Source organism: Electrona antarctica, assembly GCF_951216825.1.
Source record: "Electrona antarctica genome assembly, chromosome: 18".
In the NCBI taxonomy this organism is placed as follows: domain Eukaryota; kingdom Metazoa; phylum Chordata; class Actinopteri; order Myctophiformes; family Myctophidae; genus Electrona; species Electrona antarctica.
The window spans coordinates 33,317,944-33,577,976 of NC_136799.1; the positions used below are offsets into that span (position 1 = coordinate 33,317,944).

The following is a 260,033-nucleotide window of genomic DNA, read 5'->3' on the forward strand; positions in this document are numbered from 1 at the left end:
TCCGTCTTACACTGTCATCACATAATTATGACTTATGCCAGCGCAGCCTAGCAAGCTGGATGAAGTCAGCCCGCCATAAATTTTAATGATCACTTTGACGATATGAACATTCGCACGGCTTCCACCACATTAACAGGAAAATATGGACGCCATCACCATGAGGCCTGCCGCCGCAAGAAAATATGTCGAGCAACACGGCAGATAGGCAGCGGGGAGAGGAAACAGAGGGGTCGGAGAAGCCTGTTACATGTTCTGGCCTGGGTGAGCGGGTTTCTCCGAGACCAGATGCATCCTCCTGCCTCTGTGGGATCAGGTTCTGTGGTCACCGGACTGCTGGGGAGTGACGAAGCCCGCGTCAGGCCTGTCAGAGGGCTAAACATTGGAGTAGTCTGTTTCAATGGAAAAACAGCAGCTGACACTCAACGCTTGTGGTACAACTGCTGACCTCATTCAAAGAATGAAGTGTGCTTCATGGCGTCTGACAGTCTGGCACGCTGCAGGAGGAACGCTGCTTCTGATGCTTTCACTCAAAAGTATATGGGAAGTTTCCAATAACTTTCAAAGGGTGACAAAGAGAAAAGGCCACAGCTCGGTGTTGAAAATAGATCGGGTATAATGAAAAGGGCTGAGTGGCTTTTTTTTAATAGCTGTAAAACGGCTAATTAGTCCTCCATGATGGATCATTGTGGGAATGTGCATTTAGAGGTTTGAGACCCTGTGGTTTTAATAGTTTTCTGGTAAAATCATTTTACATTTCTCGTGTAATTAAGAAATGTTCAATGACCTAACTGACCTTTAACTGCAAATCGTGGATGTAGTTTAAGAAGTCAACTCGAGCTTGTGCAAATATGCGCAAATTTGAACACACAAATATACTTTTTTTATGTTTTACGCCAATATTCAAGACAGGTTTACAATAATGCAATTACATTTGACATGGCATTTAGAAAAGCTAATTACATGAAGTGCAAGGTAACAAATCAACTTGAGCATGTGCAAATAAGTTTGTTCACACACTATGTTTAAAACAATGTTTTATCCAAATATTAGAAATGTAGAATATTTACGTGTCTTCATACAAGAATGTACTTGAATGTAGCTAATAAAGATTTACAAATAGCAAGGTACTGTAAATATAGTTGTTTTCCGATACCGATGTTACTTGGGCCGATACCACCCTCAAGTACTCGTACTCGGTACCGGCCCCGATACTTTGACCCAAGTACCAAAACATCCAATTGACACTAGGCTGAACAAATGCAACGGGAGCAGCCGATCTACAAGCATAAATGACAACTGACAAGTGTAGATTGGAGATCCATTTGCATCTTATGAGAAAAATGGGGTAAAATAAGTGGTTACTCAACAAAAATAGAGTACTCGTATCGGTACTCGGTATCGGCGAGTACTAAAAATGAAGTACTTGTACTCGGTCTGAAAACAAATGGTATCGGGACAACTCTGACCGTAAAGTGCCATGAACGCTGGGAACAGGGAACACAGTGAGATATATTGGGTGTCCATTTAACTTAGAGTTAACAGAACATCTGTGTAAGTACTCACTGTGTAAGTGGTCTAGGCATTACAGTTCTATGAAAACAAATATGTACTATAATATCAGTGAAAGCATGAAAAATAACATGACTCTGAACATAAGAATTGGAGTAGTTATGACAGATTAGAAAAGCCTTGACAGAAACATGCAGTCTCTCCACATATTTTGCACTCATGATTAAAAAAAAAAAAAAGGGCCAGAGAGTTAGAGAGACGTGCGCTCCGAAGAGAAGTCGATCCTTGCACTTATTATTAATGTTTGTTTTTGTGGCTATCCCATTTCAGGAGGACCCAGGCACTGCGGTAGAGCGATTAAATGACAGAGATTACCTGTTTGGAAAGCCCCACGAGACACTTGATTGATAATGCATGACACAAAAATGTTTTTGTTTACCCAGTGATATGGCGTCGAGACAGGTTTCAATTTCTCCCTTTTTTTATGTTTTCCTTTCTCGGGAAATCTGATTCACTGAACTCAAGTGGACTGGGGGGAGATTCATTTGGGCCTCGTCTGAGAGTTTGTTTGGAGCCCCGTGCTGTATTGTAGGTACAGATGCCTCGTGTAGAGCAGAGGTCAGCCACATCATATCTATCCGATTCAACCCATGTTGTCCTAGAGGAGGAGGAGGAGGGGGGGGGGGGGGAGTGGTATAACACAGAAAACATAATCTCACACCACAATTCCATTCGTTGCCCAGCATTAGATTAGATTGAAAGTTCCCTGCGCACACTTTCCCGGGGCTGTCAAATGAGCTGTCAGTCATGTGTCACAGTCGGCCCCCTTGCTCATCTGCTCTAATACATCACAGTCTTTTATATGGATCACTATGAGTGTTGCTTTTCTTCACAAGCGCTAGCAGGGCCCTCCGCCGGGACTTCAGGGTGATTGATAACATCTCCCCGGCTCCTCACACTTGTGCCCATTTGTATAGTTGGTTGGAGAAGGGCCCCTGGTGTCCGTTCGCATCTGCGGTGCCCATCACCGCCCCGCGGAGAACATGACATCAGCCTGCTAAACGCAACGGGCCGCTCTGGATGCACCGTAGGACTGGAACAGCTTCTCCATTCATAAGGCAGGGCGTGACAGCCACTGATAGATCGCATAGTTTACCGGATGCTTTGGAAATTTACAATAAATACACGCAATATGATATATACTATGGAACCAGATCAGCTAAAAGCAAAATAAATAAATGGAATTACACCCGGTATATTTTTTTATGAAATATTGTGCTAAAGTAGACTTAGTTTAGACTATTCAATCAACTATCCAATATTCAGAGTATCACATTTCATGAATATTTATCAGTCAATATTCAGAGTTTTTTTTAGCCGGCCCACTGTTTGAATACTTTATAAATGCTGGAGTGATGAATGCCATTGGAGCGCCGTTGAGATTAGCCGAAGAGAATCCCGAGTCTGTTTTGCGTGTGCGGTCCTATTGGCATGTGGTCGCCGTGCCAACCTAATGGGCCCTTGGCACATAGACAGCTATCCATCCCAATCTGGGCTTCAATAATCCAATTGAGGCGACCTGCTTGGCATGAGAGCAGCTCATCTGTCTTTACTGTTCATTAACAGGCCTCGGAGCTCCGCAGCCATTCACATTCCTTTGGATCAGCCCGAAAGGAAATCCTATCCTGGAGAAAACTGGACCTGTATCTTAACCACTTAAGACCTATATTGTGCTTCACCAACAGATAGACAGAAAATGTGATGCCAAATGCGATGCTTGGACATCTGCTTTTTCCCCCCCTTTTTTACTATTTCATTCAAACCGAATCTACGAATGTCTCCTAAATTGGTTAGTTCTCAAGATTTTTCAAAAATAGCAGCGCGGCACAAAGTGACGCGCTGAGCTTGTAGATCTGCTGCTTTTTTAATAGACGATTATTATTTTCAACAATTTTTTTTGAAAATACTTTCCATTTTTTGAGGATTTGCCGAAAATAGGGAGGCCAGGGTTAATGTGGTTAGGATGCAGTGGAGGATACTGTACATCATCACTCCTCTGCGGTGTAAACTCCGGAAATATCCAAGAGATCCAATAAAGTATCAAATACAGTAACTCCAGAAATATCAAATAAAGTATCAAAGATACACATTTCCACAGGTAGCATAAGCATCCACATTTTATGGACTGTATGTCTAATATCAAAATGCTCCCTTGCTGCAGTTACTTCAACGTGCGCGCGCCACACACACACACACACACACACACACACACACACACACACACACACACACACACACACACACACACACACACACACACACACACACACACACACACACACACACACACACACACACACACACTTGTGTATGTATAAAGCCTCACCACACTGGTGAGGCTTTATGTCGAGCGCCGGAGTGATAATAATGTCTCTCTAATCTTGTTACATTGCACACAGAATTGTCTCCCATGTTAATGATGGACCAGCCCCCTCCCTGCTTCACTGCGATGCTTACTTTCAATTTGTGTACTGTCATCTCCCCGCCACGCAGCTGAAATTGATGCGCCCTCTCCCTTTTAATTAAATCAAAAAACAGTCGGGGGCCGGGCAGGTGGGGGTCCTGCGCCCATACAGCCGTCACAATGACTTGGCTGACTTCAAGACCAAACTGAGACCCAGTTAGTCCCTCTTCCCTCATGTGTGTGTGTGTGTATGTGTATACGTGTATGTGTGTGTGTGTGTGTGTGTGTGTGTGTGTGTATTAATATACTTGTGAGGGCCAAATGTCCCCACAAGAATAGTAGAATTTGATAAATAGACCATGTGAGGACCAATTTGCTGGTCCTCAAGAGAAATGGTTGTTTTATGGTAGAAAACAAAATTAGAGTTAAGTTTAGACTTAAAATGATGACTTAAAGAAGAAAAGGTTAGGCATTTAGAGGTTAGTACGGTGATTTATGCAGTTGCATGCGGTGTTGCACACCTCTTGCAAAATAGCTGATCTACAAGGTCACAACATTGCAAGCTTGTAGATCTGCAATTTCTCAGCTGTTCTCGGCTATTGCATCCTACGTTTTCGATGTCCTCACAAATATGATAATACAAACGTGTGTGTGTGTGTGGTGTGTGTGTGTGTGTGTGTGTGTGTGTGTGTATGTGTGTGTGTGTGTGTGTGTGTGTGTGTGCATTCATATTATACAGTACATCTGTCAGACTCCTTGTGCAGTAGACTTGTTCATGGACTTTTGATCACTTGAATGAGCACAAAAAGGGTATCATTCATAAAAGTAAATGATTGTTTCTTTCAACAAATACAAGAGTCCTAAACCTTGAACTTATTTCCTCAACTTTAAACTCAATTTCTTTTTGAATTCTGTGAAAAACCAAGGTCTGCCGTTTTCAATCAATAGCCAATGTACATTTTGGCTGCATGTTCTGCAGGTAATATAATAATAATAATAATAATAATAATACCTGAAAACTATCTTGTTCCCAGGACAGGTAGGCATGGCCCGGGGTGGAACAGGAGCCCCGAGTCTAGGAAATGAGAGCATACAAATTCCCACACATTAGAAGCAGGATAATTGGATTCCTGGTGTCCTGTACGGTGGGCGGCGTGTCTCCTGCAGCAGTGACATTATCAAGGTAACAGAACCTGAAGGCTGGGGAACAGCAGGACGGCCCCGCGCGGCCTGTCCTGATGTTCCACCTCGCTGCCTGCTTGGCTATTCATCCTGTGGACCCTGCAAATGAAATTATAGGAGGAAGAGCAAAGGACATTCTTTAGGAATTAACCCACTAAGACCGGGGAAAGCCTCCGTGTCATTTTAGATTTGAGCTAGAAATGTTGTTGTTTTATATATACCTTGGCGATACAGAAATAGCAAGATATACAAGCTCACTTCGTGCCGCACTATGAGCTTGAAGATCTATTTCTGTGTGCAAATCTTTTAATATTCTTTTAAAGCGAAACTTTTGTAACTCAAATCTTTGCTTCTGGGGTCCCTGGAACCAAATATATTGAGATGGGTTCTGTGGACAAATACATGTAATTTTGGGAGTCCTTGACATTAAAAGGTTTGAGCACCACTGGTATAGAAATAGTTTTTCAGAAAGCTGTTATAGGATTTAGAAGACAGCCTCAGGTCTTGATGGGTTAATCCCATTTATGCCTAAACCCACTTCAAAATGTTATAGTGAGGCCCCCTGTTTTAGATGTAAGGTGCATTTACAATTAGACAAGGGCTGGGGAGGATTGAAAGAAATACAACATTGTGTGTATTTGATCTGTCTTTCGAGTAATTTTCCAGGGAAAGACAAGAAACAAGGGAGCCTTTAAGGAGTAAAGAAATAAAAACTCAATTAGCTCAATGATATTTTTAGAAGGAAGCTGATTATGGAGTGGATCTCAGGCATAAAATATCTGTTAAATGTTAAAGTATGTTTGCAAACCGTACAAATTGTAATTCAAAAGTCCACACACACACACACACACACACACACACACACACACACACACACACACACACACACACACACACACACACACACACACACACACACACACACACACACACACACACACACACACACACACACACACACACACACACACACACACACACACACAGGCTAGATCAATAGAACCATTTCATAATTTTAGATGATAAATTATGGGCAATTCTGTTTTGTTTTATTTTTGTTTAGGATGAATAATTTCCCTTTAGTTGTAATAATAATACATACAATTCATATAGGCTAGCACTTCAGAGTACTCAACGTCGCTTTACAATGCCTCCGGATAAATGCTGCAAAATTAATTAAAAGTCTCACCCTATAGGCCATCACTGTATGTTTTGTTTCATTTCATTACTTTTATTTAACTGTATTATCCAAATCAGTGTAGTAATGCACAATTCACTGTAGTATCTGTGCACCAAAATGTAACAATAAATAACCAGGTGCATATGAGAGAGGGATTAAACAACATAATTGTGATTTTTGGATTATGACACAATAATGAACTATTTTTCCCCTGTCTAAATGAATGTTGAGTTTATTTGAGTCAATGGTTTAAAAATAATTGTAAAGTATTGGTTGATAGATAAATGTATACATACTGTCTGACCTAGGTTACTTATATTTTAATTAATAAATAAGTGACAGTATGATAATTTCACTGCAGGCCTTCTATATAACTCTATTTCAATATTAGGTTCTAAAAAATGCCAAAAAGCCCAGACCCCCTGAAAATAAAAATAAAAAAATGCTTTCATTTGAAGTCTATTGTAAACGGTCTAACTGCACTGCATGCTAGTTAATATCACATCACAATATTGTGCAACAAAAGTCTTTGGAAAGCATGGCACCATAAAAGCCCCTGATATCAATAAGTCCCGTCTGTTTAGTTTCACGAGTCCCAACGCTTTGCAGATAAACACTGCCCCCAGGTGGTCAGAGATAATACCATTCAAACACGTTTGATGTGTTTCTAAGGAAGTGGATGTGGACTACATGAGTGAGAAGTCTGATAATTATACTCACATTTTTTAAGGGACTTTATTATTTATTTTTTACAGTGTTTTACAAATTACCTAATTATTTTACTACATGACTTATCATTGATTAAAACCCTTTCACCCTTTCTGCTTAAACAAACTGATGGAAAAAAATGTATCTTGCTATATTGAATATGGTCCAATAAGCACATCGTGATATAATGTTTCATTTAAATAATTTGAATATTATATGTGAAAGTGAATGAAATTCTCACAATTTGACATTAAACAGTTTATCACTGCCTCTGTGAACATTGAACAAAGAGCCACATCTCCCTTTTTTCCCCACAAACAAATGAATAAATAAATTAATTCAGAAGAAGCAGGATTCAGAAATATCAGAAAAGTTGACGTTGCACATGGAAGCAGTAATTGAAGTCTCTGGGGAGATTAAATTGTGACTGCAAATTGTACAACACTACATCTCGCCGCGGAATCCGGTGTTCAAATAAAATCTGATATTCATGCATGCAGCACACACATGCACAGTAAAACCCTCGGTGTTCATTTCTCCATCTGTAACTCTTGAGAGAGTGCACTAATGGAACCGTCTGGTTAAATGAACACTAAGGATTTGACTGTGTGTGCATACACTGTAGCAGTCTATCAGCCACACAGCTGCTCTGATTACTGGGAGGTCCTTCACTGTCCTCATCAAGAGCAGCACAGAGTAGTCAGAGATGAGGGGCCACACACACACGTTGTACAGCATAGTGCGCGCGCACACACACACACACACACACACACACTCTAAACAAACAAATACAAACGACACATGGACATGTACACTCTCGGCCTCCGCTGTCATCCACACAAACACAGCTCAGGCAGGCGTTTCCCCGCCATTATCCCCTCCTCTACCCTAAACACGCAGTTTTAATTTCAAAGCTCTGATTAGCTGATGATTGCATGACAGCCGCCGAGCAGGTTCCCTGTTCGCCCGGCTCCCAGACTGCAACTCAATCACGCCCAATTAGCGGGTCCCCAAACACTCTCTCTTATTAGAGGACTCATAATCGACTCATTGTGTCCTGATTTGGCAAATAAATCACTCTGGAGGCCGCTGACTCCAACCACCCGCCCCCCCTTACCCCACTCCCCCGAAACCCGCTCTCTCATTTCCCCATCTCACTCTTCCTCTCTCAAGCCTAAATTATATTTCGTCACATGCCGGTGTCACCTCCCGAAAAGAACTGATTCAAAATCTAACAGTCGCGTTGAGGATCAGTTATTTTGGGCAAGCGACACCGACGTCAGACAAAATACAATTTAGGCATTCACTCTCTCTTTTACTGCCCACTCCCCTTCTTTTTCCCGTCCAGGGGTTCAGTGACAACGTTTTCGGGCGTGCGTTTTCATTGGAGCTGACAGTTTGAGCAACGCCCTGACTCCTTCCCCCCCCCCCCTTCTCTTCCCCCAGAAGAATGAAGAATAATTTAGCGGCTAAGGCAAGGCAGCCAGCAATGCGGGTGTCCTTGTCCTACAAGGTTAAGAATCCATTCCGTCTGAGCAAGAAAGGAGTGAATTAAAATAAATGATGGCTAGATATTTATTGCGAGTTTGTAGATGAAGCTAAGTCACTCCAGTGGACCAGCGGGCCCTGGGCTGCCAGTGGGTTTAGCGTAGACGGGTGACCTCCCTATACCTCTCCCCGCCTAACGGGGGAATAACACTCAATGTCACATTACTCCTCTCCTTTTGATATATTTATTTATATCCCTATATATAATATGTATTTATTTATTTATATATATGAATGCATGTGTTGGGGACGTTGGGGCAAAACGTCAAATGAGACAGCGGGACATATGAAATTATCTAGTGGTGGATGCTAAAAATATTTGTAATTTGATTGAATGAGGGGGAAATGTTTGAGAAATGTGAGCAGTGCATGGTACAAGTTGACGCAGACGAGGAGATCCTGAATGACCGAGGACAGGGAGGACGTCCAAAGACACAAAGTCATCCAGTGAGTCCTTGAGTCCGGAGACAGGAAAGTCAGAACGACCTGCTTCAGCCAGAACGGTTTTCATTGGGCCAAGGAGATCCAGGAAGCAGGTGGAGGAGACAACACTGATTGACGGTTTGAGGCACTATTAGATGTACTGTAAATAATAACACCACCATTGCAGAGATGCCAGATGAGAGCTTTGTCAGCCTGAGCGGACCAGTGATCAGAGCAAAACGTAGAAGAACCAGCGATCACAGACAGCAGACCAGTGGAACCAGCGGTCACAGACAGCAGACCAATGGAACCAGCGGCCACAGAGGACCAGTGGAACCATCGATCACAGACAGCAGACCAGTGGAACAGGTGGTCACAGAGGACCAGTGGAACCAGCGATCACAGAGGACCAGTGGAACCAGCGATCACAGAGGACCAGTGGAACCAGCGGTCACAGACAGCAGACCAGTGGAACCAGCGATCACGGAGGACCAGTGGAACCAGCGATCACAGAGGACCAGTGGAAACAGTAGTTGCTTGAGAGCATGGGAGCAGATGCTAGTCCGACATGCGGATGAATGTCGGACTAATGCCCTGTCTGAAAAGCGTCCACCTCCCCCATCAGCAGCATTTGTGACAGCTTCCGCCATCAAAGGAGTTTGGCCCACTAGCTTTTCAGAAGTGGTTCTGGAGTTAACCCCTGGAACTTAAAGACATACAGAGTTCATTTTCTTCCGTCACATCTATCCATATATATTTATAACTATCTTTCTTCAATGACAAAACTAAAATTGTGAACACAGCTGAATCTTCTTACCTCCCCATCATTCCTAGGGCTGTGTGTGTGCGTGCGTGCGTGCGTGTGTGGAGTGGTCATTAGTCTCTGTTTATGGTGGAGTGAGTCTGGCCAGCTGGCATGTGATGTGTGATGCGACACGCTGTGTTCTACCACTGTGAGACCCCCATGGCAGAGTCACGCAGGCCCCGGCACTCCCCCTCAACCCCCCTCTACCCCAGGCGGGCCGCCGAGACCACCGCGAGCCCTCGGCAGATGGAGCCTCCGGCTCCTGCCTTCTCCTCCGCGGGGCAAGGAGGTGGTGGAGCCGGAGGGTGGAGGTGGGAGCGGCCTGGCCCCCATCATCACAGATGCCAGAAGAAGCCGGAGAATCGTAGCGGAGCCCCTGCTGGGCAGGTGCTGCGCTGCAGCAGGTGTGATCTCAGCCCCTCAATCCCCTCTGTCAGCACCTCATTGGTGGAGCGCACGCGCTCGCTTCCTGTCCTCCCCCCCCTTCTCATTCACACACTTTAGAGGTGCAACGGGGGGCTTACATCCCGGTCCTCCCTCCCTCCCTCCTCGCTCCATCTTTTCACCCTCTCCTGCAGCCATCCATTTCCTGACCTATCCACCGCTTTAGCACTGAACAACAGACTACTAAGAGGTTGCTGATAGAGGTGCAATCGCCGCCTCGTGCCTCTTCGCCTCGTAAGAAACCCAAAATATAAAGTACCCAAGTTCAAAGTACAACGGCCGTCGAAGTGTTGAATGTTGCCGTCCCTCGGAGGGCAAACGGCGGAGTTGTGTTGACTCAGGAGTTTTCCTCCATTGGCCACGGCGATAAGCTCCCCGGGCTGACCTCACACTGCCAAGGGCTGCGGGGGCGGGGAGGGGCACACAACTGCTCTCCCATCAGCCCTTGCTTTATCGCCAGCGGCTACAAGACAAAGAGGTTCTGCTGCACACATGGCTGCAGCCAGCGTCCTGCGTGATGGAGAGAGTTTATGACGGTGGCGGGGGGGGCGCGGGGGTTGGCGCTGCTGCGGCCGAACGGCCCACCTTGACCTGTCCCTGCTCATAAGGCTTCGGTGATCCCTGTCCCCTCACCCACCCAGCCCCCCCCTACTCTCCCCCCCAGCCCTCCCAGTGCCCCGGCCACTCCAGCCACCACTGAGTTATTATCATAATTTCCCAGAGAGGCGTCGGAGGGCCTCCACAACGAGAGAGTCGCCCGTGTTTTACAGAATGTTTTGTGTTTTATTGCCTTTAAGTCACTCGTAGGCCAGCGGAGAGCGCCCACAATGATAAGAAAACCACTCATGTGAAAAATGAAGGGCCTCGCACGCAGGACTGAGAGGTGAAGAGAGGAAATAATAAAATACATGACAAATGTGGAGCCCGACTGTATTTCACGTTCAAAACCCCCGTCTTGCCTCCCGTCCCCCACGTGCGCCAAAAACATATGATGAGAAGGAAAGGAGGAAATAATAATGTTAATAATGAATTCAGCCAATCTCATTGTTACAAAAAGAACAGGGCTTTTGTTTTCTTAAAAGAAAAAAAAAATCTCCTTCTCTGGTCCTCTGACAACATGACGGCTGGACCATGCCCCTGGGCATTCCATGCTGCCACTGTCCCCGTCACTTCATGTTCTGGCCCACCTGGGGTAAACAGGGACTTAGGAGCAACAGAATATTAGCAAGAGTAGGAAAAATGGCCCAGACAAAACTGAAAATACTTTTTCAGCCCATTACACTTTGGGCCTTAAATGTACCACTGTCATTGTCTATCTGGTCATTCCTACACACAACGATCCCCTGGGGTCTTTAAGGTGCAGTGTAGTAATCTAAAGGAAAATAAAACATCTGTTTAATCGACTTCTTTCAAAGGCAAATGCCCTTTTGATCAAAAAATGATATTGATCTGGTGCTCTCAGTTCTGTGGCGAGGACTTCTCCTTTAAACTTGAAATATCATGGAGTCTTTGTTGCAAATCAATACTGGGTCTAAACAACCGTTTTTTTTCTTTTCTTTTTTCAAGTTGGTTTCAAAGGACACGGAATCCATTTGAATATTGGTTGCATTTGCATTCATGGCTACAACCAGAATTCAAATTGACCATGTATACACCTATATACTCTCAAATCAACGTGTAAAACATAATACTTTATTAAAAAGGTTATTTGAGACCGCAGATCAATGGTCTGCAGTACTTTGAGTCCTGGCCATGTTCATGGCACCTGAGTGATGCCCTGTTGGCCCGCTCAGTGACAGAGCCTGTGACAGGCGCGTGGCCCCTGGTGGAATGAGCCGCTCCTAATATCCCGTGAGATTTGCCGTGTCTGTCCTCACCCCTTACTCTGTGACTGAGGGGCCCCGGCACGGGGCCCCCAGCTATCTCCACATCTCCCCATTTTCTTAACGCTTTAATTACACATCAGCATATTGCTTTTGGGCCATATGGAAGGCAGATATTGAGACCAGATAAGATGTATAAACTTCTGTCAACACCACGGCATATTAGGTGGAGTTGGAAGCATATAATCGCTATTCTACGCGCTTCCAATTAGCGCCCTGTATCAAAATACATTAGAGCCAGAAGCCCGACAACCAGGAGGAAAAAACATTTTTAAGGAGGCCTGGGTCAGTTTTTTTATTAAAATTGTATTACTTCCCCCGCTTGTTTTCTTTGCCACAAAATGAAAAGTCATTTCCACTAAGGGATCCAATAAAAACACAGATAAAGGGCCCCTTTAAACTCCGCGGTCTGAGAACTGCCTGTGCTCAGCTGGCCTGACGGTTTTACAGTTGAACTTCAATAGAGAAACGCTGCTTTAAAAATAGCCAATGTAGAGTCACACGAGAAAGCCTCGTTTCCTAAATAAATAAAAGGTCTCAGAAGTCATTCCGCCACACAGCAACAGCGTCTATCCTGTCAAATCAAAAGTACTTTGTTGGAACGACTTGCCATTATCATATGATTTTGAACAAACTATCACGTTCTACAGGAATGCATAGTCTAGATTTTACGGCAGTAATGGCGCCATATTTTTAATAGAAAAATGTCAGTGACACAAATGACACCGTCAACACTGGGTGAGGCCTGTATACCCATTAAAATCAGGAAAGCATCTGTGTCATTTTAGATTTTTTTTTGTTGGCTATTCGAAAAATAGCAGATATACAAGCTCACAGCACTTCACTTTGTGTGTGCCGCACTGCAAGCTTGTACTTGCATCTGCTATTTCTGAACATTTTGAAAATCTGGGGATCCTTGGCACAAAACATTTTCACATGGGACTCTTCTCTACAAAGATGGGACATCTTAAACCAATTTGGGGGTCCTTGGTACGAAAACGTTTGAGAACTACTAATTTTAGTAGGCATTTATAGAACAAGAACGAGTGTGGCCTCAGACCTCGCGGTGACACCGTGTTCTCCTGCAGCCCGACGCCACGAGGACCTCTAGGTACAAGACTGTCGTTCTCACTTGGAATAACGTATATGTTACAGTTGGTTTGACGTGATTAAATTCACTGCACCCAGACGCCGAGAGGTCATTCTGAGCCCCGCGCGCTGCTGCATCAGGAGATACAACCAGAGAGACGGACGGGGAGGGTACGAAGGAGGAGGATGCAGGGGGAAGAGAGAGAGAGAGAAAGAGACCGAGGGAGGAGGAGGATGAGAGAGATGGAGGAGAGAGAGGTCACTTTGAGAAGCTGGATGCAGACACATGCCAAACAGAGTCTCTGGAACCTCTTTCCTCTCTCCCTCTCTAATCCCCTCTATGATCTATCGCCGGCGTGGCCAATAAGCTGAGCCCGGCCGCAGACCCATGATCGCCGGGCCTTAATCTGAGCCCCTCGGCCCGCTTGCCGTCCACCTCAGACGGCAGCGGCCCGGTGCCAGCGAAGGAGTGGCAGGCTCAGCCATTCTCCACAGAGACAGCTAGAGGTTGTCTCTACATGGATGGGCACTTCGCGGCTCGGCGGGGGTGGGAGGAAGGGGCAATGCGGCAGCTGCTCGGGGCATATGGGCAGAATTCATTAAGGCCGGCTAAATAAGCCAATTGTGGGGGACTGTAAAAAAAAAAAAAAAAAAGAAGTGTTTGTATGTGTGATAGAGAGACGAAGCGAGCCCACACTGCGTTTTGAGTGTCTGGCTTCAAATATGTCATCACACTACAGACAGATTATTATACGCACGAATATCCTTTGTGACAAGTTCGTCCTGAGGTACGCTCATCCCATCCCAGTGTGTTTGTGATGGCCAGTAATTGAGCTGTTAGATGCATGGATCGTATGTCCTTGAGGATTTCGGTGTGCATCCCCCGAACGTCTTGAGACCACCCTGTGCCTCAGAAATAAACCTAATCACAGTCTGTAAATGTTACACCTGTTTCACTAATAGGCCCGGCCCGACTTCAGAGGCCCGCATTTATATTCACACACATGTGCCAAAGACAATGCTGAATGCTGATACAGATACACAGTAGCCGCATGCGTGTTAAACCCGTAGTATAACCACCAGGAGACTGGCAATAATACATTCAATATTTAAGGGTGGTGTGTGTACGAGCCAATCAGGATACATTTTTAAACGGGACAACATCCTGGACCCAGTGAGGAGCAAGAGTTCTATGGTGTCTTGGTTCCATCCATATAGGTAAGAAGAAGCTGTTGATTTAAGTTTGACGAGCACACACCTGCCACCGGCGGCCATCTTAGTCCAGACGTAGATCCATACCTCCTCCTTATCCAGTAAAAAAGTATAATGTATGCTAATCCCTCAGGTGTCAATAGGAACCCTGTTCAATGCATTTGAGATAATAGAGAAGTAGGGGCTGCTTCTATCAAAGAGCTGCAAGATAAAGTCAATGGCAGAGTCAATAACAATAAGGTTGTAGGCTTTAATGAGGAATGTTAATTTGAACACAATCAAGTGGATTTCAGCTTAGCTGATTATCAACCTTGGACTTGTATGAGGGGGTTGATAGTGCCAGCTGTACAGGAAGGGCATTTGTATCTGTCAGCTCATTTCAGAGTGGTTCTTAAGACAAAAGTCAGTTTGCCTTTCGGCTGTTTAAGTTAAAGAAATAACAGGTGAAACTGAACTGAATGCCCACACAGGATGACAAACAACAGAGGCAGGACGGAAGAACGCAACGCCAATACGTATTTTTGTCAACTTGGTTTCTTTTTCTTCTTTTTAAAAAAAGCAATAAATAATTGTTTTTTTGTACAAAATATAAACTCTGAATACAAAAACACCATGAAGCTGGCGAAGGTAAACGTGAGGTTGGCCGGCCGTAGGTGTGCACCCACTGAGGAGACGTACCCGAGGTCCCGGCCCGCGCCGCGCCCCGCTCACGTGCCGGGCAAAGAGGCCTGCTCCTCATTCTCTCCTTGATCCCATTCCGTCAGCAGCTCCGAGGACACCTCGGTAAAGAGATGATCCCAGTCCCAACACACATCCTCCTAGAGAGACAGAGAGAGAGAGACAGAGACAGAGACAGACAGAGACAGAGTTACTCAATGACATCCTCGGTGTCAATTTAGTATTAGTAACTTTCCATTTGGTTGCATTTGTATACTCTCAGAGTCGAGAGGGAGAGAAAGCAAGATAGAGAGAGAGAGCAGACAATGGAAGAAAGTAGCGCAAGAGGGGGAGACGGGGAGAGAGAGAGAGAGAGAGAGAGAGAGAGAGAGAGAGAGAGGAGAGCAGAAGGAGGTGGGAAGGAGCAGAGGGTGTTAATGTACACATCATAAATCTTGATTACCTGGGAGGCAGAGTGGCGACCTCCCCAGGTGCTCTAGAAACAGCTGGACAGGCCCCTCTCTGGGAGCACACAAGCTATATTTACTAAGAACCCACTCACCTCCCTCACCTCCTGCTCCGGTGCTAAAACCTTGGTGAGGAGCCTCAAGTCAATCTCTCCGTCCTAAAGGAAGAACACAATAGAATCTACTTAGCTTGCACAAACACGGGTCTGAAACAGTGTGAGTGCGAGTGTTTTTGCGTGTGTGAGTGTGAGAGAGTGAGAGAGAAAGAGAGAGGGGTACTGGCTATAACCCAAATAGAACACCTTCAGGTGAAAAGGGGTTAGAAGGTTTTTACAGAGACAGGAAAACTAGAGAATTTGACTTACCAATGTTTGAAAGGCAGAGTAGGACTTCAGGTCATTGTCCAAGTCTCTGTAGGTCATTACTCGATTCACCTGGATGCTAAAGGGTGAGGACAGAGGAACTACAACTCAAACTCAACTCACCATTGGATACTGATGCAATAAAACCCAGTTCTGAGCAACGTTCTAAGCCTCTGTAAGTATGTATGACATGCCACGGGAAATAGCAATAACTAAACAAGTCGACAGTGGTACTGCACTGCTTGCAGGTTGCACGTGAAGCAGGACAACGAAAAGTGACTCTGGATAAGTTTGAACTCGGTGCTAAACAAAGCACCGAGACTTCATTAAAGACCAGGGTGAGGGGGAGAGACGGGTGCCAAGCGGTAACCGCCTCAAATTGAAACCCAGCTGCTTATCTGCGGGTTGGAATTAAGAGGGGGGCTCTCAAAGTGGCCAGGGCCTAGTAGTGCATGCCAGTCCTACTTACTGCACATTACACGCTACATTGCCCCCGCAATGAGTTCAATGTGGATATTATCTCGCACAGAGAGCGAGCCCCTGCCTAATAACCTCCAGCGCTGTCATAGCCTTGCTACATAGCCGACACATGTCGTGGTGTCTCTCACTGCCCTGTAAATCAAAGGGCCCCTGTTAGTAAGAGCGCCACTAACGCGGTCGCATAAATCACACCCTACTGTTATTACTGCATAAAGGCCCAAAGATACTTTGCAATGCCACCAGTGGAGGACAGGTAACAGTCAAAAGTCAACACTGGAAGAAATAAACTCCTCAACTTGTGTCCCTCATCTAAGCACACGGGAGGCAGGTGGGTCTTGGGTCTTTGGCCGGTGGTGTGTAGTCTGTGTACAACACTGAGATGTGTGAAGGGTCCTGTACCTGGGAGGGGCTGCGATTTGCATGGTTAAGTCTTCCTCCTGTATTTCATCAAGGTCCGGAATCACTGGGATGTCTGGAATACACACACATCACACATACAATCACATTAATATCATCCAACCCCACACTTAATTTAACTCTGAGAGTGTTAATGTGGTTACATTTCTACAGTATCCGAGTTACAAATGGATAGATTAACAGGATTCTACGGTGTATCACAGGTGGACTGCTGAATTCTGTATTAAGACACCGGAAACATTTGCTGATCAATCAGCAAATGACAGCACCACAACTTAAAAATGAATAAATCAAAGGAAATCTGCCATGCTTGCTAGTTAGAGGGGTGTGTGTTTGGGTGTTTGTGTGTGCGTGTGTGTGTGTGCGACTGCGCACACACACACTTACCCACTGGCAACTTGATTCGTCGCCTCCCGCTCTCTTGAGCTACATCCTCATAAGAGCTGCCCTGTCACAATAGCCATGCGGCCATGAATATTCAGAAGGCGAGGCGGCAGATCTTCCTGCTGGGAAAGGGGTGCTGGCCAGGGGCTCCCCAGAAAGCACCCCCCGCTACTCGAGCATTTGGGCCCTGTCAGCGGCGGCCACCCCCAGGACCCGCGGTGGCCAGTAGGCCGACCTCCGTGTCCACTCTGCCACTCTGACTGGGGCGGCATCCAGCCATGTGCAAGAGTATTTGCTTGCGGGCCCATCTGTGTGGGGTCGGAAGTCACAGTGTGGCCTGGCAGGGGCTGCGGTGCCAGGAGCCGCCAGCCCGCTGCTCAAACAGTGGGAACCCGCTTTAATTGGCAAAACGCAACAGGACAGAGGATGGCTCTGCTACCAAGAAGGACAGGGCAAACTTTAGCACCATATTTCAGATGGACTTTTGTTGAGGCGGGAGATACCGAGCCATATCTGGCAACTGCATGATAATTAGCTGTGTAGCAAGCTAGTAATGAATTAAGAGCTTTAGATAGTCAATGTTTGGATAGTGTAATAAGAAGCTGCTCTTCTTTATTCTACTTCATTTTTATGCTTTATTTGTAGTGTTGAGACGGCAGAGAGAGATGAGAGACGTCCGAGACAAGACGGGGGTTGGATTCCCAGCTTTATTATTTACTGAAATATCTTATTCAGTAAACCTCAAAACTGAAATAAATTAAATGAATAAGTAAAGTTTATAGCTAGTAGTGATGACATGAAATTGATAACAAGTGACATCACAGTTGTCCTCAGGGGGGGTATGGTTTTGACTTTTGTCATTACATTTGTTTCCTGAACAGAAGCTTTGTTTGAATGGAGCAGAGAAATGTAATTGTACATCCTTATTAACTCCACTGCTGACTGGTGACATGAGAGAGAAAAAAAGATGAGAGGTGGGGAGGGCTCGGGGAGAGAGAGAGGTGAAGAGGAGAGGCTGGGGGGATTGAGAGAGAGAGAGAGAGAGAGAGAGAGAGAGAGAGAGAGAGAGAGAGAGAGAGAGGCATCAGGAGGAGGTTTGTCAGTAATCTCTAAACACAGTGCTGAGCCCTGAGGAGGAAGTCAATAGAGGAGTTAAATAGAGGTGAGGAGCTGAGAGTCCACATCTGATGTGAGGAAATATCTTGGCATCTGTGTCACAATTCCTTCAAAATATAACTCCTGGAAATAAGCCAGAGTTGTAGAAATATCAGCATTGATGGCTCCTCAGCACTCTCTCCATATACGACGTACAAACTGTACTGTGGCAATAAACAAAATCGAGTTAAAATTCTAAAATCCTGATGGACGCAGGCTTGTGAGGCAATCTGGGCAGATAGAAAGACCTGTCAACTGACCTCGGATGTCAACAAGACCTCATCCTCCGTTGTTGATCACTTATTCCTTTCTCTCTCTTTTTTAATTAAGCAGAATTAAAAATGCCACACTCGTTTAGCCGCTGACAAGATTCATCTGCGTTTGTGATATCCAAATAAATGTGGGCGCGGGCCGCGGGGTATTTCATATTCATGAGGGCCCCGGTGACACTTTGTCCCCTCATTTACAAAGCACAGCGTTCAGCAGAATCTGTCCCCTCTGGACCCCCAATCAAATTTAATGGTCCTAGTGCAATGACATCAAAAAGCCTGGCTGTCCAGCTCTTTGCAAATAGCTTCCTGGGTTGTCTTCTACCTCCCCGCTCTCACCTCCCCCCCCCCCCAACACACACACACACACACACACACACACACATACACAAGCCTATTTCAGCCAATAATGCACTATCAACACAATTCCATGAGAGTTCAATGTGAGGCGGCAAGGCATATGTTCTCTATATGCAAACTCTATTATTAAGAAGGGAGGGGGAAAAGGAACAACATTTTTAAATGAGCTTCAAATTCAACCTATTACCAGAGGTCAATGGGGGGCCCGGTATCGCCTGCAAATAAGCTGGTGTTTTTTTCTCTGACACAAAGGGCAACTCCATCAGAAGGAGCTGTCTCTTTGCAGTGGGCTGGTGTGTGTTTACGCTTGATTTTTATACTGCGTCGTATGACGGGGTCGCTCGCCGAAAATAGACGATCTACAAGCTCACAGCACGTCGCATCACCGTCGTACAACCAGGTATGAATCGGGCTTTACCCCACTACATTGACTTGCTTCCCTACCTTGGTACATCTATCAAGGTTGCTTTGTCTGGCTGCGAGCGGCCGAGGCGTATCCTTATTACCCGCTAGCGTCCGGTTTCCTCGCTGAAGCATGTAAATATCAAAAGGGGATAATTTGCCCGCAAATGTAGACATGCTCCCGGCAGGCACCGCAACGCAGTCAGCGACTTTGGAGACCAGGAGGACACTTCTATAATCTAAGCGGGGGGTCCGGTCAAATGATTACCTAGGCACGAGAGATCCATTTGAAAGGCTTATGGGACAATATTCAACAGATCACTGGCTGAGAGAAAGAGAGAGAGACATGAAACAGATGAGTGTGTTTGTGATAGTGGTGCTATTTTAAGTGACAGGAGGCAGGAGGTGGCAGGCGGGTGGGTGGGTGGTTGGGGGGAGGGGGTTGCCTATGGGGTGATGGGACCCGGGGATTGGGCTAGCCTTCTCCCTCTCTCCTCGTTGCCAGTGGACATAAGGGATAAAGGTAGGGGGACATAATCAAGATCGCAGGGGCTATCTCACTAACCCTCAGCACTGTAATTTCCAATGCCCCTGCCTCCGGCTCTGTATTAAGAGGTCTCCCTCCACAGAGTAATAATCTTTCCAGCGGCATTTACTGAGAGAAAACCATACCGCTAGGGTCTTCACTCAACTGCCAGTGCAAAAAGAAAAAAAAAGGCATAATTAAGATGCAAACATTACTACTATGGAAAACATGTCTGTGTGGGCTATCCTATATGCTGCTCATGGCAGTACACACAAAGGGCAATACATTTTTTTTTATATTTTGGTCCTCAGGACCAGGCTCATCATCAACATACCAGGCAAAAGGTAGTTGTGAAAAGTGGTGAACTGTAATCAAGGACTTTTTGTATTTGAATAATTCGGGTTAGTTGAAGAATCGACTCCTCACTGGCAGGTGAGGCAGTGAGTAGGGTATAGCAGGGGCAACATAGAAATGTATGGGGATTAATTAATTGGCATTACTAACTAAATTGGGACAAAACAAAAATTGGTAAAAAAATAATCGGCTACTCTAAATTAAAAACAAATACATTTAATAAAAGAAGAATTACAATATACCCAAATATAATGATGACATTGAACCACATACAATTACATTCTTACAGGTTATAAGAAACTGTATTACACTGCTTTCTTACCCTTAATTATTATTTCACTGATGTGATTATTATTATTATTATTATGGTAAAAAGTTAAAATTGTAGGTACCGGAGCCATTAATGTCAAGACATTCATGGCATAATTGACTACTAGATAGTTAAGGCCTTTGAGATGTTGAACATTTTTGTTCTCTCGGCTTTCAAGAACAAACGACATGGTCTTTCTTTGAATTAGAACAAAAAACACGTTGCTACCGAGCCATTGCTATTGTATATGTATAAATTCTTTAATAATCAGAACTGAGGCGGGGTGCGCTAACAGGGCCTCTGCTCTCCTGTCTTTGCTAAGGCAATTTCACCCTTATTTCCCCTGCTGCTTTGCTCTGAAAAATAGAACAATTATCCTAGGCAGCGTTTTGTTGAAACCCCCCACCTACCCTATCCTGACATTGTTTGTGATGTGGAGAGTCGGGCCCTGAGGTGACACCAGTCAGAACGGCAGTGTTCCCACTGGATCTGGGCTGCATGGCACCTTCCTCGGCGGCACTGTGTGTGTGTGTGTGTGTGTGTGTGTGTGTGTGTGTGTGTGTGTGTGTGTGTTGCTCTGGGGGAGGGGGGTACTTAACCCATTAAGACCTGAGGTCGATTCTACAAATGCCTTCTAATAGTTCTCACACATTCAATATACTATTTTAAAAACTTCAAAAGTAGCAAATGTACAAGCTCGCAGCATCTGCTATATTTGAATAGCCAACGTATAAAAACTAAAATGACAGATGCGTTGCCGGTTAGAACGCTGCCAACACTTCAGCCAATGAATAAGAGCAGGGATTTACTGAATTCAAGGTCTGCTACGGACGTCGTGTGACTTGAGTGAGTGTAGGAGATTACCAATGATCCCCACAGCCACGGCCCTAACCTTATCAAATGAACATATTCACTTGTCACTTTCATCCAGAGGGGCCCGCGTGGCATGCCGCACTTTAAGGGGTGTCTAAGCACTAGGTGGTCAAAGCGGTTCTGACAGATGATTCCCCCACTTGAACCGAGATGAAAATGTGTTGTGGGTGCCAGTGCAAAGTGATGATCTGACTGCCTGCTTATCTGCTCTACTTCCAGTGGATGAATGCACTGGGGATGGGGAGGCATCGGAGGGCTCCACTTTGCCCGCGAGGAAGAGACACAACGGGGGACCGCAAGGGTGCTCTCACCTCCTTCATCATCCGAGCCCTGGGGAGTAGTTTGTGGTTGCAGGCGGTGGCTGTAGGAACAGGAAGTGCGAGAGCATGAATTATTAAATGCTTTCAAAAAGGCGACCTAATAGTGAGGTCATCGCAGCGAGCCAGACTTGGAGCCAGGCTCCTTTGATTTTGTCGTCTCTCTCTGGTATGACAGGAGGCTGGTTCTGTCTGCTACTGGCTGACTGGGGTTACACTCCACACACTACCCTCTGATTCTGTGTTGGAACATCGTTGACAAGCCTGAAACAACTGGAATCTGTTTCTGAGATTCTTTTGAAGGGCAGCAGCAGCAGCAGCCTCTGTTTCACATGAAGCCGGTGTCTCAGCATTCAAACCCCAGGTTCCAACCGATGATGAGTGAAACAGATGTTCACACACAGGCTCAGCCCCCTACTTCGCTGGGGGACCCGATGATGCTTACTGCTATGGATAGCATAGCCAATGCATCTTCCTATGGAACAAATGTGTCACAGGGGTCTCCCTGGATTGATTACTTTCTCTTCTGTGTTTGTCACAGATGTCCATTCTATACATTTATTTCCATGTCCTCTGCTCTACTTGCCTCGCCTCGTGGCGTTGTCTATTCTAGTCCTACAAGAACAAACTTAGCCCTGAACTGCGATCAAATTGATGACAACTGTTACGCAGTTTCTACTGCTCCTTTACACAAACATACAAACATTTAAAGTGACCCACTTTTTCTTACTCCCCTTGGATTTAATTGCCATTTAATTCGATCAGTACTGTCAACAAAAAGGTGAACTTACTCTTCTAGATCCTCAGTGGCAGGTCTTCTTGAAGATCTAGGTGGAGAACACAAATATTAACCAACTATACAGTTAATTCATTTGCCTATATACTTGGAACGACATGCCACACTGAAATATAGGATACTTGATCTGAGCACCTTTTTTAATAAATCGGTTTTAATAAACACAGCATAGATATGACTAATATGTATAAATAGTAATCCTGTTACAGTACATAAGGTGTAGTGGTGTTTGTCTACCTGCTTTCCTAGATACGTTGTAGCACTTTTCTTATCACACCATGTTTACTTGACTGCTTACCCCGTTGTTGGTTGACTGTGGCCTACTCAGAATTTGCACTTTGTCTCTCTGGACAAATGCTTAAATTGTAAGTTGTGTTTAAATTGTATCTTCTGACTGTGTACTACTGTCTCAACCTCATCCCCTGCAGGATTATGGGGTTACGTCTTCAGACGTGTCTGCATTTACCAAACCCAGACGGGTACATGCTCAATAATGCCATCTTCTCATATTTTCACTTCTCAAAAGATATGTTTAAAACACGCATTTCTACGATTACCATTACATGACCTAATGGGCATGCGGGAAAAAAAGGGGGAAAAAAGAAAGAAAAAGGTAATGCATAACTTCAGAATTATTGTTATTATGGAGCACTAACCATGTGATTTTAGCTAAAAATGTTTTGAAAGCTCACAAGCTCACAACACAGCTAGTAGATGTTTGAGAGAGAATGGAATGAAAATGTAATTGAATTTTAGAAAATAGGGCTTAAGTCATTGTCTTAGGGTGTCTATGTATAATTAAAAATAGTTTTAGAAATAGTTTCTTTGAGAATGGCAGCTTTTTGCTGTTCTTTCATATACTGCACACAGTGCACAGCACTCTTGCTTGCTCTCCTGGTTGAGTAGTGCCCCCTACTGGTTTTGAAAGCAATTTATTTTCAGTCTCCCTCTTCTGTCCTCAGCACCAGACATTTGGAGCCATAGTACTATTAGAAAACAGATCTATTAAGTATTAACAGTAGAGGTGCCCATCATTTAGAATACATACATTTGTTTTGTGGGGATATGAAGGCACTACAGCCCCATGTCAGCACACAATAATTAAGTAACAGAGATTATATTATTCATAAAACATCACAGTGATACCAATAGGCAACTACCTATTCCTTAAAGCCTTGATTTGAGAAGTATCAAAACCCAGTTCTTAAATACCGGTAGGTATTACTAAGGTAACACCATAGTGACTGGTTATTCTTAATTTTTTTGTTACTACAGAGTCGCATAACAAAAATAAACAATGATGAGAAAAATGATCTCAAATTTCCCGAGCAGTCAGCAGTGGAAGTACAGTACTGGAGGCCATTCAGTGAGAGCAGCCAGGGGCTGAGACAAGCGTACCTGGCTGCCCTTGGACAATGTCCTGTCTGGGGGGGGGCGTGGGGAGCAGGGGGGTGGCGACACTTATAAGACACATTACAGGTCCCTTGATTAAGACTCATGTAAGGCAAAGCGATAGACATGGTAAAACTGTCTGGAAAAAGTTGTTAGGGATAAAATATATTGTGACAACCCGGCTTCAAAGGTTCATCAATAAACTGACAGATCATTTAGTGTCAATTAGGAGTGATAGATCGACAAATCCCGGGATTTCTGCGCTGGGATTAGTAGGAGGAGGGCGGCGGTGATTGAGCATGAGGGGTGACATTGAAGGGAAAAGTCCTTGCCGGTTCCAGGGGGGACCATTACTTACTTTGTTTCAGAGAGGATCAATGCACGTGCAAAACCCCCTTTACACCTCCCGTATTCCAATCTCTCCAAGACCAAGAATCAAGCCGGGGGGGGGGGGGGGGGGTTGCGTGAACGCAGGGAAGCTATGCCACTGACCTTCCGTGAAAGAAGAAAGACCTATTGAGTTTGCTGTTCTCCTTACTTGCACTAACGGTGCGGAAAACCACGCAAATAAGCCCAATTGACTCGGCCCGTTCACTTCAATGTATGACTTTATGCATCTCCCAGGATCGCACCTCAGTCTGCGCTGAGGGTGGAGGCACACAGCGGTGGATGGAAGGCAAGACACAGAGAATCAGTTCCACTACCTGATTACACTAGCCTCCGTGGTAGTTTGCAGTATTTGAGGCAAGTGCATGGCTCATATTTCATATTCCGCTTGGGAAGAGAGCATTTGTCACACACATTCCATCTGTTTCAAATATTCTGTGCATTCTACATGTTGTGCTTCCCTTGTAAAGAGCAGACAGCGGTGGTAAAGGGGGGTGATTAAGTAGCTTGAACCCGTGTGATAAAGTGGCTGGCTGACTAACAGTGCCCTCCTGTGGCTGACGCATTAACCATGTCAATTACCGCCCCGCTCACAGATGAAGACGAATGGTGAGTGGCCCGCTCAGACAGGCTTCCTCTAACCTTGTTGATTCACAGCCCGAGTGCCAAATATGCACTGATAAATAAGCTCATTCGACAGCATGAGAGTTCATTAATAACGCATAACACAAGAACGCAGTTCCCAATTCTGACCACGTGTACTGGAGGGGCCCGTGTGAACCAGGGTGCAACCACGGTAGACAGAGGAAGATGAGGAGAGAGCCTCATACTCACTTGGCAGAGCCTGTACCCGAGCTTTCCTCGGCCCAGCCTCCCTGTCGTCTGGCTGGTTTAGGAGGGGGGCCCTGGAAAGAGAGATGGCTTTAATAACAACTCCTAAACCAAAATGTGTCGTGGCTCTCAGGCCTAGATAGCAAACCAAAATAGAGCATGCTCTCTACAGTATGTAGCGTATGGCCTTTACAACTTAGGCATTTAGCAGACGCTCTTAATCCAGAGCGATTTACAGTAAGCAAGAACAAAACATGGTAATACATCAAATACATAAAAGAATAATCATCAAGAATCATAAGCAAGCTAAGAACCTAACAATGGAATGTCTATATAATGAAACTACCGGTATGCGTATACACTGTTCAACACTATCAAAGCCCTTCTATGTTGAACTATTCCAAACATTGCATCTACATGCATTTAGGAAGTGTAGAGAAACAAAAAACATCAAAACTGTCAACACCACCATGACAATTTAGCGGAAGGCACTTCTAGAACAAAAGCAGACCCAGGGCCTGGAAACTTAAAGGATGACTTCACCCATTTTCAACCCATATTCATATAATTGGTCCTCACTAATGCTCATGATAATAAAATAAATTAAATTCTACTTGGTCTGTGTCATACAAGAGCTTTGGACAAACCCGCCCACCAGTGATGTCATATTAGGCTTTTCTTTTTTAACTAGATAAAAAAAATCCATTATAGCATAACTTTCCAGGAATAGAAAGCCTGCCGTTTCTATTACTGTAGCTTGGATTTCCCATCGATGATGTCACTAGTAGGCAGGTTTCTGAACTGTCCACAGCCCTCCTCTGAGACACAGAGTGAATAGACAAAAATGGTACCATATTATAGTCAGCCTTAGTGAAGAGTGACGATAGATAGGTTGAAAATTGTCTTTAGCGGCAAGCCCTTAAAAGATGAACATTACACATTACACTTCAAGGCCCTCCACAAAAGGTAGGCCGGTCTTATTGTAACCCCTGTTCTCGCCCTATACGCCTAATCATAATAACTGGACCCAAACACATTGTTACAAGCAAACAATACATAGCATAGCTCACATAAACAACACAGGAGACATGTACGTGCAACACAGAATAGTCGTCTATACATGGGCCATTGTTTTGTTTATTATGGTTTTCAATGCTGTCCAATGTGAAAGCATGAACATATGGAGCAGAGTGTGGGAACTGCCACATAAAGAACGGCCGGGGGCTGCAAGTCTGACCTAAAATAGCTTCACAGGAGGGGAAAAAAAGAAATGACCCTCTCCCTCTCATTCTTTGATTCTGAAAATAGTACTGAAAATAGTCAATTGAGTTTGGATCTCAATCCTGAGACCGGGACCCTGAGAGCAGCACTTGAATGAATGAATTCCTCAGAGCACACACGAGGGTGGGCACTGGGCAGTAGACAAATGAATTAGGGAAGAAGGGGAAAAAAATACAAAATTTCTCATTACCAAATTGGGTCTGCCGTGAACAAAGTGGCCAGGAAGAATTTCATGTGTTCGTCGTGAAAGAGGAAATCATCTTTCATGGCCGTGGCCCCTTCACCAAATCCATTTATAAATGTGAATGTCAGTGCTAAGCAGGGCGGAGGGAATGCAGGCGCCCATTGTTTAGTACCATTAACCAAAGTTGAGTCTGAATATTGCTTAACCACATGAACCCTATAGCGTCCCTATTCTGGGCATGTCATTAACAGGCTAAAGCCCAGTCCACACCAGTGATTTGTGATACATAGCAGTTTTAGGATTCTGCTGCAAGTGGTGGCAAGTTGCAACTCGTTGCATCACGAATCATTCGGCGAAAATAGCAGATCTATAACTCACAATACAATACATTGCAACGTGATGCACTGTGACCTCGTACTGTAAGTCAGCTATTTTCAGTTAAGACATTGGTGTAGATGGAAAGGGGATGGGGCCAAGTACAGAGCCCTGGTGTGACCTTGGTCAACGAAGTACAGTATTATATATACTGTAGTGTTAAGTGGTTAATGTCAGAAAGACTGGATCAGAAGCAAGAACTAATGGAAATTGTTCTATTTTCAACAATCTCACAAAGAAATGGTGTGTATGCGTCACATGACATTTCTGTTCAATTCATGTATACCGGTAGTGATTGTGTTGTTCACAATGAAAATAATCCAACGAAGAATAAATGTACGTGAAAAAATCAGCAAATATTTTCTTCTGCGTAACAATGCTCCCTTAAGCCAGGGGTTCTCAACCCGTGGGTCGCGACCCCTCGGGGGGTCGCCAAATTATTTTAGGGGGTCCCCAAATTATTTTCAAAAATAAATAAAAAATGATTTTTTTTTTTTGATTTTTTTTTCACGATTTTTCTAAAATAGCAGACCTACAAGCTCGTAGCACGCCACTCGGTGGCGCGCTATGAGCTTGTAGATCTGCTATTTTTCAATAGCTAAATTATAACATAATGCTTAAAACACCAAAAGGGGTTCCCGCCCAAAATGGGTTAAGGTTATTGTAGCAGTCAAGTTATATTGGGGGTCGGGAGGGGGCGGGGCGGGGGTCCCGAGACATTGCCAAAGCATTTCCGGGGGTCCCCGGCCAAAAACGTTGAGAACCCCTGCCTTAAGCAATCCTTTCCTCTGAAGAAAAAAGAAGAAAAAAATTAAAATGGAGAGGACTAGGATACAAAACATTTCCACTCATTGTACATATGTACAATATTCCAAATGCCAAATATAAACTTCACAGCCATGTAGTGAAGTGGTTGTGGCTATGAAGGCAATTAACTCTTATGTTTTCCAATTCAGGATTCTCTGATGGTCTCTGGGGCAGGGAACTTGCGGTAATCAAACCCTAACATCCCATAAAAGCAATTCAGGCTTTGTTGAAAACGATGTCGAGAATGTGACCAATCGGTATGGTATTTTTAGGAAGATGAGGCCAGTGCTGCTAAACGGAGACTGCAAATAGACCTACCCAGTCGCACGACACTCTGGAAAAATGTATTGCATGTGCACAGCAGGTCAGAGAGGGCGCGAGAATACTGATCTTACGTTAGGGAAGTTGGCCTAATTTGGAAGATTAGCCTACAGCATAAGCATGGCTGGCATTCTTGTGTTGGGAATGTTGGCTGGCTTACAGTTTACCAATCCAGGGGACGTAACTAATTCCATGAATGCCAATACTAGTGGGGTGGTTTGTTGTCTGTCCAGTGTCATCTCTAGCTTTGACTTCAATAGGAAATGTCCCTATCTGAGACAGATTGATTAGTGGTTTACTAAATGGATTACAAAGTAAAAAGGGTTTGAATCAGTGTATAAGCACATTAAACCACTTCAAAGGATGCGGATAAACACCCCATGCTATGCTGAACTGCCGGAAAATAGGCAGTTCAGTTCATAGAAATACAGTATTCAGATACAGTAGTAAGTAACAATGAGACTAACAATAACAATTTCATTATCCCCCCTCCCCCCTTTTCAAAAAGATTGAAACATTGTGGGAGGTTTATTATTAGACCAAGTTGCTGATCTCAGTTGTCTTTGTCGTGAAAGGGTAACCAGGGCGTCCTCCAGCACAATTAGTTATATATAACATCAAAATCAGATTAACCGTATATACATAGGCTATTGAAAATAGATGTACAAGCTTTTGTAAATCACGGAACAACAAGCGCATAACTCGTCACATCATGATGCGTTGTGAGCTTGTAGATCTGCTAAATCTTGAAAAATAAAAATAAATTATGAAACATTTTAACAACTCAAATCTTGTGTGAGGGGTCCTAGCACAAAACATTTTCAGACGGGGGTCCGCAGATTGCTGCGGCCACTCCTCACAGAGACAGACAGCAAAAGACAGACAGACAGACAGACAGACAGACAGACAGACAAATAGGTTTTTGTTTGTATTCGTTTTGCACTAGATATTTTATTTTTGTATGAACCTATGCTGTCTTTTAACTAGGAGAAACATAATTTTGTTGTTTTTTCTGAGGCTGCTTGTGGTTGGAAAAACTAATGACAAATGAAGCAATCTTGAATCTTCTTGAATGTAAAAGTAAAAAAGTATACACACACACAGACACACACACACACACAAAGAGGTTGCCTGTTACAGTGCAGCAATGTATCGATATTGCAGACAATTACATTTGGCAAGAATCTATGCAAAGAACGTCTTATTCCATCGCTAATAAAATGTAGTTTGTTCATTTACATAATTTTGGTTTAAAACGATCATCAGGTTTTGTAACCCGACTAGATGAAGGCCCGTGAACCCAAACAATGTCAATAAAAATCACTTTTGAACCATCACGTAAATAAACCGGCACGACTCAGATGTGTTTTTGACATCATACTGTATGCAGAAAACTGAATGCAGCTAAAGGGGCTGAAACTAAACTGTCTACTGTATTACGGCAGGACCCCCACACACACACACACACAATATACTGTAATTGGTACATACAAATATGACACAAACACACACACACACACACACACACACAATATACTGTAATTGGTACACAGTGTGTACACACACATATACAAATATGACACACACACTTAATTTTGAGTACCATTTTGCACTGCTATTTCTATAGGAAATGTGTCACTCACTACATTATAATTTTATACCATCAATAGTCAAGCTTTTACTCACACTGTTGGTATACTCTATAGGAGTCTGTTGGTATATAGCCCCATAAGAGGTTAACATATCTCTAGAGCAGGCTCATAGAATAGGCACCCATTATTCAAAGATGTATCAATAAAGTATCAATTAATATGAACTTGGCTAGGCATGATACGGTTGTTTCCCTTTGAAAGTGGTCCAGCTCCACAAGATTTTGAGAGCTATGGGCCTATAAATCAAATCACAAGAAACACATAACTGAACCAACCCGCAATTAGAGTTGGGCTTCCAGTGTTTATAAATCTGTAACTTCTGTAAATGGTATAAAGTTATTTTAATATCTAGAGAGCTTCAACTACACAAGCTACGCATTAAAACCATTTCATTCATGCAATACGTACCTCCTCTTCATCCTTGGATTTATGCATAAGACAGAACCACAATGAATATTCATGAAGCAACTTGTGTTGTAAAGATGTCGACACACAGCTGGTTAGTGGTGTCCAGATGAGCTCTTACCTCTCCCCCAGAAGCAGATGAGGAGAACTTCCTGACATGACGGCTCTCTTCAAAAGATGTTTGCTCTGTTGCCAGGCGAGATCTCCATCCTGGCTTTGCAACCTGTAATATTTAACACAATTCTTAATTCTTGGATCCGGGGACATCCAGAGGTCCTTGAGGGGGTTCCAGGGGGTGAACCTCATTTTTATACTTTGGCAATTTGAAAAATAGCAGATGCCAAAGCTCAAAACGCATTGCGATATGACACGTGAGCCTATAGATCTGCTATTTTTAAAGATCTTGGAAAAATTGTGAAAAGTATTGAATGGAATAAATGTGATTATTTTTGTATCTGTATTGTTTGAAGTGCAGCATTTGATGTCCTTGATCATAAGCTGTTGTTGAATAAATTGAGCTGTTATGGCTTTGAAGTATCCGCTGCTGCATGGGTCAAAGGTTATCTCACCGGCAGGAAGTACTGTATATTTTAATGGAAGTTATTCTGGGTTGAGGGCTGTGAGTTGTGTAATTCCTATATTTTCATTATTTACCTACCATTTTAATTTGAAATCATGCGGACGACTCACACATCTAGTGAACTTGCTAGAATTTTAAATTATGAATTAAAATGAATAGAAAATGGATAATTTATAATAAAATAAATTGGTTCTTAATAAAGAAAAGACAAAATCCATAATATTAGGTTCATACCATTCATTAAAATGTAACAATTACAGTAACTATGGGAGACACAAATATTGAGCAAGTAACCAAAGTATAGGCATTATATTGTTGATAGTAAAAAAATGGCAGTATGGCAGGATTAGCAGCTATAAAACATTGTAGTAAATACGTGCCTAAATTTTATACTTAAAGGTTTAGTTCAGATTTTTGGTGGGAGTTCTGGTCTGGTTTTTGTGAATATTAAGTAGTTCTGGGTATTTGGTGGGGGTCACTGGGGAGGCCACGCATTACAAATAAAAGAATCCACAAAACTAGGGTCACTTGTATTGTTGACCTATTTCTACCATATAGCGCAACTTTCATTCAACATTGACCCCTCTGTCACATGGAACGAATACCAAACGAGTCGCCCCTTTACCAACTCGCCCCCGGCGTACAGCCGGCGGAACTGAGCAGCCTGGTATTCCTGAAGTAACCTAAGTAAATTATGCTTAAACGGTTAAACCTAACCTTATTCCTAACCTTAACCTCAGTAAAACTATGCCTAAACCTAACCCTATACCTAAACTTAACCCCAGTAAAACTATGCCTAACCCTAAACTTATTTCTAACCTTATTCTCAGTAAAACAAAATAAAGAATACAAGAACCGCGGCATCGACCGATACCCATGAAACTATGGTTTTGTGCTGCTGCTGCCGTAGTGATACTGGACACAAACAAATTATTCCATGTGACAGAAGGGTCAAAGTTGAACGAAAGTTGCACAATATGGTTGAAATAGGTCAACAATACAAAAGTTGTATTAATTATTAAGTGATGATTAATTTAATTTTAATGTGTGGCCCCCACCCAGACCCCCACCAAATGACCGGAACTACTTAATATTCACCAAAACAAGGCGAGAACTCCCACCACGGGACTCAGGCAATCGATTAATACTTTTGCAACCACTACATTAATGGCAAATATTTTCTACAGCTTTAAGTCCAAAAATCTGAACTAACCCTTTAACCAAGCATTAGTGTTATCACATTTATATAATATATAATATATATAATATATATTCACTGATTTGGTCCAATACAACAGGAAGTAATTTGAACGGGTAACAGGATAGGCCAAAACAAAGCAGCTTGCATAGTTCTTCAATGCCCATATAACTAAAGACCCCAGACTTAATTTATAATAATCTATATTTTTTCTCAGATACACATCATTATTCTATATTGGCAGTCATCAGAGGGACATTTTTGTTCCCCTCGTGTAGAACTAATGAAAAACACAGAACAGTCATTACAGAGCAATGGTGGCATGGAACTCGTTAGTCGTTAGCCTTTTTTTTTAATCTTTTTTTCTTAAATCTGAAAGTAACACAAAGAAAATTGATGATTCTGGTTGAGATCCCATGTAGACTGCTGTTGTAACCCTTTGCTTTGGATGACTCCTGTTACACTGTCACAGTAACTAGTCACAGTAACTAATTGCCATATCCACTTCACCTACTTTAGGTAAGAAATCTAAGAATGCAAGTAATATTAGTAACTAACTAACTAGCTAGCAGTCGCTACTTAATTCGAGCTTAGTGCTGGGTCAGGTTTTTTTTACCAGGATAGTTTAATAGTAATACAAAGCTAGAAATGTCAGGGTACAGCGGCTAACATCAATGTGAGATGAAATAAAACACATCGCTTATTTAAACGGGGACTCGTGTTGCATTTTAACAATTTCGTGTTGTCTTCAGACCAGAGACATGTAATGTCAACAGGTTAGCTTAGCTTATTAGCTTATTGCTTAGCCTAGCCTGGTCCCATGGTTGTGGTGCTGTCTAGTTTAAACGGCACTGCAAATCAAGACTAACTAAATGTTCAGCACGCGAAGCGAACACTCACATTTCTCCCAGATCCAGTATCTCCGTGTTGAATATTATTGTCGTCCATTTCTCTGCTTGCTAACAGGCGACGCTGCTTGCACGCTGCTGCTTCCTGGAGACAAACAAGCGTCACATAGCAACCGTTTCTATGGCGACGGGAGCGATGCGCATGCAGTGGCGTACCGCTGGCCACAGATTGCGTTGATAAAACTTTGAGGGTGTGAAAAATGTCCTGTGTTTTTCTAATGAAAAATGTCCTGTGATTATCGAATCAGCAATTATTATTCCTCAATTAAATATGTCATTTAAAAAATCATTTGGCATTTGGCATAACTAAATATTGTCTTTGACCATAATATGTGGCCTAATGATTCTGCCAATGATTGACGTGTGTTGTTGCTGTTGTTGATAATGGTGGTGATGTATGCAAACCGTATTTTAAATATTTATTGTATCTTTATCATGGTTTGCGGCTAAAGATATTTTCTATTACTCCTGCAGTCCACTAGATGGTGGTGTTGTGCACTGTTAAAAGGACTGCCACTAGTAGTCAGTGGATCTGAGTTTATAAATTAATATTAGCTTAGTTTGTGTCTCCGAAATTCCACTGGACAGTGTAATGGCTTGTTTGAGCGTGCATCACACTCCTGCTGTGTTAGATTTAGATTTAAATCATTATCATGTGCCTTATTTTAGGTAGACGTTTTCGGAAACTTTTGCAACAGTGTCATTCTAGCTATAGGCGATGTTGTCCCACGTCCACTTGGGGGCTGGCTGGTGTGAATAAAGTCACCAATTTCTGCTCTCATGTTAAAACAAATCAATGATTATTTCACATTTATAGGCTACGCCACAAAAAACAATGTTTTTGATTCGGATATTGTTGAATTCCCGTGAGAGCTGCATGGGATAAACGTTGCCTTTTATTGTCTAAGGAGACTATAATGCGCAGTCCCTCCCTCTCTACGTCACGGCTACCTCCGGGTATAAAGTGTCAGTGAGCGTGGAAAGTGCGTCTGTTGACTGTATTTGAGCCTTGGCTGGAGGGAGACAGAACTACACGCAGGGGACCACATATATAGCCTAGTCCTACACACACACAAGTGGATAGAAAGCGCTAATACGATGGAGAAACAGAATGGTACAGAAATTGATATGCTGGTGATAAACTAATGCAAGAAAGAAGAGATGAACGTGTGTTAAACCAATGGAATGAAGAACAGGCAAAGAAAAGAAAACACTGAAAGTTTTGATGAAGAGTTGAGGTTCTATTTCAGAAAGGTCATGGATTATAGCTCTCATGCCAACGCGCATTTTGCACACATGACATGACACAAAATGGGATTCCTTGGAGAAAGGACTCGGTGACGACTTGAATAATATTATATAAAAGGATTCCATACAAATCGGAATTAAGTTGAAAGAAAGGAAGGAAAAAAAACTTTTGAAAACTTGACGAGCTTCAGTTGTGAGTAAATACATAAATATGAATTTGGGAAAAGCACTCCTGTTTTTACTGCTCTCGAATTGTGTGACCATGACTTTGTCACTGTCAACGTGCACCACTGTGGACATCGACCACATCAAGAAGAAGAGAGTAGAGGCGATCCGAGGACAGATCCTCAGTAAACTCCGGCTGACCAGTCCGCCTCAGACCATCGGTCCGAATCAAGTGCCTTTTCAGGTGTTGGCGCTTTATAACAGCACGAAGGACCTCATTGAGGAGCTGGGCAGAGACAAACAGCAAAGTTGCGGACAGGATAACACGGAGACCGAATATTATGCCAAAGAGATTTACAAGTTCAACATGGTCAATGGACCCTCAGAAAACAGTGAGTAGAGCCTATGTGTGTGTGTGTGGCTTTGATATGCGTCCACGTAGGCCAGCCGTTGCCCAACACACACACACACACACACACACACGGGCTCGCACACAGTTTATTTCCAACATCACAGTGTGTATACGCGTGTCAAATAACCCCCAGCTTGTTTTATGTACTTATGTTTTCCATAATCGTGCGTCAAGTTTCCTTAAGAAACGTTTATTTTCACAAACGCCCTAAAAGCCTGTTTATATAGCATGCGATTATTTGCAACCACCGTGGAGAAATGTTAAATAAAGGCCTCCTCCAGTTGGCATTAATGTCCAATATCCGCGTGACAACGGAACTGGCTGGCGCACGCGTTTGAGTTTGAGCCCCGATTTCATACTTCATCGCAGGACGGTGCTGTCTCGAAAACACCCGATCTACAAGCTGACAGCGCGTGGCATCCGCCACGCTGTCAGCTTGTAGATCGGGTATTTTCGGAGCATAAACTATGGCTTTTTACGCACGGACGGGCGCGCCTGCCTGTGCGCACTGCAGCGGAGCGCGCAACGGAGGGCAAAGTAAACAAACTAATTGGAATGAGCGCCATTCCTCATACATACCTCACACCACAGCCATGGGAACGGCAGCAGCCTACCACACGACAAAGTCTGACACATTCCAAACGGGGGAAATTCTCAGGCAGTTAAGTCGGGAGCATTTTTATTGCCAACTCCAATACCTCATTTCCAAATTTTATTTGGCCTTTAATTTCCCAATATATTTCAGCAAGCTTCACCGTTTCTCGTACTTATATTTCCATAGTCTTCGTTTCCAGTAGCGATGGAGGCTGCCTGCTGCTGACTGTTTTGTGGATTACGGTCAAATTGCCCTCGCTCATTCATATTGGCATTTCCTGTATAAACTGTGCTCAATTGATTGTTCCAGTAATCACAATGGGGAGTTTATTGGATTGGGTTCTCTCGCCCCCACTGCAGTGATTCTCCAGAGAAAGGAAACTTTAAGTGGAGTTTTTTTTTTTTTTTTTTTTTTTACATGTGCCTCTTCTCCTCAAAGAGGCTGATCAGTGCACAACAGCACTTTAAAATCAACAGGTGTTTATTTGCGGAGCCAGTCCAGCTCAATCCCCCCTGAATCAAATCCATTTCACAGCAGGTCCCGCAAAGTGCTTCTGACACTCGGTATACAGCTCTACAACCGGGTTTATCCACTGGTCAGAGCTAGCCAGAGCTCCCAAAACAAACAGAGGTCTAAGGAGTGGGATAAGTAATGGCCACGTGCCCAGGACACATCACCCCGCTACACAGTCAAATCCTCACTCAGTGTTCATTTAGCTCCACAAACGGAACAAAATCTACCAGAAAGGGTCCGCATTTGGTTCCATTCATATACTCCTGGAGCTAATATAAACACTGACAATTTATTTTGTATGGTCTCAGACTGTAGGCCTCCATGGTGATAACATACTACATGAACTGGACTGGCTATTGGCACCAGTGATTATCCTAAAACAAGTATCCAAGAAGGGTGTTACCCTCATTAACATGGTCTGCCAGCATGGATGAATAATCAGTTTTCTCTCCCTTTGACTTTCCATTATGTAATTTCATAGCAAGCAAGCAGAGCCCATTTCAGTAGGAGCAGCATGTCTGTCACCACAGTAATAGCAGTGTGCATTCAGTCATATTTGATTATCTGATAATGGATTTTACATGATGGGCTACATGTTTTTCTGTGTGATACTGTAATAATTTCCATTTAGGTTTTCTGATTGCAATAAGCATAAATCAGCTAATGAGCAATCTAAGCTGTCTGATGCACTGTGAGCGGCCAAAAGGATTATGTTGTACCACCAATCCCACCGTCAGTATCACAGAAAAGTGAATACTGGTCAGGACTTCAGAAGTAGAAGACATATTCATTCATCCACACAGCATCAAGTTACCTCTGGGTGACCTTTGGCACAATAAGGCTGCCCAGGCAGTCCAGTGTATTGGCTGCAACATTTAGGAATTACGCATATTGTCACTCACAGAGAGAAGTTCACAGTCACAGCCTAACATAAGGTAATCATTCACTGAGTGTTTGGAGGATGACCGGAGTTGAGGACAGCACTGTTCCTGATATATGGAATAGTAGAAAGGTGATGTCATCCCAGCAAACAGAGACAGAGTTCTTTGGCCTTATTCTGAAAGACAGCCTCTCTCTCACCCCCCACCCAAAACCCCTCTCCATTTCCCCTCTTCTTCATCCTTGATCAAGTGGAAAAAAGCTGTCTGACTTCAGCAGAAAGAGAGAGGGGGAGAGAGAGAGCGCTCCATTGCATTATCTCACACACTCTCCAGCCTGATTTACTACGCTTCGGCGACAAAGTGTCCTTGCGACATGCCGCTCGATAAAAATAATGTATTTTCATAAAAATGCTTCTCGGTCCATGTGGTGCTTCTCTCCTGGGAAGAACACCAGATACGAAGACCTGGTTCTCTCTGAACATTCCACGTTCAGTCTGTATACTATAAATATTTGAGGTGAAAACTTTGTTTTCAGTTGAACAAGTTATGGGCTGACACTAACCACTCAAGGCCTATTTTATACTTTGTTGTGCAATGGTGTCATGTGAAACTAGCCGATCTACAATCTTGTAGTGCTATTAAATTGTTTTTTGCCTATAATGCCATGCCCAAGGCTGAAAGTGGTTAAGTATTTGTCACACATCTTGTTTTTAAGTCCATTCGTGACTTGCATACAAATCACTAATTTGAGACACAAACTCAATTAGAAAATCCACTAGTCATTTGTGAATGTGTTGAAATGGCAATTTTGGGCCATTTCTCACTGGTTAAAGAGGTCTAGACGCCTCGGCAGCTGGCGAGCACCTGCCTCCCCATGCACGCATCCCAGTTCCTCTGTTTACCTCCACATAGCTTTGGAGAGACTGACATCACAGCAGCCCTCTGGCTGCCAGTGAGAGGAGGTGATTGCTGGGAGCTTCCGTGTGACGTCACCTTGTGAGGGAGACGAGAGGGGTCATAGTGGTGGGACTGGGGGGCATCCCAGTCAGACACAGGAAGGAAGGCAAGGGTTAAGAGGGTAGTTATAGGCTACCGGGTGGGGTGGGAGCTGTAGAGAGTGTCTGGACCAGACAGACACTTTATGAGAAGCTGAGCTACTCAAAGTCTGTCCCTAGGCAAGTCATGAGTGTTCATTTAAACACATAAATCAGAGTCCAGCACATTCATTGTGAGTTTGTAGATTAGCTATATTTGGAGAAGAGATTGGTGTAGTAGGGGGAAATACCAGCAGACCTAGTATAGAGCCCTGGAGGACCCCAGGCAACTAAGCATAGGGTTTAAATGGTTAACTCAGATGTACAAATGGTACCAAATGGACCTGTGGTTCCATCTGTACACTCTCAGAGTTACAGACCCTTAAACCCCATGCTTACCGCCCATATATGGAGCAATTGATAGAGTGATAATATGAAAATGAGATCAGCTGGGCATCATTTGGTGATCCAAGCTATGAAAAGTGGTTATAAATACACTGCTGGGTAGGTGTTAATGGGAATAAACCAGCTATAAAACTCTTTAATTACAGACAAGTGAGACTCATTTGTTGAAATTGAGGCGTCGGCTCTAGCCGTGCAGCTCTACATTTTTAGCAATGTTTCCATAGTATGTATTATTTATACGTCGTTACTTGTAATTTTGGTAATAAGTGCTGCCGGGATAAAATACAAACAATCAGCAGAATATGAGCCATGGTTTTGAGAAGTGTGGTGCCCTGTGTGTACCGAGGACCAGTACGTTCTACTACAGTAAACAGCAGATATGTATGTTTATGTTTCCCCAGGGAAACATATAATTGATGTCAGCTCTGTGTACGGGTCAAGCTGATGTCATCATCCTGATGCTGGCGATAGGACCAAATCTGATAATGGCGGGGGTCGGGCAAATTAGTCAATGTATTTCACTTTAATTACACAAGCAAACCCCACCACTGCACTGACATGGAACAAATTACCTTCAGACCCGTGGCGAAAATAAGGCGTAATGTGAAATCCACCTAAAAACCGTTGCAATGGGAAAAATGAGGTCAGGCAAACGGGAAACCAAAGACTTGATTAGAATTTCAAATCTCCCCCGAAGTGGGGCTTTCCACCTTGTATGAGCGAGGTAGAGGGGAGAGAGAGAGAGAGAGAGAGAGAGAGAGATAAATACACTAGTAGTGTGTGTGTGTGTGTGTGTGTGTGTGTGTGTGTGTGTGTGTGTGTGTGTGTGTGTGTGTGTGTGTGTGTGTGTGTGTGTGTGTGTGTGTGTGTGTGTGTGTGTGTGTGTGTGTGTGTGTGTGTGGAGTTGGGTGAGGGTCTGAGGGAGGAGAATGCTACTGATTTTTCCTCCTTATAGATTGTATGGAAACAGTGGACAGATATCTGGCCTGGGATGCACGCAGAAAAGGTCACCTATAAATAGGGAAAGTTACGTAAAAAGGCCTTGTGGAAATATCAGATAATAGCTTGGAGGACACCGTGAAATAGAATTATGGGTCAAATAGAGTGCATATATTTAGAGTAGAGATGTGCAAGTGCCTTCTGCATGACACAAACACCTCGTAATTTTGAGTTTCCTTTATCAAAAAAGAATAAAGGAGAATTAAAAAAGAAAACACTCAATCATGCGAGTGTGTTAAAGGTGCAGCTCCGTTAACCACCAGCAAATCTAAGGGCCGGTAATAAAGCTTAAGCTTGGGGTAATAAATTAGCAATGGCTTGGCTGTAAATGACTGTTTCCACTTGGCTCATAAAAAGCTTGCTGTGTGCTTGTTTTGCTCAACGCTGCATGTGCTCGGCCTGTTAAAATAATAAACGATTCAATGGCATTAGAGGGATTTTTTAAGAAGAGTGCGAAAAGAGAAGGAGTTGAGCGGGCGTCCAACAGGAAGCGTTTCAGAGGGAACCTACTGTATGGTGCAGCCATTGCAGTAGGTTCTGCTGCTGACTACCACACCCACACCCACACACACACACACGCACGCACGCGCACACACACACACACACACACACACACACACACACACACACACACACACACACACACACACACACACACACACACACACACACACACACACACACACACACACACACACACACACACACACACACACACACACACACACACACACACACGCGCACACATGCATTCAGGCATGCAGAGCGCACAAGTGCACACACTGCTTGTCAGCCATGTACTTGGCAGATCAACTGTCACCCTTAACACACTGGTTCTCGACGTTAGGTCCAGAAGAACCACCAGGAGTCCAAATGGAGCTTTACGGGTCTGTAACTATCTCTGAGGAATTGCAGCGTGTGTACCATAGACTGCGATCCCCAGAGATTAAATCGTGTATCAAATGGGGGTCCGTGGCCTAATCACTGCCTTATAACATTATATGGGAGCAACGGCCCGTTGGCTCAGGTACGGTTCTGTTCCGGCATGTGATAGCACATGTTCCTAGCCGAGCTGCCTGCTTCCAGCCAGGGAATGCTTGGCTTCCATCCTGGCCCCTCAGAGCACCTGTTGGGCTTCAGAGCCGGTGGGGAGGAGAGCGCTGCCGTCTCCCTCCAGTCCGTTCCACCGCTGCCACATGGGACATTTGGTTTTCATTTCATGACTTCAACTTGTTGCTAACTCGGACTGCACAAAGCATGAGCAGATGGTTACACGGCAGCGGACTCTGCACTTCCTCTCCCAGAGAATAGGCCTAGAAACGGTTAAAACAACTTTGTTTTTCGGCGAAACATCTTAGTTTGTCGTGTCAAATCCTCAGTAATAAGTACAATAAGCACATCAATATTCAGAATGTAAACATGTCCACCCTTGATCATAGCTCATGCCGGAAAATAGGCTTCGATAACGTGTACACAATGAGGTAACAAGAATAACAGCTTAGAGGGATCCGTTAAAAGAAACAAGGACGGCTCCAGTCGAGCTCAGATCAAACAAGCAGCTATTATAGCCGTCATGATGTGAAGTTTCTATTGTGCTCCATGTGTCCTGCAGATGACCTCTCCTACTGCCCGAAGGGCATCACCTCCAAGGTGTTTCGCTTCAACGTCTCCGCCATGGAGAAGAACTCCACCAACCTGTTCCGGGCCGAGTTCAGAGCCCTGCGGATCCCCAACTCCAGTGCCAAGAGGAACGAGCAGAGGATTGAGCTCTACCAGGTGGGTGAATCTCCACTGGTAGCAACACATGTGGGTTGTGTGTGGGTCAATGTGTAGCAACATGCAATGCGCTCCAATTCTCCCATAAGTTCCACTGCTGTGCGACTGGGCAGGTCAACGAGAAGGATGAAAACATTTATATCAAGGCTCCCAACTCCCTCTCTCCTCTTTTCAAGGGCTGATCATTATTCCATGTGTTTCCCAGTCAAATGGATTCTACATTAGCACAAATTTAAGAGCTCGCTGCAGCCATCTCTGAGAAACTCTAGATTGCCATTCTGCGATTTCTTCTTCCTCAGCTGTCAGTCTCAAAGCAATTGTCTCCCCCTTGTTATTTCAAGTAATGCGCTGCGCTTTCAACAGGGCATTTCTGCACCTGCATAATGTGTATTTACATGGCATGAGTGTGCGTGCGTGCGTGTGCGTGTGTGCACGTGCCTGCGTGTGTTGGATGTCTGCATGTAGGGTGGCAGGGATGGATTTTTTTTGCTCGGTTTCCTCATTAATCTCCCGTGAGAGACTGGGAGCAATGATCAGGTTCCAACATTTCCTGCCAGGGAGACAAGTGTCTCCGGACTGCATACCGCCTCTGAGGCGGGCTCTGGCGAGGCCTGAGCGCAGACTGTCAGACCCTCAGATTGTTTCCAGGGGCCCAGGAGGAGATAGAGGCAGGGTCAGCCATTGGGGGAGTAAACGGAGCCACTCGCCCCCACACTTTAGCCGGGAGCTGATTGGCAGGGCCTGGCGTTGGCAGCCCTCGTGGCCCCCCCTCCCGGCCCCACAGGAAGCCAGATTAGATGCTGACAATGTTCAGGAACCTGGTTATCCCAGCAGCACTGCTGTGGGGCTGAGCGCTCAGCTCCCCTTTCCACTCAACTCTCCCTAGAGATAAACCTCTTTGTTCAGCGAAAACGCTAGGTGCTGCCGCGGGCAATGAGCCCTGAATCCCACCGCCGAAGCCCTGTCACTCAGCCGGCATTGCCGCACATTTGGTTTCGAACAACATAAACACCCGTAAGAGTGTTATGACACGAACGATGCTCAAGAGCTAAAAATATATGCAATTGCTTTCTCAAGACTCGATACAAAATTTGCAGTGCTGATGGAAGGGACAGCCAGGTTCGCATTGGCAGAAGGGTAACATACAGGCATTAACTTGCAAAATGGGGATATCAACACAAGGAGTCACTTTTTCCATGAGGAGAAGACATTTGGCCCAGGGCATCCTGGAGAGTCTGGCTCAGACAGCGCTGGCTGGATCGCCGTCTGGTTGTGTGTGTGTGTGTGTGTGTGTGTGTGTGTGTGTGTGTGTGTGTGTGTGTGTGTGTGTGTGTGTGTGTGTGTGTGTGTGTGTGTGTGTGTGCGCACGTGTGTGTGTGTGTGTGTGTGTGTGTGTGTGCGTGCGCACGTGTGTGTGTGCGTGCGCACGTGTGTGTGTGTGTGCCTAATATGAGTGAGAAATGGAGAGAAAGTGAGAGAGAGACCATATGCAGCAAGAGTCAGACTTTCACCTCTCGTTGCAGATACTCCAGAAGGATGACCACATAGCTAAACAGCGCTACATCGGGGGCAAAAACGTCCTGACCAAGGGAACGCATGAGTGGGTGTCCTTTGACGTGACTGAGACCGTTAGGGAGTGGCTTATGTACAGACGTGAGTGAGACGCATCAGACCTTCTTACACCTGATCTATACTTAGTCGTACGCCGGTGTCTCGCACCAATAATAGCCGATCTACAAGCTTGTAGAAGAAGAAGGCGAAGCTTGTAGATCTGTTATTATCGGTGCGAGGCACAACGTGCAACCAAGTATAATTACGGCTTTACAGATCAATGACTGTGCTAACAGGCATCACTTGAAGTCAAACTGATCATCAACATCAATACAAATGAACAAAAACAAAACAGATAAATACATAAAACATCTGCCGCCCTCCTCACGTCCCTGTGCCGTTGTTTCTCCCCAGAGACCAACCTCGGCTTGGAGATCAGCGTCCACTGTCCCTGTCACACCTTCAGTCCCAACGGCGACATCATCGAGAGCGTCAACGAAGTGCTAGAGGTGAAATTCAAAGGTGAGTTTGACACACCTCAGTGATGCGGGAGGTGGAGTCTCGTATAACTAATACAAAGGGATCCTCCATGACGTCCCCACTTTTTGGCTTTCTGTGCTCTCATGGCAGCAACTCATCGCTGCCCTTATTAAGAGCTCGGACTAAGGAAAAAAAAAGTTCTGTCTGAACTCTGAAGTGCTATCCAGTCATTCCAGTGAACACGCGCCCCAAGCGTTTGATACTCAGTCGAGGCCATTTTTAGGAAGATAATGGCTTCCATTTCTAAGAGCAAGCGAGAGAGACACAGACCATGGGAATACAATGGTCTGGTATGTCACTTAGCATATGGGCCCCCGGGTCCTTGGTCCTGGGAACGTTCCCCTGACTGGCTCGGCCGCAAGGAATGTGCTGCCACGGCGCGCAGACGTTTGGCCCTGAATTAAAGAGGGGCGTCCATATCCACCAGCGGCGTCTCTCTTGAGATCTCCGCTGCTTTAGCTATCAGGGGCAGATTGGATGAGCAGACACGAGCCCAGGGGGGAGGATGGAAGAAAGAGGAGAGTGAGGGAGCAGCCCTGACTGTCGGAGGTGATTGAAGCCCGGCCACTCACCACTGGAGATGATCTTTTTACTGCTGAAATTAAGATGTAATAATAACATCCCATCTAGACTGAATGAGGGTTCATTTTCAAGCTCACGCTTCCGCCATACAGAAGCTCTCACCCAACAAAAAGAAACATTAGCATGAAGCTGACTGTAGTCTCTGTACGTAAAGCTACAATCTGTACAATATTATATCCATTGTTTCACTCTCCTGAAGGAGAGTTAATTTAAATAATGTCCAAATTACAGTGAAGATAACGGTGCACCTATACTGTCGAATCCGGCGTGCTGTCTGCGTCACCACCGCCTCCCAACCACCGCAGATGTGTTATATTGTATAACATACTCCACCATAGGGATTGGTTAACGTTGTATTCATTGAAATAAGGCCCAGAATAGATTGTAACTTTAACCGACGTCTCTGTGCAGGTATGGAGGGGGACTATGAGGAGCAGAACCGTATGAAGAAACAGAAGGAGCAGCTGTACCCTCATCTCATCCTAATGATGATCCCCCCCCACCGGCTGGATGCCCAGTCCTCCTCACGCCGGCGCAAGCGGGCGCTCGACACCAATTACTGCTTCTCGTAAGAAACCGTCTATGGCTGTGGGACATGTAGTAGTATGTCGTTCATTGTCTAATTCAGGTGTCTTCAACGTTTTCCAGACCAAGGAGCCCTTAGTTGAGAGAGAGATAAAGCAGGGATACCCCCCCCCGCCCCCACTACATATTGTGTATAAAATTGTGTTGCAGATCAAACCTTTTCATAGATTTCATAAATAGCTTCATAGACTCGTTTGACAACTCTGCCCTATAAAGCCAAAGTGCAATAACTAATAATAAAAGAAAGAAAAAAACTAAATCTGGTCAGCCTAATGGGATATTACACTAATTGTATATCTGTTCTTGAGGTAATTGTTTATACCCCAAAATCACAAAGTCTAATTTGACCTTTGGGATGCACAAATATTTCGTGTGTGTCCAAAAACCGAGTTACTGCACTTTGGCTTGGCTCTATCGTTGTGTAGCATCGTGTTGGCTTGGCTCTATCACTGTGTAGCATCGTGTTGGCTTGGCTCTATCACTGTGTCGCATCGTGTTGGTGGATTTATGTTCATGAGTTCATGTTTTCAGACAGTCAACCACTTAAACCCCAAAACGTGTACTTTGTGTGCTCTCTACTACACCAAACCTCTATGCTGAAAATAGCAAGCAAACACCAAGCAAGCTTGTAGATCTGCTATTTTCGGATAATGTTACCTTCAGAATAGAGATTAAGCGTGTCCCTATTTGTGACAATAGCCGGTCTATTTAGAAGGGCAATAAGGAGTAGGCCATGGAAAGACCCCTAGGGGATCCTGGTCAATGAATGATATAGACCAGTGGTTCTCAACCCTTTTCATATCAAGGCCCATTGTTTATTTGGCATTTGAGCCACGGACCACGATTTGATGAGATTTAGCCTCTCGGACGCAAAACTAAAGAATATTTTGATGTCGTTGGATAAGATTTTATCTACAATTCTGTGCTTTTGGCAAACGTTCATTAAAATAACAATTCTTCTACATTCGATAATTGTGTAGACGTCTTGTAAATGAAGTAATGCAGATGTTTAACAATAATTTAACTCTTGAGAGCATAAAATGAAACCAAATGGACCTATACCATTTGGTTAAATGTCTTGCTCTCAAGAGTTTAAGATCTATAAGGGTCCATTTGGTTTAATTTGATGCTCTCAAGAGTTAAAGATCTATAAGGGTCCATTTGGTTTAATTTGATGCTCTCAAGAGTTAAAGATCTATAAGGGTCCATTTGGTTACCAACTCTCCCCCCTCAAGGAGGACCACTGGTGGTCCCTGAACCACTGGTTGAGAACCACTGATAGAGTGTAAGTGGTTAATTGGCCCAAAAATATATATATTTTTCAAACTGTTTGTTTGAGTACATTCACACAGAACACAAATATTAGATAGGTAGATTTCTTTCTGAGCGTCCCCACTCCCCACCATGACACACTCACGCATTAACCATTTTGAGTATACAATACTCAGAATCTACTTATTGACTGCCATTTCAGGGTTTTCATTGATTACGTTAGATCGCACTCTTAGCCAACGTATGAATGGCTCTAGATTGCTAGGAGACCGATAAAATTGAAATGAACCGGAAGTGAAAAGTACGGTACATCTCTGTCCATCAATTTCCCAGATTTAGTTTTTGCTTAAAACAAGCTTTATTCACAGCTCATAACTAAAGAACCGATGTGTGTAACGCGGTTACAAAATGTATTTTCCGGGTGGAAGAAAATACGATCGTCCGGCACTCAAACACAGCGTTTGTTTACTTCCGGTTCACGTCTCGGGACCCGTGAAATAAGGGTTTTCACTGAAAAAACACTGGCAGTGGCGGAATAATTAATGAATTAAGACCTGGAAGTGAAAGTAGAATTACTCATTTTAGAATGAATAGAAATAATCAACTTTTTTGCAACAGTAGAGTACTTACAGACTACAGAGTGGTTATGTTCCCACACTTGGTAATGGCTGTACATGCAAAATACATGTATACAGTATATAATATATATATATATATTATAATATACTGTATGTTATAATATAATAAAAGCATGGCAGAGGCACAAGCAACATTATACAAGTTGAGATCTGTCCCAGTGCTGGGAGACGCTACCTCCTCTCTTACACGTTGTTTCCTCAGCTCTGGATTCTCTACGTCAGACTGACAGGCAGCTCTCCTCTAAGACACCTGGGCTGACTCCAAGAGGGAAAATAAGGGCACACCTAACAGTGGAATTTATGAGCTTTTTCAGGCTTTGGCGTCAAAAGTGTATGTAGCAAAACGTACACAACTCTGTGAAAAGACCGTTTCAAACGAAAAATTGCCTCTTCTTACTCTCCCCTTCTTGTCTCCAGGAATTACGAGGAGAACTGCTGCGTGCGGCCACTATACATCGACTTCCGCCAGCATTTGGGCTGGAGGTGGATCCATGAGCCTAAAGGTTATTATGCCAACTTCTGCTCAGGGCCCTGTCCTTACCTCCGCAGTGCAGACACCACCCACAGTTCGGTGAGAAAAAAACTGCAGAATCAAATTGATACACTCATATTATGGTGCTTTCTCTGTGCATGGTACCTGCTCAACTCAACTCTACTTACCTTTTTGTCTGGCCAAGACTAGTACATAATACCTGGTACTTGGCATCACCTCTCTCCAAGTTAGCTATCACTAAGCAAATGGTCAAGTCACGATAGACAAGTGGCACAAAAGTGGCAACCCATGTGTTGCGACTCTTTTGCACCGTATGTCTAACCTCATGCACAATGCACATACCTGCTGCTGATTTATGGTATATGTATGTGTAGATATCTTTGAGTTTCCTTGCGTTTCCTTTCTTTCCTGGAAAACAACAAAATGAAGAAGCTTGCACAAAAATGAATTTCACTCACTGATTTACACCTGTAAACCAGTGATGTAAAACGGATTCTGATTCAGTCTCCCCTACTTGGCTCCCCTGTATATTGCATGCCAGTGCCCCCAAATACCATTAATAAAATATTAAACTAGCCATAGCAAATTAGAAATTAATCAATGTGTGGCTTACTTCTCACATAAAACGTTTGCCTGGAGAGGCGAAATAGAGCTTTGGACGTCACTATTTACATCCAGCTACTTTGAGGGGATACTGTCTGCAGTGCAAAACAAAGTATGTGGCACCAAACATGAGTAGAATCATGTCCAGTCGAGCCGGTACCATGCAAGTGCAAAAGCATATATTGTTGCTGTTTGGTAGAAACCTTGTATTTATTTAAATTTTGTATGTTATTTTTGCCCTACTACGTTGTACCCAGTCTACTGTGTCACACAGAAATAGCTGATCTACAAGCTCACAACACACTGCCTGCATTGCAATGTGAGCTTACAGATCAGTGAAGTGAAAGTGACGGTGTTGTTTATAAATATTGAATCAATGAAAAGTATTTAAAAAGAGCTTGTGACTAAATAATAACTATATTGGATCCATCGGGACACAGGCTCTTTTTTTTCTTCCAAATTAACAGTTTTGGTCATACAGTACAAGGTCCCCCCACCCCTGACAGTGACGATATGTAACCAAGTAGTCACTCCCTCACTCAGCTCTCTCACTGTCTTGTTGGTTCCTCCGCAGCTGCTAAGCTTGTACAACACCTTGAACCCCGAAGCGTCCGCCTCGCCCTGCTGTGTCCCCCAGGACCTAGAGCCTCTCACCATCCTCTACTATGTGGGCCGCACGCCCAAAGTTGAGCAGCTCTCCAACATGATCGTCAAGTCCTGCAAGTGCAGCTAGAAAGGGCCCTCGCGGTGCCCCGGCAGCGAGAGAACTGGGATCTCAAAGGGCCCCCCCCCCCTCCAAGCACTACTCAGGTGGGGTGGGGGAGAGGTGGGGCGGTGTTCTGCCCCCCCACACTCTCTAAGAGTATACCTCTGTCCACCTTCGCACCCCCCACCCCCCCCTGCCTCAGCCATGCACGTGCGCTCTTTCTCATGCACACATAACCCTGCAGACGGGAGGTGGCCCGCCACACTACTTGCATTCTGTGGGACAGTGTGTGGAGGACCCAGTGAACTCACCACTTTATTAACGACGCTCTCAAAAATCAGCAGAACTGTTCTTTTGGGGGAGTTTTTGACCGTCAACAGTGGCCTTTTCAAATAAGTGTTTTTGTTTTGTTTGTTTTGTTTTCGTTCCCCCAGTATTTCAGATTTTTGAAGTGCCTGTACGTTCGCCATATGACATGGGCATTCAAAGACAGTATTTTTGTTTTTTTTTACGAACAAGAGGAACACAACTTAAAGGTTCTTGCTATGACCACTGCATATTCTGAGGACATACAAATAATTTGCAGTCGAAATGGGGAAAGTGGCTGAAAATGCAGACTGAATATACACTTCGTCGTACACCGGCGTCGTGTGCTGAAAATAGCTGAGTGAGCTTGTATTTTCAGCATGTGACACCGTCGTACAACGGCATATAAATCATGTGTGATTGTGAACATGTCCAAGGGGGGTTCAAGCTAAACAAACGTTGTTTGCTAAAAGCAAACGTATCCCTCTTGACCAACAATGCATGGCTATAGGACGCACAGGACAAAACTAGGATTGTCTATGCTGGAAACAAAGCGCTGTGCACTCCACAGCTCCCTACACTGTTAATCTAGGAAGAAAATGCTGTTGGGTTAAAAAAAGAAGAAAAAAAAACCTATCTTAGGAAAGAAAAAATAACATGCTGGAAAACAACCTTTATTCGAAATAGTATTTTCATGGTTATGTTTACCTTCTATAATGGAACAGGACAGTGTCTCCTGGAATGTGTTGTGTTTCTGAAACCAAGCCTTACTGTTGTACAAGACCATGTACATCACTAAGTGAACAATTCACTACATCACAAACTGTAAATGTTTTTTCATTAATCTTGGAAACACTCTTTTTTTATTAAAATAAGGACAGTCTTGGACCAAGTTGCTCCATTTTCATTATTGTTTTTTAGTTTTTTTTCTCTATACATGGTTCACGGTTCTGTAGCCCTTATTAATGCAAATTAAATTAATTTGTCTACACATTCTCACTCCCAAGAAGACATACATGTTGTGGACACTTGGGCGACGTATCTTTTATGTCCGATGACGAGGTTGGGTCATTTACTACATACTATTACACTGCCCATCCGTATGCAACTAGAACGATGCTGAGTCATACTATTACACTGCCCATCCGTATGCAACTAGAACGATGCTGAGTCAGCAGAAGTGAACGTCACACCGCTGCACGGCGCCGGGCGGTCACTTGGCTTGCGACCAAGCCCCCAGTAAGGCTATCCAACGTTGAAGCTGCCACTACCTACTGGCGGAAAGTGCAGCACGTTCATGGAGGTGGACGGACGTTTATGACGTCATGTGCTTAAAGGGGAAAACCACCCATTTTCAACATTTTACTATGTCATTAATATACCTTAGAGCTGTTGTGTGGAAATAATAAAAAAGTCCCCCCATTTTGTGTTTCCTAGAACTGTAATTATGAAAAAAATCATTAACATGGTGAAACACATCTTGATGACATCATCAAGATGTGTTTCACCATGTTAATGATTTTTTTCAGACCTCTAGTTCTAGGAAAAACAGAATGGGGGAACTTTTTTATTATTTCCACACAACAGCTCTAAGGTACATTAATGACATAGTAAAATGTTGAAAATGAGTGGAATGCCCCTTTAACGTGCGTCTTCCCAGGACCTCAAATTTTAGGTCCGGGCTTAACTTCCGCTCACTCGAGCCATTGAGTTATAATTGTACTTCCGCCAGTCTTCAAAACGCCACTGAGCAACTTCCATCAAAATGAATAGCGGGGGGGCTAACACTCCGGTTCGGTCTCTATCCTTGTATTACTCTATGCTTGCGACTCAGTCAGCCAGTCATGCCTGCCTGAGGCCAATTCTACAAATGTCATCTAAATCCCGACAGTTTTCTCAAAAACGTATGTTGCTAGATCAGTGGTTCTCAAACTTTCATGTCAAGGACCCCCGAAATCTATTTGGCCGCGGACCCCCCCCCCCCCCCCCCCCCATCTAAAAATGTTTTGTTCAAGGGACCCCCAGAAGCAAAGATAGGAGTAAAACAAATTCACTTTAAAAGAATACATATAGGCCTATTCAAAGATTTGCACAAATTGCCACGATATACAAGCTCATAGCGGGTCACTTCGTGCCACGATACGGGCTTGTAGATCTGCTATTTCTGAATAGGCAAAGCATAAAACAATGCTTTTTAGCGCAATCTAAAATGACACGGATGCTATCCTGCTTTGTTTTCAATATGTTTAACAGTGTTCTCAATAGACACGATGTCTGCATTACGCATCATGTGATGCAGACTACTGTAAATGTTGAAAAGTGACGCCAAAGAAGCGCCCAGTTCATTGTCCAGGTGACACCCAGGGGTCAGTTCATTGTCCAGGTGACACCCAGGGGTCAGTTCATTGTCCAGGTGACACCCAGGGGTCCCGACAAAGCCTCAGTAATGTATGCGACGAGTCGGGAGTGAGAATGTTTGAACTCTGTTTGAAAGTACAGGAGGATATATTCAAGTCGCCCAAGCAAAGTGTACTTTACTTAAATGTACTTCTTGACAATATGCATACACATACAGTATACGTACATGATGGTTTAATAGCTGAACAATCACTTCAATATTGCTATTATTAGTTGCCTGTATTGGTCCCAAAATACCTTGCCATGCTTGTGCGCCGTTGACAAATAGCAACTACAGATCCGAAGACCTTTTCATGTAAACGAACCATTTTAAACAATAATGTACTGCACAAAATGTAAGATAACACAAATGGACTGTAGGAGTCTTATCATACAGCATGCATAGGCAACAGTAGTCAATACACAAGATAAAACATTCACATATGAAGTTACAAGAAACCATCACGGATATAAGAGCTGCTATGATTTCAGTGTAATAAACCCAACTACTGCAGCCAAACTGCAGACTACAACCATGTGCAAAAACACTCTTCAATGTTACATAATATCATTTCACTTTAGAAACAAAAGGACAAAATTCAAGTATTGATCACAAAACGTTATCATAAACATACTGAATTTGACCATCATAATGCGTGTTTTATCAACAAACCCCTGAGTATGTTCACTACAGTCATAAATAGCAGAATATCTTTAAGGATGCTGCTGTGGGTGTATTGCAGGTGAAGGTAATAGCCTTGTGTCATGCTTTGAGCCACAGAAAGGGTTAACGGAGGGTGCCCAGTTTGATGGATGTTGTCACTGAATACAGTCTAGTGTTTTCCTGCAGGAAAAAGCTTTGCCTAGGGGCAGGGGTTCTCAACCCGTGGGTCGCGACCCCTCGGGGGGTCGCCAAATTATTTTAGGGGGTCCCCAAATTATTTTTAAAAAAAAAAAGATTTTTTTATTTTATTTTTCACGATTTTTCAAAAATAGCAGACCTACAAGCTCGTATGAGCTTGTAGATCTGCTATTTTTAAATAGCTAAATTATAACAATGCTTAAAACACCAAAAGGGGTTCCCGCCCAAAATGGTTTAAGGTTATTGTAGCAGTCAATTTATATTGGGGGTCGGGAGGGGGCGGGGCGGGGGTCCCGAGACGTTGCCAAAGCATTTTCGGGGGTCCCCGGCCAAAAACGTTGAGAACCCCTGGCCTAGGGGGAGGCCGGGGGGGGGGACTCTCATGCGCGTGTGCTTTGCGCGATTAATTCGATTAATTTTGATGAATTAACGTCAAATCTGCATATAGCTGTACAGTGATGGAACTAGGTTTTCATTGTAGTGGGTCCCGGGACCCACAGGTGGTCAATCAAATGGGCCCCTAAGGAAGGATGTTGAGAACCCGCAAGCGCATTCACGTTGATGTTGTGTGGAGCCAGGAATGTACCGCATGATAAGTCTTGAATTTGGTCATACCGTAGCAGGATAAAATTGAATGTGCGTCCCATGGTCGCCGTGGTGGTTGGTTTAATGCGTCCTTTCATTTTCACCAGACATGTTTGGCTAAAGATTTGAGCTAAGAGGCCCTCCTAGGAAAAAAAGGTCTGCCAGAATCCCTGAGTCAGATACATTGTCATAAAGGAAAACCTAAATCCCTTTGTTCTGATGTGAGGAGCTCATCAATCTAACTATAAATGCACCAAGTCTCTGTGTGTATGTCTGTCTGTACGTCTGTAATCCACGTAACTCGAGAACCGTTCGCCCCACCGACTTCAAATTCGACACACGCGTTCCACACCACCACAGGGAGTGCAGTGCCCGGTGTCGAGTCGGTCGGACCCACGGTTGTGTGGGGCCTCTGCCCAGGGTCCATATATGGAGCTGGCCTGTTCTGACCTCACAACACTCCATATTTGGGAATGCCTGACACAGAACGCCATATATAGGAATAAAGGGACACAGAGAGACACACAGAAATCTGACATCATTCTGACGTCGGGCATAAAAGGGACACAGACATAATATCTGGGTAGGACATGCATTTCCAACTTGCATCATTCCAAGTAGGCCAGTGCCCAACGGGCACCGCCGTAGAGGCCCCACGGGCACCGCTCTACTAATATATAATGTGGCAAAAGAAAATACCTGACATCTTAATGATAAAAAATACTTATTTTCTATCATTTACACACCCCATGAAGCCTTGAATATTTTTTTTTGTTGCATTCCTAAACCAATAATATGATGACCGTCTCCGGTCTGAGTCTCCTATTGGCCGATGACCCGGTCATCAAATTATTGACTCTGAAATGAAAAAGAAAAAGAAAAGAAAAAAATAAATCCAAGAATTCAAGGCTTGGGTTGTGTAGTTGATAACGACGACGATGCCAAAACGTGTCGTTTCAAGTCCTCAGGCGTTCGTTTTGTACGCTCGTTAACATGAAACGATGCGTTTGACATCGTCATTGCAATGTCAACATTTTGCTAAGAAATACACAGAAGACATAGGATATTTAGCTACATTAATCAGAAGAATGGGATTTAAGTTTTCCTTTAACGTAGTGGGGGAACCTCACAATGAGAACAGATGAGATTTCAACACAACCCCACAATCTATAAAAATGTTTACTTGACAATTTTGATTGGGAAACATCCATCTGGCCAGCGATTATGTCATATTGACCTGATGACTACCAGGCTATGATGAAACAACCGTGAATTGAAAAGGCAACAAAGCAATCTCATTCAAACGGTGGAATGTCCTTGAAAAAAAACAAAAAACAAAAATCAAGCCTACATGCAAAGGATGCTAAGCTTTCAACACGTCCTTTGGCAACGGCCAGAGATGGTCTGAATTGGCAACGGACTTGAGCTTGGAGAGAGAGTGGGAGCTGGAGAGCGTTCTGACAGCACACACTACATGAAAGGAACACGTCAGCCCGCTGACTGCTCATCGCAGCGAGACGAGAGGTGACCGAGGCCGTCTCTAGATAGAACGCAGAGCCAACGAGCGGCAGCAGCAGCAGCGCGGCAGGTCTCTCTCATTGACGAGAGCACACGGCATTTAAGCGTGACAGCGGTTACGTGCCTTTTCAGGGCGCAGTGCTACAGAGGAGAGCGGAGGGTGCCGCGTTGCATTGCATTGCCAACGGTGTAGAAGAAAGACTTTCATGCTACAGTGATGGTGACCTATGGGGCTCGGAGAACCATCTGTTGTGGTCGATCTGTCACTGGAATCCTTCCATGGCAACAGTAGCATGGGGGGAATGAGGGACAACTGGTAGGCCATGGCGAAGGGAGACTTTAGAAGGCTAGATCCCAACCTGCATCTGTGCGTGTGTATGTGTGTGTGTGTGTGTGTGTGTGTGTGTGTGTGTGTGTGTGTGTGGATTTCAGACCCGACAGGCTATCGTCTTGCACATCTGAGAGTGTAGTCAGAGAAATTGATGGCACGCCGTCGCTGGCTTTCCCCCAGAATACACCTGTGTCCGCTTTGCGGCTACATGCAGAGACACCTTTCAGGTCGACAGGGCTGCGGTGCGTCGCTCCCTTTCCCTTCCTGTCATCTGTGCTTGGGTCCCTGGCCATGGAACAGCTTGCCGTACACAGAGAGACCTGAGAGAAATGACACAAACACAGAAGTAGGAGCAGTCCTTTCCTTTCTTTATACTAGGTGCCGTTACCCCGGTGCAAATTACTCTAAAGGCCTAACGGCGTCGCTTGCCAAAAATAAGAATAATAAGAACCATCACCATCTTTTTCGCTTTTAACCACACTTTTATACAGTTTTTCTAAAATAACGAAAATGTCAGATCTAAAAGCTCGACACGGCGCAAGTCAACAGGTGGTGAGCTTGTAGATTGTCTATTTTGAGTCGGTGTAGACGAGGGGAAAAAAGTAGGAGGCCTAGTATAGACCCTTGGGGTACTCCAGTCAATAAAGTATATAGTGTGTAAGTGGTTAAAATATTCAATCATGTTACAACCGCTTTCTACACACCAGTAAAAACCACACGGGCACACACTCCAGGTAGATCCGTTTTTAATTCTGCGTGGCGGAGGTGGGTGCAGTCACCCGGGGGTCAGCCTCTGTGCGGCCGTCGCTCTGCGCCTCAGCCCTCTTCCCTTCCCTACGGCCGGCGGCCTGGCAGCAGGCCAGGTATCCTCAGCCCTCTTCCCTTCCCCTACGGCCGGCGGCCTGGCAGCAGGCCAGGTATCCACAGTAGAAAAGGAATTCCAAGTACAGTCGGAGCTGCCGTGTTTGTGCTCCCAAACAGTATTCCCTTTCATTCCCCCTCAGCAGACTCTGTTTATTTTGGTGCTCTTTTACACCGTGGGGCCTGACGGAGCTGGAAAACCAAAACATCTCCCCCGACTTCCAATCCGATGACATGACCGCTAGCGGCGGCTTCTTCCAGCTCAGCAAAAGGAAGATTAACCACTTGAACCCTAGCGCCCCCTATTCGGGTGTGTGTGTGTGGGGGGTGGCCTCCACAAGCTTCGCCGGAAATAACCTCTACAAGCTTACGCTATTTCTGGGGAAGAAGAAATTTGGTGTAGAAGGAAACAAGAGCAGACTATGATCCAACTCGGGTCCGTTTCACTAAGTATAGAGGCTTTAAGGGTGGTTAAGGGCCAATATTCCCTCTCAACCTCTCCCCTGTCCACACTGACTGACATCCTAGAAAGTGAACATGATAAGCTAATGAGCTGCTACCAAAGAACACAAGGAGAACGTGAGAATATCCAGACTGGAAAAGAGAAATAAGATGATAGTCGGGCGGCTCCTGTACGAAACAAGCCTATACATCCATGTTAACCACTTAAGCCCTGTTTTATACTGTGTCGTCACACAGCGGAAATAGTTTCTATTTGCGCTATTTCTTTTGCTTGCGAAGACATGCACAAAATAGGGATGTTGGGTTGAAAGTTGTTAACGTACAAGTAGTACGGCTACCAAGGGCTTACATATCGTCGCTGTCGGGTGAAAACCTTGTATGTCCAAAACCGTTACTAAAGTGCAGATTGCAGATTGGCTGTTTTCACCAGTTTTGCTTGACACTCTTGAATGACAAAGTAGGGCATTCAATTACGGAAAAAATATATAAAAAGTTGAAATTTGGAGATACAAGGTTGCGACAATATAATGTTTACAACAGTGTAAAAGGGTGATTTACTTCTCTTGATAATAAACCGGTTCATAGCATCTTTGTAGGTCAAGTGTAGCCATGTTCATGCCAAGAAAACAACTGCTCAGCCAACCTCACCGTCTCTGGGAAACAATAAATACAAAGTAATAAAGTATAAAAAAAATGGGTGGGGGGTTTAGACAATATCCCTGTCTTTTGAAGAAAGAGATAAAGGCTATGCCTAATTTAAAATCCATCGCACAACAGTTAGCTTGTCGATAAGGTTTATTCTGGTCGGCAAGTACACCGTCATACAATGAAGCATAAATTGAGATTTACCCTAAACTGCACAGGGATTGGAAATAATGGGGGCCGGACGACAACCGGCCAAAAGTGCGTGCATATTACACGTGCACGCAAGCCTTTACTTTGGTAGAAACGGGCCTAAAGTTATCTGCCTTGACATGATCAGGAACCCATTAAAACGGGCACAAGTGCAGCGTTCATTTCCTCCTCAAACAGAACGCAATAAATCTCCTCCATGGAGCCCTGAGAACTTCAATCGGAGGACTTTAAAAACACATGTGGCCAATAGATATAATCTGGTTTCATAAAGCATTGATGGGTCCTCATCAAAATCCAGTCTCTAACACACATAAAAAAATGAATGGGAGGGAAGGGTTCGACGAGGTGAAGCGCACGGAGAGAGACAAGTGAGGGAGAGACAGAGAGAGAGTTACATGATTAAGAGAGAGCAGAGCGAGTGAGGGTGGTTCTCAGCAAAGAGGAAGAGAAAGAGAGAGAGATAGGAGAGATATAAAGGGAGCGAATGATTAATGCGAGCGGACAGCTGATCATAGAGAATGCTGTCCGTTTGGACCCACTCTAACTCCCTGTCACAATCGATCAGGGGAGCTCAGTCATCTCGCTACAAAAGGTACACTGGGCGGGCAGGAGACCGTGACTCGCTGCCGAAGCTCCACAAAGGGCTGTTGCACCTTCCAATAACAAACCCACCCACCCAAAAAGAAGAAAAAAAAGTCTCTGTTGTACTCAGTCCTATTCTCAATGCATGGCTTGTTAACTGGTTTCTGGTGCGGAGAGTTTTGTTCGTTCAGTTACTCAGGCTCCATTTTTTTGTGGGGGGGGTGGAGGAGTCATAAGTGAAGCCCCCCACCCCACCCTTTGCGCCTTGAGTCGGCGGAAAAAATGCATTCATGAAATTCAGAAGCTGCTCCCAACAGATCCAGTTACAGTTATAGATGAGTTTATAAGATGTTTGTTAACCTACGCCAACCTTCATTCTTTGAGGGGGGAAGAAAAGAGAGAAATGAAAGAAAAGAAAAGAAAGAATAAGAAATGTTCTGGTTATAGATGCAGACACGCACACACACAGACACACACGCGTACATTTTTGGGGGGTTTGTTGGCACACAGCTACTGTCTTTTTCCAGTAGCTCCGTTTGGAGCGACTCAGGCAGGATCTCGCTTTTCTGTGGGTCGGCTCAAGTGTGTGACGCTCGCGTGATGATGAATGGCGTGAGCCGCTAACGCTCGCTAACGCTAAATGTATAGGAGAGGTCTATGGAAAAGAAAAATCCCTGATCAGACAAACAGATGTGCATCAAACTGCTTAATATCACTGTTACTGCAATAAACTCAACAGCTTCCCCAGTCCCCCCGGCCCCGGCTCCAGAGTGGAAAGAGTTGTGCAACAACTTCAAGACGAGGGGATGCACGTGAGCGCACACACGTGAGCCTACGTGCGTGCGCAGCAGCCTATAGTAAGGCCATAATAAATACATTACACGTATAAGCCATTTATTTTGCTGCAGTTGATGTAACGTGGGCACTAAATAATGGTCACAGATTTAGGGGGCCACGTAGTAAAGTCCTTAGTGTTAAATTAATGTCAGAATGTGTTAATTATTTTATTAAAGAAAAGTGTTTTTTCTTTTACATAACCTTTCACTTCATTTATTTTTGGGCTTCATGCCTTTACTGATAGAACAGTAGACTGACATTGAATGGGGAGAGAGATGAGTTTGTCAGGATCCTAACCCGCGACACGCTGTCACTGTCAGGTTGGCATTGCAGCCTAGGGTTCCTGGACCACCACGCCAGCGACCTGGGCATATATGTGTTCTCTAAACACTATTAAACACAATATCTATTCACGGCTGTGCCCTCAACACTGACGTAGACACCGGAAATGTACTGTATTTATTTATGTATTTTAAAATAAATAAATACATTTAGAGCGCTACTTCCGTATAGATAGACAAATGCTGCAATGACAATGGAGCTAAAAGGAGTGTAGCCAAAAATACTACTAAAATGTTTACATTTTGAAGTACAATGTTGTCTTGCACCGAAAGTAGAAGATCTACAAGAGTAGCATCCTCTGCCTCCCGGCCCCCATCCTCCTATTTTTTGTAAATGGAGCTTTTACTGCTACTGAGCTTTTACCGATATTATATGTACAGTATGTATGTATTGGCAGCGGTGGCCGAACGGATTGCGGAGCAGTCTTGATACCGGAAGGTCGCCAGTTCGAATCAGCGGTCCGACACGTTAAAATTACCACCGCTGAAGTGCCCTTGAACAAGGCATTGAACCACTACGATGAAATGTTCTATGAGCAGGGCCTGGCTGGAAACAAGTTCTTGAGCTTAGCCCAGATACCCTGGGTAAATATAGTAATCATTTCATTTCATTTCATTATTGAATGAATGTATGAAGTGAGTACAATGGACCATAACGGAAACCCCATGATGTGATATCAACTATTGACTGTACTGTTAACAATATCATCTTCAATCAAACAACCATCTAGCACGTGCCGCAATGTGAGCTTATACTGTAGCTCTGCTATTTTTGTCACGGGAACGCCGTCGCACAAGGACGAATAAAATTAAGCATGGCTCCGACAAGTGTAAAAATGGAGCCGTAAGGGTCCTCAGTGTTACAGTAAATTAACACGGAGGGTTTTGGGACTGGGGCAGCATGGCCAACAGATGAGGGAATGGCCGAGCTGTGTCAGTTTCCCATCACTGGATGTCATTACAGAAGAGAGATGCCATCAGCGTAATGCCTCTTTATCCTCCAGCAGTAACATGACCTCTGGAGTTGGACACATGGAGACTGAATGATCAAGTGAGCAGATTACTAAACTGGAAAGTTAATTATGTGTTTATGCCCACTCATTTATGGCTGCTTAAACTCTGCTTGGCCTAAACGCTAAAGACGGCCACGGCACCAGTCATTATGATATAATACCCGATAAAGCCAGCCACTCTGACCCTTTTCTTTTTCGTTGCGTGGGTTAAACCGGCCAGTAACAAGAGGCTGTGTATTGTATATTACAGAGATCATACTTTTATTATTATTTTTAGTGTGTGAGATGCTTAAATGGGATGCGAGTCTTAGGTTCATTATGAGCCTTAGGTTCATTATTTACAATTTACAATTTAGGCATTTAGCAGACGCTCTTAATGAGCCATACCACACACACCATTGGGCAAGCAAGATAAAAATATCCAACTGTGTTTATCAGTCCTCCATGAAGGAATGGCCACTATGCCTGGCTGCAATCTCCGACACAGGCGTGGAGGGGGCATAACTCACCATCTGTCCAACAACTATAGCCCTGACAGCCTGGGTATGCTACAGTACAACAGTAGAGCAGTGGTTCACACACTTTTTAACCTGTGACGTGACCCACAAGAGAAATTGTCTCCCCGGGACCCAAACTAGTGAAAAAGCTCACAAGGCGCCGCTTACGCGAGCTTGTAGATCGGCTATTTTCGCTACTACTTAAACGTTTGTTTTCTAATTTATGAAATTGCTTTGATTTTTCATTTATTTCTTCATGAAATTACTTAAAAGATTATTGAATTTGTTTTTAATTCATGAAACATTTTGCTTTTTTTGGGAATGTTTCTTTAAAATGTTTTGAAATAACATGTAGGAAACAAAAAAATGTGTCCACGACCCACACATTTGTCCCGACCCAGTGTTTTGGAACCAGTGCAGTAGACTAGTAGAGGACGGTGGTATACAGAGAACAGCACAGTGTCACACCCACCTGTTTTCCCGCAGACAGCCTCGTAGACACCATGCTGGCCATTGGACATGGTTCCGTTGGTCGGACCCTCTGAGGAGCTCTGCCTGTTGGTCAGACACAAGATAAAGAGTGAGTGACTGGACGGACATGACCCATCTCTGAAGGATAAACAGGAGAAGGGCGCACACCAGTATACACCGACACCACGGCGCGTAAACAGCGCCTCAAACTGTGACTCCGCCCACAACCAGGGGAAGTTGTGATTTGCGCTCGTTCACTGCAATGCAATTTGCGGCATTTTCAAAACAATATTGAGCAGAGTAGCGATTATCAAACGTATTTGCAATGCCATACGTTGAAAGATCTGTTGCCCGTGGACAAGGCACGCTACCTCCGCAAGTTAGATAGCATCGGCATAGATGTTTGTCCGTATGTGATTAAGGATTGGACCAAGTTGCATTGGCAGCCATAGAAAATTCTTACCCCAGGCTAAAACCGGATGTGACGTTTTTGGGCGTTCCTGTCTAGCGTGGTGTCAGTGTATGGGAGAGGTGCTAATGGCCTTGAGCGGTAAACAGGCTGAAGAAAAAGGCTGCACACTCATAGCCACGATTCTGAAAATGTATTAAAAAGAAACCAACGTTTCGACCTGTAAGGTCTTCTCCTTCTCTGAAGGATACCACTAAACTTAGCTGTACGTTTCAGCTGAAGAAAAACGGTCCCAGCTGTGCCGGGAATGATGGGAGGTTTAACGCCTCTCGGGGCTTTATCGCGCATCTCTCTCCAGTTTGTGCAACATATTCCACCACCAACAACAAACGGATCAGCGTTTTTTGACAGCTCATGCAAGCCAGTGTGCGTGGGTAAGTTTAAGGGCCGGAGCCCAGAGGGGGTTTCTTGACATTCAGTCGAGGTTAAGTGTTTACTGAGTGCTTCTCGTGGGCTATTGTGATGGGGAGGGGACACATTCCTGCCCCTTGGTAGCTGTCCAGAGTGGTGTGCTTTTCACACCGATGCCTTGCGAACCAAACCTGGCATTTAGACAGATAACCAGAGATATTTGTGACAATAAATTAGTAGACAGGCCTGTGTGGACAATGAGCAAGCGACAGGAAAGTCATAGAAAAGCGCTTAAAGTATTTGATGTGAAAAGTTAGCGCAATCATCGCAAAGACCTTCATGGCCCTGGAACTCACAAACAACCCACTGTGCAGTCTCTCCGATTGAATCGGCACTACACATGGAATGTCAAGTGGTTCCCAAACCTTTTCAGCTTGAAATGTTGGTGTCTTTCCGGGACCCAAAGTTACAAAAATACATTACTTTACCCAAAATTGTGAAAATACCTTACAAGCTCACAACATGTCTCATTGCACCGCATTGTGAGGTTGTAGATCGGCTATTTTCACAAAGGACACATGCGCCCATGCCTGTGTGCACACAGAGATTTCGTGAATTTATTCAAAAACAAAAAAAATTATATTTACTACCGACCCATAAAAATGGGTCTGCGACCCACACTGGGTCACGACCCTCTGTTTGGGAAAGACTGGTCTATGTGAATAGAGCATAATATTTTCTCAAAGTAAGTGGCCGTAGGGCGTAAGAGCAGGGGGCAAACAAGTTTGTAACCCTACACGTTAAATCTGTTAAGCATTTCTTTTCTTTTCTTTTTAAGGGGAACAATAAATAAAGCTCAGCTGGCATTAACCTCTCGCCCCATAACAGCGGCTTGCCAAACCGGCATTAACAAGGTAATGAGGGCACACACTGCCTCCTTGTAAGGGACTGCGCACAGTTGTTCTTTCATAGCATTACACAACCGCAAATAGAACTGGCCCACTTTAAGCATGGCATAACTGGACAGGAAGCGATCTCTTTCATATTTGGAGGGAGAAGGAAAGAAAAAAAAATTGACCTCTGAGTTCTTCACATCACATTCTTTGTCAACAGTCAGGCAGTCAACGCCAGCCTAGGAGAGAAGTGCTCTGAACTTGCAGCGTTCAGATAAAATCCTATATCCCCGCAGCAGAGAGTAATGCCTGATTTATACTTAGGTGCCGGCGTCGCCCAGCGAAGATATCCGATCTATCAAACTGCAACATGTTGTGAGCTTGTAGATTGGCTATTTTTGGTGCATGACACTGTACACAACTATCAAGTACTGTACAAATCACGCTTAACACACAAAAATGCTTCGGAAGAGGCTGAAAGGGTGCGTGTAAACAAATCTGAGCATTAGGCCTAATGGTGCTGTGCGTGTAGGTAGGTAGCGTGTGGTAATGTTATTTAGATTGACCACAGGGATAAAGTTCGACCATAAACACACTTTTGGCAGCTCCTGTGTGTATACAGTATCCTGCGCGGCTAACTGCGGCCGCAGCTGACTAATAGGGAGTGAAGGCAGCGGCGCGGCTGACATTAATGGTGCTGCTGTAATTGTCACCCTATTAGTAATGCCACACGACAGCCCGGGTTTCCGTAGTTACAGCTGCAAAACTGGCAGAGCCTCGCAAACAAAATACCAACACACACTCATTTTATTTGTGTTACAAATTGCCCCTTTCAAATCCTTAAAACTGAAGTCATACCAGCGTGATACCTCGCAGCCCCTCGGCGCTGGCAGCCATCGTATGTTGCTAGACCAGTGGTTTTCAACCCTTGTATCAAGGCCCATTATTTATTCAGCATTTGAGCCACGGACCACCATTTGATGACATTTAGCCTCTCAGACCCAAAACTAAAGAATATGTCCACATTTCCATACTGTATTATTGATGTTGGTACCATAGGAGAGATAACAGGCAAACGTTGATCAAAATAACAATTCTTCTACATTCTCAAATTGTGTAGACTTCTTAACTTAAGTAATGCAGATGTTTAACAATACTTTTACTCTTGAGAGTGTAAAATGAAACCCATAAGGGTCCATTTGTTTCATTTTACAACCTCAAGAGTAAAATGATTAGAGGATATGCACATGCATAAAGTGAATGGCAGATCGAGTGGCAAAGTGAGTGACAAAGTGAATTTAAGGTTGTTTAAAGTCCTTTAATGCAATCAAATAGGACTTTTCTGTTTGGATGTATGGGTTGTCGAGGCCACAAAGTAGTTTTTTGACACTCAGTAGGCGATCCCGCATAACTTCCGGGTATGATGATGATGTCACGCGCATACCCTCTATTCCAAAAGGGTCCATTTGGTTACCAACTCTCATAATTTAGCTGGGGACCACCTGGAAGCCCCTCAAGGACCACTGTTGGTCCTCGGACCACTGGTTGAGAACCACTGTGCTAGACTGTTGGGTTCTGCCCTGCTCGATGCAGTACAGCTCTGCTCTATACAGTGCTTACGGCACAATACAAGCAGGGTTATCATTCAGAACGGGTGCCAAGGCCTTATTCAGCCTGCCGTCTCCGCATCAATTAAAAACTAAATGTAATGAGGAACAGAAAGCAAATGCTGACGGATCAGTTTGTGTGATCACTGGGCCGGAGTGAGTCGGCGCTTTCTGACAATGTTCTACTCTGATTGGATGGCATTCTGGTTGGACGGCGCAGGAGGGGGGAATTAATGGAGAGTTCGTTTTATTAATCTCCCAGGCTTTTAGACAGAGGAGTCCATTTGGCTGCATCAACAGAAACCACCCCTCCCTCCATTTTCCTTTCTTTTCTTCGCCTTATCTTAATCCTTATTTGTTCCTTTCCGTTCAAAACAAGGCCAAAGAACCGAGCGTCATGCATATAATAGATTCAAATAACAGAGGAACAACTGTCAGTAGTCATCAATGGTGTATTGTCCAGGGGAAAAACAGGCCGGGGCTAACGCTTGTAGATTGGTATCAAATGTAGCGCGGCTCGCTCTGAGTTCAACAGCTGGCTATTGGAATGGTGTTTGAAGGATTGAGTAACCTTGAGCTGCTCCGATACGCCCAACACAGTGATGCTATTATAAGGTGGAGGGGGCTTTAGCCTGCCCTGGGATGGCTTTCAGATGTGCCATAATAACCAAGGTACTGAGCACTCCCCCCTAAAACGAGTGCAGAGAATAAAGGGAAGCAACTCATTATCCCTCCATCTTCTGTGAACAATCATCTCCTCTCTTCTGGACAGAGTTTAGATTCTCTCTCTTGCTCTGTCATTCTGTCATCTCTTTTCTCCCCCTTTATTCTTTCTCTCGTTGTTTCCATCAGTGCATTTTTGGTCTTGAAGAAGCTTCCGTTTTTCCCACACTCTCCCCTGACTGTCACACTGGTGGACCGCAAAAATGCAAGACAGTGGAGAGTGTGAGGGGGCTCAGGAATTCCACATGCCGAGGGTAAACACGGCAACTGCCAGGAACACACACACACGCGCGCATGCACACACGTACGCACACGTACACAGTGTCACACACACACACACACACACACACACACACACACACACACACACACACACACACACACACACACACACACACACACACACACACACACACACACACACACACACACACACACACACACACACACACACACACACACACACACACACACACACACACACGAGCAAACACTGCACCTAGCCAGCTGCCCTAACCTATCCTACAACCTCTACCCCACACCCCAGCCCCGGTTAACTCTTCGTTTGCCTGCCCGCCCTCTGACAGCAGTGTGGTCCATCCCAGAGATTGATAATTTCGGACCGCATCACGTTAAAAGACCAAGACGCGTTGGTCCCGTGTCCTCCGCAGCTCTCTGGCCTGACCAACCACATCAAAGCTTCGATGGACACACGCACACGCATGCACACAAAGTTAACTCATTGACCTCCAACAGCCCCATCTAGTGGTGGCTCAGAGTGCCAGCCATATAACTCATATAGTCAGCATAAGACCAGCGGATTTTCCATTTCCGTTTTAATTCAACGGACCGCTACCGGAGTGTTATGAGCGCATGCAGGACACAATTGATCATCGTAATCAATTGTTATTAAAGTAGGCGTCCAAAGGTGATCTTGGTGCCCGGGGTGTTTGGAAAGCAGGCGTCAAAAGGCGATTTAGGCGATAAATGAGTTAAGCTGTCAAACAGGTAGGCAATACACCATATTAACTCACACCTAAGAACACACACACACACACACACACACACACACACACACACACACACACACACACACACACACACACACACACACACACACACACACACACACACACACACACACACACACACACACACACACACACACACACACACACACACACACACACACACACACACACACGTGGGGGGGCAGCAGTGGCTCAGGGGTAGAGTGGCCGGCAGAACAGCAGGCTGGGAAAACTGTGAGGTTCTCAGTTCAAACCCGTGCTCCCGATGAGCTGGTTGGTGCATTGCATGGTTTCCTCCGCCATCGGTGTATGAATGTGTGTGTGAATGTAATGCATTATCGATGTAAAGCACTTTGGATAAAAGCGCTATATAAATGCACCATTCAACACACACACACACACACACACACACACACACACACACCCAGTCTTCTGTGTTTCTCCCATCCTGTGCTGTACTCACACTGAAAGTACACAAGCAGCGGTCCACCACTGCAGCCATGTGCTTTAAACAAACAAGCAGCTCCTATCACTGAGGTTTGCTATTGTTGTGTAATTTGGCCAGATGTCGGGCTAATAAAGTCATACTGTAGGCGTGGGAAACAGCTGGCAGTTTGGTCTCCTTCGGCCGCTATTCATTTTTTTCCTCCTTCCTAATATTCCCCTCTTCCCCTTTTCTCAATTCTTTTATTTTTCCCCTTCTCTGCTCTTCAGCTAATCTCCAAACCAAACAGGCTTTAAACGGCGCTCAGGGCCCAGGGCCCTGCCGTTGAACCGCATTCTGTTTACGGTTCAAGCAGAAATCAGGCCTGTGATGAAGTTGTTTACTGAACAGGCAGATACAGCCTGCAGCCAAGAGGCTGGGACCACTCCGCTCCACACGTATTCTAACTCTCATTACCCTGAGCCATTTCCTCTTCAAGCTCGCTGATGCAAGTGGACCTCGTTTCACCCCAACATGGCAGGCCTACAATCGATGCCCCCTCCCCTCCCCCACAAATTAGCATCACTTAATATCGCACAAATTAGACGATGGATTAGACCTTCAGCTGTGCTGGATTTAAGTAGTGGAAAATAAACGGTTTTGTGGCATGCAAATGGACTGTGTCATCTGCAGTCAGTGCTGGCCTTACTTGCTGAGGCGCTGGGTTGCTGTCTTCCGGACCGGGCCCTCCCGGCCACTGCTGGGTGGCTTTGGGGTGAGGAAGGGGCCAACGGGGCGACCCTGGCTCTGGCTGGAGTTGTGGCGGACGGGGTGGGCGGCTGAAGTCATGCTGGAGGAACTCGTGGCAGCCCGAGGATCCGGCAACATGGCCTAGGATGAACGAAGGGGGGACTTGGGTTATAAAACTTCTCAGAACTTCAAAGCTAAAATTGGAACGTTTTCTGTCTTTACTGACAATGTGGACTAATTTAAATCAGTAGTTCTCAAACGTTTTCATGTCATGGACACCCAAATTGAATAATTGATTATATATTTGGACCCCCTTCTGAAAATGTTTTGTGCCAGGGACCCCTAGAAGAGAAGATTTGTTTTAAGAAATTCAAAGAAATAAACAAAGGTTTCCAAACATTTTCGATAGTTTTCTAAATATCACAAACAATAGAAGGTGTACAAGCTTCTATAATAACATAAAATATGGATAAAGGGGTTAAAATGATTGTGATGCTGCATTAACACATTTTGCTGGGGACCCCCTGGAACGCCCTCCAGGAGCCCTGGGGGGTCCCCGGACCCCACTTTGATAACGTCTGCTTTAGATGTCTTACCTGACACAAAGGTCAAAATGTCTCATGGAGACCATCTTCTCCAACCACTAGAGATGTGCTACAGTATACTGCATCAACACCCTACCATGCATTAGTTTGATTCATGACAAGAACATGCCCCGGATAGCATCTTTACAGGGATAGTATCTTTACAGGGATAGCATCGTTACAGGGATAGTATCTTTACAGGGATAGTATCCCTGATAGCATCTTTACAGGGATAGTATCTTTACAGTGAGAGTATCTTTACAGGGAGAGTATCTTTACAGGGATAGTATCTTTACAGGGATAGCATCTTTACAGGGATAGCATCTTTACAGGGATAGTATCTTTACAGGGATAGTATCATTACAGGGATAGTATCTTTACAGGGATAGTATCTTTACAGTGATAGTATCTTTACAGGGATAGTATCTTTACAGGGATAGTATCTTTACAGGGATAGCATCTTTACAGGGATAGCATCTTTACAGGGATAGTATGGGATAGCATCTTTACAGGGATAGCATCTTTACAGGGATAGTATCTTTACAGGGATAGTATCATTACAGGGATAGTATCTTTACAGGGATAGTATCTTTACAGGGATAGCATCTTTACAGGGATAGTATCTTTACAGGGATAGTATCTTTACAGGGATAGCATATTTACAGGGATAGCATCTTTACAGGGATAGCATCTTTACAGGGATAGTATCTTTACAGGGATAGCATCTTTACAGGGATAGTATCTTCACAGGGATAGTATCTTTACAGGGATAGCATCTTTACAGGGATAGTATCTTTACAGGGATACAGCAACATCTTGGCACTCCCATCAAATCAGAGTGCAATAAAAAATATATCAGTTTGCAGCTTCCCATGGAAGTGTCCTGTGGTCAACTATGGCAGATGGCAACACTGTGGTAACAGTGTGAGGTAGCTTTGTGTCCAAGAAAAATAATGATATAGAGATAGACCACAAGAACAAAGGTAGCAGTACTAGACACCCATATCTCTTTTCACAAGGATGCACAATACTTTACTAATTGATTAAAACAGTTAGAGTATGGCTTTAACCCTTTAAGACCTCTGATTCTACAAATGTCTAAATCCTATAACAGTTTCCTGAAAAACTTACTGTATGTCGCTACTGTATATCAGTAGTTCAAACGTTTTCATGTCAAGGACCCCCAAAATTACATCTATTTGGCCGCTATAATTTGTTCCAGGGGCCCCCAGAAGCAAAGATCAGAGTTAAAAATGTTCACTTTAAAATATATTAAAAAAAAGATTTACAAAATCTTTCAAAAATAGCAGATCTACAAGCTCATAGCTTGTACAAAGTATAAAATAAAAGGTTAAATTGTTTAAAATCTAAAATGACACGGATGTTTTCCTTGTTTTAATGTGTTAACAGACAGGCACATGGCAACGCATGCACAGACACCCCACGCACGTACCTAGCGTAATCTTTCTTTAAACCACTCTCAGCTTGTCTCTCTAGTTTATGTTTGCACACACACACACACACACACACACACACACACACACACACACACACACACACACACACACACACACACACACACACACACACACACACACACACACACACACACACACACACACACACACACACACACACAGTCATCATCTATGTGGAATTCACTGTTTATACAGTTACAATAAAATTTATCAATGAGTGTAGTGTTGTAGCAATTGGCTACAATTTGCACTCAACTCCCATACCAAAATAGGAAACGGGAAGAGCTATTAAATTTGGAATGGGCTACACTACACATGGGAAAAAATGTCTGTCCCAGGTCATTAAGGTGAAATATCAAAGACCCTAACATGAAATACTGTAGAAGAGAAGAAGAAAAGAAACACCCAAAACAAGCTCTACATAATATCAGAATTCTGCTGTTGAAAAAATAAATTCTTCAAATTATGACTTTGTTTTGACAAGATTACTCTTCAAAGACTTAGGGGAAAAGGGGGAGGGACAGCCTTTTCTTGACATACATTTCCTAACATAATATTTAAGAGCTACCATTCACCAGGTCCCCGCGATTCTGCGGAATGCTGCGCGTGCATTCCTTCCACATCTCACGCTTGTGCCATTTTCTCTGCCACTTTATATACGTCTATCTAACCAGCTAATGGTTTAGCGGTTCCACCGGCGCGTCCGTTCAAAGGAGCCGGCAGCGTGACAGGGAATATCTGATGTAATTTTTTGTGTTGATAAATGAGAAGCTGGGTTTCCAGGTTGCAGGGGCCGGAGCCACGATGCAGTTTGCAGCGTGGGGGCCAGGGCAGGGAGGGCACCTTTCTTTGGCTGCCAGGTGGCTCCTGGCCAAGTCTGTGGAGGAGCCGCACAGTCTGCACCCAGTAACTGGAACAGGGGCCACAACGGCCGGAACAGCCCACTCGCTCTCTGTCTCTCTCTGTCTCTCTCTCTCTCTTTCTCTCTCTCTCTCACACACACACACACGCACGCACGCACGCACGCACGCACGCACGCACGCACGCACGCACGCACGCACGCACGCACGCACTCAACATCATTTTTGCAGTTGGCTGAAGCCAAACACATGAATAAATTGTCCAAAAAGTGCAGGCGTGGCGGGACCCAGTGATGTGGAGCAGATTTATTTCAATGGGTCCAAAGAAATAAAGAGCCCTCTATCATTTTGTCTTGTCTCATTACAGAGAATGGACCAACAAAGATGCACATTGTGCTGAGCTGCAGGACAGCAGCGCTCAGCATCACTGAAGAGTCCTACTCTACCTCCCAACCAGGCCGACATCCGTAACACACTAGGACCCCGGGTTTGGTATGCATTAGGCCACGGACCCCCATTATACACGGTTTTGTCTGGGAAGTTACACTGTAAAATGTCACTGTAAAGGTTTGTTTGAGTGTACAAATAGTAACACTCTCGGAGTTGCAGACCCGTAAGGGCCCATTTGGTATCTCACTATCAATCATTTCGATGGGGACCCCCTGGATCTCACTCAACGATCCCTGGGGGTCCCCGGACCCCACGTTGACAACCACTGCACTAGCTGCATCTAGGGAGTGAAAGGGGAGATTTCAGGGAGGGTTCGTTGATTGGATGGTGACTCAATCGAGGCCAAGTCACCTTCCCATGATGTCACTAAATGGGATGTTTTGGAGGTTGGGTCTGTCTCAGCGACCCACTGTACGTACACATGGGTCTGTACTTGTACACGATTTCAGACAATTTCTCATAGGGAGACATAGACTTTTTCCAGTGTCAGGTACTGAAGGATGATGGGAGATGCTTGCAAGCGGTAGGTGAAACTTGGTGAACCGTGCTGGGTCCAGAGAGCAGCTAACGGGAGGGGATGAGACAGGGGGGGGATCACTTTCACAGTATGCCTTGCGTAAGCCAGACCGGCTCGGCCAAGAAAAATATCACCTCAACAGCATTAATTAGGGCCAAACCTAGATCATGAAAAAAACAATGACGTGAGGGCAACTGCATTACTCAGGGCCGATGTAAAGAATGAGTGCGCCCAGTCATTCTAGCCCATAAAGCGCTCCCACAGCGCTCCCCTGCCTTGCGTTTCTCTCCGTCCATATAGAATGGCTCGTCACGGCCATCAGCGCAAGATGAATAAACACGCTCTTCCTGTTCAGATTCCCTTTCAAAGCAAACAAACTGATAGACAGAGGGCCGTATATCTATTTTCTTCCAAAAAGTGAAAACAATACAGTGTCAAGTGACTCAAACTTCTCTGCCCCACTAATCTCCCTCAGCACAGGGCCAAATCACATCTGTCATGGCCGCTTGCGTGTGACTAAAGTGTTAGTTGCTACATAACTAACAGTAGAGAAAATCATGTCTCAACGGTTTTGTTTGTGTTGTAGCGTGAACCATAAACAGCGCTCGCATCTGATATGAATGTGTTGGTTAATAATAGATACGGAGGCCACACTAGGACCCCTTACCCGGAAGGTGTCTCGATTAATCACCTCACGATAAAATAAAAGCCCAGCCGAGCCGTTTAGCAGCACAACAGGTTCTGTTGGTGTGACGAGTAATTCTTTGCTCTCCAGGAACGGACTCTTGGTGAGGAGAGGACATTCCTGAATGATCACTGTTTTGTTCAGCCGCTTACACAGTCAAATCCTTAAGTCTTAGTCTCGGTGAGTGTATAAAATGGAACCAAATGGACCTGTAAGGGTACATTTGGTTCCTTTTGTACAGAGTTTCAGAGTTGCGGGTCCATTTGGTTGGTAAATGGTAAATGGTGCATTTATATAGCGCCTTTATCCAAGGCGCTTTACATAGATTGTGCATTACATTCACCCATTCACACACACATTCATACACCGATTGCGGCGGAAGCCATGCAAGGTACCAACCAGCACATCGGGAGCAATTTGGGGTTCAGTGTCATACCCAAGGACACTTCGACATGTAGACAGGAGGAGCCGGGATTCGAACCGCCGACCCAGGGATCATTGGACGACCTGCTCTACCTCCTGAGCCACAGTCGCCCCGGTTCCATTTGAACATTATGTCTGAGTTAAATTGAGACTATGGATTATATTGTGTGAACGCGGATTCCCCGCATAGCTTTGCACATGCTAACATGAACGCTTTCCCCTTGATGTGGGAAAGGGTTTTTCTTTTTTCCTTCTTTTTGCACCGTTTTGGACGGCACTGTACTTTTAACTAAAAGAAGATTTTGTACAGACAAAATATGAGGGGTTTCCTGAGTCATAAATCAATGCTTCTCATAAGCTTTGCTCACTGTTTCTCAGAAAACAACAGAGACAGATGGAGAAATTGGAACATTTTACCACTTCCACTCGATCCTAATTAAAAGAAAACACAAAACGCCTTTTTTAAAGGAGCAAACAATATAAAGGCTGTATAAATTAAACTGTATAAATGAGATCTACTGCAGAATACAGTTACAATGTTGCGGTTTAGACACCCAGCTTCATCGTTAAAAGGAGAACTTTGCGATTTAACAACATGAATACCATGGTTGTGTTGCGAGGGTGTTCCAGGGCTAGCGCTGGAAAATTGCAACGCCAGCATTACGTAAAAAGTCACTGAAACACATCAATTTATGTAGGCTGACGGAAAACAGGACTCAAGTTAGAAGCAATGTTCTACTTTAAATTAAAGGTGCTGTAAGGGATGTTTTGTTAAGGTTAAAATATTAAAGCTCTGATGGTAATCATTGCTATAGACTAGAGCGTTTGTTCAATAAACAGGGGTCTTTCCATATCTCCAGCTCTTTAATGAACAAAACACTACATTTCATCCAAAGTTCATCCAATGAGGACAGAGGTTTCCTGCTTAAATTGTATAGTGTTCCAGTTAAAATGTTAAAACATTTTCTTTGTTTCATCATTTCACTTGTTCATCCATCCTGTATCATGAGTTCTCTCTTCTGATTGGACATAATTGGTATCCCGAGCTGAAAATGTAGTTTCTGTTTACTAAAGAGCTGGAGAGATGGGGAGACCCCTGTTTCTATAGAATGATCGCTCATAATCGCTAGTTCTAAAACGTTCTTGGCTCAGAGCTCAACTACAAAAAAATCACCCCTGAATTACATTGTTACTTTATAGCACCACACATGTATGACATATTACAGTAATCTTTCCCCCTAGGATACATTATACCACAGGGAAAACATCAGAGAATATACCCATTAGGACAGATATAAAAATAACTTTATACTTAACCTTTAACCAGCAAAATACCAGATTTGTCTAAAATAGCCGTTGTACAAGCTCACAACGCGTCGCACTACGATGCGTTGTGAGCTTGTGATCGGATATTTTTGGCAACGAGATTTGGTGTGGATCGAAAAAGAGCAGTGTAACTCAGGTTCGTTTTACTAACTACAGACTAAGGGCTATATCTTGCGCCACCCCTTACCCTACTAAAAAATACATTGCATTGATGCACCTGGGACGTATCCTCAGTGATGTATCCTGAGGTCAACAGGGTTTTGGGTCTACCAACATCATACCCCTCACTCAGGCGACCCAGCCGGGGTGATCAAGTCCCGACTTACGTCCCAGTAGCTACCCTCAATCAGTCCCACTAGGGCAAAACCAGGGCCACACAATCCGTTGGAACTACTCCAGAACTACTCTGCCAGGGCTGGGAGGTACGCTTCTAGCGCATGGAAGGACTAGGCTCTGTGGGTTGACTCCTGTCCGGGCCCCTCCTACGTCTCACCAGGTCCACTCCTGCTCTCACTAGGCCCAGGACCTGTGCGTTGCACCAGAGTCCCAGCACCAGACATTTCATTCAGGAGTGATGGGCAATGGTTCCGCAGACTCCACCCGAGCGAGAAGGTGGTGCCGCAGGCTCCGCCTGCTGCTTGAATGGCCCTCCGAAAAAGTGGTTAAATATTATCAAAGTATTCAGCCACACACCTCGACTTGCATCACAGGCCACCCTAGGGTGCCAGCCAGGGCACCCACTTTGAGAAAGGCTGGCCCAGTGGTTATACCTGATGGCGGCTGCGGCTGTGGTCCAGGAGCTGGCGGGACAGGAGCCTCTGCTGCTGCAGCTGCTGGATGGCAAACTGCAGCTGGTAGCTGCCCTGGGTGGGCCGGTACTGCTGCTGCTGGGGGCTCACCCCCGTCGCCAGGCTGTAGGCGCTCTGTGTCTCTGCATCCCAAACGCCCTCGTCCTCCATCAGCTGCCTGTGGCTTTACAGAGTCGAGTAACAGCACATTAGAGTCGGCGACCTCCTGGTTGAAAGGAATTCAAGTTGGTTCAGTTATATAACAATTGGGAAACTGTCACCGGGTGAAAAAAATAAAGTGTATCCAATGGATCCAATGTAGTATCATATCTATCTTTTTGAATTTTTGAATAGCCAAAGTTTAATATAACGGTTAAAGTCGTTAAAATGACACAGATGCTTTCCCGGTTTGAATGAGTTCAAGACCTAGGTGACATAACATGGGTTATGTGCAGTTCAGTTCATAATTCAGTGACTGGTGGCAACGAACTGTTTTTTCTACCATGTACTTTTCTTCAAACACTAGATATACACGTACTGTACAACATAAACCACCAAACAGCTCATCTGAACCGCAACCGTGAATATTAAAGCCGCAATCCGTAAATTCCATATCCTACCCAGGATTTGAATTCAGACTTCATTCAAACTTCTACCGATCTTACAAGACGGAATCCCTGCTTGGGAATTATCAAGGGAAATATTGTGCATATGGGCTTCAAATGGCACTACTTGTCAACCAGTACATGTCCTACCCGACACCTACTCTTCCACTTCCACCACCTCCAAACACTGCAGATGTTATAACATGACTATACCATACAGATTTAAAATAACGTTGGGTTCTTTCCAATGGTTTCCGGGTTGCAGCTTTAATAAAAGGAATATTCAGGCTCCAGCGGCTCTGCGGTGAGTCATGGGTGTATTTGGACCCCCATCTTCTCCTCGTCAGTGACTTGACCAGGCGAGGCAACCCAGGAGGAGATGCGGCATTAGCCAATTAACTGCCCCATTTCCTTCCACATGTTGAATTGCAACAACGTGTGGCAAGACGCAAAAGAGACACGACAGCTCACGGGCCCTGTGCACAAGCCTGGAGTGAACCCCTGCCAGCGGCAGTCGAAAGCTGAGGGCAGACCTGGAGCAAACAGAGGCCCCGGATTGAAAAAAGAAAAGAAAAACGGTTATAGTAACCTCTGTGTTAAATGTAACTCCGAAGAGTGTACAAATGTAAGCAAATGGTTACATTTGTACACTCTCAGACTTAAATGAAGACTCTGGATTTTACATTCGTTTCCTCCCCACCTCTCCGCTCTCTGCGCTTCACGTTCCATCCACATCACGGAGCCATGACCTGGAAAGCAAACCTCCACGCGTTTGTAACTGGATTATCTGTCATTAGGACTAAGCCTGGTTTTAGCCCCTTTTTGGCATTTTGGCCCCCGCTAAAGAAATGAGGCGTCCGGGCAGGCAACCCCCTCCATGTGCCCAGCTTCTATATGTGTAGTCTGGTGCACTCAGTGCTGCACATGACATGCACCACCCCAGCAGCCAAAAACAATGCCGTAAAGAACTGTGCACGAGGAGCACACATAATGAAGAATACACAGTCAAATTTCACTTAAAGGGGAAAACCACCCATTTTCAACATTTTACTATGTCATTAATATACCTTAGAGCTGTTGTGTGGAAATAATAAAAAAGTCCCCCCATGCTGTGTTTCCTAGAACTGTAAGTATGAAAAAAATCATTAACATGGTGAAACACATCTTGATGACATCATCAAGATGTGTTTCACCATGTTAATGATTTTTTTCAGATCTCCAGTTCTAGGAAACACAGAGTTGGGGGACTTTTTTATTATTTCCACACAACAGCTCTAAGGTATATTAATGACATAGTAAAATGTTGAAAATGAGTGGAATGCCCCTTTAAGCTCCATTATATTATTATTAGCCGTAGGATGCTGTAGCAGGAAAATTGCGGAGACAGCTGTCTACAAGCAGATTTTGGAAGGGTTTAATCTATAATGAAATGCCCGAAATAGGTATGCAAGGTTGAAAGTGGTTAAGTTGTCTCCCTATATGCTTCCATTGAGAAATCTAGACCCTGGTGTTGGGCAAGACACCTACTGGCTGACAAGTAGTACTGCCCAAGCTCATAAGGCCAATATTACCCCCTCGCCAATTAGGGATTTCGTCTTGGAAAAGAGTTCAAATCCCGGGTAGGACATGATGAAACTTACGGATTGCAGCTTTGCGTGTACAAATGGTCCATTTGGTTCCATTTGTACACTAAAATCTGCATTAATTGCACACAGATTTTAGTGAAAGGAGGAACAAGATAGAGCGAGAGAAGATAGAGGGAGATATAGGACTCTTGAGGGCCCTAATGACAGAAAAAAAGGTTCTTGGAAATTCCTCTCATTATATAACTTTATTGTTCCGTCGCAAGGGTTAAAGAAAATATTGTCTTAAAATATCACAATCACCGTCAACATTTTTAGACCCACGCTGAGATAACGTCTAAAATTAGAATTCAATTAATCTTGAATAACAATGCACGCTGCGGGAAAGTAATCCGCTGTTGCTCCAGAGCACGCATGAAAAATATTCCCATTACGACACGGCCAAACAAAGACACAGGGGATCTGAAGCTATCGTGTGAACAATGCTATCCATCCCCGCATTTCTCAGTGCATGTAACCGCATGTGTGTTGCAAAAACAACTGGTACTGTATGCCCCTGAGCTCATTAAAAAATAGAAGAAAAAACAAGAATTACCCAAGAATAAATGGTTGCATTTAGGGCTGTGACTAACGATTAATTTCACAATCACTTAGCGTCTGGTCGATAATTGTTTTAGATTATTATTATTAATCTTTGTAATCAATTTCAACCAGTTTTTTCAGCTGAGAGAGAGATGAAGGAGGGACCCTCACTACATACAGTATTGTATAAAATTGGTGTTGCAGATTGTGTTGTTGTAGTAACAGTAAATGATTATCACATTATCTGAATGTAACAGACGGCATGAATATGCTTAAATATTTTTACCCAGTGGTCCAAAACATTTTATAACAATGCGACAAAGACAAGCTTTTTCATTTTGGCACGTACTATATTAGAACATTTCACATGATCCACCAAGTGTTGTTTTTCGGATGATCGATTCCACCCCTTGTTATATGTAAACTTTGTAAGTGCAGGGATTCAATGACGCCAGGGGAAAGAAACCAATTCTCACTCTTTTGTTTATTAGTTCAGTCGGATAACTCACGATTATAGAATGAGAATATAAATGTGCATATAATATTTTATCTTGCCGTTCGGCTCTGCTACACTTTCTCCCTGATTGGCACAATTATACAGCCATCATTAAACATTAGGAGCAGGGAGATAGATACAATAACAACCCCCCCCCCCCCCGGGGAACAGGAGTAGCAAACACTGTACACCAACATAGTAATGCAGCGTATTAACCCCTCGTGTATATCTGACTGAACTAACTCTGCAAGCTACTCTATTTCCTTGAACCACACAAGTACATATACTGTATATACACTATATTTTCCCCAAAAGGCTTGCAGATCAGCTATTTTAGAATCAGGAATGAAGAATCTGTTTATTTTGCCACTGCTCATACAGGTACAAGAAGGAAAATGCAATTTTAGATATTATGACATACTGAATATCACTGCCGTTGGGTGGAGGAAACCTCAGGTGGAGGATTCAAATTCAAAAATAGCAAAAGGAGCAGATCTACAAGCTCAAAAGGCTTCAAGCTTGCAGAGACACTGTAGTATGTGGCATCGGTGGCCGAACGGTTTGCGGAGCGGTCTTGATACCGGAAGGTCGCCAGTTCGTATCCCCGGACCGGCACGTTAAAATTACCACCGCTGAAGTGCCCTTGAGCAAGGCATTGAACCACTACCATGAAATGTTCTATGAGCAGGGCCTGGCTGTAAACAAGTATCCGATGCTTAGTCCAGTTACCCTGGGTAAATATAGTAACTTTGTATGAGTATAGGACGTTAATCCCACTACCAGAATCAGAATCGGGTCGACGTGGTCGTGGTGTCTGTTTGCTAGGGCCGAGCTTACCAGCACTCCACTTGCCTCCCAATTTGCCCCAGACTATTCATAACTCTGCCTTGGGTCTAGGCTTATTATCCCGCCCTCAATATCTTCACATATTGTACAGTTAATATAAAACGCATTATTCAGGCACATTTCAGCCACCTCTTTCGCCCATTAAGACCACGTCATAAAACAGCGAACCTATGGTAACATCATTCTTTTTTTCCCGCGGCGCTAGAGTGTAGCTTCTAGTTTACAGGAAAAAAATATATATAGAAAAAGTTATAATATGGAGATAAGATGTTTCTGCCCGACAGATTATGTTAGCATGCAGTTGCAGGCCTAATCACAGTGCTTTGTCTTTTCAGTAATAATTCCCTTTGGGCAACACTAGCACACACATCTCGCATCGGGGATGAACCGAAGTTTCTAGCTATTCAATTCTAACACAATAACCCACTAATAGGCTAAAGAGAAAGGGGATAGAGAAGAGAAGAAAAGAAGAAGAAAAAAACCCCTCAGTGCCACATCTGAGTTTTCCATCACCAGTTGAGCACATGTGTGAAGCTTCAACTGTCTGGGGCTTCCCTGGCTGCCATGCCTGTCATGTCAGGCTTCTCTGCTGCGTGTGGGTGTCAGTCTGCCTCCCTGCTGCGCTCAGCGTCCTGTAATACGCTGATATGAACTTACAATAACACAGCAGTGTGAGCCCAGCACATGTGCAGCATCAATCTAAACCCGGCGCAGAATGTGGGAAAATGGCTGGTCAGAGAATGACATCATGGCTGTGGCCCTCCCATACCTAAAATCCCCCTCCCCCCACCAACCCACACCCCCTTGGCCGGTGCTGCGGACATGGGTCCGGAGTGTGTGTGGGTATTTCCAGCCATTTGTTGACTTTTCCCCCGGCTTGTTCATCAACGGCGTGGGTCGAATGGTACGAAATGAGCGGAGTCTTTGGTTTCATTCAAATGTAGAGGCTGTGGTTAGAAGCAACGGTATGAAATCTAGCCTACAGACTCAGAGAAAGGAATGCATGGGGGGTTAACTCTGTGGTTGGCTGCAGGGAATGAGGACAGTGTGCGGTATAGCACACCTGTTGTCCATTGTTGACGTTTATGACCGTCACCAGGGTAGACATGCATGTATACATTACACTTACAGTATACTCAGGTAGAACCCTGCTGTGAAGGCATCTGCTCATTAACATGAACACAATCCTGGAATTTCACTAGTTCTCACCTCAGGGGACTCCAAGGTCCAAGAACCACATCTGGCTACAATTGAGGTGAATAAAAAGGAAGACATCAAACCAATTTTTGCTGATTTATTTTCTTTTCTTTTTACCAATATATAATATTAAAATATATATATATATATAATCCTGAGCTTTCTTTGGTTTGCTGGACTTGTTGGCGTAGCAAATAGACAGTCACAAAATGTGCTGGAATGAAATGTCCTGGCACAATCAGACCAAGTTAAACAAAAGTCTGACAAAATATTGAACAAAACTAAAAATACCCAGTACGAGTATGGTGGTGGACCTCAGTTGGAATAGAAACCAACAGAACAGAACTGTAATGCCTAATTTACGTTCCGGTGTATGACAGTTTCGCGCACAGACAATAGCCGATTTACAAGCTCACAACGTGTAGCGATTGCATCGCGCTGTGAGCTTGTAAACCGGCTATATTGCTGGCGCGCGACACAGTTGTATGACTAAGTATAAATCGGGAGTTAAAGATGACAGCTTTGTGGTTTGTTGAACGTGAAGAAGTAAATGGTGCTAAAAGAGGCCAGTCTGCAGATGCAAAGTGAGTGTTCCACTGACTGAGAGGGGTGAAATGGACCAGGCCACAACACCATCCAAACCTTTAATATAGCATAATCACGGACCTCCATCACAATTTCAAACCACAACTGTTATTAACAGTCCCGAGCATTGCCCGAACCTTACTGGAAATTAATTTTTACCTGAGCCAAGAGACGAGTTTCTTGTCCAGGATCGAGGTAGTGTTACCAAAAATTATTGCAAAGTACAACCTGGTACAGTACAGAATCAGAGAAGAAAAACCGCAGACGAGAAGAGAACCAACTGTTTGCTCGCTCCCTTGTTAAGTTTGTCATCTTGCATGTAGCTTTAATATCTGAGTGTCAACATCGTGCTTCCAAACGTCCAAACATCATGTCACACGACACACGGCGAGTGACAAGTATAAATGTTTCAGGAAGTATGTGGTGTGGTGGTGGTGGGGCATATGGAGACGGGCCAAACATTGTATGGCTTTGAGTGCAGCCCCCCCATAGCCCCTCCCACCACCCCCAATACTCCCTCCCACCACCCCCAATAGCCCCCCACCCCTGGCCGTCAGCAGGCTGCAGCGAGGAAGCGGCTCTCCACAGTGCTGAGCCAGCATACCTGGCAGGTCCTGGCAGCGGGACTTCAAAGGACCCGGCCCCTCTTTGAAACCCATCACGCTTCACCCCCGTGGTTGCTTAAAGAGCCAGTGTGCTTAACAGTTTCAGCATGTTTGGCAGCGACCATCGGCCCCAGTGTGTGTGTGTGTGTGTGTGTGTGTGTGTGTGTGTGTGTGTATGTGTGGGTTGGTTGGAGCATGGGGGCAGGGCTCAGGAAATCCTATGTTATAAGAAACAGCACTGAGGCCAAAATCAAGGTAATTTATCCCAATATCTCATCAAAGATGTCACACCGCTATTTTAACCATATTATGAACTCTAGCGTCCCTATTCTGGGAGAACATTCAGCGCAAAATAGGGAAACATTGAGTAAAACGTGCACATGCCAAGTATAGAGCCCTGGGGTCCCCCAGTCAATTAAATCTATAGGGTTTAAGTGGTTAAAATTCTAGCACCAAACCTTAGGTTGGGGGGTAAAGAGGTGGAGTAGGCTTTTTGTTTTTTGCATTGGTGCTCAGTAGCAAATGGAAAGTTACAGGGAGCCACGTATTATCTGGGGAACTTTGGAATAAAGAGCTTTCAAACCAAAAGCTCTCTTGTGATGGAATGAAGGATTCAATATTATTCCTACTTCTTCAAGAACCTGGGTCACAGCTGAAACATGAAGCTGCAAACTGCTTTCCTCATGAACAGACATGAACAAACAACCAAGGGGCAGGAATATTCTAATGGTGTCATATGCAGCAGAATTACAGATTAACAAATTCCAAACAGGAGAGTATAGTCTGTCTAGCACAGGACACAAACATTTAAATATATCAAAGAGTGACATAGTATGTTACCTTAGTCTCTTATTAGAAGAGTTGGGCTAAGCTTATGCTTTACTTAAAAAGAAAATATATATGTATTTATTCATTTATGATAATGTTATAATCTTCCTTTTGGTTTGTGATTATGTGAAACTAAATTAATAGGAAAAGAAAAACCCAGCCATTCCAAGAATTCTCTGACAGTTCCATACATACGGAAGGGTTGGACTGGAAAAACACAGTGATGTTGATGTGGGCCAATGTGTCTGAGGCACTGTCACATATCACTGTAAAAATACAGTGATGTTGATGTGGGCCAATGTGTCTGAGGCACTGTCACATATCACTGTAAAAACACAGTGATGTTGATGTGGGCCAATGTGTCTGAGGCACTGTCACATATCACTGTAAAAACACAGTGATGTTGATGTGGGCCAATGTGTCTGAGGCACTGTCACATATCACTGTAAAAATACAGTGATGTTGATGTGGGCCAATGTGTCTGAGGCACTGTCACATATCACTGTAAAAACACAGTGATGTTGATGTGGGCCAATGTGTCTGAGGCACTGTCACATATCACTGTAAAAACACAGTGATGTTGATGTGGGCCAATGTGTCTGAGGCACTGTCACATATCACTGTAAAACACAGTGATGTTGATGTGGGCCAATGTGTCTGAGGCACTGTCACATATCACTGTAAAAATACAGCCCAGGCACCATGTACAGTATGTTTAACCGCCCGACGGCGACACCTCCAACGGCCCCTTATAATGGGTCAAAATGACCACGGTATCTATCCTACTTGCTTGTCTAATGTGAAGAAGCAAGGGACCAGGTGGCGCAGAGTAAAAGGTCCTGCCCACCACCGCACAGCCTCAAACTTTGAATTCTCCATGGCTTATCTAGCTTGCCCGGGTGCCTTCACTGTCGCAACACTATAGCGACTACCACAGGGTTAGGGGTGACTGACTGTTCAGCAGAGAAGGAAGATAGCATGTTCCTTCCACATGTGTTTAGGTCCTCCTGGTGAAACTCCTCACGCGGCTGGCAGTTGTACCAGAGGAGGCACATGCTCGTCTCCACCCTCCCACATCAGTCAGCAGTGACAGGGACTCACGCACGCGTGTACTGTATGTGAATAATATAAGGGAGGTGATGGTTGCGGAAGAGAGGAATCAGGAGACTGAGTGTGCATGTGTTAATGTTATTGTAAATTCTGCTCCCTTCTTAAGCCTGCTTTGTATTTACATGCGCACCAGTGTAGTGTGCCGAGAATAGGAGATTTACTAGCAAGCTCACAACATGTAGATGCGAGGCGTTGTGATCTCGTAGATCTTTTTTGTGTGCGTGCAACACTGGCACACAAGTAGAAATCAGACTTTATCTATTGCAATACATTAGGTGGTTGCCAGCATGATGCAATTCAGCTGCTACATTACCTAGCGCAAGCTATCCTCACCAAGTGAAAAAGAATATATATATACATATGCATGCATGTATTGAAGTAGACTCACTCAGGGGACTGATGCTTGAAAAGGCGGTAAGAGGCCGTTTAAAACGAGCATGCAAGTTTTATTGACAGTGACCAAGTAGGCTAACAATCTACAATGTAACTACTGTACCTATACTTACAGTACAGCAGATTTGATTAAAGTTGATTGCAGGGGCGAAAACGTCATTTGGTGATGAATGTTTGATTGGTTACTGAATTATTATTTATTTTGTGTTTTATATTTTTAGCAAGATAACCGTCATTAGACTGACAACCTAACCCAAACCCCTAACCTAACCCTAACCGCAAGCACGGAGCAGCGCATGTCGGACCAACGCATGTCGGGAGGAAGAGGTGATTTTCTTATGTCGGATCTGCGTACGCACCCCGTCTAGAACAGTGTTTCCCAAACATTGGGTCGCGACTCGCGAGTAAATCATCTTTTTTTTCTCACATGATAAACTATATCATTTCAAAAAGATTAAACAAAATCAAAACATTCCAAAATGTAGTAGTTCAGTTCAACTTCAAGTAGTTCATGAATAAATAAATCAAAAGGTCTAATAAGTTCTGTATGTACTGGACCGATCAGATTGTTGCCATTCTGCCATTGCCAGTATGCCAAGAACATTTTTCACATGTATTGTGTTCAGTGTTTATTTTTATTTTTATTAATAATAATAATCTCACATGCACCTCCAGGGATATGGCAGGTATGGAGTCGTGTGAAACTCCACATTTGGGTCACGACTGACGTCACGTTATATTGGTGACATTGTGGGGTACTGTGATGCCCACACCCCCATACAGTATGTTAATTACGCTGTCGCACAGCGTAACAGAGTTCTTCCGCAACAAATATGGAGTTCTAAACAGCTCCAGACAAGACATCCAAGGATGCTCAGGTAAGCCATGCAGTTATTAGATTGTCTTAATTCTTTATGCAGTCGCATATAAATTGGTCTGTCTATGTTTGTCTGGGGATAATATGATAGCTTTTTTCACATATTTAGATTTTTGAGCGGCGCCGGGCGCTCCAACGTGTGGGGTGCCACGGTACAATAGTGGCAGCCAAGTCTATGGACTTATTATGTAACTTTGATGAGACTTGATGACTTCATCATCATGATAAACGGTGCCGCTGACTTCACACAAGTGTGATTTTTTAATAGATTTTTTTAAATGTAATTGTAATAAACTAGAGGTTCGGCCCTAACCTCTAGTATATCGCACAAATGTTATGCAAAGCTCAGCCAATCACAGCTCAAAGTGACACAAACTCGCAATTGTATGGATGGCTCAGGCTCAAACCTTGCCCGAATATGGAGTCATATGTCACAGATACGTCATAATAACTGAGATGTCAGACTGGCCACGTGAGGTCCGAGATCCAGATGGAGCTGTAAATACAGATATGCCCATCTCCTGACAAGCGTGGGATGCTAGACTAGAGGATAGCTGGCTGCTGTCGCAATTCCAGTGGTTATTCCTGTCTTTAGCCATGTAGATGTAACCCTCGTCTCCCCACTTCTCGCCCCAGCTGTTCTTGACAATCCAATAGGACTTGCCGTGGTGGTGTCCCTCACCCTTCTGGCCATAACCGACCACCAGCACACCGTGGTTCGGCTCTTCATCTCTACACTTCCCATCATAGTAGATGCCTGACTTGTAGAACTGGAAGGACTCGTGGTCAGCATTGATGGCTACGGACACGGGTCCCACGGCAGCCACAGCCTTCATCAGAGCATGTTCATTGCCACTGGGGATGTCCACAAAGCCGGTGCTATTGGTGGAGCTGGATTTGGGAGCGTAGTGGCACGGCTGCTCGTCCGTCCCGAGGTAAGGGTAGGATTCCTCGGAGTCCAGGCCGTGGTTGTGCTTGACATACTGGAAGGCCTGGTCCATCAGTCCACCTTCGCAGCCTTCGTTACCCTCAGGCCTGGAGCAGTCCACAAGGTTCTGCTCACTCAGAGAGACCAGCGTGCCCGTCTTCCTGAAGTGTTGGCCCTCAAGGGCCCCGGTGGCACTAAATGCCCAGCAGGAACCACAATCACCCTGGTCTTTGACGGGCGTGACGTAGCCCTTTTCCCTCCAGTCGACGGAACGAGGGGGCTCGATGGAGTCGGGCTCCGTGACCCCCTGTTGTTCATGGGACCCGGTGAACTTCCTCTGTTGGCTGCCACTGAAGCCGTTCACCATCTGCCTGAACTCCTTGGGACTCATGTCACCAAAGAGGTTCATTTCCAGACGATAGGTGTGATTGCCCATCGAATTCTCCAGGTTGTGCAATTCAATCTTCCTCAAGTTCTTCTCCCAGACCGTTCTCCTCCAGCCCTCGTCCTTCTCATGATACGTCCTGCTGTGAGAGTTCTTCCAAAGGTTCCAGTGTTCATCCAGCTGTGGGTCTGGTGTGGAGACTGAAAGAACAGCACTGAACAATAATGTCAATACCGCCAGTTTCAGCATCATGGTGACCCGCGAATTGCTTGAAGAGGGTGAAGAATGTAAAGGCTCTAGCGAGTGCTCACAAAGTTCACGAGAGCTGAGAGGAGTGTCACTGTTCTTATATTCATGAAACCCTGCCACCGCCACCATCATGACACGTGATCTAAGCCATTTTTGGTTATATTCAATCTGTCGGATTGGCTGTTCTGAACAACCGCCTTTATATTATGCCCATATATGGAGGCTCCCTGATGTCATCAGTATATGTCCATATACAGTACAGTATAGGCATAATATCGGCTCTTTGTTTCTGGACAACTGGATCTCCATAAATGTCTATACTGGCATATGAGTATTTCTCCTCATAATGAGAACAATGGGATTTATGTTGAACTGGGGAGGGTGTTTAAAGCACGCGGCAACTTAATAGCGTTGTTTCCTTTTATCAGTGGCATCCGTCAGCTGTATCGATTGCTTTAAGAAAAGGGCAACTTCACTAGAAATCACACACTCAACTATCTCAATGAGACTCAAGTCAGCACTTCAATTCAAACAAGCAGCACATTTTTGAATCACACAATAAATGTGATTAAAATGGCACAATAAATCATAAGGCTATATTTATTTTACTCTGTCACGCTGAAGCTGGTCTGTGTGGCGGTACTGTAGGTACAGTATAGAGCAGGGGTGCCCACACATTTATGACGTGAGATCTTTCAAAATGACCAGCTCAACAAGATCTACCCACTGAAACAATAAGTGTACCATTGCTGAAAATAGTTTAAATATATAATGTACCTGGGGGGGCTTTGGAATAGGGAGAAATTATGACAGGCAGTTTCTGCTGTCAAAATATGTCCCCCCCGTACACAGGTACAGTATGCTCTATACTATAGAGCATACCTGTAGTGTGTACCCACTGAACTCTCCAATTCATTTTTCCCATAGAGATTTACAAAAATATTTATATAAATTTTTCTAAGCCTAGAATCAAGCCATCCATGCAGGATCCAGGTGAATCATGACCATAACACCTTTGATTCTGTGAAAAATAAATAAATATTATTTTATGATATACTACATTTAATAAATAGTACCTTTGTTTAGCGTTTCTCATTTGTTCAAAGAATCAAAGGTTTTATGGTCATGACTCATGCTTGAAAAGGCGGTAAGAGGCCGTTTAAAACGAGCATGCAAGTTTTATTGACAGTGACCAAGTAGGCTAACAATCTACAATGTAACTACTGTACCTATACTTACAGTACAGCAGATTTGATTAAAGTTGATTGCAGGGGCGAAAACGTCATTTGGTGATGAATGTTTGATTGGTTACTGAATTATTATTTATTTTGTGTTTTATATTTTTAGCAAGATAACCGTCATTAGACTGACAACCTAACCCAAACCCCTAACCTAACCCTAACCGCAAGCACGGAGCAGCGCATGTCGGACCAACGCATGTCGGGAGGAAGAGGTGATTTTCTTATGTCGGATCTGCGTACGCACCCCGTCTAGAACAGTGTTTCCCAAACATTGGGTCGCGACTCGCGAGTAAATCATCTTTTTTTTCTCACATGATAAACTATATCATTTCAAAAAGATTAAACAAAATCAAAACATTCCAAAATGTAGTAGTTCAGTTCAACTTCAAGTAGTTCATGAATAAATAAATCAAAAGGTCTAATAAGTTCTGTATGTACTGGACCGATCAGATTGTTGCCATTCTGCCATTGCCAGTATGCCAAGAACATTTTTCACATGTATTGTGTTCAGTGTTTATTTTTATTTTTATTAATAATAATAATCTCACATGCACCTCCAGGGATATGGCAGGTATGGAGTCGTGTGAAACTCCACATTTGGGTCACGACTGACGTCACGTTATATTGGTGACATTGTGGGGTACTGTGATGCCCACACCCCCATACAGTATGTTAATTACGCTGTCGCACAGCGTAACAGAGTTCTTCCGCAACAAATATGGAGTTCTAAACAGCTCCAGACAAGACATCCAAGGATGCTCAGGTAAGCCATGCAGTTATTAGATTGTCTTAATTCTTTATGCAGTCGCATATAAATTGGTCTGTCTATGTTTGTCTGGGGATAATATGATAGCTTTTTTCACATATTTAGATTTTTGAGCGGCGCCGGGCGCTCCAACGTGTGGGGTGCCACGGTACAATAGTGGCAGCCAAGTCTATGGACTTATTATGTAACTTTGATGAGACTTGATGACTTCATCATCATGATAAACGGTGCCGCTGACTTCACACAAGTGTGATTTTTTAATAGATTTTTTTAAATGTAATTGTAATAAACTAGAGGTTCGGCCCTAACCTCTAGTATATCGCACAAATGTTATGCAAAGCTCAGCCAATCACAGCTCAAAGTGACACAAACTCGCAATTGTATGGATGGCTCAGGCTCAAACCTTGCCCGAATATGGAGTCATATGTCACAGATACGTCATAATAACTGAGATGTCAGACTGGCCACGTGAGGTCCGAGATCCAGATGGAGCTGTAAATACAGATATGCCCATCTCCTGACAAGCGTGGGATGCTAGACTAGAGGATAGCTGGCTGCTGTCGCAATTCCACAGTGGTTATTCCTGTCTTTAGCCATGTAGATGTAACCCTCGTCTCCCCACTTCTCGCCCCAGCTGTTCTTGACAATCCAATAGGACTTGCCGTGGTGGTGTCCCTCACCCTTCTGGCCATAACCGACCACCAGCACACCGTGGTTCGGCTCTTCATCTCTACACTTCCCATCATAGTAGATGCCTGACTTGTAGAACTGGAAGGACTCGTGGTCAGCATTGATGGCTACGGACACGGGTCCCACGGCAGCCACAGCCTTCATCAGAGCATGTTCATTGCCACTGGGGATGTCCACAAAGCCGGTGCTATTGGTGGAGCTGGATTTGGGAGCGTAGTGGCACGGCTGCTCGTCCGTCCCGAGGTAAGGGTAGGATTCCTCGGAGTCCAGGCCGTGGTTGTGCTTGACATACTGGAAGGCCTGGTCCATCAGTCCACCTTCGCAGCCTTCGTTACCCTCAGGCCTGGAGCAGTCCACAAGGTTCTGCTCACTCAGAGAGACCAGCGTGCCCGTCTTCCTGAAGTGTTGGCCCTCAAGGGCCCCGGTGGCACTAAATGCCCAGCAGGAACCACAATCACCCTGGTCTTTGACGGGCGTGACGTAGCCCTTTTCCCTCCAGTCGACGGAACGAGGGGGCTCGATGGAGTCGGGCTCCGTGACCCCCTGTTGTTCATGGGACCCGGTGAACTTCCTCTGTTGGCTGCCACTGAAGCCGTTCACCATCTGCCTGAACTCCTTGGGACTCATGTCACCAAAGAGGTTCATTTCCAGACGATAGGTGTGATTGCCCATCGAATTCTCCAGGTTGTGCAATTCAATCTTCCTCAAGTTCTTCTCCCAGACCGTTCTCCTCCAGCCCTCGTCCTTCTCATGATACGTCCTGCTGTGAGAGTTCTTCCAAAGGTTCCAGTGTTCATCCAGCTGTGGGTCTGGTGTGGAGACTGAAAGAACAGCACTGAACAATAATGTCAATACCGCCAGTTTCAGCATCATGGTGACCCGCGAATTGCTTGAAGAGGGTGAAGAATGTAAAGGCTCTAGCGAGTGCTCACAAAGTTCACGAGAGCTGAGAGGAGTGTCACTGTTCTTATATTCATGAAACCCTGCCACCGCCACCATCATGACACGTGATCTAAGCCATTTTTGGTTATATTCAATCTGTCGGATTGGCTGTTCTGAACAACCGCCTTTATATTATGCCCATATATGGAGGCTCCCTGATGTCATCAGTATATGTCCATATACAGTACAGTATAGGCATAATATCGGCTCTTTGTTTCTGGACAACTGGATCTCCATAAATGTCTATACTGGCATATGAGTATTTCTCCTCATAATGAGAACAATGGGATTTATGTTGAACTGGGGAGGGTGTTTAAAGCACGCGGCAACTTAATAGCGTTGTTTCCTTTTATCAGTGGCATCCGTCAGCTGTATCGATTGCTTTAAGAAAAGGGCAACTTCACTAGAAATCACACACTCAACTATCTCAATGAGACTCAAGTCAGCACTTCAATTCAAACAAGCAGCACATTTTTGAATCACACAATAAATGTGATTAAAATGGCACAATAAATCATAAGGCTATATTTATTTTACTCTGTCACGCTGAAGCTGGTCTGTGTGGCGGTACTGTAGGTACAGTATAGAGCAGGGGTGCCCACACATTTATGACGTGAGATCTTTCAAAATGACCAGCTCAACAAGATCTACCCACTGAAACAATAAGTGTACCATTGCTGAAAATAGTTTAAATATATAATGTACCTGGGGGGGCTTTGGAATAGGGAGAAATTATGACAGGCAGTTTCTGCTGTCAAAATATGTCCCCCCCGTACACAGGTACAGTATGCTCTATACTATAGAGCATACCTGTAGTGTGTACCCACTGAACTCTCCAATTCATTTTTCCCATAGAGATTTACAAAAATATTTATATAAATTTTTCTAAGCCTAGAATCAAGCCATCCATGCAGGATCCAGGTGAATCATGACCATAACACCTTTGATTCTGTGAAAAATAAATAAATATTATTTTATGATATACTACATTTAATAAATAGTACCTTTGTTTAGCGTTTCTCATTTGTTCAAAGAATCAAAGGTTTTATGGTCATGACTCACCAGAATCCTGGATGGCTTGATTCTAGGCTTAAAATAATTTATATAAATATTTTTGTAAATCTCTATGGGAAAAATGAATGGTCGATTTTGGTGTGGGTCTAGAAAACCACGCCCACTGCTATGCTCTATACACCGGCCGGCATCTCAGACCCCAGGCTCTCATGGGAGAGAGAAACAACAGTTTGTATTGGCAGAGAATGGTGCTGAGTTGCAATGCACCATACCCTCTGTTCTGCCTTCATGGAGGGCAAACAGCGCACGTGAGCACAATGCTCAGATTTCGCCCCGAAGCATCGCCACAGCTCTTCAAAGGAAACAGAGGCGTAGCTCGTAGTAGCCAAATTAACAGGGTGTGGGGGGGGGGGGGGGGGGGGGTGGACTCCCTGACAGCAGTAACAGCACAATGTATTAGGGTGCTAATACAAGCGTTTTTTCGCCCCCACATGGACATTACAATATCTTCTGCACCTCACGTGAAACAGGAGACTATATAGCTCCTGTTTCACATACTGTGAAACAGGAGCCTTGTTGTGGGCATGGGGCATTGGATTTCTACTTACCCAGCGCTGCTTGCCAGACCCGGGTCAGAGTGAACAGCCTTCAATGGCCCCTGGGTCACTGTGGTAGGACGTACTGGAGGTGTGAAAGTGATGCCGCCTCTACTCAGCACCCCATTGGCCAGGTTTAGGTTGGTCAGCTGTGAGAAGAAATGACTTGGTAAGAAGCGACAGGCTGCAGACACATGGTCAAATACGATCCTAATATTTGATACGCTGTTTTATGGGGCACTACAGCAGTGTTACAGCAGTGTTTAACCTGTCAAATCCATTACTCTGTGACCATTGCTCTAATCAGCACGACATAGGACTAGATGTGATCGTTTCCTTTATTTTCCTGCCACTAGTTGTGTGTCGGGTCCAGGGGCAGTACAGGCTCTATGGGCTAACTGCTAGCAGGGAATTTAGAGTCAGGCTCTTAGTTTTGTTTTATAAAGTGTAGTATATCTACAACAGCAATATAAGCTGTATTTTCATATCGTCCACCACTTTAGCTGGAGATTCCTTCTCCTCCTTCCTCTCTCAAACCGACAGCCTCATGGCTGTCCTCCTGTGTAGACTGCAGAAGTCTCATTTATCTAGAGTGCGCTAGGAAATGTACACAGCACATGGCAGAGCTAGTCTCCGGCTCAGCTCTGAATCCAGGTGGTCCCTCCACACCCCCCCCACCGAAACCCCGCTCCCCCGTTTTCTTCCCCTGACAGCATTGGTTATCATGACTCACCGGGCCAAATCTGTTTACAACTATACATTATCAGCACAATCAGTGCTGCCAGGCCCCTACACCCTACTCCTTACTGCTAAGTGAACATACTGCACCTCTGTCCCGGGCCCCTACACCCTACTGCTAAGTGAACACACCTCTGTCCCGGGCCCCTACACCCTACTCCTTACTGCTAAGTGAACATACTGCACCTCTGTCCCGGGCCCCTACACCCTACTCCTTACTGCTAACTGAACACACCTCTGTCCCGGGCCCCTACACCCTACTCATTACTGCTAACTGAACACACCTCTGTCCCGGGCCCCTACACCCTACTCATTACTGCTAACTGAACACACCTCTGTCCCGGGCCCCTACACCCTACTCATTACTGCTAAGTGAACATACTGCACCTCTGTCCCGGGCCCCTACACCCTACTCATTACTGCTAACTGAACACACCTCTGTCCCGGGCCCCTACACCCTACTCATTACTGCTAAATGAACACACCTCTGTCCCGGGCCCCTACACCCTACTCATTACTGCTAACTGAACACACCTCTGTCCCGGGCCCCTACACCCTACTCATTACTGCTAACTGAACACACCTCTGTCCCGGGCCCCTACACCCTACTCATTACTGCTAACTGAACACACCTCTGTCCTGGCGTACTGCTGCATGTTACGCAAAGAGTTACTATCAGTGCTGAAATGTTATTGACGTGAACAGTTCTCCAGCTGCTGTGGGGCTCCTTTACCTTACCGTGTAAAGTCAATCCTGTGCCAGTTCAACTAAAAAGTGCAAACAAGTGGAAGATGACACTACTGCTGAAACACTTTAAATAAGTTAATAACCTGAAGCATTCTGTGCATGTACATGCTTAGACAATGGATTGGCAATTGCATTCACAGTTTGTAGAATGGGTACAGTTCAAATGAAAGTACAGGTCAATACAAAATCTAAACCAGAAAAAGCAGTAAGACTTGTTTACATCAGGGTTCTCCATTTTCAATTCATCAGAACATTTAAAGACGTACAAATATATATATATATATATATATATATATATATATATATATATATATATATATATATATATACGGTATACAGTACACACTTCTATGGAAAAAAATCAGACTTGTCTGAACTGCGCCAATAATAATACCACGCGTTATTGTAACAGCCAGGCGCAGATGAAAAATGATATTATACTATATATCTGATTGACATTTATACAACTTAAATAAAGATCGGTTTCCCCAGATACAGATACATACAATTGCCGATTATCGGAGCATCTCTAAATGCAATTCCTCATACCAATTACTTGGATTCATGAACATTGCATGCATGAGACCTGTCTGTCTGCGAGCAGCGAGAGAGGGAGAAAGAAAAAAGGAGAGCCATGCAGGCAGAGACATCAGTTCCACTGGTCGCTCGCGGAAAAGTTTACGGACAGAGGATGGACAGAACTGTTTTTATCTTTTGACTGACAAAACATTTAGAGGTTAGGTAGTTCTATCGGGTTGGAATGATTTCAAACACTGTCATTTTTATTTGGAATCGCATCGCAATGGCACGCATTTTCACTCCAAGGAAATGTCGGTCAACCCGACCATTCGAAAACGTCCCCTCATCATGGATACTAATCCTATTATCAACATACAAATTCTAAGTTAACTGACGATGGATAGCTGAGCTGATGCTGAGACAAACATATAGCCTATGATGAATTAAAAGGCTCCAGCCGCTCCACCATGGCAGCAGCAACAGTTTGTGCTGCCTCGCCAAGCCACGTTACATTATTGCTGACATGATTAGACTGAGCCTCACTGATTCCGTGTTTATTATGGTAAACCTTTCATTTCATATCACACCTTAATGCACTCATAGCCTATAACTTAGGTCGCCATCATATAGCCTATGATGAATTAAAAGGCTCCAGCTGCTCCACCATGGCAGCAGCAACAGTTTGTGCTGCCTCGCCAAGCCACGTTACATAATGCACTCATAGCCTAAAACTTAGGTCGCCAGAACAGCAGGCAAAAAAAAGGTAAAAAAATATATTATTATTATTTTTGTTTTTAATTTACACCGCGGTATGTGTTACATAACCACGGTATGGCGATGTTGCACCCAGCCCTACGCCACAGCGCACAGGGGGGGGGGGGTCACTGATGTGCTATCAAAACCAATTGCTTTAAGGTTATTAATCAGTATGGAGTGGTTTACTGTGTCGAATGCCTTTTGGAGGTCTAGCTTGACCATGCCGCAGTATTTGCCAGCATCCATCTCGTGTTTGAGATGGATGGTTGCTCAAATAGAGGAGGCATGCAGTGTCAGTGGAATGGGATGTTCTGAAGCCAGATTGGAATTCGAACATACATTTTTTTATGCCATGATTTGGTAGAAAACAAAGGGTTAGAAGTAAAAAAAGAAATAGCAGGCCTCCAAGCTCAAAACGCACCACATCGGCTATTTTCATTTTTAATTTAATAAAGGTTTTGCCTATGATGACATGCCCAAAATAGGGACAGCAGGGTTAAAGTGGTTAGGCTGAGATCTGGGCAGGTGAACGAATTGTTTGGCTAGTCGTCATGCCAGGAAAAGGGAAATGTCGTGCATTCCTAAATGACAGGTGTTTAAATTAATGCCGCAGTCAACTGAACAGCAGCCAGGTCGGTGAGTTTCTCAGAAACCCGGATGCACGGTTCATTTCTTATCTCCCTAGATCTACAGTGGTTCTCAAAGTGGTGTCCGGGGATCCCCAGGGGTCCTTGAGGGGTATTCCGGGGTTTCCCCAGCAAAATGGGTTAATATAGCGTCAAAATCAACACTTTAACCCAATATATATCAGCTGTTTTTGAAGGGTGCTAGCTATTCCTATATGCACAGTTGTTTGTATGTGTGTCTGTATGATCACGGAATGTGCTCAGCTGATTGGCTGAGAACAGAATGTGATGTATGATGATAAGAGCGCTCCTCACTTCACACTAGTGTGATTTTTAAAATCTTGAAAAAGTTGATCTGCTATTTGAGTATTTTACGAGGATAAAACCAGAAAAAGCACTAAGTATCAGTTGAGAATTGTCGTGGTGCTGGTTCCTGCCAGTTTGAATGAACACTGTGAACATGTTATCTGCTCTGCTATCACACGGATAGGAATTGGAAGGCAGCAGCCAGGCTGCTCTTAATCTAACAAAGTGCCTCCGTTTTGAACTGTGAGGATTTCTCTGCCAGCTACGATGATTACGCTCCATGTGTCTGCTGCAAGCTCCTCTGGGCGTGGCTGCACCGTAAAATCATCAGTACGACTTTAACTCAAGAGCGCGTACGAATGGAACCACATGGACCGCTTTATTGTGTATCCCTTACACCGAGTGTGTTAAAGAACATTCACACAAACACACACACACACACACACACACACACACACACACACACACACACACACACACACACACACACACACACACACACACACACACACACACACACACACACACACACACACACACACACACACACACACACACACACACACACACTTAAAATATAGCTTAGCTTGAGGCTGAGACGTGAATTTTGTGTTGTACCGCGCACACACACGCACACACACAAAATAATTGCTATAGTGTTCTGTCATGCTTGGTCATGTTAGGGCGGTACTGCACACATGCAGGCCTTAAAAGTGTTAAAGAGGTATTATGTGACACATACACGCATTCATGCATGCACACACACACACACACACACACGCTAGCTAAGGCATACGCACCTGTATTTTACGTGGGTAAAAAGAAAAGACTAGTATTGCTCCCCTCATTGGGAAACAATTAGGTCCAACAAATTCTGTAATTACTTAGACCCTGTTAAACTAGTAGTGGAAGAAGTACAAACATCTCTTACTTGAGGTAAAAGTTATAATGCAGAAATACACAGAAAAAGTAACTTTACGTAAAAATACAAAAGTATGCGACACTTTGTGAACTCTCAGTAGACAAAGTATAATATAGGGCTTAATTGGTTAATGTATTTGTATGTTGTGCAATAATAATCTAAATCTGCAGTTTAACAATTTACTAAAGTTTTCAAGTAATTAGTAAAAAAGTACAATATTTGCATCAGAGACGTAGTGGAGTAGAAGTATAGTAAGCAAGTACCCTAAGTATCAAAACATTTATTATAATTACAAAACATACATTAACCACTTCAGCCCAATATACATTTCGCATTGTGAGCTTTTTTTTCTATTTTCACAATATTCTTATACATTTGACAACTTGAAATGGGACATTCTGCATAGTGAGTACTTTCTACTTTTGGTACTTTTAAGTACATTTTGATGCCAATACTTTTGTACTTTTACTCAAGTGTAATTTGAATTCCAGACATTTACTTGTGATGGAGTAGTTCTACATTGCAGTATTTACTTAAGTAAAACATGCGAGTCCTTTTTCCACCACTGGTTCTAATGAGCATCAGTGATTATTAGTCAACCTTCCAAGGTCAGCCAGCGTAACAGGGTGTTAACTTGCCTCCACAGAACTCTCCAGTGAGTTAAATAAGTGAGTTAATGACTCCTAATCTGGGCCTACACAGAAAGGCCAAAGTCTTTAAGTGCAAATGCTCAACTATTCGACTGTGTAAAATAAGACAGCAGCAGCATGCAGCAGCCGGTGCCTGGGATTAACTGTTTGCAGGAATCTCTGCAAAACAGAATATACAAGCAGGAGGAAGCCATAAAAAAAAACCTTCAGTATGTGTGTGGTCCGGTGCCATCACCCCCCAAAAAACCTCCCACAAATGCAGAGGAGGAGGAGGAGGATTAGGAGGAAGGGAGGAAAAGGTGGAATGACGGGTGGTGGTGGGGAGGGGGGGGTGCAAAGAAGCTACACACGCCAAACAACAAACCTTCATGGGTGGAGGGGGGGAAGAGGGGGATAGAAATACGAAAGGGAAGCTTTCTGCCCGGTGCCAATTTGCCACATTCTTCTATTTATAAGCATCAATTACCACAAAAAAGTGGCTGCCTGTTAAGCATCAACAGAAAGGACCCCCCCCCCCCAGCACCACCACCCGGTGCATCTGATAATGAGACCTCACACAGAGCCGGGGCTCAACTGGGCTCACCAAGCGCTTCCACCAGCCAGCTCCTCCGATGCTGCTTCCAGGTTCCACCCTCCTCCCCTACTATACAGCCACACCCCTCTCCTCTCTGCACAGGAACCTGCAGGCTGTGAGCACGCCGTGTCCTCCTGAGCTCACTGGTTCTCAACGTCAGGTCCGGGGAACCACCAGGGGTCCAAATGGACCGTTAAGCCCAAACCACACCAAAGGGTCAAGACGGGACGAGGCGGTTTTAGCGTTCGTCCCAGCGGTGTGATATGTCCTGCTGCACGTCGACCCACGTGATTCAACTGGTTCAATTCAATGGCCCAAACCACATCAATGGGTCGCCATGCATCTACTCGCAACCGTTTGGTTGCAAGGAGTTGCATGGCGACCCATTGGTGTGGTTTGAGCTTTACAGGTCTGTAACTCTGAGAGTGTACGAATGGGTCCATGTGTACACCCTCATAGTACAGTATGAACACTGAGGACTTTACCATGTAGATTGGGGTCCTGTGATTTGAGTCTCTGCCTATGTAAATTGTGCAGCTTTATATGGCAATAACCAACATATGTTGGTTATCCAGATAGGGCTAGATAGTGCAGAGTCGATGGGATGCATGGGGCGGGTCATCCAACCATAGATTAATTGCGTTCATTTTTTTTTATCCAATAAATTTCACAAATTAACTCAGTTAATTTGACAGCCCTATATATATATATATACACAGTATATATATATAATCAAATAGGGGGTCCGTAGCCTAATGCATATCAAGTTGGGGCTCCTTGAATTAAAAACGTTAGAGAATCTAAGTCCTAGCCCACAGGCTGCAGAGGCAGTCTGCAGAGCAGGCTAAGGGGCTGCAGGCGGCGTTTATACCATCCAGCTCAGGATGGCAATGAAATCCCTTTTTTCTGCAGACTCACCAAGGAGTGCACACAGCAGCAAACTACAGAACACGACCATTCTGAAGTTAAGGCGCACGCGCACACGCACGCACGCGCACACGCACACACACACACACACACACACACACACACACACACACACACACGCACGCACACGCACACACACACACACACACACACACACACACACACACACACACACACACACACACACACACACACACACACACACAGAGTGCAGGAGCCTCCGGGAGCTATGTTGTGGAATGAACGAGTGGCTCAGTGTTGTCAATCAGCGCGGGGTCAAGTGCAGGTTCGCGAGCACAAAACAAAGAGGAACACCACAGACCTCACAACGAGACACTCACTGTGGAGCGACGACATCCAGTCTCCAGTCTTTGAAGCGTTATACGTGTCTGCTTACAATTTCGCACGAGTTAAACGCGGTTCCCATTTGATATACGCTGAAATGGGTCATGAGTCAACGTGATGATGAGCCGTTAAGCCTGATTTATACAGAGTCATGTGATAGTGTCCCACGCCGAAAATAGCCAATCAATCCAATGCATCACATCAGGATGCGTTGGGATCACTAACGAATGATTGCTCTCTGATTCACATTGCAATGGCTTTTTGATTATTAGATTAATATAATCTGTGAGAATTTATTTAGACCATGAAACAATGGTAAAATAAATAAATAGCAGTACTTTCCAAGTAGTTGCATGTTGCAAGGAGTTGCATTGGTGTGGACCGGCGTTTAAGGTGATACATCTTTATCAAATAATTGCAATTAGACGATTCTCTAATCATTGCGACAGGCCTACTCACATGCTGCGTCAGCAGGCCAATGTGACTGGAGCTAGTGTAGTGGCGGGCCGCCTGCTTGTCCGCCAGCTTCTGCAGCGCTGAGATGATGGCCTGCTGGTTGGACTGGGCTTGGGCCGACAGGCTGGTCGACTCCTTGGAGACCTGCACCCCCACTGCGGAGTCAGCGGGCTTCAGCTTTGCGGAGCCCCCTCTCTTTATCACTGAGACAAGTGAAGAGGGGAAAATAATGTAAGTAGAGCCAGGACGATATATCGGCATGTATAGGTGGGGGAAAAAGAGCATCAGATCTACGAGCTATCAATTTTATTTATTAATTTTTTATAGGGCTTGTCAAGTTCAGCCTATGCGTATATTTTTCATCTATCAAAAAGTAATTTGTGTTTATTCTAATTCAATGTTGTTGAAATTGAGTCAAAGATTATTCTCTTTTTTTCTCCTCTTTGCAAAATATCAGTAAAATCATCCGTACTGTAATGATCTGTAATCTCCGAAATCGGGATCGGGATGAAACCCCAAAATCTGGCATCGGTCGGCCTCTAAACGTAAGAGCTGAGTGCACGTCATGAGGTGTATTTTTTACCTTGACCCTCAGATGTAGGCCTGGAGAGTTTCTGGCTGTAGATGTGCGCGGCGCTCGGCATGGACGACGAGGCCCCTGCCGGGGAGGAGGTGAAGGACTGGTTCCGCCTCAGCGGTGGTGACGGCCGTGGGACAGACACCGTGCTGGGGGTTAGCAGGGAGGAAGCTGCCCAGATCACCCGTGGCGGCTGGGGAGCGGCCGCGGGCGCAACAGGGGGGCAAGCCGGGGGTCGGTGGGCAGGCAGCGGTGGCACGGAGCGGGAGGCGTGAGACTTGGCCATGGACGGCGTGTAGGCCGGGGGGGGCTGGGAGGGCGGCGGACAGTGGAGAGGGAGGGAGTCGGGGGAGGAGGTGCGGTGGTGCAGCTGGATGTGGGTGGAGCCCAAGGCGGCGGGTAAGGTGGAGGAGTGCTGGGAGGCCTTGACCTCTGACCTCTGGGGGGGTTCAGTGGATATGTGGACAGGAGTCTTGGAGTCCAGGTCTGAGCCGACTCTGAACGAGGAGTCTGAGGCACTGGAGGTCTCTGTGGTCACAGGCTGCAGAGCTGTTCAGAGGAGGAGAGAAGCCAGAGCTCCTTTATCGCCAGTTACTCATTCCATGGGTCTGACACACATTTGTTCTCCCCCAATGAGGGCTAATCATTCGAAGCTGACCTCTCCTTGACACTTCATGACTCAATCCTTTTTGCTTTGCTTCCCCCCCCCCCTCCACCTCTAAGGGTTTACAAATCAAAACACTGAGATTCCCGTTTACTGTGCGTCGTGGAAGGGTGGAAACCCTGAACATTTCCAGGCAACAACATGCACACACATGCGTGTACACACGCGCGTGTACACACGCAGGAGGAAATATGACAGTAACTCACATTTAGGATGTTCACATTTGGCTGCATCTCCCGAGGCGTTTTTCTCACAACACTCTTTCTTGACATTCCTGACTTTTGTTCCTAGGAACACGCTGGCTGATTTATTTCTGTGTGTGTAGAACGTCAGAACTTCCTCCAGATCATTCTCACTGTATAGGAAAAGAAAAGAAAAAACAAAGATAAGAGAAATGGACATGTGTAAAGCAGATTTGGATCGCTGTTCGGTAGCATGTGTAATTGAAACAGTAAGGAGCATGCCAGAACTGCTAACCTTGCTTCGGCCATGTACTCCTGAAACACACTGGGGTTGATGCAATGCTCCTCCTCGCTGCTTTTCTCCTGTCTCTTCACCATATGTTGGGTCTCCTGTGAGGATAACAAGAGGAAGTTAAGACATGCATGAGTCTGTCGAGACGATAAAGTTGTCTCCCATATGCGTATCTCTCTTTCTCTATCACTTCGTCTCTACTCGAACAATGTTGTTGCCGTTTGATTGCAAACGCAAAGACACCGGATAACGCCAAGCGGTGTAATGTAATGATAACGAATTACGCATGTGTGTGTGCACGTGTGTGAGACGAGGAGTCTTGAGAATAGGTACCGTGTCGTAGAGGTGGAGGAACTCCCCCAGCTGGCGGGACAGGATGCGTCTGCGGTCTCGTAGCGGTAGCTGGCGACTGGGCAAAACCATCCTCATGTCCTGTTGAAGGTTACTGGACGCTCTCTTCAGGAAACGAATCATCAGCTCCTGGACGTGACAAACAAGACAATGTGGACAAGTTCAGATGTCGGTGCCTTGACTCACCACGTCGGTCATAAGGATTACTCGTCTCTGCCGCCCGCAATGGCTGAGACGTTCAAATGCAACGGATTGGCATGTGTTCGCGTTAATCCACTCTCCCCAACAAGGGGGTTTTGCGGCCAGTAATGATGATGCAGCGCTGCAGAGACTTTCCAATCTGGCCCTCTTTGAAGAGGACCGCATTTTCTCTTTCCATGTGGCAACAAACACCTCGTACACATTACCACTAGCGAAGTGGTTCGTGTGAGCAACGCAGAGTAATTGAATGGAAAACCAGGCGTAGATAAACATTCAAAACAATGCTGAGTATCCCACCTCCCACCATAAACAAGTACAATGAATGGGGGAAAATGGCAGTTTATGGCAGTAATATAGCAATTACTACTGGCGTACCATTTGCTCATTGTCTCTGTCCGGCCAGGCTGGGGTGGCGTTGGTTTTGCTTTCTGCCAGTAGTCGTAGCTGAACTCGCTGCAGGTAGGAGGAGAAGGCGACCCGGGCCTGCACTTTACTGCAGAACACAAGCAGAAGGAGATGACAGGGTTTTAGGAGCAGTGAACAACTGAACCCACCAGAATGATAGAATGGTAAAGCAACACAAAAGGAATAAAGTCAGTAGATATACTTTGGATGAGATGGGTTATCAGGAATTATACAGTCAATTTGCAACTACTTTCTAGTCTACCATCCCTATTTTGGGAATATACTGTACACACACAGACGGGTGACAAATTAAAGGGAAAACTAACAAATTGTTTTAGTAAGGTGCTGGGCCACCACAGGCCGCAAGAACCACTTTACTGCGACTTGGCAGATTGTACAGGTTTCTGGAACTCCACTGGAGGGATGGAACACCATTCTAAGAGGATATTCCCTTATTTGGCCTTGTGGCGGTGATGGTGGAGCACGCTTTCTAACACGTCTGTTGGAAATCTCCCACCCTCCTGCCCTCCTGTGGGGGCATTGTCATTCTAGAAGAGACCACACCCTTCAGGTTAGAAACCTTTCATTGTAAATGGTAAATAGTGCATTTATATAGCGCCTAATTGTGCATTACATTCACCCATTCACACACACATTCATACACCGATGGCAGCGGAAACCATGCAAGGCACGAACCAGCACATCAGGAGCAATTAGGGGTTCAGCGTCTTGCTCAAGGACACTTCGACACTAACTCTGGGGGAGCCCGGGTTCGAACTGGCAACCTTACGGTTACCATCCAGCCACTCTACCCCTGAGCCACCGCCGCCCGCATAGGATAAAGGTGATCACTCTGAATAACTTTGTATTGAACTGCAGTGAACCTTCCCTCTAAAAGCACAAGTGGACCCAAACCATGGCTGGAAAATGCCCACCACAGCACAACGGAGCCACCGGACCCCCTCACTGCCTACTGCACTATGTAGTTGCTGACACAGTGTGATCACATCCTGCATTGGCATTCTCAGTCACCCGATATTGCACTTTTGACCCAAATTTACAACCCTACTTAAGAATTGAGGTTTTATTTGTCGCTCGCTCGTACAGATTCAAGTGGCGAAATGTTGGTGCAGCATGTCTGCGAGACTCACTGTGCAACAGCAGCAGTAAAATACACTAAAGATAATACTGGGTTACAGAGAAATACAAAGAACAAGAAAATGAAGATGAGAAGTAACAGGCAAGACCCTCGCAACCTCAGCAGCAGTGAGCAGGGATGTGCAACAGGGAGTGTTTAGAATTAGAGGAGGGGGATACTTCAGTATCAGATGGATAGAATTTGTGATGAGATATACACATCTATACAAGCATATTGTCAGTGTTAGCAGCAAAAAAACAAAACAAAATAACCTGCAGCAATGGGGGGATGAACAATGGGGGAAAGAAATTGTGGGGCAATTTAGTATGTATAGGTACAGTATGTACAGTATAGATCAATATAAATAGAAGGTCTGAACATCTATACCAATTTGTTCTGTAAACATTCTACTGAATATATACATGCATCTGGGTGTTTGTTAATAGTCCATTTCTTCCGTCATGTTTAATTTGCTTGCATGGTGAAGGTACGAGTAAAAGGCACTCCATATCGGCGGAACAAGAACGCATGAGAACCATTATAGATCTCCCATGGATTTTACCAGTGATTTATTCCAAAAAGCAAACACTATTTCCTGATGTTTTCCCATAGATGGAAATGCAGATGTCACTTCCTATTCCTGTTAAAACACTCCTGCCTCTTGCCATCGAAGATTAAAAGGCAAATTGTGCCTGCTCAGCATCATATGGAGAATCATATGGGCCCATCATATGATAGGATGTACATTTCTTAAAGGTATCATGCAGTACACCTGTATGGAAGCTTCTGCGTTCGTTCCTCAGACAGACAGATATACTGTAGCTGTACACTCTTACTCCTCTCTTTCTCTCTCACTCACACACTCCCACCCCACACACACACACACACACACACACACACACACACACACACACACACACACACACACACACACACACACACACACACACACACACACACACACACACACACACACACACACACACACACACACACACACACACACACACACACACAACAAACATACACCCACGCACACGCACACCACAATTATCTTTTTTCTTTTTCACTTCCCTGACAGCTCATAATAAATAATCTCATCTAGGGCTCCAGCCAATTCCCTTGGAACTGACAGCGAGTGTTGTTTTGGCTTCTTATTGGAATCTCTACTACATGTCTTACAACAGAAAGCAAGCAGCAACACACATTCTGTGCATTCTGCTTGCTTACTGAGAGAAAACAAAAACAGGTTATGTGTCGCTTTCAACTAGCGACTGTTGTTGGAGGCACAGTGTGACTTGTCTTCCACCGGTATCGAAACCTGATGAATTGTTTTTGTGGCCCGAGTGAACCTGAAAGGGGGTACTGTCAGTACACCGTACAGTGAACCTGAAAGGGGGTACTGTCAGTACCCGAGTGAACCTGAAAGGGGGTACTGTCAGTACACCGACGCAGGAAAATAATGTTTTGGAAAAAGCTGTCAAACACAAACAATGATATACTGTACTATAATTGCCCGGCTCCGTTCGCAGCCCTGGCACGTGCTGAGGAATTTCTACGAACTCAGACTTGTTAATGTAATTCCTCCTCAAATTACAATTTCAGTCCCACTTTTAAAATCAATACAAGACTGGAGCCTTTGTTCCACTTTAGACAGAAGTATGTGATATTTATTAATGTCACTGCAAAAACAAAAAAAAGGAGGAGAAATCTAAATGGCTGAAGCGTGGCACGTTGCATAATAAACGGGCGAGCGGAGGCAGCTATCCAAGTCTTTCCTGGACTCTCTAAAACAAAGACAGCCTGACTCCTGCAATTAGCAAAGCCAATCACGGGCAGCGTCTCTCAAGCGGTGGTCTCCGCGCGGAGCTAAAGGCTGACGCGTACACAGTAGAACTGGGCTGGCTCCGGACCCCTGATCTTCCACATGGCGAGTTAGGTAGACATAGAGGAGTCACGCTCAAAACAGACTGATCAAAACACGACAGGCCATTCTTCTCAGAACATTTGGCCGGTTTGCCTCGGTACACTTCATATTTCCTCTGCTGGAATAAAGAAGGGGTGGGGGGGTGTTTGGAGGTCGGGGTTGGGTGGGGGGGTGTTTGGAGGTTGGGTGGGGGGGTGTTTGGAGGTTGGGGTTGGGTGGGGGGTGTGGGTTGGAGGTTGGGTGGGGGGCAGAAGGGACGGAAGTGAGGCGTGAGGAGGAGAGGGAGATGGCGTAGAAGTGAGGAGGAAGGGAGCTGCCAACATGGCAAAAACAACATCATAATGTAAACCAGAGGTTTTGAAAGTGGGGTCCGGGGACCACCAGGGATCCTTGTGGGGGTTCCAGGGGGTCACCATCCAAATGACAGAGTTAGGAACCAAATGGACACTAATGGATCTGAAACTCAGCATGTGTACAAATGGAACCAACATTATGAGGATATTGTATCAAATGGACCCGCCTCTGGCCCAAACTCATCCAGTATCAAACTGGGGGTCCTTCAATTACATTTCTTTTGAGAACCACTGATTTTACCCATACTGCATGTGCCAATTTTTAAACAGGGGCTCTCCAGGCGGTGGAGAAGCGGGGTGGTAACAGACTGACCTGAGTTCCCAGCCCTGCTGGAGGATGTGGAGCAGGTCGACTTTGGGTTTGGTGCAGCGCTGGGTCGCCATGGAGGCGGAGGAAGAGGAGGAGGAGATGGAGGAGGAGGAGGCTCCGTCGTAGACGCGTTCCAGCGGGGCAGCCGCCGGCTCTGTCCGCAACGCTACCAGAGGACTGAGAGGAGGAGGCTTGTGAGAGACTGGCTCCGGAGCTGGCCTCTCCACCTCCCTCGCCTCCCTCTGCTGCGGCTGCAGCGTCCGCTTCCGAACGCGCTCCTCTCCCTCGCCTGGCTCCTCTGTGGCGGCCTCCTCCTCCGCTGCGCTCTCAGCTGGGGAGGTGTCGCGTCCACTTCCTGAGGCAATGCACAGGAGGAAGACAATCTGTCAGCTAAATTAAGTGGATAAAATGCACACGCTCACTCAGATAGAGGGCGTCTCGTCTCTCTCCTGTGCTGTAATTAAATGAACACGATCATACAGTCATAATTTGGCCAATCGCACTATCACACACAGGGGATTTTTTTTTAATTGAAACCAGAAGGGTACAAGTGTGTGAATTAGGTCCACTGAAGCCTGCAGCATGCTACACAAACGATGCCAAACTTTTTTCAGCAGGGCTTGCGGAAGTTCTTAGAGGGCAAAACTATTTTATACTCGCTGTGGCTCAGCTCTGAGTTCTGAACATCAGACCCAGCCGACTCAGTAGTCTGCCTAGCAACACCACTGAAGCATTGTGTACAGCGTTGGAAGGGTGATTTTATCACCTAGATCTCCACTCTTTTTTATCGCTCTGACGCCCTTTGTCAAATTTGGCAAAAGATTTTGCCATTTCTTGGAACAGGTTGTGGTAGAACTACTGAACAAGAAGTCAGCAGACCTGTCAAAACCATTCTCCATACTTTAGGCCAGTGATTCCCAACCTGTGGGTCGTGAGGATATTGTAAGTGGGCCCGCCAAAAATTGACAAAACAAGATGTTATTGATATAACATTAACATAAAATAAGTGGTATATTGTATTTAAAACCTTGAAAAACTAAAGCTTTCATTATGATACCAAAACTTAAACTAGGAGCTTAAAGAATACTTCATTTGAAATTCCATTGATCCAATCCAGAACATCGTTAAAATAAACATGCTCTGAAAGTGCTAGTGGCGCACCCATCTGACCACTTAAATTATGTTTTTTACATGTTCCAATGTAGTAGTTATGGAGCCAATGGATTCCTCCCCACACAACTCTGTGTCCTACCGACTCATCTGCCAGTGAGGAGTCCCCACGAGAGGACGTAGAGCCTTCGTCCTACACCTCCCGACCAACACTCCCGACCAACACATGCTGACAAGCGCCGCCCCAGCGGGAAAGGGTGATTAATTATCATCCTCCCCGCCCGGTGTCCCTCTCCCAAACACGGGTCAATTGTGTTCGAGTAGAGTCGACGCTCAACAAAGCCGGATGCGCCGCGGTGGATTCGAACCCACAACCTCCGTGGTGGTGGGCAGGCTCTTTACCACTGTGTCACCCGAGCCCAGGTTAATTCTAACAGAGTTAGCGATCAGAATGAACGTGAAGCAAACTGAGCTGAGTGTTGTGTGGGTATCTACCAGGCATCTTCTTCCCGGGGGCTGAGTGCCGGGCCAGACGCTGCCTCCTCTTACGCGCCTCCAGAGAGGGAAGCTTCCTCTCGTACTGGAAGACGTGACCGCCGTAGAACACCCCCACCTGAAGATGCACCTTATCTAACACCCCCACCTGAAGATGCACCTTATCTCTGAGCTTTCTGTGAAAGAAAGAGAGGAAACACAACAACAACAACACAGTTAAACAGAATGGTGCCAGGAAATGGTAAAAGTCCGGATTTCCCACAAACACACATTTTATGTCATCGCTGTCAGGTAGAAACATGAATCCAAAACAGGAAGAGACCCGCGTACCAGACCAGTGGACAGGCTCCTTTTAATATTTTTTATTGGTTAAATATTTATAAAAACCTACAGACAAAATTAACCACTTTGGGCAGTATTATGCGTGTCTTAAGTACCAGGTCTTATTACTTAACTTAAGACCTGGAGGCGTGATCAATGCCATTTGGCTATTCTGAGTGGCCAAACAGCATTGACCACGCCTCCAGGTCTTAAGTTAAGTCATAAGACCTGGTACTTAAGACACGCATAATAGGGCCCAAACTTTGACTTTTTGTTTGTAACGAAAATAGTGGATCTACAAGTTCACAATGTATCGCAATGACATGTGCTGTGAGCTTGTAGATCGGATATTTTCAGTACTTTTGCACGACACTCTTCTACAAAGTAGTCGTAATTTACAAAAGATGAAACATGGAGGTAGATACAAGGTTTCCTCCCTGTATCAGTACCCTACCCTACCCCGCATACAGTATGTAGAAGTAAAACAGACAGCGGTTGGCTGGGTGGATGAGCTGGGGTTCGAGGGCGAAGCCAGGCGTGAGAGTGAGTAATGTGTCTGAGTGTCGTCTCTATTTAAGAAGTTGCTGAAGTGAGGAAGGGTGATGGACTGGTGCACGGAGGGAAAATGACAAATGTTAATGCCAACTGTGGTCTCACGGCCTCTCCAGAGCAATATATGGAAAAAGCAGAATTGGGCTAAGTTTGTGTGTGTGTGGGGGGGGGGGGGGGGGGGGAATAATATGGTGCAATTGTAATAAAATATAACGTCAAACAAAATGGTGGTTTAAGTCGAAGTCTCATACTGATTTTAAATAACATGCATACATTTGAATAACTAAAATAAGGTAAAGTGTATCAGTTTAGGGGTTTTCTCTTCATGCTTTGAGTCTATAACTATGTTTCCCATCCTGCCCCCAGCTACAAGACGCATTGCCACATAAGACACACGACACTAGCATCATACTGGAAAAACCTCAAAAACGATACTGCCACACTGCCATAGACTTTTAGCCGGTCCTCTCACCTATCCCATCGAAAGACCAAACAAACACTCCAACAGACCAAATCCACAAATTGACGACGAGGCTATTCCCAAAGTCCCGACCACAATGGAAATGCTTACCTTTCATGGAAAAGTCTGTTTGCCAACATGGAGTTCATCGATGTCTTGCACTCCAGATATCCACTACAATGAAGGAGACAAGAGACAGTAACGTGAGTAAAATAATAATCAACTACAGCGGGGTGGGGTGGGGTGGGGTGGCCCCCCTGGTGAGAGTCTGACAGGCTCATTTGTGGTAAGTGTGTTAAAATGGTGGAGCTACTGTGATACAGCCACTCTGAATGCCTCCACTGTTAAACGCCCTCATAATTTCCCCCCGACCACTCAATAACATACTGTTAAAAATCCCACTAAACCCATGCTACTAACAGGGCCATAAAGCTAATCAAGCAGCAAATCCCTCATATAGGAATATGGGCTGTAAGCACAAAAATGGATTTCCTCTCAAACAAGAGGGTTTAAATGTCATTTAAATTTGAAGTCACTAAGGGGCATGAGCCATATGTATGCGGGCACGTGCGTTGTGCGTCGTGCGTTTATATATATTGCTATATATTCAACAGTAATAACCACAGTAAACCAGTTGCTGTCTACTGTATATGGCTTGGTGTCAGGCACAGATGTTTAAAGGGTAAAAAGGAGATGCTGTGTTCATGACAACGCTTCAAACTTGTGAACAACTAAATGAATGGTCGACATCCAACTCAAGGGTAGGAATTTCAGGCACCATCTCTCAGCTCTGATTTCCCCGAACCCAAGCTCCACTGATATCCTTAACAGCAAGAACATGGTGGGAAGCATTCTTCGTGATCCATGTTTGTTTAATTTTAAATACATAATTAGATCCATAATTACGTACAATTAGTTTGTATCGTTTCCTGTGGTCATCCATGTTTGTTGACCGCATGAAAGCAATTTGTGTGGAGGTTGACAAAAAGCGAACGTGTTCCGACTAGTTGTCTTGAACGCAGCTATGTAACCCAGTGTTTTGCGGAGTTGCCAACACATTTATTTAATATGGGTTGCAAGTAAAAAAAAAAAGAAAAAATCAAAAGATTTTCAAATAAATCCACCCAAAAAGTTTTCATAAATTGAAATTATTTTTGGGAAATTTTAAAGAAATTCCACAAATAAAAATAAAACAAAAAAACATTGTAGCTTGTAGATCTGAAATAAATAAAAAATGATTGGGCTAAAACGTTTGGGAACCACTGATAATTCCCTGGTGGTGGGTGAAATGCTGTCAGGATGAGGTTACCTGTATATCTCCCAGGTGGCTGCAGTGGGGAAGTTGAGGTTACCTGTATATCTCCCAGGTGGCTGCAGTGGGGAAGATTCGGATGAAACCTCCTCTCCTCTCATGTTCTTCCTTGATCTTCCTCAGCACTTTGATCTGATGTTGAAGAGAGACAACTGGTAGAGCAGTGGTTCTCAAAGTGGGGTCCTTGGCAGGGTTCCAGGGGGTCCCTGGGTCAATTATGTAATATCAGGGACCAAATGGACCCTTAACAGTCTGTAAAGGGGGATCGGTGGCCTAATAGGGGTACTTGAAATTGTGAACCAATGTGTTATGGTGACATTGTATTAAAAAGTGCCCTAGAGATCTACTGTTAGGTGTGGTCAGTGCTAATTACCTCCTCAGCGCTCATGCCCAGAGTGCTGTCTCCCAGGCCCTGTTTGCCTCCCAGCTTGACCTTTGATCCCTCTTCGTCTGGGTTATTGGCGGACATGGGCCTCTGCCGCTACCAGATGGAGAAGGAGGGGAGATAAGTCTACCATCGCTGCATCTGTATTTCTTTATTTCCCCAACATGTTTACAGAGAATAGGGTGTTTCAATATCCAAAAGAATTGCTGAAAGCAGGTTTTACGTCTCAGTCGCACCTAAGAAATCACAATTACTGATAAGATAGGCTAATCTAAACTAAGTTAAACTACAGTACAACTATCTTTATAAAATGAATGCAATGGATCATTCCAACAATCCTAACAGTTGCTTAAATGACACTTATTTTTCACTGGCATTCCTGGCACCCTCCGTGCTACATGAACTACTGGGGCCTGATTGACGACTTTGGCATGCAAGTTTGAGCTCGGGCCAATACAACGGGGCATAACCCCACAGGATCACATACAGAATTTGTCATCTAAATAGCGAGGGGATTACATTTAATTTGTCTGACGGGGCTGGGGGGATACAATGGCAGCCAAAGACTGACAAGGCCTAATCCCCCTGAAAGAAATCCCAACCGCTGGCCCTAATCAGCGCACAGGGAGAGGACGGACAGGTTCTCAGTGGGCCCCTGGGGTATTTTAACTGCATCCATGACAGTGCTGCTTTAGCAGTGGGCTTGTATTTGTAATGTCTTCAGACACTAGCTGAAAGTCTGAGACATTAAAAGCAGAGACATTGCACAGCAATGTTCACGAGAGTCTGAGTCAAGCACTGCAATGCAGTATTGCAATGCAGTCTTGCCAGGGGCCACTTTGCTAATGTAATGGGCATTCTAATCAAGATGGCATTTAGAAATCAATAACAGGGGAACAGGGCCATCTGTCTGTGTCACCATAATCAAATACTGCACTACGTAGCAGAAAGCAGAGAGTGGCTAGACTGGAAGAAATATGGTGATGTTCTTACCAGTAATTTAACAGGGGTCAGTAGCAGAAGGGGAAAAAAAGGCAAAGCTAGATTAGTTTGGAACATGGATGAGACCGAGGAGGACTTACCACTCTGGTCTGTGGTGTTCCTGTCTGTGCAGAGAAAGAACGCTATATGGAGCAACAGGTGAAGATGGTGAATTGAGGCAAGCATCATCATCTCGACAGCACGCACACACGCACACTTGTATTCCTACACTTGTGGGGATATACACATTTTAGGAGAGTAATGTCATACATGCCATTTGTAACCTTAAACCTAAATCTGGTTATACTTAGTTGAACGCAGGTGTCAAAAATATACGATTTACAAGCTCACCAACATGTCACGCTGTGATGTGTTCAAATCCAGCGTAACTCTCATAACTCAACCCAGAAACCTTTAACTTTTAAATGTCCTAATCCTTAACCTAACCCCAAACTGAATCTTTGAGGACCAGGAAAATGGTCCTCACTCCGACTATAATTCAAATTCTACTACACTTGGGAGACATTTGGCCCTCACAGTGTGCATGCACGCGGCGTGCACGCACACACACACCCACCCACCGTGCAGGGTATTTAAATTCAGAATAAGGTGGGGTAGAGATCTGTCTGATTTGGTAATCTCCCAGCAGCAGATGCCGAAGCCAAGGCTGGGTTGCAGTAGTCGAGTGGCTCAAGCCAAGTGTTCTTGCTGCTGTGCCACCATTAAGCAATAAGGCCTTGGGAGATGATTAGTCACGTGATTAGAGATGATAAAACAATACACCACAGAGTGTAGCTCCAAGTGATCTCACCCCAACTGGGTAATTGCATTAGCAGTTGTTTTTCATGAGGGTGAATTTTCCATGAGGGTGAAAGAGGAGCTCAGTGGCAAGTTGGCAACGGCCTGAACATATAGTACATACATGACAGATCATGTATGAATGGTAAGAACATATTGTTTCTGTTGGGCAGAAACCTTGTATCTCCAGATTTCAACCTTTTATGTCTTTTCATTTAATAATTCCATACTTGGTCATAGAAGTGTGTTGCGCAAAAGTAGCGATTCAGCATTTAGTTTTACATTTTTGAAAGTGAAAGTGGTTAAGTGTGTCTGCAGGTTTTATAAATATTTTTTACTCTACATTTTTATTCCACGATTTTTGTAACCCATTCTTTTCACCCAGTGCCAATTGTCTAGTGTAATCCTGGGCGCTACACTCCCTCTGCCAACCTGGGGAGAGCAACGGACTGACCTCATGCTCCATTCCATGCATGAGGAGTCCAAACCACTTCTTTTCACCTGAAGGGGGGGGGGGGGGGGACGTAGCGTGTGGAAGGAACACGTTATTCCAACCAGTTCCTTTCCCCTCCATCAGGCGGGGGGGCTGGCCAGAGGGAGGCAGTTTAGAAACCAGGACTACTGCCTGTTTTTTTTAACATGCAAACTCCACAAAGAAAGGCCCTTTTGCCTATGGTATGGGCAGAGGAGAGAACACGCCCACAGCGTCCCCAGCGGGAATCAAACCTTGTGACTAAATAATAGCTAGCTACACTGGATGCATTGGAACACAGGTTATTTTTTCCATTTCCTGACAAGTAACTGATCTGGACATAGAATGTTTCCACCCAACAGCGACGATACAGTGCTACAGATAAAAAAGTATGGCAAAAACATAACATACATGACAGATAATATATGGCAAGAACATGTATATTACATACATGTAGTATACAGTATATGCGCACGTGTGTGCGTCTCCAGTACCTGACTTCTTCTGGAGTCCAGTGGGCCTCTGTCAGAGTGTGGCCGTCTCAGAAGTGGGTCCTGACACACAAATCCTGTGAAGATGTGATGAGTTGTATAAGGGGAGAATACAACCAGGAACCAGGTTTAAAATAGTATGTACAGTATATACTATACACTATATTTTATTTCCTCCCATGGGCAGTAAATACTGAAAGGAAAAAGGTTTACTTCACACCTGATCTGTAATACCACACTGCTTTAAAACAACTGGCTGTGGAAAAACCCTCCATGTTAATATCTGAGGATTGTGTACATCAACATCAATCAGTGTAATACAAAGGTAATATGAATTTAAAGTCCCCGCAGTGCACCACCTCTAGTCTGAACCAAATATAGCCGATCTACAAGCTCACAAGTCTCACCCACAACACGTTGCAACGGGACAGGCTGTGGACTTGCAGATCTGCTATTTCTGCTAAACAAACAATGTGGTTTAAGACTGTCAAATTAAAGTATTGAATTGCCATTATGCAAAGGACTGCATGAGTCCTAATAACATAATGTCTACACTCCAAACCAACTTAGAATCCAGAAGGCCTCAAAGTAAACATAACTTCATTCTACCATTGTGTGTAAGGTGACACATACACATGATACATTCAAAGAGGGCCTCGTCTTCATTATAAATTCCCCACACTCAACATTACGTCATCACTCTCTTCTTACATAGCTCACCGAGAGCTAATTGATGGTGAAATGGAGAAGTTAACAAAACATGTTTACGTTGTATCTTGTGCTCGTACTTGGCGTGAATCGGGTCAATCGACAGCTCAGGGCCTCGAGGCTGTTTGTGCTACCTCATCCAGACGTCAGGTAAGGACCAGATCCGTGCCACGTTCTTGCCTAAACGCAGCAATTATTGCAAACATGGGGCTGACGTGCGACTGACAGCTACACACGAGGGGAAAATGAATGCTAATGGCATGTTGTCATTATTTACAGCACTGGGATGTGGCCCAAGTGTTATCAGCCAACAGCGCTGGGGTTTGTTTGGTGAATAATAGATGGGCTATGTTTTACATGCCACTGCTCATTTTCCCCAGGCCCGCTAATGCCTCAGTCCAAAGATAACTGGCAATTTATGGCTCTCTGCTCTGGTTTAATGAGCAGGACGGGAGCCGTGTCGAGGGTAACGCATTACTTAAGTAACGCATTACGTAATGATATAATAATGAGTAACAACGTAATAGCACTTTATTGGGTGATATTATTACAGTGTATATGTAACGCATTACTTTAAGCTTCTGAATGCTTGACAACGCAATTTGCCTTGGGCTCAAACCCGGGTCTTCGTGCGCGATAGGAGCATACAGTAATAATTATGATCTTTGATCATTGATTACGAGCTGAGCCAACAAGCCCAAAACATATCGTAAAAAAAAAAGAAAGAAAACATAAACAAGTATAAAAGGTAAATATTACAAACTTCCACCACTGGAAGGTTGGGGGGTTCAAGCCACAGCCTAGCCAGGGTGCAATCATGTACAAACAAGACTCTGACTGCATGGCGGAACGTCAGCCTAGTTGGAGGCCTCCAGGCCAGAAGATGCTATGGACCCAATCAAGATGCACCACCACGAAGCTGTGATTATATCTGTCACGGGTCCATTTGGTTCCATTTGTACTCAGAGTTAAATGAACACAAAGGTTTTCACTGTCTGTTCCCCTCTAGTATGGGACCAATTTGTCAGACTGTGTGTGTGTGTGTGTGTGTGTGTGTGTGCGTGCGTGTGTGCGTGCGTGCGTGCGTGCGTGCGTGCGTGCGTGCGTGCGTTGCATGTACAGTACATGTGAGATTCTTTTCAGGTGCGTTTATCATGATACTCCTAAGCTCTGGCTGTTATATGAGAACACAATAATGATGATGGGACCACATGTAACAAAGGCTCATCTCATCCACCACTGCAACCTTCTGTTGTATAAACAGTGTTGATCTGCGCCTTGGGGCCAAGCATTTTTATGTCTGCATGCTAAAGATTGCTCTAGCTTGACAATGCAGGATCCAGTTTCTAAAGAAGTCTTAATGACTCCAAAACAACCAAGTCCTCTGTTGACAATTTTTCCCCCCACAAGTCATTTAATGTCAATTAATAATGGCTGTGGTTTTTGCACAATCCTGGTGCCCCATTATGGAGCCACCCAACTATTTTCTAATACGCTGTGCACATAGTTAACTACCAGAATGTGGCCATTGTGAGCATTTAACTGTAAGACAATAGTTGACTGTCTCCGGGGCTGAAAACCTTGGTCAGTGAGTAGAGGCCAATTAACATCTGTGCCTTTTGTGCAAGGTTATGCTTAAACTAAATCTCGTAAATAGGAGACACAGGGCTGAGAAACACACACACAGAAACACATGTTGCAGAGTAAGTCTGTGGAGTCTGCAGCAGCCCACTGTAGATGTGGGGATCCTAAACTTGTTCAGCTGGAGACCCAAAAGAGACATTTGTGTCTACCCGGGACTCAAATGTACAAAAATACATGAATGAATCACAAGTCCTATTTCAAAAATAGTCCAAATAGCTAATGTTGCATTGCAATGCCTTGTGAGCTTCAGAGCTTGCATATCAGATATTGTCAGAATTTGTCACTCGTTTCTAAAAATCTAATAATTATTTTGTTTTAAATGATTGCATTTTTAAAAATAATAACAGTTAAGACAAGAAGGCATTTACTGATGATGACCCAGAAAATGGGCCCACAACCCATGGGTCGCAACCATTTGTTTGGGAAACACCGGCCTAGAGCAAGAGACTTCACACAGCTCCTACACAATAAAATGATGTGTTAATTGAACTCTGCGAGGGTACAAATATAACCGAATAGGCTGGCATTTGTACCAGCTCGAGTTACTGAGGGTTTTACAGGATTGTACAGTAAAGGAGTCCACAAAGCAGATGTGGTCTACACAAGCACCTATATACGTAACAAAGCAATCTGCATGTTGGCCAGGTCAGTGGTTATAATATCCCATACCTGAAGGCTATTTGCAGTTGCACAATAGCCAAAGTGCGTGCGCATCAACTGCCATTGTAACCCGTCAGTGTCTTTGAACAAGACAAGACTAATTGCTCAGTCATTGTACAGTATGTTATTCTGGGCACAAGCATCAGTTAACAGATTTAAGAAGTGTGCTGGTTTAAACAATTAATGCTAGGAAAGCATCATTTTAGATTTTAGCTATTTAGCATGGTTCTCAAAAATAAGCACCCTGGCACAAAACATGGGAGGGTCCGCGGTCATACCGGTATAGTCCTTGACTCCTACCTCTCCTACCTACAAACGTTCTTATGGACCTGGGCGACGGGCGTCTTACTGTATGCTGAGGTGTAATCATCGGAACAAGTCATTGAAATTCTCCCTTTGACACATGTACTCACCAACAAGAGAAAACATGTCAGATAGCATGCTGGACTTAATCTTCAGGTCCAGAGGCGCGTCACTGGAAGGAAGGAAAAAAAACAATTATGTACAATATTTATCCACTTAAACCCCACAGTACTTTATTGGCTGTGTCCCCCAGGGGTCTATATTTGATACCCTCCCTTTTCCCCTCTACCAGAAAACAGCCTATTGGTCTACAAACTTGCAACGTTTTTCCCGGCCGGACCCCCTTCATTCATTCTCTATCAGAAATTCATTCTGCTCCTTTAAATCAGTTTTCTCTCCACGTCAACTCCCTTCACTCTCATTCGCTACAAGCCATCTCACTCACGGCCACATTCCCTCAGTGCAAATCAGGCGGTCCATTTAAGCATTCACTATTCTGCATTCACTCTAAATGCTAGCTGACACAGGAGTTGTTCAGATGTCGTCGTTCAAATTCCCTCCACCTCCCCGGCCTCCTCCCTGTGGCATTAGTTCTGTAATGGGTGATTCTGTGCTTATAGTGTGATTTAGGGGTTGGTACCATGATGCTTGGTATCAAGTTCTGTAATGGGTGATTCTGTGATTATAATGTGATTTAATAATAATAATATCTGGGACTTCTATAGCGCTTTTCAAAAAAAAACAAAGACGCTTTACATGTGTGGGGGCCGGGGGGGGGGGGGGGGGGGGGGGACAAGAGAAAGGACAACTTCATTAGAAGAATAAGTAAAATAAGAATAAAACCAGTAAAACATTACATGTAACAAGTTCACATCAGCTGGGGAATGCCAGTCTGAACAGGTGGGTTTTCAGTGTGGTTTTGAAGGATTTATGGATTGTTCTATTGTGATTTGTATTTGTGGCATATGGTATTCAATTGAAAGTTGTTATGTTGTTCATGTAATGTCTTTATCTTGTGCTTTGCTCTGGGAGGAGGTTGGTGACATCAGACTATCAGAGCTGTGTCTCGGTGCACAGGTAATCTGAGATATCACATGAGCAGAGCCACACCGCCATACTAAATGCAATAGCTTTGCAATAAATGGTTAATGGTCATTCTGAGCTGAAGAGTCTTAATGAACTGCTATTTTTGGTGAATGTTTGCCTACTTTCCACGAACGTTCGCCCATTATGACATGTCCATAATACGGAGCTTAAACAGGCTTAAACCCAGCAAGACTTGTCTATCAGGCTCACATATGTTAAGACAATGTCGTACATACTACAATGGCATCTATCACCAGCAGCTCAGCTTTCACTTTTTTCTTTACACAAATACCATCATATACCATAATACCGTGGTGAAATGTCAGGAAGGTATGAAGGTATGAAAAGATTGATCCAGCCTAAGTCTAGTGTTGCTTCTAAAAAATGGATTAGCTGTCTAACCTTAAGGACATTTTCTTGGTAGCGTGCGTTTCTAGCGGAGGAAGTCAAGATAAAAGCTTTGGCAAAAACTCTCACCCTAAGGGTATTTATCAACATGTGAAATGTAAACGGCCTTTCAGTGTAACAGCTACTGTATTAACAAGTGCTTTTTTCCTCGAGGCTTAAGTGTGTTTACACGTAGAAGAAGGAGAAGAAAACAGAACAAGTAGCATATTCCAAGAAAAACACTGGTCGTTTTGCAGCATGAGATCCTCCGGAAACAACAGGCGAGAGATGAACCGGTGACTAAGCATCCTGAGCTGATAAGATGGAATCACTCACCAGGCCAGGGAAGGAGAGAGGTTCACCTCCAGCAGCCAGGGTTTGAGGTTGGAGTCGATGAGCACGTCAAAGCCATACAGCTCTGCAGAGAGAGGGACACGGTGGGTGAGTTTTCATAGTCGACTGCATGGGGGAAGTCAGCAGAGAAAGTCACAATAACAAGCTTCTCTGATTGAGTGATTAACCAGCAGATCATACATGATGTTATCTGTGTGATATGACCACAGTCCAGGACTGATTTCCATTGTGGCAATGTGTGGCATTCATATTTAAAATAGATTAAAAAGAAACCATAACAAAACATCACAAGACATGACAATGTAAATACTATAATAAATATAACTGCTTGAAACACACAGGTGCCTTATCCAACAGCCAGGTTTTGGTTAGATATTTATTTAAACATTCTCACATTTGTAGTTACATGTAATTTCATTGCTGTATCAAAGCTGTTTCATTGAGAAGCACCTACTAAATGTAAAATATCCCTTTCCAACAAGAATTTAAAACACACATTAGCTGTGCTGGCATTTTACTTGATATATTGAGATATTGTGTGCCTCCCTGATGTGAGAAGAAAAAATGGAAAAAAAATCTGAATCATGGTCAGCCTGGACAAAGTTAAAAGGAAAACTAACTATACGCACATGGACAGTGAGTGCTGGGTTAAAAACATACTGAATTAAAAGTAGAACCGCACACCAAGCCAAAGGTAAAAAAAAAGACATCTTTAACTCATTAAGACTTGAAGCCGATTCTAAAATATTTTCAGAAAAAAAAGGAGAAAAAAAAAACATATGTTACTACTGTATATCAGTGGTGCTGAAACTTTTTCATTTCAAGGACCCCCAATATCGTATGTATTTGGCTGCGGACCCCCCATCTCAAAATATTGTGTTGCAGGGATCCCCAGAAGCAAAGATTTTAGTTAAAAATGTTTAAAAAATATCTATATATTCAAAGATTTGCAGAAATCTGAAGAGAAAATAGCAGATCTACAAGCTCATAGCACGGAACAAAGTGACGCGCTATGAGCTTGTAGACAAAGTGACACTACATTCCACTGAAAACCAATTGACTTCATTGAATTGGCTCCTACTTATGTGTGACTGATGATGGAAGAATTTTATGGTATAAAAAAAGAAAAGTATCAACGCAATTGTGAAGTGCATTCTTATCACAGGCCCCCACAAAGTGTCAACTGGCAACGATGGCAAAGGCCTGTGTCGTTCTGCTACTGATTATGTGGCGTATTGTATATCCAATCACTCAGGAGGAGGAGAAAGGTACATCAAAGTGTGCTACTGAGGGATTACATACACATTAGTGCTCCTCTGGAGCTGCTTACATCAGGCCGTGGATCAAGAAGTCAATTGCGGTTTGCGAGGAACATTTTCATGCATGCCGCCTGTAATTCTTTCCGGCCTACGTATCGGTATCATCGTCACCACGTGTTAACAAGAAGGACATGACTCTATGAGCGACGGAACAAAACGACTCAGTCACAAGGTCAGTGTTTCGTATGACTGAGGTGTAACAGAAAGAAAGGTGTGACGAACTAATATAGATGTTACATGTAGGGCGGAAACTTTGCATGTCCAAAACCAGGAAATGCACATGCTCTGGGGGGGATCCCTGTGTACAAACTCGATCATCCATTCCCTCTGGCGTTCCTGGGGAAATACTGTACAACCCTGGCCTGTGGCAGCCTTGTGAAAGCCCTCCTCACCACTCCCTCACACTGCTCTGGGGAGTGTCACGGCAAGCCAGCGGCCCCCCACCCCCTGGCCCCAGCTGCAGCCAGGGGGGGTGGAAAGTTAAACCACAGCATTTCACAGGGATAGGGCAAAGCACAGCCTTAAAGCCAATGGAGTGGGAGGGGGGGTGGCGGGGTCCCTCCTAATGGCACTTCAAAAGAACAGACTCTGTTTTGAGAATAGGCCAGAGGGCTGGCGGTTTCAAAGCTGCCATAACCAACGTTGTTTATTCTAGCATCCGCAGGTCAATGCCAGTGTTAAGCACACAAAAGCCAGCGTGACGGCGAGCGATGTCTTCTCACTGTGCTTGGCTCGAAAAATGACAGGCTGAGCACCGCTAGTTCAGCTGGACGAGGTACATTTATAGTGCCGTAAATTACAGATGGTTTACGGTACAAAATAACACAAAAAAAGATTAGATTAATCGATTCACATTGAGCCTGTGCCTATTAAAAGGTGCTTCTAGGAACAACAAAGACTAACAAGAGGTTAGTCAGATTGAGACTTGGCCTAGCGAGATGTCTGAATCGATCTTCTCTGGGCAACGAGCATGCACAGTGCTCTCCAATATCTAAGACCCCAGACCTCCCCAGCTTACTCTTGGAATTCAGACTGTCTACACTTCTTCAAAACACTCATGAATTTCCTTACTCTCCATCTCTTTTTTTAAATGCTGTCAATCTCACACGCTCTGCATGTGACAGAGATTTGTCTAAATCCCAAACAAGCGCCCTGATTGCACTTAGCATAGTCCTAAAATTACACTATGGGGAGTTCAAAGTAACATGATATATAATCTTGAGGTTCAAGATCGGTTAGTATTAACAACGTACTTAGTGTGTACAGCAAGATGGAGCTGAACAAAGTTTGTCATAGTACTGTATGTCCTCGAGACATACTGCAATCTAAGCTGCGAGACCCATTTTGACTTCAGATGTGGGATTGGATGAGTACTTCGCCACTTAAACCCTATATACGTGATACGTCACCGACTGGTGTCTCTACTTGGTCCCCACCTTGTGTGTGTCTCTCTACATTTTATTCCTTCTGTGAAAAAAGCGGATCTAAAAGCTGCTATTTTTGCTGAATGTGTGCCTATTATCACATGCCCAGACTTGGGATGCTAGGATTCATGTGGTTAAACAGTAGTTGTTAAGCAGAAGACAAGGGATTTGATTTTCCATTTGCAGGCTCTTTATTATATAAAAACACACATAGACAGACACACACACAAACACACACGCAAAGAGAGATACAGAGAGACAGAAAGAGAGAGAGAGAGAATCATAAAACATAATGTATTAGTCTTGGGGAACGGAGCACTGGAATAAATTGGTTTGGGCCCAGAGTGCCTCATCAGTGGCACCACAACAACAGGCGAAAAGGGTGGGCGGGAGGGGGGTGGAACGGCACCACCTCGCCAAAACCCCGACAAGCAGACTCCATGTGCGGCGCATTTTCCTCCAATTAGGAGCAGACGCCGTTCCTGCCCCACGAGCCTGCGGAGCCGCTCACTAGCTAGACGAACGTTTGTTCTGTGGCTCAACCGCTGCCTTTGGGGAGCGCTGTTAATGTGTCCACAGAGCCCACAACAAGCATCGCAGACAGGCAGAGGAGGAACCAGTGAACATACACATCACACCCATTAAAGGAAGGGGGGGTGGGGAGAAAGGAAAAAAGTTGACAGGAGAGAAGAAAGCATGCATGATGAAGAGGAGTATTTACTTCTTTTTTTTGCTGTTGGGCTGAGCACTGCTCTAAAACTCCACACACCACAAGGGACATGACTCCCCGAAACAATGATCCCTCCCCACACCCCGCCCCGCCCCTGGCCAACGCACATCGTTGGCACGGGAGAACATCATGAAGCATCCTTCATGTGTTGTGTGTTTTTGTCATCAGCTACGACAATTGAATTAGCCTTGCATCATTCTCAGATAAATTATTGCCTCTGAGCTGCTTCTCTGCCGTTGAAAGTGATGAGAGATGCGCGGCGGTGAGCTCAGAGCCAGACACACGACAGACGCCCTGAAGACAGCAAATATAAGGGCTAACAACATGTAGCTCCATCTAGACACAGGGGCCCCCGGGCCATTTATCGCTCTAGAAAAGACTTTGGATTTCATAACAGGCCTGGACATGATGATGATCATGGTACCCCTATTTTTGGTACAGGAAAGCGTGTGTCTATCTGACAAATGTGGGACAGGGAGGGTGGTTCAAAGGCGAGAGCTTCAACCACACTGTGCACTTAATGAGGAACGCTCACTGGAACACAGGACCAGTAAGTGGAATGTTTTGTGTGTAATAAAATAGGCCTTTGGCTTGGCTAATCAGATCTCAGTCAAAACATCTCGTAATCAGTATCCCTCAGTAAAACAGCCTGTCCATTAATCATAAGGCAGTGGTAAGAAGCTGCATGGGTGGCATTCTCCACGCACGCACGCACGCACGCACGCACGCTCACTCATTCTCTCTCTCTCCCTCTCACACACACAATAGCCACCACACACAACTCTTGCAGAAAAAAAAAAGAACAGAAATGTGTTGTTTTTATTTCTTCCCACAACAGACATTACAACACTATACAAAGATTTTGTTACCGTATAGCCCTGTAGATAGGCAGGACAATTTGGGGCGGAAAAAAACTCAAATCCCAATTTGAAAAACAATAAACAACGGATTAGAGACATTAAAATAGCAGGGAGCAATTTGCCCCAAATTAAGATTATAACTTGCTTTATGGCCTCTCGCATGGCTGCTGTCCAGACAGGCAGAGAACACACTGTAACAGCATAATGTGCGTTTTGAGGGCGTGTTCCCTGGTCTTATAACCACACTTACTCATTAGGCTACCATACACCACAACATTCTGACTAGGACTGGGTGATATGGACTCATTAGGCTACCATACACCACAACATTCTGACTAGGACTGGGCGATATGGACTAAATACCTCAATATTGATTTTGTGACAATATTGCAGGGATTGTTGGGATATTAGTGCTTTCGCAAAATATTTACACAATGAGATCCTTTTATAAATAATTGGGTTGTGGGTTGCTAGAATAGTCAGGTATGTTTTGCATCACTTTCGTGGTTGATTCATCGATTAACGGGTCAGTTTGGTCTTAGTCAGTCAAGCCTTAGGTGATAGCCGTTTGCCATGCTTTTTTTCCTTGTACATCTCTAGATATAACACTTGCATTATGCCAGTCTATAACTTCCAATAGCCAGACTAAGCCAGTAGCCATTGTGAAATCAGAATGTTCAGTACTCAACCTCACCAACATGAAAAGGCTGGTTTCTGCATCATTTGATAGTGACATGCAGTGAGAGAGAGAGACAGGAGTAGTGGGAGAGAGAGGGAATAACATGCAGCAAAAACCAAAAAGCCTTGGGTCAGATTCAAACCCCGGACTGGCTGCAGGAAGGACTATAGCCATACGTACACGTACAGTATGTGAATGGTCCAAGTCATGAAGTAGTTGTGGATAAATTCCTATGACAATTAGTCAACTAAGAACTTCTTTAGTCACTCTAATGCAACTTTTAAAACCAGTGGAAGACAACACTTATGCCATATCACTATTTCAATCCCAAAACTCAGATGAAAATAATATATTGATTTTCATTTTTAGCTTATTGGTCCACGATGACAATATCAAGTCAGAGCTTTTGACAAGCAGGAAGAGAGGAGAGACAGTTTAAAGTTTAAAAAGGCAGTGCTCAGAAAACACGTCTCCTCTGCGGTTTGAGCTTGGATTTTATTTGAGAGGGGAGTGTAAAAAAAACAAAAAACATTGTGATATGATACTGGACTCCCTGGAGAACACACACTAAAATACTCAAAACATGGAACCAAATGGACCCATAAAGGGGCAGTTGGTTCCATTTGTGCACTCTTTGAGCTTACATGAACACAAAGGATTTTACTGCACAGACCTGTCGGCAGCCCTGCACTCATGTTTTACCCCGGCTCCTACATGTCTCTGTATGCCCGTGTGTGTGTGTTGGTGTGTGTGTGTGTGTGTGTGTGTGTTGGTGTGTGTGTGTGTGTGTGTGTGTGTGTGTGTGTGTGTGTGTGTGTGTGTGCGAACACACACAAACACACACGTGTATGAAACACACATTGCATGTAGCAGCCCACCTTGAGAGAGAGGCAGAACAACAGAGAGATGTCGAGGGTGGTCCGCTGGAACTGTCAGTGTCTGCCTTTGGAAACCTAATCCTGCAGGAACACTGTGAACGCTGTAATTAAGTCGCCCAGGGCCACTGAAGACAACAAAATTACACGATATTCAACAGTCAACCGATATCTCAGGAGCTTAATGGGCATGTTCGCAGCAGACCACAGTGTTTGTGTATCATAATACACAAAGGGGACGGACCTAATTGCCTTGTGCTCCTCGCAGAGCGATAGTATTGCAGTGGTACGCTGAAAGTATTGAATTTGACAGGCTGCGACGACGTGTGCGTCTGCCTGCGCGTCGGCGTCCCCGTATCATTCGGCATGCGATGGGATAATGGCGGCGGTACGTTACCACAGCAGCACCGCCCTGTCGCATTCCTCTCTTGATCTGGCAGAGGCAACGTCCCATTAACAGAGATGGGACGCATAATCTTTATTACCAATAACCCAAAAATGAGACGGATGAAACACGCTGACATGTACAGTAACATGATACTTTGGCATGTAATAACACAATCCTGTTTACTGTTGGCCCTCGGGGGCCCTCGTAAAGTCTGTCTGCGTGCTAATAGTCGGAATATCCTGTTTATTATTACTGTATATAAGAAAGGTAGATATAAACAGATCAAATACAACCTGTCAGCATCTGGAATAATGTGCGCATGTGTAACAACTTAAACCATATATAGACTTTGTTGACCGGTGCCCCGCAGGCGTGTATACGGTACTTTACTTTTTTCCCTCTACACCAAATCTCTTAACATAGCCGATCTACAAGCTCACATCACATTGCGTTGCAACATGTTGTGAGCTTGTAGATCTATTATGACATGCCCCCAGGGTTCATGTGGTTAAAGCCCTCAGTTGGGACTGAATGAATGAGTCACAGCGGAACCTGCCCAGTGTTTTTGTCGCTGTTGTTGTTGAGTTTCTTCTACCCTCGCTCTAGACAGATGCATCATACGGCTGTTGATTTGTGTCCGACAGGCATGCATGAGGCCCGGATTAAAGCCCCCGCCACAAAACACAGTATTGCCCATTCATTTAACACCAGCACGGTAAACACTCACGCCCTGCGCTGGTGCGGCTGCTCAACCCAGGAGTGATGTTCGGGGCTCAGATAAGGATCTTTATGCGGGCGGTCGCCAGATAGCGTAAATCCACACCCCTGCCGCAACGCCCGAAAACACAGCCCAAACAACAAGCACTTGGGTCCCTATTATGTCTAGAGAAAGCTCATCCAAAGTGCGAGGCCCCCACTGTTTTTTCTAACGGCCGAGAGGTGGGGGAGAGTAAAGAGAGAGAAAAGAATTATAATAATTTTGAAAGGGAGAGTTTGGAGGAGAGGAGAGAGGCAGGACTGAGGCCCTGAGTGGAGGCTTGGTATATATGTGCAGAGAGAGAGAGAAAGAGAGAGAGAGAGACAGAGAGACAGAGAGACAGAGATAGAGACAGAGACAGAGAGATGGGGAGGGAGAAAGAGAGTGTGTGAGAGAGAGACAGAGACAGAGAGAGACAGACAAATGGGGGGAGAGAGAGAGAGAGAGAGAGAGAGAGAGAGAGAGAGAGAGAGAGAGAGAGAGAGAGAGAGAGAGAGAGAGAGAGAGAGAGAGAGAGAAAGAGACACAGACAAATGGGGGGAGAGAGAGAGAGAGAGAGAGAGAGAGAGAGAGAGAGAGAGAGCGAGAGAGAGAGAGAGAGAGAGAGAGAGAATAAGAGAGAGAGAGAGAGAGAATAAGAGAAAGTGTGGACAATTAGTGCCAACACCAACACGGGTAATGGCTCCGAAATGGAGTTCACACGAGCTTGGTGCCAGGCAGGAGCAGCCAAGAAAACAGTCAGCCTAAAATCAGACAGACCTGAATGGTAACAGAGAGGAGGAAACGAATTCCTGCTTCAGTCAACAGGCTTTCCACTACTCTGCCGCCAGCAGGCAGGAAGGGTCCAAATACCTACAACTACACAGTCAAACGCTGAGTCTTGAAAATCAGCAGTTATTCTGTGTACAACTCCAAATAACATGGAGTAACTAGACAATCAATGTGAAAATGAGAGGAAATATGAAAAATGTATGTGTGGCTCCATGTACAGCCGTGCGTGCGTGCGTGCGTTCGTGCGTGCGTGCGTGCGTGCGTGCGTGCGCTCTCTTATGTAGCATAAGAGAGTTCTAAGAAAGTGTTAGAAAGCAAGCCACAAGCATTAAGACTTCTACATTACAACATATAATAAACAATCTCTCAAAACAGATTCTGTTAACAGCAGAATCTGTCAGCACCACTGCCCTAAACTTGTTAGTGTTGTTGTTAGTAGGAATAAACACAGAAACACCCAGGCAGAAGCACCCAGGAGGAAGTGGACTAAGAAAGGGGACGAGGCAAGCCAAACAGAGTTCCTGTTTCAACCAAAAAAAAGGAGGTGGCACTGGTGCCCCCAGAGGCAAAAACAAAGGAGATTTTGTTTTCTTTTTACTGAACCAGTTTCCAGATTGCAACATAACTAAACTAACCCTAACCTATTTAATTTAATTTCCTCAATAACAAACCTACTGTCCTCTCAGTCACAACCAGGATGACAGGCTTCAACTAGAACAAAACAATGTTTACTATTTGGTTCTGAAAATGACAAAGATTGCCATCTCAAAGTGTGCCCATTGCTCTAATGATTTGGTCAAAGCAAGAGTCCTGGGTTGTTGTAGAAAATAATTCTCTCACCTATCATGACATGCCCAGAATAGGGACACTAGGGTTCATGTGATTAATCCTTAGAGAAATTTCTTCTTAAACCTACACGCATATATCATGTGATAAGCGTGTACCAGGCAATGGAGGAGGACACCCACATATAGGCGTTAATGCACTCCCCATCTCTCTCGAGTCTCAACTTGTTTCCTGGCACTCTATCACTGTACTCAATCTTTTTATCTGAATAAAGGCAGAAAACCCCAAATTATATAAATAATAGATATAATAGAATAATGGTGATGGTACCAAAACAATTGGTCCTGTGTGGCACAAACATCTTGCAGGCAGTGGCAATGTGAAGTTCAGCACTCAGCACGGCTTTGATGATCAAGTCCTCCACCTGGCTCATAAGTACTGGAAGAAGCAGAAAGGAGGAGAGGGGAGGGGGCGGAGGGGAAGAGAGTGGAGGAGAGAGGAGGGCAGCGGGGGGTCAGTGATTTACAGTATACTTGTATACTTTTCCCAGTTAAATGCATCTTCTTTGTCAAGTAATACATAATAATCAGGTAAAAGTAGCTCCCAAGACTAAAATGTAATTTAATCTTAATGTTCCCTCTCAAAACGATTTATTCTTCTTTTTGTTTTAATCTTATCTCAAGGGATGGTGAAATTAAGTGCTGCTGCGAACCGCATGACTATTATTTTTTGTAAATCTTTGCGTGGATGCTGCAGTTAAAACGTTCGGGAAAGGTTGCTGAGGATGAGAATGAGAGAGAACGAGAACTCGACTCACATGTGGTGTCTCTCCCCTCTTGCTTCAGATACCTCAGCATCGCACTCATGCTCCATTTGTTCCCATAATCCTCCACTTCTGGGTCATCGCAACTGACAAGGAACAAAAGACAGGGAGAGAACCTCAGTGGCTTGGGCTTTTTCCAAAACGAGAGAAAGTCCCCTGCCCCCCGCCCCCCCTATAATGACCATGTAACAACTGACAGATGACTCCATCTGCGTTCCAATTAATTAGCACCCGTTTAAAATGAACCTCTTGAACCCTAGCATCCGATTCTTGCAGGAGATTTGATGTGGTGGGGGGAAAGGAGCGGACCAAGTACAGAGCCGACCCCGGACAACTAAGTATAGAAAATCTAAGTGGTAAAAATTAACAGCAGATATTTGGTACCGTAGATTTGACATGGCGTTACCTGACGTAGTCGCTGCTCTTCTTGTTCACGCTGTAGTTGGTGAGATGCATGAACTGGTTCTTGATGTTCTTTGAAGCACGGTCATACTTAACTGTAGCGAACCTGTGGGGCAGGGCAAGAATCAACCCATCACTCATCATGGCAAACGGTCATAATGACTTCATTCACATGGCCGACTCCTGACCAAGCGATGGGACACTTTAACCACCTAATAGCTGAGTTACAAGCTGACAACGCATCACATCGAAATGTGTTGTGAGCTTGTAGATTGACTAGGTTTGCACAAAAAGTTATTTTTTTAATTCTTTACATTCTTTTTATTATTTTGCATGGTGAGCTTATAGATCTGCCATTTTTGAAAATGTTGAAACGTTTTGAAAAGTAATTCAAATGTTCCACCTATAATGGCATGCTCAAAATAGAGACGCCAGGTTGCAAGTTTAGAATTTCAAAGATTCAGTTCCTATTCCCCTCCTCTGCGTCTGAGAAGGAGTGGGCGCCACATGTGCAACAATGAGAATTCCTTGGCAACACCGCTCGTACCTGAATACCATCAAACCCAGTGGAATGTCAGGAGATAAAAGTGGGATTCGGAATTTGGCCAGGATGTATAACTCACAGCTCATAATCAAGTGCAGCAAACGGAAGGGGGCCAGTGTCGCTCCGTGCAGCAGCACGATGGAACTTACCTCCGCCGGTCCTCACACAGTCATTTTGTCCATCAAACAGCCCCAGCGTCCCCTACACTCTCGCCTGATCATTTCAACGCAACCTCCCTATTCCGAACATATTATAATTAATAAGAGATCATTCGGCAAAAATAGGAGAACATTTGCCGAATAGCCGATCAGATGATCCAATGTACAAGCCCACAACAATTGTGACCTTGTAGATCGGCTATTTTCAACGAATCGATTTGTGTACAGTTCTAAGGAGCGAACCAAGTATAGTCCCAGGGGGGACCCCAGTCAACTAAGTATACACTATATAGTTTAAGTTGTTAAGCATCTTGCTCATATGGGCTCTGGAAAGCTCAAGCCCTAATATTCAATACAGTCTACTCTACATGGTCCCACACAGAAGTCATCAATTAACGTTCTGTCATATCTAACAGTGTTTGATTAGCCTGATGTACGGTTGTTGAGACAATGGGGAGCTTTGTTTAGATTAGAATACCCCCCCAGTGCTAAGTCTGAAAAGTTGAGGCTGCCCTCTACTGGTCACTGCATCATGTGTTGTGTATAAATGATTGTCTCACTTAGTTATTTCATACTCTCTATGCCCATTGCCTATATTATTTAAATCATTGGTTCTCAAAGTGGGGTCCGGGTATCCCCAGGTGTCCTTGGGGGGGTTCTAGGGGGTCCCCATGGTGTCCTTGGGGGGGTTCTAGGGGGTCCCCAGCAAAGGTAGTTGATCATCACAATCATATTATCCACTTTATCCGTTTATAACGTTGGCGAGTAGTAGATCTGCAAGCTCACTGCACGCTTGTACATCTGATATTTTTGAAAATGTCTGAAAAATAGCAAGTGTTTGGAGACTTTTGAATTCTTTTAAACACAAATCTTCTTTTCTGGGGGTCCTTGAAAAAACACGACTACTGATTTACATGATACACATCTGTCAGCTCACCTGGCTAGGCCTTCTTCGTACACATAGATAAGGAGGGGATCATATGATGTCACCAGCACGTATAACCGCACGTCAAATTTAAACTCTGAAAACAAACAAACGCAGAAAATTCGTCAAAGATAGTGACAGGAACATGTTCTCAATGGAACGGTTAAAACAAGGCCACAAATGTGTCTTCATACAGTTAAACCCTGTATACTTCAGTTGAACGGGGGTCCCCCCATGGGGCCATGGTTCGGTCCCCTCTTTTTTTTTCGCTCTATACCAATGGTTCTCAAACCTTTACATCTCCCCTTAACTCCGAACCAAATTCCATTCAATGGAATTTGGTTCCATTTGTACACTGTCAAAGTTACAGATTTGTAAGGGTCAATTTAGAACCCTGTAAAAGAACTGAGAGTCTTTGGAATACACTTTGAGAACCACTGCTCTATAATAAATATCCAATCAACGAGCTTACGAATGGTCGGCAATGTTTGCCAAATGTTCGCATATTAAGGCATCTATTTTTGGTGTGGGACACTTCTATAGAAGACATGCTGACTTCTATGGAATCCAAATGATGATCAGTTGTGGCGACTGAGAACTTGAATCCACGGGTTCGTGTGGTAAATACAGTGGAATAAGAGCTCACCGTCTATCAGCAGGGGGTTGCTAATGTAGCGAGATACCAAGATGTTTTCATCCATGGAAATCTGGTTTGGCTGTGGATGACACATGGTAATAGCATACAACATGGTAAGGTAACTAATCAACACAAGCCTATACCTAAGTATAATTTTGCATAAAAATAACCAAAAGTAGAAGCATGTATTGACATAATAATACTAAATATTATTGCATTATAATTATTGATGCATTAATGTGTAAAGCAGTTGGGAAGGAGAGGCTTATTTTAACTATACCTTCAATACTGCTGGGCAGTAAATCTATAATAATGCATCCTAATTTATATCATTAATTTTATATTGTTTATGTCAATCTGCAAAGTAACTAAAGGTATCAAATAAATGGCAGTGGAATACATCATTTGCATCCAAAATGTAGTGGAAGTATAAAGCAGCAGAAAATGAAAATACCAGTAATAATAGTACAGCACGTGAGTAGATGTACTTAGTTACTTTCCACCACTGCACAAGTTATCAACAGATGGCTGATGACTGTGTTTGCCAGTCTATAAAATCTAATGGAAAAAAAATCAAAGGGAAATCAGATCAAGGGATGTTGAAATCTACAATGGCATTGGTCATAGTAGGCCGATCCTCAACGGCACTCTATGAAAACCCAATCCGGTGGTAGGAGCTAGGTCATTTATGAGGTTAAAATGTGTTGCAGGTGCTGAAGCTGAGATCGAGGCAGGGAGGAGCAACTAACCTCAGGGCTGGCCACAGTTCAGAGAAAACCCGAAACAAAAAAAACAAAAAAAAAGGAACGACCTTCTTTTCCAAATATCACCCTGACATTCTTTCCACTGTTTCATAAAAATGCCTGAGAAGAAGAAAAAAACCCTGTATACGTTGTCCAAGAGAGAGAACCTTGTGGACCTCCTCCAAGAGCCCATGCCTTGAAGTGTGTGATTTACTCAACAAAGCTTATTAATGGCTATGATACACACCAAAGAGGACTCTATCGACAACACCACTCCCGTCCACTAATATACTGTCAAATCCGCAGTGGTAATGGTGTTGTAAGTGATGTTTTTGTTTTTGTTACAGCTCAATATTCAGATTTTTGGAAATCATGAAATAGTGTTTCTTCAGTAAAACGAGTCTCCGCAATCCAGTTCTTTAGTAAACATAAAATAACATTTCCCGTCGGGATAAAAGAAAATCCAATCAGGAGAGACAACTCCACAAAGATTATGTATCAGCTTCAATTTTAGTGTTCAAATTCTGCTCTTTTTTTTCCCTGATCACTTCCAATCCAATTCCAATCACTTGTATGCTACAGCATACAGCAACTATTACTATAGGAATTACTATAGGAATGTACAAAACAAAAAACATGAACATTAAATTCCCTTTAACTCAGAGAATTACAAATGGATTTTACTGTGTAACATCTGGTTGAGCAGCTGTGTCATTCCACATAGCGTTTTCTCGAAGGGGACTAAGCTACCATCGAAATGTCCGTCAAGAAGACTAAGGGCTCTATTTTCGTCCCTGCCATTACCCGCGACGCTGCCCGCAAATTACGGGTATAGCAGCAGCTTGCACTGTCCCTAGATGGTATTTTGGTCCAGCATTACCCGCTATCCATTATGCTGAAACCGTTATTTGCCCCTAGAGGTGTGGTCATGGGCGTTGGCACGCTTTCCCCAATATGGCTATTTTGGCCACACATTTGGGAAAGCGCATAGAGCACCGAAGTCCTGACGTCACTGCCCTCTACTGTCAGTAGAGGGCGTCAGTCCACAGGTTCATGTACTTTTTATTTGCATTGTAATCTCCATAGGGGGATTTTAGATCGCCTCATATAAGAACTGTGTTTGAAAAATAAACCGATCACCCCGGCCTTTTCACTCATATGGATATGAAGCATCGACTGAAGGTGGAACTGTACAAATATACCCAAAGAGTAACAAAATAAGCGTCAGAAACGAGTCAAACAACCCAGAGACTACATTTCCGGGTAGGGGGGGTGGCTGCATCTGCCCGTCGCACAACAGAAACTGAATGTCAATTACGTTTATTTTTATTTTTATTTTATTGATATTTAATGTTTCGTGGTTAGTACGAGTCGAGTCACCACCAGTTGAGCTTACGTCAACGAGGAATCTCAGGAACGCAATGTGTTGACAGCTGGGCGTGACGTATATTAGCAGCGACATTGCCTTCATAGTTCATAGTTTCAAGGCTTTTGCAGCCACATTAATTCCATTTTCTCCAGAAACTGGCTGTATCAAATATGAATGGACATCCTTAACGACACACAGCCACTCCCCTGACAGAAAGGCTGGGGTGGTCGGTTTATTTTTCAAACACAGTTCTTATATGAAGCGACCTAAAATCGCCCTATGGAGATTTCAATGCAAATAAAAAAATACATGAACCTGTGTGTTGGTGCCCTCTACTGAAAGTGACGTCAGACTTCGGTGCTCTATAGTGGCGTTTAAAAGCACCCGTAAGCCATAATGCCAAATCCGTTTGGTATAGAGCGCCGCGCCTGCAATGGAGATGTCCAGAGTCAGGCTGCTTCATCTCTCCTTATTCTCCTACACATCTCTCCGATTGTAATTTTCCTATAATCAGCAGAAGTGAGTGTCAATTCCTTGTGTCCATTGTGTTATTTGATTTGTACCGTGCATTGTGGTCGATTCCATTCGCTCACTTTCATCCATCCATTGCGCAGAAAATAATTAATGGATTACAATAATATAAAATTCCCCATAATCAGTAACACGTAGATGATAATCATGTCAGTCAAATATGGTTCTATTCAACGGCAACTAAAGGCTAGATGGTAAAGAAGGGTGTAATTTCCAATATTTCACCTCAGTTCAGCGCAAGTCTGTTTAATTAATCCAAAGTATCCTTTTCGCTTGATAACGTTTCATAGAGAGACAATACGATCACGATCTATATACCAAATGAAAACTGGAACTTCATAGACTACACAGAACTTTGAATTTTACAAAACAACCTTCTGTATCAAATATAAATGTATTCCAAGGCAGCAATGCTCGCTCTTCCATGGGCAAAGAGGGTGAGAGCCAAGATTGCACTGGGGATAATGCATGAGGATAATGATTGCACCTATGCACATAATGGGTAGCGGAGGTGTTTTAGGGATTTAGGCCGGTGACAAAAATAGCCACCACTTAGTGGGTGAACGCCATAGAGTATATAAAAGGATAGAGACTGAACTGGCGCGAAGCTCCGCCCCCCCAGCTATTCATGTCAGTGGAAGTTGCTCAGTGGCGTTTTGAAGCACCCGGAAGACTGCCGGAAGTACCGTCTCAGAACGTCTACTTCCGCATTTGACCACCAAATTTTGGTGGTCAAATGCGGAAGTGCAACCGAGCGCTCAATGTTAAAGCCCAGCTGCACGGGGTTTCCCAGTCATTAATCCACGGGTCCGCCTGTAGTCCCTCCTCCTACCACTAGGGAGGAGAGCTTCAACGTTGAATAGCCTCACTGGCCCCTTGGTGAACGCCCATTCCTCAATGCTATGAAGGAAGGAATTGTGTCAGGGAACGATAGTGGTCTTACGTTGCTGACCAGGTAGATCCCCCTTCCTCTTGAAGACGCCACTGGTTTAATGATCCAAGGTCCCTTGTCCTTAACGAAACAACCTGGGCACGAGGAGACTTGTGAGTATACAGTTCAGAATATGCAATAAGGGTGAGTGTATTGTATAACAAGCTCTGTAGGGTTCCCACTCTCAATGACCAACTCTAGGGCTAGGCAGCCGATATGTACAAAATCAAATATCACAAGATTTATTTTTTACCAAAATATCATAATTGTGGTTTTTCATCAGGGCATAAATAGCAGATCTACACACTCAACGCATTGTGAGCATGTAGACCATTTGACTATGTTTTGCAAACATTTATAGTTCAAAATATGTGTTATCATATCACAATATCAATATATTGCTACACCCTATGAGTGTCAAAGGACGACAATGTTGGTGGGTTGGCAGTCAAACACTTAAATGCCAAACAAGATATCTAAAATTCTACTGGCTGGATTGATCTGGAATTTGCTGTGTACCCTCATGCTCCCCAGGGAATGAACTCTGTTGATTTTGGGTGACCACTGGCCTTTCCTCTAGTCTAGCGCCACCATTAAGCCAAAATGTCAGCTTAATTTGTACACATGGCATCTCATAATCAAATAGGTAGATTGCAAGGTGATACCTACATATGGTGATGGCCTTTTTCTCCTGTGCTACCCAGGGCTTAACATTAAGGCTTGTCCTGTTGTCTGGGACAACTAATAAATGTTTCCGGACAAGTGCATTCAAATTTGACTCTTGGTTTCATGTTTTCTGAGCCAACAATATTGTTTGACATTTTATGGACAGGACTGATCTGTGGCTGTCTTATGTATTTGGAATACATTAAATGTAAGATCACAGAAATTCTAGGGCTATTAACTTGTAAACTGAGAATATTCATCTAATGTTCAAATCAATTTACAGTTAGTTGATTTAAAATATGTATTTGTGTGCTCGTGTTCCGGACAAGTGAGTTTTGTGTCTGGACAAGTGATTGAGAAAAGTACTGTGCCTCAAAGAGTTAATGTCAAGCCCTGCTACCCTACTAATTCTGTCTCTAAAGATGGTAATGCATTGTTCTATTTGGTTGTAGCTTCTGGGTCTTTTAGACTTTTTCAAAAACTTCTCTATGACACATGTGAAACTCCCATGATCAGATTGACATGCCTTTCGCTGTCGGGTGGAAAGATTTTCAGGAAGAAATAACCTATGTTCCAATGGATCCAATGTAGTTTTTATTTATTCTTGTTTAATAAGTTGTTAATAGTTTTCATTGGTAAAATATTGATAAAACCTAAGAAAAGACTTAACAACTTCCACCTGGTGTCCATATTTAGGCCATATCAGTTTTTCAAAAACAGCAACAATAGCATACAATATCACAACTCATTGCGTGAGCTTTTTTAAATTGTCTATTTCAGTGTGACACGGTCATACGAAAAAGTATTAGATAAGATTTTTTTTTTTTGGAAAAGATGAAATATGGAGATAGATACAAGGTTTCTACCCGACACCGATGACATCATGCCACATACTGCATGCCACAGGGTCATGATCCCCTTCAACCAAACCCACCCAGCAGGGGTGCAGCCAGTCACCTCCCCGTAGATTTTTATACAGGTAGTATCATTGAAATAAATTATCTCTTATGCAATAGAGACCTGTGGATGACACATCCCTGGTCGACAAGGGATCCAGCGAGGCTCCAACTACAATTTCATGACTTTTCCAAAACTTTTCTCCTTTGATTTAGTATAACTCATCCAGGCCAGTGGAAAATGCCATGCCTTTTCCAGGTTTTCTAGGAGAGTGGGAAGTGGGAACCCTGGCTTAGGTGCAAAGGGTTTTGAGGGAAGCTTACTGCAGAAGTCCTGGTACTCAGACGGAAGCACAAAGGTCTGGGGAACAATGTGGAAGTTTTTAAAGCCATGAGCCTGCTGCATTCGCTGGATGTTTTTGTACAGGCGGTCTTTGCGCGTCAGTTCATATGACCTGGAAAACAAGCACAGCCGCTGACCTGTTAGTTAAAAAATGTTCAAGCTCTGCTCAGTGTGCTTGTTGAGAGAAAAGTAAAGTGCAGTGAAAACAACAGTGGCAATAAGACTCCCTTCTGCATGACATTATGATTAATTTCATGTTTTAAAGAGGCACAGGTCCAAACTAAATGCACTTTGCAGTGGGAGCCAACAAACACAATGACTGATCTGAAGGTCTTAGAAAGGCTCAGCAGCAGTGTAAGATGACTGAATGCGCAATGCATCTCCTGTGGATGTGAGCTCAGAGGTGTGGGGCCATGTAATATGTATAATTTATTGATTTATTTAATTGTACTTTACCCTTCTTTTTTTTGCATTGGCAATTGGTGCTTGGTTGAATGGGGGTAGGTGGGACAATCATTCCCTCTTTTGTGTTTCCACGTGTAGTTAGCTAGTGTACTCTTATGTCTTATGTTCCTTCAATACAATATTGTCTGCCTCAACAGATACGACTGAAGACGTGCACTGCACCTGGGAAAGTGGTTGACCTTCTGGAAGTCTTGAAGGCTGCGTAGGAGATAAGGCTTGAGATGTGATCCGGTCCACATAAGATTAAAGTCATTACTATTTGGATGAACCTGAAACAGACAGACATTCTGGTCAAGAGAAAGTCCAGAGGCTTTGTCAACAAATGTAGATTCACTGCACACAGGACAAATTACCAATACATATTGGTAATTTATATATTTAAAAGCAAAATATATATATTATATTATATATTTAACACCAAGTATAGTAGTTGATGCTAATACAGTGCGAGTTTCCAGTCAACAACAGCAGTATTATATTCTGATGTCCATCACATGTGACTGGTCGGTTAGCATGGATCTAAGAAGCAGATCAGATACTCAGCCACTAATCTGGTGAAGTATAGCCTACTCTCTTCAAATCACCTCAAAGCGAAAGTCCGCTCAACAGCTATTTTCATCACCATTTTACTTGATGTGTTTTCTGTTTTGTTTTGTTTTATTCCAGCCATTGGTGGAGAGGCACGTTTTTTTCACTAACTTGTCTAGGAGAAAGCCATATGTTTGCAATAGAGGGTTATTAAACTCTGGCTCTATATGATGCTGTGGCAGACACTCATCTGCCTTTGATGACGGTTTAGTGGGAGTCCAGAAGCATTGAAGAGAAATAAAGAGAGAATTAATGGTAACTGTTTGAAAGGAGTGATAATGAGGACTGAGGAGTATGCTCCCCTGAGAGCCAATACTTGTTTATTTCCATTGGGGGCATATTCCCAGGTTTCGACTAAAGGCTGATTTATATTTAGTTGCGCACTGGAGTCGCACACCGAAAACAGCCGATCTACAAGCAATGTGACACGTTGGGAGCATGTAGATCAGCTATTTTTGGTGCACGAACAAGTTCAAATTAGACAGTATACAGTAAGTGAAGGTTGTAAAATCCCAGTGGATTGGACAGACATGGTTAAAAACAACACAGAGGATTTTACTGTGTACAATGCTATATTTACATATGATTACATAAATATAGCATTTTGCTTCTGGAATAGAGTGTATACTTTGTTGTACAGCAGTGTACGACCGAAACATGACATTGTTTGCGTGACATTGTTTGCGTAAGTCACCACTCTGACATTGGACGCTTTAGCCAATAACTTTACCTCATGGAATCCATGATTGGTCAGGATTCCTCGTACCAAGCGGCTCTCTGTGCGAACGATCTTGAAGGCCATGTTGTATCTCTCTTTAATAAATGGAAAACAACAGTGCAACGGTAATAAAATGTACTTCAATATGCCCCGACATTAAAACATTCCAAGCACACAAAAGATAATAGGCTACAACAGCTTGTTTTTTCATCTTTCACCACGCTCCTGCTGCTGTAACCACAATGCAAGGTAATAATGTATACCTCCAATGGAGCAGATGTTCAAATCCCTAGAGACGATCGCTTCAGGGCAAAACACCAGAACTGGGATCTTCCTGCTAAGACCACTCCAGGCAATGCAAGGGTGATCACTGGGAGGCACAGAATCAAATGAAGCCAGGTATAATACATTAGTAAGATGTAGTAGAACATATATGCATCATATAAAGAAAGATGACAACTGAATGATGTTGTCAAACAAATACAGCCTGGGGATTTATTTCCCTTCATGCCATGTTGAGTTTACAGTCCTGGTTGATGCTGGTTAACGGATATGGGCTGCTTACCTAACCCTGGTGGAATGCATCCTGACATGCTGTTGACTTTATGTGAGCAGATAGAGACAGAACCACACACAGGTTCAGGGTGTGCTGTGCAATAAAAAGGCCCTGCTACTATATTAACAAACACCCTGGTAACATTGCACTGATAATATCTGATAGTGCCAGACTCTGACTACACGTCAGGAGCTAAAAAGAAAAGAGACAGATAAGATAGCATGTTGTCGGAGTAAAACTCTATCGGACGTGACCGTCCTTGATAAGATGGGGAGAGGCAGGTAAACAATTGTTGCTCCTAGCTCAAATATCCAGGTATGCCAGACAAAAAGGCTTCTGTCTTGTCTGTGGTGATATCTGTGCTACACGCCATTGAGAAAGGTATTTTGATAGCACAGATCTGTCAGCGAACAACAGAAGGGCTCAGACAAGCTGACATCAAGTACTGTAAGTCAATGTGCGATGCTCCATTAGAAACATGTTGACACAAAAGAGGATAATGTTAAAGAAAAACAACTGATCTACAAGCTATAACGTGTCGCAATGCATTGTTAGTTTGTGTAATTGTTCTTGTCGACAAGCGACACTGTTGTACGATCAAGTATGAATAAAATGTTTTGATAAATATTCCAATCCGTTTATGATGCTGACGATTTTAAGCAATCCTGGCGAATACCAGAACACTGCTCGTCTCAAAACGGTCGCCTCGGGCGCAAATCCGGCAGAGCGGTACAATGGTCTCTGCCTGTTATTCCAAAATGTAACCTCAGTAAACTATACCTAAACGGTTAAACCTAACCTTATTCCTATCCTAACCTTAACCTCCGTAAAACAGTGCCAAAACCTAAGCCTATTCCTAAACTTAACATCGGTAAAACTAACCCTAAACTCTTCAAAATCCTCAGTGAGTTACTACTAAGTGTAGGCCAAGGTGGCAGAAAAATATGACAAAGACTGGCTGGTGTAACAATGAGCTACAATGAAATGTCGTTGGCTTTAGCTATTAGGTTTCCAACTTCTTTTATCAATTATGCAAAATAAGAGTTACTCAAGAAGTTCAAGTACTGCATCTTGGCATAAATAATTAAAATGAGCTTAGGACATCCCCTATATAATATAGATTACATTACACATGATCCATAGCAGAATTTAGAAATTGAAATTTACTGTACAAGAGACTTGGTAATAGCAAATGTATAAATGCTTTGCTAAACAACATGATTTCAAAATTCAAACTGGTACCAGAGTAATAAATGTTCCATTTAAAGACAAAGAAACCCTGAAATATACAGTAAAAATGCTCAGTGTTAATTCGTCCCTTTGTAACTTAGAGTGTACAGATGAAACAGGGTCCTTCCTTTGGGTTCCATCTGCAGGGGTGTAGCACCAACTTCTGGGCCCTGGGATAAGCAATCTCTGTGGGCCCCACACGCAATTTGTTTTGGTGTTTATTTTTGAGTGGTGTAAACCACTCCAACAACTGGCTTTGTTAGTTTACGTGTCCATGTGTTTGTTCGTACCAAAGAAATGAGCATGGTTGCTATGGTCACCCAGTTCACACGGGTGTGATTTCATTACGTCAGACATTACGTCAGACCACAGCTGATCAGGCTATATAATACCTTACACCACTCAGTTCACACGGGTGTGATTTTTATTTGTAATCCAGGCTTTCGAGGGCCTCCCCACCCTGGGGCCCTAGTAAGACTGTCCCACTTTTCCCCCCAGTCCAACGCCCCTGTCCATCTGTACACTCTGAGTTAAATTAACACTCTGTGTTGCATGCCAGGAGGGATCAGTACTAAGCTAAGAACCCATTTGACACTGCTAAGATCAAATCAGACAGCCAACTCAACAAGCTGTAAGGATTGTGGGCAGCACGTGTACGACGTACATCACTACATGCAAAAGGAGAATGCTCACAGAGAGAGGCTTATAATAGCAGTCCAAAAAGGGGAAATGACACGATTAGTTTATTTTTTTTAAACACTATAACAACTTGATTTTGGTGTTTGTTATCACGTCATCAAGACAAATGGGTTATGGGAATTCTATCTATGATAAACTATGGCCAAAGTTAAACTGGATAGACACTCACACCAGATTAGACAGACAGAGGGTGGCAAGGGGGTTGAGGCTCAAGGTGTATTGTATACAGTATATACTTCATAGTCACATAAGCTGTTGCAACATTGTAAACAGTGAAATCATTGCACTTGGCCTCTTCAACAGTAGGAGAGAAAAGGGGAGATCATGTATGCAATGCATAATAAAGCAGAGACAGACAGACAGACGAGCAATCTGACATACTGTATGTGGTCTTTTTATTAGTAGGCTATATCCACTTACTCCTGCTCGTCCTCCTGTGAGGACTCCGAAGAATCCTCTTTATCCCGGATCACAGCTGGCATTTCCACGGCGGAAGGTGAAGCGATGCCTGGTGAAATGTTCTGGGAGGATGCCTGTGCTTACTACGGCATCTCCAACCTGCAGACAAGTCACCATGCAGACGCAGTAAAAGATGAACTGATGATCACTGACAGAAATCCCAGCTATACTGATTAGCTAACGTTAAGCTAACGTTAGCCAACGGTGAGAGATTAGTGCATGCATTCAAAACGTACGATAACGCCAGGGTAATTATGTACGTGTGGACAACCTTAGGTTAGCACAGGTGTGTAGCAATCTTGCAATACTCTGTAGCATGGATGACACAGTTGCTATGGTAAATAATTGTTCGAGCAACAGTGCCATTGGTCTGGAGAATTAATGAAGCCTAGACTCAATGTAACGCTAACAACTTAGCCATGCTAAGAACACAGAGATAGCTACTATAGTTAGCACCTTAACTGTATACAATAACGGTATATGAAGTAATAACCAACATACCTAAAACACGCCAACATAAACGTGCATCTAGTCTTTGAGTGTGCAAGCTTGCTACTTGCTGCTAGCATCACTCACATCATGCACATCACATCACTTGGGCTTTTCTTGTTGAGCGCACCAACGCCATCCTTTAACGTTCCTGTAACTACAACAACTGAGTAGCAACAGATGGGAGCATGCGCACACACCTTGACCTTTGTGTCCAGCTTTTTACTTGTCACAATTTACTCACTCGTCGTTGATATTTATCTATATCATATTTTGCCTGTGGGCTGCGGCTGGTTGGCTTATCAGATTATACATTTGATTTATTTTACTAACTAGTCATAAACTATCAAATGTTGTTTACTTTGCTTGCTGTCGTTGTTAAAAAAATACTCAAATGATCTACGATTGGGAGACGTGAGGCGGCACATTAGCGCCCTCTATTGACCGGGGACGCGTCCTGAACTTGGTGCCCAGGCACGCAGTGACAGTCTTCTCCCATACCAGAAGACATACTTCTCCCATACCATCCCATACCATCCCATCCCATCCCGTACCAGCAGTCTTCCCAAAATAATTCTCATCAAGTGCCCAGTCTTCCCTAACAATGACTGCTATGGAAATATAGAGTAACATAATACTTATTTTTATCAAAAAAAATAAAAAAATAATCACACTACATTTAAGGATTGTGGTCTGTGGCTTATTGCGACCTGTCCAAAACCCGTCCGTCCATCCGTCAGTCAGGAGTCAGGACACACCTCCATATATGGTTGTCAGCCCATCACGCCTCGTGACATCACACCTCGTGACTCGTCACAGCCGGCCAGCAACTCTACATCTGACCTCAAACCTCAAACCCATAGATCTCCATATATGGAGCTGACCTGTTCTGACATTCCATATGTTGATCCTTCCCCATCCGTCCTTCCTCTTTATTGTCTCTAGTTTGAGGCCCGCCTCAAAGTTATTAGTGCAGCCGGCGGGCCTGTTTAAAACTAGAGTTCTCAACAGGCCCGAAAATTCAACAGTCCCGAAAATTAAGGCCCGGCCCTACCTGGATCCTCATCAAACCCTGTACAGTGTACACTCAAGACACTGCCACCGCTGCCACCCTTAGATCTCCATATATGGAGCTGACCTGTTCTGACATTCCATATGTTGATGCTGACGTCATCAAACCCTGTACACTCAAGACACGCTCCATATATGGCCAGTACAGAATTCATTCCATATGTTGATCTGACGTACCCCTCATGACAAAGCACCTGCCGGCACCCGGGTGAGGTTGCTTCTCGCCCTCAGGGCGTCTTACTGGTTTGAATTACTGTACTATTAATGTGTATATTTGCTTTGAAATTAATTATTACATTTCTTAATATTAATATTGCCTTATATGTTTGCCATATGACAAGATGTCTTGTTGTTGTAAACCAGATTTGTACAGATTTCTTCATGCAGTGTGAACAGAAACTTTCTAATGTAATATTATGTTATGCATAATAATATTAATATGCATAACCCGTAAGGTCATTTGAACCTGATGCTGAGAAACTGAGTTTGACCACTATGACTTTCTTCTAGGCAGCCTACTGAAAACTGCTCAGCGTATCAATATACTGTATGCTCGTTATTACAAATGCACCTGTTGAACTCTAAATTTAAGTGATACTAGTCGTGGGATCCCAAGCCAATGGAAACTACAGCCTTTCTCTTCATGGAAAGTTAACATGCTGAAATAGAAACCATTGTAGAAGCCATTGTTTTTGCATCAATACAAAAAAAAATCACACCTGTGTGAAGTGATCATATATCATCGTACATCATAATACATCATCTCATTCCGGCCAATCACAATTTGAATGAATTGTCCATTCTATTCCATTCATTGTCAATGGCATTTTAATGTTTGTGTAGGACAAAGTTTGTGCACACACACCAAAAGCTGGTCATATAGGAGGGGCTAGCGACCTTCCAAAAACAACATCATTGGTAGGCAGGTTTCTGAACTATCTATATCCCACATCTAGGGCTCTATTTTCATCCATACTAAACGCCTTATCCTATATTACAATTGAAAACATGTGCCCAAAAGCACGCACAGGAACAAAAGGCACCAGCTACTACGTCACTGACACGCTGCAACACGCTGCAACACACACTGCAACAACACACTAACACGTCACACACTTACCCTCCGCGTCGCTGGTTCCCTATCTCCTCATGTCGCGCCGCACGGCCACACTCGACACCAGCCGCGTAAAAATTGTCATCGCACTGCCACTACAGCCGGCTCCCGTCCACACTCGCAAACAATATCAATATCAATAATAAACACAAACACGCCACAAGCACCGACACCCCCGCCTAATTTGTTGCCACGTCTATGAAAACAAGCACCGAAAAAATGCCATTCAACACGCTACTTACACACACTACCACTCGCTTACAATACGCGGACCTGGCAACACTACATTCTCTCTCCCATTTGCTCAGAGCCCACCACGTGACCCACACAGGGAGGGAGACGATTGCGTGATGCTTCTATGTACAGGATTCTATAGGTCACCACTTTTGGTGTGACACACATACGGCTTCTGTTTACTAATATGCGTTGTCAACACGTGCTGAGTTGACAAACATTGACCGATTTCGGGGAACACTGATAGTTTCTCCTTTACTACTTAGGCTGTGGAAGTATTCACACTAGGCAACTTTTGCATTTATTGGCATTGCCAATTTGGGGAGAAAAGGAGGACGAGGAGGTGATCAAGCTCCACAACACCACATTGGTAGGTAGCCTCAAGGCTGCATTTATTTGCCTTCTTTTTCCTCTCGAGGCTGCATGGGATGATGTGAACCCCTCCAGCAGGCTAGGGAGCACAGCTCCGGTTAGCGGAAAATGACCGCGGGGTGCGGGTTGCCAGGTTTTCTTATAAGTAAAGTATTTACATTCAATTACAAAAACATATATATATAATACATTTTAATTTACGTCATATTTAGCGGCTTTTCGACCAAATTTCTCTGTTCTTTGTCAATGGCAAATATTGAGACGTGTGGGGACTAAAGCTGTATATAGGAGGGCCCTCAAACACATTATTTCATAACTTTTCATCGGGCTCCTACAAAAAAATGTGGCATTGCCAATTTGGGGAGAAAAGGAGGACGAGGAGGTGATCAAGCTCCACAACACCACATTGGGAGGTAGCCTCAAGGCTGCATTTATTTGCCTTCTTTTTCCTCTCGAGGCTGCATGGGATGATGTGAACCCCTCCAGCAGGCTAGGGAGCACCGCTCCGGTTAGCGGAAAATGACCGCGGGGTGCGGGTTGCCAGGTTTTTTTATAAGTAAAGTATTTACATTCAATTAAAAAAACATATATATATAATACATTTTAATTTACGTCATATTTAGCGGCATTTCGACCTACTTTCTCTGTTCTTTGTCAATGGCAAATATTGAGACGTGTGGGGACTAAAGCTGTATATAGGAGGGCCCTCAAACACATTATTTCATAACTTTTCATCGTGCTCCTAAAAAAAAATGTGTGCTACTAGCCGCAATTAAATACACAGTTAAAATAATAAGAAATTTGCGCCAACGACTGCGTCGACACCTGGCGTGGAACAAACGGGACGAACCGCGGCGCATATATGGATAACAACACTACACGCGCGCTGCAACACAAAACAGCTGCATACAACGCGTGTCACTGTGCACTTCTGTATCTGTGGACTTCTGTATCGCAACGCGGGCCAACGCAACTCTGGGATGAGCGGGCCGAAGGCCCGCGAAATTCTAGTGACATACATTTGTGGCAACGGGCAACAGGCATTCTGATTGGCCAGTATGAGATGATGCATGATGATGTACGATGATAAGAGCGCCCCTCACTTCACACGGGTGTGATTTTATTTAGTTTTAGTTTTAGTTCAACTAGCTGATCTACATCGACACGTTTTTCAAAATTGTAAAAAAGGCAAAGAAGTTTTGAAAAACGTGTCGATCAGCTAGATGAACTATTCAAAAATGTTTTTCAAAATAGTAAAAAAAATCACACCCGTGTGAAGTGAGGGGCGTTCTTATCATCGTACATCATCATGCATCATCTCATACTGGCCAATCAGAATGCCTGTTGCCCGTTGCCACAAATTTATGTCATATTTGGTGGACATTTGACCTAATTTCTCCTTCCATTGTCGATATATGAGACGTGTGGGGACAAGATGACGTACATTTTCCCTTCATTGTCAATGGCATTTAATGTTTGTGTTGCGGACATTTGACCTAATTTCCCCTTCCGTTGTCGATGGCAAATATGAGACGTGTGGGGACAAGATGACATAAATGTTCCTTTCATTGTCAATGGCATTTAATTTAATGTTTGTGTTGCAGACATTTTGTGGGGACAAAAGCTGTATATAGGATGGGCTAGCACCCCTCAAAAAGGTAAAGATTAAAGAAGTGTAGGGATAAGGGATTTAGAATGGACGAAAATAGAGCCCCTAGTAGTAGAGAGAAATGGTGTCATCTCATAATGATTAGTGAGGAGGAAGATACGGTTGAAAATGGGTGACGTGGTCCTTTAATGAAACCCTCACTAATTACAGAGAAAGAGACTTTGCTGTCGTTTGTCAGGACTCTCATGCACCTGTGACCATTCTGGTGTGGTCTACCCTGTCAGGAGTTTTATCCCACCAGCAGCATTGGGCCCAGGGTCAGTGAATCACTCAAGCCTCTTCACCACGGCAAGGTCACAGCAAGAGAAGAGGATGTTGGCCCTTGCAAGGACTGTTTTTTCTTCATCATTTTGTGTGTGTGGCTTAAAAAGTTTTTCGTTTTTTGTCTACATAAGTTGGTCCTTACAAGGGCTTTTGGTTCTTTTTTTAAATTTCATTCTTTTTTTGTCGGTTTTTCTTCCACGTTAGTCATTGCCAATTCCCCATTTCTACTGTGGCCCCTGTTACTGTCATTGTCAATCTGGGGAGGGTATAGAAAACTACCGTGTTTCCAATATACACATCACCAGACCCTTGTTTTCACATGTCAGTAAGGAGTTTCACCAGGAGACGGTCTCTTCTGAGACTGTATCTCACATGTCTCTGCTTCTTTTGTATCTTTCTCTTCCCAGTTCCCTGTCTTCTCTGTCTGTGGTTCAAGGTTTCCTTATTGTTAAATCTTTAATATTTTACCAAGATAGACGATCCCACACCTCGCCACTAGTATGAAATGGTACACAAAAGGTCATAAGTGGCCGCCTCTCCCCGCCCCTATATCTCTCCCAACCCTATTTGGTGAGCTCACCTGCTGTGGATGTTATGTGCCTCTGGTTTCCTCAAGGGGCAGGCACCCACATCACATAGACACAGGAAATCAATTGATATTTGGGGGTTTTGATCTCCATTGTGTACCGCGGTAGTCCGGTACATATAAAGCTATTTATACTCCCGTTCAGAATGGATGTGTACTGTACAGTATGTGCCCATATTTTCTGAACGGAATGCCTCCAAGTATAATTGAATTACAAAAACGGGTATTGCATATTACCGGGCATGCATTCCGGCTGGCATTGTTCCCAATGGGCATCAGCCTAGTAATACTACTACTAATAATAATAATAATAATAATAATAATAATAGTAAACATACAGCCGAGCAAAAAAAAATAAAGAAACAAAAAACTAACGAAACAATATAAAGAAACAAAACAATAAAGAAATAAAAAGAGAAAAAAGTAGTAATCAAGACTCAGAGCTCTATCTATCGAAGGTGCTTGAAGGTGCTGTGTGCCAGGTTCCTTACCCCTAAGTTATACATATCTATCTGTGCCAGTGACCCTAGCTTTGTATAACACTTAAGAGCTCTGATCTCAAGGAGGGCAGTCATGAGGGGGTTCAGGATAACACTTGCTTGGCTTCCACTGAGCACAGGTAGAGAAAGGGCTTGGGGGTTAACGTTTCTGGTATTTGCTAGGTTTTTCTGTTTTGGCAGTCGGAAGTAGCTATCTATAGCAACCTACTGCCAGTGGCCTTGTTGCTGCGGGGCCACTTTCCATGGGGCGGCTTGATGCATCTGGAACAGCCTGTGGTTGGGATGGCTGGTCACTGCATAGTGTGTGTAGCTTCGCTCTCCCAGCAGCTCCATGCTCTGGCGTACCTGCCGGTTCCAGTCACCTCATCACCTGCCTCAAGTAACACATGCCCTGTTAATATCCCGCTTCTTGCCAGCTTGCTAATACCTAGATTTAAGGTTTCTTTATTATTGTTAAATCGTAAGTTAGAGTCAATTCCACCAACGGAATTGACTTATTGCAACAGCATTAAAAACCAAAGGAAATAATAAAAAATAAAAAATAAAACAAAATAAAATAAAAAACAGTAGTACCAAACCATATATTCGATAAAACATATGCATATGTATAATGACGTATACTTTCGATACTTTCCTGTGACCATGGCTTGCCATACATTGCTCTTCCCTCTACAATAGAACCGTTGCTCACCCACTCCTCTTTCCTGCCTGCTGCCCTGCTGTGCTAGCCTGCCTGCTGGCTTGCCTATTCTCTGCTGCTCTAGAGAATAGGCAACTGGCTTTCCAGGTCCCCCTGATCCCCATGAGCTCTGAGCCATAACCCTTAAATCCCTCGCCTTCTTCTGAATAAATTACTTTGAACTGATTCCCCTTACCTGTCGGCATTTCCGTTCACCTTGTCTGCTTATGATCATATCAGTTAGATTTTATGTACATTATGATTTGTATGTTATGATTTTGTAGTTTTAGCCAACCATATACATTTATTTTATTATATATATACTATATGTATAGTTTGGGGACTGAGGGCCCACCCTTATCTTATTTCTTCCACGTTGAGGCACAGCTCACCACGGATTGATTGACATTGTTATTGACAAAATGAATATACATTAAATGAACATAATCTATTTGTCCAAAGGACATTGTGGTCCTTTGAATGGAATGGAACGGAACGCTATGTGCATCTTGCTGAGAATGTTCTATACATCGGTCGACTCATGAATGCCATTTAAGCCAAAGTCAACTAATCGAAATGCTGTCAGTATCGATACTGAACTTACAGTTTGTCCGATATTGCTTGAGCTTGGCAGTGTCCTCATCGTGAGGAAGGATGTTTCTGACAAACACTGGAGTAGGGACGTGCAGGGTGTCTGCTTTCATCTCAGCAGGCTTCACCTCCTCCTGAACCTCGGGTTCAAGGCTGGCAGTCGTAGCCTTGTCAGAGTGTGTCTCGTCTACACTGAGACACACTTCACCGGGGCTCTTATGTGAGCGTGTGTCTTCCACAGTGATACACACCTCACCAGGGCTCTTGTGCGCAGGTCTCTGTGCTGTTGACTTCACCACCCCGTTGGCAGTGGTTGCGGTGGCCTTCTCCGGGCGTGCCGAGCTTGCCTTCATCTCCTCCACGTTGAGTAGCACCTCACCGCGTAACTTTATGGGCCTGTTGCTGAGGATGTTCTGTACAGGTGCGGCGTCATTAAATGCTACAAAGCCAAAGTTGGGGAGCTTCCCACCACACTTGATACTGAGCTTCATGACTGTCCCATACTGCTCAAAGAGCTCCTTGAGCTCGGCCTCATCCACTTCATGAGGGATATTTCCCACAAACAGTTGGTGAGTGTCGGGGTACTTGACTCCCCATGCCTGTGTCTCCCCCTTCCTGCCTTCCCTTCGTGACTTCATCACTCCACTGGCAGTCATTGTAGTCTTGTCTGAGCGTGCTGAGGTTGTCTTCATCTCCTCCACGTTGAGTTGCACCTCATCACGTAACTTTATGGGCCTGTGGCTGAGGATGTCCTGTACAGGTGCCGAGTCATTGAATGCCACAAAGCCAAAGTTAAGTTGCTTCCCACCGCCACACTTGATACTGAGCTTCACAACTGTCCCATACTGCTCAAAGAGCTCCTTGAGCTCGGCCTCATCCACGTCATGAGGGATCTTTCCCACAAACACTTGGTGGGTGTCGGGGTACTTGACTCCCCACACCGGTGTCTCCACCTTCTTTCCTTCCCTTCTTAACTTCACCGCTCCATTGGAAGTTGTTGCAGGTTTGTCAGAACGTGCCAAGCTTGCCTCCTCCACGTTGAGGAACACCTCACCACGTGCCTGCCAGCCGGGGCTCGCAGTCATTGGGGCTTTGTCTGAACGTGCCGGGCGCGTTGTCATCTCCTCCACGTTGAGACGCCAGTCACCGCTAAGCTTTATGGGCCTGTCGCTGAGGATGTTCTGTACAGGTTCCGAGTCATTAAACACCACAAAGCCAAAGTTAGAGAACTTACCACCATTCTTGATAATGAGCTTCAGTACTGTCCCATACTTCTCAAAGACCTCTTTGAGCTTGGCCTCTTCAACATCGTGAGGGATGTTTCCGACAAACAATTGGTGCGCATTGGGGTACCTGAGTCCCCGCACCTGTGCCTCCCCCTTCTTTCCTTGCCGAGGAATTTTCTTCTTTGTGACTGTTGCACATAATACTGGGCTGTTTTCCTCTGGAGCAGAGGGGGAACTTGTCTTCTCCATCACCATCATCGTGGTGAAAAATACAAGTTATACCTTAAGCGATATCTGAGCTGTATTCAACACTTCTTCACAGTTCTCTTCTGCTCTTTTCTGTTCCTTATTCTTCTCTTGGCTGCTGTTAGCATACTGACACCTGTCTGACTGTGACTTGTCTTTAAAAGGTCAAATTAATCAACACTGCAACGTCACCTTTACGTCACGAAGGGCAAAACCAGCTATACTGTACTTGCTATGCTTGCAATGCTCTGAAAGCCTTTCTAACTGAAAATAAAATTTATAGGCCTATTGATGATACAAGGGTCCTTGTATTATTTTTTTACGGAACTTAGGTGAGTTTGCCAAGTTGTACTTCTGTCCCGGGCATAACTTGGGTTCCGTCTGGCCAAACAAATGTTTGCCATGTGTGTTCCATTCCATTATGACCGGGGACCAATGGGTTCTCGTTTCTGTCTGTGCAGGTGTCTGTGGGAGACTCACCGTTTGAGGGGTCTGGCACCAGTTTCCCTGATTGACCAACCTGACCCACCATTGGCTTCACTGATTGGCTCAGCTTTGCATCATGTTTGTGCCGCTTATAAGTTGACGCCTCTTGACGCTATTGTCTGGATGTAGGCCTACCCTATGGGTATATAACCAGACAGTCGCGTTAAGTGGCGTCAAGAAAACACCTAGACCAGGTGTCTCTTCCGGGTTTTTGAACAGCTGGTTGATGGAAATGATGCTAGTGTGCTTCAACTTGTAGCGTGGGAAAGGTGTTTCGTTTTTTTTGCCAACGATACAAGTTGAAGCCGCGCACTAGCGTCATTTCCATCCACCAGCTGTTTAAAAACCCGGAAGAGACGCCTGGTTCTCGTCTGACGCCTCTTGAGTCTTGACGTAAAGTTGGTTACCGGTATACCCACTGAGATCTGTGCACATGCATGGCTGAAGGAAGCTGCAGTGAATGAAAGTGGTTTAAAATTTAAAATTTCTAAAGTGTTTCTTATGTCTTTGTAATAATTAAATTAAATTTAAATTATTGAAATTAAATTATCTTTAATTACCTGATTAAATTAATTTAAATTAATTATTAATCTCTTACCTGCCTTGCTTTGCCTTTCTCCACTGTTTGTACAGAGCACACACAACACACACGCACGCACGCACGCACGCACACACACGCACACACACACGCACACACGCACACAAAATCTGGAGGTGCACCGTGCAATGCAGTCTTTTGGCCACAAGATGGTAATCTTGAGTTTTAATGGTTTCCCTTTTGTCAACGGTTGCCTGAGCAGCAGCAGGTCTACAGACCGCGGAACCTACCAGGTGATCAGGATTCGTGGGTTGCGATTGGCTGATGTTGAAATAAGGCGGAACCTGACCTCGAATGGCCCATTCACCAGCTCGGGCGACTAGATGACGCCATCCCACGAGCTTTTTGATTGGATAAACCGATATACAGGGTTGTTGTCAGATTGTATTTCATTTGTTACACAGTAATACACACACACTGCCAATCTGCCATACATACAACCGCAGCTCCTCTTCAGTAATGATCAGTAATTAATTTAATTAATGTACAGGATTATGTTTGTTCTGTAGTTTGATACGGTACGGGTAATCAGGTAAATGCATGCATCCTCCATGTTTTGGTCATATGTTGTCATATTATACCTTATGGATAACTATTAAAACGACAACTGTTTATAGCCGCACAGTGACAGTACTGGACAGGTAACGATACAGTAACGTTAATTTGTGTCAGACAGTCAGTCCAGTGTCATGTCATTGTCATGACAAAACAAACAACAAAACGCCTGTGGTCTCCGAGGCTATCATGGAACTGACGGCGACAGTATGACAGTTCAGATAGTTTGTGAGCAACCGAGCTCCATAGCCTCGGTCCCAGGCTTACTCATTTATGAAGCTCGATCCATTGTCCTCTTTCCTTATAGTAATATATTTGGCAGGCAGGTATACAGTGGAGTATATGATACTCCACTGTATATGATATGATATGATATATATATATATATATATATATATATATATATATATATATATATATATATATATATATATATATATGCGCATGCTATAAACGGTTTGTGATCAGTTTTGGAAATTAAAGTTGCAGCAGAGTTTAATGTGTTGTTATTTTTGAGTGGTGTAAACCACTCCTACAACTGGCTTTGTTAGTCTGTCTGTCTGTCTGTCTGTCTGTCTGTCTGTCTGTCTGTCTGTGCAAAAAAAATGCATGGTTGATGCTGATTGGTTGATGCTGATTTCATTACGTCAGACATTACATCAGAACACAGCTGATCAGGCTATATAATACCTTACACCACTCAGTTCACACGGGTGTGATTTTTTGTTTGGCAGGTGCATCGATCAAAGATGAGTCGTTTCTTGAATGTCCTGCGGAGTTGGTTGGTGATGGTCTCTGTCATCGCAATGGGAAACACTGTGCAGAGTTTCAGAGACCACAGCTTCTTATCACAGAAACTGTACACTGGAACACCTGAGTTTGGTAAGCATCAATTAGGCTGGAATGGCAATACTATATTTACTATATACTATGTTTTGAATTTGAATAATGAAAAGTACAAGTTTTGGACATGAGGTTTCCACCTGACAGAGATGATATGTAAATTAGCTGTAAAACTGAATTAAACATGTACTTTAACTATTACTATTATTACTGTCTGTTGTTACTTGAATGGACAGTAGTGAAGAGCTGCCTGAATTGTGATTTTTATTTATTTGTTCCTCAGTAAATGGCCTCCAAGCACGAACATTTGGAATCTGGACATTACTATCATCGATTATACGGTGTGCCTGTGCGATTGACATCCAGAATAGAACGTAAGACATTTCAAATAGAGCATCTTGATTTTGTTCTTATACGTTACTGGAAGTGATATACCGAGCCTAACTACGTATACATTGTAGTAGTACAACAGTGTCACTTGCCAACAAGATCTAATCCCCTTTTAAGAGTAGCCAATTATGTATTACCCCTTTTTCTCCCAATTTAGTCATCATGCCGCACATGGTTGTTTTACCCTACTTGCTCAGCTGTCAGTGAGAAGCCCCTACCCAGAGGACATAGAGCCTCCATCCGATTACACCCCCCCATGTTCGTATTTATACGCCCAGCCAAATCAGATGGATGGTGGATTTGAACCCCTAGCCTGTGGTGTAATCTTCAAGCTGACACCTGACAGCTTCAGTTCTTGTTGGCAAGTGACACTGTCATATGATGGACTGTAAATTAAGCTTCAGGTTGCATTGTATCATTACTTTTCCCTGCAGGCTGTATCATATTACCCTGGGGACCTTTGTGCTGGCCCTGGGACACTTCCTCTCCGAAGCCTTCATCTATAAAACTGCACCTCTAACTATTGGCGTAATGGCACCTCTCATTGTGGCAAGTGAGTAGTTCAACTCCTTACAGTGAGTGTGGGCATATTTAGTAACCCCACTATATTTGAAGATAATCATTTATTGTGATATGCAGAGCAGTCCCTTTAAAATTGAGTTCACTAGTTGGAATGAACACACATTGTGGAAGGTTTAAAGATTTTATTGAATGAAAGAATGGAATGATGAGGAGGAGAGTGGGGGGAGCGGGGCGTGGGTTCCGGGGGGGTCGCCGACCCTGGAGTCTTTGGGGAGGGGGTCGTGTGGCGGTCAGCCCGCGGTACACGTCAAGGCGTGATCCCCCCGTGGGAACTCTGAGGAAGGGAGGAGGTGAGGAGAGAGGGAGGAGGAGATGGAGCAGTGGAGGTGCTGCTGGTCCTGAGGTGGTGATGGGGATGGAGGTGGGATACGAAAAGCATAGAGGATGCTGGGTTGTATTGGGCGGGTATAAGTAGGCTCAGGTAGATTGGCGTGGAGGGCGGAGATTGGCGTGAAGGTGTGGTCAAGGTGTGTTCCTCCGCCTCCTGAACATCTGTTGTTCCAACTCCATTTCACTAGTTGGAATGAACACACATTGTGGAAGGTTTAAAGATTTTATTGAATGAAAGAATGGAATGATGAGGAGGAGAGTGGGGGGAGCGGGGCGTGGGTTCCGGGGGGGTCGCCGACCCTGGAGTCTTTGGGGAGGGGGTCGTGTGGCGGTCAGCCCGCGGTACACGTGAAGGCGTGATCCCCAAAAGGAAGACGGGGGGCGACCACTAGGCCAGGGAGTTGTGGGCCTGTCTGATGTCGTGGAGGGAGGAGCGGATGTAGGTCAGGTAGGCTTGGGAGGACCATCTGCCGAGCAGGCGGACGGTGTGGTCCTGGAGGCCTCGGCTGGCGGCGGTGGAGGCGGCGCCGATGCGGAAGGAGTGGCCGGAGAAGTTTTCCGACGGGTAGCCTGAGGTGGTGAGGATTTGGCGGAGGTGGAGGAGGAACCAGCTTGAATAATCCCGCTTTGTTGGTGGAGCGGGCAAATGGGACATTGAGAGCGCGGAGCTGCTTATGGAGTCCCGCTACAGTCCAGTCTGTGATGGCGGGTTGTGGCGGGCTTGGATTGCTGGGGAGGCGCGAGGCGGCGGAGCTGCGGTGAGCGTGGTGTGCGCGCCTGGACCGCTTGGTGCCGTCGGTGGGTGGTGGTGGGAGGGTGGGTGGTTGGTGGCGTTCCTTCTTCTTAAAAGAGCGGTGTTGGGAACGTGAGGTGCTGCTGCTGCTTTGAGAGCCGGTGCGAGACCGACCTGAGGAAGCGCCGGAGGTTGTGGAGCGGCTGGAAGCAGAGTGGTGGGATGCGTTGGATGGCGGGGCGGCGGCGGTCTGGGAAGCGGTGGTGGGACTGTTGTCGGTGTCGTCTGGGTTGGAGGTACTGGACGTGTCGGGGATGAAGGAGGGCGAACGCCCGGCGCCGGCGGGCGTCGGGCTTCCCTGAGCGTCCCCGGGGGATTCGTCGCCCGAGTCTGGGGCGAGCGGGACGTTGGAGGAGGCCATGGTGGCAGGTGAGCAAGTTGGTATAACTTTGCTGTGGTTTTTTTTTTCTTTCTTTTGCTGTGGTATGAGTACTGCGGGTACGAGCATACGAAAAGCATAGAGGATGCTGGGTTGTATTGGGCGGGTATAAGTAGGCTCAGGTAGATGGGCGTGGATTGGCGTGAAGGTGTGGTCAAGGTGTGTTCCTCCGCCTCCTGAACATCTGTTGTTCCAACTCCATTTGTAGTCTGCAAAAGAAATATAAGGGGGTGTAAATGATTGTTTTGTTAGCAAACTTTGCTGCAGAGTGTTTGTTCAGTAACAGGGGATCTACCACTCTCTCCAGATCTTTAGTTAAAAAAGAAAATACATTTTCAGGTTGGCATACCAATTTTATCCAATCAATCAAGAGGGAGAACTAATACAGGATACCAGATAAACAAATAAAATGTTAAGTGGAACACTAAAACGGCATTAATGGTTTTTGTGGGGTTCTCTCTTGATATTATTAATATTATCAGTATCCAGAGAGACCGGGGAGCACTGGATTTATAACACAAGACCATACAAGAAGGTCACGGTCATTACAAATTGGAATGTGGCAGCAGCACAATAATTGTTTTTTTATCTTAATGTCATAATCGTTGGGGACCAAAATCGATTAATCGGCTAGCCCTACATTTCACCCATTGCTTCATATACAAGTGGCAGAGACAACCAAGCAAGAAACCAACCGACCTGCTCATGTCAGGAGCAGTTTTAGCAGAGTTCAGTGACTTTCTTAAGGACACTTCAACACGAGGAATGCTGATCGAACCGGGAATCTTCCAATTCCCAGGCAACCATTCTACCGGTACCTCCTGAGCCACTGCTGCCAGATAAGGAAGAAATGGGAGTATGGTCAAAGAATCTGACCACGGTCAGATTCAGCCATAACGTTTGTCTTGTTTCTCCAGGTTTTTCCATCATGGGAATGCTGATTGGATACCAGTGTATCCCAGACACGCAGGAGGAGGTCGGTGCACGACAGAAGAAACGTAATTAAACCCAAACAGTCCAAACAAAGCTCTTGTTGTCCGCCTAATCCTACAACCTTACCAGACACACTTGTGAAGTAGTCTTGCTGCTTCTGGCCTTTAAGAACATGACATGCAGGTGTAATTTTGTGTCATATTGCGAAAACGTTTCATTGATTACATACATGGACTGGATTGTACCCTACTGTACATTCTAATATTTTTCTGTGTGTGTGTGTGTGTGTGGGGGGGGGGGGGGGGGGGGGGGATGTTATGCAGTCACCAGTCTTCAATGTTCTGATCTGTTCTGATGTGGTTCATGGTGTTTTTTTTTTAAAATATTGAATACAGTATCTGAAAATATGTCTGAATCTAGAACACTTTCACCCCCCCGGGTATATATACATATTGCCATGGAATGAGAACTTAACTATGTATCCAAGCCACATGTTTGTTTTTATTAATAAAACTTTGGAATTCAATAACCAGAGTATAAAGTTGTGTGCTGACTGATGGTGTAAAATGATTAGAGAAAGCTACAGGAGAATGTTTATTTATTCATTTAATGAGACTAGTACATACAGTTTACACTACTCAGATTATTTGGCAAAAAGATGTACTATGTACTGTTTGTCAGTATGACAGAATGACAAGTAATTAAAAAAATAAATCACCATTTCTTCATTTGTTTTACAAAACACTGGGGTGAAAAAAACTTTTCATGATTATAAGCCCACAGAGAAAATTGCAACATCTATTTGAAACTGTTTTAGTAGGTTGTACCTATTCCTGACTTAATGTAGACAAACACCATCCCAAACTCCTGAGGGTCTGATCTGTATCATAGCAAAAGTTTTGGCAGGAAAATATTAATACTGTAAGATACTGTACTACTCTGCCACCAAAATGTGGAATACCCCGTCACCATCCCTTAAAAAATGTGGATCATTGGCTTCTTTCAAAACAGGCCTGAAAATCCATTGATCAGGAGTCCACAAGGGGAGATAAACTCAATCTTCCCATAGAAAGGATTTGACATTCACTGCCGACATTTTTCCCTTTCTCCTTTGTACATATATGTCTTATATTTGTTGACATGTATTAGTGTTATTGTAATGCTAGGTTGATGAATTGAATACATAGGACCACAATGGAAACAAGTCCCCAGTTATCCTTTAGCCTCAATGTTTGACTGTACCTTGTGCTGTTTACATTTCTGACTTAATCAATCAGAGGCTTGCTAAAACCCATATATTTTTTTTAAATCTATAAAATCAATGTTTCAGAATAGTCACTGGAAAATACAAGCATGTATATCAAGTGTAAGATGAAGATAACACACGGCACTATAGGATATTCTTCGTATATCCAGCTACTAATGCTTTAGCACTTTAGTATTAACTACATTTGTCAAACAAATGTACAAGTTAAGAGTGTCATACATAGAAAAAACAATACAATACTATTTCCTCATGCAAAATAACAAGTGAAGCATGACTTAAAATGTACTCATTCCAAACACTATAGTCTACCATGTTGATCCGTAGATATACAGTATCACCATGTAAAATTGTTTAAATCTACACAGCACAATCCAAGTTAAATGTTAATTTAACAGAATTCTGTTAATTTGTTTTGTATACTAGTCAAAGTAACATTCAGGATTTAGAGTATCCAGCTGAAAATGATGAGTTACAATTTATTGGGATAAAACAATGACTATTCAGACTAAGATGCACAGCATCAACTATATTCATGGTAAATTGCAGTACTCAGAAGTAGTCTCTCCTTGTAATCCAGTATGGCAGTCAGTGGCAATGTGAAGATACAGTTCAAGATACAGTGATGTCTTTTGGTTAAACCAAAAAGGGTTTTGTTAAATGGTTGAAGCACTATATTCTGATAGTACTCATAGCTATAGTGTTTGTTCAGTAACAGGAGCATCCTGCCCTACCTTTGTCTGATGGTACAGTATACATATTTTTTCAATCTTATGCTTCAGAAGAGGATTTTTACTGTAGTCAAGTGGGCAAAAACACTGGTATTGCTTAAAAGACTTAAGCAACTTCACTTGAGACAAAATGCCATTGCAGGAAAAAAGAAATCACAGAATCCTTAGTCTGCATTTAACATACACATTCTAAAAATAGAACACCTACACGAATACCTTCAGCAATGTAAAGTTTGATTTCAATCACACAATATTGGTCAGTTATGAGGAAAACAACAATCAGATTAAATATTAATAGGTTGCAAAGAACGTCATTAACGTTAATCAGAGGGACGGTTAAAGCTACGGAAACATTAAAATATATTAAAGTTTGTAATATCGGTTGGCATAACTACAGTAATAGTTGCACTGCAATGACAGTCGACATCATCAGGTGATCAATGGATCATCTTCAGCTGAATGATTTCCTGTATAGTTTCTCACTGAGTTCAAGTCTTCGAAGTTCCCAATGACGGTTTTTCATGGCTGACATGATTGTGCAACCTCTGGAGTTCAAGCCGGAGCAGTTCGTAGTGCCGTATCATAATGTACAGTACATTGTATGTAGGCCTATTGGGCCTTCCTAGAGCCTCCATTTGTGCATGCCCATTCAGGATACCGATGTGTCGGCAAAGAGGGTGCAACAGTTAACCGAACTAATCGACGATTAAAAAAATAAAATGCTTCTCGATTCTTTGATTAATCGATTAAAAAAATAAAATGCTTCTCGATTCTTTGATTAATCGAAAAAGTTATTGATAGAATAATCAGTAAGAAAATAATCGAAAGTTGTAGGCCTACATGTGTGCTGTACTGTAAGAAGTACAGTACTTGTGTAATGTCTCACTGTATTATCGTCAGTGTGTGATGATCCGGTTGGACCACACATTCCTTATAACTTGGCCTCTTTCAGGATCACGGGTGGACAGTTGCCTCCGTCCAGACGAGCCGCCTCTCTCTGCAACATAAACAAAACAAAAATCAGGGTCCACATTTCTAGCCCTGTGTTGGTATTCAAAAAGCACAACAGGCCATCATTACTGTTAACCGGACATCCTGAACATTCATTAGGACATACAATACCTGGAGAAATGCAATCTCATGCGATGAACGTATCTCACATCAAATCAATGTATGAGCAGGGTTTGATTTGTAAAACCAACAGAAGGGTGGGGGGCATTATATAAATATATACTGTACACATACACACTTATATAAACACGGTTACAAATAAACCCTCTTGAATATTAAAATCAATAGCCACTCATGAAAACAGTTTTATCTTGATATGGATTTAAAGGAGCATTCAGTGATTTGGGTGATTTGGAAAAAACCCTGGTCCGCCCCGGTAACAAGATGTGCACATGCACGCACTACAGTGGGGGGACACGCGACATGCCAACAGCACGCACAACAACGCCCGCCCCTCTCGATCGTGATTGGCGGAAGGCCCCTCTCTATCCTGATTGGATGAAGGCTGGGCCACCTAGCCAAAAACAAAACCTGACGTTTTTTGACCCCAGGGGTTAACTGGGGACAGGGAGGAACTCCTTATATGGTCAGCAAACTCTATAGTAAGGAGGATTATCACAACAAAACAAAAAAAGAAGTGATATTTGAATTGAGTGAAATCACTGAATACACCTTTAAGGAATAATACACAACAGATTTCTAACAACTTATCATTATGAAGACTTACATTTCAAAACTGGTGACCAGTACTATTAAGACTATAAGCTATACAATTATCTTCAGTTGATTTACACAGACAATCTAAATAGCCATTTATTTTTTGGCCTGTAATTAGAAATTCGTGCCGTTGTTTTCTTTTTTTTTATCCCACGATTTTGCAACCCATTTCTTCACCCAGTGTCAATTATCTACTCCTGGGCACTACACTTCCTCTGCCAACCTGGGGGGGGCAGCGGACTGGCCTCATGCTTCCTTCTATGCATGAGGAGTCCAAGCTGCTTCTTTTCACCTGACAGGGGAGAGTTTCCCCGGCTGGACATAGCACGTGGAAGGAAGACGTTATTCCGACCAGTTCCTTTCCCCATCAGGCGCCCTGGCTGGCCAGGGGGAGGTAGTTTAGAGACCAGGATTACTGCATGTTTTTTGTGAGGGTACCTACCCTAGGGGACACGGGGAGAACATGCAAACTCCACACAGAAAGGCCCTTTTCGCCAACCCCGCCTCGGGTATGGGCACTGATGACGCGGAGGAGAGAACACGCCCCCAGTGCCCACAGCGTCCCCAGTGGGAATCGAAGGGGACATCAAATCACATCAAAACAGTGTGCCATTGTTTTGATGTGAGTGTTACATTAATTGGAGATCACTACATTGTAGGAGTAAATTAAAAGTAAAAACCTATCAAACAGCATTTACACAATTATCGACACAATTCCAAAGGTGCATTTCTGTTTTGAATGAACGTCACCCTCAGGACTGACCATAATTAATGTATACAAAATATTGTATTGTTCATGGTTGTGTGGTTGTGACATTTTATTTGTGTTTGCACTTCAGAGAGTGGGTGTTCATACCTTTGACATAGGTGTGTGTTTTGGTTTTAGAGAGGGTTGTGCGGTTAATGTCAAGACTGCCGCTGCCAGATGGATGACGTGGCCCCGTAATCTTGCACTGACGACAGGGAGCCTGTAGGCTGGAATGATAGCTTGGGTGTCACGTAGGGGCCCAGGGGACCATCTCTTCTTCTTACTGTCCACTATTACTGTAGTCCGACTGCCTACACTATGAACGTGCAAGCTGTCATACTCATACTAATGTGAGAACTTTAACCACTTGAGCCAAATATACTTTGTCTTAGGACAAATAGCCGATCTACAAGCTCACAACGCGTCACATCATGACACGTGAGCTTTTAAATGTGCTATTTTCGCTAATTTCTTTCTTTCTTTTTCCAGTTATGACATGCCCAAAATAGGGATGCCAGGATTAATGTGGTTAAAAATTGTTCTTGAACTGAAAAATATTATTATTATTATTAAAACATTTACAGCATATCTTAACTATTAATCTAAACCATCTAATTGCCAATAGTTTTATGTTGAAAGAAAGCAGAATGAGTATTGAATAAAGTGTGCTTGTGTTTTTCTGTAGTTTTGCAGTGTTATTGAAAGCAACCATAGCATTTCTTTGTAAGCATGAGGAGGAAAGACAGTATAGAGTATTGACAAACATCCCATCCCAGTTTTAGAAGAAAAAGGTAAAGGCTTGCCATCACAGCATAAGCATATATAAATCTGTTAGAAAGTAACATTTAGAAGATGTCCATACTAGGTCACTGAGTTCTGCTTTTATGTATCTTACATAATTATGACCAAAATGTTTTCCATATACAAGACTAAACTTTTAACTTTCTGCCTAAGTGTAGTGCTATTTCAACTTATTTTTCAGCATTATTTTATTATTTTGTGTTCTTGTATATCTTTGTTTTAATGATTGTGAACTCAGTGTTTTGTTATTGATTTACATTATCATGACATCTGTTCGACAGCTGTGAACAGTAGCCATGATAATATAGAATGAGACCTTTTGCAAGCCAAATATTTTCAAGACATGCGGCAGTGCACAGCTTTCAGCAGACAGAGTTTGGGGGATGCAGTGCGTTTAGTGAATAAAGAGAGAACAGTGATGCCAGTATGACCCTTGTATTCACTATTCATGCTTGGAGCAGAGCAGAGCAATGTGAGGACTGCAGAGGAACAGGCAGCAGAACCCATGGAGAATGCACAGCCCCATGCCAGCCATGGAAACCAACACGTTCGCTTTCCGTGGAACAAGCAGCAACCACCTCCTTCTTTGCAGAAGCCAATCAGTCCAACAAGTCCGATAAACTTACGCTCCCTGCTCGCGCCGCAGCCAGCTGGTTGGCCTTTTGCCGTCGTAGGTCTGACTTGATGAGTCCTGCAATAAGCGCACGGAAGGAAGGAGGAATATCATAATATGAGTGAAGGCTCAGGGCACTTGCCTGGTGATATGAGTAGATGCAGTCAGACAATATGTAACATTGGCAAGGACGAGCAACAAAATGTTGAAAGAAAATGTAAATTGTTTCGTTAACCACTTAAACCCTACGCCAGATTCCCTCTCCTGTTTTCGCTCTACACTAAACATCTTAATAGCCGATCGTGTCTCCCCCCCCCCCCAGAACATAGCGATGCTAGGGTTCCTGTGGTTAAAAGATAAGCAGTGATACTCTGTTCAGACACTAGGGGTCATACTCCTTGCATTAATGATCTGACTAACTGAATGTGGATTGTGGAACTAAGTATGGGACTATGATGGCACAATTATGAACCACAGTTTTTTGCAAGCCATGTTATTTTACTGTGTAAAAATCACATGAGCTTATGAGTCCAATGTTCAGTGAAGTGATGTTGTGTTCATAGTGTTATCTGAGGTCAGGCATAAAAACTAGAGGGGGAGTCAGGTTTGACCCTATACATAGTTGACCGGAGTGCCCCAGGGGTCTATCCTAGGTACGCTACCTTTTCCCCCTCTACACCAAACCTCTTCGCTGAAAATAGCAGATCTTAACAGATCTGCAGAACGTTAAACTTTAGCTATTGAAAAATAGCAGATCTACAAGTTCATAGCGCGCCACTCGGTACTTGTAGGTCTGCTATTTTTGAAAAATCGTTAAAATGTGCCTCAAATCTTTCAGAAAATTGTCATGATTTAGACGTTTATTTTTTTAAATTTCGACGTCAGGCCTGAATGGGTTAAAGCTCATGACGCTTTAGCTCATACATCTACTATTTTCACTTAATGTTCACACCAGAGTAGGGATGGTGGGGTTGATGTGGTTAAACTAATAGCGAGGAGCTAAATACATTACCTGTCATTACGGTTCCTATGAGCAGGAAGACGCACAGGAAGATGTTGCCGGCTAATGTGCCCCATGCATCTATGATCTTCCCTTGGCTGATGGTGAAAATGATTCCAAAAATCTGGAATGAGATTCGAGAAGTTTGATAGCAGTGTCATCCTTTATTCCATATGTTTACCCCAACACCCTACACTACAGAGTCCACAGTTGCATCACAAATTAGAAAATTCCTCTGCCAAGGTATCAATATAGTATTGCGGTGCTTCCGGCACTACGTTTTGGCCAATGACCTGTAAGGTCATGATGCATGTGACCAGGTAATCACTTCATCCCGGGCTCATGATACACCAACCTTTTTTTCAAAATACTGTGGCATGTTCATCCGTTCAGAAGTTACAGTATAAGCACTGTATACAGGCCCTTTGGCCAATCACAGTGAAGCATTTAGTTCTTCCATGGCCCATTACAAACTATTCATCACGTTTTGTGCAAATCCATTCAGAAATCAGTTAGACAGACAGACACAGACAGACAAGCTTCAGTTGCCACCATGTCTACTGACCTGTGCTGAACAGTTGAGCAATCCTGATGAGGTGCCCTCAGATTCAGGGTACGTGAGCTCCACTGCAAACTCAAAGCCCAGAGGCAGGTATCCTGTCATGAAAAACCTGTAGACAGAAACAAGAGGATCAAAGTAAAGCTTAACCACTTAAAATCCAGTTTAGTTGACGGGGTCCCCCTGGACTCCTTTTCTTCCTCTACACCAAATCTCAAGCTCACAACGCATGGCAACACAATGCTATTTTTGCAATTGCTAAGACATAGTTGAGGAGTTAGTATAATATTATACTGTTAGTATAATAACTGTTCTCTTGGTATTCTAACAAAGATACTGCTATGGAAACCATAATGGCTTAACCAGCTTACTATAAATACAAATAATTGTGGGGATAAAGGCTGGGGAGTCTGGGGAGTCAGAGGAGTATTATTCTGCCCTGTACAAAGCTGAGAATCAAGCAGAGAAACAAAGGCGTAACCTCGATAGCCATGCAGGGCAGGATAGGTTTTCGCGGTCAGTAGAACACTCAGTGTTGAGACATAACATAACAAAGTTTATATGACCTCAGACCTTTGACTTTAAGCCTTATCTTCAGACATGACTTGGTCTCTAGACAGTAAACAGTAAAATGAGGACCATCATGACCATTCCTTGTTTAATGCACAGTAAACATACCCTAAAGCTCCTGAGGTCACAAACACTAGCCAAAGATGGCCCAGGCTGAGGGTGAAGGCGTAGACCACCATTCCAACCAGGGAGAGGAGATACACCACAAGGGTGGTCTGCCTGAGGAGAGACAATAAGAAAATCAGTCACTAGATAGTCGACCATTCTATTTAGCTCACATCAGCGGGATTTCACACTCTGACTCCTTCCTAGGGTGTATGCCGTAACACAGAGAGGCGATTATAATTCCGAATCAGCTTAGACATGTAGTTTAATCTGATTTGGCTTTCCATTTGCATTTAAGAAACAAAAGTCCTAAGACCATACTTACTGTAAGCTTTCTACAATGAACGCCAGTGTTGAACATTTTTCAATAAGAAAATGCTGGACTGTACACAGTAGAAGAACAGCAGTACAACAATGTAATTATAAATTGTAGTACTGTATATACATGCAGTAGTTATCCCTCCAAAGGACTTGGCTATGACTATCAACAGCCTTATAATAACTGCAAAAGAATCATATTGTTCCCAAAAGACCCTTTGTCATAACGCAGGCAGTTTCTACACAAACAAGCTTACTCTGGTGAAGCGCTCTCTTGTACAACCACGCGTAAATTATTTCTCCAAAATGTTTTTGTTAATATAACACAATCCTTTGCCTGTCGCCCGTACTGGACAACGGAGATGTGAGTGTCAACAATGGAAATTTAGGGAAGCTAATGGCATGTTAAGAATTTGAGGACTGTTGTTTTTCCCCACCTTTGTTATATTTTACCATAGGTTTAACCAGGGCCTCCCATTGAATAAACTATTATTATTATTATTCTTTATTTACCCAGGGAAGTAGCTGAGCACAGGTGCTCATTTTCAGCAACGCCCTGCACATAGAAACACACAGACACACACATTAAAACCTGGGAGCTGACTAGTACAACCACAGTCTTATACTGTTGGCCACTAAGCAGCTCCAGGGGGAGCAGTTGGGGGTTCAGTGCCTTGCTCAAGGGCACTTCAGCGGTGTTTGGTGAGTAATGACAATCACTTCCCCACCCAGATTTGTCCTGCCCGTCCGGGGAATCGAACTATTCATTAATATGAATGACTATCCATTCAAGAGAAGTGGTTACTTTGCAATGCAGAGCACAGGCTTAATATATTTGAATTATTGGATCAATTAACAAATAAGGCAGATATACTATACGTATAATGTAGCTGATACTGTAGCTTTGTGTGATGCAGCTTCACTATTCAAGTTCTACTATTACTTGTCTCCACGATTAATGAAGAGAGAAAGGCTGTCAGCTCAGATATGTGAAGAGGCAGATCAAACACACAACTCTGCACAGCTGCAATCTCAACTGTGCGCCACTGCCAACAAAAGCCAACGTTGGCTTGCTTTGTGATAGATACCGATTTAAAAACAAGGAGGCCTTCCTATAGTACAAAGCTATGGTTGTTGTATACCCCTTTACATGTGGTTAAACTGAGTTTGAAGTCTGAGAACCTTTATGCTGGAGAGCATCCCCTATTATGCGGTCACATCGTGTTTCCCGTTTTTGTCTGAAGGGCATGAGGCCACAGCAGTGAGGGAAGAAAAGAAATAACAATCAGGAAGAATTGGTGAAAAGGTTCCCATGCACATTGACTGGCATATGCAAGGCTTTAGGGTATTAACAGAGGAGATGATACATACATTCATTTGTATTTATTGTTGACGAAGGCCTGTGGCACCAGTGACTAAAGTAAAGTTCCAAGCAACATGACGCCAATTTAAAAGAACATTCATTTCCCGGGGACAAATAAAAGGCCTATGACGACTAACCTATTGGTTAGTCGTCATGACCATAACAAAGGTGGTGTGTTTACCTCTTAAAGCATCAACATAGTCACCCAAGTGCTGTGTGATGTCGTTCAGTATTAATGCTCCCTATTCTGCTCATCAGAATGGAAGGGAAAATGTATTGGGGAAAAAAAGGTTGTGGCTACTGAACCATCTCGAATACTAAATTGCATCTATCCACTAAAAAAGATAAACCTTTATTGATCAGGTCTCGTAGCAGTAACAGCAGTAGCGAAACACAGGATACACACAGGAGTAGAGTGACAGACATCAATTAATTTCCATAAACAACTGCAAATCATTTACAACTCCTGTCCCCCAGGACTCTGTGCTTGGGCCCTCCTAACAAGATGCCTGGCTACTCACCAGAACCTGTTCTAGAGCAGCAGTTCTCAACCTTTTCAGGCCGCGACCCCGCCGACCCCTCAAAAATCATATTTGACTGGGGGACCCCCCCATCCTGACAAGTACTTGGAATTGCAGGAGTTTTACATTTTGTTTGATTCGTTTTCCACATTAATTTTCCCATAAATTGCGGACCCCTGCACCTACAAGGCCCACAATTACCCATCCCCAGCTACCTCTCCGACCTCCTCCACCATCATGCCCCCCTCCCGTTGTTCCCTCAGGTCTGGTGATGACAACCTCCTGGTGGTCCCCAGGACAAAGTGCCAAACCTGGGGTGACAGGGCCTTTTCAGTTGCCCCCCCACCCCCTTACCTCCCCTCTGGAGCTCACTCCCAACTCACATCAAAGCTTGTTTCTAGTAGTTGTAGGTCTATTATATTAGGTTCAGATTAAAGATCAAACTAAAATAAAAGAAAATGGTTAAACCGTTTTCACTGGGTCGTTGGAGGTGTAGCTTACTTGTATGTTTTGGTCTTATCCAGCCAGATGCCACATATGAGGGAGCCCACCATGCCAGCAATGACAATAGTCAGACCAATTCTTCCAGCATTCACCTCTTCACCCTGGACAAGGACAAAATCATCAAGATATTTGCCATTAAAAACCCTTTTGAAAACTCTTTTTGCAATGGTGCTATAGTCCAAATTTAGACAATATGACATCACATAACAGTTTATGTTATCTGAGATGGACTGGGTTGTTAAGGAAAGAAAGAAAGAAAGAAAGAAAGGTCTCGCAGCAAGGAAGGAAGGAAAGAAAGAAGGAAAGAAAGAAATGATGGAAGGAAGGAAGGAAAGAAAGAAATGATGGAAGGAAGGAAGGAAAGAAGGAAAGAAAGAAATGATGGAAGGAAGGAAGGAAAGAAGGAAATGATGGAAGGAAGGAAGGAAAGAAGGAAATGATGGAAGGAAGGAAGGAAAGGAAAGAAAGAAAGAAATGATGGAAGGAAGGAAGGAAAGAAGGAAATGATGGAAGGAAGGAAGGAAAGGAAAGAAAGAAAGAAATGATGGAAGGAAGGAAAGAAGGAAAGAAGGAAAGAAGGAAATGATGGAAGGAAGGAAGGAAAGGAAAGAAAGAAAGAAATTATGGAAGGAAGGAAGGAAAGAAGGAAAGAAAGAAATTATGGAAGGAAGGAAGGAAGGAAGGAAGGAAGGAAGGAAGGAAGGAAGGATTGATGTAGAATGGTGGGTGGAGGTTACAGAACATACAGGGTAGTGTTCAATGATCATCCGGTTCAACAGAGTGGAAACAGCATAGAAACATCCAACGTTGAGCCCTGCAAAGAACAGAGAGAAAACCAGAAGTTTACATCTCCAGAACTTGGGTGGTGCAGTAGTAAAGGTTTATTGGCCGTGGAGGGAAGCCATTATAAATGTGTCACTGCATGTACCCACCATAGCTGACCATGGGCTGGGGCGGCACCTGTCAGCAGGGACCGTTAGGCGGGAGGAGTACAGAAATGTGTGCCGGGTGGAATTAATTTGGCACGAGTAAATTGGGGAAAAACAAAAAACTGCTCCGGAAAGCTGCAGCATTTTGTCTTCTCCTGGACATGTTTTATGAAGTGAAACTTCTGTTGCCATCACGGCGTCATTACATTTTAACCCAGTAAGACCTGGGGCCGATTCTGTGAGCTTGTAGATCTGCTATTTTTGAATAGCCAATGCTAAAATCTAAAAACTTCCTGGTTTTAATGGATTAAGCGCAATACGACTAATTGTTTTCTCTCTTCTTTATTTATGTTTAACCTTATTTTGCCTTGTTATTTGTGACTGTTTAAGACAGGGGTGCCCAAAAGGTAGATCACGATCTACCATTAGATCACAAAGGCTGTGCAGGTAGATCACATGACATGTCCCTAAAACATATATCATTTAAATAAAATAATATATAATTTGGCATCTGACACTTGAATTAATTAAGGTGAATTGATTGATTGACATCAAAAAGGGCAAACATCACAAAAAATAAAACTGTTTCCATTTCCCCCCCTTTATTTCCAATTCCAAGTGTGTTTGTCATGTTATGCAACTCCAGCTCAGCTTTTCCAAATACCCTCAGGTAACGTGTTTAACTATTTTCAGCAATGAGATCATATTTTTTGGTGGGTAGATCTTGTTGCGATGGTCATTTTGAAAGTAGCTCTCAAGTACAAAAAGTCTGGCCACCCCTGGTTTAAGACATTTACATTTAGCTCCTTGAGTATTTGCATATTGTTGTAAGCTGCAAGTTTACAGTGATTGATAAAGATTCTAACTAGTGATTCACAATTTTGCTTATCTGCATCAATAATGAAACATCCACTTTACAGTGCTGCAGTTATGATGATGTCAGGTGATATGACCCATGATGACTCATGGGTCATATCACCTGACATCATCATAACTTAATATAATGATGTCATCGCCAGCAGGTTAGCTGACAGACGATTCCAAATCACAAGATCTGTTTTTACTCCATATAAACTTTCACCTCTATAAAACGGTTGTACTGTATCTGCAATGCAATGTTAAAAGGATGGTTATTGGAAGTGCTATTGAGACCGGGAGAGAAGAGAAAAAGTGAATGTGCTTAAAAAGATTTCAAATAAATATCTTAATATACTTCATTTCATTTCTACATTATAGGCTACTGTGTGTGAAGTCAATGTTTTATCGGTCTATAGCCAATAGATATTTTGGAAACATTAACAATCAAGTATGAGTCAAGTATTAAATGCCTAGAGCTGTAAATAACACAGTCTCTCATAGCCTAGTCATATGACACCTGTTTCTGCTCATCTGACATGACACTTTATGGCACTTGACACTCACATGGTCTCACAGTATATGCCTCACTGGCCTAAACACACAAGGGTTACATGGTGTATATTCTTCTGATTGGAATGGATTAGTATCTTTGAACTGTTATTTGTATGTTTGGTAAGGAATTAAGGAAATTGTGTTGATATTGATTTTTCTTTTAAATATATTTGAAACATTTTAATGTATGGGGTCCCTGGCACATGGGAGTCTGCGGTGCAAATACATGAATTTGTATGACATGAACAAGTTTGAGTTTGCTTAGTTGTGAGTGACATCACTGACCATCTTGATTCTAAGCTGAGAGACCCACCATAGCTGACCACCAGCAGCATGAAGGGCTTGTTGCGCAGCAGTCTCATGATGGAGGCCATGTAGGAATAGTCATCTGGGGTGATGCATCGAGCCTGGGCCTGGGCTTGAGTTGGAGGAATATCTGGCCTGTCCTGGAACACTGGTGGACACAGACATACATAATAATGACTCTAAGGCACTTTGAGGTTTCTTAAAAGCTCCATACAAATACAATGCAAATTAAATATGTAGAGAAGAAACACATTTGAGCAGAAACATCATTCAATGGATCGATAGATCATTTCAAGCATCCATTGTGAAATCTTTTCAACCCGTTTAGCTATGTGTTCAACGATTGCAACTAATGACACACTAAACTAAAAGTCACCTCTCAATATGTCAAATAAAGTTCATCCAGATAGCTGAACTTTTCTATTTGTGCCTTCTGTTTTGGCCTGTTAAATATCCCCAATAAACAGTTTTTTTGCCGTTTGTCATCTCAGATGGCCTTTGCCATGATTTTCCACACCGTTATTTGAACCTTCCCAAAGCAAACAAGGAAATGTACTGATAACTGAATATCTGAGGAAAGCAAACAGACACGTCAGCTGGCTTACAGTGACAGTGAAAGCCTAGTAGTGGAGAGATCCACTATCCAACATCTGTCAATCAATCGTCTGTTCCTGTCGCTGAAATACTTTCACACTGCGAGGTGATTGCAGAGTGCGTCCATGCATGTGTGAGTGAGTGTGCAGCATGAGCTAAATAGCAAGGCATGTTTAGGCAGAGTAGGGAGATAAGATAGACACTCTGTAAGACGTGGCACTTACCGGTGATGTCACTATTGGTTTTATGTTTTTTTTCTTAAATGTGTGTGTGTTGTGTGTTTTGTGTATACCCACTCTGAACAGCTGAGCTTGTGGGTTACCAAAATGTTCTGTCCTGTCATGTCATGTCCTCCTTGAGTATTTGCATATTGTTGTAAGCTGCAAGTTTACAGTGATTGATAAAGATTCTAACTAGTGATTCACAATTTTGCTTATCTGCATCAATAATGAAACATCCACTTTACAGTGCTGCAGTTATGATGATGTCAGGTGATATGACCCATGAGTTTTAATCCATATAAACTTTCACCTCTATAAAACGGTTGTACTGTATCTGCAATGCAATGTTAAAATGATGGTTATTGGAAGTGCTATTGAGACCGGGAGAGAAGAGAAAAAGTGAATGTGCTTAAAAATTCAAATTCAGTGGAGAACATAAGTGTTTTTGTTCTGGATTGTTTGCACAAGCCCTGGATCCTCTGGAATTTTGTTCCAACCACTGTGTGGCTGTGCTGGCCTAGTAAATAAATTGTCCTTAAACATTGAGTGATTTAAAGACAATCACCAATATTTCAAAGTTAAGAAATCTTACAATTGGTGCGTTCAGCTTCCTTAGTTCCAGTTAGAAGTCTAGCAGAGCATCTGCTTTCTGAATGAGCGGTAGCAGTCTCATAGCTTTTGGGTGAGACCTGAGAATATCATTATCATAGTCTAACCTACTTTAGATTAAAGTCTAAATTCTAAGTCTTGTTTGAACATGAACATGATAGATTTTAGTCTATCTTCCTTTTAGGTTGTCTTCCTCTAGGCTGTTTTCCATGTGTTCTCTCTTTGGACTGTAGGCGTGGTCGACGCTTACATTCTTTGTTTTTATCTGCATCCATAGACCTTGTCAGTGGAATTGCGTTGCTAGGGAACAGCTTGGGTCCAATATTATTTCTTGTCAGCTGACGTTAACAAGCACTGCAACAGGAAATGATCATTGTCAAGTGTGAAAGGGTCCAATAAAAGTAGTTAGCTTAGAGTGCACTTTGTATGGACAATAGTTGTTGTAATTCTTAAGTTGAATTTGGACAGTTTTTGGAGTGATTTTAACTTTGAATCTGCTATCATTAAACTAACCTATAACAAACGTAGAAGATCAATAAGTGACTGTCATGTTTCTGTTACAATAAATAGTAGTTCTCTACAGATGATATATTTACTACATGAGCACTCGTTGCCTTGTCTAGTAATTTTACAAGACATAAAATAGCTGTTGTAAAAAGACACCTTAAGTGTCAAAACTGAAGTGAGAGAAAACATGCAGTATGCCAGTATACACACTTGCCGGACTGAGGATCCAGACTCATTGAGTTGAGGGTGAAAATACAGTGAGACGTGAGTTCCTACAAGGCACCCTGGCAAAATACTACAACGTCAACACTTTTTTCAGTTGAAAGTCATCGCTGTCCGGTCAGAAAATGTGTACCTACATATTTGATCTTTTCATATTCAATATTATTTTTATACTTTGTTGTATGACAGTGTACATGTGAACTCTGCCATTTGTGCTATTTTTGAACAATGTTATGATGCCCAAAATAGGGACACCAGGTTGAAAGTGGTTAAGTCTGTCTCTGAGTTTTATAAATATTGAATCAATGAAAAGTATTAACAAGAACAAGAACTAATTAATAACCACATTGATCCATTCGAATACAGATTATTTTTTCCATTTTCCTGAAAAGTAATGGTTTTGTACACACAGTAAAACGTTTCCATTCGACGCAATAAAAAAAAAAAAACTTTGTCGGCGACATAAATTAGCCTTAAAAGACAGCTGGTTTCACCCACGTATATCTATTTTGCGTCCGAGCATAGACATGGTAACGCCCCGCCTGCCTCTCTTTGAATGGCCTACCAACACTGCCTGTCTTGACTGTCCACTGAGGTGGATATAGCTATGCTGGATAGTCTGATGCGAGGTTACTCCGTGGTGGCGTTACCATGTCTATGCTCGGACGCAAAATAGATATACGCGTTTCACCCCACACACTTGAGGAGATCTGGCAGTAAACACAAGAGGTCATCAGCCTGTCCCAACATTTTGAACATGATATCTAAGGAACGCCTTGGGGGAATTTCATGACATTTAGGACAAATGTTAACTGATTAGAAGTAGGTGGTCAAAAAAAACAAGGTCACAGTCAATGTGACCTCACAAAATACATTCATTAAATTCGGGAATCAGGATGGACACAGATATAAACTGCAACTGGTTGGCAGAGGCATACAACATCGATAAAAGTTATTCTTGCTTTATGACATAATCTCAATCATGTGTTCATGTCTGCCCCACCAGCCTTCCATTACTACAAAGGGACACACCAGGGCTTCATAGACAGAACTTCTGGAGCAAGCATTAGAGGTGATGCTTCCCCATGCTTAAATCACTGACAGTGACTTTTCAGCTGAATGAGGAAGTCAAAGGAGTATTTGACGGAGCCTAAGGGTTAGATGATTTAATAAAACACGTCATGTCACTCTTTTGTTCCTGCTTCCACTTTGCATCACATCTGAAGAGATCTCATCACAAAGGCAAACCATTACAACAATTACTGCGGCTGCTCATCTAGTGGAAATGGAGTGCTGTTCCCAGTGGAGAGCACATCTCACCATGCACGACAACTCTGGGAGGACTGACTTCTCCACTAACACTGCCTGAGGAGTGGAGGTTAGCTTAGCAACTAAACCATTCCAAGAAGTAGAAAGGAGTTCATAGTAGCAAATTATGAACCAAAATGAATGCACACAGCCACCCATTGAGCCCTCGCTGGTCCTGAATAGAAACATGAAAATGCCAACACAAATCTTATTTTGGCATAACAGTAATGGACAGCGGCAGTACAGACTTTTTCACAGCCAATGCTAAAAGGAAGGTAGTGTCACAATGTAGTTAATCGTTTTCTGGGAGTTGTAGTGGGGGTTAAACTTAAAGGACAAAAACCACCTTGGTAGGATTGTGAGAACGGCCTCAAAGATAGCCTCAGTAAATTTCAGTAGCCTGGATCATGTCTTTAAAAACCAGGTGCTTAAGAAAGCCAAGTCCATTTGTACGGACAACTCCCATCCCCTCAGCTCTGTGTACAGGCCGTTTCCTTCCGGCCTTCACGTCCTAAAGGTTCCAGGGGCCAAAAGTACAGGTATAAATTCTCCTTCGTGCCCGTGTCTATCCAGGCCTTAAATGACGATAGGAGGAGGAGGTAACTTTGTCGTTATGAATTTCCATTGCTACACTGAAACCTTGAACTGCCATCCCGTTTTTATTTTCTTTGTGTACCATGTTCTTTTTTTACTGTGTTTTATGTGATTCATGTGTCTGCCTGTTATGCTTTGCTGTATACCAAATCGCCCTTCGGGGACAAACAAATAAATTAACCTGAACTAATGTCAATAAAGTAACTGATTTTCAAAAACTGCTGTTCATTTTTTCGACTGCAAATCAGCCCAAGTATTAATTAGGTTTGAGATATAGGAATTTTCATCTTCCCCTATTAGACTTACCAATGACCACGAGGACGAAGAGGACCGTGGCCACTCCGGCGGTCACGTAGAACATGATGCTGATGTGGTGCGCCAGCTCGTCCAAGTCGTCCACATTAGGCACTATAATCGGTGGCACAAGGAACCCGATGGCAATGCCAAGCTGTGGGCGAGAAACACAAACACATAGCATCAAGAGGTGTCGTCTTCTCCCATGGTTTCCTTACACATGCATGCACGCACCCACCCACCCACACCCACACACTCTAAAGGGCGTGGGTCATCTTAAGGGGACATCCTCTTAAGGGTAAAAGTTTCAAGAAAGAAGAAAGGGATAAAAAAAGGCATTATACAAGCCACGTTAGACAAAATATACAATTGGCCCATATGCAGCTTTGTTTTTAAACACACTAAAATGTGGTGCATGCAAAAACAAATGTAATGGCTTACAGCACAGGCATTTGACTTCACAAAACCTGTTACATATTGTCTATACCAGCTACTGTGAGAAAGTCAACAGAGCATGCTTGATAATCTGTTGACTGTTAAAATAGTGTGTCGCATTGAACACTTTTATTATTTATGGGAAAACATTGTTCAGGCTGTGCCCGAGGATACAAATGTTCTTCTCACTACTTTATCTGAGTCAGTTTGGGCCTACCTAGTGATGCACTGTGCCCACAGCTTCTACAAAACTAATCTTTACTACTAAAAGTGGATCAACCTACCTTGTGGTCATTTTACAAGACTCGCAGAAGCCTTTAAATGAGCCAGCTGAGAGGTAATATTGTTGAAATCAGTCAAAGCAAAGTAAATGAAGAGAAATGCCAACTCAAAATTGCTTGAATTTTATCCCCAAAACCCATTGACATTTCTTTTACAAAACAATTTGGGTAAACAATCAAGTCGGGGTGCCATAAAGGTAGATTGTGATCTACCAGTGGATCACAAAGGCTTTACAGGTAGATCACATGACATGGCCCTAAAATATATATAATAATTAAAAAGGGAATATACCACTTGAATGAAGGCGATTCATTGACATCAAATAGGGCCAATGCAATACTTTGTTTTCAAGAGTGTTGCGCACATACGTCAGTAGCATTACAAAGTTATACAAAACTGTACCAATTCTATTTCCCAAAGCCCCTTCAGGTACATTTTTAAACTATTTTCAGCAATGGGATAATAATATTTTGGGTGGGTAGATCTTGTTGCGGTAGCTCTCAAGTCAAAAACGTGCGGGCACCCCTGTCTTAGATAGTCCAAAACAGTCTTCATTTCGAACAAAAATAACTGACATAAAAACTATTTTGAACGTTGGAACATCACATGCCATGGTGCAATAACCAGTTTAGCATTGTGCATATGGTTGTCTACGGGGAGATAACGCTTTCAGCCTAGATGTTTGTTAGTATGAGGTTTGGGACCAGAACCAAATGAGTAAAGTAGCTATGAACAACTTAGTAAACAACTAAAACAGTGTTTGTTTATCCTACATGTGAGAGTAAATTACTCATGAGAAGAATTGTTTTGCTTACATGGCATTGCATTGGCATTACATGGTGAGCCACTTAAATGTACTCTAACAACCATGTTTAGTGTCACTTAACCTCCCAAAGATGTGTGTTCGGAACCCTAGTCATCCATGTCCTGCATCAGGAGAAGGGCTTTGTGCTATAACCACGTGGACAGTTCCCTAAGAAAGAGCATCTAAGGCTGCATGAATCCTCACATCATGCTTCAGCGTGTCCTGTGTATTCCTCAACTATTTCACTTAATCCTTTGGCCTTTTATTTTTCTTGTGTGACTTATTTTGACTCACTGACCTGTTCTGCCATTTATTTTCATCAGCAAAACATATGAACTAAGGGGAGCTTATGGTAGGGCAAACAATACATAGTAGTCACCCACATCCAAACACCATTTAAAGCAGGTGCTGGACCAATGGAAGACGGCAACAAAAACATGAAAGTGCAATTTATGCACCACAAGGGACGTTTCGAGCTAATGCTCTTCTTCAGACTTCAGAAGCTCTCAGAAGACCTTAGCCTAGCCTTAAAGTTATAATGTTACCGTGTGTGTTAGAATATGCCACATCATAGCTTTTTCTGAGGACCTTCTTTAATGTTTTTTATAGTTTATGGTAGGGAACAGAATTGTATTCCAGCTGGCCTAGTAAGTTCAATATATCTTTTTTTGTATGTGCATTAATTATTATGCTCTGCATCAGCCCTCACTATCTTGTCATGAAGCTTTCTCAGTATTATCTCATTGTACAGATCATTTACCCAAGCCGTGGGAGTTTGTTCAGAAGTAGACGGTTCGAGTGGTGGAAGTCACCCGCCATTCCCCGTAATTTCCCCAGGCTAGGAAGAACAAACCACACGCACAGACACACACAACCGCGCGCGCACACACACACACACACACACACACACATACACACAAAAATCACTTTGAACATTTCTCTAAAAGGCTCCATCTAGCTTTTTCAAAATTGTGATCTACTGTACAATAAGTCTTATCTGGGCCTTTGAGTTCTCCTCCCTTTCCTGCCAAAGGGAGAATCTTATATTGACACACCTGTTGCATGTGGGCATTTACACCAAGCCCTATAGTGTTGGTGTAAAAATAAAGACTTTGATTTACACATAGCCTATAGGAGTCGAGTTTCTGCATATTTATAGGCCCAACAGGCCTGATGTTGAACATGAATTTCTATATTTAGCTCACTGTAATCATATCACTCTAGAAACCTTTTTGTTTACTTATGCAACCAGTCAACTATAAAAAGCTCTGAAAGCTGCCGCTGGAGTGTAAATATTAAGGACACTCCCTTTAAAGAAGAAATATCCCCACATGTAAAGAAACTGCACTATACCTTAGGAATCAATTGAGTTACAGAAAGACAAAATCAGGTTCCCAGGACAGACCATTTCATTCCAATCTAATCTCAATCATTTGTCTGTGAATCAAACAATACCTTAAATTTGAGCAAATATAACATTAAAGGTGGTTGCACACTGGACGCGTTTTTTGGAAAACCGACGGAAAAACACAGCTAAAAATCCGAAAACGCGTCCAGTGTGCAGGGACCTTAAGAGGTCATTACCATGAATGCAAGCTGTGAGCAAAACATCACATACACGAAAGTTGTTAGTATTCATTCAAAAGGTTCAGTGTATAACACCGATTTAAGTGGGCACATTATGAAAACCTGCCTTTCATCAAGTCATTCACAAAAGAAAAGAAATGTCCATGTAAAGACTGAGTATGTTAATTTGGCTCTGACGGCACATATACTGTAGCTGGGACTTCATAAGATCCCTCAGTGTTGAAGATTGTGCAACCAACCATATTAATAAACGTAGAGCAACCCCAAAGCAGCAAGAGGGATTCACTTCCTGAAACCTGCTGACTCAAGAGGAAAAGCTCTGACAGGGTAGGAGATAATGTTTGCTGGCACAGATACGTTGTAGAAAAACAGTCACACACTTAACATGGAAGACGGTATGCACACTGCACGCATGCACGCACGCGCGTGCACACACTCGCGTGCACACACACACACACACACACACACACACACACACACACACACACACACACACACACACACACAATCCCGATATAAACTGGCAATTGTTCATACGGCACACAGCATTTAAGCCCAATAGGTAAACAGAGACACACCTGGTTACCCAGAACTCCAATGGAGCAGGCAGTGGAGACTTCCTGCTGACCAAACCACAGGGAAGCGATCCTGGACGGGATGCCCAGAACAAACACCGTGCCCACCGAGCACATGAACTGGCCAAAGAAGGTCATGGGAAACCTGCTGGGTGCAGCCGTGCCCGTCTTGATCCATGCGCCGATGCAGTTGAAGGCAGCGCCCACCACGACCACGTCCCGGAGGCCTCGGTTATCCAGCAGCCACATGACGGGCAGGATGAGGGGGATGTAGGTGAGGAAGTAGATCATCGAAAGCCAGTCAATTGCAAGGACGTCAATATTGTAGAAGCGCATGAAGATGTTGCTGATGATGCTGTACTGTAGCCACATGAAGGCGTTGCTCATGGAGACCCCGGCGAACAAGAAGAGCATCACCCAGCGCCGCTTGTACAAGTGGGTCTCCATGAGCGGGTAAATGGGCATGGTGTCCAGGCTTTGGGAATCTATGTCCAATCTGCTGTTTCCCAGCGGCAGGTGGGGTATGTGGTCTCCCGGGGAGAATAGGTCTGTTCTCGGAGGACAGGACGCTCCGCGGGGCTTCTGGTGGTGGTCCATCCAGTCTGGCTGAAACTCGCTCATGCTCCTCCAGTCTCTCCCTTCTGCCTTTTGCAGCATTTAGGAGCTGGAGAGAAGAACACAAAATTCTCCTTGTGTGTGAGGCCTCTCTCTGTAACAGCCGTTATTATTTACCTGCCCGGTCCCTCCCTTATACCGTCACCATACCCATTAGCAGGTAAACAAAAGACTGCTTAAAGTGTGCTTAAAGGCACATTTAACTGCTTTAGCATTCCTGGCATTGCTTTTATTTTAGTAGACGGCGTGCATTTGAGTTGCAGTTTAAATCAAGCGAGTGGTGTTGGATAGCTCCAGACACATAATATACAACCCTTTCATGCCCGAGTTGCTCTGCCAGTGTTGAGGCTTGCCTTCAGGTTCTGGTATTTATCACCTTTTGCTCTTCAGTCATGTGATGGTATTCCTTTGAGACAAACTCCTCCTCCCAGCTCAGGTTACATTATGTATGAATACCTGATATTCAGGATCATGTCTATGAACTGGATTTGTTTTAGGTATTGACTGGGTAGTACAGATAGTACTGTATACTCGCATGACTCCATCAACACACTACAATTTACAATTTACAATTTAGGCATTTAGCAGACGCTCTTAATCCAGAGCTTAATCTTAATCTACTTAATCTTAATCTACTCACACACGTGGCCATATCGACCACACCACTGACAAACATTTGACACTGACTGACTGACACGCATGTACTGTGTATACTCACATGAGTAACGCTGATGAAGGCTTGAATGCCGAAACGAGTTTGTTGCTGCTGCTCTGCAGCATATCATGTCAACAATTACATAAATTAAGAGTGCCTTAAAACATGAGTTCCGTGAGTGCTGGTTTTCTCTTTTAGAGAAAAGTTATTTACCCGACCGCGCACCCGGTAAGAATGCTCAAGAAGTTTGAGACCGTTTGGAGTTGTGCGGGCTATACCTTCATGTACTGTATACTCACATTCTCTCTCTCTCTCTCTCTCTCTCTCTCTAATATCCAAAGACAAGATACCACTATTATCATTCAAAATATGAAGTCATCTCAAATATAAAATGAGTCAATTATAGTAATTTATAGTATCAATGCGAGGATACTGCATAATGAAAACAATTTCACCCTTATCCAAATATAAAATGTTTCTCCAAACCTGTTCCGTCAACATTGAGACACTTATACAGTGCTACAGGTGAGAGATAACATAGGATATAACACAGGATATAGGAGACCACCTCCCAGTTATTCTGTGTATTCTTCTCTGTGTATATTGACAACACACACAGAGATGACAGATCAGAATTGATTGACATTTGTCAATACAAAAACTGGCTGCTACGAGGATAAAACCAGAAAAGCACTAAGGCTTCTTTACATCAGGTATAAAGTTAAACGAAAACGTGACAACCGTATGGAAAAAGGTGCAGAAGAACTGGGAGGTGGAGGTGTGGGGGGAGCGCTGCCCGGATCAGTGTGCTAAAAAATACAAATAAGAATTTTAAGAAAACCTTAGGTAAGGTTTTAGAAGGGGCTTTTAGAATAGGCCTCAGGTCTAAATGGGTTAATATAGCATCAAACTTTTATAATATCAATATGTACTGTACAGTTTAACCCTATATGTCAGCTATTTGAAAACTACAACCTCACAATGTGTGACGTGTTGTGAGCTTGTAGATATGATCTTGGGGGGTCTTCCTTGACATTGAAAATGTTTGAAAACCACTGCTATACTAAACCTGACCAATTCAATTTCACTTAAGCAATAACCGAGCGATATAAACCTTTTTAGTCACAGTTTGCCTCATACAATGGCTTGAGTGTAATGAATGTCTGCCCTGAACACTCATACAGGTCAAGCAAGTAAGTCTGGTTCTTTACACATCTTCTCAGGTACAAACTAAAGTCCTATCAGTTTTGTTGCACCCCTAAATTGTAATATAAGGGCAGGGCAGGTCCGTAAAGTGGCCAGGGATGACATAGTTGTGTACTTGTGTCGTCGGAAGCAAGAAGTTATAGTAACTTTCTGGATCTCTCTGTAAATAAAGATTAATGATACACATTTTTTCCTGCAAGATAATCTAAATTGTATGCTTTTCTTAAACTTTAATGGAATAGACAGAAGTAAAAGGTTAAGCTTAAATGCAAAAAGTTAACACTGCACTATGAATTATGAACTACACCATGGTCACATGTATTGACATCACCTCCACGAATGCTTGTGTTTGGCATAATGACACGTACTGTCCCTGATAATGTAGTTTAATTTAATTTAGCCATTAGCAATAGCCTGCAAGATGGAAAAGCTTTCAAAATTCAGAAGTGGGGTATTTACCAATTCATTTTATGTCATAAAACAAAATGTGAAAATCCCGTAAGCCCCCGTTAACCGCTGACCTTATTTCAGGCTTTAAAACCAAAAACCCATTCAATAATTTACCAGCAGAGTGTCTGCCCTGTGACTGGGCGCTCGGGAGTCATAAGACTATGAAAATGGTACCCAATCAGGGAGGCATTGCGTACCATGTTCATAGTCTAACTAACTTGACACTCAGCATAAAGGGGTGGATTGGGGGCAATACTAACGTCATGTACTTGAACATCAAGGTGCCTCTCGCTAAGGAAACAGGACCTATGGGCCATATGGCTCGTTAGTAGTAGTAACCATTCAAAAAACGAGAGACAGAACCAAGCAGTGCAAAACACTCATACTTATTGGTACATAGGTATTTGTCACATCATAAAATTGTCATTATGGATTTACTCAGCTTCAACCAGACTAGTCTAGGTAGGTGTACGGCGTTGAGTGTTCAGGGCTCTTAAGGACATGACATGTACAGTATGAATATGTCATGGCCCTTAAGGCCATGACACATACTGTACATACATGGCTGTCAGAACAGTTTATTTTTAAAAACTCCATGGCCTCGTCTGTTTGAGGTAATGGATCAAATAAATAACGGTAGTGGGTTGCACACACCAAGACTTCATGAAGAGGTAATGGATCACAAATGCAAAAATACTGGTCCACTGGTATTCAAATAAAATGGGAAAAATGACAATATATTCTTTGCTGAAAAGAAAGCTGCTCTAAGATCAATTTTATCCTATAAAACTTTTGATAGATAAAACACAAAATTAATTCTAATTGATTTAACTACTTAAGTCCATTTAAGAAAACAAAATCTAAAATAGACGATTTTCAAGTTTGCAGTTTAAATGTTTATAGGTTGTGTGGGTTCATGGTTGTCATTATCTGAAGTTAAGTCTTGACCTGCATTAGACCCTGTTGATTAAATAAAAAAATAACTTTGAAAGGAAGAAAGAACATTTTCCATGTCAGACAATTGATACAAATTAGGCTGCGGACCCCCATTTGAAAAGATTTAGTGCCAGCTAGACCCCCATAAGTGAAGCTATTGTTGCTAGTTTGAGAACCCTTGTCAAAACAGGTCTTTGACAGTGACGTTCAGATATTTTGGAGGCCGTGTGCATCTTCAAAAGATTGTTAAATTGTTGTCTCTTTTCTCTTTTTACCCCCCCCCCCCCCCCCCCCCCCCGCGACCTCATGTGAGCTGTGACTGATAACAAAAAAAACTGTCTTGGAAACGAGGTGAGAGTGACAGGGACAGGAGTCGCGTAGATCAGAAGAACACTGTGGCTACTATGCGTGGAGTGGTCTCGTGGAGACGCGTAAAGTCCTCGGTCAGTGTGGCTTAATTTGTTAAGTTGTTGCAAGTAACAGGTCCCAAGAGAGTGTCAGTGTAGGCTACAAAATGTGACCAAATGAACCCGTACACGGTACACACTCGGAGTTAAATAGCCTGCAATAATTTATCACCTCAAGAGTGCATTGCGTTACGACGACGGAGCCGCTGTCCAGCTTGTATACGTGGACACTGGACAGACGCTCCTGGGTAGAAACAGCGGTAACTTCGGTCGTGTCACAACAGTCACATAAAATGCCAAACGCAGTCTGTCTCGCCACTGTCGCCAGTCATCACCACACTATACAGTGGAAAATTCCAATGGTATAATAATATTACGATGTATCATGTGCTATATGCTATTGTCCTCAAGCTGCCTCCTGACACAGCTCGAGCAAACATCAGACATGAATGGGAACACCATACCCAAACCGAAAGCAACACTTCAAATGCATTTGTTATAGCTTTCTTTCACACTGTGTTGTTTGTTTGTGTTTGTTTGTTGTATTATAAGAAATAATTGTGTATATTATTGTGCATGAAGTCTAGAATGGAAGTTAAAACAGATTGTTCGCATTATTTCCATATTAAGAAAAACAATATTGGACGTCGGTCTAAGATAAGATTTTCATAAAGACACATTAGGCTGTTAAAACCAAGCCATCTGACGTTACATATCTCATCTATATTTTTCACAAGTTTTCTTCACTCGGCGCAACAATGTATCACAATCATTTCACGCTTGGCGTTCAAAGACGTGACTGACCTGCTGAGATACAAAAAGATACAAATTAACCTAGGCTAATTAACTTCCCAAGATCCTACCATGAACCCTCTAAATGCATGGGAGAAACACAACCAAAACAAAGACCGTCAATGGAACATACCTGAGCACGGCTGCATTGACTAGGCTACATATATACACTGATACACTGTACGAGCAGAAGATGGCGGAATTGTTCACACACACGTCATTTCCCTTCGTTTGCCACTTTTCACAGCTGCTCCCTAAAATAAACAGACCATCACTCTGTCTTGACCAGTGTGCGTAATTTCAGTTTCAGTCATGCACCGTGGATTTATTGGCTATTTCTGACTGGTCAATGTTCTCAAAACATGCAAGAGGCGTGAATGTACGAATATTAGATGTTTACAGTATTATAATTATGAAAAACAATATTAACAAAACAAATCATCACACACACACACACACACACACACACACACACACACACACACACACACACACACACACACACACACACACACACACACACACACACACACACACACACACACACACACACACACACACACACACACACACACACACACACACACACACACACACACACACACACACACACACACACACACACACACACACAAAATGAGGCCCCCCCAACTCCCATCACCATCTGAGGGGAGGAGGTGGCAAGGCCACCCATATATTTTTGCGGGGCACTAGAATTTGAACTCCCTCCTCAATGTTGTAAGATAAGAGCGCCCCTCGCTTCACACAGGTGTGATTTTTTTAAAGAAGCTACACATGAACAATAAACTGGACTGTGCACTTACAACACTGAGGCCCTCTATAGCAGTGGTTTCCAAACTTTTTCATGCTGTCAAGGGCCCCCAAATTGACACTAATTAGCCCGCGGACCCCCATTTGAAAAGATATGCCTGCAAGGACCCACATGAGAGAAGGCTCTAGCAGTGATTCTCAACCTGTTTAATTTCAAGGACCCCCAGTTTGACATTAGTGCATTAGTCTACGGACACCCATGTAATGGCATTTCTATCTCTGGGACCCCCAATTTATATTGTAAAATCAATGTTAATTTAACTCAGAGTGTACAAATGGAACCAAATGGACCAGTTAGGCTCCATTTGGTTCCATTTATACACTCTCAGAGTTACAGACCCATACGGGTCAATTTTGGTTCCAAACTATCATTTAGCTGGGGACCCCCTGGAACTCCCTAAAAAAACCCTGGGGGTCCCCGGACCCCACTTTGGGAAGCACTGCTCTACAGGAAGGGACAGAGCAAGCTGTTCTTCCTGAGGATGCTCAGTTACCAGTGTCAGTACTTTGCGGTGGCTTGTTCATGGGAGAGGTGACCTCCGCCAACACCTGATTGATTGATTGAATGTATTAACAGTTTGCAGAATTACAGTACATTTCAAGCACAACTCAATACAAAAACTGTTAACTGTGAGTGGACGACCCAATGAAGCATTACACTTGTTTACAAGAGGGTCCACCTTGTTCAATGTGTTGACCTCAACTTAAGGGAAAGCGAGGAAGGATATAGCTCCATAGTTGGAGTTGAACTGGACAGTCACAGACTGGAGTGGAGGTGGTTGCGGAGGGGAGGATAAGGGGGAAGCAGGGCCCTATCCTGATGAACCCATCACATCTGCTCTATGGGGAGCTATTGGGCACATCATAGCGGGATATTCAGCCCCCTGAACAATATGATATACAGTTAACTGTTGTGAGACAAACAGTCATTTGATTGTCTACATCTACCATAATTATTATGCACCGTTTATAGTCAGACTCTACATACATTATTCAAAGCCACTGTTGAAATCCATCTGACACTGTACCCATGTCTCATGCACGGTTGATAGACTGTATAGCTACATTATTAGCTACATTATACAAATAGGATGGAATTGGAAATACACAAATTCATGCATAGGATATTCAAGTATATTCATGCATATAGGCTTTGCAATGAAAATATATATAGAAATAGATAATAATGGTACATATTGCATGTTGCCGCTATACACAGGGACCAATAACGTTGTATTATCTTATCAATAGGCTACTGTATAGCTATACTGAGAATGACCATAACCTTTAATCGTTTTACCCACATCCCATTCCCCACTCATTGTCTCTCTAATTTTTAAACCGTGCCCCCTCTTTTTGTGATGCAGTGTTCTTATGACCGATGGATCATATGCATTTCCCCTCGCCCTCGGGGATCAATAAAATATCTATCTATCTATCTATCTATCTGTCTATCTATCTAGTCAATGTTAATCTCGTGATAAAGCAACATTGATTTAAGAACAATTGAGCAATTTACCCGTTTCAAATAATTTGATAAGAGCCTAGACTAGAGGAATAAACTTGTAGTCTCACTCTCTCACACATTAAAAGCGATGGCAATGGTGTGCGTAATGCCGGGTGCGCGATGCGTAAAAGGCACATGAATGAACCATCTGTATTTGACTTCAGAATGCGATCGGTCAACGAATCCCAATGATGGACGAGTTAAATGTGGATGTATCATTATAACCTCACCTGATTCCCAAAAACTCCAATGGAACAAGCAGTGGACACCTCCTCCGAGCCAAACCAGACTGATGCTATGTGTGAGGGCATCCCAAGGATGAACACTTGGGAGAGAGATCCCGCAAACTGTCCGAGCATCGTCACCCAGAACAGGTTGGGTCTCACGCTGGCGACCTTGATCCATGTTCCAGCGCAATTCACTCCGGTCGCCACAAGCGCAATAACTCGCAGTCCTTTTTTATCGAGAATCCACGTGACAGGAAAAATGAACGGGATATAGGTGAGCATGTATATCATAGACATCCAATCTATGGCGAAAGAGTTGACGCCATAGAATTTCATAAAAATGTTGTTAATTATTCCATACTGGATCCACTGGAATGCGTTGCACAGAGAGTACGCGCTGAACAGAAGCACAATCATCCATCGCCTCTTGTACAGACGCGTGGTGACCGTGTCAGTGGTGACCTGGGAGTCATTCTTAGCCTCTGTGATGCTGGTACTTTCAATGTGTTCTTTGACATCATCCATTGAAGCTTTTGGTCCCAAATCCAAACCATTCTCGACATCCTTGTCCTCAACGTCGGGGTTATCTGGCATCTTGAAAGTTGTAGGTAGACCGTTTTTTAAGCAATTAATTAACCAAATTGAGGGGGTTGCTTAGCAGACTGAAAAAATGACCGCAATAATTTCAGCGATTTCAATCAAGTTATCACTTTCGTTTAGTTACCTTCCCAGTCGATCACTTGGCAGTTGGCAGCAATAGGAATGTTTCACTTCTGTTCTGAGACCCCCTCTCGCCGCCCTCTCCTGATGCCTACAAATATGTATATTGTTTGCTCAAGTGCATGACAATATACTCGAACAAAAACGTCTCAACTGTAGCAATCATTCCACCCAAAACATTTAATTTAATATTTGTACTGTCACTGCTGTGTCAGAAATGAGAAATCTCGTATATTATATCACTGCGTGCGTGGTGTCCAAACTCTAACTCCACCCAACTGGAAGTTGAACCAATGATAAGAAAAGCACCGGCCCTGACACAGGGAGTTAACTCAAAGGCTTTGCAAAGAAAGGGGATTGGGGGGGGGGGGGCCACACACACACACACAATTCAATTCAAAGGGCTTTATTGGCATGAGAAAACATACGTTTACATTGCCAAAGCAGAAAGCACAATACAACAATACAGCAAAATATGTACATTTGAAACACACCCACACACACACACTGAGATACAGACTACAGAGTTCGTATTTAGTCGGCAACACAAGAGTGCTTGCCCCTGTTAATAGGACCACACACACGCGCGCATACACACGCACGCACACGCCTATAATCAATTAGACAATTCTGCTATTGGCCACTAGATGGAAATGTTATCACAAAAGTCAATTCTAGGCAGAATTTCAGAAAATTGGCTTACGTTTAAAGTTAGGCTTAAAGTTGTTTAAAGTTAGGCTTTAAGATTTGCTTTAAAGTGCTCAACGAAAATCATGTTAATTGAGGGCACTACATGTTTTTAAGGTGTGCTGAATCCATATCTGTTATGATTAGCCCATGCACAGTACATCTTAGTCTATGTACTTGAACTTGAGATACAGTGTACTTGATATGTATTGTGTACTGCCGGTACTGTAGCATACTTTATAGATAGGCTACGAGAGACATCTAGGCGGCACGTTCTTCTGTCTCATATCTTATTGTCACGTCATTATGATCCAGCACTATATATGTTTCCTGTTTGTGTAATAAACTGTGTGAACCTTAGCGTGATACTGTCTCGTGTCTCGCGTAGCCTATCTATAAAGTATGCTACAGTACCGGCAGTACACAATACATATCAAGTACACTGTATCTCAAGTTCAAGTACATAGACTAAGATGTACTGTGCATGGGCTAATCATAACAATATCTGCTGTATGCTCAGCAAACAATGGCTGCTAAATGCCTCAAAATCTACCATTTAAAGAGCTAAAGCAAAGCAAAGTTACTATATTTACCCAGGGTAACTGAACTAAGCATCAGATACTTGTTTACAGCCAGGCCCTGCTCATAGAACATTTCATGGTAGTGGTTCAATGCCTTGATCAAGGGCACTTCAGCGGTGGTAATTTTTAACGTGCCGGTCCGGGGATACGAACTGGCGACCTTCCGGTATTAAGACCGCTCCGCAAACCGTTCGGCCACCGCTGCCAGCTTTTGATTGATTGATTGAAAAATGTATTAACAGTTTGCAGAATTACAGTACATTTCAAGCACAAACTCAATACAAAGGCTGTTAACTGTGAGTGGACGACCCAATTAAGCATTACACTTGTTTCCAATAGGGTCCACAATGTTCAATTCATCAAAATTCATCACCACTATTCTGAAATATAGGCTATTAAAAACATATTTTGACTGTAGAAACTGGATTGAACTTTGCTTTTAGAGGCTAGGTTTTCATATGGAACACACTGCTATTTTATAGCCTAGGTTTTCATATAGGGAACCCACTGCCATTTTCTGATTTGAGATCAAATGTGAGGAAAGTATAAACGTGTCTAGCAAGACAAGAAAGAAAGAAATTAGTCACCTTTTTCCAGTTATATTTTTCTTCTTGCTGTTTTTGTTTTTCCTGTTGCCATTTGTTTTTCAGTTTGTCTTCTTAAAAATCTGTAATTCTGTTTTTCTTTTTGCTGTTTTTGTTTTTCCTGTTGCCGTTTGTTTTTCAGTTTGTCTTCTGTAATTCTGTAATCTGTCAATAATGTTTGAATTGTCAATAAACAAAACAAATAAAAAGAAAAACAAGTCAAGGTCACCTATATACTGCAGGGCAGGGGTCCTCAACTAGAAATGCTGAAGGTCCACTAATATTTTTTGAAAAAGACTAAGGTCCGGTCCCATGAGCGCGACGCGGGCCTTTGGCGTGCGGCTGCGCGACGAAAAATTTGATTAATTCATTAATTAATTAAATCAATGAATTCATTAATTGTATTAATTAATTAGATTAATAAATTAAGATTAATTTGTATTATTGCTCTTGTATTGCTATTGGAGACACTGGGGAGACACTGGGGAGGCACTGGGGGGACACTGGGGAGGCACTGGGGGGACACTGGGGAGGCACTGCATGGGGAGGCACTGGGGAGACACTGGGGAGGCACTGGGCAGACACTGGGGAGGCACTGGGGAGACACTGGGGAGGCACTCAGGGGGACACTGGGGAGGCACTGGGGAGGCACTGGGGAGGCACTGGGGAGGCACTCAGGGAGGCACTCAGGGGGACACTGGGGAGGCACTCAGGGGGACACTGGGGAGGTACCGGGGAGGCACTGGGCAGACACTGGGCAGGCACTGGGGAGGCACTTGGTGGACACTGGGGAGGCACTGGGGGGACACTGGGGGGACACTGGGGAGGCACTGGGGAGATACTGGACATTTTATATCACAGACGCCATGATTCACTACCACCCCCAGGGTGGACCCCCACGGTCCACAGAGAGGTGGTCCGCGGTCCGGTCGTGGACCGCGGTCCGCCAGTTGAGGACCCCTGGTATAGGGCATGGTACATCTTGAGGTGAGGGGTGGGTGCTGTTGTGAAGGTCAGTGAGGGGGTCGGTGCGGAACTGTTGGGAGGGGTGAGGTGGCCCGCTCCAGGTGGATAGAGGGGAGTTGGGGTGAGGGGGAGCTGTAAATAGAGGGAGTCCTGGGTTGTCTCTCTCCCCTGTACAGATTTGATAAGCTCCAGCCTCCAGATTCTGAGCTTGGCACGCTTATGGGGAATATGGTCTCCTCAGTGGGGATACAGTGAAGAGATTTGGCCCCTTATACATGGAGAGGACAGTGTAGAACTGATAGAACCTACAGTGTCTACATGTCTAGGCAAGGTTGGAGGAGTGTGGAAGGGAGAGGGGTTACCTTATAGCTTGGAGCTTTTTAACAAGAATAGAGGGGAGAGGTGAACATGCAGCCCATGTCATGACAATGAGATCCTGTTGTATTCGTATAACCTCCAGGCCCATAAGGGGCCATGTCCCTGCTGCTATCCGACAGACAATTGCTTTCAGCATACACTTAATGCTCTGGGTTTTTGTTCTGGAGTTGAAACTAGGGGAACAGCAGCAACGAATGCCTGTATTAATTTATCACGTAATTAATAAACGTGCATGGATCCCAATGATGGATGTCTAATGTCTTAAATATGAATGTATCATTATAACCTCACCTGATTCCCCATAACTCCAATGGCACAAGCAGTGGACACCTCCTCTGCGCCAAACCAGGTTGATGCTATGATCGAGGGCATCCCAAGGATGAACACTTGGGCGAGAGCAGCCATAAACTGTCCGAGTATCGTCACCCAGAACAGGTTGGGTCTCACGCGGGAGACCTTGATCCATGTTCCAGCGCAATTCACTGCGGTCCCCACAAGCGCAATAACTCGCAGTCCTTTTTTATCGAGAATCCACGTGACAGGAAAAATGAACGGGATATAGGTGAGCATGTATAACATAGCCATCCAATCTATGGCGAAAGAGCTGACACCATAGAATTTCATAAAGATGTTGTTGATTATTCCATACTGGTTCCACTGGAATGCGTTGCACAGAGAGTACGCGTTGAACAGAAACACAATCATCCATCGCTTCTTGTACAGACGCGTGGTGACCGTGGAGTCAGTGGAGTCAGTGATGACCTGGGAGTAATTCTTAGCCTCTTTTGGTCCCAATTCCAAACCATTCTTGACATCCTTGTGCTCAACGTCAGGGTTATCTGGCATTTTAAGGTAGACTATTAATTAACCAAATAGAGAAAAAAAACTGGTCGTTTTGCAGACTGAAAAATTAAACACAATAATGTCCACGACTTCAAATCAAGTTGTATCACTTTCGTTTAGTTACCTTCCCAGTGGATCACTTGACAGCAGTTTCCTCCTTTTATACCTTTGAGTGCCCGGATCATCTGTTTTTTCTATGGCTTGAACCTGTTGAACTTTGATATACTTTTTACTTGTTACTCCTGTTTTTCTGGTAAATGGCACTGTTGGCCTGCACTTTAGCAAAGAGGAACAATATCAATATTTGTATGACTCAAGAGTCAAGAGATGAGGCGTATCCCACCCTCCCAGTGTGGAGGGAAGGTTAAACTGTTACAATCTTGACTGTATTATTGTAGCAGCACTGCACGTGAAATCCATTTTCTATAAGCATGAATAGAATGAATTGGCCAATGCTGCTATTGACCACTAGTCAATTCCATTATCACAAAAGTCACTCAACAACCTTCTTCATGTCGAAAAGAAACTAAACTAAACATTTATTTCTTGCAAAAATACAAAATGCAACATATGTTGTGATAGCATACACCTACTGTATATGACATCATATACAAAACGTACAAAAATCATAAACATAAGGGAGCATAGATATGGAAATTCAACTAAATTATAATGTAAATGTAAACTACTGATCAATCAATGTACCACAAAAGGCCACAAAAATGTCTAAGAATAGTTGTGACTATGCCTATGGGCTAGAGAAATCGTGCATGAGAATTTGGTACGTTTCTTTTTGGAATGGTTTTCAATGGAGTGTTTTGCTCTTTGCTACCATTGCACGGCTTTCCACTCTGTTCCCATTGAAAACCACTGCAGAAAGACGGCCACAGACAGAACAAAGTTAGATGTGACTGCACCCTTAGGACATGGTCACACATGTGCGACAGGTGAGTGACCATTGCCTGTCGAGGCAACATTTCTATCATATTGTGCTGAATGTGGACAGTGCAGCATATGACACATGGAAATCAATTGACTGGTTTGTAGTCCTTTTGAGTGGATGTGGTGGTTGGTCACACACAAGAGCGCTCACTTAGAAAACAGCAGCCAATGACAGTCAAGTAGGGTCATCCTGCACATACGGTACTTCTTTATCTATTGGTTTACAGGTCTAGGTCTTATGCGTCTGTGGTATGTGTGTGTGTGTGTGTAAATTACCAGATACAGTAGGTGGGTTCTAATCTAGATCGGATCAGATTGGTTAATTCAAAATAGAAATCAGGCTTTCTATTCCACAACTACTGCGGAAAGTGATGCGAGATTAGAATGAAAGTGAACAGGAGGAGAATATTTTGTTCGCACATGTGTGACCGTGCCCATAGCCTGTTGACCCAGGCTACTATTGACAGTGGTTATGTGACCCAGACCCTGAATGGCAACCACACTGAACAGCAAAAGAAAGAAAGACATTTCTTCAACTGCCAGTACAGTGTCCAATCTCATGTGGTTGGCCTCCTCTGTGGCCAAGACCTGGAGATAAGTGCTGCTTCTAGACTCTAATGTAATGTGTACATACATTTATTTTGTAGATACCGACTACCACTGCTGTTTTTGTTTGGGTTTTATTGATACGATTTATTTCAACTTTAGTATTTGGTAGCCATTATTAGTGCAACTTACTTTTACACATAGTTTATTCTTTGTAACAATTATTGTATTTCCTCCCAAAAGTATTTAAACTCATCATACGCTGTTGTATGTCCTATTACAGTGAATATAACCTTGTTTCTTTTGCATAGACACATACAAAACAGAAATATACAAAACTATGTCACTCCGTCTTTAAGCTTTTCCTCTTAAGGTGTGTGTGTGTGTGTGTGTAGGTGTTCCCTTTCTCATTGCACTTTTAGAGTAGGCCTATATAGTATTTAGAATATATAGATTATATGGCTTATATATTTTTTTTATATATATAATACAAAAATAATCTATATCTATTCTATGCAATTCAGTACTTTTAATCGATTAGTTGATGTTGAATAAAACATTGTAATCTTGGGGTGAAATCCTTGTTTCTTCAACAGGCATGCTGCATATGTCCTACCAGTCTGCAATAGCCACAGTGTCCTCTTCTTTGCAGTGGCTTGTTGGGAGAGGTCAACACAAGGGATGGTAAGGAAGGCTATAGCTCCATAGTTGGAGTTAAACTGGACAGACTGGAGGTGGGTGTGGAGGGGAGGATAAAGACGAAGCAGGACCCTAACCTAGCTACATCATAGTGGGGACGTATATACTGTACATTCAGCACATCCAGCCCCCTGAACCATGACAGACACATCATGCCTCTCAATATTAAGGGTAACTGTTGTGAGACACACATTCATTGTTGGTATATTGTCTGAAGTTATTATGCACCGTTTATAGACTCTACAGACTAGTACAGACATTATCCACAGCCACTGTTGAAATGCGGCTGACACTGTACCTAATTAGTCTCATGCACTGCTGATAAGACTGTAGATAGATACATACATGGATATCCAAATATGAATTGGTGATAAAAGTATGTGCATAGGATATTCACTGGAAATAGTAGGCTACATTTTTACTTAGGCTATTATTAGGCCTATATTGAATAATAGTTGCGAGGTCGCAGATTACTATAAAAACCTGCAAAACCTGTCAGTCAGTCAAGATTGGCCATCACCGTTTCAATGGTTTTACCCATTTACTCAGTCATAATTTTATTTTTTAAGAACACTTATAGGCCTATAGCAATTTACCCATTTCAAATTATTTTATAAGATAAACTTGTACTCTCACTCTCACACATTAAAAGCGTATGGCAATAGTGTGCGTAATGCCGGGTGCGCGATGCGTAAAGGGCACATGAATGAACCATCTGTATTTGACTTCAGAATGCGATCGGTCAACGAATCCCAATGATGGATGAGTTAAATGTGGATGTATCATTATAACCTCACCTGATTCCCAAAAACTCCAATGGAACAAGCAGTGGACACCTCCTCCGAGCCAAACCAGACTGATGCTATGTGTGAGGGCATCCCAAGGATGAACACTTGGGAGAGAGATCCCGCAAACTGTCCGAGCATCGTCACCCAGAACAGGTTGGGTCTCACGCTGGCGACCTTGATCCATGTTCCAGCGCAATTCACTCCGGTCGCCACAAGCGCAATAACTCGCAGTCCTTTTTTATCGAGAATCCACGTGACAGGAAAAATGAACGGGATATAGGTGAGCATGTATATAATAGACATCCAATCTATGGCGAAAGAGTTGACGCCATAGAATTTCATAAAAATGTTGTTAATTATTCCATACTGGATCCACTGGAATGCGTTGCACAGAGAGTACGCGCTGAACAGAAGCACAATCATCCATCGCCTCTTGTACAGACGCGTGGTGACCGTGTCAGTGGTGACCTGGGAGTCATTCTTAGCCTCTGTGATGCTGGTACTTTCAATGTGTTCTTTGACATCATCCATTGAAGCTTTTGGTCCCAAATCCAAACCATTCTCGACATCCTTGTCCTCAACGTCGGGGTTATCTGGCATCTTGAAAGTTGTAGGTAGACCGTTTTTTAAGCGATTAATTAACCAAATTGAGGGGGTTGCTTAGCAGACTGAAAAAATGACCGCAATAATTTCAGCGATTTCAATCAAGTTATATCACTTTCGTTTAGTTACCTTCCCAGTCGATCACTTGGCAGTTGGCAGCAATAGGAATGTTTCACTTCTGTTCTGAGACCCTCTCGCCGCCCTCTCCTGATGCCTACAAATATGTATATTGTTTGCTCAAGTGCATGACAATATACTTTAGCAAAGAGGAACAATATCAATATTTGTATGACTCAAGAGTCAAGAGATGAGGCGTATCCCACCCTCCCAGTGTGGAGGGAAGGTTAAACTGTTACAATCTTGACTGTATTATTGTAGCAGCACTGCACGTGAAATCCATTTTCTATAAGCATGAATCGAATCAATTGGCCAATGCTGCTATTGACCACTAGTCAATTATATTATCACAAAAGTCACTCAACAACCTTCTTCATGTCGAAAAGAAACTAAACTAAACATTTATTTCTTGCAAAAATACAAAATGCAACATATGTTGTGATAGCATACACCTACTGTATATGACATCATATACAAAACGTTATTAAAAAAAATCATAAACATAAGGGAGCATAGATATGGAAATTCAACTAAATTATAATGTAAATGTAAACTACTGATCAATCAATGTACCACAAAAGGCCACAAAAATGTCTAAGAATAGTTGTGACTATGCCTATGGGCTAGAGAAATCGTGCATGAGAATTTGGTACGTTTCTTTTTGGAATGGTTTTCAATGGAGTGTTTTGCTCTTTGCTACCATTGCACGGCTTTCCACTCTGTTCCCATTGAAAACCACTGCAGAAAGACGGCCACAGACAGAACAAAGTTAGATGTGACTGCACCCTTAGGACATGGTCACACATGTGCGACAGGTGAGTGACCATTGCCTGTCGAGGCAACATTTCTATCATATTGTGCTGAATGTGGACAGTGCAGCATATGACACATGGAAATCAATTGACTGGTTTGTAGTCCTTTTGAGTGGATGTGGTGGTTGGTCACACACAAGAGCACTCACTTAGAAAACAGCAGCCAATGACAGTCAAGTAGGGTCATCCTGCACATACGGTACTTCTTTATCTATTGGTTTACAGGTCTAGGTCTTATGCGTCTGTGGTATGTGTGTGTGTGTGTGTGTGTGTGTGTGTGTGTGTGTGTGTGTGTGTGTGTGTGTGTGTAAATTACCAGATACAGTAGGTGGGTTCTAATCTAGATCGGATCAGATTGGTTAATTCAAAATAGAAATCAGGCTTTCTATTCCACAACTACTGCGGAAAGTGATGCGAGATTAGAATGAAAGTGGACAGGAGGAGAATATTTTGTTCGCACATGTGTGACCGTGCCCATAGCCTGTTGACCCAGGCTACTATTGACAGTGGTTATGTGACCCAGACCCTGAATGGCAACCACACTGAACAGCAAAAGAAAGAAAGAAATTTCTTCAACTGCCAGTACAGTGTCCAATCTCATGTGGTTGGCCTCCTCTGTGGCCAAGACCTGGAGATAAGTGCTGCTTCTAGACTCTAATGTAATGTGTACATACATTTATTTTGTAGATACCGACTACCACTGCTGTTTGTGTTTGGGTTTTATTGATACGATTTATTTCAACTTTAGTATTTGCTGGCCATTATTAGTGCAACTTACTTTTACACATTGTTTATTCTTTGTAACAATTATTGTATTTCCTCCCAAAAGTATTTAAACTCATCATACGCTGTTGTATGTCCTATTACAGTGAATATAACCTTGTTTCTTTTGCATAGACACATACAAAACAGAAATATACAAAACTATGTCACTCCGTCTTTAAGCTTTTCCTCTTAAGGTGTGTGTGTCTGTGTGTAGGTGTTCCCTTTCTCATTGCACTTTTAGAGTAGGCCTATATAGTATTTAGAATATATAGATTATATGGCTTATATATTTTTTTATATAATACAAAAATAATCTATATCTATTCTATGCAATTCAGTACTTTTAATCGATTAGTTGATGTTGAATAAAACATTGTAATCTTGGGGTGAAATCCTTGTTTCTTCAACAGGCAAGCTGCATATGTCCTACCAGTCTGCAATAGCCACAGTGTCCTCTTCTTTGCAGTGGCTTGTTGGGAGAGGTCAACACAAGGGATGGTAAGGAAGGCTATAGCTCCATAGTTGGAGTTAAACTGGACAGACTGGAGGTGGGTGTGGAGGGGAGGATAAAGACGAAGCAGGACCCTAACCTAGCTACATCATAGTGGGGACGTATATACTGTACATTCAGCACATCCAGCCCCCTGAACCATGACAGACACATCATGCCTCTCAATATTAAGGGTAACTGTTGTGAGACACACATTCATTGTTGGTATATTGTCTGAAGTTATTATGCACCGTTTATAGACTCTACAGACTAGTACAGACATTATCCACAGCCACTGTTGAAATGCGGCTGACACTGTACCTAATTAGTCTCATGCACTGCTGATAAGACTGTAGATAGATACATACATGGATATCCAAATATGAATTGGTGATAAAAGTATGTGCATAGGATATTCACTGGAAATAGTAGGCTACATTTTTACTTAGGCTATTATTAGGCCTATATTGAATAATAGTTGCGAGGTCGCAGATTACTATAAAAACCTGCAAAACCTGTCAGTCAGTCAAGATTGGCCATCACCGTTTCAATGGTTTTACCCATTTACTCAGTCATAATTTTATTTTTTAAGAACACTTATAGGCCTATAGCAATTTACCCATTTCAAATTATTTTATAAGATAAACTTGTACTCTCACTCTCACACATTAAAAGCGTATGGCAATAGTGTGCGTAATGCCGGGTGCGCGATGCGTAAAGGGCACATGAATGAACCATCTGTATTTGACTTCAGAATGCGATCGGTCAACGAATCCCAATGATGGATGAGTTAAATGTGGATGTATCATTATAACCTCACCTGATTCCCAAAAACTCCAATGGAACAAGCAGTGGACACCTCCTCCGAGCCAAACCAGACTGATGCTGTGTGAGGGCATCCCAAGGATGAACACTTGGGAGAGAGATCCCGCAAACTGTCCGAGCATCGTCACCCAGAACAGGTTGGGTCTCACGCTGGCGACCTTGATCCATGTTCCAGCGCAATTCACTCCGGTCGCCACAAGCGCAATAACTCGCAGTCCTTTTTTATCGAGAATCCACGTGACAGGAAAAATGAACGGGATATAGGTGAGCATGTATATAATAGACATCCAATCTATGGCGAAAGAGTTGACGCCATAGAATTTCATAAAAATGTTGTTAATTATTCCATACTGGATCCACTGGAATGCGTTGCACAGAGAGTACGCGCTGAACAGAAGCACAATCATCCATCGCCTCTTGTACAGACGCGTGGTGACCGTGTCAGTGGTGACCTGGGAGTCATTCTTAGCCTCTGTGATGCTGGTACTTTCAATGTGTTCTTTGACATCATCCATTGAAGCTTTTGGTCCCAAATCCAAACCATTCTCGACATCCTTGTCCTCAACGTCGGGGTTATCTGGCATCTTGAAAGTTGTAGGTAGACCGTTTTTTAAGCGATTAATTAACCAAATTGAGGGGGTTGCTTAGCAGACTGAAAAAATGACCGCAATAATTTCAGCGATTTCAATCAAGTTATATCACTTTCGTTTAGTTACCTTCCCAGTCGATCACTTGGCAGTTGGCAGCAATAGGAATGTTTCACTTCTGTTCTGAGACCCTCTCGCCGCCCTCTCCTGATGCCTACAAATATGTATATTGTTTGCTCAAGTGCATGACAATATACTTTAGCAAAGAGGAACAATATCAATATTTGTATGACTCAAGAGTCAAGAGATGAGGCGTATCCCACCCTCCCAGTGTGGAGGGAAGGTTAAACTGTTACAATCTTGACTGTATTATTGTAGCAGCACTGCACGTGAAATCCATTTTCTATAAGCATGAATCGAATCAATTGGCCAATGCTGCTATTGACCACTAGTCAATTATATTATCACAAAAGTCACTCAACAACCTTCTTCATGTCGAAAAGAAACTAAACTAAACATTTATTTCTTGCAAAAATACAAAATGCAACATATGTTGTGATAGCATACACCTACTGTATATGACATCATATACAAAACGTTATTAAAAAAAATCATAAACATAAGGGAGCATAGATATGGAAATTCAACTAAATTATAATGTAAATGTAAACTACTGATCAATCAATGTACCACAAAAGGCCACAAAAATGTCTAAGAATAGTTGTGACTATGCCTATGGGCTAGAGAAATCGTGCATGAGAATTTGGTACGTTTCTTTTTGGAATGGTTTTCAATGGAGTGTTTTGCTCTTTGCTACCATTGCACGGCTTTCCACTCTGTTCCCATTGAAAACCACTGCAGAAAGACGGCCACAGACAGAACAAAGTTAGATGTGACTGCACCCTTAGGACATGGTCACACATGTGCGACAGGTGAGTGACCATTGCCTGTCGAGGCAACATTTCTATCATATTGTGCTGAATGTGGACAGTGCAGCATATGACACATGGAAATCAATTGACTGGTTTGTAGTCCTTTTGAGTGGATGTGGTGGTTGGTCACACACAAGAGCGCTCACTTAGAAAACAGCAGCCAATGACAGTCAAGTAGGGTCATCCTGCACATACGGTACTTCTTTATCTATTGGTTTACAGGTCTAGGTCTTATGCGTCTGTGGTATGTGTGTGTGTGTGTGTGTGTGTGTGTGTGTGTAAATTACCAGATACAGTAGGTGGGTTCTAATCTAGATCGGATCAGATTGGTTAATTCAAAATAGAAATCAGGCTTTCTATTCCACAACTACTGCGGAAAGTGATGCGAGATTAGAATGAAAGTGGACAGGAGGAGAATATTTTGTTCGCACATGTGTGACCGTGCCCATAGCCTGTTGACCCAGGCTACTATTGACAGTGGTTATGTGACCCAGACCCTGAATGGCAACCACACTGAACAGCAAAAGAAATTTCTTCAACTGCCAGTACAGTGTCCAATCTCATGTGGTTGGCCTCCTCTGTGGCCAAGACCTGGAGATAAGTGCTGCTTCTAGACTCTAATGTAATGTGTACATACATTTATTTTGTAGATACCGACTACCACTGCTGTTTGTGTTTGGGTTTTATTGATACGATTTATTTCAACTTTAGTATTTGGTGGCCATTATTAGTGCAACTTACTTTTACACATTGTTTATTCTTTGTAACAATTATTGTATTTCCTCCCAAAAGTATTTAAACTCATCATACGCTGTTGTATGTCCTATTACAGTGAATATAACCTTGTTTCTTTTGCATAGACACATACAAAACAGAAATATACAAAACTATGTCACTCCATCTTTAAGCTTTTCCTCTTAAGGTGTGTGTGTCTGTGTGTAGGTGTTCCCTTTCTCATTGCACTTTTAGAGTAGGCCTATATAGTATTTAGAATATATAGATTATATGGCTTATATATTTTTTTATATAATACAAAAATAATCTATATCTATTCTATGCAATTCAGTACTTTTAATCGATTAGTTGATGTTGAATAAAACATTGTAATCTTGGGGTGAAATCCTTGTTTCTTCAACAGGCAAGCTGCATATGTCCTACCAGTCTGCAATAGCCACAGTGTCCTCTTCTTTGCAGTGGCTTGTTGGGAGAGGTCAACACAAGGGATGGTAAGGAAGGCTATAGCTCCATAGTTGGAGTTAAACTGGACAGACTGGAGGTGGGTGTGGAGGGGAGGATAAAGACGAAGCAGGACCCTAACCTAGCTACATCATAGTGGGGACGTATATACTGTACATTCAGCACATTCAGCCCCCTGAACCATGACAGACACATCATGCCTCTCAATATTAAGGGTAACTGTTGTGAGACACACATTCATTGTTGGTATATTGTCTGAAGTTATTATGCACCGTTTATAGACTCTACAGACTAGTAGACATTATCCACAGCCACTGTTGAAATGCGGCTGACACTGTACCTAATTAGTCTCATGCAATGCTGATAAGACTGTAGATAGATACATACATGGATATCCAAATATGAATTGGTGATAAAAGTATGTGCATAGGATATTCACTGGAAATAGTAGGCTACATATTTACTTAGGCTATTATTAGGCCAATATTGAATAATAGTTGCGAGGTCGCAGATTACTATAAAAACCAGTCAGTCAGTCAAGATTGGCCATCACCGTTTCAATGGTTTTACCCATTTACTCAGTCATAATTTTATTTTTTAAGAACACTTATAGGCCTATAGCAATTTACCCATTTCAAATTATTTTATAAGATAAACTTGTAGCTACGCTTCTCACACAAACTATGGCATGGATGTGTGCGTAAAGCCGGGCGCATAAAGCCACCAGAGCCGTACACATGCGTATACTTCAAAATCGGTCAACGAATGCCTGTATTACTTTCTTACTTCAAATAACTTAATAAACGTGGAATCGTGGATCCAATGTCTTAAATGTGGATGTATCATTATAACCTCACCTGATTCCCAGAAACTCCAATGGAACAAGCAGTGGACACCTCCTCCGAGCCAAACCAGACTGATGCTATGTGTGAGGGCATCCCAAGGATGAACACTTGGGCGAGAGATCCCGCAAACTGTCCGATCATCGTCACCCAGAACAGGTTGGGTCTCACGCTGGCGACCTTGATCCATGTTCCAGCGCAATTCACTGCAGTGGCCACAAGCGCAATAACTCTCAGTCCTTTTTTATCAAGAATCCATATGACAGGAAAAATGAACGGGATATAGGTGTGAAAGTATATCATAGACAACCAATCTATGGCGAAAGAGTTGACGCCATAGAATTTCATAAATATGTTGTTGATTATTCCATACTGGATCCACTGGAACGCGTTGCACAGAGAGTACGCGCTGAACAGAAACAGAATCACCCATCGCTTCTTGTACAGACGCGTGGTGACCGTGGAGTCATTCTGCCATATGATGCTGGTACTTTCAATTTGTTCCTTGACATCAATTACTGGCATCTTGGAAGTTTTAAGTAGACCGTTTTAGCTATTAATCTTACAATAAAATGCACCACGTATCTCTGTGTGTAGTGTACTGCATGTGTATGTCTGTAGGTCTGAAAATCCACGTAACTCGTTACTCAAGAACCGTTCGCCCCACCGACTTAAAATCTTACACACGTGTTCCACACCAACACACGGAGTTGGGAGTGCAGTGCCCGGCCTTGTATTGAGTCGGTTACTGTTGTCCAGAACCGCCACAAAAAGCTCTGGCCAGGCTCTGCCAGACTATAGTGGACCTAATGAGCCATAAGTCCCCTCACCTGTAGGCTACAGCCAATTGATTGCCATGGTGGCAACCCCACACACACCTGCCCTTTGATTACTTAACCAGCCCACTTTTCACAGTCAGTTTGCACTAGATTGGCACTCTTCAGACACAGGCAGACAGATACAGAGATCTCCATATGGGCACAAAAGGGACACAGGCACAGGCACTGAAAAACCGTCCATTAATTTTTTCCCATATTTAAAAAAATATTTGTATATATTATATCAATTATTTTAAGCCTAGAATCAAGCCATCCGGGATTGTGGTGAATCATGACCATAAAACCTTTGATCCTGTGAAAATAAATAAATAATAATTAATTATGATATATACAATTAATAAATAGCCTACCCTTTGTTTCACGTTTATTTAATTTTTTTCACAGAATCATTATTTGTTTTACAGAATCAAAGGATTTATTATGGTCATGATTCACGGTTGATTCTAGGCTTAAAATAATTGATATAATCGTAATCGAATATATCGATTCCCGCTGGGGACGCTGGGGTGTGTTCTCTCCTCTGCGTCATTGGCGAAAGGGCCTTTCTGGGAGTTTGCATGTTTCCCCTGTGTCCCCTAGCCTAGGGTAGACCCCTCACAAAAAACATGGCCAACCGGGGAAACTCACCCCTGTCAGGTGAAAACGGCTTGGACTCCTCATGCATAGAAGGAAGCATGAGGTCAGTCCGTTGCTCTCCCCTCCCCAGGTTGGCAGAGGGAGTTCATAGCGCCCAGGATTACATAGACAATTGACACTGGGTGAAGAAAATGTGTTACAAAATCGTAGGATACATTTAAAAAAAATAATAATAATTGATATAAATATTTTCTAAATCTCTATGGAAGAATCAGAATCATGAGAATCAGCTTTAAAAAAAATTAATGGACGATTTTTCAGAGGAACCAGAAAACCACGTCCACTGCTATGCCCTACTGTCTATAACATACTAGGTTCCAAACTTGCAACGTTCCCAAGAAGGCCGGTGGCCGAAGGCCGCAGGTCTAGTTGGGTTAGGTCAAATTGAAAAAAAAAACTGGTTGCTTAGTTGCAGACAAAAAAGTAAACAGCAACAATAATGTCCGTGACATCAATCAAGTTATACCACTTTTAGTTACATTCCCAGTCAATCAATTGACAGCAGTAAGAATGTTCACATATGCTCTCCCCTCTCCTCATATACAAATATTTATATTGTTCTTTGTTCAAATGTAGGCCAACAATGACAATAGACCATTTGAGACCAAAAACGTCTCAAATGTGATCATGACTTTGATCATTGCATCAAAAACATTTAATTGATTAAGTGTTTATTATACAGTAGCACTGCGTGCAGGACTACCTTTTCCGCAGAGCCTGGGAGTCGGTGGGCGCTGATGGGGCACTTGTTTTACAGGTGAGGGTTACGGTTAGGTTTAGGCATAGTTTTTGTGAGGTTAGGTTTAGGGTTAAGCTTAGGTTTATATAACCCCACCCTACTAGTAGCCGGCGCTTCCCAGTGTGGAGGGAGTTTTAAACCGCTACAATATTTAATCTTGACTGTATTATTGCAGCAGCACTGTATGTGACATCCATTTTCTAAGCATAAAGTCAATAGAATCAATTAGCCAGTCAACAACATCAACAAGTAGAAAAGAAACTATATACATTTATTTCTTGCAGAAATCCAAAATGCATCACATCTTGTGATAGCTTATACGCCTATATGACATCATATACAAAAAGTATAAAAAATCATAAACATAACTGGGAGCAAATATATGGTAACAGGAATAAATTCTACTATAATGTAAACAGTATGTGCATAAATGACGCCTGCGTCATTCAAGATAGACAAAAAACAACTGATCAATCAATGTACCACAAAAGGCCAAAAAAAAAGACTGACTGACTGTATGTCTAATAATTGTGACTGTGCTTATGGGCTAGATAAATTGTGCATGGAAATTTGGTATGTTTACTGAGTTAGGGTATCAGGTCACACCTAACTCTGAGTCTGTACCTGTGTCCGTCTTTTTGCAATGGTTTTCAATGGGAACGGAATGCTTTGCTCTTTGCTACCATTACAAGGCTTTTCCGCTCCGTTCCCATTGAAAACCACTGCAGAAAGACGGCCACAGACAGAACAAAGTTAGATGTGACTGCCCCCTTAGGACATGGTCACACATGTGCGACAGGTGAATGACCATTGCCTTTCGAGGCAAAATTCCTATCACATCGTGCTGAATGTGGACAGTGCAGAATATGACACACGTAAATTCAATTCACTGGTTTGTAGTCCTTTTGAGTGGATGTGGTGGTTGGTCACACACAAGGGCGCTCACTTAGAAAACAGCAGCCAATGACAGTCAAGTGGGGTCATCCACACTCTTCTTTGCTATTGGTTGACATGTCTAGATCTTATGTGTCTGTGTGTGCAAATTACCGGATACAGTATGTGGGTTCTAGACCGGAACAGATTGGTTCATTCAAAATAGAAATCAGGCTTGCCACTTTCCACAACTGCGGAAAGTGACGCAAGATCAGAATGAAATAGCCCGTTGACTCAGCCTACTACTCAGGCTAAATTGACAGTGGGTGAAGTTATGTGACCCTGAATGAGAACCACACTGAACTGCAAAAGAAAGAATGACATTTTTCAACTGCCAGTACAGTGTCTGATCTCATGTGGTTTAAGACCTGTGTTTCAAGGCTGGAGTGCTTACAGTAGCTGGGCCTCCTCTGTGGCCAAGACCTGGAGAAAAGTGCTGCTTCTTGACTCTAAACAGAACCTGTCACACTTTAAAGCCTGATTCATACTTATATTAGTTGTGTGATGCCATCATATGATGGAACAAAAATAAAGCATTACTTGGCCTCCAGCTGTTCCAGTAAGGGGTTTACTTCGCTCTCTGGGGTTTTGACGCTGTCCGTCCTGACAATACATGTGGGACGATGGCGGTTAAGCAGGACGATCAACTGCTGTCGCTCGTGCTTCAACTCCTCAATCTGGGCTTTTAGGTCAGAGTTCATCATCTCTAGTCGTTCTGACTCCTAACACAGGGCAGAGGAAAATAATTATTGAACCAAAACTGAAGGTAATTTTAACTAATCTGTAACTATAGTAGCCTATATCTGCAGTGGCTGGATGTGGTCTCCCGGGTCTCCCCTATTATTTAATTGAGAAAGTTTGACCCTGCTGTCAGCCAGGTAGGTCTACTGGTTGAGGTTTTTTTTAGCAATATGTTTATTGTTTTTAAACTAAATTATAAGACATGACAAGACCAGCATTACACAATCTTTAGTTTTGAGGCCTCCTATACACAGGTTACATGTTTGTCTTTACTTGCGCAAGCAGAGCGTGCAAGTAATGTTTGTCCGGTGCTCTGATGCGTATGTCCGTGGCTGCGTATGACGTGATGATTAATTTGTGCTTGATGTGGCATTGGTTTCAGATTACATACAGTACATGTATACATAGGGGCATTACCTTTAATCCACCCGACACTGAAACATATATATTACGTCACCATCGAGAGCCAGTTATACCCTGGCATTGGTACATATCTTCATCATGTCATATGCAGCTACGGGACATACGCATCAAACGACCCAAGTAACCACAGTATAGAGCGTCGCAGTCCCCGGAAATGATTCCCTGTTCATTTTCCTCATAGACTTTTATTTATTTATTTAGAGACGTTTACGCCGCGGACAAAGCCAACTCTTGTCGTGACAAATCATGACAATAAACACAATGTTTTGGGCCAAACAAAGAATTAGAAAGTAGAAAAAAACAGCAGGTTACAACACTTTTTTTGTTGTTTTTCTTCTTTGTAATTATTTGTTTGGTCCAAAATATTGTGTTTGTTGTCATGATTTGTCACGACTCGAGTTGGCTTTGTACGACGCTTATAAGGTCTTTAAATAAAGACGTTTTGAAATGTCTATGGGAAAAATGCATTGGGAATTATTTCCTGGGCCTGGCGTCGTCATGAAAGGGGGCGGGACTGCGACGCTCTATACTGCTAATCAACTTACAAATTAATATACATAGAGGCATTTCCTTTAATCCACCCGACATAACTGGATTTTGATGGTGACGTAATAAAGATAGGTTTCAGATTACATACATGTATACAGACATACATTGAAGCACTGAGAAAACTGTTGCGCCTTTCTTCGTCCTTTTTTCAAACTTAACTACAGGAGCGGTGGTCTCAAAAACATAAGAGGAAAACTTGACCGAACACGACTCGCTCACTGTATAACAAAATGAAGTAAAAAACTTCTATAGACTGAGACTTAGGGAAACATTTTTCCTTTTATTTTATCATGCTCATAAAGTGCTCTGTACTCAAAGTGCAATTAAAAAGCAAACGTTTCGGTCCTAAGACCTTCGTCAGTGCTATATACAGACATACATTACCTTTAATTCACCCGACACTGAAACATATCCAAATTGCGTCACCATCGACAGCCAGTTATAACCCGACATTGAAACGTATCTTAATTACGTCACCATCAACATCAGTATATATACCTCCGAACATACGCACATAAAAGCCAGCCGACCACAGTATAGTACTTTCAACTTACAACTTACATACATGTATACATACATACATACGTTACCTGGCTGAAACATATCGTAATTAAGTCACCATTGACAGCCAGTTATAACCCGACTTTATTTAATTTCAATGTTTCACAGAGAGGCTGAGATTTGAAAGTTCGTAGCGGTCGACAGTAGCGCTACCGCTACGCTTGCGCACTAGGCCTACTAGTGTGCAACGCACAAGTAGGCACTCGACAGAGTGCAGTTCTAGTTAGTTCAATGTTTTGTTTTGTTACGCATTGATTTTGTTTTACATCACCATTACATCACCTAATCAACATGAGTTAGACTTTAATATATTAGCGGCGAGTGCCCCTCACTTAACCCGGGTGTGATCTTTAGAGTAGAGTTGCCTAAAGCTCATAGGTGCAATATATCCCCTGACCATGGGGATCTGACTGGACCTTTGGGAGACCAAGTTTCGAATCCCGGGTAAGTCATAAAAGACAGATTGCAGCTTTAGGGCACGGTCACACCTCACTGTTATTCTACCTATGAGGACGGATTCTGCTATTACATTTCAATGTTTAAATCCCTCCTCAAAACTCATCTGTTCTCCCTCGCCTTTAACTGCACCTGATTTACCTGTATATTGATTTCCTGCTCTGTGCTATTGTATGCTCTGTTTTATATTTTATTGTCTCTCTTTTCATTGTTTTATATTGCTATGCTATACTGTCTTGTTTTACTCTGTTCTGCACTTTGGTCAGCTTTGGCTGTTGTAAATGTGCTATACAAATAAAGTTTGATTTGATTTGATGTGACCAAGGAGGTACGGGGAAAAGAATACATCAACGGGCAAATAAAGGCTGGTTAAAGAGGATAACAGTTGTACTCAAAATGGGAGCAGAAAGACAGAAACATTAATTTCTCACCTTTTGTAGATAGTCTGTCCTCTCCTTCTTTTTGTTTCGACATCGTGCTGCAGCCACCTTGTTTTTCTCTCGCCTTCGTTTTCTCCTATCTTCCTCCTCATCTCTCTAAAAAGAACAAATAAAATAGCCACAAGATGTAATATATGGGTTGGATAAAAAATGTCACTAATGTTACAGTTGCAATTCTCCATTTGCCCAGTATGTGGTGCTATTGGTTCATATCAGACATCTCTGACAACAAAGATTTTCACACAAAACAGAATAACTGTCACAGTAGGCCTAGTTTTAATAGCATATTGTCTGTGTAAGAAATATGTAATTTGGTATTGACATCAGAAACAATGTTAATATCTACTGTGATTTTTTTTTTTTTTTTTTTTTACAGTTATAATCTTGCAGCCATGCCATTAACCCAGTGTGCAGGCAAGGCTACTCTGCTACACGCACTAAAATGGTAAATGGTGCATTTATATAGCGCCTTTATCCAATGTGCTTTACATAGATTGTGCATTACATTCACCCATTCACACACACATTCATACACCGATTGCAGCGGAGGCCATGCAAGGTACCAACCAGCACACCGGGAGCAATTTGGGGTTCAGTGTCTTGCCCAAGGACACTTCGACATGTAGACAGGAGGAGCCGAGATTCGAACCGCCGACCCATGGATCATTGGATGACCTGCTCTACCTCCTGAGCCACAGTCGCCCAGAGGGAGTTGCTACAATAAGCACTCCTCACCTCTGTCTTGATGGCCAGGGGTCTCTTCCCCAACTTGCCCAAGAAGTGCAGAGGGGAAAGCATGGTCCCAAATTCCTGGAGGTCACCAAATTTGAACTGGTCAGTCAGCGTAGTGGCTGAGATTCCAGCCAGAGGACCCAGGCTGGGCAGAGAGCCAGCTGTTACAGATGGATCTGGGATTTGTCCTGGCATCGTGTCAGGCTTGGTCGTGACCACAGCTGGAGGAAAATGGGAAGAAACTTTCAGTAAGGCACTTAAAACCAGCAATCAAAAAGGTGTGTTTCTGCATGCTCTCCTTTGACTAACGTGTCACTGTCAAAGTTCTGTACTGTGAACAATATTGTTATTAATGTACACCTTTATAGCATGCATGTACATGGATTAGACATGGGATTGGAGCCAGGTATAATCGGTCCCCTTCAACTTCACTCTGTTAAAGGGCTTAAAGGAGGTTCTTTCCAAGGTACACTCAGTCTTCCTGGCAGTCGGACTGGCCATACTCTAATGAATCGCTGTCCTGTTGTAGGAGCAGCAGGCAGAGGCTGTCTCCCATTAGGCCATTTCATTATTTTTGCCTCTCTTTTTTCTGGAATGGATGTATACTTCCATTTACAGAGATCTTGGCATGGTTTACCTTTTTTTTATCCCCAAAGAGGCCCAGACAGAGATGTACAGCACTGCACAAAAGTACACTCAGACAAATTCCCCTATCCCATAGAGGGCTAAAGCTGGTCCTTGCCAAGAAACACCCGTCACCCATGTTTTCCTCCCTGTGAGGCCGGCTCTTCATGTCAGGGAAGGGGAATGTGGCTGCTGGAATAAAGGATAATGGTTCCAAGCATATGCCCTATTTAATACCAAGAAATTACTCCTATCTAACAAAGTTCATGTTATGGTTAGAATTGTAGTTCAGTTCAACAGGCTCTGCTCAAACCTACACACATAATTATTAATTACAGGGTTTATAGCACCTGCTTAAACTTACACACATTGGCCTACTTTATCTGTGAAATGCCATAATTTAAAGACACTAATTCCTTAACCAAGGTCCAAGAGTCAGACCAGAGACAGTGAGAAATGTGTGAAAACTAAGAGGTAAACAGGATATAGAAATAAATTATGTTTCCTGTTTTGTAAAAAAAAAAAGAAAAAGAAAAAAGGGAAAAAAATACTATTATTATTATTAGTAGTAGTATTAGGTTATTATTATTAACCATTCGGACGCTTGTGCTACAGTTCAATGTTTTTCAAATATTACTTGATACACAACAAAGTCATTTATCTTGATTTCATGTCAGATTTAGTTTTTACTTTACTTAATTGAATTGCTTATAACTCTTAGCTGTAAAACAGTAGCCTAATACAGAATAAAATAATTCACCAAAATAAAGGTGAAGCAAACCCAGCGAAATCTTGGTCAAACTGGGGTGGCGGGCGGGGAAACATTCAAATTAAAAGAATGTAGTCTCTCTCTCTCTCTTTTTTTTTAGCTGATTCTTGATTTTCCCCTAGCCTACTTCGCAAATAATTTTCCACCTCAGTTGGCTCTGCAGTATTATCTTAAAAAGTTAAGGACAACGAGTCAACGACATACATAACAGTCCTATAATAAGGATAACAGCACTATTATAACGCGCCAGACTTGAGTCATGGGTCAATTTCAAAGCGGAAGTTTTTCTTCAGTGCTGCATTCATCTGATCTTACGTAACTTTAAATGCTTGAGTCATACTTCGTGTCGCGCCGGTGTCGCGCGCTGAAAATAGCCGATCTACAAGCTCACAACACGTCGCACCGCGACGCGTTGTGAGCTTGTAGATCGGCTATTTTCGTCACGCGACACTGGCGAGCGACGAAGTATAGATCGGGCTGTCTTTCCCTGCGAGAGCTGATCTGCAGCCATAAACCCGTCAGAGGCTCTTGTTTCGGGGGATTCTTTTTTTTCCTCCGTGGCTGATCGCATCCCGAAAAGCGACTTCCAAATACCACGACACATAACACATACACGGAATAAGAACATTTTGTACAGAATAGTGTGAGTGAGTCATGCACATGTAACAGCTTGCAAACAAAAGAAAATGCAACACTCCAGCATGCTCCAAGATCAAGAAGAGCATGTTGGTGCTGTAACGCCGAAAATTCACATAGATCAGATGAATGCACTGAATGCAAAACAAGAGATCGGTGCTGTTTTTAATATGGGGCTCAGTCAGTGGGACCCATGCATGCGTGCCGTGGCGCGCCAACATGCACTGGGTTTTTCTCAAGATCGCAACTATTTTAGTTGCAGCCAGACAGTTGAAGTTTTTGTCACCGACCTGACTTTGATCCCAGGTGCAACAGATGTCCTCTCTTCTGGTCGGATGAAGAAGGTCGAGAATAGATTTTAAAAAGTGGAAATCGTTGCATCAGCGCGTTTATAAAATGTGATCCCAGCCTGGGAGGATTTGGGAATGCGGAAATTCGGTTAGTGATGCCAACCAAACGTAAGAGAGAGGGGATGTTAAAGTACAAGAAGAAGTGGGGGCAGAGAAAGAAAGTAGGGAAGTCCTACCGCTCCTCCTCCCATAGAAACACAAAACAAACGCACCCACACAATGTCACTCTAGTCTAGGATGATGAACCGGTGCCAGCACTGGAGGACATGGAGTGAAGATGTATTTAGACCTACAGTAACTGTTTCAAGCCTCATTGTGCAGAAAATACCATCATAATAAATTGTTTATAACCTAATTTGATGAGTTGGATTCAAAAAAGGGAAAAGGGGCAGCCTACCAACAAAGTGCACAGTGAGCACATGCTCATATCTGATCTGAAAACCAAGGTATAGACATATACATTTTATGAAGCTATATGTTCACAATCAGATATATGCACTTCTTTGTGTGATGCCTGAAGGACCCCAATGTATACCCCTATATTACCTTACCTCTGAGATAAATAGTGAATGAAGTATAAAGACATCTAAATCTAAATTGTAGTCCAGTATTTGAGTAAATGTATGTGTTACTTCCCACCACTGAATGCCTGGTGCAACCTTTCCCTCATAAGCAAAGGTAATAACTATGTTATTATTATTTACCTAAATAGACAAAATTAGTTATAAAGCTATATAAAGATGGATATACTGAAAGAAAGATGTATAGGCCTACATAATGTATAAAAAGCTCTGTGTGGATATGTATACAAAGAGATGTATATCCCACATCAATATCTGAATAACCTTTATGGATAGGGGTGCTATGCTGGTTCATTGTCCCTCCACCTATTATACAAGTTTAACAAACAGCATTTGCCTAAAGTTCTAAACCATCTATAATGTAATAGAAGCTATAATGAATAAAGCCTTTAACTGAAAATGAGATTGCAAAGGCCGGCATCAAATGCATACATCACTCAGAATGATTTATTGTGATTATTCAGCATAAATAAGCAATCAATGCTCATTTTACATTTGTTTGTTTTTTGTTGTAATTTGACAAATAAGTCAAAATCTGAAAGGTAAAAAAATAAATCATCATAAATTACATCTTGATAGATATAGCACTGGATGTTTTCATGGAAAACTCTAAACATTTTAACAATGAGGTAAAACCACAGTCGATGACATTGAGGTATGCATGTACTTAACATGGGTTCTTTAACACAACATCCACAAATATCAATATGTTATTGACATCAAAACACAAAACCATACTATAACATTAAATTCCACAATACAGCCTATAGATCTCATAATAGATCAAATATATAGATATATGAGCTTTGAAAATTATTTGAATTTCTCAGCATGCGATCAAAACCATAATTTATTTCAACCATCTGTAAAATTAAATGCCATGCTTTGAGCTACATCGTCCAGTATGTATCAGGAGAAAGTTTATACTTTGCTTAGTCTCAAACAAGACATTTCATGAATGTATTCCTTGAAGTGTTACAGCATACTGTGTGGCATATATGATCAATATAATCTCCAATATAATCTCAAAGGGAATCGGAGAGAAAAAGAGAAAAATAAATCACAGCGATAAGACCAATAGCTTCCCTCTGTAAATTATAAGGCAAGGAGAGTTGGAGAGTTGAGGATATCAACAGATTCAGCCTTGCCACAATTGTGACTGTCTAATTCCTCTGCAAGGGAGTCCAGTTCAGAACACGAAAATGTAAACACAGACAAGTAACTGCTACAGGTGGGGGTCGAGGTGACCACAGGAGTGCTCAGGGGCTCCAGATCACCTGAAACAGACTTGTATAAGGTCTCCCAGTCCGAAAGCCCGAGAGAGCTGCTCAAGTCTATGTCTGGGACAGACCGGGCTGTCTCCATGGGGGTTCTCTCCTCCACACTGCCTATCAGATTGTCCAGCAAACCCTCCTTCATGTCCAAAGACGGTTCGAGGTCGCAGATGTTGATTTCGGCACTGGCACACAGCAAGATGTTTGAGTTCCCAGAGATGGCCGTGGACGGGTCGCTGGGGATGTCCATGTCCTGGAGTGACGGGGCTTCCTGGGTGCCATCATCTGGAGGCTTGTCATCATCTTGATTAGGCTGAAGCTCTGGGGACCCAGTGGGATCCTGGAACATGGACTCCAGCTCTTCTGGGATTTGACACACAGGTTTGTGTGTAGTGAGGACATACTCGAGCCTCTCTTTCTCTTTAAGGAGGTTGGCTATTTCTGTCTGCAGGGCTGCCCTTTCCACCTCAAGCTCGTCTGTCTCCTTCAAAAAGATTAGTATCCAAATTTAGCCAAAAAGGAAGTATAGCATAGTACAGTTCAGTAATATGAAATGACAAATAACGGCTGAACAAACAGCTTTGTTTACTTACAGCCTGCAGTGTATCGGTGAGCTCTCTCCGTCGGTTGCGACACTTGGCTGCAGCCATTTTATTCCTCTCTCTCCTTATTCTCTTCTTCTCCTCCTCCTCTGGAGAGAGCTGGGAGGTTTAGGAAAAGCATCCAGTCATTACCTTGATAGATCTGGCCATTTTGTATCTGTTGGTCCACCACATTCGCTGCCAATTCACCCTTTGAAGAGTGGCAAAAGCATCTTTCTCTGCAATGCGTCTAAAAATAGACCATTGTTGCAGACTTGCTGTGACCTGAATACAAATTGACTGCCTGTGAGGAAGGCACACCGCCAGCAAACAGCTCCTGAGGAGCATGCACAGGAAAGTGCCACTGTACACATCAAACTGAGACTATAACATACTGCATGTAAATGTGCTCTGTGGCTACTGGCCAATAGCAAGCTAAATGCTTCATGATGTGTGAGCTATAACCTACCTGCTCTGCTTTCCCTTTCCTGGCAGTATTTCTGCCCTTGCTCCCGCCTGCTTTGGGTGTTGCCTGGTGACTGCTCTGTGCTTCATTGGCTTGTTTGCTGCCCACAGACGGGGAGACAGATGTAATGATGGTAGGCTGGACCATCCACTGGAAATCTGGGGTGGAGGAAATCGCAGTAACCGTTGGGACAAAAGGGGCGTCCTGTATGTTCATAATATCTTGGCAGAGGTCCTGAAAAAATAAATACAAAATATATATATATATATATATATATATCACGGATCATTTAATCACCAAACTGTTGCTCCACAATAGTGCACTCATATAAATCCTATACGATAATGACCCATGAATCAACCTGCTAATATGTAAAATCACAACTTACAGGAAAGACATGGTGTATAGGCTATATGGATAGCTTAAAAATACATCCATCCCAAAATAGCTTTCTCCGGATCAATATTTGACTTTATCATAGTTTCTGACGTCAACACTGACGCAGAGATGCTGTGGAGTCTCCTGAATGGATTTATTTTTCTCAATGAACCGCTGCATCGACAGTTCGACACGCTCCCGTTTGGTCCCAGGACGCTGAAATCACAACAATCCGAGCCGACATTTCCCCCTTACGTCTGTCCGAATCAATCATCCAATACTCAACAAACAATAACATTTAGATTGCGTAAAAACTAGGACATTGTCATTTAATCGAATTGCGTATTCCCACTTTCAAGATATATAGCATTTATTTGTTATTCCGCGTTAATTTAAGACAAAAACAGGCCCCATGTGCTACATGTCGATTTGTATCTCTCATTGATATTTTGTTATAATGATCCAAGATTCCAAGAAATCCATACCTTTGCATTGCTCTCCGAGGAGGACGCTGGTGAGCTTGCGTCTGGAGTCTGCTGGCAAGAGTCAGGAGATTCAATACTGCAGGTGGAGTCTATATCCATGTCAGGCGTCAGGTTGTTGGGGTACTAAAAGAATAATGCTATCCTCCTCTTTTGTTAAACAGAATTATGAGGGTCTTTCTCCAGGTATATACCTGGTAACTGGATGACAAGAATGCAAGCCCCTCCTTTTATACTCTGCTAGAATTTTATGAATGAACCGAGGCTGTACCATCTGCAGAGGGGGGTGTCGCATCATCGCATGAATGAAATACAGAAATATCAAAAATAGGCCTTCATCCTGAGATGCAAGCATTTTTAGTTTCCTAGGAAATTCTCTGGCGTGTACAGCGCGACCAAACACCATTGGCTTTAACAAAACTGCTGAGATCAGATCTGACAGACAGCCCATGACAACAATCAGGTCAGCTTCATTCGAAATTAAGTGTGCTATACAATGAACGTGGGCGTATGAAAAACAAAGGGTTTCTACTACCAATTAATAGTTGCTATAACGCCTGTTTTAGTGCACATTATACTCACTTCTACAAACTATTTCACATGACCATATCATGAGAAGTTATAATACATTAAAGTGAATATGCTTTAAGTGGTAACATTAAAGCAATACAGATTACGAGATTAGTCAGCATCTGAATATTCGTAAATCTAAACACAGTAAGCAAAGGCATTTATAGGGCGATTTCGCCACACCTGCTCGTGTGCCATGATGCAATCAAATTTGGGATATTATCTTAACTTCAGGCATGTTCAATCTAATGTCTGCTTTTCAAGCTAATTTATTCCATAGTGCGACGCTGCCGCTTGTCCAACAACAGATTTACGAACTAAAGCATGCATGGCAGAGCAGGCAGGCTAGTTACAGCAGCCTATGTGTAGATCTGTTCTTTTTGACAAGCAACACCCACTCATCCTCGTGTGGGCGGTGAAATCACGTGATACAACCCGGAACTGAACTATGTATTAAGACAGCGAGTGTGACACTGCCAACGCGTCTGCTGCTGCTGACAACAATACAGCAATGGACAACATGTCGAGGATGTGTGTGTTGATTTTGATTCCTCTTCTTCTCTTTGACTTTGCGCTTCCCATCACGTTCTACCTGCCGGCTAATATTCGGAAATGCGTGCAAGAAGAGATCCACAAAAACGTGCTGGTTACAGGCGAATACGAAGTGAGCGAACAGCCAGACACAAGAACCAATCTGAAGGTAACACGTCGCTCACCCAGTGCAGTATCTCAGTGTACCCTAATGAAATATTTGGATTATTAACTGATCGCCGTTGTGCATGTTATGTGCGCATGTCAACAGATTGTCGTTTCCAGATAACTAAACAGCTGTTCTCTCCTCCAGATCACAGATTCGGCTGGCCACACTTTGTATTCCAAGGAGGGCGCCTCAAAGGGAAAATTTGCCTTTACAACAGAGGATTATGACATGTTTGAGGTTTGCTTTGAAAGTAAATCTCAAATGGGTGGGTTTAACTTCATAAGTTGTTTGTGTTTGAGATCTTAATGTGATTCAAACATCATTTTCTAGAGATGTGAGGCTACTACTAGAACGTATGCCTACTAATTTCCTGTGTTGTAACTAATTACATAATTTCTTGGCATCAGGCACAGTAAAACCTCCAGACCAACTGGTCAATTTGGACATGAAGCATGGAGTGGAGGCCAAGAACTATGAGGCGGTAAGGGCGAATTGAGAAATTATAGAAAAAATAGAACGCTTGCACTGTAAATCAGTGCAATACAATACAGCACTTTATCATTGGAGCCCTACAGTGTGCGAGCATTTTGTTATTTCTATCATTTAAAAAAAATCCTCTGATCGTCACTCAGCACCTGGGCTGTGCATGTCTGTCTTTTTGGTCATTCTATAATCTATTAACATCTGGCATAATTAATTGAACTCTTATCTTGTTACATCTTTATCAGATTGCAAAAGTAGAGAAGCTGAAGCCCCTGGAGGTGGAGCTGAGACGTCTTGAGGATTTTTCAGAGTCAGTCGTGCATGACTTTGCCTATATGAAGAAGCGTGAGGAAGAGATGCAAGATACAAACGGTGTGGTTCTTAACATGCCCAATGGGATCAGGTTCAATAATAAATGAAAACTGATGTAGATTATCATTGTTGCTTGAACACAGGGGTCCTGAGTGGCAAATGCCAGATGGTAGTTTATTACATAGTTCATACCCAACCTTATTTACAGACTACAAGAAAGTTCTGACATCAATGTAATTGAATGAATCAACGTTACTGTCAAGCAGCAATACTGGTGTGATTCCCCACCAGTGTGGGTGAGTTTGTTAAAAATGCCAGCTTCACCATTATGCAGCCATTCTGTGAATCTTTACTGCAGTATGTTCTATAGTTCCCTTACGCCTGGATAAACTCCAGGGTCTGTAATTATTGTAATGCCCATACTTGTATATTAGTTTTATGTATGACAGTAAACCTACAACTTAAATGGTCAGAGGGGGAAAAGAAAGACATGGTCTTCATTTGGAATCAAACTGGGGATGTAAATATGTAGTTAACACACTATCCAGTCATCTAGTGGTGGCCCAAGGTTTACTGATATTAAGGTGTCAATTTCTGTTTGTCTTACAGAATCCACCAACATTCGAGTGCTGTACTTTAGCGTCTTCTCTATGTGCTGCTTGATTGGTCTGGCGACATGGCAAGTTTTCTATCTGAGACAATTCTTCAAGGCAAAGAAGTTGATCGAGTGAAATTGATAACCAAGTCGACTGGAGATTCGGTAAACATTTTACTGGACAATTTGAGGCACACCTTTCTATTTTTCAGACCATCCACCCCCTTTAACAACTTTCAACCTGGTGTCCCTATTTATGGCATGTGATAATTATTTGTACAAATTAAATAAATAGTGAAAATAGCTAATCTACAGGCTCAGGATGTGTAGTAATGCAACACGTGAGCTTGTAAATTAGATATTTCAGCCATTTCTGAAATGCATTTTAAGTGGTTAAAAAAAGAAAACCAATGTAATTTATTGCAATGGTTGCCTGTTTTATTCCAGTGAAGTTGTACTATTATTTAATTAATGCTTTCTTTTTTTTACTTAAAGGCAAGTGTATGCTGAACACAGTGACAATTATCCTGTTGTACAATGGCAAGAATATGTAATTTTATATATCTACCAAGTTTGTCAATATTTCAATAATTTCCAGTTATAAGTGTAAAATAAGATTCACATTGATTAAAAAAATATTCCTAAATATGTGCCAGTCTGAGTTGTCTAAATCACAAGGAAAGTAGAGCTTTTAACAAGTTGTCTCATTTAATGAAGGAAATTTAATAAGTTAAATCTTGACCAGACAGTATAAAAAACATACTAAAAATGTTCTTTCATTCCATAAAGTTCCCACGCTCTACACATCCTTCTCAACTTTAGGAGGTTTGGTTTTGGTAATTCCTGTGGGGATAAAGAATACATAGTTTTGTGTTACATGTGTTATCTTTTGCACAGACTGAGACAAACGTTGCTGTGGATATTGCAACTATCTGTGTGCCAAAAACAGGCAGTCTACAACAAAACACATTTTAAGCTTGTAGATCAGCTATTTTTGTCAAACTATCAGGCCTTAGTTTACTACTCCCTTTAGAGAGAGAATCAGAGTTACTGAGGTGTGATGTACCTTTTGATCGTTGTCCAAGTGGAGGACGTCCACCAGGGGGACGATGGACGGACGACCATGTGCACACTGGAAAGGCAACTGGCAGGAGGACAAGGATCCTATCAGGCTGCAACACTCATCTTTACTCAGACTGTGGTTGAATTTGATAGCACCTGTTCCAATACGCAAGCATAGCAACAGGTTGTATCAATATATGTACTGTACACAAGATTGACAGTGTAATTTCACTACATAAAAGATTAATTGAGTGCTAGTTTGTGGTCTTAAAACTGAAATGAATAGGTTCCCTCATCAGATTGAGATTCAGGGTTTTCAATTTATGCTGAAAATCAAAGGTTTGTGATTAACATAAGCTTAAGAGAACATTTTGTTCTTACAAAATAAATTACATCCACTGAAGACTCAAACATGAAGTAGCTAGGTGCATTTTGTGTGTGTGGTTCAATAATCATAAATCACACATTGATTTGTGGAAATTATTTTGTTGAACAAAGGTAACATAAGCACTACTAGCATCCCATGGTGGGAGTAACTTCCATTTAGCCTACAATAAGACATACCTGTAGCACTCTATTGGAGGATAGCGAAGTATGTGAACCCTACCGTGGCATGCCAGAGAGGCGAGGACTTTCAGGACCGTGAGCGGCAGTGTTCCCCTCACTCTGCCAGTTGAGCGGAGAAACTAAGAGAAATAGGCCAAAGAATTACCCATATCTGATCGATAGACATTTCTCCACAAATTAAGAGTTAAGTGAGTAAAGAGAAATCACTCACCTCAGTCTGCTCTTGAAAATACTCCTAAAGGGAATTTGTGGAGTGAAAATTTAAAAGACAATACATTTGTTAGGCCAGCCGCCATATCATGATTGACTGATAAACACCCTTTAGCCTTTAGCCAGAGTATGTGACTGACTTACCTCAACTATGGACTTGATGATGGACGGTCTCCCTCGTTTGAGTTCATTGCTCTCTTTCTCTATGAAACACAGTGGGACCTTCCCCACTAGCACCTGTGGACCCCCGTTCTCTGTAAAGTCCACCTCCAGGCCTAGCCTTCTCAAACAGGACTGAAAAGACCTAGAAACACAGACAATACATAACACAGAAGATTCATTCAGCACAGTGCACATTAGTGACATCTGCTGGTGAAATTGATAGATTTAGTGCAGTCAAATGAGATCCAATCCTGGAGTCTTTTGCACATAAGTTTGAATTTCTTTGTGAGAAAGTTGAATTTGTAATGTTTGAAATAATGTATGTGAGTTAGCAGGTCTGATTCTGTAGGCTAGGTTATTTCTTTGCTCTTCAAAGAAAGCTTGGTTGATTGACCGACCAACAAGGAGTATCACATTTTTAGAACTGCTCTCAGACTCATAGCACCCTGGCGTTCAACACCCCTGACTGATCAAATGGTTATAGCTTACAGATAGTTCAGTTAGAAACACCTGTGATCACGGTACTTATTCCGTGAATTGTTTAGTGACGATCATTACATTTGGTGCCTTCAAGAGATTTTTTTTTTAATATAAATGAATGGTTATGAATAGTTATTATGGGTGGTCATTTTTTTTCGTTAGAGATTGTTACGTTTAGGCAAAATAATCAATAAGCTAAAGTAAATAGACATTTCTAGGAGCCCTAGTGGGAGGTCTTATTGAGAGACTTCACATAATTGAATGCGGAAATCCGGAAAAGTACCGAAAAAGACTACAAAACTACAAGGAGATGTGCACGCATTCTCGGCTTCAGAGATAAAGTAACACTGTTGCGGCAGCCAGTCTAAGACGCTCTAAATGGATTCACTGAAACCGTTTGAAATGGACCTTTAACAAGGAGATTATGTGATTACAGGTAGAGTAAACCAAATTAAATTCACCTTGGGAGCAAAAAATCCCTGCACAAATATAAAACCCATGACACCTGGCTACTACCACATTCATCCCAGAAGTAATGCATCGCTTCAGGTATTCAAACTATCCCGCCCAATTTTGTGAAGCTCTACCTGTCAAACCAAACCAGTCCTGTGAAGGCTGTGATTCACTGATGGGACTATTTCTGCACCAAAGTGAGTCTGCAGATACAACTGCAACATTGGCAGTGTGCCTCAAAGCTTTGGCGTTGGACACATTCTGGACCCTTGCTCTATTATTAGAGCGCTGCAGTAATTATACTTTAATTGGAATTGGTACTGAAGACAACAAACTCTCCTGTCTACGGTTGGACATCAATAGTATTTCCTTGAGCGGCTGATCATTCAGTTTGAGAGATTGATCAGCCTTTTGTGATGTCATACTGCTATATGTGTAAAAACCTACAATAAGATATTATTGATAAGATAATACATTTAATTTACATACAATAGGTATGTTTTCTAGAATAAAACCCTTATGATTAGTGCACAGCAATGACTAGGATATAAAAGCTAAAAGAAAGTCCCAAAAAATTTAATCTCAGATTTTACCATTACTTTACTACAGATATTATGAGTAGATTCTTCCCTTTTCTATGATTTGTCACAAACCTGAGCAGTCTCAGCTCCTCCGCTGTTACACTGATCTCTAATGGTGGCAGAATGTTTGACGAACACAGACGTTTCTCCCCCGGTGCCTCTGGGTCATCCTCATAGGAATCTACAGTCAACCACAGACACAGTCAGATCTAATTTATTGTCACATCACAGATTTACATGTGTAAAACAGTGGGTTTGTCGTTTTGACGACCAAGTTACGACTTGATACAGCTAGGACAACAGCAGCAGTGTGACTGTCCGGCGTTGTTGACATCAACAACCCATGGTCTGTGTTCTGCTTTTTTACCTGCGACTAGATTCTCAAGTCGAACCCTCTCGTGGGCCGCATGTTGATCCACCAACACCAGAAGATTTCCTAAAGTTCAATGGATACGAGCACATCTTTAAATGTACTGAACATAAAGTGTGGGCGAACAGTTGATGATGCGTTCTAAATAACATAAACGTACCCTCACGTTCACTGTTTGTTGCAGGCCCTTGGTCTCTCGTATCGATTAGACAAGCAAGGAACTTCTGATCAACTTGATTAATAACCTACATGGCAATGGAACCATGGCAACAGACTTTAGTGTTAACAAAATGTTTTTTTGAGCCAGAGCTTTAAAAAGAGAAATGTAGAGAAATGTACTTCGAAGTTCAAACTTGCCTTCATTGAGTGCACCATAGCCTTAGAGAAGCGATATGGAAACAGGATGTTGTGAATTTTCACTGCCAATCCATCAGCTTGTTCACTTGATATATCAACACCAACCTAGAGAAACAATGACCCATGTTACATTTATTTAATGATTATGCCCATTGAAAAGCACCATCATTTAAATAAATTGTGCAATAACATTGGAAAGACAAAAAGACAAAAGCAAGATTGTTTTTTACCATAGGAGGTCGGACGAACACAGGGTTATTCCATTCTGAGTACATTGAGGAAAGTGAGTTCACAGTCTGAGCATCATCCTCTGAGAAGACACAACATAAAAACATTACAAATACAAACATTCACATGTAAATATGTATTCACGTACTACGTACTAGTGTGTGTGTGTGTGTGTGTGTGTGCACGGTTGGCCCTAACAGTATACCATGTACTGTAATTCTGATCCAATAGTCTCTTGCTAAGTGTACCTCTGTTGTCAAGCCCTGTACTAATCACTCTTTCTGCCCTGGATTTAGGAAGGAAGGGAAACACTAGATCTATCTGAAAAGGGTAACACCTGTATTCCATCCCTACAATGCAGGAAAGAGAGCAAGGGAGAGACACACATGCACTTACTAACATTCACCGCAAAAAAACAATATCCACTGTGTAGGTCCAGGTTGGCAATCATTCTTCTATAGCCATTTCCTGTTACCATCAAGTCTACTGTCTCTGTAAGCACAAACAAACTAGAAGCAAAGCATCACTTACCTGTTTTAGAGATGACACTGACCGCCATGTTGGTGATGTCTGATGTGCAGCGCACCTGCGTCTCTTCCGTCGATGGGTCCTCATATCGGCTGAGACCGGTCACTTTGTTAACATAGACTGTTTTCCCTACAGAATCATCATAATGATGCAGCCAGTCTCCCCATGCTGTGAGCTCTTCTTTCTCAGCCAAATGAGGACTTGCATCGCAGTTTGTGACACACTCAGACTTTGATGCCGTACCACAGGATTGTTCATTGTTGTTGCCATCTTGGATATTGTCGTCTGCATTCATGAAACAAACATCATTCACTGGTGTGCTTTGAGTGACACCGGTCTTCTGTCTCTGTTTAAATTGACAGAATTTTGATGCCAAGGATGCTCCACTGTCCCTCTTCTGATCCGTGATTGGCTTTAGCCTGGTCAACATAGAAAGAGACAGGGGGCTTTTTAACTCTCTCTGTTGTTCTTGTGTGTCTGTGATATGACTCTCCTGTTCCTCTTCCTGGCTGACTGGATTACTCTGGGGTTTCAAATGCAAAATGTCTGTCTGTGGCATGGCGGGATGAGTTATTAAGATACTGCAATTAGCCTCCTCAGAGGATGGTTTCCGTTCAGTTGACTTTCCATATATTCTTCTGAACTGATCCAGACTCAAACTGCAACTTGTTACACACTCAGCCTTCGATGCCATACCACAGACTTGATCATTGTTGTCGCCATCATGGATATTGCCATCTGCAATCCTGAAACAAACATTCTTCACAGATGTGGTACCTGAATTATGTTTGAGTGCACTTTGTTTGACATTGGTCTTTTGTTGTCGTTTTAAATTACAGAGTTTTGCTGCTAAGGATGCTCTACTTTGTCTCTTCCGATCTGAGATTGGATTTATCCTGGTGAACATAGAAAGAGACAGGTGGCTTTTTGAGTCTCCCTGTTTTTCTTGTGTCTCTGTAATATCACTCTCCTGTACCTCTTCCTGGCTGACTGGAACACTCTGTGGATTCAAAGGGAAGTTGTCTGTCTGTGACACTCTGGCATGAGATAGTAAGCCACTGCATTTAGCCTCCTCAGAGGATGGTTTCAGTTCAGTAAACTTTCCATATATTCTTCTGAACTGGTCCAGAGACCCTGGGTCTTTAGATAAAGACAACCTTTGACCCAATGTAACCTTTGGCATCTTGGAGGTCATGCCAGGTGGAAGGTCCTCACAAACTTGTTGAGCTTGACTATGATTTGTGCCTTCTATAAGGGAGAATTTGCGTTTTGATGGGAAGGAATTTTCCATTCCTTCCAATGCTGAAATGTGCTGATGAAATCGTGGTCTACTGTACTGGCCCTGGTCCCGAGCCTGCAGAATATCATGCACATATGGATCTGATAAACTGATCTTTTTGTGATCTACTGAAGTTTGTCCATGTCCATTTGTGTTCTGACAATGATCTAGAACTTGTGTGAAAGAGCTTGAATTGGGTTGAATTTCCTGTGTGACAATATTGTTCATTATCATCAGTCTGTCTTTATTTATTTTCTGCCGTTTACTTTGCTGTGGCCTGCTGACTGAACTAGGCATGCATTCAATACTTTGTGACTCTTCCCTCGTGTCATGGGAATTTGACATATCGATGTTGGTAATGTTATTGTCAGACAAATGTTCCGAATCCAAACATTCTGTTAGTGTGACTAAATCATACTGCATCCCTTCTTGGCTAGTTTCATCTGACTTTGACGCACATTCCTTGTCTATATAACTATGATCTTGTTTCCTTTCCAGATCCCTCAACGGGATGCTTTCTGCTCCAAGCCTTCCTTCATCAACCTCTACTTTGGGCTCGATTTCACCATATGTCAGGCCGATGTTGTTTTCATGAACAGAGACTTCCTCACATTTGCGATGAACAAGTACAGATGCTACTGTCCTCCGAATATTGCATTCCAACGGGGACTCTGCTAAAGTTGCTTGGATGCCTTTGTCACCATTGTCATGCTCCTCTTGTTCTGTGCCTGCTATCCCAAACAGTTTTGGAGCTGTATATTCCAAATCCTCTGGTGATAGCTCACTCACCAAGTTCTCTCTGCTGAGGAATATTTTCACTGCCTCTTCGATGCAGAGTGAAACACCATCCCAGTCTTTGAATTCAATGAGAGTTTTGGAAGGCTCAAGGCAAATGTCATACTCTGAGTAGGGGCATTTGATGTCGAGTACATACATACCACATTGCAAATCATGGCCTCTTGTGTGCTTAGGACTCCTGGTAGACGACTGCACATCTGGACTGTCATTCTTTTTAGTTGAACTCCTCACTTTGCGAAGAACAACATTCAGCAGTTTGTGGATCCGTGTTTTAAGGAGGAGTCTTCCATTTACATATAAGTACTGAACACTGTTGTTGTAATGCCCCTCTCTTCCTATGTAACCGCTCACTTCAAACTGTCCATGAGTGTAGCTGATTTCTCCAAGTCTCTGTGCTCGCCCTAAGCCGTGTATTTGAACAAACCTGTTATAGGTGTCTCTAGCTTTGGACAGCTGCACCACCATGGCTCCAGTGCAGTCATTCTTCAGTGTGAAGGAGACAGAAGGGTGCATGAGGGAGATGGCCTCCACGCGCTGCCTGATCCGCTCACCTTCCAGGACAGGGTCCATCCTCTTCCTTCTGACTGGCATGTTGTGGAAGAAGTTACAAATCACAGTGGTGGTCCCACAAGAGGGTCGAGTGGCGTCAGCCTCGAACACATCTAGCCCCTTGCCACCCTTGAAGACCTTCACGTGTGTTTTCACGGACAGTTTGGTCCGTGATGATATTTCAACAAGCGTGGCAAGGGAGGCTATACTGGCAACCGCCTCACCTCTGAATCCATAGAATCTGAGGTTATCCAGGTCTTCCACAGAAGAGCATTTGCTGGTGAAGTATCGGTTTCCAACCTGCTCCATATCCTCCAGGTCCATCCCAGAACCGTTGTCAATCACCTGGACTTTGAATGCCTCCAGGTCCATCCTCACGCCCACGCATGTCGCCCCTGCATCAATGCTGTTGAGAAGAAGCTCTTCAACGCATTGCTGAAGCGAGCAAATAGCGACTCCGGAACGAAGTTGCCCCTGTACCTCTTTAGACAGACGCTTAATCATTGTTCAGATCAGATGGAAGTAATGTCCTCGATCTCAGTCAAAAGGGTCCCTGGCCGTTGAAGGTCTCATTTTTCGTAACGTAACGTTACCCAACCGACAGAACTGTTTTTGGAAAGATCAAAATGGCAAAACATTTCGGTTGAGCTACTGGGTGACCACGTCCAAAGTAGTTGTATGATAATGTATTTTACTATTTTCTACAACGTTTAACGAGCCATCCTGCATGCCCACGGGGCTCCATTGTTTACCTTCCGTTCTAGGTTCTACTTCTAGTTGAAAGACAAAAACAACTTGTTAGCTTAAGACGCTACAGTTAGCAAGCACTGCCACCTTCTGGCGTGGAGTGGTCATCAATGATAACACCAGTCAGCCATTTAATCTGAGCTCACATTTTTATTGATTTAAATTAAAAGGACATTGGTTGAATGTTAAAAAAAAAAATAAAAAAAAAGGAAACTACTTTCAGCCTGGGGTCCTTATTTGGGAAATTATGTGTGAAAATAGTTCATCTAGTTTGGCTATTTTCACTATGAATGTTTTTCTGTGTCATTGTAAATTTGCTCATAATGTGAAAGTTGTCCTCTGCATTTACCTGTCCTATCCTAACTGTAATGAGCAGTGGTTACTATTGTACACCGCCAGGGGAGCATTTATGTGTCTTCCTCACCGATACTTTGACACACAGACTTTGTATTGAGTTGTGCTTGAAATGTACTTTAATTCTGTAAACTGTTAATAAATATTTCAATCAAAATCAATCAAAGACTGTGCAGGCCCTGCTGGATCAAACCCGTTACTTCGTTTCCTTTGTTATGTGGGCATGTAGAGCCCTTTGAGACCAACATTAATTAAGAACTAATAAAGTTCTATTCTTTAACATTAAGAACTAATACAACTTATATTCTTTAAAAATGCCTATTATGCCTCCAAAAGCCCTTTATGCCTGTATGTAAATTTAAAGCACTTAAAATATATTAATGTTTTTTCTCAGTGGAGTGCGAGACCCAAAATCCAGTATACGTATAAAAAAATACATATATATTTTGGTTTTTTTTTTTTTCAATTCCTATTTTTTTACATGAACCATTCTGAATAAGTTTGACATAATCATAGACAAATGCAATTATTAGGGAAAGGCTACAAGATTAAATCTAATACATTTGTCATGTATAAAAAAAAACCTAATATAATAAAAAAGGCTAAAAGATGAAGGTGTTTGGAGCACAGGATCAACCTGCTGTGACATACAGTGACAGCATCATGCTGGGCCGCCAGCCAAGCCCCCCACCTCCCCTTTTTCTGTTGTCTGGCGCTGTGGTGTTACTGTTGTCAGGTGTGTCTGCTGTCTCTTTGTTGCTACGGCAATGTACATTTTGCACAGAAAATACATTTTGCTAGAAGGACAATAAAGTCAGTAAGGTAAAGAATGTTCACCATTCAGCTGGACAATGATCCCAAGGTCAAAGCAACAGTGGCTCAGTCAAAGTCCTATAAACTCCATCCTATTAGGACATTCTGCGCATGTTCGCCTCAGAATAGGGACGGTAGGATTACTATAGCACTGGTTCCCAAACACTGGGTCGAGACCTATTTGTGGGTCGCAGACACATTTTTATGGGTTGGTTACGTAAATATCTATTTATTTTTGTTTCCCTCAAGATTTTCTAAAAGAACATTGTACAAAAAAAGAAAATCCAAAGAAATTCCATAAAAAATGTCCATCCATCCATCCATCCATCTTCAACCGCTTATCCGTAGTCAGGTCGCGGGGGCAACAGCTCCACCAGAGAACTCCAGACCCTTTCCAGAGCAACATTAGTAACTTCATCCTGGGGTGGGGGATCCAGAGGTGTTCCAAGGCCAGTGAGTCGATGTGATCCCTCCATCTGCGCCTTGGTCTGACCGGGGGTCTCCTCCCAGTAGGAAGATGCCTAAAGGACCTCCCTACTAGGAGACGCCCGAGAGGCATCCTAACCAGATGTCCAAAGTCCCGAACCACCTAAGCCTGCTCCTTTCCAGGCGAAGAAGCAGCGACTCTACTCAGAGTCTCTCTCGCATGACTGAACTTCTCACCCTATCTCTAAGGGATATGTCAGCCACCCGTCGAAGAAAACTCAATTCGGAAACCAAACTAGTGAAAATAGCAGATCTAGGCTACAAGCTCACAATGACGTGTTGTGAGCTTGTAGATCTTCTATTTTCACCTCTATTTATTAACCAGTCCTAGCATCCCGATTCCGGGGCAAACATTCACAAAAAATAGTAGATAATAGCTATACAAGCTCACGTCACAAGGCGAGCTTGCCTTGTAGATTGGCTATTTTTGACAAAGAGAATTGATGTAGATGGAAAAAACGAGCTGACCAAGTATAGAGCCAAAAAATATGCATTTATTGATGTATTATTGCATTTAATTATATTTATCCCCCCCCCCTTTCATTTTGGCTATTAGCCTATATATAGGCTACTATAAGAACCATAACAGTCAGCAAATGTGATACAGTACATTCCATTCAATAAAAAATAAAAATAATAAATAAAAATAAATAAATAATACATCTAGCGAAGTATTTTAAAGGTTGAATGATCAAGAGCTTGAATTTTCTTTTCATTCTTGAACTCTGCCTTTGTGATTTTTGAGCTTGGGCTCCCAGTGGATTTCAGCCATTCCTGCATCTGTTTCACCTTACAGCTTGGGCCTTGCATCTGCCCTTGAACGGTTCCCTCGTCCGTATTTTGCACCCAGCCAACCAAGCCTAGCTTTTTTGCTTCTGCCTAAAAAACATCAAACAAAGTGAATTAGACATAAAGATCATGAGTGACAGATGGACTTTTTTGTCCTTTTTTCTGCTGAATTAAAGATGTCCCAATGACAAGTCAAAGATCTACAATCATATTTTAGTCCTGCTTTAACTCAACGTGTGTGTGTGTGTGTGTGTGTGTGTGTGTGTGTGTGTGTGTGTGTGTGTGTGTGTGTGTGTGTGTGTGTGTGTGTGTGAGAGAGAGAGAGAGAGAGAGAGAAAGAGAGCGAGCGAGCGACAGAGAGAGAGAGAGATAAGATAACTCACATGTGTGAATTTTCGGAAGAATACCCCTTGCACTCTACCAAATATTTCATAATCTACTGAAATTAGGTCTTCCTCACAGGACATAATGGACCTAAAAAAAAAAGAACACAAAAACATGAATGATGTGTTTTGGCTGCTGGTGATGTTATAATATTAGTCAGTGAGTGACAGTGTGATAAAAACTAATATCTGACCTAACAACCATGCACTGCACACAGCAGTTAAAAGCCTTTGTATTGAGTTTGTGCTTGAAATGTACTGTAATTCTGCAAACTGTTAATACATATTTCAATCAATCAATCAAAGCACAGGCTTAGCCCTAGAATCAATGGCTATACATTAATACATTACATGTGTCATTGGAATACATGAAATGTATGTCATTGTAATATCACAGCCATAATCTAGGGCTAAACACAGCACACAGGCTATGCTATGCAGTTTGCATTAGCCATTAGCCGCCCCCTATATCAAATGACTCGAGTATAGATCACTTCAAAAGCATCCCAAGCTAAAGAAAAATGACTTTGTATTAATTCATGAAACGATTATATTTCGCTACATAAAACAAATCCTTACCTAAATGTGAGGAGTAAGAACAGAGTAGTAAGCTGTGTAATGATGACCATCCAGATCTTTCTGTCACTCTGACACTTCTATTTGAAACATACGGGACTCTGCTACCGGAAGTGATACGTAGACCAATCAGAGGACGGATTTAAAACGCCTTGTCTCTAGGCAACGAACGTCAACAACACAGGTTGCAGACGCAGTTCAGAAGCAAGCAAGATATATTTTGTATTCAGCACATTGCAATTAACAAAAAAATGTTTTGGTATTTTTTTCCTAATGAAAAACATTGGATTGCGTTTAACAGTGGACATGCAAGCTGAATTGTACAACTGAGAACAAGTGTCAGAGGGAGAGCTCAGAGCTGTAAGTAGATGAGAGACACTGCAATTGAAGCTTGCTAGCTACAAACTACCTACTTGAATATCTGTGACACTTGTGAATTTATCTATAAGTTGACATAACTAACAACATTAATCACTTACACCAAGCCATGTCACGTTATATATATAACGATATGTTATACTTTAGCTATTGAAAAATCGCAGATCTACAAGCTCATGCGGCACCAAGTGCCACGATATGAGCTTGTAGATCTGCTATTTTTGAAAAATCATATAAATGTGGCGCAAATCTTGGAATATATATCCTTTCAGAGCGAACATTTTTAACTCATATCCCTGCTTCTGGGAGGTCCCTGGAACAACATATTTTCAGTTGGGGGTCGGCGGCTAATTACATATAATTTTTGGGGTCCTTGACATGAAATATTGAGCACCACTGATATAGAAACATAGGTATTTCAGAAAACTGTCATGATTTAGAAGATTTTTTTTTAATTTCGACGTCAGGTCTTTAAGTGGATTCAAACGTATTTTATTTATTTGTTTGTTTTTCTTGCAAGGAGATTGATGTGGACTGGCCTTTAGAGTAGAGAGACTCAAATAAAATAAATACACTTAGAGTTAGAGTTAACATAGAGTTAACATGTATATTCTATCAATAAATATAAGTATAAATGTACAATCTGTAACAGTGAATATATGCATGAAGATACAACTATTGCCTGCCCTATATAATATATGAATGGACAGACTATCAGCAGTGGATATGATACATGTGCGGACATTGTCACCCGGCTTTCAACAGTGTGTATCTGGATTCTGGATAGGCTGCACATCACTAAATTATCTTATTTTCTTTTGTAATAGGAGTGTTCCTGGAAAAACTCCAGCAGTCCCCAGAGTCCAAATAGGGCTCAAGTATCTCCTGCCAATCCATGGAGCACCAGGGCAGCTTCATCTCGGATAACAAACGCCAAGAGATGATGGGAAGTAAAAAATGGCAGCAACAGCAAACAGATGAGAGGCCTGATCAGTCACATTCTAGTCGTCAAAGGCAGCACAACTCCATAAGACAAGTTTCCACAGAGGTACCAGTTCATAAAGCACACAGAGTAGACATGCCATTTCCAGTGAAGCCTGTTTACCACAGAAGAACTCTCTGCCCCGGAACACAAGGCTCACTCAATCCACATCAATTAGTAAAACCCTCTGCTCCACAGCCAAGAGGTATTAACAATGAGTACAGTGGCAAAACCTGCAACAAAAAGCCCTTGGAATGTCCTTTATTGTCCCAACAAGGAGAGCTTCTTTCAAATTACAGAGATGTCCCTATATCCCAGCAGCCAAAAAGGTTGTCTACTGAAGAAGAAATACTTAACACAAAGGTTATAATGTACGAGAAGCTATGCCGAATTGGGGGTAAATTGAGAGAAAATATCCAAAGGGAGAGAGCTGCCTCAGGTGAGGATATAATGAGTCAGAGGCACAACAGCGGACAACGAGAGCAGGACAAGGGAAGGCAGAAAGTAACGATGGCACCTCCTGCTGAAAGAAGGAGTAGAGAATCAGTCAGAGGCACGGAGATGTCCAGATATGAAAAGACACCAGAGGACTTGAGACGGCAGAGAAAGAAGGAGCAAGTGGAAAGGAACGAAGATAGGAATAAGAGTGTGCGTGAAGAAGAGTGGAACAGACGAGGAGGCAGAACAGAGAGGGTCACTGAAAGGGGCGAGCCGTCTCGTATTCCTGTGAAGAAGCAACAGCCAACAAGAGACAAGAGAGCTGAGGAGGAGGTCACTGGGGGACAACAACAGCAGGACGGAGAACCGGACAGAAGAAGGGAAACAAAACGCAGAGATGCAGAAGAACAGAACAGAAAAACTAGTAGGGGGGAAGAAAAAAGTGATGTAGGGAAAGGAAGGAGAGATAATTCACACAGTGGAAGACAGAAAACAAAAGGCAGAGGACAAGCTGAGAGGATATCAGAGGAAGACGAGGAGGACACCAAGTTGAACGAGAGGAATCAGGACAGGTCACGGTACCGCACCAACAGAGATGAGGTGGAGCACAGCCTCAGAGAGAGACCAGACACGTCCAAGCAACTTGTGCTTGTCCCTTGCGAAATCTGCAGTAGAAAGTTTATGGCTGAACGATTACAGATGCACCTGACAGTCTGCAAAAAGCTTCAACAGTCTCAACGCAAAGTTTATGACATGTACAGTTTCAGGGCCAAGGGAACACAAAATGAGGAGTTCTTGAAGACCAACACAAGAAGCAAGACACCAGAGGTACTGTTAGGCCAAGAAACTTTCAGCTGCAGTTATTGAACATACTGTATTACACTTTCTTTATATAGGCTATTATATATCATTTATTTAACCAGTGTAATACCACATTGAGATTTCAATCACTTTTCAAAGGGGGCCTGGCCAAAAAGGCAGCATAGACACTACATAATAGGGTCAAATTTAAAACACATATAATTTGTTTTCCATTTAATTCATGCCTTTTCAAAGGAAAAGCTCAACGTTCAATCTCAACCTTGATTCTTTTCCAGATGAAGAGCAAACGGAGACAGAAACATCAGCCCATGACCCAGATGACACCCGAGTACGTGACCTGCCCTCACTGTACACGCCGGTTTGCCCCAAACGCAGCAGAACGACACATCCCAATGTGCCAGAACATCAAAAGTCGCCCCCCACCTCCCCGTTGTCGCAAATAGTGTTTTCATGTCGGTTATACGTTTATCATTAATATGGTAAAGTTCAGTTAATTTCAGTTATGAACGCGCGTTTTTTGTTTTTATTTTGCCCTACATTCTTCTTTGGTGTGTTGTGTAACTTGTGTATGCCTCCATCAGCAATATTATTATTGTTATTATAGTCTGTCTGTCTGGCCAGCCGGCAACCATGTCCGAAACGCGATGTCAGAAACACATGTCAGAAACACGCACCTTGTGGAAATCGTATATTTGGTGCAAATGTCTACTTTGACTTAGAAGTAGTGAGTGGCCAAACGTTAAAGGTCAAGGTCACTTCAAGGTCACTGTGACTTCATGTCTCCGGAACACGTCGAGGGAATTTCATTACACAACTAGTTGGTGCATGGAGGCATACACAACCATGATGTGGTATTATAGTTTAGAAGCTATTTTAAGGTCAATATTGAATAGTACTATAGTTCATTTGTTTCTATTCTTAAACACAGAGGATTTTACTAACTGTTTTACACACCTACCCTCATTCTCCAGACACCTCTGGACAATATTAACCCCCCAGTAGTCTACATGTTACTTACAATATTATATTAGTATCTTGCAATTGTCTACATTGCTGTACTTGTAAGGTTCTGTCTATTAATGTTTCATGGTTGTGTAATGTTCTGTTTGACTTCTGCGAACACCTGTTCATGCTGTACATTAAGTCAAATTCCTAGTACGCTATACTGTATATGCAAACACATCTGGCAAATGGCAATACATTTCTGATTGTGAACAACAATCGATTAATTTGACGCAAATGTGTTTTTTTGTTTTTGTTTTTAATGAAAGCATAAAATAGCATAAAATAACAATAAAATAATATCTTTGAAATGGCGATCATTATAGACAACTGCAACATATACTCAATATTTGGTTTAAAAGGAAATGCTGAGGCTGAAAACAAACTGTAAAAAAAACATTCATACATTGCCATACTTGCACTATATCGTTTTTTGTTTAAATGGGATAAGGCACTTTGACCATGAATACATTTGCATTGCACTGAATGGAAACATTGCCAGAATTCTAGTGTCTGATATTACAAAGTTGTGAACCAAGACATGATAGCTTATAAAATACTGTTTCAAATTTATGTGTGATGTTTACACGCAAGCCTAAAACCAAATAAGACACTTAAAAATACACAAAATGTGATTAATACTATGGTTTTACAAATGATGCAAAAAGGCCACATTTTCAGAAACATACACAGGTACCAAAGACAAATAAAATTGTAAAAAACGTCCACACAGTACAGAAATATGGTAGACTACAATATACCTCACAATATACCTCACATGTCTCACAAGGCACCGTTTAGTACAGTCTAAGCATTATTTAAGTGTTCATACAACCATGTCACCAAGAAGACATAATTGATTTAAAACACTAATTAAGAATTTAAGGCAATGATAAAATGTGTCAGAAATTAATCAGTAGTCTTATGCTTCACGTAAACGCCTTTTGTAAATATAGCAACATGCAAAAACGTTAATATCGGCAAAGGAAAGTTAAAATATGGCTTTGTATCGAAATAAGCTATATTTAATATCAATACAAGACGGTTTGTAAGTCTATACTGTATTTGGCATTTTGACTCATCACGTTGTAAATCTAAAATAAAGTGATTAAAAAGGTAATGTTTTCACATGACGGCATTGACATGAATAATTAGATAAATGTGAACATCTTGTGGGTCACCCAAGCTTTTGTCATTCTTATAGTATGATAAATCATTCTTATTTCAAGAGCCGAATATAATAAACCTACTCTGTATTAGCCTATATCTATTAGTAAAAATGCTTCCCCTGCTATTTTGATATGCTGTACTACCCTGTTAAATTCACATTGCTAAGTAACACTATAGTCAGATTGCCTGTCGCAGGTGTCAGGGTCACTTGAATTAATGTTGAATCCAGCCAACATCTGTCTGTGAAAACTACTGCATAGCCAGATCACTGCACCCATTTCTATTGATGTGTACAAACGTGACATACGTAAAAGTATTGTCTTACATATTTAAATAAAACATCATGCATTGAGCGCCATAACAAGTGTGTATGGTGTAACACATTGTGAGTGGACATTAGCCTACCTTGTGTTAAGTAATATTTGAGTACAGAGTTCTGCACCTCATCTCCGACATCCCTAAAACATGACGACTTAGGGCTAATTTATACTGTGCTTCATGGCACTACCTTGTCACTCGGCGAAAACAACGGATTCTCAATAGGAAAAAACATGCTTTGTTATTCAAATCTGTCATTTTTGTCAAGCTACACGGCCATTCCGTATAAATTAGCCTTTAGTCCTGCCCAGACTGAAGCCCAGTCTCCACCACCCAACAGGCATATCCTGTGTGGTTTGACACGTGCAAAGAGCTCTGTCTTCTTCTTCAGTAATCAGAACATCTGCAGGTTTAAGCTCACGGACTAGCCCCTGCCGATCTGCCCCCATGGTTTGTAAATCCCCCTCCTCTTCCTCCACCATCATCAAGCGCACGGCCCGAGCGGTACAGCCCGTTACTGTCCGATTCTCTCAGCGTTAGATTGCCAATTGCTGCCCAGAGCCTCTCGTTTTCCTTGAGTTGGTCATTTACCTGTTCAGAGCAAAAACACACATTCTATGGTCATACAGATAACACAAAATAGGTCAAATACGGCATATAGTGGCATGATGGCATTTGAGAATGAACATCCCACCTGCTTCTCAAGCATCTGAATCTTGACTTCTTGACAACTGATTGTTTCTCGCAGCTGTAAATCAATAAGGCATAAACCTGTTAACTCAAACGTACTAGTTTGGGTGTTTAAGTGTACACAATACACATGTCTCCTTTTAAACAAAACGCCTGCGGTCTCCGAGGCTACATACACGCAAACACCAAAACCAGTGTGTGTGTGTGTGCGTGTGTGCGTGCGTGCGTGTGTGTGCGTGTGTACAAGTGTGCATGCATGTGTGTACGTGCGTGCGTTCAGAAATACACTCTGAGAATCTGTTCCAATCACAGAGTATTGACGTCATAGAGCAGTGTTCTCAACCAGTGGTCCGGCGTCCTTGAGGGGGTACCAGGTGGTCCTCAGTTAAATGATGGAGAGTTGGTAACCAAATAGACCCTTATAGATCTTTAACTCTTGAGAGCATAAATGAAAACAAATGGATCCGTAATTGTATGCTCTCAAGAGTTACATTATTGTTAAACATCTGCATTACTTAATTTACAAGAACTCTACACAATTAGAAGATATAAAATAATTGTTATTTCGATCAACATTTGCCTGTTATCTCTCCTATGGTACCACATCAATAAAGCATAGAATTGTGGACAAAATCTTTATCCTTGACGACAACAAAATATTCTTTAGTTTTCGGTCTGCGAAGCATGGGCCTTGATATGAAAAGGGTTGAAAACCACTGTCACAGAGCACTCTTATCTATGAACGGTCAGAGTACATGGTCATTATAAACGTTAACATTTTCATCTTTTAAAATGAATTGAAATTAAGTTCATCCCATGTAGTATAAGATTATTACCTGTTTTGTTACATGTAGATGTGTGTTTAATATACTGTCCAGACAGAGTACCAAACAAGCTGACAAACCGTAGCATTTTGCCATGATAAACTCTGCCATTGTTCAGACGCTCGGAACAACCAGGCTTTTCACTCAAGATCGGTCAGCGTGCGGCCTGGATGCTCCCAGAGAGCAGTGCGTGCGCGAGCATGTGTGTATGTGTGTGTGTGTGTGTGTGCGTGTGCAACAGACCTGTGCTACGACACTGCTTGCTTTACAGCAAGACATGGATTCTCCTTTCCTACAGCCTCCAGCCTCCTCCAACCCATTGACCTTGTCACATTCCATTCGTTTAGTCTGTGAACAAACCCATGGATTAAGTGGAGAAATTAAACATTCTTAATCTTAATGCAAGTTGCACAGACCTACTGCAATGGCTGTGAGACATTGGAGGTCCCCAGCCGACCCCTGGCCTACTGTAACATATGGTGATTTCAATAAATGAAATGAAATATAGAACACTAGTATTATGGAAACATGTTTCTTTTACTGGTCTGACAATTTACTGTCTAGACTTAAGTTCAGACCATCTTATCCAAATGTATTTATACAATACTGACAGCTATACATGCAAAAGATTAAGGGTTACAATGTCATCTAGATTCGATGAGAACATTATAAAAAACACCAGGTGTGTTAATATTACAGAGAGGCCTTTCTCAGTGGAAGCTGCTGCTGCTGCAGCAGCCTTCAGTTCCTGTAGCTCATCATAGGGAAGAGTCACACTGTCTTTGAATGAAGACAGCGGGTCTTTTGTGAAGCCGCGGGAATCCACGGGCATAGGTATGAACTCTGCATCTTGAAGTTCCTGGCAGGGAGAAACAGTGGACGATAGGCAGAGATGTTAGAGACCATTATTCACATGGTGACATTCTACATACATCTATCATACTCAGGCAGGTGGTAACGTTTCCCACGAGTGTGACATAAGAGCAAAATGCCAGGTGTCAGAATCTGGCCATTTATTTCCCTGTGGATTGAATGAAGCTTTCCAATCTGGCATTCTGTGGTTATAGGGCAATGCACCTTTCTAAGCCAGAGGGGACAGGAGCTGTCCCCGGTCTGGTTTCCCATAGAGGTGCCCATGCGGAGGCCCTCGGTGTCAGCCTCCATTGTGCCCCCTAGAACCCGGTCACGACACGCTGTTGCTGCGCCCGGCTCCATGTCCATATCCACCGTGGATGTAGATGCTTCCTGGCCCGCTCCTGAATAATACGGAACCAGACATGTGCGAGCGGACGCACACACACACACACACACACACACACACACACACACACACACACACACACACACACACACACACACACACACACACACACACACACACACACACACACACACACACACACACACACACACACACACACACACACACACACACACACAAATGCAGACTAAGCTCAGAAGATTATTTTGCTCACAGAGAGAAGAATTTGCAGCAATACACAAAGTGGTGCTCATTGAAAATAATTTGCAATTACCTATTGAAAGGTTGCTACTGTTAGAGCGAATGGTCTTAGAGTTGAGAACTTTCTCTGTAAAGGGGAACAAAGGCAACTGTTTTTATTAAACAATAAGCTGCTAGCTGTGGCCAGCTTTCTGCAGTAGGGGTGAGTGGAGGTGATGTCTTACCCATTATGATAATGGTGTGCCATGCACGGCACGAGAGGTCTGGAACATAATGAAGAGAACCAAAGATGGGCCTGGGTAATGCAGGGCAAACCTCTGAGCCAAAGCCTTTATCAGCGGGCATCCCCAGGCGGCCATTTCCTGCATTTCCCCACGCGAAGATCTGATTGTCTGCAAGGAGGACACAGAAATAATAATAATAATCTTATTGATAGAAGTGTGAAGAGTGAAGACACTACTGTCACAGGGCCAAAATTATACCAAAAGAAACAAAACGATTATACCAAACGAAACACATTTTAACCTAGGGGAACCATCACAGATTTCGGCCGCCTGATGACGGAAGTTATTTCTCAGACCGGATCAGAATCAGAGACTGATATTAACCATGTCAGAGTGTACTGCATTGTTGCTCTGGACTCTGGAGGCTACAGGGCCATCCATAGGACAATACAGTATGGAGAAAGTTGTGTTGACCATTTTATCAATTCATTGTTGCAAGTTTGTGTTAGCACACACACTAAAAGGTGGACATCGCCCCTCACAAAAAGAAAATAACGTTATATCTATCTAACCCTCGATGGCTGCAATGGTGAAGCCGTCTCCACAGGACACTTTGGTCACGACCTTCCCTCCAAATGGTCCCACCAGGACCTGGACACACTGGTGTTTCTTGAAGTCCTTCACTCCCAGCTGGCCAAACTTGTTACAGCCGAAGGTGATCAGTCGACCCCGTTCTGAAAGGCCAAAGATCATCTGGAATTATTATTCATCACATCATAATGTGAGATCAAATGTACTTTCCGAAAAAAAGAGACTCTCTTTTGCAATACCGTCGATAGCGGCAGTATGGCTCTTCCCCGGAGAGATGGCGAGAATCTTGAACCAGGATAGTTGCTTTACCAAGGTCAGTGTGGTGGTATACGGGATCGCCTGGAAGCCCTGATGGAGCAGAAACATGTGTTTTAAGAATTGACTATTCTGACTTAATTGTTCATGGTTGTGACATGAATCTCTCTTAAAGAGATGGATTGATTGTAATTATTATATGACAAAGTACCTCTCCGGGGTGGTTCTTGAGGCCAGATATACCCTGGTTCAGGCCAAGCTTGTTGAACTCATTGTTCCCACAGGCCAAAACTTTCCCGGCCTCTGTCAAAAAGAAGGTTCCATCACTGCTGCATGACACAGAGGAAATGATGGCTCCTTTAGGGAGCTCCACCTTGACGGAAAAATAGAGCCCGAACGTAGGACATCATAATGTAGAAAGAACAAATGTGATTAATATTGTCTTGGCTACACGTTTTTTCCTCTTTCTTTTTTCTATTTTTCTTTTCTTTTTTCCAATAAATATTATAGCAACATAATAGCAATATGAACATGGTCTCTTACTTGCATCGGAGAAGAGAAATCGTCCTCACATTCCAGGCCAAGACGCCCTGTGGCAGGAGATCATAGAAATAATTAAAAGTAGACCAACAACAGTCTGTGGGTCAGAACTTTCATTGTGCATCAAAAAGGAATGAACACTGGCTCCATCTGCTGGTCAGTGCCAGTACCACAAAAACAGTGAGTTTGGCAGAGTGTAATCATTTGAAATCTGCAATTTTACATGCCGTTTTAACCACTTAAGTGAATATCTCATTTACAAGCTCATAGATCTGCTATTTGGGGTCATTTTAAAAATGTTTTAGATATTGTTTGAATATTCTTGACTATAATAACATGCCCAACTGCGGAAACAGCCCTGTCTGCTTTGTACCATGTTCTCCACAGCCCCAGGAGTATATATCTCCACTGTGAGTCAGGACCACCACGTGGTTGTCTCCACACGACACCCAGCGAACAGGCCGCTCCTCAAAGAACTCCAGAAGGACGGGCTTCAGAACCTCCATGCCCTCCTCATTCTCCACTCCGATGCAGCCGTAGTAGTCTGATCCGAACATGTACATCTGACCCTCATCTGCACACACACACACACACACACACACACACACACACACACACACACACACACACACACACACACACACACACACACACACACACACACACACACACACACACACACACACACACACACACACAGATTTTGTCACAAACATTAGCCTTGTTTGATAAAATAAGATTGATCTAATTTTGCTGTATTTGCAGCTAGTGCTAGAATAAAGACTCCAGGGATAAGACAACAACACAGAAGTGTGTGTATCGGCCCATGAGAATAAGGCTTAATTTATATATTGTTGTTTTGCAAGATAAAAAGCTATTTCTTTTAACCAAATATACCCTATTCATTCACCAGGGTCCCCCAGGGGCATATATTCAGTCCCCTAGCAGTAAAGAAATATTACTACTACACATTTGTGGGACATCACCCACAAACCTTTCTAATATTTTTTCTCTACTTTGGTCACCATTCACTCACCAGTGACACAGGCTGTGAAATCAGCCCCACAGGCCACCTGTTGGATGGCCTTCCCCTGCAGCTTCTCCACCTTCCTTGGCTGCCGGTATGAGGCCTGGTCTCCGTGACCTAGCTGGCCCACCATCTTGGTCCCTCCTTGGACATTCTGACAACAGAGAGCAGAGCAGGATGCTAAATGCCTAAATTGTAAATTGTAATTGTATAATAAATATTTGTTCAATCTATTTGTGAGATATCTGACTGAAATGGATCAATTCACTCACAGCCCAGGTGTAGAGCTCTTTTTCCACTGTAACCACTGCAAAGTGGCTCTCTCCGGCGCACACATGCTGGGCAATGCTTCCCCCCTTGAACGAGTCCATTTTCTGTGGGGTGAACTTCCCCCCGCCCCAGAAGTACACCTCCCTGGAGCGGGTGGTCACCACCGCAACAGGGCTCTCTGTCGTTGTGCTCAGCCTAAAATGCAAAAAAGAACATTTCCCATAAAGAAACAAAACACAACACAGTGTAAATGTTGACTTAACAGTGTTGGGGAAGTTATTTTCAAAATGAAATATATTATATTACTTTAAAAATACATAATCTGTAATGTGTTATATTACTTGTACATTATTCCCTCAAAACAGCCTCAAATTAAGTGCAAAAGGACTAGACTTAATATTAAATGGAAGAGAGTAGGCTATATGGATTATCAATACCACAATAATGTTAAAATGCTATTTTAGAAGCCGTTCATGTCATGATGAAACACAAGTATTGGTTGCAAATCATAGACAAACTGCATCGTCTATTCAAACAATTTTGAATGAAACATGAATTCATTACAAGCTTACAAAGTATAAATAAGTGATTCTGAAAGTAATGTGTTACTTGTTATACTGGTATTAACAATAATAAATTACACAGTTTGTAAAAGTAATGATATACTAATGCAAGACATGTTACTGTTACTAATCACTCAATCTGTCAGCACCACTGCCAGAAACATGTAGTATTGTTGTTAGTAGAAATAAACACAGAAGCACCCGGGAGGAAGTGGACTAAGAAGCCTAGCCTAGCCCTAACTCAGAAGCAAAAATACTGAATGGGTTCCCAGATTGTGTTATTATATAAAGTGTTGCAAATGTAGAAGTCAACTTACTTTGGTTTCTTCATTGCAGAATTAAGCAAGGCAACTCGTTCCTCTAGCTCCCTGCATGAGGGAGTGATGACAGACAATCAGCATGTCAACATTATGAATTGCATTTCAACATATTTCACTACATTTTCACAGTTAATATGATTGTCTAAATCACATGAGGGATTGAAAACCTATTAAAGGTAGTTTAAGTGTTATTTTAAAGTTTCAACCTTATGTCTCATTCAGATAGTAATCATTGCTGTAGTAGTGCATGTTCAGTAATAGGGGTCTCCCTGTCTCTCCAGCTCTGTAAAGGGCCACTTCACCACTTTTCATATAATTGGTCCTCACTAATGTTCATGATAAATTATTTTTTAATTTCTTCAGTTTGACTTTATTTTGATCCAGCACCCAGCCTATAGGTATTGATAGAATCTTAACTCATATCCCCCCAAGTCAACATGTGCCGTCGCGGCCTCACGGGTACCCACAAGACGTCAAACTTTTTCCATTTTGGGAGCACTTATTTTAACAAACATATCACTTACTATCGACCAAGATGAAATAATGTGCAATGAGCTTCAGTGATTTGGTACAACCAGTGTACAAACACTCATGTAAAGTGTGAATATTCTGCAGTGCAGCTTGCCATTATGTTAACCACATTCTCTCCCTGGCAACCAACTTACTGTTTGCAGGAGGAAATGATCGGCTGCTCCAGAATTTCATCCGATGTGGGTCTCTGCACAGGATCCTGGGAGATGAATCCATCAGTCACTTTACACGGGGGTGCAACAGTTCAACCAACTAATTATTAAAATATAATCTATGAAATATAGAATTTTCATAAATAGCAAGCTACATGCTCACACAACGTTGTGAGCTTGTAGATTGGCGATTTTCCCCATATTTGCCATTTTTGCACCATCATACTACGGCATATACAATTGTGGTTAATTGTTTGGTTCTCTGGTTTCTGGTATTGGTATCTCCAATAAACGTGCTTCTTGATTATTAAATTAATCAAAACCATAACGGACAGAACAATCACCAAGGAGATAATAGATAGTTTCAGCCCTACACTTGTTAGGTTAACTTTTGTGAAGCATTATGTTAAACATCAGCATTAGCTCATGGCATGCATCGGGTCATTCATTTCTCTAAAGTCTGATAGAGGACATTTGCCTTTTCTCTTCACTCACTTGATCTAGGCACTTATATACCAGCTTGATAAGTTCAGAAGAATAAACGTTAGAGTCCACTTCCATAGTCCAGTTGCCTTGGACTATTTTCACACACAGGTTTAGAGGATTCTGGATGGACACAAACAGGACAATGTCAACGTTATAACAATGCCAACAATAATTTTGACGTAATTCTTTGAAATTGTCTGTCTCAAACTCTACTAACAAATAACAAACCTACCGTGGCATCAAATGTTCTCGTTAGAGCCATGATTTCAAAGATGACACAACCCATGGCCCAGATGTCTGATTTGAAGTTGTACTTCACACCCTGGCACAGTTCAGGTGACATGTAATATGGGGTTCCCACACACTAACAAGACAAAGAGAAAGCAAAAATAATAATTAAGCAAATTCACTGCTTAGTCCCTCTGACTTGCTCTGTTGTGGTCCTCATCAGACCAGAACAGCACCAAGCCGAGGTCACAGCAGACAATTAGAAACAGACACTTCTAATAATGTGTCTCCCATCAGATACATAATATGGTCGTGATTTAGCCTGGTTTAACCACTCCCCCTTGAAACCGTAGGGGTGTCACAATTCTCCAAATCCATGATTCAATTTCACTTTCAACTTTAACTTTGTAAACCACACTGCAGAAATAAGAAGACAGTTCTCCTCCTGGTGGCTTTTTACAGGACAGTACACTGAAGCTGTTGTTACAAAGTATCCTTCTGCCATCTAGTGGCTCTTCTTTTAACTGCAGTGTGCACAGTGCACATCAAATAACAACCATTATTCAAGCTCTTGATACTAGCAATTTTACTTGATGGATAATTATCAATTTCAATAGATTTTCATGACATCCCTAGTCGTGATGGTATAACAATTAAACTGTGCAACAATCACTTAGCCCTTCACATTATACTAAACAACTTGTACCTTGTGACATCACGCCTTGTGAGTCGTGACACATCACACCACCATATATGGCCATATATGGCCGACGCTCCATATATGGCAGTCTCCATTTATGAAGATCACGACACTGACCTCATCAAACCATGGCTAGCCATACACGGAGAAGACTGGATCATCACCTAGATCTGCATATATGTAGCCAGCCAGCAACTCTACATCTGACCTCAAACCTCAAACCCTTAGATCTCCATATATGGAGCTGACCTGTTCTGACATTTGATTCCATATGCTGATCTGACCTCATCAAACCCTTTACACTCAAGACACGCTCCATATATGGCCAGTACAGAATTCATTCCTGTTGATCTGACCCCCCATGCCAAAGCGCCAGCGACAGTTTGTTCGACTGATTGATAACCCATTCCACGTGTTTTATTGTGTATACTTAAATTATCTTTTTAATAAAAAATAAATTAAATTAAAAGATAAATGTATTTGTACAGTTGTACATGTTGGTGAGCCCTGGCCTGTTAACTTGAACCCTAGCATGCTTCTCTAGTGTAAATAGGCTAACAGTTGGTGAAAATAGGTGGCGGCAGTGGCTCAGGGTGCAGGGGTTCAGTGTCTCTATGGCTGCCATGCTCGTTGTATGCGTGGTGCTATATAAATGTGCCATTTACCATTTTAATAGGCGAAGTGGCAAACATTCTGCAAAAATAGCAGATCTGAAAACTCACATCATGTTGCAATGTGATGCGTTGTGAGCTTGTAGATGTATACAGTATACAATATATAGGGCTTGAGTGGATAAGCCCACACACAGCTCTGCGCCTGACGACCTAACAACAACAAAAAGGACTTATTTTCCTTGCTAATATGGGCATTGGGCAACAAATAAAAACGTACTGTCTCAGCCATGGCAAACTGGGAGTCGAGCTTCTTTGCAAGTCCATAATCACCCAACTTGATGAGGTCAGTCTTTGTCAAGAAGATATTGAGCGTTTTGATATCCCTATGAGATAAGGGAAAGGGAAGGGACAGAAAACATAGTGGTACCACTGCCAGGCCAAAATACTGTGGGCTAAGTCACAAAATAATCAGTCAGCTATCCTAACAACAACATAAGAACTAACACAACTATACAAATTACCATAATAATATAATAAAAGTATATTAAAAGTACAAACTTAAAATAGGGCATGTGCAGTTTACCTGTGCAGGATCCCAGCCTTGTGAATGTGGGCCACGGCTGAAACAATCTGATACAGGTACCATATGACCGCCTGAGAACAATAAGAACAATGATGAAGACATATTGCATTACCAAGCATTGATGTGTAAAATACTTGTGTTGCACCATACCTCCTCAGAGAAAAGTACTCCCTTCTGTTGGGTGATCTTTTCATACAGATTTCCTCCTGAAAGGGAGCAGTCATACAATAATTATGACACTTGTGTGGACCAACGTTCAAACCAATCGGTCAAATAAAGCCGAGATATGTTTCATACCATTGCAATATTCTAACTCGATGAGTAGGGTGTTCTTATCCATGAAGTGGTTGAAGTAGGCTATGATGTTGTTGTGTTGGAGGATGGACAGGATGCTTATTTCGTTCATAACATCTCTGCGCTCCTTCTCCGAAAGGCAGTTCAGATCCACCTCTTTCCAAACCACCAGAGAGTTGTCCTGGGAACATCACATAGAAGGAATGTCTGATATTTGTATAGTAATAATAGACTAGTAGTGCACACGTGCACCGTAAATCATCACCGTCAATGTATCCAATTGTAAGTCCCACAGTGTACAAATGAGTGCACTCTCAGAGTTAAGATTACATTTAGGATTTTACTGTGTAGCCTACATACAGGAGGTATGAGGGTACTGACACAAGAATTTCTCACAAGGTTATGGAACAGAAAGCCACTGTAGTTGTCAGAAGCAAAATCAGTCACAATACCATTGGCACATGTTTCTTATTTGGAAAAGAATAGAACTTTAATTATTATCCAACCACAGCTAGAAAAATCACAGTGGCCTTATCTACAATATACAGTAGTATATTTCGTGATACAGATCATTATGACTGTTCAAACTGAATTATTCGTACCTCTGTTCTCCTGTAAAGGGTCGCTTCCCCAAACGACCCTCTCCCAAGAATCCGGATAGGAATGTAATGCAACTTTTCCTCTTCGCCGCTGTAAGGAGTACCAGACGTGGATCGTCCACTGGCGACCGAATCACTACCCAAATCTGAATTTAGCGACGCATAATGTCTCTCATAATCCTCAAGTGACATTTCTGCATAAACTCTGCAACACTGGTTATGATAAACAAGGCCTAAATGGCAACTATTCTTGAAAACAACAGCAACAACACTATTAGTCGCATACGCGTGTATAAAAATGTCAATTCGCTGTCAAAATCGCTGTTTTCTATGACATAAACACAGCATAATGCGTTCAAGTCTCACGAAGAACAATAAACGTAACCGTAACAGTTACAATGTTGCCACCGCACTTTAGGAAGTCGCATGCAGACCATTCGAGCTCATCTCGTTCGAAACATTAACATTGTTTATACGCAAAATAATAAGCCCTGTGTACTGTCACGTACTGTGACACCGCAAAATCAGATAAAGTTACTGCTGACAGAACTAGACATTGGTATAACTAGATTACGTTGACTTTTCTGACCGCACAGATACCAAGTTTAACGCAAGAACGTTACAGTGAAAGTCCAACGCAGTACAAGAAGGACTCCATCTTTTCTATTTCCATGCACAGACCCGGAAACACTCTCAGATTACATGAATGCATCATAATGCATGTAAACTTCATCAGCAGGAGAGCGTTCATATTCTGTCTGGCGATTGTACAAAAAAAAATAGCCAAATAATTAAGTGTGGTTAAAATAAAATATAGTTTATTGCTGTCCATGACAGTATGATGTATCATGTATGAATACTTAAGTAAACCAAATTGTTGGACAATTTCTATAAGAAGGGTGGCGAATAGGAATAGTGTGTAAACCATTTTCAACGTGGGGTCCAGGTACCCCCAGAGCGCAGGGGCCAGGGGTCCTTGAGAGGTTTATTGGTTCCATGAGGTCCCCAGCAGATGATATCTGCTAAACCAGTGGTGGAAAGTAGACTCCTTTAAAAGAAATCTACTACTACAAAAGAGTGTCATGCAGTTTCACTGTAAACAGGCCTAATTCTGGGCCAAATATTAGACCAAGAACACCATCGAACCAAATCTAAAACATATTTAGCTCATGTGTAGCTATATGTTATTATTATTATTATTAGTAGTAGTAGTAGTAGTAGTATTAGTATTAGTATTAGTATTAGTATTAGTATTAGTATTAGTATTAGTATTAATATTAATATTAGTATTAGTATTAGTATTAGTATTAGTATTCACTTATTTCCTTGAAATTTTCCATGAAGTCAATATAATTTATTAAAAAAGTCCAGCTTGAAAAAAGTAAGGGGTGCATAAAATTCATGGGGATTTAAGGGTGCATGTTTGGTTAAGCCCTAGAAATTAAGGGGTTTTGATAATCTTCACATGCATGGTTTAGAGATGAGAAAAACCCTCCAAACCTCAAAAATCAACTAAATTACCTCTACAACATAGCCTACTTTAAATTGTACTAAATTCAATTGTAGTAAATATCTTTTCCTTCTTTTTTATGTCCCACATACCATCACCTATATGCAGTTGTGTGCTAGTGGTCCCCAAAATACATGAAGCAATAGCTACAAATAATAACTCATTTTATAATGTTTATTATAACATGTTTTTTATTTTGTTGTATGATTGTCACAAAGGAGGACATCCCAAAATAACAAGAAACATTCCAATGGAAATGGCAAGGAATCTCTTGAAATGCCTTGATATTTTTTTGTATTGTAACTTATATGTATATATATGTAACTTAATGTAATATTTGCATAAATTGTAAAACCCGGAATAATTTTCAATAAAGTATATATAAAAAGCAAGGAATCTCTTGCAAGTCAGAATTAAAAAAAATGCCTTCCCCTTCCCTTTCTTTTAACACTTTCTCTGTGTCTCTGTCCTCCCATCTCTTCAATTTGATTCGGTATAGTTCCTTCCTCAACTCTTTCTTCTCATCTTTCACCTTTTCAGTCCACAAGTATCCTCCTGAGTCCTTCCGTGTCTCTGTTGTGATGAACAAAAGCCTGCATGGGTCAGAGTGGGTCAGGTTTGTTGGTGACATCTGCTAATTGTCCTGGTGGGCCTGCCTCCCTTGTACTTTCAATACCAGTCCCTCTGTGGGCATCTATTGCTGGGAGGTCACTGGCAGCTGGCACTTTACACTATCTTTATGGCTTACGACATGGTTATTTACCCCCTACCGCCCCTCGGCTCTACCAAGGAGTCCAATGTTGAGGAATTGGCACACTTCAGTGATTCATGAACTAATGTATCACTTGCCTTACATACATGGATCTGACTGAGGCTGATACTCTCCTTTAAAAAAATCTACAGTTGGTTTATAAAGTATAGCAGAGGTCATCAATATGTATACATGGTCTTGTGCATGGCACATTTTAGATTTTCTTTTTTTACACATGCTATTAATGTTCTTATTTTGATCATAGATCCAAAATACTGAATGTTAGTCTCCAGGTTTTCTTCAGAATATGTATGACACTTATTACAACACTGGCAAATTATAGGAGTCCATATAGTTTTTTTTTGTAATGTTTATTTGCAAGAACCTACCAAACTCCATTTGAACTCTCAGAGTTACAGATCTGTTATGGCCATTCAGGGCTATAGCTCTTTATGTGGTAATATTATTGTCTACTCATTTTCTGTCTGTGGCAAAATATTGAATTTTGACAAAAATGTCCATATCTAATAAGCCAGCATGCATGGTGATGACCCTGTAGGCTACATTCATAGGTCTGCTTTATGAAATACAATGTAGAGAAGCATACATTCATAAGTTCCTGTAAACTCTTTTTGCTTGTTTTGTATTTGTATTTTTTATTATTATTAATTTATTGTGCTGCATTGTAGGCATAACTTTTTATTTTCTATCTCTTTTGTTTGAGCTTATCTCTTATCTATTTTTTATTAGATTTAAATGTCCTTTCATAGAGTTCTTTTCTTCAGGATCTTATAATGTTAGAATTAGCACTGTTAGCACTTAGAATTGCCTTGTTCTTAAACTTGCCTCTTTCAAACTCCTTCAATTAAAATAGCCTTTTTGGAGTATAGTGCACACAGTATCTTCAGTGTGGATTTATTTATTTGTGACTTATGAGAGTGTACAAATGGACCCTTGTCTATTTGGTTCCATTTGTACACTCAGAGAAGTGAAGACTCAGGAGTTTACTGTGCATGAATTCCACGAAACATGTTTCAATCATGGCTTCACCTTTATTTTGTGTTGGTAGGCCTAATGATATTTTGGATTAACTTTGAAGCACAATCAGTTAAGCTTCAACTCAGTTTTAATGTGTCTAGATCACTGCTGCTATAGCCTAAAGTTCACCCCATAGCCAGTGAGCAACTGGTTCTAGTCAAATAAAACGTTGACATGCTGCTGTGCGTGTAAATATTACAACTCTTTAATTGTGGCACATGGGTGGCACAGTGGGGAAAAGTCGCCACTGATCAGATGGGCAATTACTCCAATAAACTTGTTAGTGGGATTCAATAAACCAAAGTGCTTTGTGATTATATTACACTTACACTTATATTACACGACAAATGGAACTATTGTAATTCTATTCAGACGCAAAATGAGGAGCAATAGGACCCCATAAATTAACATCACAATGAGCGTTCACGTGTCTTACCACCGTAAAATCTCACATTTGCAAATAATGACAAGACAAACAACAAAAAGCTACATGACTGTAAAGAAAGGGGAACATTTTAACCAGATGCCCAGCAATAAATAACAGAACAGTGTATCCCCAGCAGGGCGCGCGCATTAGCATTTTTAAGAGCCCTGCGCAGGGGTTCTATGAGGCCGGAGCGTGTTGTGTGTTTGCACTGGAAGAGAGCTCGTGCAATTGTTTCGCACAGCATCTGCATAATGGTTCACTCACTTCACTGACACTCACTGGTGAAAGTTTTTAAATGAAAATGTAAATGATATGTTTGTGTGCTGGACGTGTAGCTATAAAAGTCTGGGCACATCGGCACAGTGTGACAGAGAGGAGCGAAAGCACACTGGGACTCGACCTCACTCACTGTCTCTTTCGTTTTCACAAGAAATTAAGATGCAGTCTTACAATTTACCAAATAATATGAAGCAAACAGCTTTTTCTGTTGATGATATATTGGACCCCGCAAAATTTACACAAAGACAACGATGGACAACTGCAGTCGAACTGGCAACGGCATCAGGTAATAGCAATGCTGCAATAGATATTTTTCTGTTTCATGGAGTGACCCGGCCGTTCCTTGATATCAAATACAGAAATAGCCAGCTTTCTATTTTTATTGGCACCAACATATATAGCCTGGCAAGTAGGCCTATACACAAGAAGACATGCTGTAGTGTATATGGGCCAGTGGATTGATTTATTAATATTATAGTAGCTTAATGCATGAATGTGCATGTTTATCACTTTAATATTGCAGCATGGTAAAGGGCTTCTGATCTGTACCTACTGTATATATGTTTTGTATTCATCAAAATCTTCAAAGTGACAATGCTGTCAAAACAATTGCTACTGGAGCAAAAAAAAGAGCCTACAATATTTGCCTCTGAAATGTAGTAGGCTAGAAGTATAAAGTATCAAAAAGTAGGCCTACCACATAATTGTACTTAAGTAGGCTACAGCTACTCTTTTACAGTTAGATTTTTTTTCCCAAAATGTGAAATGTTAGTTTGTCCCATCTTTAACACAATATACATTTTATTTCTTATAGGTGCTCCAAGTCAGAAAGATGAACCCAGATCCGGCACCAATCTTCACAGTTCAGAAGAAGATGTACCCTCGGAAAAGGCTTCCTCCAAATGCTGCAGAAAAGTTGAGAGATCTTCTGCCAAAATTCGTCGGATCCGCACAGCGTTCTCATTGGAACAGCTCCGGATGCTGGAGTACAGCTTCCAGAACTGTCACTACCTGTCTGTGATCGATCGCATTACAATTGCCTCTACCTTAAACCTTTCTGAGACCCAAGTCAAGATATGGTTCCAGAACAGACGCACAAAGTGGAAGAAAGAAGGGGGGAAAGAGTCACCGGAACCAGAACTGTACCAGTATGACTTCACACATTCATCACTTCCAGTCATGTACTCACCATCAATCTTATCTTATAATCATCTTTACTGTCAACAGCGCTCACCAATTCAGCGGCTTGCATCATCATTGGGACCTTATCACCATTTAGGCTACTAAGCATGATTCTCTTACCATAATGACTGAGGAAAAAACAATGTAACATGGAAAAAAGTGTATATTTATTTAGAATGTATATTTATGTTTTATATTATTATGTGAACTGTTAATGGGCCAAGAAAAGATACAGCATGAATTTTTAATATCCCCCCCCCCCCAACCCTGTTAATTTATTTTGATGCACAATAAAAATGTTAAAGATCACATTGTTTTAATGACATTGTCTCAATTTGCGGTCACACACATTTGAATATTTGTATTTATGCAGAAATGGTGGATAATCCTGAGAATAATTATGAGTCCACCTTTGGATACAGAAAACAGCACCTCCTTCGAATGCAGCAGACAAGAGCAGCATCTTGTATTTTTGACTTATGGGCATTGCTGGGCTGGCATCTGCAGATGCCCTGCTGTTGCCAGTGTTAGATTCTAACTGAAAAAGGAGCATGTGACATTATATACACTAAACATCGATTATGTCATGCTTTGCTACAGTACATCTCCTGTAGGTGCCGTTCAAAATATATGTGACAGATCAATGACTGGATGGATTATCCACTTAAACCCTATATAGATTCCATTGACTGGGGTTCCCCACGGCCACAGGTCTATACTTGGTCCACTCCTTTCTCCCATTTACACAAAATCTATTAGCTGAAAATAAATCTACAAGCATAGACTGAGACTCAGTGAGCTGGGGTGCAAACTGACAACCTTTTCATTTTAAGAGTCTTTCTACCCTATGGCCCTATCTTTCTATGGCTGGCCAGCAATCTAGCTTTAACTGTGAAAATTGTTGTCCTTTTCAACTGAAACATTCTCCAGTATTGAATGGTGAACTGCAGTGTGTCCAGTGCTGTTGTTGTACCTTTACTAGATACTGTACCTCAGTGCATTGGTTGCTAAATGATGTTCAATATAGCATCTATGACAGATAGACATAGACATAGACATTCTGAGACAATTTCCTCACAAACTGTGAACTCTGAATCACACTTAACACAGTCATGCAGGGATACACTAGTTCTTGCACAGAGGTCATTAAGGTCAGGCTAATTTGACCAGACACCAAAACCAGAGTTACGTCCAAATTGCCATTGGGCTTCCTTCCGAAGCCAAGGAGACTTGACACACTCTCTCTCGCACGCACGCACGCACGCACGCACGCACGCACGCACGCACGCACGCACACACACACACACATACACACACACACACACACACACACACACACACACACACACACACACACCCTGTTACTGTTAGTCAGACATAATGTGATCTTGAGTGTCTTGATTACATCCCCATGATAAACTCTCTACAGTACTCACATTCGTGCTGGACTAAGCGTGTGTGTCATTTTCTGTTAATTATTTTCTCTGAAATTACTCATAAATAAACACAACCATGTATATGTGTGCGCACACGCGCGCGCACACACACACACACACACACACACACACACACACACACACACACACACACACACACACACACACACACACACACACACACACACACACACACACACACACACACACACACACACACACACACTTACCGGTAGTCATGTTGACATAGCAGCCTGCAAACAGACAAAAGAACAGATAGACCTCAACTGGTCACAAACTAGTGATGTGAAGCAATGGCGATTTCAAGGTAAAACTCAAAGAGTAGCCTACAAGTATGCCGTTCCACGACAAATACCGAACAGAGGGATATATATTCTATCATAGTGCAAGAAAAAGAGGTAGGCTATACACAATTTTAAATTGCCCTCATTGACACATCACAAAATGTTTTCTAGAGAATGACCTGCAATCCATTTTAAGATAACATCACACTGATTATTCTTCCTTGGTTCCTAATCACAGTGAATGCTGGATGGCATATTTTCCCGCATAGTCCTTTGGCTATTCTTTGTCTGGCGCTGTTGAATGTTATTCTACTCATAGCTGCTATTGCGCTTGGATTTTATTGTAAGTTCAAGTACAATTTCACCCCTCTACATTGGACTCATATTGGATTATGTCCTTTTCACCAATGATTCAGTAATGATGGTTTCCAGTAGTAGCCTTTGGATTAATTTGTTCTGTAATGGTAGATTAAACACAATTAAATCATATATCATCAGATTTATTAATCTTATACATATGATCAAAAGTTTCTCCCAATATCACATTTACATTTTAAATTAAGATTGCATGTGGCTTACAACTGTCTTCTGCCCACAGGTGGCAAAGTCACTGAAGCATATGCTCCCCTACAGCAAAATGCTACAGAGCTGTTGAGTGAGTTAAAGCATGTTCAAGCCCAGCACACTATTCAGATCAAAGCCCAAGAGGTGGACCAGAGTGCCTTGGAGACAGAGGTCTCCAGCCATCAGCAAACCAAGCTGGAGTCGGAGCAGCAAAAGAGCATCAATGATGGCCTTCAACGTCAGATCCAGATCCAGAGACTGGAGAAAACAAAGCTTGTGTCAAATAAATCTGACATTGGTGAGACAATATTGCAATTTTATTTCTCAATACACTGGTTCTCAAAGTGGGGTCCAGGGACATCCAGGGATCCATGAGGGGCTCCCAGGGTATCCCCAGCAAATGTGTAACAGTTCACAGTAAACCCCTTTTCATCTATTAAAAAATAGACCACTGAATGGTGACCCGAAAAATATTGACATACTGTATCCCTGGTACAATTATTTTTCAGATGGGGGTCTCCAGCCAAACGTATCTATTTAGGAGTCCTTGACATATCAACAATAAAAAATTACCCACACACTGCTTGCTTGACTTGCACGCTATATGAAAATGTATTGATAATGTTTCTGTCACATGCAACCTTCCTCAGGCAAGGCAACATGTGAAATTATTCGACAACCAGTTGCACACTTGCACTGCACTTGAATGAAAATATACATAGCGAGAACCTAAGAATATCTGTCTAGGCCTACTTTCTTTTTGTGAAACTCCATTTTCTTTCTTTGGGAACAGTGAGAAACTGCGGCCATTGCCCATCAGGATGGCATCTTTTAAACTCGTCGTGCTACTACCATGCTGACGCACAGTCCTATCCCAAGAGGAACTGGCATGACAGCAGAGCTGATTGTATCAGTCGAGGAGCTGACCTGGCTGTGATAGATAACTGGGAGGAACAGGTGCGTTGAATCCAGGTTTTTATCCTAAAGGAAAATCAAAGCGCTCATTGGGGTAGCCTACTCATGTCTTTGGAGGGGATTGATGTTGGACTGGAACAAATCTGAAAGCCTAAAGTGGTAGTACAAAAGAGATTTAAAAAAATAAGCTTTTATTGATTGCCAAGTTCATTATTGAACAATTAAAAACTGACATGTTTCACTGTGTTTCAGCCAGTGGTGTAAAGAAAGAGTGGCAAGGCTAGCAACAATGATACAAAACCAAAGCCAAAATATGTGATGGCATGTTGCTCATGTAGACATGAATCAGCTCCTGGTTTCTCTCTCTCTCTGCATTATGCAGAGACATTTTTGGTCATTAGATGTCAATAAATGCTAGCCTGGTTAATGAAATGTTTGGGGAGTGGTTAACCAGGCTAAATAAATCATCAATTTATATCAATTTATATAGCACAACATGTGCATATTATCTTTCAAAATAAATTAGAAATTTGCAAACATTTCAGTTTAAACACTAATGCTACCTGTCTTGATGACATCATTGTAAGCAAACATTACCTTGGTTAACAAGCATATTTGTTTTATCCAGCAACTTCTCTTTGATGACCTGCCAAAAGTGGCTCAATCCTTTCGCCCATGGTGGTCATTAAACCAAGGAATCTGGATTGGTATTACAGATATGAAATCAGAGAACATCTGGGTATGGGTCAATAATGTGACTCAGCAAGACGGGTAAGAGCCATGTGCCATGTTTCATCACATACCTTCAGCATTCGTTTTTATTAGTAGTCAGTTCACTATGTACACGTAGCAATGTCACAATGTCATGATTCTTCATATCTGCACAGCTTTTTTTTTTTCATCAACCAGGGAGAATGTTTTCCATTTTAAGTCACAATCTAAATCTCTCAATTGAAGAGCAGGGAGACAAAATACAATTATTGATTTGACAAAATCACATTTTATTAATTAAATAAAAGTTTCATAGTGCTGCTATAGCCTAAGTATACACTAACAGTCATCTTCATCCTTAGACAATATTTCAATTGCCATGAGTGCCATGAATGACCTTTAATGTGGATGAATATTAAGAATCATTCAGAAAGCCTTCAGAAAGTTCGATACCAGTTGTCATGCATGTTTAGACCATTGACTCAAGGTATTCTTTTGTCAAAGTAATGTTATTGTAGGGTTATAAAGCTTGTTAAAGCACATCTGTCCAGTCCCTGGATAAAATATATATTTAAGAATTTAATCCAGACATCCATTAACAGTGCAATTAGGTCTTGCCAACATTGACTCAATTGTTGCCTAAACAAGACATTTGTATGATTTTGGAGAAAACGAAACAACTGCTAAATCTAAAGCCATTAACAGGAAAGGGTCTATATCTTTATGTATCTAGACACCGGTCCTTTAATCTCTGACAATATTTATAGTGTCTTACAAATGACCTCTGTTGTACTGTCTTTAGGTACTGGATAGACGGGGAGCCAAATGACTTTGGTGCTGATGAAGATTGTGGAGTAATTTTCAACAGGGGCAATCCGAGGAAAACATGGTTTGATGCCCATTGTGGAAACCACCAGTTTGAATGGCTATGTGAGATGCCTCCCAAATAGTCCTGGAATTCATGTTTCCATGAATGTTTTTCTTTTTCTTTTTTTACCAAAGTTTGTCAAATGTTTTCCCTCCAATTCATTCATTGTTATATAACAAATGTTTATTATCTTCATTTACTAATGAAAAAATTGGGTAGGCCTATAGAATTTGCCTCTGTATTGGCAAATGAGTGTGAACAAAGTAGGCTTACTGCTATAGTAAATCAAAATATAATTCATAACCTTTTCTATAGTCATAAATATTGCAATAATAATGTGTGGTTGTCACAAAATTCCAAAGCACACCTGGACTTAATGTCTCAAGGTGCTTTTACTTTACTGGAATATGTCCAAATTTCAATACTTCTACTCCACTACATCTCAAATATTGTACTTTTTATATCTGTTATTTATATCCTGGTTATCTCCATCTCTTGTATCAAATAAAAAAATAAAAGCTGATAATTTAAATCTACATTTTGTGACAGTTTTTTGGGGTTTTGTTACGAACGTGAGGACACTGTAAAGGAAAGCCTACAACTTGCTTCTTTCCTAATTTTGAACAGGCCCGGAAGGCAACATTAGCCACGTCACATCCAGTTAGAAACAGCTATTAAAAGAATAAATGCAGTATTTTTTATCTGTAAAAGGGTTATTTTCTGGTTTTGTTCATGTATGCCACTGGAGCATGTCTGATGAATTTTATTTTATTTAAATATTGATGCATGGTGGCTTTTATGTATTCTTTAGCAAAAGGCTGATGCACCCCTCAGAAGGCTAGTGACAGGTGTGTAGGGCAATAGAGCATACTTAAAAAGGGTATCTTTGAATAACAAAGAAAGGGTTTTTATGTATTTAAAATAAATAAAATAAACAAGGATAATAACATGAAGTCAAATGGCTTATTTCCATTGAGGAACTATAAACTTTATATCACACTTGACCACTCAAAGAAAAGTGACAGGAACAATTGTGTCCTCTGCTAGGCCCAATACATGACAGCCAATTAAACAATCTGCTTATAGATCATTGCTATTCTGTTCTCTGAAAATAGAAAATGGAGGAGGTGGATGGGAGCCTGTGTAGCCTACAGTTTGTAACAAACCTCACATGTCATGTACACAGTACATCAGAGCCTGGGGCACAGAGCAGAGAGCAGAGAGCAGACAAACAGATCAATAGACACATCTTGGACAGAGCCATGCAGAAAGCGGAGAGAAGAATATTCACCGGACAGATTTCTCAAGATGATGATTACAAGGATGGATATTCCCATGCTCAGAAGCAGACCGGTGGACAAGGTAGAGACAACAATAACATTGTATTACAGTGCAGTCAATACACAGTCTTTTGCACACTTGAATGGAATCAATGCGACAGGTGCACTGGTGGAGCATTACGTATGTTATTATGCACATTATATACAGACCAAAGAATAAAAACACCCACACACTGTTTTTAGTTGCCTCAAGAAAATAATTTTAGTTACTCGCAACATTTTAGTCAGGGACCTTGTGCAGGCATCCCGAAGTTGCAAATTATTCAAATGATTTCCTTTATTGAGCCAGTGTTTCTGTTACAGTACACAGTAAAATCGTTTAACTGAGAGTACAAATGTACCCATTTGGTTAAATATGTACTCAAATAGACTCGCAAGGTTCCTTTTGGTTCTATTTGTACACTCTGAGTGTACAGTTGTACACTCAAGTCATTTGAACTCGCAAGAGTCGATTTGGTTACATTTCTACACTCTTGAGAGTTACAATAATTTGATTTATACTTGAGACTCTATAATGTACTGTACTCTACTTTCAGGGTCTCTTTTTGCAATAAAAGGTGGGCTAAGTTTTCCACAGTACCGACTCATTATCCTGTGTCTCGCATTGCTGGACTTTGTTCTCTTGCTGGCTGCTATCATTATCGGGGTTTACTGTGAGTAATTCTATCCACAGCATGATCTATGCATGCTGATCTATATGTTCTGAATGCCAAAAAAAGGAATTTCAAAGTAACTTTGAGACAAACCACTTCTGGAAAAATCTGATCACCTGTGAAATAGACCAGATGAACTGGATGATTTTCAATGTGAATGTGATCTTCTTTTCTCACAGGTAGCACACTCAGTGTTGCGAGTCCAACTCAACATTCAGCTGCAACACCCTTCGTCATTGAGCTGCATCATCTTAAAAACAACCACAGTGAGCTCCTCAAAGCTAAAGAGGGGGCTCAGAAGGCATTGATGAGAGAGCTCAACGACCAAACGATACTGCAGAAAAACGTGGAAAAGGAGAAGACACAAAATGACGTGCTTCAGCTCCAAATTGAAACATTACGAGCTGACAAATCAAAATTGGAGGCCAATAAAACTGCCCTCGGTGAGGGAAACGAAATGCTTTGTAACTTAATTACTTTTCTCATTTCAGTAATTTCAAGCTGGGACCATAAAAGCAGAACATTTTCTTGTTAGAGATTATTTCATCTGATACTGTATGTCTGTCATATTTAGTCCAGAATGCCTTTACTGCCTATGTAGCCTTCTGGAATTTAAGACACTAGACCACTGATGCCCGGCTGTAGAGCACAGAGTCGGTAATGATGGGTTCTCGAGTTAAGTGCAGTTAAGTGCAATACATGTACAGACATAGAGACCTGCATTTATAGATAGATAACAGTGAAACTTCCATTCTTGTATCTATCTATCTATAAATGCACCACATCTGTCTGTACGTATTGTGTACTTCTGTAATGCACATAGCTCGAGAATCGTTCACCCCACCGACTTCATATTCAACACACTTCCACACCCAGTATCTATAAATGTGCCACGTCTCTGTACGTCTGTAATCAACGTAACTCGAGCACCGTTCTCCCCAGCAACTTCAAATTTGATACACACGTTCCACACCACCGCAGGGAGTGCAGTGTCCGGTGTCGAGTCGGTCGGATACACGGTTGACCAGAACCACCACAAATGGCTCTGGCCAGGCTCTGCCAGTGGACCTAATGAGCTTAAGCCCCCTCACCTGTAGATTCCATGACATCACATTGAGATTAGGCAACACACTTCATATCTGGGTATGCCCGACACAGAACTCCATATATAGGAATAAAGGGACACAGAGAGACAGATACAGAAATCTCCATATATGGGCATAAAAGGGACACAGACAGATGGGTGGAATGGGTACAACGGGTATTGCATAGCCGAGTGGGGCATGGATCTCCAACGTCCATCGTTTCCGACTTGATGCTCTACAGCCGGGCACCGGTCTAGTATTACAAATTGTATTTACTTGTACATAATGGTGACGATTAGGAGTCAATCATTTAGGACTCCCTAGAACCCCCTTAAAGACCCCCGGGGTTCCTTGGACTCCACAGTGAGAACCACTGTCTTATTTAATCAAGTAACAGTCATTTGCTTTTTCCATTGTCCTTGCCAACAGAGGAAAGCTGTGGCGGATGCCCATCTGGATTCATTCTATTAAACTCGTCCTGCTATTTCTTTTCTTACTCTGAGTCTGGCAGTGACGGGAAGTCGTGGCCGGAGAGTAGATCAGATTGCATAAATCGTGGGGCTGACCTGGTTGTGATTGATGACTGGGAGGAGCAGGTCAGTTGAATCCATGAAGTTTAGATGGAAATTCTACAACAAACCAATCTCGTAGCACTAGTGCAACAATCTATATTCTAGGAACAATTCAGTTGCTTCACCATTTTGAAAATCAACTTTGTTTGTATTTTTTACACAGCAACTTCTGAGTTACAGCTTACCAAAAACAGGTTCCTCTGGGTCTTGGTGGGCAAATGGATTCTGGATTGGCCTTACTGACATAGCTGTAGAGGGCACATGGGTCTGGGTGAACAATGTGACCCAGCTTGCACCATTGTAAGAGAATATACCTAACAGATCTGCTACATTGTTTTTACAATTTGCATTTTTCTCTAACGCATTTTGTTTTATCCTGTATAGCTTCTGGGTAGAAGGGGAACCCAACAACCATGGAGAACAGGGGGAGAACTGTGCAGCTACATATTACAGAGTAGGAGGTGACATAAGGAAGACATGGTATGACGGCAAATGCAACCATCATAAATATCACTGGATCTGTGAAGTGCCAATAAGGAGTGCCAGAACGCCCACACCAGTAGTTGCGCCAGGATTGGGCTAGCAACATTTTGGCAGGACAGGGGGGTGGTAATTGATCTCATACAAAATGTGGACGATATGTCTTTTGACTGAGGAAGATCGAACTACAACAATGTATGTTTTTATTACACAAATAATGTATAGTTACAAACAGGTATAGTATTATTGCATGTGGGCCTCACACTTTTACTTGAGTAAAATTCTGAATTTTACTTTACTTTTTCAATTTTCTTGATACTTTAACCACATGTTATGTACCCTAGCGTCCGTGTATAGGAAAGCCTACAACTTGCTTCTTTCCTAATTTTGAACAGGCCCGGAAGGCAACATTAGCCACGTCACATTGAGTTAGAAACAGCTATTAAAAGAATAAATGCAGTATTTCTTATCTGTAAAAAGGTTATTGTCTGGTTTTGTTCATGTATGCCACTGGAGCATGTCTTCGTCAATCTGAGAGGTACAATTGATTAATTTTATTTTATTTAAATATTGATGCATGGTGGCTTTTATGTATTTTTTAGCAAAAGGCTGATGCACCCCTCAGAAGGCTAGTGACAGGTGTGTAGGGCAATAGAGCATACTTAAAAAGGGTATCTTTGAATAACAAAGAAAGGGTTTTTATGTATTTAAAATAAACAAGGATAATAACATGAAGTCAAATGGCTTATTTCCATTGAGGAACTATAAACTTTATATCACACTTGACCACTCAAAGAAAAGTGACAGGAACAATTGTGTCCTCTGCTAGGCCCAATACATGACAGCCAATTAAACAATCTGCTTATAGATCATTGCTATTCTGTTCTCTGAAAATAGAAAATGGAGGAGGTGGATGGGAGCCTGTGTAGCCTACAGTTTGTAACAAACCTCACATGTCATGTACACAGTACATCAGAGCCTGGGGCACAGAGCAGAGAGCAGAGAGCAGACAAACAGATCAATAGACACATCTTGGACAGAGCCATGCAGAAAGCGGAGAGAAGAATATTCACCAGACAGATTTCTCAAGATGATGATTACAAGGATGGATATTCCCATGCTCAGAAGCAGACCGGTGGACAAGGTAGAGACAACAATAACATTGTATTACAGTGCAGTCAATACACAGTCTTTTGCACACTTGAATGGAATCAATGCGACAGGTGCACTGGTGGAGCATTACGTACGTTATTATGCACATTATATACAGATCAAAGAATAAAAACACCCACACACTGTTTTTAGTTTCCTCAAGAAAATAATTTTAGTTACTCGCAACATTTTAGTCAGGGACCTTGTGCAGGCATCCCGAAGTTGCAAATTATTCAAATTATTTCCTTTATTGAGCCAGTGTTTCTGTTACAGTACACAGTAAAATCGTTTAACTGAGAGTGTACAAATGTACCCATTTGGTTAAATATGTACTCAAATAGACTCGCAAGGTTCCTTTTGGTTCTATTTGTACACTCTGAGTGTACAGTTGTACACTCAAGTCATTTGGACTCGCAAGAGTCGATTTGGTTACATTTCTACACTCTTGAGAGTTACAATAATCTGATTTATACTTGAGACTCTATAATGTACTGTACTCTACTTTCAGGGTCTCTTTTTGCAATAAAAGGTGGGCTAAGTTTTCCACAGTACCGACTCATTATCCTGTGTCTCGCATTGCTGGACTTTGTTCTCTTGCTGGCTGCTATCATTATCGGGGTTTACTGTGAGTAATTCTATCCACAGCATGATCTATGCATGCTGATCTATATGTTCTGAATGCCAAAAAAAGGAATTTCAAAGTAACTTTGAGACAAACCACTTCTGGAAAAATCTGATCACCTGTGAAATAGACCAGATGAACTGGATGATTTTCAATGTGAATGTGATCTTCTTTTCTCACAGGTAGCACACTCAGTGTTGCGAGTCCAACTCAACATTCAGCTGCAACACCCTTCGTCATTGAGCTGCATCATCTTAAAAACAACCACAGTGAGCTCCTCAAAGCTAAAGAGGGGGCTCAGAAGGCATTGATGAGAGAGCTCAACGACCAAACGATACTGCAGAAAAACGTGGAAAAGGAGAAGACACAAAATGACGTGCTTCAGCTCCAAATTGAAACATTACGAGCTGACAAATCAAAATTGGAGGCCAATAAAACTGCCCTCGGTGAGGGAAACGAAATGCTTTGTAACTTAATTACTTTTCTCATTTCAGTAATTTCAAGCTGGGACCATAAAAGCAGAACATTTTCTTGTTAGAGATTATTTCATCTGATACTGTATGTCTGTCATATTTAGTCCAGAATGCCTTTACTGCCTATGTAGCCTTCTGGAATTTAAGACACTAGACCACTGATGCCCGGCTGTAGAGCACAGAGTCGGTAATGATGGGTTCTCGAGTTAAGTGCAGTTAAGTGCAATACATGTACAGACATAGAGACCTGCATTTATAGATAGATAACAGTGAAACTTCCATTCTTGTATCTATCTATCTATAAATGCACCACATCTGTCTGTACGTATTGTGTACTTCTGTAATGCACATAGCTCGAGAATCGTTCACCCCACCGACTTCATATTCAACACACTTCCACACCCAGTATCTATAAATGTGCCACGTCTCTGTACGTCTGTAATCAACGTAACTCGAGCACCGTTCTCCCCAGCAACTTCAAATTTGATACACACGTTCCACACCACCGCAGGGAGTGCAGTGTCCGGTGTCGAGTCGGTCGGATACACGGTTGACCAGAACCACCACAAATGGCTCTGGCCAGGCTCTGCCAGTGGACCTAATGAGCTTAAGCCCCCTCACCTGTAGATTCCATGACATCACATTGAGATTAGGCAACACACTTCATATCTGGGTATGCCCGACACAGAACTCCATATATAGGAATAAAGGGACACAGAGAGACAGATACAGAAATCTCCATATATGGGCATAAAAGGGACACAGACAGATGGGTGGAATGGGTACAACGGGTATTGCATAGCCGAGTGGGGCATGGATCTCCAACGTCCATCGTTTCCGACTTGATGCTCTACAGCCGGGCACCGGTCTAGTATTACAAATTGTATTTACTTGTACATAATGGTGACGATTAGGAGTCAATCATTTAGGACTCCCTAGAACCCCCTTAAAGACCCCCGGGGTTCCTTGGACTCCACAGTGAGAACCACTGTCTTATTTAATCAAGTAACAGTCATTTGCTTTTTCCATTGTCCTTGCCAACAGAGGAAAGCTGTGGCGGATGCCCATCTGGATTCATTCTATTAAACTCGTCCTGCTATTTCTTTTCTTACTCTGAGTCTGGCAGTGACGGGAAGTCGTGGCCGGAGAGTAGATCAGATTGCATAAATCGTGGGGCTGACCTGGTTGTGATTGATGACTGGGAGGAGCAGGTCAGTTGAATCCATGAAGTTTAGATGGAAATTCTACAACAAACCAATCTCGTAGCACTAGTGCAACAATCTATATTCTAGGAACAATTCAGTTGCTTCACCATTTTGAAAATCAACTTGTTTGTATTTTTTACACAGCAACTTCTGAGTTACAGCTTACCAAAAACAGGTTCCTCTGGGCCTTGGTGGGCAAATGGATTCTGGATTGGCCTTACTGACATAGCTGTAGAGGGCACATGGGTCTGGGTGAACAATGTGACCCAGCTTGCACCATTGTAAGAGAATATACCTAACAGATCTGCTACATTGTTTTTACAATTTGCATTTTTCTCTAACGCATTTTGTTTTATCCTGTATAGCTACTGGGTAGAAGGGGAACCCAACAACCATGGAGAACAGGGGGAGAACTGTGCAGCTACATATTACAGAGTAGGAGGTGACATAAGGAAGACATGGTATGACGGCAAATGCAACCATCATAAATATCACTGGATCTGTGAAGTGCCAATAAGGAGTGCCAGAACGCCCACACCAGTAGTTGCGCCAGGATTGGGCTAGCAACATTTTGGCAGGACAGGGGGGTGTATTGATCTCATACAAAATGTGGACGATATGTCTTTTGACTGAGGAAGATCGAACTACAACAATGTATGTTTTTATTACACAAATAATGTATAGTTACAAACAGGTATAGTATTATTGCATGTGGGCCTCACACTTTTACTTGAGTACAATTCTGAATTTTACTTTACTTTTCCAATTTTCTTGATACTTTAACCACATGTTATGTACCCTAGCGTCCGTGTATAGGAAAGCCTACAACTTGCTTCTTTCCTAATTTTGAACAGGCCCGGAAGGCAACATTAGCCACGTCACATTGAGTTAGAAACAGCTATTAAAATAATAAATGCAGTATTTTTTATCTGTAAAAAGGTTATTGTCTGGTTTTGTTCATGTATGCCACTGGAGCATGTCTTCGTCAATCTGAGAGGTACAATTGATTAATTTTATCTTATTTAAATATTGATGCATGGTGGCTTTTATGTATTTTTTAGCAAAAGGCTGATGCACCCCTCAGAAGGCTAGTGACAGGTGTGTAGGGCAATAGAGCATACTTAAAAAGGGTATCTTTGAATAACAAAGAAAGGGTTTTTATGTATTTAAAATAAATAAAATAAACAAGGATAATAACATGAAGTCAAATGGCTTATTTCCATTGAGGAACTATAAACTTTATATCACACTTGACCACTCAAAGAAAAGTGACAGGAACAATTGTGTCCTCTGCTAGGCCCAATACATGACAGCCAATTAAACAATCTGCTTATAGATCATTGCTTTTCTGTTCTCTGAAAATAGAAAAT

The 260,033-nt window shown here is 42.8% G+C and overlaps 12 protein-coding genes and 1 pseudogene across 25 annotated transcripts; 4 read left to right on the forward strand and 9 right to left on the reverse strand.

Annotated features, from left to right (window-relative positions):
* Positions 1 to 898: 898 nt before the first annotated feature.
* ift43 (intraflagellar transport 43 homolog (Chlamydomonas)) lies at positions 899 to 33,030 on the reverse strand. 4 transcript variants are annotated; one of them, XR_013792274.1, is made up of 11 exons: positions 32,890 to 33,030; positions 30,333 to 30,434; positions 25,190 to 25,260; positions 22,572 to 22,607; positions 21,775 to 21,824; positions 16,813 to 16,885; positions 15,937 to 16,012; positions 15,667 to 15,729; positions 15,126 to 15,265; positions 4,986 to 5,048; positions 899 to 2,167 (listed from the first exon to the last, which is right to left on the reverse strand). XR_013792274.1 is itself a non-coding variant. In XM_079528185.1 (10 exons), exons 1-9 carry the CDS (start codon positions 32,935 to 32,937, stop codon positions 15,155 to 15,157), a joined length of 630 nt encoding a protein of 209 aa, XP_079384311.1. In that variant the 5' UTR covers positions 32,938 to 33,030; the 3' UTR covers positions 11,313 to 11,450; positions 15,126 to 15,154. The 4 variants fall into 4 exon arrangements, 3 of the variants coding, with proteins under 3 accessions (XP_079384311.1, XP_079384310.1, XP_079384312.1); XM_079528185.1 differs by lacking the exons at positions 899 to 2,167; positions 4,986 to 5,048 and adding an exon at positions 11,313 to 11,450; XM_079528184.1 differs by lacking the exons at positions 899 to 2,167; positions 4,986 to 5,048 and having other exon boundaries at positions 14,684 to 15,265.
* Positions 33,031 to 33,903: 873 nt separating this feature from the next.
* Positions 33,904 to 49,089, forward strand: tgfb3 (transforming growth factor, beta 3). The gene is made up of 7 exons (XM_079527721.1): positions 33,904 to 34,702; positions 40,762 to 40,925; positions 42,449 to 42,578; positions 42,891 to 42,998; positions 44,010 to 44,166; positions 46,511 to 46,664; positions 47,764 to 49,089. The coding sequence occupies exons 1-7, from the start codon at positions 34,357 to 34,359 to the stop codon at positions 47,920 to 47,922; spliced, it is 1,218 nt and encodes a 405-aa protein (XP_079383847.1). The 5' UTR covers positions 33,904 to 34,356; the 3' UTR covers positions 47,923 to 49,089.
* A 1,626-nt stretch (positions 49,090 to 50,715) lies between these two features.
* ttll5 (tubulin tyrosine ligase-like family, member 5) lies at positions 50,716 to 141,178 on the reverse strand. 6 transcript variants are annotated; one of them, XM_079528988.1, is made up of 32 exons: positions 141,128 to 141,178; positions 138,409 to 138,546; positions 135,767 to 135,873; positions 135,516 to 135,598; positions 134,360 to 134,466; positions 133,714 to 133,844; positions 131,840 to 131,922; positions 128,263 to 128,332; positions 127,629 to 127,713; positions 125,994 to 126,095; positions 125,582 to 125,673; positions 125,095 to 125,202; positions 116,158 to 116,239; positions 114,459 to 114,520; positions 111,037 to 111,110; positions 109,374 to 109,415; positions 108,280 to 108,387; positions 107,947 to 108,038; positions 106,706 to 106,768; positions 105,262 to 105,437; positions 103,660 to 104,011; positions 99,899 to 100,016; positions 99,305 to 99,451; positions 98,975 to 99,069; positions 98,704 to 98,852; positions 97,840 to 98,382; positions 97,260 to 97,459; positions 89,703 to 89,839; positions 73,155 to 73,356; positions 66,021 to 66,202; positions 59,815 to 59,897; positions 50,716 to 54,214 (listed from the first exon to the last, which is right to left on the reverse strand). In XM_079528988.1, exons 2-32 carry the CDS (start codon positions 138,468 to 138,470, stop codon positions 54,162 to 54,164), a joined length of 3,990 nt encoding a protein of 1,329 aa, XP_079385114.1. In that variant the 5' UTR covers positions 138,471 to 138,546; positions 141,128 to 141,178; the 3' UTR covers positions 50,716 to 54,161. The 6 variants fall into 6 exon arrangements, with proteins under 6 accessions (XP_079385114.1, XP_079385116.1, XP_079385113.1 ...); XM_079528990.1 differs by lacking the exon at positions 141,128 to 141,178 and adding an exon at positions 139,024 to 139,075; XM_079528987.1 differs by lacking the exon at positions 141,128 to 141,178 and adding an exon at positions 138,949 to 139,071.
* Positions 83,418 to 84,444, reverse strand: LOC306942851 (procathepsin L-like; annotated as a pseudogene). Its single transcript has one exon. The product of its transcript is annotated as a procathepsin L-like (transcript).
* LOC306942852 (procathepsin L-like) lies at positions 86,983 to 88,011 on the reverse strand (the record flags this gene model as incomplete). The annotated part of the gene is made up of 1 exon (XM_079528997.1): positions 86,983 to 88,011. The coding sequence occupies one exon, from the start codon at positions 88,009 to 88,011 to the stop codon at positions 86,983 to 86,985; it is 1,029 nt and encodes a 342-aa protein (XP_079385123.1).
* Positions 141,179 to 141,538: 360 nt separating the features above from the next.
* Positions 141,539 to 156,092, forward strand: erg28 (ergosterol biosynthesis 28 homolog). 2 transcript variants are annotated; one of them, XM_079529001.1, is made up of 5 exons: positions 141,539 to 141,725; positions 149,862 to 150,009; positions 150,254 to 150,344; positions 150,795 to 150,913; positions 153,362 to 156,092. In XM_079529001.1, exons 2-5 carry the CDS (start codon positions 149,877 to 149,879, stop codon positions 153,448 to 153,450), a joined length of 432 nt encoding a protein of 143 aa, XP_079385127.1. In that variant the 5' UTR covers positions 141,539 to 141,725; positions 149,862 to 149,876; the 3' UTR covers positions 153,451 to 156,092. The 2 variants fall into 2 exon arrangements, with proteins under 2 accessions (XP_079385127.1, XP_079385126.1); XM_079529000.1 differs by lacking the exon at positions 141,539 to 141,725 and adding an exon at positions 148,978 to 149,104.
* On the reverse strand, positions 155,413 to 197,556 carry flvcr2a (FLVCR choline and putative heme transporter 2a). Of its 2 annotated transcripts, XR_013792340.1 has the most exons (12): positions 180,075 to 180,133; positions 174,884 to 175,544; positions 171,209 to 171,350; positions 166,855 to 166,995; positions 164,949 to 165,016; positions 164,200 to 164,303; positions 161,500 to 161,610; positions 160,828 to 160,933; positions 160,275 to 160,386; positions 159,276 to 159,340; positions 157,957 to 158,075; positions 155,413 to 156,369 (listed from the first exon to the last, which is right to left on the reverse strand). XR_013792340.1 is itself a non-coding variant. In XM_079528994.1 (11 exons), exons 2-11 carry the CDS (start codon positions 175,535 to 175,537, stop codon positions 156,304 to 156,306), a joined length of 1,569 nt encoding a protein of 522 aa, XP_079385120.1. In that variant the 5' UTR covers positions 175,538 to 175,544; positions 197,426 to 197,556; the 3' UTR covers positions 155,413 to 156,303. The 2 variants fall into 2 exon arrangements, 1 of the variants encoding a protein (XP_079385120.1); XM_079528994.1 differs by lacking the exons at positions 157,957 to 158,075; positions 180,075 to 180,133 and adding an exon at positions 197,426 to 197,556.
* A 2,315-nt stretch (positions 197,557 to 199,871) lies between these two features.
* LOC306942854 (jun dimerization protein 2-like) lies at positions 199,872 to 206,927 on the reverse strand. Its single transcript, XM_079528999.1, has 4 exons — positions 206,779 to 206,927; positions 204,463 to 204,680; positions 203,719 to 203,823; positions 199,872 to 201,279 (listed from the first exon to the last, which is right to left on the reverse strand). The coding sequence occupies exons 1-4, from the start codon at positions 206,867 to 206,869 to the stop codon at positions 201,094 to 201,096; spliced, it is 600 nt and encodes a 199-aa protein (XP_079385125.1). The 5' UTR covers positions 206,870 to 206,927; the 3' UTR covers positions 199,872 to 201,093.
* Positions 206,928 to 207,878: 951 nt separating this feature from the next.
* LOC306942850 (protein c-Fos-like) lies at positions 207,879 to 210,859 on the reverse strand. Of its 2 annotated transcripts, none has more exons than XM_079528995.1 (5): positions 210,604 to 210,859; positions 209,744 to 209,974; positions 209,485 to 209,559; positions 209,287 to 209,394; positions 207,879 to 209,177 (listed from the first exon to the last, which is right to left on the reverse strand). In XM_079528995.1, the coding sequence occupies exons 1-5, from the start codon at positions 210,700 to 210,702 to the stop codon at positions 208,515 to 208,517; spliced, it is 1,176 nt and encodes a 391-aa protein (XP_079385121.1). In that variant the 5' UTR covers positions 210,703 to 210,859; the 3' UTR covers positions 207,879 to 208,514. The 2 variants fall into 2 exon arrangements, with proteins under 2 accessions (XP_079385121.1, XP_079385122.1); XM_079528996.1 differs by having other exon boundaries at positions 209,744 to 209,898; positions 210,604 to 210,721.
* A 708-nt stretch (positions 210,860 to 211,567) lies between these two features.
* LOC306942853 (transmembrane emp24 domain-containing protein 10-like) lies at positions 211,568 to 213,906 on the forward strand. Its single transcript, XM_079528998.1, has 6 exons — positions 211,568 to 211,870; positions 212,015 to 212,135; positions 212,278 to 212,351; positions 212,599 to 212,725; positions 213,275 to 213,425; positions 213,756 to 213,906. The coding sequence occupies exons 1-5, from the start codon at positions 211,682 to 211,684 to the stop codon at positions 213,394 to 213,396; spliced, it is 633 nt and encodes a 210-aa protein (XP_079385124.1). The 5' UTR covers positions 211,568 to 211,681; the 3' UTR covers positions 213,397 to 213,425; positions 213,756 to 213,906.
* mlh3 (mutL homolog 3 (E. coli)) lies at positions 213,677 to 221,616 on the reverse strand. Of its 2 annotated transcripts, XM_079528984.1 has the most exons (12): positions 218,262 to 221,616; positions 217,979 to 218,080; positions 217,733 to 217,812; positions 217,503 to 217,607; positions 217,306 to 217,390; positions 217,143 to 217,211; positions 216,848 to 216,956; positions 215,244 to 215,403; positions 215,101 to 215,124; positions 214,930 to 215,008; positions 214,327 to 214,478; positions 213,677 to 214,103 (listed from the first exon to the last, which is right to left on the reverse strand). In XM_079528984.1, exons 1-12 carry the CDS (start codon positions 221,386 to 221,388, stop codon positions 214,023 to 214,025), a joined length of 4,173 nt encoding a protein of 1,390 aa, XP_079385110.1. In that variant the 5' UTR covers positions 221,389 to 221,616; the 3' UTR covers positions 213,677 to 214,022. The 2 variants fall into 2 exon arrangements, with proteins under 2 accessions (XP_079385110.1, XP_079385111.1); XM_079528985.1 differs by lacking the exon at positions 217,979 to 218,080.
* A 5,226-nt stretch (positions 221,617 to 226,842) lies between these two features.
* On the forward strand, positions 226,843 to 228,095 carry LOC306941856 (uncharacterized protein; the record flags this gene model as incomplete). Its single annotated transcript, XM_079527493.1, has 2 exons — positions 226,843 to 227,658; positions 227,928 to 228,095. 2 exons carry the CDS (start codon positions 226,843 to 226,845, stop codon positions 228,093 to 228,095), a joined length of 984 nt encoding a protein of 327 aa, XP_079383619.1.
* Positions 228,096 to 228,907: 812 nt separating this feature from the next.
* Positions 228,908 to 241,750, reverse strand: nek9 (NIMA related kinase 9). The gene is made up of 23 exons (XM_079528993.1): positions 241,099 to 241,750; positions 240,500 to 240,677; positions 240,353 to 240,408; positions 240,203 to 240,273; positions 239,897 to 240,002; positions 238,310 to 238,441; positions 238,087 to 238,197; positions 237,574 to 237,638; positions 236,906 to 236,956; positions 236,028 to 236,220; positions 235,765 to 235,909; positions 235,102 to 235,302; positions 234,732 to 234,778; positions 234,400 to 234,561; positions 234,173 to 234,281; positions 233,915 to 234,076; positions 233,343 to 233,510; positions 233,192 to 233,245; positions 232,734 to 232,912; positions 232,354 to 232,515; positions 231,900 to 232,004; positions 230,837 to 230,890; positions 228,908 to 230,733 (listed from the first exon to the last, which is right to left on the reverse strand). Exons 1-23 carry the CDS (start codon positions 241,285 to 241,287, stop codon positions 230,560 to 230,562), a joined length of 2,874 nt encoding a protein of 957 aa, XP_079385119.1. The 5' UTR covers positions 241,288 to 241,750; the 3' UTR covers positions 228,908 to 230,559.
* Between the last annotated feature and the right edge of the window lie 18,283 nt (positions 241,751 to 260,033).

Bases quoted from the DNA above. Each gene is read 5' to 3' on its own strand.
- ift43 (XM_079528185.1), bottom strand. From the start codon at position 32,937: ATGGACGACAATAATATTCAACACGGAGATACTGGATCTGGGAGAAAT. The intron at 16,013-16,812 runs GTACAGGACCCT...CTCACCCTTTAG, and splicing joins CAAATCGCAGCCCCTCCCAG to CATCCAGGTGAATCGAGTAA. The intron at 15,266-15,666 runs GTGAGTGGGTTC...CTGTCTCTCTAG, and splicing joins CGGAGCAGGAGGTGAGGGAG to GAGGATGTGTGTTGGGACTG.
- tgfb3 (XM_079527721.1), top strand. From the start codon at position 34,357: ATGAATTTGGGAAAAGCACTCCTGTTTTTACTGCTCTCGAATTGTGTG. The intron at 42,579-42,890 runs GTGAGTGAGACG...GTTTCTCCCCAG, and splicing joins GGAGTGGCTTATGTACAGAC to AGACCAACCTCGGCTTGGAG. The intron at 46,665-47,763 runs GTGAGAAAAAAA...GTTCCTCCGCAG, and splicing joins CAGACACCACCCACAGTTCG to CTGCTAAGCTTGTACAACAC.
- ttll5 (XM_079528988.1), bottom strand. From the start codon at position 138,470: ATGCCAGCTGTGATCCGGGATAAAGAGGATTCTTCGGAGTCCTCACAG. The intron at 106,769-107,946 runs GTAACCTCAACT...CCTTCATTGTAG, and splicing joins GCCACCTGGGAGATATACAG to TGGATATCTGGAGTGCAAGA. The intron at 100,017-103,659 runs GTCAGTCTGTTA...TGTGTTCTGCAG, and splicing joins CAGCAGGGCTGGGAACTCAG to TAAAGTGCAGGCCCGGGTCG.
- erg28 (XM_079529001.1), top strand. From the start codon at position 149,877: ATGAGTCGTTTCTTGAATGTCCTGCGGAGTTGGTTGGTGATGGTCTCT. The intron at 150,010-150,253 runs GTAAGCATCAAT...TTTGTTCCTCAG, and splicing joins CACTGGAACACCTGAGTTTG to TAAATGGCCTCCAAGCACGA. The intron at 150,345-150,794 runs GTAAGACATTTC...TTTTCCCTGCAG, and splicing joins ATTGACATCCAGAATAGAAC to GCTGTATCATATTACCCTGG.
- flvcr2a (XM_079528994.1), bottom strand. From the start codon at position 175,537: ATGCTGCAAAAGGCAGAAGGGAGAGACTGGAGGAGCATGAGCGAGTTT. The intron at 164,304-164,948 runs GTATGTTCTGTA...GTCCTTGTCCAG, and splicing joins TGATCATTGAACACTACCCT to GGTGAAGAGGTGAATGCTGG. The intron at 161,611-164,199 runs GTAAGCTACACC...GTCTCTCCTCAG, and splicing joins GATAAGACCAAAACATACAA to GCAGACCACCCTTGTGGTGT.
- LOC306942854 (XM_079528999.1), bottom strand. From the start codon at position 206,869: ATGCAACGATTTCCACTTTTTAAAATCTATTCTCGACCTTCTTCATCC. The intron at 204,681-206,778 runs GTCGGTGACAAA...ATTTTCCTCCAG, and splicing joins GCACCTGGGATCAAAGTCAG to CTGTGGTCACGACCAAGCCT. The intron at 201,280-203,718 runs GTGAGAAATTAA...GCCCTGTGTTAG, and splicing joins GGACAGACTATCTACAAAAG to GAGTCAGAACGACTAGAGAT.
- LOC306942850 (XM_079528995.1), bottom strand. From the start codon at position 210,702: ATGGATATAGACTCCACCTGCAGTATTGAATCTCCTGACTCTTGCCAG. The intron at 209,975-210,603 runs GTATGGATTTCT...TTATTTTTTCAG, and splicing joins CCTCGGAGAGCAATGCAAAG to GACCTCTGCCAAGATATTAT. The intron at 209,395-209,484 runs GTGAATTGGCAG...TAAACCTCCCAG, and splicing joins CTTTTGCCACTCTTCAAAGG to CTCTCTCCAGAGGAGGAGGA.
- LOC306942853 (XM_079528998.1), top strand. From the start codon at position 211,682: ATGGACAACATGTCGAGGATGTGTGTGTTGATTTTGATTCCTCTTCTT. The intron at 212,352-212,598 runs GTAAGGGCGAAT...CATCTTTATCAG, and splicing joins AGGCCAAGAACTATGAGGCG to ATTGCAAAAGTAGAGAAGCT. The intron at 212,726-213,274 runs GTGTGGTTCTTA...TTTGTCTTACAG, and splicing joins AGAGATGCAAGATACAAACG to AATCCACCAACATTCGAGTG.
- mlh3 (XM_079528984.1), bottom strand. From the start codon at position 221,388: ATGATTAAGCGTCTGTCTAAAGAGGTACAGGGGCAACTTCGTTCCGGA. The intron at 216,957-217,142 runs GTAAAAAAGCAG...GGTTGACTGTAG, and splicing joins ACTTGAGAATCTAGTCGCAG to ATTCCTATGAGGATGACCCA. The intron at 215,009-215,100 runs GTGAGTGATTTC...TATTTCTCTTAG, and splicing joins ATTTTCAAGAGCAGACTGAG to TTTCTCCGCTCAACTGGCAG.
- nek9 (XM_079528993.1), bottom strand. From the start codon at position 241,287: ATGTCACTTGAGGATTATGAGAGACATTATGCGTCGCTAAATTCAGAT. The intron at 240,274-240,352 runs GTATGGTGCAAC...TATTGTTCTCAG, and splicing joins GAGTACTTTTCTCTGAGGAG to GCGGTCATATGGTACCTGTA. The intron at 237,639-238,086 runs GTGAGTGAAGAG...TTCATCTCCCAG, and splicing joins TATATAAGTGCCTAGATCAA to GATCCTGTGCAGAGACCCAC.